We start from the raw sequence: 288358 nt of genomic DNA on the forward strand, positions 1-288358 counted from the left end.
TGGATTCTGCCATAAGAGGGAGAGAAGGGGGAGAACAAAGGGGCTTTATGGCCCTCACTTCCTTCTTTACACTTCAAAGAGTGGAATGCTGAATGTGTGTTTATTGTAACCTCGAAGCGTTAGCATACCAAAGGAGGGTAGTTGCCCTTCATGTATTACTGAAGGTCCCCCCAGACTAAGAAAGAAGAACAGGTGGCCGGAATTGTGTACTTGAAACTATCAACTGAAGGGGGGTTGATTTGCTGGTTGGGACTACTGGGGGGGAACCCCTTAAACCATTGAATTGAAGGCTTGAACCCCGAATGCCTGTCTAACACTGCCTGCAACCATTTTTCTCTTAATAGAAGGATTCCTGTTGGAGAATTATTCCAAGAGTTTCTGTCTTCTTAAGATCAAAGTGGGTGGTGGGTCCCGTACATTGACAGTACTTTCAAAATTATCCACCTGGAAGGGAACCCTTGCCGGGATTTGCAAAAAAATTATTTACCATTCAGAACAATGGAGAAAGAGAGGGGGAAAACTCCTGGAAAGAGAGGCCGCTGACCCATTGGAACCTTTGCCAGTTTTATGTTTGGGATCTGAGAGGTCAGTTCCTCAGGAGAAGAAGTGGTGGAGACACAGGACCACAAGCCTCGCTGGTCGATGGGCGTTGGAAAGAAAAGTGAGTGGGGAAAGGAATCAAGAAAGGTGACACTGAGACGGGGGACCAAGCAACCAGAATGGAAGCAGGAGATGGAGAAATCCCTGCACGCAAGTGAAGAGGGAGGAAGCTGGGCACCGTACTCAGACTGGATCCTAGAGAAAGCTATTGACTGATGAAGAGAACTCTCAGCTCCCTAGGAGAGGAGAATCCTGAGCCCTACGGCCGCCCCAGCTCCTGGAGCCGCAAAGGAAGAAACACCGAGGGGACTGGAACCTGCAATCCCCAGGGACATCTGCTGATCCAGTAGTCCCCACCCCCTACCGTACCACAGATGGCAATCTGAATGGAAGGCACTACCATCCACAACGGAGGCACCGATCCATTCCAAGACGTCCACCGTTGGAGGTGAAATTCAAAGGGGAGCCAACACGCTTGGGGTTTTTCCTAACCCAAGTCCTCAGCTACATGGAGGAATATGGGCAGGACATCCCCAGCGACAAAGCCCGCATCCGGATCGTGCCATCTGCCCTGGATGGACCAGCTGCGGATATGGGTAGGAACTTGCATGACTCCAATGCCCCCGACTCAGTAACTTCAAAAAACCGTTTCAATTTCCCTTATGCGAAGACGATTGAAGACCCCCTGGCTGATCTGCAAAGCCCGTGAAAGAATAACAAGATGAAGGCAGGCAAACGCCCTATGGCCGAGTTATAACACAGAGAATTCCGGTGGCCATTGCCAGCAAACTGAATTGGCCAAGAACACCTCCTTGGCCTTTCAAAAGACCGGACTAAAACTATGATCTATAATTCTGCTTGCCCTGCCCCGAGGGGACCCACAATCGACTTGATGAATTGTGCTTCTTGCAGAGGAAAGCAGGATTCGACATCTTGAAGAGTCAACCCCGAAGAACAACAATGGAGCCGCCCCCCGCCTGAGCTGACACACCAACCGGTGAAATCATCGGATACAGCCAAGAAGCAGATGGGGTGTTTCAAGTGCGGAAGATAAGGGCATCGAGCTGTAGAATGCCGCTCAAAGGCCCCCCAGCACAACCCAGACAGATCCCCAATCAACAAACCCAGAGGGTATTCAGCTAAGCCAAAAGAAACATCCATGAAAATGATGGAAATTGCAGAAACCCCCACCTCTGCTCACCAAGGGGAAAGAACTCCAGCCTACACCACAGGGACGGTGGATGCCTCAGATGACAGCTCGGAAGGCGAACCCCTGGTAAGTGGACGCATCACACCCATCTTCAAAACAGTGACTATATTAATCCCCCCCATGCCCGAAGCTGTGAAGGTGAAAGCCTTAATAGACTCTGGCTGAACCCGCTGCCTCATTAGCCCAACACTAGTGGGGAATCTGGGCATCCCATCCAGGAGACTGGAACAACCAATCTCATTTGGCCAGCTAGATGGATCCATAGCAGTGGGGGTGCCAGCTACCCTAGCCACTCTGCCAATACACCTCTCCCTGGGCAACCATGAAGAGGACTTAACGTTGGTGGTGACCCCAAGTATGGAATGCCCAATGATTCTAGGGATGGAATGGTTGAAAAAATGGAACCCCTGGGTAAATTGGAGGACGACAGAAATCAAATTCCCGAAGGGGGACCCTATGGACTTAAAACCCCAAGGGAGGCTACCACAATCAAGAATAGAAAAAAGCATCCATAGGAGAGGAAAAAAGATTAACAGAAATAGTAATATAGGGACCTTGCTGAAGTCTTCAGTGAGGAGAGGGCGAATGAGCTTCCCCCCCACCGACCCACAGACTGTACCATTGAATTCAAGCCTGGGGCAAAACTCCCGAAACCCAGATTATACTCCATGAGCCCAAAGGAGAAGGAGGAAATGGAAAGATTTATAAAAAAAAAACTGGAGAGAGGTTTCATTGAACCAGCTAAGCCTAAAGTGGCTGCCCCGGTCCTTTTTAGAGAGAAGAAGGATGGCTCTTTACGTTGATGCGTGGATTATAGGGCCCTGAACACAATCAGTGAAAGCAACCTATACCCGCTGCCCCTCATGAAAGACATGCTGTCACACCTATCGAAAGGGAAAATTTTTTCTAAACTAGACTTAAGGGAAGCTTACTCTCACGTGAGAATCAAGGAAGGGGACGAATGGAAGACTGCATTTAACTGCCCCATGGGGTGCTATCAATTCAAAGTCTTGCCATTTGGATTACAAGGGGGCCCTGCAGTCTTTATGCAATTAATCCATGACGTTCTAAGGGAGCACCTGTTTAAGGGGGTCCTTGTTTACTTTGACGACATTCTTATCTTTACCGAAACAAAAGAAGAACACGTCAAACTTGTCAGAGCGGTTTTAAAGAAGCTGCGAGCCGCTCACCTATATGCCAAACTCTCAAAATGCGAATTCCACCAGGAAAGGATAGACTACCTAGGCTATCGCATATCGCCACAGGGCATTGAAATGGACCCAGAGAAGGTCAGAGCAGTATTAGAATGGGCACCACCCCGCACAAGAAAGCAACTACAAAGTTTCCTGGGCTTTGCAAATTTTTACCGCCAATTCATACCCTCATTTGCACAGATAGCCTTGCCCCTCACCAACTTACTAAAAACGAAGGGAACATCCTCAGTAAAACCTAGCCAGCCACTAACATGGACAATGGAGTGCCAAGCAGCGTTTGAGAGACTAAAGAGACTTTTTTCTGCCGAACCAGTACTTTACTAAGGCAACTCCAAAGATTGGACAAGCCTTCATAATAGCAGGCAGATGCAAGTGATGTGGCATTGGGGGCTGTGCTATTAGAAGAAAATGATGATGCAGTATTGCAACCCTATGCATATACATCCAAGAAACTCACGGAAACAGAACAGCGCTGGCCCGTATGGGAGAAGGAGGCTTATGGGATAAGTTGGGCATTACTCACGTGGCGACAGTTCCTGGAAGGCAACAAAATCCCCTTCGAGGTGTGGACTGATCACAAAAATTTAGAAGCCCTGAAAACTTCCAGGAAACTCAATCCCAAACAAGCCCGCTGGTCCCAGCATTTTCACCAATTCCAATTTAAGCTCAAACATTTACCAGGAAGAAAGAACTTCCTGGCAGATATCACTATCCTCGCATGCCCCATATAACAAGCGCAACGAACCGACAGACGCACTAGAACCAATAATGGCTAGAATCACAACTGGCAAAAGCGCCATACCACAAGAACCCAAGCCAAAATAAAACCACAACTGGACGACCAAACTTGGATTGATTCAGAAAAAGTTTGGAAACAGATGATGGTTTTCCAGAAAAATAACATGGGGCACAATGAGAGAACGGATTGCTGGGTAGGGGAAAAAGTTATATATACCAACACCTCAAGACTAACTTTCATGTCAACTTTGCCTGACACACAATCCAGCAGGGCATTTTGGATTTGTAAAAACTTTACACTTAATTACACGGCAATTTTGGTGGCAATCAATAAAAAAGGACATAGAAAGTTATGTTGCCAGCTGCCCAACCTGTGCATCAGCAAAGAGGTTGCAAGGGAAATCGCCAGGACTATTACAACCAGTGGCAAGTCCCTCAGACCCCTGGAGGGAAATAGCCATGGATTTTATAGTGGAATTGCCAGAAAGCAATGGGAATACTGTGGTCTGGACGGTCACGGACTTGTTTTCCAAACAGGTGCACTTTATCCCGTGCCAAAAGATTCCCACTGCAAAAGCCTTAGCAAAACTTTTCATCCAGCACATTTACAGATTGCACGGGGCACCCAAACGCATCATCTCTGATAGGGGAGTGCACTTTACGTCTGCATTTGGAAGGAATTTTTCCCTCTTAGGGACCACTCAGGATTGACATCTAGCCACCACACTCAAGAGATGGACAAGCGGAACGGTGCCAGTCGTAATTGAGCAATATTTGATATGTTTTTTTAAATTTCCAACAGAGTGATTGGACGGACTTACTTCTTTTGCAGAAGTTGCCTACAATAAATGCAGTCCACTCCAGCACAGGCTACACTCTTTTCAAATAGACACGGCAAGTTTTCAACCCTATTGCCACCAGAGTTAACCCCAAAGAACCAAGCGTCCATTCACTGAAAGAATTGATGGAAAACCTACAAAACACCTGGCCAATAGTCAGAAAATCACTAGATGAAGCTAGGCGGGCATACAAAGCACAAGCCGATAAAAAAAGGGTTGAGCCTACACCATTCATTATAGGAGAAATGGTTACTTATCTACAAAATACCTAAAGTCCCTACAGCCCTGTAAAAAACTTGGACCAAAATATATAGGGCCTTTTCCAATTAAAAGAATCATAAACCCAGTTAACAGAGAAATTAGAATTGACCCAAAAACCGTCAGGCAAATACACCCTTTTTTCATTGCAGCTTGCTGAAAGAAATCTCAGTCCCTCCTACGCCAAAAATCCCCCCCCACACCACCTCCATCGATGGTGGAGGGGGAACAACACTTCGAAATAAAAAGAGATGCTTGATTCTATGTAGATATCATGGAACAACTCAGTACCAGTTGCCTGAAACACCTCCCTGCCTCACAAAATTAGTGGTTCCATAAACGTCACGTCAGAGCTCCGCAGCTATTGAAGAAGTTTTCCACCGAGTATGACGAACAAGCCTAACTAAAATTTTTACTTGTGTTTTCTTTCAGGTGGATCTCTCTTATTGTTAAGAGGGGCCGGATGTCAGAATCCAATTATATTTCATCTTTAATTATCAAACATAGAAACTCCCACTTCTGCCTTCTCTGGATTCTGCCATAAGAGGGAGAAAAGGGGGAGAGCAAAGGGGCTTTATGGCCCTCACTTCCTTCAGCACATTTCAAAGGACTGAATGTGTGTTTATTGTGGCCTCTAAGCGTTAACATATCAAAGAAGAGTAATTGCCTTTCATGTAGTTATCTGAAGTCTCCATCCAGACGGAAGAAGAAAGGGGATGGAATTGTGATACTTGAAACTATCACTGGAAGGGGGGTTGATTGGGTGGTACTACTGGGGAACCCCTTAAAACCTTGAATGGGAGAGCTTGAACCCCAAGTCCTGTCTAGCATGCCTGCAACCATTTTCTCTTAATAAAGGATTCCTGTTGGAAGAATTATTCCAAGAGTTCTGTCTTCTTAAGATGCAAATTGGGGTGGGTCCTTGCAAGAAGCCCTCAGTTTATCAACAGTGATATATAGGTCATCCTCGATTTATGATCCCAAACTGAGCCCAAACTTTCCGTCATTGTGTAAGATAGTTGTTAATTGGAGAATGTTGTCCTTTTTTTTTAACAACGTTTCTTGCCAAAGCTGTTAAGTGAATCAGTTGTTCAGTTAGTAACCTAGTTTGTAAGTGAATTGGCTTCCCCCATTGGCTTCGCTCGTCAGAAATTCTCAAAAGATGATCACATGACCCCAGGGACACTGCAACGGTCATAAACGTGAGCCATCTGTCAAGCATCTGGATCTTGATCACATGCTGCTGTAACGGTTGTAAGTGTGAAAAATGGTCACCAGTCCCTTCTTTCACCCCCGTCATAACTTCCCAACGGTCACTAAATGAACTGTTGTAAGTTGAGGACTACCTGTATTTGACAGACCTTGATGAAGGAGCTGGGCGTTACCGGCAACCCAGACTTGTGATGTTTTACTTTCCTCACATTTAGGTGGAAGGACATTGCGAAGACCAAGGTCTTTTTACAAGCTTCTCTCTTTTATGACCTTGATTTATGTGACAGTCTTATACCCCTCAACAGAAAAAGGACCATTTTCACTTCTGTCTCAAACCATAAATCAGGGACCCCGCAAGGCAAAAATAATCTTGATAAAGGGAGACTGACCCCAGACCGTCTTCCTTCTGTAAATTGCCCCTTGACAAACCCACAGAAATAACGGATTTCTTCCAGGCCCCCCCTCCCCCCTTATCTTTGTTTTACAGTACCCAGATTTGACAGACTCCAGCGATCTGCATTTTCCTAATGGTGCTGTGGAGGAAAATATCCATTTTTACCCCAAAATGCAAGTAGAGATAGTCCTCGACTTACAACAGTTCACTTAGTGGCCACTCAAAGTCACAACTAATGTGGAATAATGAACAATCACTAGAATAATGATGTGTCTGCATAATTACTGAAATAGTGCTGTGTTAGTAGTATGTGACTAACCTAATGCACATTACACTTGGATACAATGTATGTAGCAAACTCTCCATTGTATACCCGTGAGAAACGAACCTAGTGTATTACAATGTGTATTCCTTTGTTTCTGAGAAAAGGAAAGTATAAAACTGAAGTTTGAACACTTACGACCATTGCAGCATCACGTGATCCAAATTCCGATGATTGGCAACTGGCTCATATTTATGATGGTTGCCGTGTCCCGGGGGGGGGTCACGCGATCCCCTTTTGTGTGACCTTCTGACAAGCCAAGTCAATGGGGAAGCCAGATTCACTTAACAATTGTGTTGAGATAGTTGTAAAAAAGAATAAAGGAGGGAGAGAAATAAATATAAATAAATACATAAAATGAGGACGCTAATTGCAAAATACAATGGCAACTCTTCCTGGGGACTGGCATGGAACAGACAGTGCCACACAGACACACACGCGCGTGCGTGCGCGCGCGCACACACACACACACACACACACACGCACGCACCCTTTCTGCCTGTCCATGTCATGATTTGTTGGCTAAGGTGGAAAAACAGATAATTATCTCATGGTCCAGGGGAATATTGTAATTTGGGGTGGCTTTAAAGGAAGTTTTAAGGCCCAGCCTTTCAGAGGGTCCAGAAGCCTCTGTGAAGCTTCAAGGACCAATTGATAACACCCCCAAATGGGAATAAATCCACCACATTTGAGTGGAACATGAGGTTTTCTTTTTTTATTAAAAAGTTTTTTATTTATAATACAATTAAAAAAAAATGGACAAGCATGACATTCCAGAGTAAGTATTCCTAACAGTTTGTTTCTCGTGGTACAAAAACTTAATACATCATTCTTAACCTCTATATAAGCCTCATACTTCTATGTAATACAATTAAATATACAATTATATGTACAGTTATATATATATATTTCAATCCTATCATTAACTTGAGATCCGAGCAGTTCTCCTTAATTCATACCAACGGTAAAATTTGTCCCAGATTTCAAAGTATTCGAGTTCTGTCTTGTCCTTCATAATCATTATAAGCCTGTCCATCTCAGCACATGAAAGGATTTTATACAGGATCAACATGAGGTTTTCTTAAAGAGCTACAGCAACCTTAAGCAACTTAGCAGTCTTCCAGGGGTTGCCACAAAGAAGAGGGAGTCAAGCTATTCTCCAAAGTGGCTGAAGGCAGGACAAGAAGCAACAGATGGAAACTGACCAAGGAGAGAAGCAACCTAGCCATTTGTCTAAAATGGTGTAGGGTTTCCTGCCTGAGCAGAAGGTTGGACTAGATGACCTCCAAGATCTCTTCCAACTTTATTATTATTATTATTATTATTATTATTATTATTATTATTATTATTATTATTATTATTATTATTGATCATCGCACAGTCAGCCAGATGTTCAGACTGGATTTGGCATTTTGTCTACCTATCGAGTCCTTACCCAGGACCTGGGATAGGCAGATGTGGATGTTTGATGGTATTACAGATATCGTCGCAGATGGAAGCAGTTCCTAGTAAGGCCGCCTTTTGCAATTGACTAATAGTGAATTTGTCAATGCCAATGGTGTTCAAGTGGTGCTCCAGTTGTTTTGGGATTGCACCCAAGGAGCCTATTACTATTGGTACTACCCTTGCTTGCTTTTGCCACAGTCTTTCTATTTTTATTTGTAGGTCTTTGTATTTTGTTATCTTCTCCAGTTCTTTCTCGTCTATTCTGCTGTCTCCAGGCACTGCCACATCCACTATCCAGACTTTTTTGTCTTTCTTATCGACAATTGTTAAGTTGTTGTTGTTGTTGTTATTATTATTATTATTATTAGTAGTAGTAGTAGTAGTAGTATTATGCCTTTCAACCTCATCCAGCCCACTCAGCACAAAACACACGAAAACGGTCACTAAATGGACTGTTGTAAGTCGGAGAAAACCTGTACTGCCTGGGAAATTATGATAGCGTAGGGAAGGTTGATCCATATAAATATCTGGCAATTTTGGGCTGCTGAGGCAACTGTTCTCAGTCTTTGCGACTTTAAAATGTGTGGACTTCAACTCCCAGAATTCCCCAGTCCACACATTTTAAAGTTGATAAAGTTGAGAACTACTGAGCTGAAATCTCTTTTCCTGTTGGGGTTCATCCTTCCTTTGTTAACCTCCCTTCGCCTCTTCTCCAGCAGGTCGTCGGAGAAGGCGGAGATACCGGCCCGGCTTCCGAGCTATGCAGGAGATCAGAAAGTATCAAAAAAGTACTAATCTACTTATTCCCAAGCTACCCTTTTCTCGTGTGGTAAGTTGATTACGCACCCTGTTTTTTCCTTCCACGCGTGAGCTCCTTAGATCCCACTGTGTCCAAAATGAGACTGTTATTTATCTAAAATGTTTCATGCATTGGTGATGTTACCTGTTCTGTCCCAGCCGATGTGAGTCCTTGTTAAGCTCACAAGGGGAAACCCCTCTTTCAAACAAGCAAGCTGGAACTGCAGGAAAAAACCGATCCCCTTTGATTATTCACAGACCTGAGTCAATGTCCAAGGCAAACAAACGCAGTTCACAGAAACTCGATCCTCCACATCAGTGGTTCTTAACCTTTTTGAACGAATCGCTCCCTTGAGCCAAGGAGGAAGTTGTCATCGCCCTCCCTCCCCCAACATAACCCCTCAGTCACAACATAGGAAATAATTCTTCAATTTATGCAAACACTTTTTCTGTTTTCTTTAAAATTGTCATCTGGACATATCAATGCAAATGATTTATTTCCAGTCTTTTTCCCATATCTCAACTGTGTGAAAATTTTTAGTGCCACCCGTCACTTTATTCCCAAACTTCGTGATACACGTATTTCATTATTATCTTATTTATTCAAGACACTTAAATGTAATGACCATTGAAAACAAAGTTCAATTGCAAGAAAGTGAAATGCCCAAAAAGAAAAACAGTAACATTTAATGATCGAATTACAAGTGAAATTTAAGATCCAAAAAGAAATATAAAAAGGGCATAAGAACAAACCACAATGCAGGGACTAAGAATTTCAAGACGAAAACTCTGAAACTAAATTAAGATTCGAGGAAAGTATATATAATCACGCATACTGTAAAAAGGATTAAAAAGACACAAAGAAAATATAATATTGAACTGGAGCATATGCTAAAAAAGTACAATACAAAGAGACACTTCCTCTTCTCAGCCATGTTGAGAGGTCCTCAAAATGAAAGGCACTACCTGCAAATTAAATTTTTGATTGCACTGGAACACTAGAAAAACACACGTGGCTGTCAATAAACCTAATTTCAACAGTTACATTGACATTACAGCTGATGTCACAGGGGACAGCCACTCAGCATGCGATGTTTCGAAAGAAGCACTTCCCCCTCCATCATTGCCCATTCTGGCCAATGGCGCGCCATTGTATGGGTAGAGGCTGCTGTGCAACGCGCATGAAGATAAGCGATGCGTATTCACATATGTACAGCGTTCTGTACTGAAGCTAGCTGGAGGAACATTTGAAAACACAATTCAATCCACTAATAGCGAGTGATCTGATGTTTTTGTACGACAGATATACAGTGATTCACTGTACGAAAAAGTCTCAAAAGTGTCCCCAAAACTTCTCACTCCATCGCCCCCATATCGCCCCCTTTTCGTTCCGTCACCCCCCTGAAAAACAAAATTGCCCCCTGGGGGGCGATATCACCCAGGTTAAGAACCACTGCTCTACATGAATGGTTGCCTTCAGCAACCAGCACCTCCCACATCTTCCCTTTTATTATGTAGCCAAGGTGTGGCTTCCTAATGCCTTCTCCTTTGCCTTTGGAGCCGCCCCATTGCATTCCTCTGTCCTACTCTCTTTTCTTGTTGGCGTTTTCGTGCATCCTGGATATCTCCCAGCTGTGATTCATCACTGTCCGACTCAGGCTCCCAGTACAGCGGTGTCTCAGTCTGAGCGTGAGTAGAGGGGCCAGGCTCCTCGTCCGACTGTAAGTCTTGGAGCTCCTTAGAGCCTTCCTCTGACTCTGATCTCACTCCAGGCCCCTCCTCACCCTCCTCCTCTGATTCCTCTGACTCAGCTGCCGGGTCCACTGGATGGCGAGGAATCACAACAATTCCACAACCTTTTCCCCTCCCATCCTTGTCAATCGTCTCCTTCCTGCCGTTGTTGTCGTTAGTATGCCTTCTAGTCGCTCCCCCGTGCTCATTTTGGGCCGCACATCCAGATCCAGTGTCACAGATGCCCTTCCACTGCTGGTCTCCTCTTTTCTATCCCATTTGTCTATCTGTTGCTCTTGTCTGCCACTGTATGTCCTTATGAGTCCTGTTTCCTCCAATTTCCCATCACATTCAGGTGTGTGCGGGTGTGCGTGCACACAGCCCTGCCTTGTTCCTCCGTCCTGTCTGTCTACAATCAGCTGGGCTACCTGCCAGCTCGCTCCTGAATTCAGTTCCTGTCATCCTTGCCGACCCTATCCTTCCTAATGCTGTTGCCGTAGATGCATCTGCCGACTGTCTCCCCATGGTCATTCTGGGCTGGGCGCCCAGATCCGGCACTATCAGTGCCCCTACACTGCTGCCCCCCTTCTCTTTCTTACCCCGTTGATCCACCTACTGTTCTTGCCTTCCACTATCTGTCCCTCTGGGCCCTATTTCCTCTGGTTTTTCTTCGTGCCTGGATGTGAGCACGCACAGACGCATCCTGTCCCTCTGCCTCATCCGCCTGCGGTCAGCTAGGCTACCTGCCGACTCGCCCTCAGATTCACTCCCTCCCTTCTGTGTCTGTCTGTGTGTTCTGTATATATGTATATGTGTATATATGCGTGTATGTGCTTTGTATTTTAACTTGACTGGTCCTCGCCCTTACAACCATCATGGCATCTTCGCAGTCATGTGATCAAAATTCAGGGGCTTGGGAATTGGCACGTATTTACAACAGCTGCAATATCTCAGAATCTTGGGGATTGCCGTTTGCAACCTTCCCAGCTGGCATCATCATCATCACCATCATCATCATCATCATAAAGTTGGAAGGGACGTTGAGGTCATCTAGTCCAACCCCCTGCTCAGGCAGGAAACCCTATACCATTTCAGACAAATGGCTGTCCAGTCTCTTCTTAAAAACTTCCAATGTTGGAGCATTCACAGCTTTTGGAGGCAAGTTGTTCCACTGGTTAATTGTTCTAACTGTCAGGAAGCTTCTCCTTAGTTCTAGGTTGCTTTGACTAATTTCCACCCATTGCTTCTTGTCCTGCCTTCAGGCGCTTTGGAGAATAGCTTGACTCCCTCTTCTTTGTGGCAGCCCCTGAGATATTGGAACACTGCAATCATGTCCCCCCTCGTCCTTCTCTTCGTTAAACTAGACATACCCAATTCCAGCAACCGTTCCTCATATGTTTTAGCCTCCAGGCCTCTAATCATCTTTGTTGCTCTTCTCTACACTCTTTCTAAAGTCTCAACATCTTTTTTACATCATGGTAACCAAAACTGGATGCAGTATTCCAAGTGTGGCTTCTTCTCCTGCCTTCAGGTACTTTGGAGAATAGCTTGACTCCCTCTTCTTTGGGGCAGCCCCTGAGATACTGTAACAAGCAAATTCAATGGGGAAGCCAGATTCGTTGTTAAAACTGTTTTCAACAACCAGGTTGAAAATGTTCATAAAATAGGGCAGAACTCACTTAACAACCGCCTTTCTTAGCAATGGAAATTCTGGTCCCAATCGTGGGCATAAGTTGAGGACTACCTTTACATGTGTCTGTGTGTGTTTGTTTATGTGTGGAATAAATTCAGTAAATCTAAAATAGCATTTAACGTCCTTGAACTCTTCTATGGTTCCCAGTGGAAGATTTTATATACGCATACTCCTTGATTTACGGCCACAATTTGAGCCCAGAATTTTTGTTACTAAGTGAAACATTTGTTTGGTGAATTTTGCCCCATTTTATGACTTGTCTTTCCACAGTTAAGATAGTAACACAATTGTTAAGTGAATCTGTCTCTCTCTCTCTCTCCCCCCCTCCCCCCGCATTGACTTTGTTTGTCAGGTCACAAAAGGGGATCACATGGAAACACACACACACACAGAGAGAGAGAAAGAGAGAGAGAGAGAGACTGCAACCATCATAAATATGAGCCAGGTGCCAAACATCTGAATTTTGATTATGTGGCCCTGGGGATGCTGCAATGACCGTAAGTGTGAAAAACGGTCATATGTCGCTTTTTGCAGTTATCATTATAACATTAAATGGTCACCAAATGAACTGTGTAAGTCGAGGACTACCTGCATTTTGGTTTAAAACCCACACAAGTGCAAACACATCACAGCAGATGGCAGCACCTACCAACCTTGGCTGATCATATTATTTATATAAGAATTCTTAAACATGCAGACTAAGTGAGAAATTTAATACATATAAAATTTAATATCTATCTATCTATCTATCTATCTATCTATCTATCTATCTATCTATCTATCTATCTATCTATCTATCTATCTAGATATATATATATATAGATAGATAGATAGATAGATAGATAGATAGATAGATAGATATAGATAGAGAGAGAGATAGGATAGATATATAGATAGATAGATATATAGATAGATAGATAGATAGATAGATAGATAGATAGATTTATAGATATAGATAAGTATAGATAGAGATAGATAGATAGAGATAGAGATAGGTATAGATAAAGAGAGAGATACAGAGATATAAAGATATATATATAGATAGATTGATAGATATAGATAGAGAGATAGGTAGAGATAAAGAGAGAGATATAGAGATATATATAGAGATAGATTGATAGATAGAGAGAGGTAGAGAGAGATACAGAGATATAGAGATGTACGTAGAGATAGATAGAGATACAGAGATAGAGAAATAGATATAGATAGAGATACAGAGATATAGAGATAGCTAGATAAATAGATATAGGTGTGTATACAGTATATATATATATATATATATAGATAGATAGATAGATAGATAGATAGATAGATAGATAGATAGATAGATATAGATAGATAGATAGATAGATAGAGAGAGAGAGAGAGAGATATCTCAGAGGAAGGTAAACCTTTCCTTCTGCCAGGAACCAAGCTCAACACAGTCCCACATTGGCTGGGAATGATGGAATTGGCAGTTCACATTGAGAGATTAGCTGGCTGAAGAGAACTGCTACTCATACAGGTAATCCTTGACTTACAGCAGTTCACGTAGTGACTGTTTGACCTTACAATGGCACTGAAAAAGGCGACATGACCATTTTTCACACTCAGGACCGTTGCAGCACCCCCGTGGTCATGGTATCAAAATTTGGATGCTTGACCACGGACTCGCCTTTACGGCGGGAGTTGCAGTGTCACGAGATCACCTTTGGCAACCTTCTGACAAGCCAAGTTCATGGGGAAACCCAGATCCACCGAACGACTGTGTTGCTAATTTAACAACTGCAACCTGGAACAAAGGAAGCTCTTCTGAGGTTACCTAGTGATCTCTCCCCGTTTCCTTCCCACCCCTCCATAGGTGCGGGAGATCTGCCTGGAATATACCCGAGGGCTTGATATGATGTGGCAGGCCATGGCACTTCTTGCCTTGCAGGAGGTAAGTGCTCAGGCGGGGCTGAATGTTGAAGAGGTCTGCTCTCAGGAACAGCAATGGGTGACATCCCCCCCCCCATTCCCCGTTCTTATTCTTTTCCCTGTGAGCTTCTGTGAGAATGTCCTCGAGAGACAGAAGCAGACTAGACAAAGGTCTAGTCATACGTCTCAGAAGGGGACCCTCTCTAATTTCCTGGATTGTAAGGGTAAAAGGGGTGGGGGGAGAGATATGATTTTAGACATGCACGATTGATATCACCCCTTCGAGGTAGTCTAGACAAGAAGCAGCAACTGTGGGTATTAACACTGTCTTTATTATAAAGCTGCCTTCTATTCTATTCTATTCTATTCTATTCTATTCTATTCTATTCTATTCTATTCTATTCTATTCTATTCTATTCCATTCCATTCTATTCTATTCTATTCTATTCCATTCCATTCCATTCTATTTATTCCTTATTCTATTCTATTCTATTCCATTCCACTCCATTCTATTTATTCCTTATTCTATTCTATTCTATTCTATTCTATTCTATTCTATTCTATTCTATTCTATTCTATTCTATTCCATTCCATTCCATTCTATTTATTCCTTATTCTATTCTATTCCATTCCACTCCATTCTATTTATTCCTTATTCTATTCCATTCCATTCCATTCCATTCTATTTATTCCTTATTCTATTCCATTCCATTCTATTTATTCCTTATTCTATTCTATTCCATTCCATTCCATTCCATTTATTCCTTATTCTATTCCATTCCATTCCATTCCATTCTATTTATTCCTTATTCTATTCTATTCTATTCCATTCCATTCTATTTATTCCTTATTCTATTCTATTCTATTCTATTCTATTCTATTCTATTCTATTCTATTCTATTCTATTCTATTCTATTCCATTCCATTCCATTCTATTTATTCCTTATTCTATTCCATTCCACTCCATTCTTTATTTTATTCTATTCTATTCCATTCCATTCTATTTATTCCTTATTCTATTCTATTCTATTCTATTCTATTCTATTCTATTCTATTCTATTCTATTCCATTCCATTCCATTCCATTCCATTTATTCCTTATTCTATTCTATTCTATTCTATTCTATTCTATTCTATTCTATTCCATTCCATTCCATTCCATTTATTCCTTATTCTATTCTATTCTATTCTATTCTATTCTATTCTATTCTATTCCATTCCATTCCATTCCATTCCATTTATTCCTTATTCTATTCTATTCTATTCTATTCTATTCTATTCTATTCTATTCTATTCTATTCTATTCTATTCTATTCCATTCTATTCCATTCCATTCCATTTATTCCTTATTCTATTCTATTCTATTCTATTCTATTCTATTCCATTCCACTCCACTCCACTCCACTCCACTCCGCTCTATATTAGCTATCTAATATCTATATTAGATATTTATCTAATATAAATCCTCCTCATTCTATCCACCCATTTCCCCTCAGCAGCAACTCTTATCTCCCTGTCTCTCTTCCTGCCTCTCTCCCTTCTGCCCAAAACTCTTCCCTCTGAATCTATGTCATATTCTGTACCATTTGCGCACGAACCACTTCAAGCTGGCTGTTCTCTGCCCAGGACAATGTGGTGCCAAGTGCTTCGTACGTCCCTGCCTGTTACTTTGGAGGAACATCAGGGGGACCACAGGGGCGGAAGATGGATTTGGTCATGGAGGCAGCAAATGTAAAGCTAGGAGAGTTTTCCGCCTTGGGAGCTTGGGAGAGGGCACAAAGTACAACCTGTCAGGAGGGGTAAAAAAAAGGCTCCCAAATTAAACCTATAATTACCGTATTTCCTGGCGTATAGGACGACTTGGTGTATAAGACGACCCCCGACTTTGGCGCCGATTTCCATGCCTAGAAAGTCATCTTATACGACGGAAACTACCATAATTTTCGGCGTATAAGACGACTCGGCGTATAAGACGACCCCCGACTTCGGTGCCGATTTCCATGCTTTAGAAAGTCATCTTATACGCCGGAAAATACGGTATGTACTGTATGTCCTCTCTCTCTCTCTCTCTCTCTCTCTCTCTCTCTCTCTCCTTTCCTTTCTCTCTTTCTCGTGTCTCTTACATCTCTTTGTCTCTTGTGTTTCTCCCTCCCAAGGCAGCTGAAGCCTTTTTGGTGCATCTCATGGAAGATGCCTATCTGTGCACCATCCATGCCAAGCGGGTCACTCTCCATCCCAGGGACATCCAGTTAGCTCGACGGATCCGTGGCATCGATCAGGGCTTGGGATAAGCTCCGTTCCCCTGGCTGTCCTGGCTGAAGAGGTTACTTTCTGAGGCCCCAAAGCTGCAGGGGAAGCACCCCGCAACTGCTTTGGAGGAGGAGACGACGACCGAATTTACACCCCCACGCTCCCCTATTTCATGGATTGCGAATCTCAGCCTGGCCTCGTCCTCTTGCTGGAATTCCCAAAGAGGTTGAGCTCTTCTTCCCTCTTCCCACCCACCGGCCTGCTTGGAAGGTGACCAGAGATGGGGCTCTAAAAGACGAGAGAAGAAACGAACGGCCTAACTGCCAGGAAGGACGAGTGTCGTACAGTAACCCATGTTTCAAGTTCTTCCGCCGTCTCTGCTTCGAACGGAGCCACATGCTAACGATGGGGACTGAAAAATTGCTTGCTGTTTTAAAATTTGCCCTGTATTTTTGCACATCAGTGTTCAAAATAAAATCTTTTACGCTTCTTATTCTTCGGGATATTGCTCGCTGCTCGTCCCTTCCCCTTCCCTTCTTCTGTCCACTATTTGATTCCCATGATGCCCTGCTGGCTGGGAGTGATGGGCTTTACCCTATTGCAGTGATGGCGAACCTTTTAGAGACCGAGTGCCCAAACTGCAACCCCAAACCCACTTATTTATTGCCAGGTGCCAGGTGGGCGTGGCCCACTGGATGGGCATGGCTGTGGTGGTCATGGCAGACTGGGTGGGTGTGGCCAAGGTGGGTGTGATCACCTCAATGTTTCTTGTGGGGAGGGACGCCTGTGGGGGCTGGGCAGGGTTGGGGGAGATCCAGGGGGTCTCTGGCAGGTGGGGCGGTGGGCAGGAGGCTCATCCTGCGGGGTGAGGTGAGGCAAGGTGAGGCAGGGTGGGGCTGCCATTGTCACAGGGCAAGATGAGGCAGGGGCCGGGGCGGCTGTTGCCTGACACCATTGGCCCCCGCGCACAGAGGCCAGCAAGCGCATGGGGGCCGACAGTGTCCGTCAGCAGCCACAGTCTGCCGGCCCGTCGACCGACACACTCTGGGGCTCCGAAGCCTGCTGCTAGCAGTTCAGAGAAGCTGCCTCTGAGCTGGACGGCCAGCTGACAGCTGAGGAGCCGATGCAGAGGGTCGTGCCCGGGAAAAGGAGAGCATGGGAGGGGGGGAGGGAAACCAGCCATGCTGGGATGCATCCGGCCATGTGGGACTTGGCAAGTTAGCAGGCGGCTGGTTGAAGAGGGACAGTTACCATCTCCAGGGCATGGTGCGTGTGCCCACAGAGAGGGCTCTTTGTGCCACCTCTGGCACGCATGCCATAGGTTCGCCACCACTGCCCTATTGACTTTACTTACTCCTTCCACCTTTTTTAATTAAAGAATGCAATTCAATAATTTTCATCATATCCAAACCAGCAGCTGAACAGAAACACTTCCGAAGTAATTCCTATTTCTTATGATTCACACATAACTACTCTGTTTTGTTTCTGTTATTTTTCTACTACAACGCTGCCGTTAGCAAATGCATCTTTTTTTTTAAACAGAATGTTATTGAGTTTTATAGGGTTGGGAATAGAATAGGGATTAAGGTTTAGGGTGGGGTTGGAATCAGGATTGGTGTTGTGGGGGGCGGGTTGGAGTCGACATTGGGGTTATCCCCCAATAGCATTTTCAACCTTTAGCAAACAGACTATTGTCTGGGTACATATGTTAACAATAGTTGATATTGTAATAAGTAACTGTAATAAGTGTAATAAATGCTAATCATAAATAGTATCAATTAATTAATGTATATCATTCTTCTTCTAACATCACAGTGATGGCGAACCTTTTAGAGACCAAATGCCCAAACCTCAACCCCAAACCCATTTATTTATCGCAAAGTGCCAGGGCTGCATCAGCATTGTGGTGCCCTCAGGGGGGGGCATGGAGGCGCCTTTGAGTGCCGCCTCTGGTATGCAAAACTGGGTGGCGTGAAAATGGGCCACCATGCTGCAAGGTGCAAAAACGGCCACCGCCGCACTTAGGGGTGCAGATACAAGGTGCTGCATCAGGCAAGAACGGGGCAGGCCTAGTGAGTATCACGCAGGCACTAGCCCCACCCCATTTGCAGTGCAAAATGCTTCCCCTTCCCTTTTCTTCCAGTCCAAGAATGGTTGGTGAGCTCTGCTCTACCACCTCTACTCGAGCCTGCTTTGCCTCCTTTGTGTTGGGTGGGGCTCCTGGTCCGGGCAGCGGTGGCGTCCTGATGGATCTGCTGCTGGTGGTGGTGCACGCGCCAACAGAGAGGGCTCTGAGTGCCACTTCTGGCACGCGTGCCATAGGTTCGCCACCACTGACATCACATTCATTTCTCACTAGAAGACCTCAAAGGTCCTTTCCAAATTAGAATAGAATAGAATAGAATAGAATAGAATAGAATAGAATAGAATAGAATAGGAGCTGGAAGGGACTTGGAGGTCTTCTAGTCCAGCCCTCTGCTCGAGCAGGAGAACCTATACCATTTCAGATAAGTAACTGTCTAGTCTCTTCTTAAAAACCTCCAGTGATGGAGCGCCCTTGATTTCTGAAGGGAAGCTGTTCCACTAGTTAATTGTCCTCACTGTTAAGATCTTTCTCCTTAATTCCAGGTTATTTCTCTCTTTGATCAGTTCCCAACCATTGTTTCTTGTCCTGCCCTCTGGTGCTTTGGAGAATAATTTGACCCCCTCTTCTTTGTGACAGCCTCTCAAATACTGGAGTACTGCTTATCATGTCAGCCGTATTTCTTTTCTTTAGACTAGCCAAACCCACGTCCTGCAGTCGTTCTTCATATGTTTTAGTTTCCAGGCCTTTGGTCATTTTAGTTGCTCTTCTCTGAATTTTTTCCAAGGTCTCAACATCTTTTTTGTAGTACAGTGACCAAAATTGGTTGCAGAATTCCAGGTGTGGTCTAAAGCGGTACTAATACATCGCATTATCTTGATTCTGCGCCTCTGTTTATATAACCCAGGATTGTATTAACTTTTTTGGCTGCTGCTGCACACTGCTGGCTCATAGTCAAGTGATCGTCCAGTAGGACTCTAAGATCCCTCTCACAGTTGCTGTTTTTGAGCGAGGTCTTGCCTAATCTGTACTTAAACCTTTGATGTTTTCTGCCTAAATTTAAAACTTTGCTTTTCTCCACAGTAGAACTCATTTTGTTGGATAGAACCCATTGTTCGAGTTTGTCAAGATCTTTTTGGATCCTGAACTTGTCTTCTGGGGTTTTGACTATTCCTGCCAGTTTAGTTTGATGAGTTTCCTTTCAATTCTCTCATCTAAGTCATTGATGAAGATATTGAAGAGTACTGGGCCTAAGATGGAGCCTTGTGGTACCCCACTGCTTACTTCTCTCCATGTGGATGTAGTACCATTGAGGACTAATCGCTGAGTACGGTTTGTCAGCCAGCTACAGATCCATCTGATGGTGTTGTTGTCTATCCCACCTTTTTATAGCTTGTTAAGCAGCAGGTTGTGGTCTACTTTGTCAAATGCCTTACTGAAGTCTAAGTATACTATGTCCACAGCGTTTTGCTGGTCTACTAGTTTATTCACTTTATCGAAGAATGAAATAAGATTGGTTTGGCATGATCTGTTTTTGACAAACTCCTGCTGACTACCGGTTATAACTTTGTTAGCTTCTAGTTGTTCGCAGATCTGTTTTTTGATTATCTTTTCCAGGATCTTCCCAGGTATTGATGTTAAACTGATTGGTCTGTAGTTTCCTGGGTCTGTTTTTTCCCCCTTTCTTGAAGATGGGAACCACATCCGGCCCTTTTCCCATCCTCAGGTACTTCTCCCGTGCTCCAGGATTTTTTAAAGATGTGGTGCAATGGTTCTGAGATAACATCTGCCAGCTTCTTCAGAACTCTGGGATGTAATCTGTTGGGTCCCGGTGATTTATATTCGTCAAGGTCGGATAGGTGTTCTCTTGCCATTTTCTTGCTTATTTTAATTTTTGTTTCTAGTTTCTCTTCTTCAGTAGTAGTAGTAGTAGTTATTATTATTCACTCAGTTGATCAAGCCAGCCCTCTCTTTCCCAGTGAATTGTTTAGGGACCTGCCAAGAAAGGCTCAGAAACGACAGAGTTAAACAGAGAAGTCAAGAAGGACCTTGGCACCAACTCCTCCCCACCCCAGTGTGGAGAATTTCTGCAAAACAATAAATTACAGTGTGGAGATACTGTGTCACTTCTGATAAGCCACAAGGCCAAAATTCTAGAATTGCATCCAGCATCAAAAACCGCAAAGAAATAAAATAGTAAACCCAGCGGAAGGAAGGGCAAAAATCAACAATGCAGCTAAGCCTTAGCTGCTAAGGATTCCCATCACTCACCTGATGTGTCTTAGCTCTTCTACAGGTAGTCCTTGATTTACAGCAGTTTGTTAGTTACAGTGGCACTGTAAAAAATGACTTATGACCGTTTTTCACATTTATGACTATCGCAGCCTCCCAGGGGTCATGTGATCAAAGTTGAGAGACTTGGCCACTGGCTCATATTTATGACGGTTGCAGTTTCCGGGGTCACGTGATCAAATTCAATGGGGAAAGTCAATGGGGATGTCAAATTCACTTTACGGCTGTGTTATTAACTAAACAATTGCAGTGATTCGCTTAACAACTCTGCCAAGAAAGGTTGTAAAATGGGGCAAAACAACAAGTGTCTTGCTTAGCAACAGCTCCATTGTTATAAATTGAGGACTACCTATACTAGGGGTAGGCAACCTTGGCTCTTTTATGATGCATGGACTTCAACTCCCAGAATCCCTGAGCCAGCATGGCTCAGCTTGGAAACCTCTCCCTTTCTCCTCAGCGTAGCTGGCTCAGGAATTCTGGGAGTTGAAGTCCACGAGTCATAAAAGAGCCAAGGTTGCCTACCCCTGACCTATACTGTAAGTGTAATGGGTGCAAACACCTCTTTCTTTTCCAGATGGTTATGGAGATTCTCAGTCATTCAGGCCGTGGTTGTCCCAAAGGTGCTTTGGGGGAACCAAAAGGCAACTGGGCTTTGTTTTTCCTTGAAGACATTTTTTGGATGAGAAGCTAAATGTCTTAAAAAAAAACAGCCCCTAAGTCCAATTGCCTTTTGGGAAAAAAAAAAAAAAAAGCATCTTTGGGGACTTTTCCAGATGGGCAACATTACCATCTGCCACTGCCCAGCCAGTATGCCCAATGGAGAGGGATGTGTTAGTGCAGGGGTAGGCAACCTTGGTTCTTTTATGAGTCGTGGACTTCAACTCCCAGAGTTCCTGAGCCAGCCATGCTGAGGGGAAAGGGAGAAGTTTCCAAGCTGAGCCATGCTGGCTCAGGAATTCTGGGAGTTGAAGCCCACAAGTCATAAAAGAGCCAAGGTTGCCTACCCCGGTGTTAGTTGAATCTCAGTGATCCCTGATTTGCAATGGAGACTCATTCATTGCACAGTGCCCATGTTTATTTGGGGGGGGGGGGAAGAGAGCCTGAAAAAGAAGAAAAACAAAAAAGAACACCCAATCTGACATGGATCTCGTCCTTCGGGCAGCTACACAAAACATGTTCCCTTCGGTTCAATTAGAAGACCACTAAGGTCCCTTCCAACTCTTGTTATTCTTTCTTGCGGGCCAAGTCAAGGAGAAAAGGGACATTCTCAGACCATCAATCTGTCCCATTTCAAGGATAGGGGCCTGAGCTGGCCTCCATGTTGACAGTTGCACTGAGCTGGCCTCCATGTTGACAGTTGCACGAAGTCAGTGTGGGGGGGGGGAACATTTTTTTCTTATATAGATCTGGGTGGCGCCCTGCCCTGCAGCTCTGGAGAAGTGGAATAAGGGAGGCTGGTGGGTGGTTTTGATGTGGGGCAGTCTCCTCTCCTCCTCCCTACCCCACAATTGAATAGACTTGCCCTCAAATGCAAGGAGCTTCACCTGGCTGATTTAACAATGCTCTGGGCTGGATTCTTGGTCTTGATCTTCCTGGCTGTGGCCCTCCTGAGGTGGCTTCAGGGAGGGCTGAGCTGGAGGAAGCAACCGTGGGAGCTTCCAGGCCCCCCATCTTGGCCCTTAGTGGGCAATCTCCACCACCTGTTGCATGCTGACCTGCCAGTCCACTTCCTCCAGTTAGTCCAGCATTATGGACCCATCTACCGCCTCCAGTGTGGGAAGAAAGGTACTTCTTTAATTTTTTTGGGGGGGAGAACTGTGTTTGGGGGTGTTGGGGGTAAACAGGGAGCCATTGGGGGGAAATTCAGCTAAAGCCTACCTATTCGTGGAATTTTTAGTCTTCCAAAAAATAGTGGCATCACTTTCCTGAGGCTGTTTTGTTTTCTTTTGCTGCTGCTTGGGCTTCCATGCTTGTTTCCCAAACTTTCTTGCTTCTTTTCCCAGTTGGATTTTTAAAAATCTGTGCAGCATGTTATTTTAGAACGGGGCTTTAAATTGGAAAGCAAGATGATTTCCAGATTAATTTCCCTTGCTGATGGCTTTTAGGCATTTTATAAAAAAGAGTTTTCCAGATTGGTGGAACTTTTTTTATTTATATTTTTGTATTAAATTTGTCTCGCTCTCCAAAGTGACTCTGGATGGCTTACAGCGTAATACAAATAGAAATATAAAAAGAATTATAAACACTTTAGCTCTGGATGGAGAAGGATCTGGATGACTTTGAGCTGTCCCCTAAAATCAGCTTTAGAAGTTATTGTTAGAGCGTAGAAGATAGAAGTTAAAGATAAAAGTTATCTTTAGAAGAGAAGATAGGGAAAACACGCTGACAAATTTTTAGGGTGTATGAAAGCAAACTAGGGGGTGTAAGAAATAAAAATGTATTAGACATTGTTTAATGAAATATAATCTTAATAATCCTAGCTAAAATTTAAGGAGTGAGTTTAACAATGATAAAATGGAGTAACCTAAACTTTTAAAAATAGGAGCTTTGACACACGCAAGATAGTTGCTGTGATATTAGGCAGAAAAATAGATCATTGGAAACCAGACATAACTGCAAGCAGAGGAAACACAAAAATAAAGATAGAGCTTATGCCAGCTAAAGGTCATGGTTAACAGGTACAGCAAATGCAAAAGGGGAGGGGACGAACAAAAATTTATTCTGTTTAGGCGCCTAAAATTAGCTGATCGAGATTAGCAGTAAGGTGACCAACTTTTTTACAATGAAAAGGAGGACACAAATAAATTGAAGAAAAAAAATATCGTAAATAAAAGAAACATTTTATTCATTGCAACAATAATACAGACAACTTGCATGTGCAAAGTTTGCCAGCCTGAGTGTTTGGGCGCACTCAGCAGCAATTCCTATTGGCTTTCGAAAGCCAACAGGGGGAATAGCACAGCTCATGCAAAAGTTGAAAATAAAACCCATCAAAAAAAGGTGCCGGAACGCCGTTCTGAGCGTTCTATGAGGGGAAAAAAAAGCCCTGCAGATTAGTCTTCAAATATGGAAAAGGAGGACATGAAGGAAGACACTTTTTGAGGGAGGACAGAACTCACAAAAGGAGGACTGTCCTCCCTAAAGGAGGACAGTTGGTCACCTTAATTAGCAGGTGGGCTTGAGTGCGATAGTGGGGGTGAAAAGATATAAATATGTGCTTTTAAAACTTATAGAAGTGACTTGATCTCCTGCGAGAGCTTAAGACCACCAGCTTTTGCAAAAGTTATAATCTCAATAAAACTCTACTCCTGGAATCCCAAGTGAGTTTGTTTGTCTTTGGAAACCTGAGCCATGTTCCAAACAGGGGGAAAATTGTGGGAAAGCAGATTTCACCTAAACATGGAGAAGACACTTCCTAAAAATGTAAGAATGACTAACTAGTTCCTTTACTGGAGCTATTTAGAGCAGGGGTCCCCAACTTTCTGTCCATGGCATGCCGGAAACCGGGCTGCATAAAACCACTGAAGCCCCATCTGTGGGATGCAGGCAGCATGCGAAATTATGCACTCTCTGGTCAGCAGAAAAACCTCTGTCCATGGAACTGGACCCTGGTGCCCAAAAGGTTGGGGGCGGCTGGTTTAGAAACTGCAGAGTCCATGTCCTGAGCTGGCTTGTTTTATTGTGCAATAGCTCTTAACTCGATGGGAGCAGGAAGGCTTCTTTGATGCTGTGTTTTCAGCCAAAAGCAGTACTTTTGATTAAAGTTACTAGTTCTTTAAAGTAATGAAGCAAATTCTCCATGAGCAATGTGGATTCTGTACATAGAGTTGAATTTTAATAACTTGCAAATTCACTGTCCTTCCTTCCTTCCTTCCTTCCTTCCTTCCTTCCTTCCTTCCTTCCTTCCTTCCTTTCTTTCTTTCTTTCTTTCTTTCTTTCTTTCTTTTCTAATTGATGTTTGGGGGTTTTGAGGACTAGCTTTGAAAAGATACTGTTTTTTTAAACTGCTTTTTCTTCTTTTTCTGTCTTTCCCTTGCTGAGTTGTGGTTGTGCTGAACAGCTCTGAATTAATTCGGGAGGCTTTGATGCGAAAATGGTCTGACTTCGCTGGACGGCCTGAAAGTTTTCTGGGTAATGATTCCCCGGATTGTTTGTAATTCTGGTAATGAACTTAGATCAAATCATGGCTTGAGAGCCATTTTGTTAGCCAACTTCAGTGAGAGAAAGGACTACGCATTGCGCAGAAATAGGATTTGTTTGATTGTGGAAGAAACTTGCACTTTGCTGGGTTCATCTAAGCCAGTGGTTCTCAACCTTTTTAATGCCGTGACCCCCAACCGGTCGTAAGTTGAGGATTACCCAACTGGTCGTAAGTTGAGGACTTTCCCTGCCCTGGAGAGCCGCACATGCGTGGTGCCGCCCCCTGCGCCGGCCGAGGCATAGCTGGCAAGCGGCAGTGACAGAGCAGGCCGACCACCGGCAGGGCCACCAGCTGGCCCAGCCCAAGGGAGGTAAGGCACCCGCTGGGCCCCACGCGTGCCAGCAACCCTCCCTGCACCCGCCGGCCTCCCACCTCCCACCCCTGGCCCTCTTTTACTTACATTTTTAGTAGTTGCTCAGCAGGGAGAGGTGAAACTTCCAGACAGCTCGCCTTCGCTGCAGGCAACTTGCAGCACCGTTTGCAGAATGGGACTTTTGGCGGGCTCAGCAGGGCAGAGGCAGCCTGGACATTTCCTATTGGCTTTTGAAAGCCAATAGAATTAGACTCTATTCAAGAGAGTCTATTCTATTGTCTTTCAAAAGCCAATAGAATAAAAGGGAGTAGCACAGCTAAGGAAAAGGGGGAAAAAATGGCGGACTGCGTTGTTTGGCGACCCCCGTGAAATGATCATTCGACCCCAAATGGGGTCCCGACCCACAGGTTGAGAACCGGTGATCTAAGCCAGGGGTAGGCAACCTTGGTTCTTTGATGACTCGTGGACTTCAACTCCTAGAATTCCTGAGCCAGCATAGCAGAGCTTGGAAACCTCTCCCTTTCCCCTCAGCATGGCTGGCTCAGGAATTCTGGGAGTTGAAGTCCACAAGTCATAAAAGAGCCAAGGTTGCCTACCCCGATCTAAGCCATAAACTATGCTTACAAACCACCATGGATGGATTCCCACCACATAGGTTGTCCTCCACTTACAGCAGTAATTGAGGCCCGAATTATGGTCGCATGTCACGGCAGTCATTAAATGGCTCATCATGTGACCCTGTCCAATTTTACCACTTTGTTTTTAACAGTTGTTAAGTCAACCCTTTTTCTTCAATAGGTGTTTTTTTTTTTGCTGGAAACTGGAAGTAAATACCAGAAGCTGGCAAAAAATATAAATAAATCGTAGTCTTGTAACCATAGGATGCTATAAATAGCCATAAATGCCAGTTTGGTTTAGTGGTTAAGGTACCAAGCTAGAAAGCAGGGGATGGTGAGTTTGAGTCCTGCCTCAGCCATGAAAGCCAGCTGGGCAATGTGGGCCAGGCATGCTATTTCAACACAACCCACCTCACAGGGCTATTGTTGCAGAGAAAAAGGAGGAGGAAGGTGTATCGGATATGTTCGCTGCTTGAGTTATTTATGAAAAAATAAAATAAAAGTGAGATACAAATAAATAAGAGTCCTTCGGGAGTGGGGCGGCTTATAAATTTTAAAAATAAAATAAAAATAAAATAAAATAAATAATAATAAATAAATAAATGTAAGCCGGTTGTTGAAACTCCAGAACCAGGTTATAAATAGCTTTGGGGAGGTAACTGAACTAAGCAATCGGTTGTTAAGTGAGGACTACCTGTACAGGTCAGAAACACCCAGCTTCCCAGCTCCAACCGTGGGGGAAGTTTGAAAGTTTTCCAAAAGCCTGACAAAGGTTAACAAGATTGGAACATCCAATCTTGTAAGACTGAAACATCCAATCTGGTAGAAAGGAAAAGGTAAAGATTTCCCCTATCCAGTCATGTCCAACTTTACAGGGCACTGCTCTTCTCCATTTCTTAGCCAAGCACATTTTGGTGCTCATGTGACCAGCATGACTATATGCCAAGGCACACAGAATGCTGTTACCTTCCCACTAAAGTGGTACCTATTTATGTACTCGCATCTGCATGCTTTTGAACTGTTCACTTGATAAGAGCTGGGGCAAGTAACAGGAACTCACGCAGTCATATAATACTTGGTCTCGAACTGCCCGTGGTCATGGTTCCGATAGATGAGACCAGTAGAAATAAGAACTCTGAGGCAATTGCTTTCCTCAAAGAATAATTTTAATGGCTACATAATATCAGCACAAACAAGACTGGAAGTCCCCTCCCTCAAAAGGTTACAAAGTAAAAGTTAAACTTCCCACCCACTATATGTGTCATAAATCACAATCTCCAATTAACACCTTTGGTGGGCTCTCTAACGGTAGTTCTAGCCTGCCAAATTATCAAGCAATTTGACCTTGGTTCCCACAAGAAAGTTATTGTTATGACTGAACTAGAAGAATGCCCCTTCCCTTCCCTCCCTGTAGCTGTGGAAAGCTGAAAAACAAAGAAAAATGGCTGTAGCCAGAGTAGTTTTGTACGTTTGACACCAAACTTTGGCAAGCCCAGTGTCTTAACTACTAGGCCACCACACCTCCACCCCATCCAGTCTTGGGAAGAGCATGCTATTCTTACCCCGTCGCTTGAGTGTACCCAATCAATATCAGCAGAACAGGATTTTTCCAAGCTTTGGGCATGTTTCCTTCTGTAGGCAGAGGGTAGATTTTTGCCATTTCTCTACATCCTTTTCCTTGAGGGCTAGTTCTAACCTCTTCTTCCTACCTCTCTTCTCCAGCCCACTTGATTTTCAAGGGAGGCAAAGACCTCTCGCTGGGGAATTACACATCAACGTGGCGCTTACAACGCAAACTCGCCCACATGGCCTTCCAGCGCAGCCTGCGAGGAGACATGGAGAAGATTGTGCAGGACCAGGCTCGACACCTCTCCAAGGTGACCTTGAAAAGGAGGGGAAGTCCAGGCATCTGGACTGAAAGTTGCTGAAGCTGAAGATGCTGATGTAGAATCTACTTTTTAATTTTTTAAAAAATGGGGAAAGGGGGTAAAAAACCCCCAATCATTCTCATTTTTTGCATGTAATGTACATGTAGTGGCCATACATCCTTTATTATGCAGCTCCATTTGCATGAGCAGCGTGCATGCGTGCATGCTGCTCGCTTAAATGGAGCGCATGCACATGTGCTCACCCTCTGCTTCCACAAGTGAGGCTGTGTGTGTGTGTGTGCGTGCCGCTCGCCAGCCATATCCATAGCCCGGTTGCAAATCCCTAATGGCCCTTTAGTGGGCTGTGGCCCACAGGTTGGGGGACCACTGATCTAAGGCATATGTCATGGTTCCGACAGATAAAACTCTTCAAAGAACTTTGAGGCATTGTTTACCTTAAAGAATCTTTATTTGAGTAGCAACACATTGGAATGTACATAGTTGAAGCCAAAATCTGACTTCCCCTCCCCTAAACACATAATATCAAAGCACAATTCCCTCCTCTAACTAACAGTCATAAATCACATTCTCCAATTAGTTTGAAATGCTGGCTTTCCCTCCAGTTCTTCAACCCACCATTTCTTATCATCTCTTATTACAAACAGCCTTGGTTCTCACCATTATACAGTATTGTTTTGTCTAACTAATCTCCCATGCACATTCTTCCTCCCCCCCCCCAGTATCATCTAATTCTAACTCTAAGAGTAAAACATAAAGTAAAGGAAAATGGCTGCATCTCCATATGTTATCAAAGTGAAAACATCCGATGTTAGCAGCATTGACAGCATATTTTTCTCTTGTGACTTCTTAACAGGTTTTCCACAGTTACAGTGGACAACCTGTGGATGTGGCACATGACTTTTCTCTGCATACTGCTGCGGTCATCTTTACCCTGATATTTGGGGCAGTGGTGAGTCTTCCAACCTGCTATGTAATTGCTCTGCTTTCTAATTGTCTTCTCCAAGCTACCTCTTGTCTTTTTGTCTATTGTAGGACATTTCCACCATCGAAAGGATGCATAGCTGCATGATCGAACTGGTTAAAAATTGGAGCGCTGCTTCTGTCCAAATTCTTGATTTTCTTCCCATCTTCAGGGTGAGACCTGCTTAGAGGGCGGGTTTTTTTTTTTTTTTTTTGGTGCCTTCAGGTTAGTCTCGACTCCTGGCAATTGCTCTGGACCAGCCCAAGTAGTTTTCTTGGCAAGATACTTTGGGAAGTGGCATGCCATTGCCTTCTTCCTAGGGCTGAGAGAAAGGGACTGGCCCAAGGTCACCCAACTGTGCCTAAGGCAGGACTAGAACACAGGGTCTGCTAGTTTCTAGCCTAATGCCTTAACCTCTACACCTAACTGCTTCTTAGGCATTGCACTGTACACTACTTTGACCAGCTCTGCAACACAGGTCCAGGTTCTCACGCTTTAGGATAATCCAGTTTCATCTCAATGAAGGAGTTATCTTTTGAAAAACAAAAACAAAACAGATTACTTGGAAAAGGGGCTGCCAAACACCTACTGATTTTTTGCCTCCATAGGTGTTCTCAATCTATAATGTAGTATATACAAATAGTCCTTGACTTACAACCATTCTGTCATGGTTCTGACAGATGAAATTTTTCAAGGAACTTTGAGGCATTGTTTACCTTAAAGCAGTGGTGGCAAACCTATGGCACGGGTGCCACAGGCGGCACTCAGAGCCCTCTCTGTTGGCATGCGCGCCGCCACTCCCGCCAGCAACAAGTCCATCAGGCCACCACCGCCGCCCAGAGCAGGAGTCGTGCCCAGCACAAAGGAGGCGAAGCGGACAACTAGCAAGCTCGAATAGAGGTGGTAGAGCAGAGGTCACGGACCATTGTCGATTGGTGGACTGGAAGAAAAGGGAGGGGGAAGCATTTTACACGCGTGCATGCACGCACAGGGCCACGAGCATGCACACATTGCAAATGGGCTGGGGCTAGTGCCTGCACGATCCTCACTAGCCCTGCCCCGTTTTTGCATGGTGCAGCAGCAGCTGTTTTTGCGCCTTGCAGCATGGTGGCCCATTTTTGCGCCCCTGGTTTTTGCATGCCAGAGGTGGGACTCGGAGGCATCTCCCTGCCAGACAGATAGGAAGATCACAGTTTTTTTTTCATATTTGCAAGTAATAATCTTGGTCTAATCCTCTCCCTCTCCCCCCTTCACCTCTCCCCCTCCTCTCCCCTCTCCCCTCTCCTCTCTCCTCTCCTCCTTTCCTCTCTCTGCCCTCCCTCCCCTCTCCTCCCCTCTCTTCCTCTCCCTCCCCTTCTCTCTCCTCCTCCTCTCCTCCCTTCCTCTCCCTCCCCTTCCCTCTCCTCTCCTCTCCCTCCCATTCCCTCTCCTCTCTCCTCTCCTCTCCTCTCTTCCCTCTTTTACTTCTTTTGAGTGTCGAGGGAGATATAATATTCCCAAAATGTGAAAGGGTAATGGTCAATTTATCCAACACACCCAAAGAAGGGAAGGCAGGAAGAGGTATGAGAGTCCTGGATGTTTGTGCTGAAACCAACTTCATTCAGATTCCCTGCTGTGCCCTAGGTGTTCCCCAATCCTACTTTGCAGCATCTGCTTTCCTGTGTCAAAAACCGGGATGCCTTGATCCAGGACCAGATGAAGAAACACCAGGTGAGAATGTGGAGAATGGTTACGACATTTAGGCTCTACAGGTAACCCTCGACTTACGACCATTCATTTGGCAACTGTCCAAAGTAGCGATGGCATTTTAAAAAGTGACTTACAACCAGCCCTCATACTTATGACAGTTACAGGATTCCCACAGTCACACGACCGTGATTCAGGTGCTGTTGGCAACAGTCACACATTTACGGTGCTTGCAGCATCCGGCAGTCACGGGATTCCCCATTTGTGATCTTCCCAGATGGAAAGCAAAATCAATGGGGAAGCCAGCAGGAAGTCGCAAGTTGCAGTCACATAACATCTCACTTAACAACAGTTGTGATTCGTTTAATGAACGTGGCAGGAAAGGTTGCAAAATTGTGTGCGGTCACTTAACGACTGCCCTGGGTCATGACAAATCTTCTTGTCCGTTTTGCGATTGTAAGTTTAGGACTACCTGTATAAGGTTACTGGGGTTTTTTAATGGAGACTCACAGAAAAGAGGACGATACGAGAAGAAGGATTGACTAATTTAAGAGCAGGAACGAGGAGAGGATCTTCCAGCTCTACCACCATGCTCAAATGGGCCAGTGTTTATCACAGGGGTGGGAAGCCATATCTCGTCAAAAGCTATGGGAGAGGAATTCCTATCAACGGGGCCAACGACAAGGAATTATTGGGACTGGGCCCTGAGCAGTTGATTGTTTACTGATGGGATGAATAGATGGATGAAATCAGCTTGTCTTGCTGCACGCCCTCCTCTCTTTCTTAGGAGTCGAGTAGCCCTTCAGAAGTCCAGGATATGTTGGATGACATGTTGCACTTTCTACGTGACCACAGCCCTGAAAAATGGGGGGAGACCGGTCTCTTATTGGATCACGTCCACATGGCCATTGTTGACCTGCTTATTGGAGGCACGGAGACCACAGCAACCCTGCTCATCTGGGCTATTGCCTTCCTGGTACATCGTCCTGAGGTAGGACGAACGGTTTGCTGGTACGGGGAAGGCTGGTCCTCTAAATCAACCCAGGTTCCCTCTTTTGGGGCTACATTTTAGCTTTCAGTTGAAGATCTAAAAGCACAGTGGCACAGCGATTAGAATGCAGTATTGCAGGCTGTCTCTGCTCACTGTCAGGAGTTCGATCCTGACCGGCTCAAGGCGATTCAGCCTTCCATCCATCAGTAAAATGAGGACTTAGATTGCTGGGGGCAATAGGCTGACTCTGTAAACTACTTAGAGAGGGCTGTAAAAGTACTGTGAAGCAGTACATAAGTCTTATTGCTATTGTCAACGCTGCAAATATTGTATATTCTTGCTTTTGACAATATGCAGAATTGTCTGGTAAATATGGGGTTAATAAAGAGCAGAAGGGGTGTTGGGGGTAAAGCCCGGGAAAGAAAGAGGAAGGAAACATTTGACCTTCACACTAATTGGATAGTGTGAGATATGATGGCTAATTTAGGGAGGGAACATGCTGATAATTTAACTGCTCAGAGGAAGAGAACTTAGACCCTAGCATCCCTCCGTTGTGCCTGTGCCAACATTTTGTAACAATAAAAGACTTTTAGGAAAATCAATGCCTGGAAGTTCTTTGGAATGTTTCATTAGCCGGAACCACAACAGCTATCTCCTCCTGTTTCTAATCTCTCTTTCTTTCTCCATGCAAGACCAAAATCGTGTGCCTTGACTGGGGAAGCTGTGGCCTTCCAGTTGTTGGGCTACATATCTCATTATTCCTCATCACTTGCCCGATAGTGGGGTAATTGAAGTTGGAGTCCTAGAAAAACAAAAAAAAGGGCCACAGCTTGCCTGTACCTGAAAGGCAAACTTTGTTGAAGGTACAGGTAGTCCTCACTTAAAGATCAAAATTGGGATCAGCAGATCTGTCACTAAGCAATGAAATCATTAAGTGAGACATCATGTGACTGCCTCACTTAGCAATGGCAGTTCTGAAAGCCTTGGTTGTGGTCATTAATCAAATCTCACTTGATCATTAGGGGAGGACCCACCCAGATCTATGCCAGTCCTGGCTTGGTCCCTCCCAGCCCTGGCCTCACTTCTTCCAAGGCAAAGGACTGCCTTCCCTTCAACTTCCCCATCCACCTTTTCCCTCCCATCTCTGCTCTTTCGGCTGGCCTGCACAGTGATACTCCTTGGTGGTGGCAACGCTAGGTGTCAAGTCTTCCCAGATAGACTAGACAGGAAAAATGACCAGATGAGCTATTTCTACTTACTTTATTTTAACAGAATCTCGCAAGTTTGAAATACAAATCTCCCACTATTTCCTTTACACCCTGAGAAGTTAAGGATGAACCCTTCTGAGCCACTTTCGTACCCTTTATTGTGATGACCCAGGGCACAGCACAGAGGCAATGCAGTCAGCTGGCAATTCAAACCGCCCTTTAATTACTCCAAATTTTCCCAAATGCTACCACGTTTCTGACAAGCCTCCAAAAAAGGGAACACACACACACACCTCTGGCTGCAAGTAGTTTCACATGCAGTCTGATTAGGAGAGGCATTTACTCAAGGCCACGGAGATAAGAAAGAATGACACATACATCACAAACCTAACAAGTCTGTGTGAATACACACTTGCCTGAAGTTTCAAAAGGGAAGCCAAAATACAGTCTGAGATTTATAAACATCCAAGCAATGTGGTCAGCAGTCCAAGGGTCAGAGTTTCCGGTTTCCAAGCAGAAGTCACAGAACAAGAGATCAGCAACAACACACACAAAACTCCAAGGAATCAGCGTTTGTTCCCGACAAAAGCCTCTCCCCACAGCATCCCCTTAAATTTCATTCTCCAGGTGTGCCTTAAGGAGAGGGGCAGGACGCTTTCCTCCCGAGTAATTGAGCCTGCCTGCATTGTTCCCTCCTTCTCTCCACTCTCCGTGTTCTAGGATCAGGTGGGGTTGGCCCTTGTTCATCGCCTGAACTCTGTCTCTCCCTTTCATCCTGTCCCAGTGCTGAAGGGCCCTGGCCTGCCTCTGCCTGCTCTTCCTCACATTCCTCTGAAGCCACAGACACCTCTCCCTCGACCTCCATAGGGTCCCGTTCCAGCTCATTTTCCTCCACAGATTCAGGCTGCCACGGAGGCTTGACATTTTATGCAGACTATGCCCTCTTTTAGCTGACCATTCCCTAGGCAGTATTTCTTTGCCCTGGCTCTCAAGGTCTTCCTCAATCGTGGTCATAAGTCAAGGACTATCTCTCAGCAGCCCACTTCTATTTTGGCCTTGGTGCCACTTCCTACTAGGAGGGGGGGCACCATTTCAACTTCTGCTCCTCAAAGCCCCACCTGCCCTCAGTGGGCCTTTTCTGTCTTCTTCCCACTGCTGATAAGAAGTACCCAGATTGGCCTTTTTTTGTGACAGTTGCTGTTTTGGGAAGGCCTTTGGGAGTGTGTGTGTGTGCATGACCAACAATTATCTTGAGAAAGATCAGGTCAGATGTGCCTTGTCAGCAGTGGGAGGAAGAAGATAGCCATAGCTAAATCACTTAGAGTCACATACAGCCCCATAGTGTTTTACATCACTCTCTAGGACAGGGGTAGGCAACCTCGACTCTTTTATGACTTGTGGACTTCAACTCCCAGAATTCCTGAGCCAGCTATGCTGGGATTTGAAGTTTTGATTTGGATTTGAAGTCCACGAGTCATACAAGAGCCATGGTTGCCTATCCCTGCTAGGCGGTTTACAATGTCAGCATATTTGCCCCCAAACAGTCTGGATCCTCATTTTTACCAACCTCGGAAGGATGGAAGGCCGAGTCAACCTTGAACCCTGTCAAGATCGAACTCCAGGCTGAGGGCAGAGTTAGCCTGCAATGCTCAACGTTAACCACTCTACCACCAGATGGTGATGGTCCGATGGAGAGGCAGGGGTGGTGAGCACAAGGTGGCAAGGAGGTGGGTGATGGAGGGCAGGTGGCCAAAAGGGCATAATTGGATGATGAGATGAGCCAGTTGGAGGGAGGGGGCAGCTGAAGCACCCACTGCTCTTGTAAATGTGGATGAGCTGCCCAGCCCCTGAACTCTGATCCTGTGACCACGGGGGGGGGGGGCGTTGCAAAGGTTGTAACTTCAGCACTGTCATCGCTCTTCTTTCTTCCTCTCCTGTTCCTTCTTCTTTGTCTGCCACTCCAGATTCAGGAGCAGATCCACCAAGAGCTAACCACTGTCATTGGATCCCACCGTGATCCGACCTATAGCGATCAGGAGCAGCTGCCTTACCTCCAAGCCACCATCTGGGAGACCATGCGCCTGCGCCCATCAGCACCCCTGGCTCTGCCCCACATGACCATCCGTAACACCAGGTAGCAGGGTTCAAGAAGCCCCACCCCAAACTCTCTGCTTCAGAAAGGGGATCCCTGTTCCCCTCCCCCTGCCTTCTGGCCTCTCCATGACCCTGCTTGGCAACAAACAGTCAAAGGCAGGGATAGGCCACCTTGGCTCTTTTATGACTGGTGGACTTCAACTCCCAGAATTCCTGAGCCAGCCATGCTGAGCGGAAAGGGAGAGGTTTCCATGCTGAGCCATTGTGGCTCAGGAATTCTGGGAGTTGAAGTCCACAAGTTATAAAAGAGCCAAGGTTGCCTACCCCTGGTCAAAGGCATCAGACTTGTGGCATCAAGTTCTCTTTTGGCTTAAAAACCCTGAATGCCCTTAGCCGGAATGTGGAAAAAGACACAAAGTGTGGACGAAGCAGGTCTTAGCGCAGCTCAGAGACTTCCAAAAAACCATTGTTATCTAGTTACAGGTAGTTCTCGGTTTACAACCATTCTTTTAGGAACCATTTGAAGTTACAGCAGTACAGAAAAAAAACAGCGCTGAAAAAACAGGACTTATGATTGGTACTTGCAACTGTTGCTGAATTTGGATCCTGTGACCTGGGATGCTATAACGGTTGTAAGTGTGAGTACTGGTCATGATGATGATGATGGTGAGGGTGAGGGTGACGTGGTGATGCTGGTGATGGTGATGACATTTGTGGTGATGATGGTGGTGGCGATGATAATGATAGTGAGGGTAAGGGTGATGATGGTGATGATGATATATATTCAGTCAGGCCTGACTCTTGGCGATTCTATGGGCCAGGTTTCTCCACATCTTCCAATCTTGCACTACTTCTCTGAGTTTTTCTATGCTCTGGCTGGTGTCAGCTTTGATGGTGTCCAGCCACTGTGTTCTTTGAGTCTATGACAATTTGCCGCTGCCAACTCGCCGCAGCTAACATGCTGTGGCCAACTCGCTGTGGGACAAGAGTTACACTAGTACCAAAGAAATGTTGGAATAGAATCATTACAGAAGGGATGCAAAAGAGAATGAAATGTGAATGGCAAAAATTAAAGTAATTTTTTATTTATTAATAAATAGAATTGTTAAATTGTCCCACAGGAGTTGTCCCGTGGCAAGTTGGCCATGGTGAATTGTCCTGCGATGACAGTTGTGGTGAGTTATCCCATTCCCGTGTTCCTTGGTGGCCTTGTTTCCTTTTACCTCTTCCCAACATAATTGCTTTCTCTAATGAATTCCCCCATGTGACATAAGACAAGATAATCTTTATTGTCATTTCTTACTGTGGGCACACTGGCATACATTAAAAATGAAATTCTGTTGCTTGCTCTCACAAGTGTACACACACACAACACACATATAAACATGCTATATACAACATATGTATATACTACACCCTTACATGTAAATACCTATAAATATTAATCACTGTCCATCTTGAATCCATAGCAGAAGGTGGAAAGTAAGGAAGTGAGGAAAGTAAATGGGCAAAGTAACTTGAGACGCCATTTTGTGATTTGGTCTTCTAATGAAAAGTCTGGTGTTATGTGCTCCGGGACTTACTTGTTAGTCACCTTTTGTGATGACTCAGGGCCCCGAACGGAGGCAAAGAAATTAGCTGGTCAGAATAATTGTCTTTGTAAGCACTGCCAACGTTCACCCAACAGCCCCCACATATGCTGGCACAAGTTCAATAAAACAGTCAACGGAGTTAAACAGTTCTTTAAAGTAAAGCAGATAACAAACAAAGTATGATCTTTTCAACGCCCAGCTTGCCTGTAACCTGCAAACTGCAAAACTGAGGACAGCAAGGAGAACTCAGAAGGAAACAAACTTGATCCAAAATACAAAGAGTCCAGGTAAAAGAGCTCACATCACAAGAGTTCACGTTTGTTCCCGGCAAATGCCCCACCCCACAGCGTCTCCTTAAATACCTACTCCCTAGGTGTGCCTTGTGAAGTGGGGCGTGAAGCTCTCCTCCTGAGCAAGTGAGCCTGCCTCCGTTGTTCCCTCCTCCTCTCTGCTCTCCTTACTCTGGGATCAGGTGGGGAGGGGCCTTGCTCCTTGCCTGAGCTCTGCCTTCCCTGTTCCAAACTTGAAGGGCCCTGGCCTGTCTCAGACTGCTCCTCCCCACAGTCCTCCGAAGCCACAGACACCCCCTCTGGGCCTCAACAGGGAACTCCATGTCTTCCTCAGAGTCAGGCTCCAAGGGAGGCATGACACCTTTGTTATCTTTCAGTGCTGTTGTAACTTCAAATGGTTGCCAAATGAATGATCCATGGTTTTTTATTTTTTTTAGGGATTTTCCTCACCTGAGATCCTTTCACATGATGCGAGGAAAGGAGAGTCTTTAACAGTAGATTAGATAGAAATGAAGAGGGGAGATGGGGACACTTTCTTCTGATGTAGCTTGGGGAAGACGCTGGCGTTGGGAGGCAGGGAAGTTGCTCAGGACCATCTTGGAAAGCAGAACCACTTTAAGACTGACATGTCAGCAGCATTTGCACAAAGTAGTAAGGACAGACCTCTCCTTTAGAGGGCATGGAGATGATTAATAATTAGGTGACGAAATCGGCTAGGCCTCTCTGTGACACCCCATTGTTTGCCTTGTTTGTTTCCCGTGGTTTCTACTCAGGTGTGTGGTAACATTCTCAGTGAATTCATCTGCATCATGACTCCATCTGTGAGGTGTTATGAAACTGATAATTTTATTTTTTTTAAAAAAATAAGGTAGATTTTTTTTTAACCCACCTTTATTATTTTTAGAAATAACTCAAGGTGGTGAATGTATCTAATATTTTTTTCTCCTCCTACTTTCCCCACAGTGACAACCCTGTGGGCTGTGAGAGACTGATTGGCTCAAAATCACCCAGCCATCTTTCATGCCTCAGGCGGGGACTAGAACTCACCATCTCCTGGTGATTGGCCCAAAGTCATCCAGTCGACTTTCATGCATCAGGGAAGACTAGAACTCATAATCTACTGGTGACCGAGCTAGATTTGATACCTAAGGCGGGACTAGAACTCAACAGTCTTTCTAGCCTGGCGCCTTAACTGCTAGACCGGGGTAAGCAACCTTGGCTCTTTTATGACTCAAGGGCTACCTGTTCTGCATCAGTGTTTTGAAATTCATTTCAGAATCGATCCGTTACGATCTTATAGCAACCTAATTGCTAATCTCACTCCTGGGACTGATTAATCATTAAATAAATTACTAAAACGTTTTCCCCTAATTCAGGGGTAGGCAACCTTGGCTCTTTTATGACTCGTGGACTTCAACTCCCAGAATTCCTGAGCCAGCATGACTCAGGTTAGAAACCTCTCCCTTTCCCCTCAGCATGGCTGGCTCAGGAATTCTGGGAGTTGAAGTCCACGAGTCATAAAAGAGCCAAGGTTGCCTACCCCTGGCCTAGACCAAACAGGGTCTCTGATGATGTTGTTCTTGGATGCCCATAAGCCCCAGTCTCCAGGTAAGCAAGGAGATCAAACTGCATTGCTGAAGCCTTGTTGATATAATGTCTCCTTTTTTTTGTCTCCGTTTCCTGTCCTCTACCAAGTCTGTCTGGTTACTGCATCCCGAAGGGCACAACGGTCATTCCCAACCTCTATGGGGCCCATCATGATGAGACCAAGTGGCACCGTCCTCTGGAGTTTAGGCCAGGTACTCCTCTTTGCCATTGTTGAGAGAGAGAGAGAGAGAGAGCAACTGAGTTCCTACCTCACACTAAGTCACGATAAAGTTTGCTTAGTTTTGGCTTAGTGCAGTATTTCTCAACCTTTGCAATTTTAAGACGAGTGGACTTCAACTCCCAGAAGTCCACAGCCAGTATTATTGAAGACCACCTGTTTTAAAGTTGCTAAGGTTGAGAAACATGACTTAGGGGCTTTTTCACGACGCAACTGGACTTTCTTGTTTTTCTTTGAGGGCATTTCACTTGTCATCCAAGAAGCTTCTTCAGCTCTGACTTCCCCACCGTCCAGTCAGAGCTGAAGAAGCTTCTTGGATGAGAAGCGAAACGTCTTCAAAGAAAAACAAGAAAGTCCAGTTGCCTCGTGAAAAAGCACCTTTGGGATAACTGGCTGAGTGTGTTGCGTCAGCGCAGCTTATTGTGCACTAATCAATAAAGTATGCTTCAGAAAACCCTAGCTTAGCGCAACTATAAAGAAAGAGAGAATGCTTGGGGAAGAGATTTTGGATGTGCAAATGGTGAGAGACAGGTCAAAGAAAGAAAAGTTGGGTGTTACCCATCATACTAAGGATTTTATATTAATCTGTTGATTTCAGCTAAGCATTTTTGAATGGAATGTGTGGCTTATTTGTGCCATATTTATTTATTTATTTTGCCCCATCCAAGCCTCTAACCCAGTATTTTCCAGTTATAAAAACTTTTAAGATATGGGATTTCTTTCCTTCCTAGTTTTATTTAATTTTACATTATTTATTTGTTTATTCGTTCATTCATTCATTCATTTATTCATTTATTCTAGTTTAATAAAGAGAAGGACGAGGGGGGACATAATAGCAGTGTTCCTGTATCTCAGGGGCTGCCACAAAGAAGAGGGAGTCAAGCTATTTTCCAAAGTGCCTGAAGGCAGGACAAGAAGCAATGGGTGGAAACTAAGCAAGGAGAAAAAAAGCAACCTAGAACTAAGGAGAAACTTCCTGACAGTTAGAACAATTAACCAGTTGAACAACCTGCTTCCAGAAACAGTGAATGCTCCAACACTGGAAGTTTTCAAGAAGAGACTGGATAGCCATTTGTCTGAAATGCTATAGGGTTTCCTGCCTGAGCAGGGCGTTGGACTAGATGACCTCCAAGGTCCCTTCCAACTTTACTATTATTATTATTAATCCCTGCCTTATTATTTTTAGACATAACTAAAGGTAGCAAACACATTCACCATTCCTTCCTTCCTCCTCTAATTTTCCCCACCACAAGAACCCTGTAAAGTGGGGTTGGCCTTAGAGAGAAGGCTGAGCTTAAAGTTGGTTTTCATACCTAAAAGCTGGATTAGAACTTGCAATCTCCCTCTTTCCAGTCTGGTGCCCTCACAACGAGACCAAACTGGCTGTCCTTGTTAATCTGACTGGTCTCTTTTCTTCTATCCAGAGAGGTTCCTGGAGGGTGAAGCCTCTGTTGAGGCCCGACGGAATCTGGTGCCATTCAGCTGTGGGGCCCGGGTGTGCCTGGGGGAAGCCTTAGCCCGCATGGAGTTGTTCCTCTTCCTTGCTTACATCCTGCGAGATTTCCAACTCTCGCCCATGTCAGCCGGATGCCTTCCTGATCTCAAGGGATCTTTCCGATTTCTTATTCACTGCAAGCCCTTCCTGGTGCGGCTGGTGCCCCGGGTGAGGACCCCGAAGCCCGAAAAATGAGGCCTTTGCTGGGCAGGAAATAAAAACCATTCGCCTGCTTTTCTTAGTATGATCTTGCTAACACTCCCTGTCATGTTATGGAGCCCTGTTTCCCCCCACTGTGATGAGTTTGCAAATAACTAAAGTTCAAAAATCTGTGGGCATTCCTTTTTCCTTGGCAGGTTTGAACCGGTTCTTATCAGACATTACACAGTCCTCCTGGAGAACTCGCTTTGTTACTTCAAAGAACTACAAAGATTGATCAAAGAAATTCCTGGTTGCTGAAAACATTACTCAAAGAGCAGTGGTGGGATTCAAATATGTGAACAACCGGTTCTCTGTGTGGATGCCGCTTCTGGAAGTCCATTTTGGGCCTGGACAACAAAAAATTAGTTACCGGTTCTGCCGAAGTGGTACGAACTGGCTGAATCCCACCACTGCCAAAGAGTTACCCCTCGGCTACTGCCATCAAGATCCTTACTCCCCTTCCCTTAGTCCCCTTGGCAGCCCTCGACTTTCACTGATGTAACCAAGTTGTCAACACTGCTAACATCAGATGTTTTTGCTTTGACCACAGTTGGAGATGCAACCATTTTCTTTTTATGTTTTACTTTTAAAGTTAGAGTTAGAGTTAGATGATGCCGGGGAGAGGAATGCGCATGAGAGTTTAGCTAGACATAACAATACTGGACCTAGTGTGTGAACCAGGGTTATTGAAATAAGGGATGATAAGAATTAGCGGGCTGGAGAACTGGAGGGAAAGCCTGCATTTCAAACTAATTGGAGAATGTGATTTATGACTGTTAATTGGAGGAGGGAATTATGCTTTGATACTATGTGCTTAGGGGAGGGGAATCCAGTTTTTGGCTTCAACTGTGTTTAGTGCCAATGCTATGCTTCTCAAATAAAGATTCTTGCCTCGAAGTTCTTTGAAGAAGTTCATCTGTCGGAAGCATGACAAAAGTCATGCATGGATTTTAGGATAGGCTTAAATGATGGGAGGTCCTCATTTAGCAATGTCCTGATAGGAGCATGATGGGTCAAGTGGTTAGGATGCTAGGATGGAGGTTAGCAAGCCCACATTTGAGACCTGAGTGCTGCTGTATGGCAGGCTTGAGCTCCATCATTTGCTCCAGTTCCCCAGAGGTCACCAGCTATTCCTTTCAACCCGTAAGTGCCTCAGTGCTTCTGACACGAGTGCAAAAAAGAGAGAGAGAGAGAGAGAGAAAAATAATGTCCTGATAGTCTCCTTTAACAACCACTTGCAAGTACCATGGGAATGAAAAAAATGATCCATATGGCTACCACCCTGATGACATTCTGGAAGGTGTTAATGACCTGGCTATTGTTCCAAGCTTTGCAACAGTGTGACATTGAACCTCTAGTGCAGTGGTTCTCAACCTTTTTAATGCCGTGACCCCCAACCGGTTGTAAGTCAAGGACTACTCAACCGGTCGTAAGTCGAGGACTACTCAACTGGTGCAGCACCGTTTGCAGAATGGGACTTTTGGCGGGCTCAGCAGGGCAGAGACAGCCTGGACAATTCCTATTGGCTTTTGAAAGCCAATAGAATTAGACTCTATTCAAGAGAGTCTATTCTATTGGCTTTCAAAAGCCAATAAAATAAAAGGGAGTAGCACAGCTAAGGAAAAGGGGAAAAAATGGCGGACTGCGTTGTTTGGCGACCCCTGTGAAATGATCGTTCGACCCCAAATGGGGTCCCGACCCACAGGTTGAACAACCACTGCTCTAGTGGCTTATTGTTACTATTGCTTGATATGTTTGATTTTAGACAGCTCATATTTTTTAGGTCATCCAGAGTTGTTTGAAAATTAAGACGGTCCGTAAATAAAATAAACTGAAAACAAGCCCAAGAGGAGCAAGAGATGCTTCTGAACGCCCACTATACCTACTTGATCCTTTTTAAGGCTCACTGCTCAGTCTGGTACAAAGTCCTGGTGAACGGCCACGGAGTTGGAAGCACAGCGGAGGTCTTCGACTACTCCAACCCTCTGCTCAAGCAGGAGACCCTGTAGCAGACGTTCAGATCTCTGCATGTCCACCCGGCAGACCAATGGAGGTCTGCAGTTTTAAATTGCATGCTCTCTCAAAGTCAGATCCTGAATCAACTTCTGCTCCATTCCTGTTGCAATTGGAGGATGGTTTTCCATCGGCTAATGATGGTCAGGAAGGGAAGGGCAGCCAACTGATTTGCTTAATACAGTCTCTAGATCAGTGGTTCTCGACCTGTGGGTCGGGACCCCATTTGGGGTCGAATGACCATTTCACGGGGGTCACCAAACAACGCAGTCCGCCATTTTTTTCCCCTTTTCCTTAGCTGTACTACTCCCTTTTATTCTATTGGCTTTTGTAAGCCAATAGAATAGACTCTCTTGAATAGAGTCTAATTCTATTGGCTTTCAAAAGGCTGTCTCTGCCCTGCTGAGCCCGCCAAAAGTCCCATTCTGCAAACGGTGCTGCACCAGTTAAGTAGTCCTCGACTTACAACCGGTTGAGTAGTCCTCGACTTACGACCGGTTGGGGGTCACGGCATTAAAAAGGTTGAGAACCACTGCTCTAGATGTTATCTAGCCAGCCCCACCCAAACAGATACAATAAGCCAGAGAAAAGCGATCAGTAGTGGGGAAAAGTCTATTTTATACCAGGATAGTTTCTGCTGATTCAGGGAATGGGGTGGGTTGAAGAGAGCCCTTTTAACTCAGAAGTGGAGAAAGGCCAAAGGAAAGAGATCTTAGCCATGAGAACAATAGATTTGAGTCAGGACAAAGTTGGAATGGGCTGACAATAATACTGGGACCCCCCCGAGAATCTTAGCTACTTTGGACTCAGCCCCTGTTTGTTATTGATAATAATTAGACAGGGCTTCGAAGCAATCAATTCTAGGTTGTTTTGCTAGGTGACCTCACATCTACCCCCTTTCGCGGGGAGGTCCCCCAATTCCTATTTGGGTTAGGGACAATTCCACTTCGCCACCTTCGACGTGAATCAAAAGGATCAGTTGCAAAGCTACCACCAATTCTAAGTTGTTTCCCACCAGACTAAGTGGCCATTGAAAAAACAAACACACAAAAGGAGAAGAACATCACTGGTCCTCCGATTTTTTAATATTTGATTTTTATTTTAAACTTTAGGTTTTTTTCACCGCGATCTAAAAAATAACTCTTATAGAAGGGTTTTATTCTACCCCCTCATAAAGAAACAATACTTTACAGCTTGCCTTTCCCTCCCACCCAGTTTGTGCAAATATCCTGCCCTGCCTCAAGTTGTAAAGACCCTTTCTGAGTGCAACATTCCCTTGATAATCCTGGAAGAAGAAGAAGGAGGAGGAGGAGGAGGAGGAGGAGGAGGAGGAGGAGGAGGAGGAGGAGGAGGAGGAGGAGAAGAAGAAGAAGAAGAAGAAGAAGAAGAAGAAGAAGAAGAAGAAGGAGAAGGAGAAGGAGAAGGAGAAGGAGAAGGAGAAGGAGAAGGAGAAGGAGAAGGAGAAGGAGAAGAAGAAGAAGAAAGAACTTCTTGGGAACGCTTCCACTTGCTTCTACTATCAGGTGGCTTGACCCGATGGGTGTCAAAGTTCCCAAAGAAACACAACTTTGCTCCCACATTGTGTTGAGCCAAATTGACAAATCTGCTTGCCTCATCTTTAACCAGTTCAAACAAAAGCCTTTGCCCAAGTCATAAATGTTAGCCCAAAAAATTGCTGGATGAGCCATGTGAAGCTGGGCCTTGTGGAGAATGATGGACAGATTAAAGGTTGGATCACCGGTCAAACTCTCTCTCCCCCCTTCAGATCCTGGTTTCCTCTCCAACATTTCTATCCTGGAACCAGGCTTGCATTTTTGTCTTGGAAATTGTCACCTTAACACTCGTCTTCAATTGTGCTTCATGATCAGATCGCAGTGGAATTGCGGCTGGTTGCATCCTCAACCAGATGTTTAGACTTGATCTGGCATTTTTCATCCATCTATTGACGTCTTCCCAAGAACCTGAGATAGGACTTGATAGGTGGATAAGAATGCCATGTTCAGTTCAAACATTTGGTTCTTTGACCAACCGTTAACATTTCCACATTTCCAGTGAAGAAAAAGAACCGCTCTGTAATGTAATGACTAGTTGGGATGATTTGCAGGGAAGTCTAATTAGTTAAAGCTATTTGGAAAAAAGGAAAAAATCGGGAGATAGAATGTTAGGGTTTTATCAGCATTCCCATTTTCCAAGTTATAATCCTAGCATTGTCTGGTTACAATTAGGATTCTGTGGTTCTTGGTGCTTGTTGTTGTTTCTTGCAGATGTTTCCTTACCAAACTAGGTAATGACCCAGGTCACGGGTAGGCAACCTTGGCTCTTTTATGACTTGTGGACTTCAGCTCCAGAATTCCTGAGCCAGCATGGCTCAGCTTGGAAACCTCTCCCTTTCCCCTCATCATGGCTGGCTCAGGAATTCTGGGAGTTGAAGTCCATGAGTCATAAAAGAGCCAAGGTTGCCTACCCCTGACCTAGGTAATCTAAACTACTGTAGGTAATCAGTGCTAGTTGATGTTACCTCCTTTGGTCACGAAATGTCTGCAAGAAAACAAGCAAGCTCAGAGAGCACCAAGGAGCCCACAGCTCCATCCTGAGCTACACATATTCTCTTTCTATTGGTACAATCAGGACTGTTGGCATTTGGCGTTTAAACAAATCTGGGAATTCTGTCTTCGAAATCTGTTGATTGTATTAGCTTATTAGTAAATTAATCATTAAAAAGTATGCTCGTTTTGATCTCTTTTAATCTTTCAAAGGAAGCCTGTCTGGTCCACTAAAGGGATTCAAGAAATGGACCAAATATATTTGGTCCCCATTTGGCTTAGAAGACAGCTCAATTGGCGAGTCGTTCCCACAACTGGATTGCATTTGCCCCTCTTTGATTTTAGCCTGCATATTCTGGCTAATCCTAATACTCGCCCCAGATTTTCTCCAACTCCAGTTATATCAGCTATATTTCTCTTAATTCTGGATGGATTTAGTCCAATCCACAAAGGCACCCAGGTTAGGAAAGGAACAGTGGTTCTTAAAACTGTTTGGCCCAAATACTTTTCCTAATCTTGAATAATGTCATTATTCCTCCCCCCCAAAAACTGACTCTGTTGTTTTTGCACAAGTGTTTTAGCAGTAGCAATTCCAAACTGGATCCTCAACTTTCAAACAGTATTTACAAGTTGCTCCATTAACGCCAAGAATATGCCCAAATTATCAGCTTTGGAGTAACTATCCTCAGTTTAAGAATCACTGGGATAGCAAGCACCTTACAATTTTAAAGCTAGTAATACAATTATTCCCTATAAGGTGCCCCATCAAAAGGTTTTATGTACTGCTAAAAGGCAGGAAATTTCTCTTTTTTTTTTTTTCTGAAAGAGTCTACTTCGATTTGGACCGGACTTTTAAAACAAATCCTCTACCTTAGAGAAAGTTGAGAGCAAAGAAGAAAAGATTTGGCCTTGCCATCTTAAAATGCTAGACTTCTATGTGCCGGAATTTCTTGAAAACATTTATGTAAATAGAAGCTCAGTTTTTAAGTAAGAAGTCATCCTGATTTAAGAGCATTGGTGGCCCAGTTGTTAGAATGCAGTATTGCAGGCTAACTCACTGCTCACTGCCAGGAATTTGATTCTGACCAGCTCAAGGGGGACTCAGCCTTCCATCCTTCTGAGGTTAGTAAAACGAGGACCCAGAGTGTTGGGGAGAATATGCTGACTCTGTAAACCACTTAGAGAGGGCTTTAAAGCAGTATGAAGCGGAATATAAGTCTACGTGCTATTTGATCCCTGAAACCTAGTATAAGAAAAAGAGAGGAAGTGTACAAAATTAAGAAACGGGCCTATTGATTTTTCAGGGTATTATTATTGTGACAAGAATGAATCTGAGGACTTTTCAATTTCCTTCAGTTCTTTTCCCACTCTGCAATCTTTCTCAGTTTTGGTTCCTCTGCCTTTCAGTGATCCGTTGCCTTTAGATGGAAAAGCCTATGGAGCAAGAAGCAAAAAGCTTACAGGGGAAAGAACGAGCTATACCTTGACTTCCCAAGGCTTCCCCAAGGAATTAAAAACCAAACACACGTTAAAAGTGCTTTTATGTCAAGCTGCGCTCACCAACTACTTATGTTTAAGTAGCTTAACTCCATTTTGAATAACATTGGCAGGAGGAAGAAAATAGGGTCTGAACTGAGACTAAGTCCAGAGAGGGAAGGTCTAAAGTTTTTAGCTGGTGAGGAACAAAAGGAGTCAAGGAGGAGAGACTTTGGGTTAGAATCAAGCCTTGCCTGCTGCAAACTAATGGAGCCCCAGACCCAGGAACCAAGGGAAGGGAAGGACACCGGGTCTTGGTGGCCGAAATTTTGCTGGCCAACCTGATTTCTTTGCTCTCTTGAAAGCTCTCCTTAAAAAAAAAAGAAAAAGAAATCACAGGTGCTCCTCCAATTACAACCATTCATTTAATGACCATTCAAAAAGTTACGAGGGCCCCCCAAAAAGTGATTTACAACCAGTTCTCGTACCACAGTCATGGGATCGAAATTCAGGAGCTAGGCATGACCGGCATGTTATTTATGACGGTCGCAGCGGGCCAGGCTCCTATAATCACTGTTTGCGGCCTTCCCACAAGCGAAGCCAACAGGGCGAATCAGATTTGCTTAACGACTGCACGATTCGGCTTGTGGCTGCGTTCATTCACTTCACAAACATGGCCCAAAAAAAAGGTCGTAAAACTGGCTGCGACCCACTTAACAATCACCTTGCTTGGTAATAAAAAGATTTTGGTTCCAGCTGTGGTCCTAAGTGGGGGGAGGACTGCCTGTAGTCAGATTAATTGCTTTTTTCCTCTCAGACTCTGTTTCTGAACAATCTCTCTTCCTTTGGACTGAGGTGGGTCTTCTCAAGTCTCCAAAGGTCTTTTTTTCCCCCTTGGTTTCTATGCATTCCTTTTTTTTTCCCCTCAGGATGGGCCAGAGAAGCAGAACAGAGGCCGGATGTGAGGTATCCTGTTGCAAAGGGGTCATTGCTGGGATTTTCTGCTGTTGTCGCTGCTTTCCCTCCGCGGCTTTCTCCCTTAGTCTATCCTGCATCCCATTCACGACCGCTGCAGCGGGCGGAAGCTGCTAGGCCGCAGTTTCATCTCAGTGAAAGGAATGGAAAACTCGAATCCTTTCCAGTTAAACCAGTTGACACCCTGGAATTGGAGGAGAGAGAGAGAGAGAGAGAGAGAGAAAGGAGGGGGGGGATACGTGAGAAACACAAAGCCAAATCTGTAAAATCTAGATTTCCCCCTCCCCTCACGCAAAAAAGAAGATCAATGAACTTGGAGGAAGAGAAACTGAGATGGAAGTGTTATACAGGGAGTCCTCAACTTACGACTGCAATTGAGCCCCCTGTCTGTGGCTAAGGGAAACATTTGTTAACAGAATTTTGCCCCATTTTACAACTTTTCCTGGTGGCTCCTTTGGCTCAGTCTTCCAAGGTCTTTCCCACATACCGTTACATCATTTGCTCTCCCCCCCCCGCAAAAAGTACAGCGGTCTTTTGCTCCATCCCACCTGCCCACCAATTACCTGGTGATCACGGTTGTTAGCGTAGAGCCCATTGAGGTTGGTGTAGTGGCAGTTGCGATACCACCATGCCCCACGGTAAGAGATGGCACAGGGGATGATGACTCGATTTGGGTCCCGGTCCCGAGTGGAGAAAACGCTCCCTGAGTGGTAGCTCAAGGCATCACCTGGGCGGGAGGAAAATGGGAAAGTGAGAGTGAAAAACAGCCAGTCCTCCCTCCTGAATTTTTGGCTGCCCACAAATACGTCTCAAGACGAGGGGGCCAGGTTATTCTCCAAAGCACCAGAGGGCAGGACCAGAAACAGTGGTTGGAAACTTATTGTAGAGAGAAGCAACCTGGAATTAAGGAGAAACTTCCTAACACTGAGGACAGTTAACCAGTGGGACAGCTTGCCTTCAAAAATCGAGGGCGCTCCATCACTAGAGGTTTTTAAGAAGAGGCTAGACAGTCAGGCCACTTTAGCTGACTGTGTTCAGCAGGTCAGCGGTTCAAATCTCACCGGCTCAAGGTTGACTCAGCCTTCCATCCTTCCGGGGTAGGTAAAATGAGGACCCAGATTGTCGGGGGCAATGTAAATATATATATATACATTGCTTACTTGTGTATACCGCTTAGAGAGTGCTTGCACTTAAAGCGGTATATAAGTCTCATAAATAAATAAATAAATAGGTTCTCCTGCTTAAGCGGGGGCTGGACTAGAAGACCTCCAAGGTCCCTTCCAGCTCTGTTCTGTTCTGTTCTATTCTGTTCTTCTTCCCTGGGCATGTGAATCTCTTCTGCTCCAGGTAGTCCTTGATTTACGACTGATCAAAGTTACGATGGGCCTCTTCAGAGCTACTTACAATTCATTTTTGGAGTAACAATGACTGCAACTCCCTAAGTCACGTGATCATATCTTGGGTGATTGGCCAGTAGGGAAAAAAAGGTCAGGACTTATGTAGAACCCATCTCCAAACTCAAGCTTTGCTCTTCGTAGTGGTGGTAATTCAAATCAAGACATGGTGTTCCCATCATCCCCCACTCCTAAAACCCATGCCTGAGGATTCTAGTCCTTCCCATATTTCTAACACCACATATATGGTGTTAGAATAGAACACCTGGTCTGCCCAAATATTACTTTTGCCTTTCATCCTCAATCTAGGAGCGTTTACAGGCTAAAGTCGCTACTGCAATAAACTATTTCTGTGTTAAATTTAGATTTTGCCAACAAAGAGTTAAAGGGAGACTAGTATAGCTATTTCGAGCTATTTAGCTATTAAGTGTTTTCCGGGAAGTAATATTTGGGCAGACCAGGTGTTCTATTAGACCGGTTTCACCGGAAAACACTTAATATGTATCCTTTGTTGTACAGCTGACAGAAGTGAGGTAAACCTGTGGCCTGGAGGTTAATACAGCTGCCTAACGTGCAAGTGGCCCAGGTTCAAATCTCAGACCTAAATAGAGAGCTAAATCATCCAGGATGTCACCAAGGGTGGCCGGTTGCTGAAGGAGGCTTGGCTATCGGATGAGCACTCAATTAATCGCCACATAAGAGTTACTGCCTGCTTATCAGGCACTAAGGAAGTGGGAACAACAGCACAACAACTCAAAACGAGTGCAGTGGGTGCAGCCTACACAAGATCAGAACTGTGGGCTCATGCAACAGCAAAGAACTACGACCGGTGAAGGGGAGAAATCCCCAGCGTGATCCGCGCAGGAACCAATGATGGGAGGAGGGGTGCCATATACACAACCGGGGGGGGGGAAACAGCCATAGGACAGGAAACACTGGGGGACCAGCTTACAGCAACGTGTATCCAGTCACGCCCAAAGAGAGCAAAGAGAGCGACAACAGGAGAGGCGATGATCCCCGAACCGCCGAATATACAGACGGATGCGAAACAACTAGAAGCAACACGATTAGCTGGGGAGGGTAGATCGGTAACGCAGAACAGAATATAGAAAGCAATCTCTTAAGCTGCTTCATTTTCCTGCTGGTTTTAGCACAGGAGACGCTCCTTTTCAGACTGCCTTGCCCTACTCAATCACAGTCCCAGGGCTTTGCTCACCCGCTGTGCCACGGTAACTGCCCAGATGCAGGCGGTAATAGTCAGCGGGTGGGTCCACACGGAAGCTCTGATAGGTGGCGTAGACGGACTCATCCCTGGCACGGAGATCCACGCGTAGCTCGTAGTCCCCTGAAGATGTCAGCTGGTGCAGAGCGTCATTTCCTGGAATCCAAAAAAGAGGAAAGGGAGGATGAGTCTTCGGAAGGACAGACTCAGTTACAGTAGTGATAAAGGCCCCGTGGGAAGAGTCCCCAGGTTGGAGGACACATCGTCATGGAGAGAATCAATCCACGTGGTCACCAAGCAACAATCTGATGGCACATAATCGATCGTCTGAAGGAGGTTAAAGAAGGAGTCCTTCAAAAGAGATGAAACTTACAAGTGGAATCCTTATGACAGGGTTTTTCAACCTTTTCACCCATTATACCATTTTTAGGATATGGCAATATCTGAGTACCACCAGTCGCCTTGCAAGGTGTCAAAAACTTGATGACCAAAAAAAAAAGGAAAAAAGTGATAAAGTACAGGTAGTCCTCGACTTACAACAGTGACTGTTGCTTAGTGACTGTTTGAAGTTACAATGGCACTGAAAAAAGTGCCCCTCAAGCCACAGCCAAGCAAGACACCAGCCTGCCTGCCCGGCAGCGCTCTTCCTCCTGTCCGAGGTTTTCATTGTTGTGAGCATTTCTGTTGAGGATTGGCAGCGGGGGTGGAGTGGGGGGTGTTTGGTTTTTATTCCCCCCATCTGCTCGGTGGTTGCAGCAGGTTTTGGTCACTTCACATGACCCTGGGACACTGTGACCGTCATAAATATGAATCAGTTGCCAAGCATCTGAATGTAAATCACAAAACCCTGGAGATGCTGCAACATTCCAGCTGATTGGTGCTTCTTCAGGGCTCAGCAGAAGCACCAGGATCAGCGCCAAGCTCCAGCTGGAGCCTGGCGCTGATCCTGGCGCTTCCACTGAACCCTGACAGCCCCGAAGAAGCGCCGATCAGCTGGAAAGCGGCACTGATCCGGGCACTTCCACTGAGCCCTGACAGCCCTGCAGCTCCAGCCATCTCTCGCTCAGGCTTGTGCAATGCTGCCACCAGTTCAGCTCATTCCCCTCCCCTGCTCCCACTTTTATAGGATGGTCGCGTACCACCTGCCAGGTGCCAATGTACCACAGGTGGTACCCATACCACTGGTTGAAAAGCCCTGCCTTATGAAACCGGTGGAAAGGCAGTACAGCCTTATTATCATTTCTATTTTTAAAATAATATTAAAGATTATTACTGTATAAAATACAAATAGAAATGAAGATCACGAGAGAATGAGGAAAAGTAAAGAGGGAGAGAGGAGTGCCAGGTAAAAGAGAAAGATAAAAGCATTGACTTTCAACTTTTTTTGGTTCAGTAGAGTACAACATACAATTATTTTAGTGATGCTAGCCATTTCTGTAACAAGATTGTCAGAATCAAAGTTTCATTCTTTTCTTGTTTCAAGCATGAAGCCCAGAAATGGGTTCAGCTGAGACAAGCCATCTGTTGGCTCTCAACCTCGGTTTCCAGTTTGTAAAAAGACAGGAAGGATGACATTAAGCTGGAAGAAATAGCCAACGCCCCAGAAGACAAGCTCAGGATCCAAAAAGATCTTGATGGACTTGAACAATGGGCCCTCTCCAACAACATGAAATTTAATGTGGATATATAAATTTAATATACACTTAGGCAGGAAAAACCAAAGGTGCAAGTACAGAGTAGGCAAAACCTGACTCAGAAACAATAAGGATGAGAGGGACCTTGGGAGCCCTAGTGGACGATCATTTAAACATGCACCAGCAATGTGCGGCAGCAGCCAAAAATAGCTAATACAATCCTGGGTTGTATAAACAGAGGCATAGAATCAAAATAGAATAAGAGCCGAGGTGGCGCAGCAGTTAGAGTGCAGTACTGCAGGCCACTTTAGCTGACTGTGTTCAGCAGGTCAGCGGTTCAAATCTCACTGGCTCAAGGTTGACTCAGCCTTCCATCCTTCCGGGGTAGGTAAAATGAGGACCCAGATTGTTGGGGGCAATGTAAATATATATATATATATATATAACATATATATATAACATATATATGTTTTCTGAGGTTTTCGCGGGTATTTGTATATAGGTCTTTGGTTGTTCGGGTTTTCTCCCGCGTAAAATTGGAAGTGTCTTGGCAACGTTTGACTTCGTCGAAACGTTGCCAAGACACTTCCAATTTTACGCGGGAGAAAACCCGAACAACCAAAGACCTATATATATATATATATATATATATATATATATATATATATATATATACATTGCTTACTGGTGTACACCGCTTAGAGAGTGCTTGCACTTAAAGCGGTATATAAGTCTCAAATAAATAAATAAAATAAATAAATATTGCTTTATAAAGCTTTAGTAAGACCACAGTTGGAATACTGCATCAAGGTTTGATCAGCATATTACAAAAAAGTTGTTGAGGCTTGGGAAAAAGTGCAAAGAAGAAAAACTAAGGTGATTAAAGGCCTGGAGACAAAAACAAATGAAAAACAGTGGCAGGAATTGGGTTTGGCCAGTCTAGAGAAAAGAAGGGGGGATGTAATAGCAGTATTCCAGTATTTGAGAGGCTGCCACAAAGAAGAGGGAGTCAATTTATTTTCCAAAGCACCAAAAGGGAAGACAAGAAGTAATAGATGGAAACTAATTAAGGAGAGAAGCAATCTGGAATTAAGGAGAAACTTCCTGATAGTGAGGACAATTAACCAATGGAACAGCTTGCCTTCAGAAGTTGTGGGTGCTTCATCACTGGAAGTTTTTAAGAAAAGAGAGGACAGCCATCTATCTGAAATGGTATAGGACAGTGGTTCTCAACCTGTGGGTCGGGACCCCATTTGGGGTCAAACGACCATTTCACGGGGGTCGCCAAACAACGCAGTCCGCCATTTTTCCCCCCCTTTCCTTAGCTGTGCTACTCCCTTTTATTCTATTGGCTTTTGAAAGCCAATAGAATAGACTCTCTTGAATAGAGTCTAATTCTATTGGCTTTCAAAAGCCAATAGGAATTGTCCAGGCTGTCTCTGCCCTGCTGAGCCCGCCAAAAGTCCCATTCTGCAAACGGTGCTGCACCAGTTGAGTAGTCCTCGACTTACGACCGGTTGAGTAGTCCTCAACTTACAACCAGTTGGGGGTTGCGGCATTAAAAAGGTTGAGAACCACTGGACTAGAAGATCTCCAAGACCCCTTCCAGTTCTATTCTGATTAATTGATTGAAATTGTGGTAATATCTGACTACACAGAGAGATGAGGAGAGGCAAAGTTACAGACTTACCTAGCCAAAATTCCCGGGTGAGGTTGCCAAAACCAAGAGCATAATTTTGCCAGTCTCGCCAGAAATCCGTCTCACCGTTCATCCGACGTTGAAAGACCTGGGGAGGAGGAAGAGGAGGAGGAGAAGAATGAGGATGCCATGACGCAGAAGGAAGGAAAGAAAATGGACAGTAATCAGATTACCAGAAAGCAATAAAACCCCAAGATATTCTTCCACGTGATTTTTGAGAGCAGGTTTTCTCAATATATGGAAACATCTACGTATGTCAGATTATGGAACATGCAGTCCTAACATCAGTATACATGCTTGACCTTTTCACATGTGAGTCACAACATTGCACCCAAATAAGTAAGAGGCAGAGTTTTTGCCATGTTTCCGGTGTGTTATTTGTGCTCTTTGTAGATGACTATCTTCTCACCGGTCCTGAATTTGATCAGTAGAAAGTTTGGTTCTATTGTGGTTCCGTGTCCCACAACTTCATAATGATTTCTCTAGGTCTAAAGACTAGAGCAGAGTTTAAGATTTAAGATTTGTGGACTTCAATTCCCAGAATTGGGCTAGCTGGGGAATTCCGAAAGTCGAAGTCAAGCACATCTTAAACTTGGAAAAATTCCGCACTAGAAAGTCCTTTTCTAATCTGGCACCTTCTACTGTATATCCATTGGCTCAAAATGACCATTCTCTAAGAATAGCATGTTGGCTATGGATGGTGGGATCTCCCGTCTGACATATTTGGAAAGTTGGAGAAGGATGCTGCTTTAAAGACTTCCATTTGTGGACTCAAGGTACCGAATCTGAAATTATACTATGATGCGGTGGTTTTAACATTAATCAGTGATTGGGTAAATTTAACAAATCTTGAGATACTCCATTTGGAGGGATGGGATTTACTTTTTGGTTGGCATGCCTATTTAATATTTAATAAAAAAGTGGATCGGGCTTTTAAATCTCATATTATAAGAATTTCTTTACTTAGGGTTTGGAGAAAATATTATAAAAGTGATTTCAAAGTACCATTATGGGCTATACCTTGGCATGCGATAGAAGGAATAAAAAGAGGTGTTAAAATGGACACGGTGTCTTACACACAATTACTTAGATGGGATGGACAAAATTGGCAGTTAAAATTACTGGAAGAGTTAGTACATGAAAATATTACTTATTCTTGGTTTCAATACAGGCAATTAGTAGACAGATGGAAGATGGATCGTAAGGTGGGTTTTCTCAGAGAAGATGAAAATTTTATTAAGCAAGTGAAGGATCAAAGACAAACTCATATTAAGAGAATTTATGGGGTTCTAGTGGAATTGGACTCAGAAACGGAATTAATTAAAGATTGTATGATTAGATGGGCGCAAAATTTTGGTGAACCAGTCCTATTGGATACCTGGGAAACCATTTGGGTGAGGAATGTTAAATTTACACAAGCACAGAATTTAAGGGAGAATTTCTACAAAATGTTTTATAGATGGCACCTTGATCCACAAAAAATGTCTTTTATGTACCCTGACCTACAGCCTAAATGTTGGAGATGTGGCTGTATGGATGCCACCTATTACCACATTTGGTGGTCGTGCAGAGATATAAAAGCCTTTTGGATTAAGATATGGTGGAATATTCAGAGAATTTTTAGAAGGAGGGTAAAATTTACTCCACAATTATTCTTGCTAGGTATAGTTACTGATTGTGATACAAAGGAGGTTATATTGATGTTAAATTTGATCACAGCCGCAAGGCTGTTAGTAGGACAATATTGGAAGAAGGAATCTTCGCCTACTTTGCAGGAATGGTTCCTTAAAGTGTCTTATTTGGCGGAAATGGCAAAGATTTCGGCTTTCTTAAAAGAACAATCGCAAGAGAAATTTCTTGCTGTTTGGGATAAATGGATAGTTTATACAATTTAAATTGGATATAAAAAAATATCACTTAGCTTTTTTATAACTTTTATTTTTATATATATACATATATCTTAGTGTTATATTCTCTTTTTTTATATAACTTTTTAAATTCTTTTTTAACTAAGCCTATATTCTGCTCTGGGAAGCTCCGGGGGGGGGGAGGGAGTGGATGTTTTGGGGGGGTTGGGGAAGGGTTGTTTTGTTTTGTTATGGTTAGTTTTTTGTTTATGTTGTTCTTGTATTGTTATTTTTTTTGTTTTTCTGTAAAAATTTATAAAAATTTTCAATAAAAAAAAAAGACTTCCATTTGTTTCCCTTCATTAACCCCACCATTTTAAATTCTTCAACTGCCAACATCTGTGGCTGAAAAAAACAGCATGCATGAAGAAGAGGGCTGCCACAAAGGAGAGGGAGTCAAGCTATTCTCCAAAGCGCCTGAAGGCAGGACAAGAAGCAACGGATGGAAACTAATCAAGGAGAGAAGCAACCTAGAACTAAGGAGAAACTTCCTGACAGTCAGAACAATTAACAACCTGCCTCCAGAAGTTGTGGATGCTCCAACACTGGAAGCTTTTAAGAAGAGACTGGACAACCATTTGTCTGAAATGGTATAGGGCAGTGATGGTGAACCTTTTAGAGACCGAGTGCCCAAACTGCAACCCAAAACCCACTTATTTATCGCCAGGTGCCAGGTGGGCATGGCTGTGGTGCTCATGGCAGACTGTTTGGGTGTGGCCAAGGTGGGCGTGATCACCTCGATGTTGCTCGTGGGGGCTGGGCAGGGTTGGGGGAAATCCAGGGGGTCTATGGCAGGTGGGGCAGTGGGCAGGAGGCTCGTCCTGCGGGGTGAGGCAAGGCAAGGCAGGGCGGGGGAGCCACTGTCACAGGGCAAGGCGAGGCAGGGGCTGGGACAGCTGCTGCCTGATACCATCGGCCCCTGCACACAGAGTCCAATGAGCGCATGGGTGTTGGGATGCATCCAGCCACATGGACCTCGGCTAGCTAGCGGGCAGCTGGTTGAAGAGGGACAATTGCCATCTCCGGGGCATGGCGTGCGTGCCCACAGAGAGGGCTCTGAGTGCCGCCTCTGGCACGCGTGCCATAGGTTCGCCACCACAGGTATAGGGTTTCCTGCCTGAGCAGGGGGTTGGACTAGATGACCTCCAAGCTCCCTTCCAACTTTTATTGTTAATGTTATTGTTATTGTTATTATTATTGTTATTATTAAATCATGGCTGGAGGAAACAAGGATTCCTTTTCAAGCAACTATAGAGTGGTTCTCAACCTGTGGGTCGGGACCCCATTTGGGGTCGAACGACCATTTCACGGGGGTTGCCAAACAACGCAGTCCACCATTTTTTTTCCCCTTTTCCTTAGCTGTGCTACTCCCTTTTATTCTATTGGCTTTTGAAAGCCAATAGAATAGACTCTCTTTAATAGAGTCTAATTCTATTGGCTTTCAAAAGCCGATAGGAATTGTCCAGGCTGTCTCTGCCCTGCTGAGCCCACCAAAAGTTCCAGTCTGCAAACGGTGCTGCACCAGTTGAGTAGTCCTCGACTTACGACCGGTTGAGTAGTCCTCGACTTACGACCAGTTGGGGGTCGCGGCATTAAAAAGGTCGAGAACCACTGAACTATAGGTTGACCATCACCATCACCGACCATACTGTTCATACTCACAATCCAGCCTCCCCCATCTGTCTCCATGTCACAGAACACCTTCAAGGGACGTTCCCGGTTGCCCCCTAGATAAATTGTTGTTACTCGTGAAGGTCCTGGCCCATTCTGGATTTCTTCCGAGCAATCCCGAGGGAAGGGGTACGTCAGGTGCCCTGTCCAAGAAAGAAAGGATGATCACTGGATCCATTCAATTTGGGTCTTTAGGAAATCTAAAAGGGTCATAGGTGGTCTGTCTCAAACATAGACACATCAGGGAGCCTATAATGTTATTACCAGTGGTGAAAGAAGTGGATATGGGAGCTGTTGGAGTGTCCCTCTTCATTGCCTGGACTTGGACCTGGTACCGGCTGGAAGGAATCAGATCCTGAAGTTCGTATGAGGTGACGGAAGCATCCAGAGGGATCTCCTGTGGAGAACAAAATAAAGGTGAGGAAATTTAGGCCGGCAATATATAAGCGCTCTGAGTTGCAGCTCTATGGAGAACAATATACCGTATTTTCCGGCATAAGATGCGCCAGAATATACGGGTAGCTATTCTTTGAATTTAAAACCAACCTGCCCCCTAGTGGCCAGCCCTATTTTTTTTCAGAAATAAGCACTATAGACACTATAGACCAGTGGTTCTCAACCTTTCTAATGCCGTGACCCCATAATACAGTTCCCCATGTTGTGGTGACCCCCAACCACTTATACATCACCGGGTGCCAGGGGCGTGGCCAAAGAAAAGGGGGGAAAAATGGAGGACAGCCTTGTTTGGCGACCCCCGTGAAATGGTCGTTCGACCCCAAATGGGTCCAGACCCACAGGTTGAGAACCACTGATATAGACAAAGCTTTCTAGCAGGAAAGGAATGGAGCTCCTATTGTGCTCATCTATAAACAGAAATTCAATATTGTACTGTATTTTCTGGTGTATAAGATGAAAATCTTCTCAAAAGTTGGGGGTCGTCTTATACGCCCAGTCACCTTATACGCCGGAATATACGGTATTAAATACTTCCCATAAAATTACAACGTGGAAAGTTGGGGTCTTTGGTGCTTTCTGAGCTTGGTGGTTTCCTTCCAGACGTTTTGTTTCCCAACTAGATAATGCCATCAGTACACTGATGATGTTATCTAGTTGGGGAATGAAACGTTAGCAAAAAAAAAAAAAAAAAAGCAACCAAGATTAGAGGGCATCAAAGAGGACACTACAGTTCAACCATGAGCCACAAATATTCTCCTCTATTAAAACATGGAAGGGACAGTAAGTATCATCTAATCCAGTGGTTCTCAACCTTTTTAATGCCGCGAGCCCCCAACCAGTCGTAAGTCGAGGACTACTCAACCGGTCGTAAGTCGAGGACTACTCAACTGGTGCAGCACCGTTTGCAGAATGGGACTTTTGGCGGGCTCAGCAGGGCAGAGACAGCCTGGACAATTCCTATTGGCTTTTGAAAGCCAATAGAATTAGACTCTATTCAAGAGAGTCTATTCTATTGGCTTTCAAAAGCCAATAGAATAAAAGGGAGTAGCACAGCTAAGGAAAAGGGAGAAAAAATGGCGGACTGCGTTGTTTGGCGACCCCCGTGAAATGGTCGTTCGACCCCAAATGGGGTCCTGTCCCAACCCACAGGTTGAAAACCACTGATCTAATCCAAGCCCTACTCAGTGCACGCGTCAGCTTTTCTATTTATCTTGAAAGACATGCTACTTAACTGCAACCCCCAGCAAAGGGGAGACCTTACTTTCCAAGTCGACCTGTTCCACCAATGAATAAGTAGAACATACAACATAAAAGAGACCCCAAACTCATTGGCAACCTCACACTGCAATGAGCAAGGACATGCATTGAATTTTGCAGTTACAACAATTGTTGGCTGAGCAGGGACAAAAATAGCCAGTTATATTATTGAAGCCTGGGAAGCGGGGGGCGGGGAGATGCTTATCAGTTAACAAGCGTGCTGATTTACCATCAGCTTATCAGGAGCTGAGAGTGCAGTGGCACAAGGAAACAGCGATCAATGACTTAATAGCCAACAATCAACACCCTAATTAACAACTAAAAGCAACACACAATCAGGCACCATATAAATACAACATGCAGAATATCCCAGTGCACATATTCTGGAGAGAGAGAAGTTCCCTGATGATGGGTTCCAGCCAGTGGTGGAATTCAAATACCTGAACAACTGGTTTTCTTATTCAATGCAGGCCTGGGCCTCTGAGGCCTAGAATGGACTTCCGGAAGTGACATCCATGCACTTCCAGTGGCCATTCTAGGCCTGGGAGGCCTCCTCCAGTCCTCCGAGGCCTATACTTGTGGACTTCAGTTCCCAGAATTCCCCACGTAGCATGGCTGGCTGAGGAATTCTGGATGTTTAAGTCCACCTATTTTAAAGTTACTAAGATTGAGAAACACTACTCTAGGCTAGGGCATCTTTCTCTCCCCCCCCTCTCTCTGTGTGTTTCTCTCTCTCTCTCTCTCTCTCTCTCTGTGTGTGTGTGTGTGTGTGTGTGTGTGTGTGTGTGTGTGTGGTGGCAGGTTAGAACCTGGGGCTCTCCACTCTTAATCCAGCACCTTCAGCACTTTACCACACAGCGTCCCCAAGACTGAAGCAGTGTATTTATTTATTTATTTTTAAAATTTATAAGCCGCCCCACTCCCGGAGGACTCTGAGCGGCTAACAATAAAAACACCATAAAACATAACAAAACAAACAGTACAAGAACAGTCATCCAGGGGTCAGTTTTTATAAACCTAATCAATCAATTGAACCTAATCAATCAAGGAAACAATAATATGCATATGGCTATTACAGTACTATACTAAATGTATATAGTATTTTATGTTCAGTAGGAATACAGGTAGTCCTCAACTTACAACAGTTTGTTTAGTGACCGTTCAAAGATACAACGGCAGTGAAAAAAGTGACGTATGTCTATTTTTCACACTTACAACCATTGTGGCATCCCCGTGGTCACATGATTAAAATTCATGATCAAAAGAACTTTTACTGAGAGAAAGTGGTTGCAGGATAGTCGGGCAGAGTCTGAAGATCCCGCACTAAGCACAAAGCTATTGTCATGGTTCCAACAAATGAAACTCTTCAAAGTACTTCAAGACATTGTTTACCTTAAAGAATCTTTATTCGAGTAGCATAGCTTCGGCACATACATGGTCGAAGCCGAAATCTGAATTCCCCTCCCCTGAGCGCATAGTATCAAAGCACAATTCACCCCCCCCCCCCCATTTTACAGTCATAAATCACATTCTCCAATTAGTTTGAATTGCAAGCTTTCCCTCCCGTTCTCCAACCCCGCCATTTCTTTATCATCTTTTATTTCAAAGCCCCCTGAATTGTTATGCCTAACTAACTCCCATCACAATCCTCCTTCTCCCCCGATATCATCTAATTCTAAGAGTAAAGCATAGGAAAGAAAAAGGCTGCATCTCCCTATGTCATCAAAGCAAGAACCTCCGATGTTAGCGGCATTGACAGCTATTCTTTCATTTCCCCCAAGTCCCAACCCTCAGACCAGTCCCTCTGACCAGGCGATAGGAAGATGTTTTGAGAATGCTGAGGTGCTAGACAGATAGCAAGTCACTCTCAGGGCATGACGGCCTTGGAACCAGGCTGGAACTGGCTGAGAGGAAGTCTGCTTCGTCTCCAAAAACAACTCCCCTTCCCTAAGCATCCAAACATGCAACTGTCCCCCCCCCCTCGCAACAGAATGGCAGGACATGAAAGTGGACCTGACACTCATATTGATGATAGTTGGAGTATCCTGGAGTCATGTGATCTCCTTTTGTGACCTTCTGACAAGCAAGGGAGCCAAATTCACTTACCAACCACGTTACCAAGTTAGCAACTGCAGTGATTCACTTAACAACTGTGGCAAGCAAGGTCCTAAAACGGGGCAAAACTCACTTAACAAATGTCTCAGCAATGGCTCAATTGTGACTGTTAAATCAAGGACTACCTGTATGTGACAGTAGCCATGTGGTTAGGTACCTTTGATTGTCCATCAGGGGTCTCATAACTCAACAGATACCCCTCAGGGGAAGCCCTGGGGGATGACCAGATGAGATGCGCACTGCGAGGTGAAATTTCGGTAGCATGCAGGTCCCGGGGCCCATCTGCTCCTGCAGGAGGAGGAAGATGAGGATTAACAAAAAAAAATTGAACTAAATTGCACAATGATGAATTTAACTCTACCTTGCGTTATAGAGGAGCAGAGAAAAATCTATGAGTTCTTTTGGGAAATGAAGCCCAAGGGATATTTTGCCTCATGTTTTAAAAAAAATAAAATTCTCCTGCGAAATTCTAAGACAGGGAATGACAAACAAGGCAATCTGGTTTAAGCAGCCCCGATTTACAGCATTGCGTGAACTCTGCTGCCTCGTTCGTCTTCAAGCACCTGGCATTTGTGTGGTATATATTTCCTTCCAAGATGGCTCAATTTTTAGCCAAAATGAAATTTGATGCCTGAAATTCACTCATGTTAAAATCAGGTTTGGAATGTAGAAAACTTCCTTGAGTGTTCAGTTTCGTTATACATCAGCTTGATGTGTTACAAAGATATGGCAAAGTCAATGAGGAAGCCAGCATGGAAGCTCACAAATTACAATCAATCTATCAGAATAGAGCTGGAAGGGACCTTGAAGGTCTTTTAGTCCAACCTCCTATACCATGGGTAGGTAACCTTGGCTCTTTTATGACTGGTGGACTTCAACTCCCAGAATTCCTGAGCCAGCATGGCTCAGCTTGGAAACCTCTCCCTTTCCCCTCAGCATGGCTGGCTCAGGAATTCTGGGAGTTGAAGTCCACCAGTCATAAAAGAGCCAAGGTTGCCTACCCCTGCCCTATACTATTTCAGACAAGTGGCTTGCCAGTCTCTTCTTAAAAATCTCCAGTGATGAAGCACCCACAACTTCTGAAGGCAAAGCTGTTCCACTGGTTGATTGTCCTCACTGTTAGAAAGTTTCTCCTTAATTCCAGGTTGCTTCTCTCCTTGATTAGTTTCCTATCCTTGTTTCTTGTCTTGCCTTCTGGTGCTTTGGAAAATAAATTGAACCTCTCCTCTTTGTGGCAGTCCCTCAAATACTGGAATATTGCTATCATGTCCCCCCTTCTTTTCTCTAGATTGGCTGTGCCCAATTCCTGCAATCATTCTTCATATCTTTTTGTTTCCAGGCCCTTAATAATATTAGTTCCTCTTCTTTGCCCTTTTTCCAAAGTCTCAGCCTCTTTTATGTAATGTGGTGACTAAAATTAGATGCAATTATTCCAGGTGTGGCCTTATTAAGGCTTTATAAAGCAGCACTAATACTTCACGTGATTTGGAATCTATGCCTCTTCTTATGCAACCAAGGATTGTATTAGCTGTTTTTGTGACATCACGTGACATCTCGTTTTAATAGTTGTGGCCAAAAGGTCATAGAATTGGTTGCGGTCACGTGATGCATCGCTTACTGACCATGCCACTTAACGATGGTATTTCTTGTCCCAGTTGTGATTGTAAGTCAAAGGCTACTTGTAGACATATCTTTTTTTTCTCTTCAGAAGTCATCCCTACTGACTCCATTCTCCACTCTGATTGATGGATTGACTGGTTAATTGAACACGCGCCATCAAGTGTTGAGGGATAGCAACCTCATAAATACATCTTTCCAGGAGGGGCTGTCCCCAACCTGGCCCTTCCGGTCTTCCAATGGTGCAGCCACTATTACCACTGCAATGGAGTTCATCCACTCACTGTCATGGTTCCGACAGATAAAACTCTTCAAAGAACTTCGAGGCATTGTTTACCTTAAAGAATCTTTATTTGAGAAGCATAGCATCGGCACTAACATAATCGAAGCCAAAAACTGAATTCCCCTCCCCTAAACAAATAGTACCAAAGCACAATTCCCTCCTCCAATTGACAGTCATAAATCACATTCTCCAATTAGTTTGAAATGAAGGCTTTCCCTCCAGTTCTTAAGCCCGCCAATGCTTATCATCTCTTATTTCAATAACCTTGGTTCACACACTAGGTCCAGTATTGTTATGTCTAGCTGAACTCTCATGTGCATCCCCCCCCCCCAGCATCATCTAACTCTAGCTCTAGCTCTAAAAGTAAAACATAAGAACAAAATGGTTGCCTCTCCAACTGTTGTCAAAGCAAAAACATCCGATGTTAGCAGCATTGACACTCACCAGTAGTGAAAGAAGCGCTGATGGGAGAACTTCGGTTTCCTTCCTTTTCTCCATAGACATTGGCCCAATATTCCATGTCCCTTTGCAGCTCTGACAGCTGAAGCTGGACACGATTTCCTGGTACTGATTCAGAGACCTGTGAGCCTGGGGGTGTGTGAGAAGGAATGCAGACTAGGTAAATACAGAGAAAAGATCCCCCCAGGCAGTTTTATGGCCAACCGATTGTCCCCATGCTTCACAAGCTTTTATTTCTTACCAGTGCTGGTGATAGGTCCATACGTGACAATGTAGTTGTTCATCTCAGCCACAGCAGGATGCCACGTCAGCACAGCCGAGGTATCGGTTACATTGACAGCCCGCAAATCGGAAGGACCATCTGGCACTGTGAGTTAAAGAAAGAGAGGATGGCCTGAATATTTCCACCCAAAGGAACTTCCACACTGTGAACAGGAAGACAGTGACTTCTGGAAAGGCACCATATGGCAAGGGTCCCCAACCTCTGGGCTGTGACCCACTACCGGTCCATGGTTATTCGCAACTGGGCCACGCGGGTAGGTGGTTGGTATGCACACAGCCCCACTCACACAAGCGTCTTGGGGGCTCATGGCCTCACTCGGCAAGCGTCACGTGGGTTCGCAGCCCCACTTATGTGAGTGTCATGGGTGCTCATGGCCCCATTCGCGTCAGCATTGTAGGTGCTCACAGCCACTTTCATGCAAACGTCGTGGGCACTCGCAGCTCCACTTGAGTGACCAATGGCTGCTCGTGCATGCACATACCTGTGCATGCTCTTGCCTGTTGTGATTCCGGCTAATGAAACATTCCAAAGAACTTCCAGGCATTGATTTTCCTAAAAGTCTTTTATTGTTACAAAATGTCGGCACAGGCACAACGGGGGGATGCTAGGATCTAAGTTCTCTTCCTCTGAGCAGTTAAATTATCAACATGTTCCCTCCCTAAATTAGCCGTCATATCTCACACTATCCAATGAGTGTGAAGGTCAAATGTTTCTTCCTCTTTTTTTCCCGAGCTTTACCCCCAACGCCTCTTCTGCTCTTTATTAACCCCATATTTACTAGACAATTCTGCATATTGTCAAAAGCAAGAATATACAATATTTGCAGCGTTGACATTGCCTCTCCCACAAAACCATGCCCTCTTTCCCCCCTCTTCTCCCTGCCCTGGGCCGCCAACCCAGAAAAGTTGGGGAAGTCTGCTGTATGGCAAAAGGGAGCTTCGAAGACGTAGATCCTAGTCAGGCAAGACTAGATCAGTATCCAATCTGGGTTGGTCACCGGGACCAGAGGTTTAGTCTTCCAAGCTTTCAGACTTGTGCTGGAGCCTTTGGCCCCAGTGACTGACCCAGACTGGATTCTGCAACATTATCCCGGAACATATATATTTGCCTTCATTGGTAAGACTAGATCAATGAAATAACAGCCTGATAGTTTGGGTAGTGTCTCTTTGTTGCCTTGGCTCAAAGACCTGGCACTAAATGAATCAATCAACCATAGTGTATCAATACGGGAATCAATCAACATGAATCAATCAATCAATAGGTAGTTCTGTTGCTGGATAACATTTAAGCATCTCGCCCTCATGAATTACCTGTGGTGACATAGCCCACCAGTGGCTCACTCTCTTCAAACCCACGTATAGACATTACAGCGACCTCATAGCTGGCCCCAGGAGTCAGACCCTCAATGAGGGCCCTGAGTTCAGATCCATCCACTGAAATGCTCTTGGGCTCCCCTAAAAACAGAAAAAAACAGAGCTGATATATCTCTGCAGCTGTTATGAGCTGTATTAAGAGCCGTGGTGGCGCAGTGGTTAGAATGCAGTATTGCGGGCTAACTCTGCCACCTGCCAGCAGTTCAATCCTGACTGGCTCAAACGTTGACAGCCTTCCATCCTTCCGAGGTCAGTAAAATGAGGAGCCAGATTGGTGTGTGTGTGTGTGTGTGTGTGTGTGTGTGTGTGTGTGTGTGAGAGAGAGAGAGAGAGAGAGAGAGATGTTGACTCTATAAACTGCTTAGAGCAGTGGTTCTCAACCTGTGGGTCGGGACCCCATTTGGGGTCGAACAACCATTTCACGGGGGTCGCCAAATAACGCAGTCCGCCATTTTTTTCTCCTTTTCCTTGGCTGTGCTACTCCCTTTTATTCTATTGGCTTTTGAAAGCCAATAGAATAGACTCTCTTGAATAGAGTCTAATTCTATTGGCTTTCAAAAGCCAATAGGAATTGTCCAGGCTGTCTCTGCCCTGCTGAGCCCGCCAAAAGTCCCATTTTGCAAACGGTGCTGCACCAGTTGAGTAGTCCTCGACTTACGACCGGTTGAGTAGTCCTTGACTTACTACCGGTTGGGGGTCGCGGCATTAAAAAGGTTGAGAACCACTGGCTTAGAGAGAGCTGTAAAACACCATGAAGCGATATATAAGTGTTACTGCTATTGCTATGAAGCACTGGACAGAGATTATGTGCTTTTTAATTTGGTGCCCTCCAATACGACAGACAGCTTGTCGAGCTAGCATGGGAAAGTCACACCTTGGCTGAGCACGATGGGATTTGTAGTCTGAATCATTTGGAGAGGACCAGACTAGAGAAGCCTGCACTGAATGACAGGCAGACTTAATCATAACATTTCTCCCACAAGATCGGCTCTGATTTGCTATCGCCACGTCCTTCTTACGGCTGAGAGAGAGGGGCCAACTCAAACTCAATTCCTGTGCCTAAGGCAAGATTACAACTCAGGTTTCCCCACTCTTAATCCAGCACTTTAATCACTAGACCAGTGATGGCGAACCTTTTAGAGACTGAGTGCCCAAACTGCAACCCCAAATCCACTTATGTATGGTCGGGTGCTGGGTGGGAGTGGCCCATTGGTTGGGTGTGGCCAACTGGCTGGGTGTGGCCCATTGGGTGGGCGTGACTGCCATGGTAATGGCAGACTGGATGGGACTAAACAGTTCAATCAATCAATTCCAACTTTGCGAGAAGTTGAAATTGATTGATTGATTGAACCTTTTTTTTTTTTTTTGCACACGGCAGTGGAGGCCTAAAGCGAAAAGATTTTATAAAACCCAACTGAAGGCCTAGGACTGGGGTAACTGCGCACATGCCCACAGAGAGGGCTCTGTGTGCCACCTGTGGCACGCGTGTCATAGGTTTGTCACCACGGCACAAGACCAAACTGGCTGTCAACATTACCACATGGAAACAATAAGAGTTAAGAGTTGACCCTTGGTTCACTGTTACAAAATTTTAAGACCATTGAGGAGGCACAACTAGATTAACACGATACAATAAATCTTAAATGCAGTTTCGTAAAACACAACTGCTGTGCTCAAACAAACTCTAACCCTAATTCTACTCATGACCCTGTGCCCAAATAAACTACGTTAAACTGGTTTGTAATAGTTGGCTTTTCCTCAAGATGCTAACCCTAACTCAGTAGTTCTCAACCTATGGGTCGGGACCCCATTTGGGGTCGAACGGCCATTTCACGGGGGTCACCAAACAACGCAGTCACCAAACAACGCATTTTCTTTCCCCTTTTCCTTAGCTGTGCTATTCCCTTTTATTCTATTGGCTTTTGAAAGCCAATAGAATAGACTCTCTTGAATAGAGTCTAATTCTATTGGCTTTCAAAAGCCAATAGGAATTGTCCAGGCTGTCTCTGCCCTGCTGAGCCCGCCAAAAGTTCCCATTCTGCAAACGGTGCTGCACCAGTTGAGAGTCGACTTATTTATTTATTTATTTATTTATTTATGAGACTTATATACCGCTTTAAGTGCAAGCACTCTCTAAGCGGTGTACACCAGTAAGCAATGTATATATATATTTACATTGCCCCCAACAATCTGGGTCCTCATTTTACCTACCCCGGAAGGATGGAAGGCTGAGTCAACCTTGAGCCGATGAGATTTGAACCGCTGACCCGCTGAACACAGTCAGCTAAAGTGGCCTGCAGTACTGCACTCTAACTGCTGCGCCACCTCGGCTCTTTATGACCAGTTGGGGGTCGCGGCATTAAAAAGGTTGAGAACCACTGCCCTAACTCCATTCCACCCTAACTCATTCTGGCACATGCTGCGAATTCAGCGAAGACATTCCGCGTGGTGTTAACACACACTCCTGAGGAACAAGTAGGTAAAGACACTCACCCCCATCTGAGGGCTGGAAAGAAACTTTGTAGCCGTCGATGCGAGAAGACGGAGGGCTCCAGTTGGTTACCACAGAGGTCTCGTGAATGTCACTGAACCGCAAGTCCTGGGGACCATCCAGCTCTGAAAGAAGAAAGAACAAGTGAGAGATGGATCTGTGTAGCTTTTCTAGAAAATAATCCAAGGAAGACATCCTTGTAGGAAGAGTCAATTTCTTAGTCAAAAGAGGAAACATCCATTGGTCTCCAATCCTCTAATACAGGGCTCCCCGAACCTGGCAACTATAAGACTAGTCTTAAAGTTGCCAACTTTGGAGAGCTCTGCTCTAATATAAAACAAAGAGAATCAAGATCACGTGAAGTGTTTAATACCACTTTACAATGCCCTGGTAAGGCCACACTTGGAATACTGCATCTAGTTTTGGTCACCACGATTTGAAAAAGATGTTGAGACTCTAGAAAGAGTGCAGAGAAGAGCAACAAAGATGATTAAGGGACTGGTTGGTAAAGCATATAAGGAACGGTTGCTGGAATTGGGTATGTCTAGATTAACAAAGAGAAGGACGAGGGGGGACAAGATAGCAGTGTTCCAATATCTCAGGGGCTGCCCCAGAGAAGAGGGAGTCAAGCTATTCTCCAAAGTGCCTGAAGGCAGGACAAGAAGCAACGGATGGAAACTAAGCAAGGAGAAAAAAAAGCAACCAAGAGCTAAGGAGAAACTTCCTGACAATGAGAACAAATAACCAGTGGAACAACCTGCCTCCAGAAGTTGTGAATGCTCCAACACTGAAAGTCTTTAAGAAGAGACTGTACAGCCATTTGTCTGAAATGGTATAGGGTTTCTTGCCTGAGCAGGGGGTTGGACCAGATGACCTCCAAGGTCCCTTCCAACTTTATTATTATTATTATAAAACAGAACCACCCAAAAATGAAGAGTAAATGTTATGATCGCCTTAAAATGCAGCAAGGGGTTATGTGGGGAAGCTGCCTCAGGTGGGGGGGGGCTATGGCCAACAAAACGCTAAACATGTAGATTTTAAACCTGAACTTTTTAAAAATTAGGTATAATGCCAGAAAAGACTAACAAACAAAGCTGATATTTGATTGTGCACGTCACAACAGCGGCAAGAATTATATTTGCGCCATGCTGGAAAAATGAAGGAATACCATCAGATGAAGAAATAATTTAAAAAAATAATACTAGAATGCACAGAGATGGACAGACTGACCATGAGACTGAAAGAAAAAGAAGAAACGGGATATTATCAAACTTGGGACTTATTTTATCGATGGCCAGAGGAAAGAAGAAAGGATTAGGAATTAAATATATATTAACGAATGTAAACTCAGACAGCAGGTTATAATATATAATATAATATAATATAATATAATATAATATAATATAATATAATATAATATAATATAATATAATAATAAAGTTGGAAGGGACCTTGGAGGTCATCGAGTCCAACCCCCCTGCTCAGGCAGGAAACTCTACACCATTTCGGAGAAATGGCTGTCCAGTCTCTTCTTAAAAACTTCCAGTGTTGGAGCATTCACCGCTTCTGGAGGCAGGTTGTTCCACTGGTTAATTGTTCTAACTGTCAGGAAGTTTCTCCTTAGTTCTAGGTTGCTTCTCTCTTTGGTTAGTTTCCATCCGTTGCTTCTTGTCCTGCCTTCAGGCGCTTTGGAGAACAGCTTGACTCCCTCTTCTTTGGGGCAGCCCCTGAGATATTGGAACACTGCTATCATGTCCCCCCTCGTCCTTTTCTTCGTGAAAATTATTACTGAATGTAGGAGGGGAAAAAAACTAATAAAAACTTTTACAATAAATAAATAAATAAACTCCCTTTCTCATTACCCCCAAGGTCTCAGTCCAAATTGGGGCTTTGCTCACCCCCCTTTTAGGAAGAAATGAAAAACGTCCTCGTGGATTTTAACCCAGATGGCACTGCAGCTGGGCCTTTCGAGAGAAGAGAGGAGCACGGAGGCCTGTGGTTTGGCACGGGCCTCTGACGAGCTCACCCCTTCCCCTTAAAGTTTTCCCTCCCTCCCTCCCTCTTGGGGCCCGCGGTGGACAATCTGGCCAACCACAAAGAAAACAGCAAAGTGCCAAAGACGAATCACTCAGGGCTTAGGAAAGAAACCACAGCTGGAAGCTGGCCCAGCCCAAGGTGAACCAAGCCAAGATTGCACAGCTGTTGAGATGCTTGTGGTCTCCCACAAGGCCAGCTCTTAAATATCGTGGCCTCCGCCTCGATAACCCAAAATGGCCTGCCTAGGGCAGATGAGCAGGTACGGTTCAAAACTAAACTCGACAGAGAGGGCAGGTTGTACTGGAGGTGAGAGTAGAAATTGGACTCTGGACATGGTTTCTTGGCAACTGTGAAAACAATTTCTTGACTTCCTCCAGAAGTAGGAAGAGGCCCCTATTGTAGTAGTTCCTAGCTTAATTCCCAGGGTGGAGGGAGGGAACCAGGAAGAGCATCATGCGCTACTACAGCTGTGGTTGATATGCCTCTCCGGTGAAATCTGTAAGGACGACGAAAACAGGCCAGAGACGCTTCTCTCTTCCTCCTCTGATTTCTAGCCAAAGATCCCTAGACTTTTCTGGCAAAGCCGAACTATTTTCCCACCAGTTCTATGAGTTCCAAGTTCTCCCAAAAACCTTCACTTCACATTTGTCAGGGACACCACAAGGCACCCTTCACCGTAATCTCATCTCCCAGGTCTTCTCTTTCTCTTCCAAGAATTGCCCAAGGGGTTACTTTACCTGCCTGAAAGGTCCTTATTCTAATCTTTCATGACATCACATAAGCCCAGCCAATAGACATGGGGCAAGGCTTTTAAGCAACAGGCATCTTTGCAGCTTTGTCAAGGAATGAATGAATGAATGAATGAATCTATATGCTCTTTGTCTGTCTATCTAGCTATGACATATCTATCTGTCTATCTGTCTAATCATCTGTCTCTCTACGTATTTCTATCTATCTATCTATCTATCTATCTATCTATCTATCTATCTATCTATCTATCTATCTATCTATCTAGCTATTATTTATGTATCTATCTGTCTGTCTGTCTATCTTTTATCTATATCTATCTATCTTTCTGTCTGTCTAGCTTAGCTATCTTTATGTATCTATCTGTGTCTATTATTTATCTATATCTATCTGTCTGTCTATCATTTATCTATATCTGTCTGTCTGTCTGTCTGTCTATCTATCTAATCTATCTAGCTATCATTTATGTATCTATTTCTCTGTCTAATATTTATCTATATTTGTCTGTCTGTCTATCTATCTAATTATCTAGCTATCTAGCTATCATCTATCTATCTGTCTGTATGTCTGTGTCTGTCTATCATTTATCTATATCTATCTGTCTGTCTATCATTTATCTATATCTCTCTGTCTGTCTGTCTATCTAGTTATATGGCTATCATCTATCTATCATCCATCTATCTGTATGTCTATCTATCTATCTAGTCAGCTAGCTAACTGTCTTCTTGTGACTGACACCCACTTACTATGTTAATGCTTTTATTGAGAAGTATTTGTTCTTTTGGTTTTTTAAAATTTTTTGTTTTAACCCACGCTGCCACTTTTTACCTAGCCCGCTTGTCTTTGCTCCAGTGTTGATATCAGCCACCTCTGACTCATCTTTGATGCCATAGACTGTCAGGCTGTATTCGGTACTGGGTGCGAGTCCTTGGAGAGTGACGGAGCGTTTGTCCCCAGGCACTTTAACTTCTTTGCCTGGGACAGGTGTTTGGCCGTTGCCCAAATTGTCCTTCCACCTCACGATGAAGAAGTCAAACTCCCCCTCTGGGACATCCCAGCTGAGCTGCAGAGTTGTAGAGGTCACTTCAGAGACCACAAGAGGACTGAGCCAGGGGGCTGGACTGCTGGCGCTTTCCGAAAAAGCTGCAGGAGAAAGAATAGCAACGGCACTTAGACTTATATACTGCTCCACAGCGTTTTATAGCTCTCTCTAAGCGTTTTACAGAATCAGCGTGTTGCCCCCAGTCTGGCTCCTCATTTTACCCACCTCGGAAGGACGGAAGGACAAGTCGACCTTGAGATGGCAAGACTCGAACTGCCGAACTGCTGGCAGCCGGCAGTTAGCAGAAGTGGCCGGCTGTGCTGCTTTCTAACCACTGCGCCACCAGGGCTCAGTGAGGGGCACAAAGGGGCGAGGGGGGCTGCAAACTGGGAATTAGTTCAAATGAAGGTAGATGACATTGTTTTGACCCCAGTGCGAGTCTTGATATTGGCCACTTCTGATGGGAGTGAGCCATACTGAATGCAAGATTCCAGATGTGGCCTCATTGATGTAGTACAAAGTAGTGACTTTCCTTGATCTTGATCTACTGGCTTGGTTTGTTAAAACAAAGTACTTTCTGCGTGTGAAAAGCACATTCCTTTTCCTTTGGCATGCGGTTGGCCAGATCACAAAGATGGCAGCTCATTAACAAAACAACAGTGAGCCAAATGCTTCAAACTCGCTCCCTTGCAGTGTGTCTGTAGCTTGTTCTTCTGACGTGTGTGTGTGTGTGTGTGTGTGTGTGTGTGTGTGTGTGTGTGTGTATGCTTCCTTTTCATTCTCTCCTGCACAGCTGGTCCTCGATGTAGGATTGCGAGCCAGCCCCAAATTTCTGCTGCTAAATGAGACGTACGCTAAGCGACCTTTGCCCGACGTTACGACCTTGCTTGCCCCAGTTGTTAAATGAACCAGGGTGGGGGGTTAAAATAGTAACACAGTTACGAAGGGCAACTTGTTGACTTCCCCATTGACTTTGCTTGTCAGGAGGTCGTGCTATGCAAGTTCTGAGATTTTGCTTGATAAAAAAATACAGGAAACCAGAAGTTACCTTCCAGCTTTACATTTTTATTCAGCTGAACAAAGACGGGCTTCTCTAAGATGCTGAGACTCTAGAAAGAGTACCGAGAAGAGCAACAAAGATGATTAGGGGACTGGAGGCTAAAACATATAAGGAACGGTTGCTAGAATTGGGTATATCTAGTTTAACGAAGAGAAGGACAAGGGGGGACATGATAGCAGTATTCCAATACCTCAGGGGCTGCCATAAAGAAGAGGGAATCAAGCTATTTTCCAAAGTACCTGAAGGCAGGATGAGAAGCAACGGATGGAAACTGATCAAGGAGAGAAGCAACCTAGAACTACGGAGAAACTTCCTGACAGTGAGAATAATTAATCAGTGGAACAACCTGCCTCCAGAAGCAGTAAATGCTCCAACACTGGAAGTTTTTAAGAAGAGACTGGACAGCCATTTGTCCAAAATGGTGTAGGGTTTCCTGCCTGAGCAGGGGGTTGGACTAGATGACCTCCAAGGTCCCTTCCAACTTTACTACTACTACTACTACTACTATTATTATTATTATTAAGAGAAAAAACCCCAAATATCAGAATCAAGATCACGTGAAGCATTAATACCACTCTTCAATGCCTTGGTAAGGCCACACTTGGAATACTGCATCCAGTTTTGGTCACCACGATGTAAAAAAGATGTTGAGACTCTAGAAAGAGTACAGAGAAGAGCAACAAAGATGATTAGAGGACTGGAGGCTAAAACATATAAGGAACGGTTGCTAGAATTGGGTATGTCTATTTTAACGAAGAGAAGGACAAGGGGGGACATGATAGCAGTATTCCAATACCTCAGGGGCTGCCATAAAGAAGAGGGAATTAAGCTATTTTCCAAAGCACCTGAAGGCAGGACAAGAAGCAATGGGTGAAAACTAATCAAGGAGAGAAGCAACCTAGAACTAAGGAGAAACTTCCTGACAGTGAGAACAATTAATCAGTGGACCAGCCTGCCTCCAGAAGCAGTAAATGCTCCAACACTGGAAGTTTTTAAGAAGAGACTGGACAGCCACTTGTCCGAAATGGTGTAGGGTTTCCTGCCCGAGCAGGGGGTTGGACTAGATGACCTCCAAGGTCCCTTCCAACTTTACTACTATTATTATTATTATTATTATTATTATTATTATTATTATTATTATTATTATTATTATTATTATTATTATTATTATTATGCTTTCTTTGATTACATAAGCAATTCACCCAGCAAAGCTGACACACATAAGATAAAGACTTCGCCTTTTAAGGCTGGCACATTGTAGATAAGAAGGGAGAAAGCAGAAGTAGCTAAAAATGTGCCCTTTTGGGTGTTTCCCCAAAACATCATATGTTCCCTTTTGGGTGGCTTAGGTATTTCCCTGAAGTTGAAACTCAAGTACTTTGGCCACTCACTGGAGAAGGGCCTAATGCTGGGAAAGATTGAGGGCAATAGGGGATGACAGAGAATGAGATGGCTGGATGGAGTCACTGAAGCAGTAGGCATGAGCTTAAATGCACTCCAGAAGATGGTAGAGGACAGGAAGGCCTGGAGGAACGTTGTCCATGGGGTCACAATGGGTCAGACACGACTTCGCAACTAACAACAAGATGCCACATGTTCTTGGGTAGGTTAGGATATTGGGTGTTTCCTTTGCTGTCCTTTTATGACCTTGCATTCACGGTTCTGCAAGTGGCCAGAGATAGCGGGACCATGTGCACGTCCTTTAAATCCGGGTCAACAGTCGCGGCAGGTGATCGTGTGACCCTGCGACACTGCAACCATCATAAATATGTATCAATCGCCAAGCATCTGAATTGACTCATTTCAAATCCAGGCCGATTGAAAATCCTCAGAAATGAAGAAACAAGAATGGATTTCTGAGGGACTGATGAAGGCAGACGCTGGAAATTGTGAAACAGGCAGGTGAGATATATATTTGAAAATGGAAAACAGATACTTGGGGAATAATGACTTGGCTCAGGCCCAACTTCTGGGATCAGGATGCTCTGGTTACAGACATACAGATAGTCCCCGACTTGCAACAGTTCATTTAGTGACCGTTTCAACGGCACTGGAAAAAAGCGACTTATGACTATTTTGTACACTTACGACTGTTGTAGCGTCCCAATGGTCACGTGACTAAAATTTGGGCACTTGGTAACTGGTTCATATTTATGACGGTTGCAGTGTCCCAGAGTCATGTGATCCCCTTTTGTGACCTTCTGACAAGCAAAGTCAACAAGGGAGCCAAGTTCACTTAATAACCATATTCTGATTTATTTGGTTCCATCTATTGCAGGGGTATCAAATTGCTGGCCTGCAGGCCGGATGCGTGATGCCAAAACCGCGCCAACCCCAGTTCCAGCAATAGGAAAAAAGTCAAGCTACGTTGCGACATGTCACGTGACATTGCGAGTTTGACACCCCTTGGAACCATGACATCACGTGAAGTGTTAATACCACTTTACAATGCCTTGGTAAGGCCACACTTGGAATACTGCATCTAGTTTTGGTCACTGTGATGCCGTGTTGAGACTCTAGAAAGAGTACAGAGAAGAGCAACAAAGATGATTAGGGGACTGGAGGCTAAAACATATAAGGAACGGTTGCTGGAATTGGGTATGTCTAGTTTAACAAAGAGAAGGACGAGGGGGGACAAGATAGCAGTGTTCTAATGTCTCAGGGGCTGCCCCAAAGAAGAGGGAGTCAAGCTATTCTCCAAAGCGCCTGAAGGCAGAACAAGAAGCAACGGATAGAAACTAACCAAAGAGAGAAGCAACCTAGAACTAAGGAGAAACTTCCTGACAGTTAGAACAATTAACCAGTGGAACAACTTGCCTCCAGAAGCGGTGAATGCTCCAACACTGGAAGTTTTTAAGAAGAGACTGGATAGCCATTTTTCCGAAATGATATAGTGTTTCCTGCCTGAGCAGGGGGTTGGACTAGATGACCTCCAAGGTCCCTTCCAACTTTATTATTATTATTATTATTATTTTTATTATTACAGCAACCTAATTTGGCCAAGGAACCGTCTGCAAGGAAACAATCACGCTCAGAGAGCACCAAGGATGCTCCAAGAGAGACTCACCTGCTGTGACAGCATCAATTGAAACAGGTCCAAACTGTTTCTTCCCAGAGATGCCGTAAAGGCTGAACTTGTATTTGTGAGACGGTATTAAGTTAGAGATGAAAACTGTCTGAGAGTCCACGCCAACAGGCACGTTTTGAGGTTTCCCTTGGGCGTCTTTGTATCGGATAAGAAAAGAGTCAAATCTCCCGGACGAGACGGTCCACGAAAGACGGACAGAATCATTGGTGACTCCGGAGATGGAGAGATCGCCCAGTTTGGGTTTTGCCTCCGAGTCCTTCACTTGAGCTGGAAGAAAAAAAAAACAACTATAAAATGTTACACAAAAGGTGCCGTGCTTTTTGCAAAACGCTGAGGGATCTAACATCGGGTATCTGAGCTGGGTTCTGTGGAAAGTCAGAGTTTGGCAAGGACTTCAATGAATTGTGTAAAATGCAGGGGGGAAACCTGGGGGGGGGGAAAGCAGGGTCCTTTGCAGAGCATCTGTCTATCTGTCTCCCTGTCTGTCTGTCTCCCTGTCTGTCTGTCTGTCTGTCTGTCTGTCTGTCTCTCTCTCTCTCTCTCTCTCTATCTATCTATCTATCTATCTCCCTATCTGTCTGTCTGTCTGTCTATCTATCTATCTTCCTATCTCTCTCTCTCTCTCTCTCTCTCTATCTATCTATCTATCTCCCTATCTGTCTGTCTGTCTGTCTCTCTCTCTCTCTCTCTATCATCTATCTATCTATCTATCTATCTATCTATCTATCTATCTATCTATCTATCTATCTATCTATCTATCTATCTATCTATCTATCTCCCTATCTCCCTATCTGTCTGTCTGTCTATCTATCTATCTTCCTATCTCTCTCTCTCTCTCTCTCTCTCTCTCTCTCTCTCTATCTATCTATCTCCCTATCTCCCTATCTGTCTGTCTGTCTATCTATCTATCTTCCTATCTCTCTATCTATCTATCTATCTATCTATCTATCTATCTATCTATCTATCTATCTATCTATCTATCTCCCTATCTCTCTCTCTCTGTCTGTCTGTCTGTCTATCTGTCTGTCTGTCTGTCTGTCTGTCTATCTTCCTATCTCTCTCTCTCTCTCTCTCTCTCTCCCTATCTCTGTCTGTCTGTCTGTCTGTCTCTCTCTCTATCATCTATCTATCTATCTATCTATCTATCTATCTATCTATCTATCTATCTATCTATCTATCTCCCTATCTCCCTATCTGTCTGTCTGTCTATCTATCTATCTTCCTCTCTCTCTCTCTCTCTCTCTCTCTCTCTCTCTCTCTCTCTCTCTCTCTCTCTCTCTCTCTCTCTATCTCTATCTATCTCCCTATCTCCCTATCTCCCTGTCTGTCTGTCTGTCTGTCTGTCTGTCTGTCTGTCTGTCTGTCTGTCTGTCTGTCTGTCTGTCTGTCTATCTATCTATCTATCTATCTATCTATCTATCTATCTATCTATCTATCTCCCTATCTCTCTGTCTATCTATCTATCTATCTATCTATCTATCTATCTATCTATCTATCTATCTATCTATCTATCTATCTATCTATCTGGGACTTGAATGGATTCTGCAAAAATCAGAGGAACCCCGACCTTTTTACCCCAAAAGAGGCATGCTCTGGTAAGGGATAGAAAAACATAAAATCAGAAACTGTTCAGTGAATACAGATGTCCTTCTTAGGTGAATGAGGTGAAAGCAAAAACTCATTTATCTTAAAGACTTATACGCAGCGGTAGCAAGACATTAGTAGTAGCTTGTGAAGAAATTTAATCCTAATAGCCTAGCTGAAACTTGAGCAGTGGGCTTAATAGTTGCAAAATGAGTTACTTGAGCTTCTAGAGCAGGGGTAGGCAACCTTGGCTCTTTGATGACTCGTGGACTTCAACTCCCAGAATTCCTGAACCGGCATGGCTCAGCTTGGAAACATCTCCCTTTCCTCTCAGCATGGCTGGCTCAGGAATTCTGAGAGTTGAAGTCCATGAGTCATAAAAGAGCCAAGGTTGCCTGTCCCTGTTCTAGAGGTAAAGATGTTGACATATGTAAGGTCCTTGCATTATGGCAGTGGTGGCGAACCTATGGCACGCATGCCAGAGGCAGCACTCAGAGCCCTCTCTGTGGGCACGCACGCCGTTACCCCAGCCCCGCCTCCCCTTGTGCCCCCTCCTCACCAGCAGCCACCCTGGAGGAGAGTTGCCCCCGGGCGCGGTCTGTGCGAATCAGTGCAGCCAAGACATGGCAGCCGGGCAGCGGGGACAAGACTCCACCCTCACACCCCGTCGCGCACAGTTGATGCTTCGGGGCATAGGTGGAGGGCATGGCTGCCATGGCACTGCTGGGCTTCCTGGGCAATCTGCAGTGGGCTGTGGAGGTGGTGAGTGGCCCTGCGGGCGGGCAGGGCATGGGGTGGGGGGGCAGAGCGGGAGGAGGGGCAGAGCAGGCGGGACGGGAGGGGCTGGTTTGGGGCATTTGATCTCTAAAAGGTTCACCATCACTGCATTATGGTCTCGGATTGGGGGGAAGCCCATCCCACTTATATAAAGTTCTACGTATAGCGCTTACATACAGGGCAGCCAGAAGCAGCCTGGGAAGGAAATAATCAGCTGGGGGGGGGGAGAGAACAACTTTTATTTTTCTTCATAAAGAAATTTGAGCCTCTGACCTGTGACCACTTCAGTAGAGACGGGACCGAACCGTTTCTGTTGAGAGATGCCGTAGAGGTTGAACTTATATCTGTGGGAGGGCACCAAGTTCGAAATGACCACATCCCGGGCGTTGGTGTCTACAGACGACACCTGGGTTTTGCCTTCTGCGTCTCTGTACTCAATGCTGAACGATTCAAATTTTCCAGTCAGGACCCGCCAGGTCAGACGGAGAGATGTGTCAGAGATGTTGGAAGCGAAGAGTTTCCCCAGCTTGGGTTGAGGAGCAACTTGCAGTCCTGAAGGTTTGGAGACTAAGGGTGGAAAAACAAAGCCAGAAAAGTCAAATTTAGTTGAGCTCTGGATCTGTTATAGATCGTGGAAAGCATTTGGATGATTGAGAAGAGGCAGCCCAGTCCAAGAGGTAAGGGCTCTGGGGAGGAAGGAGAGTTCATCTTAACTGACTTGTGAATTAAGTCTGCCAAGAAAGTGTTTGTGTATTTATTAACCAGAGCTTATATCAAAGTTCATCCGGCCCTCTCAGTTCCTGGCAAATAGATGGGGAAGAAATGGAGGTAGTGACAGATTTTATTTTTCTGGGCTCCAAGATCACCTCAGGTGGGGACTGCAGCCAAGAAATTAAAAGACGCTTGCTCCTGGGGAGGAAAGCTATGGCAAATCTAGACAGCATACTAAAAAGCAGAGACATCAACCTGCCAACAAAAGTGCGTATAGTCCAGGCCATGGTTTTCCCAGTTGCAATGTATGGCTGTGAAAGTTGGACCATAAGAAAGGCTGAACGCAAAAGAATTGAGGCCTTTGAACTATGGTGCTGGAGAAGACTCCTGCGAGTCCCTTGGACTGCAAGGCGTTCAAACTGGTCAGTCCTAGAAGAGATCAACCCTGACTGCTCTTTAGAAGGCCAGATCCTGAAGTTGAAGCTTAAGTACTTTGACCACCTAATGAGAAGGAAGGACTCACTGGAGAAGAGCCTAATGCTGGGAAAGATTGAGGGCAATAGAAGAAGGGGGCGACAGAGAATGAGATGGCTGGATGGAGTCACTGAAGCAGTAGGCGTGAACTTAAATGGACTCCAGAAGATGGTAGAGGACAGGAAGACCTGGAGGAACGTTGTCCATGGGGTCGCGATGGGTCGGACACGACTTCGCAATTAATAACAACAACAAATATCAAAGTTTCTGAACCGTGGCAACTTCAAGATGTGTAGACTTCAAGTCCCAGAATTTCCCAGCCAAAATAGTAACGAAAAGACATGGGTTTACATTTTTTTCCAAATATCTTCAATTTCTGGCAAACAATTTTTATTTCACAGAATGCTGAGAGTCCAGGAATGGCCCCTGAGACTGTCTGGATCTATTGGGAGAGAACTGGAATCTTATATCGTTCTTGTTTGTGGAGTCAAAAGCAGGAAGCAAAATTGCTAGAGTTAAAGATACAGGTAGTCCTCGACTTATTACCAGTTGTTTCAGCGACGAAGTTCTGATGGACCTGCTTGGGGGGTACTTACAACCCAGATTCAAAGTTCTGATGGTTGCCTTCCCTCTGCTGTTCAGGTACTCAGCAACCGGCCTGCGTTTATGGCCATGTGACCTGCTGTCATATGACCACGTTTTATGATGGTTTTGCCAAAAAAAACTGGCGTTTAATTCCAATTGCAGTTCCATCAACAGACACAGAGTCAAGCTGTTCTCCAAAGTGCCTGAAGGCAGGACAAAAAGCAACGGATGGAAACTGATCAAGGAGAGAAGCAACTTAGAACTAAGGAGAAATTTCCTGACCGTTAGAACAATTAACCAGTGGAACAACCTGCCTCCAGAAGTAGTGAATGCTCCAACATTGGAAGTTTTTAAGAAGAGACTGGACAGCCATTTGTCTGAAATGGTATATAGGGTTTCCTGCCTGAGCAGGGGGTTGGACTAGATGACCTCCAAGGTCCCTTTCAACTCTGTTATTCTGCCAATTTTGAAGAATGGTTGGTTTAATAGAGACAGCTCAGATGATGGGGGCCTGATTTCAAAAGTTTAGGAGAATGGATGAATTGGAGATAGGAGAAACACAACTTGCTATTTATTATTCGTCAAGAGAGCCACACCATTGATCAACAAAGGTTCTTATTTTTATACACAATTAGCTTAGTTTGGAAATAGGAAGAAACAGGCAGAACCTCTATCTTTGTGAGCTCTCTGATAGGAAGAGATAGTAAACTATGGAAAAAGAAATCCATTTTCATACCAGGACCCTCAGAGCAATACCCAAGGACTTCCATTATTTGGAAATTTTGAATTTATTAGACCCAAGCACCTAAATTGTACAAAAAAAAACATGCCACCTTGCTTGGAACTATGCCATTTGTCTGAAATGGTATAGGGTTTCCTGCCTGAGCAGGGAGTTGGACTAGATGACCTCCAAGGACCCTTCCAACATTATTATCATCATCATGATCATCATCATGATCATCAAGAAGCGTATTTCTAAAATAATCAAGAATGGCAGCAAGGACTGTGATATGGAGGCTATTGTACATCTTGGCACTAATGATCTGTCCCAAAAAGATGTACTCTCTGTGCAGAATGATTTCCAGAGCTTGGGGAAGGAACTTAGCAGAATAGGCTGTAGGCTTACTTTCTCAGAGGTTTTACCAGTGTATAAGGAGCAAAACGGAAAAGGCCAGCGCATAGCACAATTCAATATGTGGCTAAAGGAGTGGTGTAAAGGGGAAGGCTTTGGATATATTAGTCACGATGTCAGTAGCTGGTCCAATCAAAAGATGTACAAAAGAGATGGTTTGCATCCATCAAAAAAAGGGACTGAGTTACTCGGCTATAAATTCACAGATTTTCTGGAGGGAAATTTAAACTAAACAGCGGGGACAGGGAGTTAATTGATACGGAACAACCCTGTCCCCGGCAATTTAAAAACTATAGGGCTATCAGTGCATGTAGCATAGATGTGTGTGTGGACAAGAATACCAACCTTGCTACCAATCAAAATGAAGCCTCTAATAGCGAGTGCCACATAAAGTGCACTAACCAAATAGGTGGTAAGACAATAGGGGAACTCAGGCACCACACAGGTTATGTAGAAAGGAAACACAGGGCCACCCACAAAGGACTCAAATGTTTATACACCAATGCACAGAGTATGAACAGCAAACAGGGTGAACTAGAAATTCAGGTTAATGAGGGCAGATACGATATTGTTGCCATTACGGAAACATGGTGGGATGAAACCCACACATGGAACACACAGCTAGAGGGATTTAAATTATTTAAAAGAAACAGACCAAATAAAAGAGGAGGTGGAGTTGCTCTCTATATAAGAAATAACTACATCTCCACAGAAATAGAGTACAACAATGATAAAAACTGTCTTGAATGCATTTGGGTCAATATAAAAGGGGGGGGGGGAAATGACATTGCCATAGGTGTATACTACAGACCACCCAACCAAACAGAGGAAATAGATGAACTTTTTGCTAGTCAGCTAACTAAGGTATGTAGGAAGCACACCACAATAGTAATGGGGGACTTTAACTACCCTGACATCAACTGGGAGACAAACTCTGCACCAAGTGGAAGATCAAACAGGTTCCTGGCAAACCTAGCAGACAACTTTGTCTCCCAAAAAGTAGAGAAGGGAACTAGGGGATTAGCCATTTTGGATCTAATTCTCACTAACAGAGATGAAATGATAGACGGTGTTGAAGCCATAGGAACCCTGGGAGGAAGTGATCATGCAATATTAGAATTCAACATTATAGAAGCACAACCAATAGAACACAGTCAAACTAGAGTCTTGGACTTCAAGAGAGCTAATTTCAATAAACTTAGAGAGGGCTTGGGAAGGATTCCATGGATGAGAATCCTCAAGGGGAAAACAACTCAATAAGCTTGGGAAATTTTGAAAAATGAGATAATAAAAGCACAGTCTAGCACAATACCAACAAAGAGGAAAAATAACAGCTCTCAAAAGAAACCAGCATGGCTGCATAAAGAACTCTCTGAAAAATTGAAAGATAAAAAGGACAAGTACAGAAAGTGGAAAGAGGGGAACATAACTAAGTCAGAATATCAGCAAATAGCCCGAGCCTGCAAAGATGAAGTGAAGAAAGCCAAGGCTCAAAATGAACTAAGGCTTGCGACCAAAGTCAAAAATAACAAAAAAAGCTTCTTTCAACATGTAAAGAACAAGAAAAAAGTGAAGGAAATGATTGGTCCATTAGTGGGTGGAAGTGGCAAGAAGGTGACAAGCAACAGGGAGAAAGCAGAACTATTTAACTCATTTTTCGCATCTGTCTTTACACAAAGGGAAAAAACAGACCAACCTATCAAAAATAGTCCCATAAAAAACAAAACAGAAACACAAGTTAAGATAGGCAAGAAAATGGTTAGGGAGCACCTGTCCAGCCTAGATGAGTTCAAATCGCCAGGACCAGATGGATTACACCCCAGAGTTCTCAAGGAACTGGCAGATGTGATATCGGAGCCACTGAACTATATTTTTCAAAGATCCTGGAACACAGGGGAACTACCAGAGGACTGGAAAAGAGCTGATGTAGTTCCCATCCTCAAAAAAGGAAAAAAAATGGATCCAGGAAATTACAGACCTATCAGCCTGACCTCAATACCTGGGAAGATCCTGGAAAAGATAATCAAACAACGAATCAACGAACACCTAGAGGCAAACAAAGTCATTACTAAAAGCCAACATGGGTTTGTCAAAAATAGATCATGCCAGACAAATCTTATTGCATTCTTTGACCAAGTGACAAAATTAGTGGATCAGAGGAATGCTGTGGACATAATTTACTTGGACTTCAGTAAGGCATTTGATAAAGTAGATCACAACCTACTACTTGACAAGATAGAAAAATGTGGGGTAGACAGAACCACCACCAGATGGATCCGTAGCTGGCTGACCGGCCGTACTCAGCGAGTGGTCCTCAATGGAACTGCATCTATATGGAGGGAAGTGTGTAGTGGGGTGCCCCAGGGCTCTGTTCTGGGCCCAGTACTCTTCAACATCTTCATCAACGATTTGGATGAAGGGATAGATGGGGAACTCATCAAATTTGCAGATGACACCAAGCTGGCAGGAATAGCCAACACTCCAGAAGACAGGCTTCAGGTACAGAAGGATCTGGACAGACTTGAACACTGGGCACTAACTAACAAAATGAAATTCAATGGTGAAAAAAGCAAGGTTCTACATTTAGGCAAGAAAAACCAAATGCACAAGTACAGCATAGGTGGCACCATGCTCAATAGTAGTAACTGTGAGAGGGACCTCGGAGTCCTAGTAGACAATCAGTTAAATATGAGCCAGCAGTGTGCGGCAGCTGCCAAAAAGGCCAACACAGTACTAGGCTGCATTAACAGAGGGATAGAATCAAGATCACGTGAAGTATTAATACCACTCTTCAATGCCTTGGTAAGGCCACACTTGGAATACTGCATCCAGTTTTGGTCACCACGATGTAAAAAAGATGTTGAGACTCTAGAAAGAGTACAGAGAAGAGCAACAAAGATGATTAGGGGACTGGAGGCTAAAACATATAAGGAACGGTTGCTAGAATTGGGTATGTCTAGTTTAACGAAGAGAAGGACAAGGGGGGACATGATAGCAGTATTCCAATATCTCAGGGGCTGCCATAAAGAAGAGGGAATTAAGCTATTTTCCAAAGCACCTGAAGGCAGGACAAGAAGCAACGGGTGGAAACTAATCAAGGAGAGAAGCAACCTAGAACTAAGGAGAAACTTCCTGACAGTGAGAACAATTAATCAGTGGAACAGCCTTGCCTCCAGAAGCAGTAAATGCTCCAACACTGGAAGTTTTTAAGAAGAGACTGGACAGCCATTTGTCCGAAATGGTGTAGGGTTTCCTGCCCGAGCAGGGGGTTGGACTAGATGACCTCCAAGGTCCCTTCCAACTTTACTATTATTATTATTATTATTATCATGATCATCATCATGATCATCATCATGATCATCATCATCATCATCATCATCATTATTATTATTAGTAGTAGTAGTAGTAGTATGACATTTGACCTACAACCAGCCTAGGAACCCCTCAGAATCCAAATCAACCACACAGCCAATCAACAGACAGGACCGACTATCAACCAACCCACGCAAGCCCCCTCCCCCCCACCAGTTCACCTCCCAATGATCTTCACTTGATGTAACCTCCCCATCACAAGACCATCACCAGCCTCTCCCGGATGACTCACACCTGACCCATGACAAGACCCTCACTTGACGACCCACACCTGAAGCTCTTATAAACAGAAGTACACCCAACACTGACATTCCCCCTAAACTCCTCTGAAGATGTTACGTAGCCTGGTAACGAGACGTTCGGAAACCATCCCACCAGCTCGGAGAATGAACCTTCACCCCTTAATTCCAATTTTTGGCAAAAATGGCCCACGACAATCATGGCTTTGATTCATGAGCACCGTAAAAATAGCTGTAAAATCAAGTCAGGCACAACCATCTCATGTTCCAAACCAGATGGGCCGGCTTTATTATGAGCGTAACTCAAGGATTACCTATGTATGAAATTAATATTTAAGGCAACCCACGGAAAAGATGCGGCTGTGGCCTCATTTGCTGGCAGAAGAACACCCCAAATCGATGGCAGTGAAACTGCCAGTTTTCCATAACAGTTTTTGACACTAAACTCTTCAACATGGCTGATGCTTTGAAAACAGAGGGCATTGGCATTCCCCCTTCAAATCTCAACCCCTCCCAAAATCTCGTTTCCTCCCTCCCTGTTTTCCACACATTAGTAAAGGTAGTCCTCATTTATGCAGATGATACCACTCTAATGGCAGAAAGTGAAGAGGAACTAAAGAGCCTCTTGATGCGGGTGAAGAAGGAGAATGCAAAAGTTGGCTTGAAAATCAACATCAAGAAAACCAAAATCATGGCATCCGGCCCTCTCAATTCCTGACAAATAGATGGGAAGAAATGGAGGTAGTGACAGATTTTATCTTCCTGGACTTCAAGATCACCGCAGATGGGGACTGCAGCCAAGAAATGAAAAGACACTTGCTCCTGGGGAGGAAAGCTATGGCAAATCTAGACAGCATACTAAAAAGCAGAGACATCACCCTGCCAAGAAAAGTACGTATAGTCAAGGCCATGGTTTTCCCAGTTGCAACGTTTGGCTGTGAAAGTTGGATCATAAGAAAGGCTGAGTGCCAAAGAATTGAGGTCTTTGAACTATGGTGCTGGAGAAGACTCCTGCGAGTCCCCTGGACTGCAAGGCGATCAAGCCGGTCAGTCCTAAAGGAGATCAACCCCAACTGCTCTTTAGAAGGCCAGATCCTGAAGCTGAAACTCAAGTACTTTGGCCACCTAATGAGAAGGAAGGACTCACTGGAGAAGGGCCCTAATGCTGGGAAAGTAATAGTAATAGTAGTAAAGTTGGAAGGGACCTTGGAGGTCATCTAGTCCAACCCCCTGCTCGGGCAGGAAACCCTACACCATTTCGGACAAATGGCTGTCCAGTCTCTTCTTAAAAACTTCCAGTGTTGGAGCATTTACTGCTTCTGGAGGCAAGCTGTTCCACTGATTAATTGTTCTCACTGTCAGGAAGTTTCTCCTTAGTTCTAGGTTGCTTCTCTCCTTGATTAGTTTCCACCCGTTGCTTCTTGTCCTGCCTTCAGGTGCTTTGGAAAATAGCTTAATTCCCTCTTCTTTATGGCAGCCCCTGAGATATTGGAATACTGCTATCATGTCCCCCCTTGTCCTTCTCTTCGTTAAACTAGACATACCCAATTCTCGCAACCGTTCCTTATATGTTTTAGCCTCCAGTCCCCTAATCATCTTTGTTGCTCTTCTCTGTACTCTTTCTAGAGTCTCAACATCTTTTTTACATCGTGGTGACCAAAACTGGATGCAGTATTCCAAGTGTGGCCTTACCAAGGCATTGAAGAGTGGTATTAATACTTCACGTGATCTTGATTCTATCCCTCTGTTAATGCAGCCTAGCACTGTGTTGGCCTTTTTGGCAGCTGCAGCACACTGCTGGCTCATATTTAAGTGATTGTCTACTAGGACAATAGAAGAAGGGGACGACAGAGAATGAGGTGGCTGGATGGAGTCAGTGAAGCAGTAGGCGTGAGCTTAAATGGACTCCAGAAGATGGTAGAGGACAGGAAGGCCTGGAGGAACGTTGTCCATGGGGTTGTGATGGGTCGGACACGATTTCACAGCTAACAACAACAACAGTCCTCATTTAGTGAGGGATCAGCAACTTGGTCATTAAGCGAAATAATGGCTGAGTGAAATCACCACTGTGCTTATGATCTGACTTCAGCTTTCTTTTCCTTCACAGATCTGTGAAAGTCATACTGTACATGAGAGAACTGGTTATGACATTATGTTTTTCATTCCTCCTCATAATGACAAACGGTTGCCGCCAAAGGCAACCATATGCCCTGTGTCGCCAGACTCCACAAATACAGACAGTCCTTAAGTTGCAACCCTTCTTCGTTTAGTGACCGTTCAAAGTTACAACGGCACTGAAAAAAAAGGTGACTTGCGACTATTTTTCACACTTGCGCCTGTTGCAGCATCCCCGTGCTCACATGATCAAAATTTGGATGTTTTTAGCAATTGATTCATACTTAGGATGATTTGCAGAGTCCTGGGGTCTCGTGATCCCGTTTTGAGACCTTCTGACAAGCAAAGTAAATGGGGAAGGCAGTTTCCCTTAAAAAACTGTGCAACTAACTCAACAACTGCTGCGATTCATTTAACGACAGTGACAAGGAAGTTTGTAAAACGGGGCAAAACTCACTTAACAATTGTCTTGTTTAGCAACAGAGGTTTCGGGGGGGGTCAATTGTGGTCGTAAGTCAAGGACTATCAGTATATGCACAACATATGAAGCGTAGTACTCTCCATTATTACAGGCTGACCAAGCAGTCATTTTACTTTATCTTTGCAAATTTTAATAATAATAATAATAATAATAATAATAATAATAATAATAATAATAATAATAATAATAATGACAAATTCGCTATTAGTCAATTGCAAAAGGCGGCCTTATTAGGAACTGCTTCCATCCTGCGACGATATCTGTAATACAATCAAACATCCACATCTGCCTATCCCAGGTCCTGGGTAAGGACTCGATAGGTAGACAAAATGCCAAATCCAGTCTGAACATCTGGCTGACTGTGCGATGATCGATAATAATAATAATAATAATAATAATAATAATAATAATAAATCTGAAGCTGTATGGAAAAACATCATCTGAAATAGAATCGCTGCTCAACACTGTCCGTATATATAGCCAAGATATTGTATGGAGTTTGGCTTGGACAAATGTGCCACACTTACTATCAAACAAGGAAAAATAGTGAAAACTGAAGGAATCAAGATGCCCCACGAAAATAACATTAAGAGTCTGGATGAGGAAGAATACTACAAATACTTGGGTATCCTTCAAGCTGACAACATCAAGCACACTGAAGTCAAGAAAAAGATTAGAGTGAATACATCAAGAGAGTGAAGAAGATCTTAAAATCCAAACTCAATGGAGGAAATACCATAAAGGCAATCAACACCTGGGCAATCCCAGTCATTAGGTACACAGCTGGAATAGTGGACTGGACTCAAGCAGAACTAAAGCAATGGATAGGCAGACCAGAAAAATAATGACAATGAATCATGCCCTTCATCCACGCAGTGACATTGATAGACTTTATCTACCAAGGCAAATAGGTGGGCGTGGAATGCTACAAGTACATCAGATGGTTGAAGAAGAAAAAATGGCTTGGAAGAATATCTGAAGAACAATGATGAAGATGCACTGAAATTAGTATATCAGGAAGGCTTACTAACTACCGGAGAGACCAAACTGGCCTACAAGAAAGACCAAATGAAGAACAGAATAGAGGCACGGGAAGACAAAGCACTACATGGCCAATACGTGAAAAAAATAGCTGGGAAAGCAGATAATAATAAAACCTGGCAATGGCTAAGAGCAGGAAAATTGAAGAAAGAGACTGAGGGACTCATTCTGGCTGCACAAGACCAAACCTTAAGGACAAATGCATACAGAGTCAAAATTGAGAAGACAGCAACAGACAGTAAGTGCCGCCCATGCAAAGAAGCTGAAGAAACAGAGGACCACTTGGTAAGCTGTTGCAAGAAGATTGCACAGACTGACTACAAGCAGCGGCATGACAAAGTAGCAACAATGGTGCATTGGAAGATCTGCAAAAAATATCATTTGCCTATAAGCAAAAACTGGTGGGATCATAAAACAGAGAAAGTCATATAAAATGATAAAATTAAACTGCTCTGGGACTTCAGAATTCAAACAGACAAGCACCTGCAACATAACACCCCAGACTTAACAATTGTCGATAAGAAAGACAAAAAGTCTGGATAGTGGACGTGGCAGTGCCTGGAGACAGCAGAATAGAAGAGAAAGAACTGGAGAAGATAACAAAACACAAAGACCTACAAATAGAAATAGAAAGACTGTGGCAAAAGCAAACAAGGGTAGTACCAATAGTCATAGGCGCCTTGGGTGCAATCCCAAAACAACCGGAGCACCACTTGAACACCATTGGCATTGACAAATTCGCTATTAGTCAATTGCAAAAGGCGGCCTTACTAGGAACTGCTTCCATCCTGCGACGATATCTGTAATACCATCAAACAGCCACATCTGCCTATTCCAGGTCCTGGGTAAGGACTCGATAGGTAGACAAAATGCCAAATCCAGTCTGAACATCTGGCTGACTGTGCGATGATCTATAGTAATAATAATAAGTTGGAAGGGACCTTGGAGGTCATCTAGTCCAATCCCCTGCTCAGGCAGGAAATCCTATACCATTTCGGACAAATGGCTGCCCTGTCTCTTCTTAAAAACTTCCAGTGTTGGAGCATTCACTGCTTCCGGAGGCAGGTTGTTCCACTGATTAATTGTTCTAACTGTCAGGAAGTTTCTCCTTAGTTCTAGGTTGCTTCTCTCCTTAGTTAATTTCCATCCATTGTTTCTTATCCTGCCTTCAGGTGCTTTGGAGGATAGCTTGAGTCCTTCTTCTTTGTGGCAGCCCCTGAGATATTGGAATACTGCTATCATGTCCCCCCTCGTCCTTCTCTTTCCTAGTAGCAACGTGAAACTGAAACCCAGAAAATGAGACCTCTCGGGAAAGAAAAGCATTATAGAAAGATGAAAAACAGTTGCCAAGGGGGGGTGCTATTAGTGCTGCAACTGACCTGTAACAGCCTCCACAGGTATGGGGCCGAGACGCTTGCGACCGGAGACCCCGTAAAGGTTGAACTTGTATCGGTGCGAAGGGACCAAGTCATGGAACCGCAGCAGTCGCAATCCTCCGTCTACAGGCAATGCGTGGGATTTGCCTGCCGCATCCCGGTACTGGATGATAAAAGAGTCAAAATTCCCAGATTCCACAGTCCAAGACAGGAGGAGGGATTCCGATGTGATGTTGTGCGCGGACAACGTTCCCAGCTTAAGGGGTTGGGTGCCTTGGCCTGGAAGAGAGAAGGAAGACGATCTGGATTGAAAATAGGACGATGCCGGTTTTCTTGTGAAAGATTATACAAGGGGAATACCGCAGGACTCTTGTTTGGGATTTGGGTGGGTTGATTTTGTCACTTTTTAAAATATATATGGATAGATGGATGGATGGATGGATGGATAGATGATAGACAGATAGATAGATACGATTGACAGATCGATAGATAGATATGATAGATATATACAATAGATAGATACGATAGATGGATAGATAGATAGATTAGATAGATAGATACGATAGATACGAAAGATAGATACGATAGATACATATGATAGATAGATGATAGATACATATGATAGATAGATAAATAGATACAATAGATACATACGATAGATAGATAGATGATAGATAGATGATAGATAGATAGATGATAGATAGATAGATAGATAGATAGATAGATAGATAGATAGATAGATAGATAGATAGATGGTCATTATAGTAAGTGTGTGTGTGAGAGAGACAGAGAAAACAGCAAAATCAATACAATTGAAAAAAATGATAGATTAGATAGATACGATAGATACGATAGATACGAAAGATAGATACGATAGATACATATGATAGATGATAGATACATACGATAGATAGATAAATAGATACAATAGATACATACGATAGATAGATAGATAGATAGATAGATAGATAGACAGACAGACAGACAGACAGACAGACAGACAGACAGACAGACAGACAGATAGATAGATAGATAGATAGATAGATAGATAGATGGTCATTATAGTAAGTGTGTGTGTGAGAGAGACAGAGAGAGAAAACAGCAAAATCAATACAATTGAAAAAAATGACCAGATTCGTGCAGATTTTCTTCGAGAAACCAATAGCTGATGTTGCACTTTAAACTTCAATTTTTAAATCGTTAGGTTGGATCTTCATTGACCCGGGAAGTAAATGAACATTATTATGTTCTAAATTCATCCACTGAAGTTACTGTAATGGTGCCTCCTTCCAAGAAGAAGCTTCCAGTGCTATCAAGCTGAAGACATTACTTACATAGCCAATTTCTTTAATAAGATTCTCTTCTTCAAGTTGAGGTAATTCTATATCACAGTGATGGCGAACCTTTTAGAGACCGAGTGCCCAAACTGCAACCCAAAACCCACTTATGCATCGTCAGGTGCCGGGTGGGTGTGGCCCATTGGGTGGGTGTGGCCCATTGGGTGGGTGTGGCCCATTGGGTGGGTGTGGCTGCGATGGTAATGGAAGACTGGGTGGGACTAAAAAGTTCAATCAATCAATTCCAACTTTGCAAGATCTTTTTTTTTTCCTGCGAGAAGTTGAAATTGATTGCTTGAACCTCTTTTTTTTTTTTTTTGCACACGGGAGCGGAGGCCTAAAGCAAAAAGGTTTTATAAAACCCAGCTGAAGGCCTAGGACTGGGGCGACGGCGCGCGTGCCCACAGAGAGGGCTCTGAGTGCCGCCTCTGGCACCCGTGCCATAGGTTCGCCACCACTGCTATATCATCTATATCAGTAGCGTAGTTCTCAACCTTTTCTTCACCGTGGGCTCCCTTTAAATACCTTTTGTGGCCACTGACCGTGGCCACGAACCCACAAGACTTAACTCAAGATTTAAATCATAACATTTCTTCAAACCTTTGCGGACCCCCCCGTGATGACATCGTGGCCCCTCCAAGAGTTCACGGACCACAGGTTGAGAACCACTGATCTATATCAGCCTTTCTGTTTCTATATCATCTCTATCAATATCAGCCTTGTATTATCTTTCTCTCTCCCCCCCTCTTTCTCTCCCTCTCTCTCTTGGATACAGTGCTGACTCCTCATGAACGCCTTTCAGTTTTTAGGCAAGATTTTGGGAACTGATTTGCCCTGGCTTTTTTCTTCCTAGAGGTGAGAGGGAGGGATTGGCCCAAAGTCGCAGTCTTCCAGTTTCTGGAAGATCTTTCTGTAGCTTATAGTACAGTGGTGGCGAATTTATGGCACAGGTGCCAGAGGTGGCACTCGGAGCCCTCTCTGTGGGCACACGTGCCGTTGCCCCAGCCTTGCCTCCCCCCACGATCCCCTCCTCTCCGCAGCCTCCCTGAAGGAGAGTCGCCCTCGAGGGTGGCCCACACGGAGCAGTGCAGCCAAGGACATGGCAGCCGGGCAGCATAGACAAGACTCTGCCCTCACACCCCATCATGCAGTAGATGCTGCAGGGTGAGGGCAGAGGGTGTGGCCGCCATAGCACTGCTGGGCTGCCTGGGCGATCTGCAGCGGGCCCTGGAGGCAGTGAGTGGTCCTGTAGGCAGGCGGGGCGGGGATGGAGGAGCAGAGTGGGGGCGGGGCAGGGGGGTGGAGTGTGGGTGGGGCCAGTTTTTGGGCACTCGGTCTCTAAAAGGTTCGCCATCACTGTTATAGTATATTACTGTTGCACTGTGTAAGTCACAACTGTAACAGATTAGGGGAGCTGGCCTCTGTTTTCCATAAAATAAATAAACAAAAAACACAATCAATAAACACCATTGTGAGGTCCCCGAAGCCAGTTTTCCCTCTGACCTGTGACAACATTGGTAGAAACGGGGCCGAGGCGTTTGCGCCCGTTCAGGCCATACAGATTGAACTTGTATCTGTGAGAAGGAGTCAGGCTGGTGATGGCGATGCCCCGCGAAGTGCCATTTAGGGGCAGGACTTGGGGCTTGCCCTCAGAGTCCTTGTATTGGAGCAAGAAAGAATCAAAATTTCCAGCAGCCACTGTCCAGAACAAAGCCACCGAGTCATTCGTGACCCGAGAGACGGAGAGATCTCCTAGCTGGGGCTGAACGGTCCTTTCTCCTTCGGATATCTCTGTGGTAGAGAAGGACAAAGAAGAAAACAGATGCTTGTCAAAAAAAATTGTTTGTTTTTTAAAGAAAATGTTATTGATTTTCTAATTTTACATTTAAATATTTAAAAAGCCACACGGCGGCTGAGTTAATTGATAATTCAATTACATACAAGTATCTTTAGTACAGATCTCAAACTACTACATTAAATATTTCTTCTCTTTTCCCCTTCGTATTTACTGTCTCATATTCAAACTAATACAATTCTTATTATATCGATTAAATGAAAATACCTTTCTTATATTTATCAATAATTTTTAGTTTATACATATCCTAGTTATTTTAACATTCAGTCTTTATAGACAATCAATGTCCTAATTAGTTTTTCCCAATTTTTAGTTTCCCACTAATATTTAAATGTAACGTTGAATATTTATAATTTCCAAATTTTAAATAACCCCAATTCCTTTTATCACAATTCACTGTGAGATCTAATGTTCAGGATACACGTCTTATCTATTTGAATTCTCACCATCTTACATCAACTAATTAATAATACAATATAACATTCTTATTTTCTGTTAATTTCCAAGTAACCAAAATTTCTCTTATTTCAACATTTAATATTTCCTCTCTTTTTTAGCTTTATATATATGTTTTCTGAGGTTTTCGCGGGTGTTTGTATGTAAGGACGGGTTTCCAAATGGCTGGTAGGCGGGAGGTATCATCTCGTTTATTCATGCTGTGTGGGCGTTTTTCTATCTCGATGGCTTCTCTGATTATTCTGTTATTAAAATGTTCAGTTTTGGCGATAGTTCTGGTCTTTTTAAAGTCATTTTCATGTCCTGTGGCTTTGAGGTGTTGGACCAGGAAAGAAGTTGGTTCCTCTTTTTTGACTGAGTTCTTGTGTTCTTCAATGTGTGCACTTATTCTTCTGTTGGTTTGTCCGATGTATGTGGTGGGGCAAGCAGTGCATGGGATTTCATATACTCCTTGATTGTCTAACTCAATTTTGTCTTTGGGGTTTCTTAGGATGGTGGACATTTTTCTGTTTGTGCAGAATGCTGTCTTGATGTTGTGTTTGTGGAGGATCTTGCCGATTCTGTCTGTGGTGCCTTTTATGTATGGGAGGAGGGCTTTGCCATTTTCTTGTTCTCTGTCTTCGATTTTAGTGGGGGTTTCTTTTTGAATTAGGTTGGTAATCTTATTTCTTTGGAATCCATTGGATGTTAGTACATTAGTGAGAGTGTGTAGTTCAGTTTTTAGGTGTTGTTCATCAGCTAAGCGTTTTTGCCTCGTGAAAAAGCACCCTTGGGATAACTACAACCCAGATGACTGACAATCTCCATAGACCAGGAAAGCTATGCTGACTCAGGAATTCTGGGAGTTGAAGTCCATGAGTCATAAAAGAGCCAAGGTTGCCTACCCCTGCCATAGACATTTGGCTGTGACGGGTGGCCAAAATCACTTTTATTTGTGCACCTGTTAGAAATATGCAAGTTTGCCAGCTAAACCAATAAGACAATCCAACAGCCAATCACTGACCTGTCATGGTGTGAATGGAGAGAGGCCCAAGATGCTTGTAGCCAGAAACTCCAAATACGTCAAATTCATACGTCTGTGAAGGTGTGAGGTTGTAGAGATGGAGGGAGCGCATGGATCCATCAACAGGTACCGCCTGGGGCTTGCCTGCAGCATCCTTGTACTGGATGATGAAAGAGTCAAAATTTCCTTCCTGGACATTCCAGGAGAGCAGAAGGGAATCAGGAGTGACTTCAGAGACAGTGACATTTCCAAGGTTGGGCTGGGTGCTCTTGCCTGTACTTTCCTCCGGTTGTTTCTTTTCTTCAACCTGCCCAGATGTTTCTGCAGCTGCAAAAAATAAAAAGAGGAAGACGATGGAGGATCCTAAGGTATATAACTGCCAGGAAGGAATTTCACATTGGACTCTGAAGGCCGAGCGGTAATCATTTTTGCAGGATTTCAAAATTTGCCTTTTATTAACATGCACATACAGTTGGTCCTTGACTTACAACAGTTCGTTTCGTGACTGCTCTAAGTTGCAACAGGACTGAGAAAAGGGACTTATGACTGTTTTCACTCGTGTGACCCAGAGTCACGTGATCAAAATTCAGACCCTTGACAACTGACTCGTATTTATGACAGTTGCAATATCCCAGTATTATGCGATCGCCTTTCGCGAACTTCTGAGAAGGAAAGTCAGTGAGGAAACCAGATTCATTTAACAACCATGTTACTAACCTGTTCACGGTCACAACTCACTTTTTTCAGTGGTTTGTACCTTTAGAAAGGTCACTACATGAACTGTCGTAGGTCGAGGACTCTCTGTCACCAAATTTCAGCTCATAGGGATGAGAAAATTGCGTTTCTTTTCAAGTGAATGTCAGTAATTTGATATTAATTTGTCTCACTGATGCATTCTGCACCTATAAGCATGCTCTCCCTTATTTCTATAACTCCGTGTTGCTTACTAAACTCTGCTTTTAAAATAAATGGACAAGGAGGAAAGAAGAGAACATGAGACAGATGACAATAATGGGACACACTGGTCTTTTCAGAATGTTTCAGAGGTAAGGACCTAAAAAGCATTGAAGGAAAGCTGGAATCTGAGTGTTGCCAAGGTAACTGTCAACGCTGCTAACATTGGATGTTTTTGATTTGACAACAGTTGGAGAAGCAACCATTTTCTTCTTAAGTTTTATTCTTAGAGTTAGAGCTAGAGTTAGATGATGCCAGGGGGAAGAATGTGCATGAGAGTTTAGCTAGACATAACAATACTGGACCTAGTGTGTGAACCAAGGTTATTGAAATAAGGGATGATAAGAATTGGCAGGTTGGAGAACTGGAGGGAAAGCCTGCATTTCAAACTAACTGGAGAATGTGATTTATGACTGTTAGTTGGAGGAGGGAATTGTGCTTTGATTTGTGCTCAGGGGAGGGGAATTCAGTTTTTGGCTTTGATTATGTTAGTGCCGACGCTATGCTTCTCTAATAAAGATTCTTTAAGGTAAACAATGCCTCGAAGTTCTTTGAAAAGTTCCATCTGTTGAAATCATGACAGTAACACTGATTGTATCCAATAAGGGAGAACATTTATAGCTCTGGGTTGAAAATGAAGGGTCCTTGGTGTTCTCTGAGTTTGGTTGTTTTCTTGAAGACGTTTCTTCGCCCAAACTAGGTAACATCATCAGTGTACTGACGATATTACTTAGTTTGGGTAATGAAACGTCTACAAAAAAACAAGCAAACTCAGAGAGCACCAAGGATCTTTCACTGATTACAACCCCCCCCCACACACACTTTTTTCCCAGCAGTTGTTGCTAACCTGTTGTGACCGCTTGGGCAGAGATTGGTCCGAGACGCTGTTTTCCAAAGATACCATAAAGATTGAATTTGTACTTGTGAGAAGGTGATAGATTTGAAACAATGACTTCACGGGAGTCTTCTCTTAAAGGGAGCGCTTGGGGTCTTCCTTCAGCATCTTTGTACTGGACTGAGAAAGCATCAAAGCTTCCCTCTGGGACGGTCCAGGATAGCCGGGCCGAATGACTGGTGACCTCTGAGACGGAAAGTCCGCCCAAGCGAGGGCTTATTCCACCAGAGACCTCCTGGTCCCCATCTCCATTGTCCCCTGGTACTAGAGAGGAAAGAAACATGGTTGAGTGGGTGAGACAGGGAAAGGCCGATGCTGAGATAGAATAAAACACAGGTCGGCAACCCGCAGCTCTGGAGCCGCATGTGGCTCTTTGAGCCTTCTCCTTCGGCTCCCAGCCTCCTCTGCCATTTGCAGAGAAAGAGAGAGACAGAGACAAAGAGAGACACTTGCGCTTCCCTCCCCCCCGGTGTGTGTGTGTGTGTGTGTGTGTGTGTGTGTGTGTGTGTGTGTGTGTGAAAAAGAGAGTGGCCTCACACTGTTCTTGGACAAGCTCCTGCCTTTGCTACGTCTCAGCAGGAAGCAGAAAGCAGCAGCTCTCTCTCTCTCTCTCTCTCTCTTTCACACACACACACACACACACTGAGTGGGGGAAGAGGACTGGCAGACCAAGGGCAGGAGACAGCCAGCCCAATAAGAATGTGTGTCAGCTTGTCGGAGAACAGCGTGAAGCCAGCTTGCCAGGTGAGCAGATCGGAGAGAGGGGGGAAGAGAGAGAGGGGGACAAAGAGAGGGAGAGAGAGATGGAGGGAGGGAGGGAGGGAGGGAGGGAGAGAGAGAGAACTCATGTACAGCAGCCTCTATTTCTTTTTAATTAAACTCTTCAATCAAGCTCCCCCCCCTCTCGCGCGCGCTGTTTTCTTTTCTCTGGGAAACGGGTCCAAATGGCTCTTTGAGTGTTTAAGGTTGCCGACCCCTGGTATAAACCCTCATCTTTCTTTTCAGAGACAAAGTTCACATCAGGAGTTTGTCAAATCTGGTGCCTTCTAAACAAGCCTCCGCACTATAAAAAAGATTTTGAGATTCTAGAAAAAGGGTAGAGAAAAGCTACAAAGATGATTAGGCTGAAACATGAAGAACGGTTAGAGGAATTGGGCACAGTTAGTCTACTGAAGGACTAGGGGAGACATGATAGCCGACTTCCAATATTTGAGGGGCTGTCACAGAGAGGAGGGTGTCAACCTATTTTCCAAAGCATCTGAAGGCCAAACAAGGAATAACAGATGGAAACTGATCAAGGGAGAATTAAGGAGAAACAATCAACCGATGGAACAGCTCATCTTCAGATGTTGTGGGAGCTACATCACTGGAAGCTTTCAAGAAAAGGCTAGACTACCATCTGTGAGAAATGGTGTAAGGTCTCCTGCTTGAGTGGAGGGTTGGACTAGATGACCTACAAGGTCCCTCCAACTCTATTATTTTAATCTATTCTAATCTAATCTAAGTTTGACTAAAACAGCCAGAATTCTCAACCAACACAATGTTGGAAAAGAGTATATAACAATAACAATAATAGAGTGGGAGGGGACTTTTGAGGTCTTCTAGTCAGGAAATCTTATACCATTTCAGATCAGTCTCTTCTTAAAAACTTCCAGTGTTGGAGCATTCACAACTTCTGGAGGCAAGTTGTTCCACTGATTAATTGTTCTAACTGTCAGAAAATTTCTCCTTAGTTCTAGGTTGTAGAATAGAATAGAATAGAGTAGAGTAGAGTAGAGTAGAGTAGAGTAAAATATAGAATAGAATAGAATAGAAAATAGAATAGAATAGAATAGAATAGAATAGAGTAGAGTAGAGTAAAATATAGAATAGAATAGAATAGAATAGAAAATAGAATAGAATAGAAAATAGACTAGACTAGACTAAACTAGACTAGACTATAGACTAGACTAGAATAGGATAGAATAGAATAGAATAGCTCAGATAGTATTAATGGGCATTTGATTCATAAATCTGCTCTGTTCTATAACTGTATATTCCTGTAACTTTGGGAAAAAAATCCAAGCATTTGTGTATTTTCTAACTGTATGTTCTTCCAAAATAGAAGAAGGGAGAGAGAGAGTATGAGAGAGAGAAGGCATGTATTCTGACTTTATTGTTTAATTGAATCAAGAATGACATCGCAATAGGTAAGATGGTTGGCAGACAATTCTGATAAACAAACAAACAAACAAACAAACAAATACAAAGCAAGCTCTCAAATCAATGATCTAAGGAAAGCTATTTGGAAGAGAAATATATGACACGGAGAGGAAAAGGAAAGAAAAATGGCAAAGATTTGTTTAAAACTTGTTTAAACCAGGGGTAGGGAACGATTGGCCCTTTTATGACGTGTGGACTTCAACTCCCAGAATTCCAGAGTCATCCTGGTTCAGGAATTCTGGGAGTTGAAGTCCACAAGTTCTCAAGGTGCCCTCATTCCCCATCCCTGGTTTAAACCTTTTACTCACTCGTGATGGCGCTGACGGTGATTGGTCCAAAACGCCTACGTCCAGAGATGCCGTACAGATGGAACTTGTACCTATGGGAAGGTACCAGGTAATAGATCACAATGGTGTTGGTTTCCTTGTCCACAGGGATCATTTGTGGTTTGTTTTCAGCATCTTTGTATTGGATCTGGAAGGAGTCAAAAGTCTCAGCTGGGACGTTCCAAGAGAGGCGGACTGAGTTGCTGGTAACATCAGACACAGAGAGATCCCCAAAACTGGGATTTGGAGATGGCCCTGGAGATCCGCTCTCCTCTCTGTCCTGACTTGGAGAGGGTGGAGCTGTAAAAAAAAAAAAAAAAGAGGAAGAGGAAGAGTGAAAAAAATGAGGGCTGGGGAAAAGATGATCATTGGCATCCTTCAGTCTCGAGAGACTATGGCAGGGGTGTCAAATTCAATTTCATTGAGGGCTGCATCAGCATTGCGGCTGCCCTCAGGGGGCCGGGTGGGTATGGCCAGGGTGGGTGCGGCCTACTGGGTGGGTGTGGATGAAGTGGGTATAGTCTACTGGGTGGGTGTGGCCAGCTCTACATTGTTCGCGTCAAGGGTGCCTGTGGGGGCCTGGGCAGGAGTGGGACAGATCTGAGGGTCTTCTCTGGCAGAAGGGGGTGGGATTGGGACAAGTGCCAAGGCATGGTCCATTTCTTCATTCCTCATAAAGGGTGACACCTCCCCAGCATGCACCCAGGGGGCGGGGTCGACACGGCAGGGACTGGTTCCTCGCTGTTTCCAGACGGCCTTGTGGAGCTAAGACTGAATGCGTTTCAGCATAGATGGCCACCACAAAATTGTACATTGGCTCCCGGCAGCGGGGGCTGTTCCCTCACTGTTTCCAGGATGGCTTTGCGGGCCACATGAAACCACTTCACGGGCCGCATCCGGCCCCCGGGCCTTGTGTTTGACATGTCTGGATTATGGTATCGTGCTATGGAAAGAGGTCCTAAGGCAGCATCTGGTGTGGCTAAAAAGGCCAATTTGAGAATGGCAGTCCCTTCCACACTGAGGGCAGATACAATCTGTCCCCTGTCCAGCCCCCAGATTTCGCTGGTTCTGGGACTGCCTCTTTGCCTCAGCCTGCCGTACAAGTATCTCTTCGTATTGGAGAAGGCCATGCTGCGTCTTTAGCCTCCAGGCTGAGCGATCAGAGCTCAAGGATTCCCAGCTGTTAATGTCCATTCCCAAGGCCTTTAGGTCCCTCTTGCAGATATCCTTACATCGCAGCTCAGGTCTCCCTCTGGGGCGCTTTCCCTGCACTAGTTCTCCATACAGGAGATCTTTCGGAATCCGACCGTCAGCCATTCTCACGACACGCCCAAGCCAGCGTAAATGTCGCTGTTTCAATAGTGTATACATGCTAGAGATTCCAGCACATTCCAGGACTGCACTATTTGAGACTTTGTCATGTCAGGTGATGCCGAAAATACATTGGAAACAGCGCATATGAAAAGTGTTCAGCTTTCTCTCCTGCCGTATGTGAAGAGTCCAAGACTCACTGCAGTACAAGAGTGTGCTCAAGACGCAGGCTCTATAGACCTGGATCTTTGTATGTTCCGTCAGGGGAAAGATGATTGCAGAGCAAAATCCATGCTGTGGACCTTCTAGAATTTCTCCACCTTGGTAACTTTAAAATATGTGGACTTCAACTCCCAGAATTCCCCAGCTAGCATAGCTGGCTGGGGAATTCTGGGAGTCGAAGTCCAATCACATCTTAAAGTTGCCAAGGTTGAAAAAATACTTGTCCAGCCAACACCTTTATTCGCCCTGATTGAAAATAATGTACACAAATCATCTACCATATGGGTTGCATCTGGCTTGATTTTGGCTTCACTTAAGGTAACCTTATGGATAGAAAAGAAGAGGAATGAACCATCAACAGATAGGGAGAGAGAAAGGGAAGTTTCAAACTGACAAGGATTCTTTCCCCAGACAAGGGACTGCTCAGTCTCTTCTTAAAACAGTGGTTCTCAACCTGTGGGTCGGGACCCCATTTGGGGTCGAATGACCATTTCACGGGGGTTGCCAAACAACGCAGTCCGCCATTTTTTCCCTCTTTTCCTTAGCTGTGCTACTCCCTTTTATTCTATTGCAGTGGTTCTCAACCTGTGGGTCGGGACCCCATTTCACGGGGGTTGCCAAACAAGGCTGTCCACCATTTTTTTCCCCTTTTCTTTGGCCACGCCCCTGGCACCCAGTGATGTATAAGTGGTTGGGGGTCACCACAACATGGGGAACTGTATTATGGGGTCGCGGCATTAGAAAGGTTGAGAACCACTGTTCTATTGGCTTTTGAAAGCCAATAGAATAGACTCTCTTGAATAGAGTCTAATTCTATTGTCTTTCAAAAGCCAATAGGAATTGTCCAGGCTGTCTCTGCCCTGCTGAGCCCACCAAAAGTCCCAGTCTGCAAACGGTGCTGCACCAGTTGAGTAGTCCTCGACTTACGACCAGTTGAGTAGTCCTCGACTTACGACTGGTTGGGGGTCGCGGCATTAAAAAGGTTGAGAACCACTGTCTTAAAACCTTCCAATGATGAAGCACCCACAATAGCAACATCATTTAAGGCCCTTTTATGATTTGTGGACTTCAACTCCCAGATTTCCAGACACACTGGCTGAGGAATTCTGGGAGTCAAAGTCCACAAGTCATAAAAGGGCCAAGTTTGAAGACCCCCCTGATTTAAGGGCATTGTCCCATCTACTGCACGGGTGATGCCCCGCCCGCATTTCCCAACCTCGGTAGCTTTATGATGGCGTGAAATTCAACTCCCAGAATTCCTCAGCCAATTAAAATCCTCACATAGCCAAGGTTAGGAAACCTAGCTGCTCGACGGAAAGACCCACGCTTTCCCATAGCCTAGGGAGGACGGTCAGGAGTGAGTGGATTGTGCTGACCTGTTAAGGCCTCAGCGGAGATTGGGCCCAGGCGTTTGCCACCAGAGATGCCGTAGAGGTCAAACTGGTAATTGTGAGATGGAGTCAGGTTGGAGACCAGTGTTTCACGGGAAGCCCCATCCACAGGCAAGCTCTGCAGAGCTCCGTCTTCATACTGAATCAGGAAGGAGTCAAAGCTCCCCGTTGGGACACTCCAGGAAAGGCGAAGAGAATTGCTGGTGGTTTCAAAGATGGAGAGTTTCCCCAAGCTAGGCTGATTCTCCCCATCTTTGTCTTCTTCCTTCTTCTCCTCTGGTTCAGCTAAAAAAAAAAAAAATGGGGGAGGAAGAGAAGAGATATGATCCCTGTTAAAAATGTCCTCTCAGATTTTTCTACAAAGAGCTAATGGAAAGAAGGTATAGAAAGGGCTCCCCCCAATGAATGAGTGAGAGGTGTCCAAAAGGATGAAATGTTCACAGTGGCATCTCCTGTCTGACCGAGATAATATATTTTTAAATGGAAGAGTAGTTAGGGAATGAAGGACTGTCTCAACGCTGCTAACATCGGATGTTTTTGCATTGGCAACAGATGGAAATGTAGCCATCTTTTTCCTTTTCGCTTTTAGAGTTAGATCAGTGGTTCTCAACCTTTTTAATGCCGTGACCCCCAACCGGTCGTAAGTCGAGGACTACTCAACCAGTCATAAGTCGAGGACCACTCAACTGGTGCAGCACCGTTTGCAGAATGGGACTTTTTGCGGGCTCAGCAGGGCAGAGACAGCCTGGACAATTCCTATTGGCTTTTGAAAGCCAATAGAATTAGACTCTATTCAAGAGAGTCTATTCTATTGGCTTTCAAAAGCCAATAGAATAAAAGGGAGTAGCACAGCTAAGGAAAAGGGAAAAAAAATGGCGGACTGCGTTGTTGGCGACCCCCGTGAAATGGTTATCCGACCCCAAATGGGGTCCCGACCCAAAGGTTGAGAACCACTGAGTTAGATGATGCTGGGAGGAGGGGGGATGTGCATGAGAAGCTAGCTAGACATAACAACACTAAACTTAGTGTGAGAATCAAGATTATTGAGCGCAGAGCTGATAAAGAATTGGCGGGCTGGAGAAGTGGAGAGGAAGCCCATGCTTCAAGCTAATTGGGGAATGTGATTTATGACTGTTAATTGGAGGAGGGAATTGTGCTTTGATACTATGTGGCCAGGGGAGGGGAATTCAGTTTTTGGCTTTGATTAGGCAGTGCCGATGTTACGCTACTCAAAATAAAGATTCTTTAAGGTAAACAATGCCTCGAAATTCTTTTGAAGAGTTTCATCTGTCAGAACCATGACAGACTGCTGTAAGAATCAGGAAATTGGAAAGGGCTTCAAGTAAAGCAGAGATCTGGGGAAGGAGACATTAATCTCCACCTAGAAAATTTCCAGTGAAGGAGAGGCCACCAAATCTGAGTTAACTTGCTGAATAGATTATTCCCCTTCGTAGGTACCTCCCCCCCCCCACAAAAAACCCTATTGTTGTTTGGGATTTGCAGGACTCCACAACATCTGGAAATCCACAGAATCCCAAATCCTGTCTCAGAAGGATTTAAGTGTTTGTTTCAATTGATTGATTATGTGCCATCAAATTGATATCGACTGTTATTGACCACATAAAGGGAGTCCTCAACTTACAACGTTTGCTTAGTGACCATTCAAAGTTACGATGACATTGAAAAAAATGACCTATGACTGTTTTTCACACTTACGACCACTGCAGCATCCCCGTGGTCACGTGATCAACATTGGGACACTTGGCAACTGACTCATGTTTATGACGGTTGCAGTGTCCCAGGATTATGTGATCCGTTTTTGTGACCTTCTGATAAGCAAAGTCAATGGGGGAAGCCAGATTCACTTCACAACTCTGTTACTAGCTTAACAACTGCAGTGATTAACTTAACAACTGTGACAAGGAAGGTCATAAAATGGGGCAAAATTCACTTAACAAATGTTTCACTTAGCAAGATAAATTTTTGGCTCAGCTGTGGTCATAAGTTGAAGACTACCTGTAGACAGATGCTTTTTCAGGTCAATAAAAAAAGTATGGAAATTCACCGTGATGGTCAAACAAGATGTTGCAAAGAAGGAGGAGGAGGAGGAGGAGGAGGAGGAGAAAGAGGTGGTGGTGGTGGTGGTGGAGGAGGAGGAGGAGAAAGAGAAGCAGGAGGAGGAGGTGGAGGAGGAGGAGAAGGAGAAGCAGGAGAAGCAGGAGGAGGAGGAGGAGGAAGAAGAAGAAGAGGAGGAGGAAGAAGAAGAGGAGGAGAAGGAGGAAGAAGAGGAGAAGGAGGAGAACTAACCTGTAGTGGCTTCAGAAGAAATAGGACCAATACGTTTTTGACCAGAAATTCCATAAAGGTTGAACTTGTACTTGTGGGATGGAGTCAGGTTCAAAACGGTGACTTCATGCGAATCTCCCCCCACGGGTAGGGTTTGGATTCTGCCCTCCTCATCTTTATATTGGAGCAGGAAGGAGTCAAAGCTCCCCACAGAGACAGTCCAAGAGAGAAGAACAGAGTTGCGGCTGACCTCAGAGATGGAGAGTTCTCCTAAAGAGGGCTTTGGTGTTACTTCCTTCTTTGTGGTGGATGCTGGGATCAGAAAGGGAAAACAGGAATGAAAATAGTGTCTAACGAGTAATATGAATCAAAGCCAGCTGGGCGACCTTGGACCAGTCCCTCTCTCACAGCCCTGGGAAGAAGGACCAAATGCTTCTGAAATCTTGCCAAGAAGACTTCAGAGATTTACAGTGCAGCCACCAGAGGCCAATGCTGACTCGAAGGCACAAATTACAGTATATATCAGTGGTGGCGAACCTATGGCACGCGTGCCAGAGGCGACACTCAGAGCCCTCTCTGTTGGCACCCACGCCACCACCGCCAGTAGCAGGTCTATCAGGCCACCACCGCCGCCCGGAGCAGGAGCCCCGCCCAGCACAAAGGAGGCGAAGCGGCCACTAGCAAGCTAAAGTAGAAGTGGTACAGCAGAGGTCACCAACCATTGTCGATTGGTGGACTGGAAGAAAAGGGAGGAGGAAGCATTTTACATGCGTGCATGCGCGCATGGGGCCGCGAGCACGCACGCGCTGCAAATGGGGCAGGGCTAGAGCCTGCGTGATACTCATTAGCCCTGCCCTGTTCTTGCGTGGTGCAGCGCCTTGTATCTGCATCCCGTGGTGTGGTGGCGGCCGTTTTTGCGCCTTACAGCGCGGTGGCCCATTTTTGCGCCACCAGTTTTTGCGTGTCAGAGGCGGCACTCAGAGGCGCCTCCCTGCCCCTCCCCTCGAGGGCACCACAATGCTGATGCAGTCCTGGCACTTTGCAGTATATAAGTGGGTTTTGGGTTGTGGTTTGGGCACTCGGTCTCTAAAATGTTTGCCATCACTGGTATATATATATTCATTGTATATGTACAATTATCCCTTCTGTTGTCTCTCCTTCCCCTTCTCCTTCTTCTCCTCTTCCCTTTCCCCTTCTCCTTCTCTTTTTCCTTCCCCTTTCCCTTTCCCCTTCTCTTTCCTTCCATACCCTTCCGTTCCGTTCCCATTATAGGCTGCCCCAATCTGAACAACTTTGGCCGACATACACGAGTGATACAAAGGATGAATATCTTCCTATGTTAAAACAAAGCACGCTCACTATAGTTCTAAGAGAAAGCAATTACTTACAGTAAAAAGCAGACATGCTTTGGAAACATTCTGGAGTCCAAAGGCTCATTGAAAGAAAATAACAATAACAACAACAATAATAATAAAGTTGGAAGGGACCTTGGAGGTCATCTAGTCCAACCCCCTGCTCAGGCAGGAAACCCTATAGCATTTCAGACAAATGGCTGTCCAGTCTCTTCTTAAAAACTTCCAGTGTTGGAGCATTCACTGCTTCTGGAGGCAGGTTGTTCCACTGGTTAATTGTTCTAACTGTCAGGAAGTTTCTCCTTAGTTCTAGGTTGCTTCTCTCCCTGATCAGTTTCCATCCGTTGCTTCTTGTCCTGCCTTCAGGCGCTCTGGAGAATAGCTTGACTCCCTCTTCTTTGTGGCAGCCCCTGAGATACTGGAACACTGCCATCATGTCCCCCCTCATCTTTCTCTTCATTAGACTAGACATACCCAATTCCAGCAACCGTTCTTCTTATGTTTCAGCCTCCAGTCCCCAAATCATCTTTGTTGCTTTTCTCTGCACTCTTTCTAGAGTCTCTACATTTTTTTTACATCGCGGTGACCAAAACCGGATGCAGTATTCCAGGTGTGGCCTTACCAAGGCATTGTAAAGTAGTATTCACGTGATCTTGATTCTATCCCTCTGTTAATGCAGCCCAGCACTGTGTTGGCCTTTTTGGCAGCTGCAGCACACGGCCGGCTCATATTTAAGTGACTGTCCACTAGGACTTCGAGGTCCCTCTCACAGTTACTGCTATTGAGCAAGGCACCCCCTATACTATACCTGTGCATTTGGTTTTTCTTGCCTAAATGTAGAACCTTGCTTTTTTTACCCCAGCCCCGAAAACAGCAACCCGAAAAAGGCACCCAGCTCTGACCTGTGATGGCGTCAACAGAAACGGGGCCCATGCGCTTGCGACCAGAAAGTCCATAAAGGTTGAACTTGTATTTGCGGGAGGGAGCGAGGTTGGGGATGGTCATCTCACGCAGGTCTCCTTCCACCGGAACTGCTTGGGGCTGGCCCTCGGCACCCTTATATTGAATGGCAAAAGAGTCAAAGCGCCCCTGGAGGACAGTCCAGGAGAGACGGACAGAACTGCTGGTGATCTCTGAAGCGGAGACCTCTCCTAGGCTGGGAGGAATCACGGGGTCCTGTCGATCTGGAGCTAAGGAGAGCAAGGAAGAAGGGCCGATCAATTTTTGGATGAGTTCAAGTTGCCAAGTTTGAAAAAAAACAAACCGTAGTACAGGTAGTCCTCCTCTTACGACCGTAACTGAGCCCCAAATTTCTGTTGCTAAGGGAGACGGTTGTTAAATGAGCTTTGCCCCATTTTATGAGTTTCCTTGCCTCACCACAATATAAAAAAGATGTTGAGACTCTAGAAAGAGTACAGAGAAGAGCAACAAAGATGATTAGGGGACTGGAGGCTAAAACATATAAGGAACGGTTGCTGGAATTGGGTATGTCTAGTTTAACGAAGGGAAGGACAAGGGGGGACACGATAGCAGCATTCCAATATCTCAGGGGCTGCCATAAAGAAGAGGGAATCAAGCTATTTTCCAAAGCACCTGAAGGCAGGACAAGAAGCAACGGATAGAAACTAATCAAGGAGAGAAGCAACCTAGAACTAAGGAAAAACTTCCTGACAGTTAGAACAATTAACCAGTGGAACAATCTGCCTCCAGAAACAGTAAATGCTCCAACACTGGAAGTTTTTAAGAAGAGACTGGACAGCCATTTGTCCAAAATGGTGTAGGGTTTCCTGCCTGAGCAGGGGGTTGGACTAGATGACCTCCAAGGTCCCTTCCAACTTTACTACTATTACTATTTTTTAAGCGAATTCCTGCAGCTGTTGTGTTTATTTATTTATTTATGAGACTTATATACCGCTTTAAGTGGAAGCACTCTCTAAGCGGTGTACACCAGTAAGCAATGTATATATATATTTACATTGCCCCCAACAATCTGGGTCCTCATTTTACCTACCCCGGAAGGATGGAAGGCTGAGTCAACCTTGAGCCGGTGAGATTTGAACCTCTGACCTGCTGAACACAGTCAGCTAAAGTGGCCTGCAGTACTGCACTCTAACTGCTGCGCCACCTCGGCTAGTAACACGTTCGTAAAACGAATCCGACTTCCCCCTTTGACTTATTGTCAGGAGGTCGCAAAAGGGGATCACGCGACTCTGGGACACTGCAGCTGTCACAAATACGAGTCAATTGCCAAGCGCCTGGATTTTAACCACGTGATCCTAGGGTTTGCCAGAAGAGTCGTAAGTGTGAAAAGCGGTCATAAGTCACTTGTAAATTTGACCAGTCACTGCTTTCTGGGACAGCCAGAAAGGAATCACAGTACAATATGGGTAGTCCTCAACTTACAGCCACAACTGAGTCAAACATTTCTGTTGCTAGGCGAGTCAGTTCTTGAGTCAATTTTGCCCTGTGTTATGAGCTTTCTTCCACAGTTGTTAAATTAGCAACACAGTTGTCGCCTAAGTGAATCTGGCTTCCCCATTGACTTTAATAATAATAATAATAATAATAATAAAGTTGGAAGGGACCTTGGAGGTCATCTAGTCCAACCCCCTGCTGAGGCAGGAAACCCTATACCATTTCGCACAAATGGCTGTCCAGTTTTTTCTTAAAAACTTCCAGTGTTGGAGCATTCACCGCTTCTGGAGGCAGGTTGTTCCACTGGTTAATTGTTCTAACTGTCAGGAAGTTTCTCCTTAGTTCTACGTTGCTTCTCTCCTTGATCAGTTTCAATTCGTTGCTTCTTGTCCTGCCTTCAGGCACCTTGGAGAATAGCTTGACTCCCTCTTCTTTGTGGCAGCCCCTGAGATACTGGAACACTGCTATCATGCTCCCCCCTCATCCTTCTCTTCGTTAAACTACACATACCCAATTCTAGCAACTGTTCCTTATATGTTTTAGCCTCCAGTCCCCTGTTCATCTTTGTTGCTCTTCTCTGCACTCTTTCAACATCTTTTTTACATCGTGGTGACCAAAATTGGATGCAGTATTCCAAGTGTGGCCTTACCAAGGCATTGTAAGGTGGTATTAACACTTCATGTGATCTTGATTCTGTTAATGCAGCCTAGCACTGTGTTGGCCTTTTTGGCAGCTGCACCACACTGCTGGCTCATATTTAAGTGATTGTCCACTAGGACACCAAGATCCCTCTCACAGTTACTACTATTGAGCAAGGTACCCCCTATACTATACCTATGCATTTGGTTTCTCTTGCCTAAATGGAGAATCTTACTTTTTTCACCACTGAATTTCATTTTGTTGGATAGCGCCCAGTGTTCAGACTTCGCTTGTCAGAAGGTCACAAAAGCGGATCACACAACCCCTGGACACTGCAACTGTCATAAATACAGGCCAGTTGCCAAGTGAGTGAATTGTGATCACGTGACCAGGGGGACGCTGCAATGGTTGTCTGAAAAACAATCCACTTTTTTCAGTGCCGTTGTAACTTTAAATCATCATTAAATGAATTGGCTGTATGTTGAGGACTACCTGTATATTAGAAGCAGGAACAGTGATGGCTGCAGTGACCACCTGATCATATCTACACTTGGTATCCCCAGCTTTCTGGGCCAGCCATGATTTACACCTTTATAAAGGAATCGTGATACAGTCTCACACTAAACCTAACCCCCCCCCCGTTTCCCGCCTCCCAAAAGTGGATGATGTTTTCAGAAAGCGCCTTCAAAGTTATGAAAAGAGCCTCCTCTTGCCGACCTGTGATGGCATCAACTGAAACGGGGCCCAAACGCTTGCGACCGGAGACTCCGTAGAGATTAAACTTATATCTTCGGCCAGGAACCAGCTTGGGGATGAGGACTTCGTAAGAGTTCCCTTCCACGGGGATGGCTTGGAGCTTGCCATCCACGTCCTTGTACTGGATCATAAAAGAATCAAAATTCCCAGCGTGGACAGTCCAGGAGAGAAGCGCAGAATTGTGGGTAAGGTTGGAAACAGAAAGCTCTCCCAAGCTGGGCTGAACTGGTGGTGTCATGGCTAACGGGGCTGAAAAAGAGAGAAGAAATAAAGGAATGAGGACAATCAACCAGGCTGCAGGGGTAGACAACTTTGGCTCTCTTATGACTCGTGGACTTCAACTCCCAGAATTCCTGAGCCAGCCATGCTGAGGGGAAAGGGAGAGGTTTCCAAGCTGAGCCATGCTGGCTCAGGAATTCTGGGAGCTGAAATCCACGAAGCTGAGCCATGCTGGCTCAGGAATTCTGGGAGTTGAAGTCCACGAATTCTGGGAGTTGAAGTCCACGAAGCTGAGCCATGCTGGTTCAGGAATTCTGGGAGTTGAAGTCCACGAATTCTGGGAGCTGAAATCCACGAACCAGGGGAACGGCTTTGCCTTCAGAAGCTGTGGGTGCTCCATCACTGGAGGTTTTTAAGAAGAGACTGGACAGCCACTTGTCTGAAATAGTATGCTGTCTCCTGTTTGAGCAAGGGGGGGGGTTGAGTATAGAAGACCTCCAAGATCCCTTCCAGCTCTATTTTGAATCTGAGGGTAAAAATACAACTGAGTGGAAGAATTCAGGGAAACAAAGATTTCCACGGTTGTTACTAAATAAAATAGTTAAAGGTACTCCTCGTCGTACGGCCACAACTGAGCTGGAAGGAAGGATTATTCTTCTACCTGGAGTCCACACTGTGGAAAGGAAAACTATTGTCCTACTTAGAGTAAATTGGGCTCACGTTATTTAGGAGACACTGGGACCGTGATGATGGGGCTTGTCACAGGTTGAGTTTCTAAAGCCTTAGATCAGGGGTAGGCAACCTTGGCTCTTTTATGACTCGTGGATTTCAACTCCCAGAATTCCTGAGCCAGCCAGCATGTTTTAGATGAAGGGGGGGGGGAAGGTGTAGTTTCTCAGTTAGCCAAAACAATTCAGCTGTGTGAGAACCAAGGTCACTGCTGATAAGGGTTTTGGCTGGCTGGAGAGCTGGGAGGAGAGCCCGTGTTTTGTAACAGTTGGTGAATGCGATTTATGTCATCATAATGGGGTGGGAAATGCAATTGTAACTTTGTAGCCAGAGGGAGGGGATTTTTAGTCTTGGGTTCACCTTAGTATGCGCCAATATCTTGTTTCCTAAATAAAGTGTTCTTTAAGGAAGAAATTCTGGCCTTGAAGTTCTTTTAAATGGTTTCATCTATCGCAGTGGTTCTCAACCTGTGGGTCGGGACCCCATTTGGGGTCGAACGACCATTTCACGGGGGGCGCCAAACCATGCTGTCCGCCATTTTTTTCCCTTTTCCCCAGCTGTCCTACTCCCTCTTATTGGTGGCCACACCCACTTGGGGGTCACCACAAATGGGGAACTGTATTATGGGGTCACGGCATTAGAAAGGTTGAGAACCACTGATCTATCGGAACCGTGACACCAGCAGTTTGAACGTTCAGCAAATATGCTATTTGCTAAGAAAATCTGGAAGGCTAATATAATGTTACAATATCTTAAAAACTCCCAGGCAGAATGTCTTCTGAAACTGACCTGTGGTGGCATCGGTGGAGAGGGGGCTGGAGCGTTTGCGCCCAGAGATTCCATAAAGATTGAACTTGTATCTGCGAGAAGGAGCCAGGTTGGTCACTGTGACTTCATGGGACCCTCCCTCCACAGGCAATGCTTGGGGTTGGCCATCTGCATCCTTGTACTGGATCAGGAAGGAGTCAAAACTCCCAGAGGGGACAGTCCAATAGAGATGGACAGAATCGCTTGTGATGTCAAGGACTGAGAACTCGCCCAGGCTGGGTTGGGCAGGATTGGTCTCCTCCGAATCTGTAAGGTGTGCTAAAAAAGGAAAATGAATGAAGAGGCTTAGTTGGAATTTCCCTGATCTTGGGGATGCCACCTAAAAGCTGGAACAATAAAAAAATATTTGTTAAGGAAATCAAGAACATGAATATGGAGGAAGAATATCTGAAGGGCCTCCAGCCATACTAAATCTTGAAGCTGACCTGTGGTGGTGGCATCAGTGGAGAGGGGCCCGGAGCGTTTGCGCCCGGACACCCCATAGAGGTTGAACTTGTATCTGCGTGAAGGAACCAGCTCGGTCACTGTGACTTCACGGGAGTTTCCCTCCACAGGTAATGCTTGAGGTTGGCCATCTGCATCCTTGTACTGGACCAGGAAGGAATCAAAGGTCCCAGTGGGGACGGTCCAATGGAGACGGACAGAATCACTCGTGACATCAAGAACCGTGAAATCTCCTAGGCTGGGTTGGACAGGAATTGGGTCCTCTGACTCTGTAAGGCGAGCTAAAATAAGGAAATAAACGTAAAAAATTAACTTATAATGTCGCTGGTCTTTGAGATAACACCCAAGCACTGGAACCATCAGCAAAAAGGTTGCTGGTTAAAAAAATCAAGAATGATAATATATAAGAATCCCCAGCCATGCCATATCCTGAAACTGACCTGTGGTGGCATCAGTAGAGAGGGGGCTGGAGCGTTTGCGCCCAGAGACCCCATAGAGGTTGAACTTGTATCTGCGTGAAGGAACCAGGTTGGTCACTGTGACTTCATGGGAGTTTCCCTCCACAGGCAACATTTGGGCTTGGCCTTCTGCATCCTTGTACTGGATCAGGAAGGAGTCAAAGCTCCCAGTGGGGACGGTCCAATGGAGTCGGACAGAGTTGCTTGTGACATCCACAACTGAGAACTGTCCCAGGCTGGGTTGGACAGGAATTGGCTGCTCTGAATCTGGAAGGTGCGCTAAAAACAGGAAAATGAAAGAAAAGAAATATGTATATTAGCCTTGATGTTCAATGTGCTGTCCAGCAGTTGAAACATTCAGCTATTGTGCTATTGGTTAACAAAAGCAATACAGCTAATATGATATTACAATGTCATAAAATCCCCAGGCAGAATGTCTCCTGAAGCTCACCTGTGGTGGCCTCAATGGAGAGAGGGCTGGAGCGTTTGTGCCCAGAGACTCCATAGAGATTGAACTTGTATGTGCGTGAAGGAACCAATTCGGTCACTGTGACTTCACGGGAGTCTCCCTCCACAGGTAACGCTTGAGGTTTGTCATCTGCATCCTTGTATTGGATCAGGAAGGAGTCAAAGCTCCCGGTGGGGACAGTCCAATGGAGACGAACAGAATCGCTTGTGACGTCAAGGATGGAGAGCTCCCCAAGTCTAGGTTGGACATGAATTGCATCTTCTGCCTTTGAAGATGGGTCTAAATCAGATGAAGGGAGCAGCCATAAAAGATAAGTCTTTTAGTACAACTCTTCTACAGTGCTAAGAAAAATTAAGTAAGGCAGCAATGTGTGTCATGGTTCCGAAAAATGAAACTTTTCAAAGAACTTTGAGGCATTTTTGTATCTTAAAAAATCTTTAATTGAGCAGCATAGCTTTGGCACATACATAATTGAAGCCAGAATCTGACTTCCCCTCCCTTCAGCACATAGATCAAAGCGCAATTCCCTCCCACAATTAACAGTCATTAAATCACATTCTCCAATTGGTTTGAAGTGCTGGCTTTCTGCCCAAATCTTTCTCCCGCCATCCCTTATCAGTTCTTATTACAATATTGTATGTTTAACTAACTCCCATCACATTCCTCCCCCTCCCCCATCTAATTCGAAGAGTAAAGTATAAGAAAGAAAAAGGCTGCATCTCCATGTGTTGTCAAAGCAAGAACATCCAATGTTAGCAGCGTTGACAATGTGTTTAAAAAAACAGGAGGCTTCATGCAAAGGGCTGCAAGAAGATGCTTCTACATTTATAGGGAGAAATGAAGGATCCTTACGAAATGATATCAGATGGATAATTTGTAAGGAAAAAAAATCCTCATCTGTGTGTCAGTAGAGGAGATAAAAAACCCACAAAGAGAGAAGTTAAAAACCTTATGCTTCGTCAAAAGCTGGAAAAACAGTGAATGTGGATGATGTGACTACTTCAGCAGCAGGAGTAGAAGAAAGAACTCAAGAAAAATTAAAATGGAGTACATTTTTTAAAAAATTAAAAATGGTAGTACAGAATCGGAAAGCTTCCAATGGACTTCTTACTGTCTCTGACCTGTAAAGGCATCAGCAGAGAGGACGCTGGTCTTTTTGCGTCCAGAGACCCCGTAGAGGAGGAACTTATATCGGTGGGAAGGAGCCAGATTGGACACGGTGACCTCACGGGAACCTCCCTCCACAGGCAACACTTGGGGTTGACCATCTGCATCCTTGTACTGGACCAGGAAGGAGTCAAAGGTCCCAGCGGGGACGGTCCAATGGAGACGGACAGAATTGCTAGTGATGTCCAGAACGGATAACTCTCCCAAGGTTGGTTGGACGGGAATTGCCTCTTCTGAATCTGTGATTTGAGCTAAAAGAGAAATATGGAAATAAAGGTTTGGTTAGAACTGCTTGTTGGAAATGCAATCCAGCAACAGGAACATTCAGCAACAAGGCTGCGTATAAAAGGAACCAAGAATGTTTACATCACCTGCCGCCAGCAAGATTAGCAAAAATGTTTAAAAATATGTCAGATAGATGTTGGAAATGTAAACATAACATAGGCACGTACTATCACATTTGGTGGACTACTGGAGAAAGCTACATATGTAGTTAAAAAAAAAATTGGGTGAACAAGTGGATTTTAAACCTGAACTTTTTTAACTAGGTATTATGCCTGAAAAGACTAATAAGCAGAAATTATATTTAATCTTACACATCACCACAGCAGCGAGAATAATTTTTGCACAATACTGGAAGAATGAAGGATTGCCATCAGAAGAAGAAATAATCAGGAAAATATTGGAATGTGCAGAGATGGACAGATTAACTATGAGGTTGAAAGATAAAGAAGATACAGACTATTATCAAATTTGGGACCTATTTTATTGTTGGCTAGAGCAGTGGTTCTCAACCTGTGGGTCGGGACCCCATTTGGGGTCGAACGGCCATTTCACAGGGGTGGCCAAACAACACAGTCTGCCATTTTTTCCCCTTTTCCTTAGCTGTGCTACTCCCTTTTATTCTATTGGCTTTTGAAAGCCAATAGAATAGACTCTCTTGAATAGAGTCTAATTCTATTGCCTTTCAAAAGCCAATAGAAAATGTCCAGGCTGTCTCTGCCCTGCTGAGCCCGCCAAAAGTCCCATTCTGCAAACGGCTGCATCAGTTGAGTAGTCCTCGACTTACGACCGGTTGAGTAGTCCTCGACTTACGACCGGTTGAGGGTCGCGGCATTAAAAAGGTTGAGAACCACTGGGCTAGAGGAAAGAATGAAGGATTAGGAATTGAACATGTATTAGCATAGCAAACTCCAGACAACTCGTTGATTGGAAAAATTAACATAAGTTTATGAAAAAAAAATCTTTATAAAAAAAAAGATCTTAAAAAAAGAATGTTTACATGATGACACAAGAGTTGAACAGCAACAGTCAAGATGACTTGTGAAGCTGACCTGTGGTGGCATCGGTGGACAGGGGGCCGGAGCGCTTGCGTCCAGAGACTCCATAGAGGTTGAACTTGTATCTACGTAAAGGAGCCAGGTTGGTCACTGTGGCTTCATTGAGGTTTCCTTCCACAGGCAACGCTTGGGGTTGACCATCTGCATCCTTGTACTGGATCAGGAAGGAGTCAAAGCTCCCGGTGGGGACGGTCCAATGGAGTCGGACAGAATCACTCGTCACCTCAAGGACTGAGAAGTCTCCTAGGCTGGGTTGGACAGGAATTGGCTCCCCTGTGTCTCTAATGTGGGCTAAAGCAGAGAAATTTTTTTTAAAAAAAAGGCTTAGTTATAAGAGCTTTGATGTTGGCTATGCAATCCAGAAGCTGCAACATTCAGTAAAAATTGCTGCTTGTTAAGGAAACCAAGAAAGTTAATATGACGTTACAGTATTTGAAACATTCCAACTGCATTAAATCCTTGAAGCTGACCTGTGGTGGCATCAATGGAAAGTGGGGTGGAACGTTTGCGCCCCAAAACTCCATAGAGGTTGAACTTGTATCTGCGAGAAGGAGCCAGCTTGGTCACGGTGACTTCACGGGAACCTCCCTCCACAGGCAACATTTGGGGTTGACCATCTGCATCCTTGTACTGGATCAAGAAGGAGTCAAATCTCCCGGTGGAAACGGTCCAATAGAGACGGACAGAATCACTTGTGACATCAAACACGGAGAATTCCCCCAGGCTGGGTTGAACAGGAACTGCTGTCTCACCATCTGGAATAGGAGCTAGAATATAGAAACAAATGGGAAACTGTTACCATAATCCAGTGATGGTGAACCTTTTAGAGACCGAGTGCCCAAACTGCAACCCAAAACCCACTTATGCATCGTCAAGTGCTGGGTGGGTGTGGCCCATTGGGTGGATGTGGCTACGGTGGTAACGGCAGACTGGGTGGGACTAAAAAGTTCAGTCAATCAATTTCAACTTTTCAAGATCTTTTTTTTCCCCACGAGAAGTTGAAATTGATGGATTGATTGAACCTTTTTTTTTTTCTTGCACACGGCGGTGGAGGCCTAAAACGAAAAGATTTTAGAAAACTCAGCTGAAGGCCTAGGACTGGGGCAACGGCGTGTGTACCCACAGAGAGGGCTCTGCGTGCCACCTCTGGCACCCGTGCCATAGGTTCGCCACCACTGCCATAACCTTTCTCCTGTCTACACAACTGATGTGTTTAGTGCAGTGTTTCTCAACCTTGACAATTTTAAGGCATGTGGCTGTGGAATTCTGGGAGTTGAAGTCCACATGCCTTAAAATTGTCAAGGTTGAGAAACACTGGTTTAGTGTTTATAATTTTAATATGGCTTTTACGCTGTTTTAAGTTTTGACTGGGGGCCACTGAAGATTGCTTATAAGATTGGTGGCTATATAAATTATTGAATGAATAAATAAATTCAGGTGCTGGTACTTTGCTTGATAATGTTTTCTTTCTTTCTTTCTTTCTTTCTTTCTTTCTTTCTTTCTTTCTTTTTTTCTTTCTTTCTTGTCATATTTAGAGACGATATGGAGATGGTGAAATTTCAGTCCCTTACATTAAAAATACGTTTATTGTTCTTGGCTCTGTTGCCATTTCTGCAATCAACTCATTAACAAATGTGGGTTATTTATGCCTATGAGCTGGCTATAGCCCTAAGAGATGAAATCTACATAAAATCCCCAGCAATAAATTTCTGCAATCAAGGAGCTACCAGCCCAACTTTTGAAAATGAATAACTAACTTAGGTAGTGTTTCTGTTAATGGAGTTGGGGAAATCCTGACGACCAGCAAGGTGCACTGGAACTGAGAAATGGATTAAAAGGACAACTGTATTTAAACTTGGATTCAACATAGGGCAGTTGAAGTAGGGAGAATCCATGCTTGAACAGAATATAACCAGCCATCTCTGGGTAATGTCAGCATCTGTAAACTCTTTGATCACAAGAGGTAAAGGTCTCAAGAGAAGACAAAAGAGGTTTTCTACATCTCCCTGTCTTTCTACAAGACTCTGAAGCAATCATTCAAGGTCCAGATTAGCCACTACACTGTGGAATCCATTTTCCCATTAAAAAAAAGTAAGGGAAATCTCAGTTTGAGGGAAACCTCAGTTTGAGGGGCCTCAACAAGTTGAGATGGAGGAGCAGAGGATAACCTGTGCAACATATAACTGTAAAGAAAAGGAGCAACAGAAGAAGGTTAAGGAAGCCTCACAACTATTGGTTTCTGAATCTGCGGGAGAAGTAGGATTTATAAATTTTTTGGAGCAACCTTTAAGGGTAGAATTGCAGTCTGAAGAGCCTATATTAATGAAAAATGGGAAATCTCAGTTTGAGGGGCCTCAACAAGTCGAGATGAAGGAGCAGAGGACAACTCGTGCAACATATAATCGTAAAGAAAAAGAGCAACAGAAGAAGGAGTTTAAGGAAGCCTCACAAGTATTGGCTCCTGAGTCTGTGGGAGAAGCAGGATTTATAAACTTTTTGGAGCTACCTTTAAGGGCAGATTTCAAAGCACTTCTTTCGAGATTTATGGATAAGAGAGACTGACAAGGATGGAGATCGAATGAAAATTCTAGATAAGAAGTTTAAGTTTAAGTACTTAGTTTAAGTATTCAAAAGAGTACTGAGTCTGTGGGAGAAGCAAGATTTACAAACTTTTTGGAGTTAGCTTTAAGGGCAGTTTTCAAAGCACTTCTTTTGAGGTTTATGGACAAGAGAGACTGATAAGGAATGTGTTTATTGTGGATGGAATTTGTTATTGGTAAAGATTTAAATGTGTATAAGGGAATTTTAATGGTTTATGGACAAGAGAGACTGATAAGGAATGTGTTTATTGTGGATGGAATTTGTTATTGGTAAAGATTTAAATGTGTATAAGGGAATTCTAATGTTTTAAGTAATGTTCAAATTTGTGTTTTGGAGGGAGTTTATAAAGAATGATGGAAAATAATATAAGTATGATATGAAAATGTTCAGAGTATATTATGTGTTTAATGATTGGGTTTTTTTTATTTTTTTATTATCATTATTATTATTTTTAAGAGAAGATAACTTGTTTAATTAAATGTACCTAGATTTGTTTAGGATTTATATGTCTTTTAAGTTTTTTTTTTTTTTATAGGAGAGAAGATTATGGAGATTGAATGAAAATCTTAGATAAGAAGTTTAAGTTTAAGTATTTAGTTTAAGTATTCAAAGAGTATTTAGTTTTAATGGTATAATGAAGGTTTATATGTTTATTTTGTGTTCTAGGATAAAGAAAGAGGGAGAGATTAGATTTTATATTGTAGGTATAGATATTCAAAGAAAGTAATGTTTAAATTTGTGTTTTGGAGGGAGTTTATACAGAATGATGGATAATAATATAAGTATGATACTAGAAAATGTTTAGAGTATATTATAATGTGTTTAATGATTGCAATTATTATTTTTTAGAGAAGATAACCTATTTAATTTAATGTATTTAGATTTGTTTAGGATTTATATGTGTTTTAAGTTTTTCTTTTCTTTTTCTGAAAAATTTTAATTAAGCCTGTACTCAGCTCTGGGAAGGTTGGGGGAGGGTTTGGGAGGGTGGGGGGGGTTGGGGAGGGGATTTGTTTTGTAAAATTTAAAAAACTTTCAATAAAAAAAAATTAAGGGAATTTACCCCTTAATATACCTATAATGACGGCTCAATTGAACAAAAGATTGTCCAGGGAGCCAGTGGCACCAGACCTACACCTTTGGGGCAGGAAGAAAACGTATGTTCAATGAGCAGATGAATGGGTTACTACTTGAGGAACATGGAGAGGGAAGGAAGGAAGGAGAAAAAGAAAAAAAGAGACAGGCAAAAAAACACCCCCAGAACTCAACAGAATATGAATGAATGAATGAATGAATGAATGAATGAATGAACTTTTATTATCAAAGTATAACATGTATACAGTGAAATTGGCTGAGCCTCCCTCCGTGCCCCCCCCCCACAACTCACAGTGACTACAAACCCCCAATTTATTACACCCTGTGAGCTAACTGCACAGCATGCTGGCCTCACGAGTCTGTCATGCATAAAATTATGTCCCATTCAAAATGCTGACAGCCCATGGATAAAAGCTGGTCTTCAGCCTATTGGTACGGCTGGCTATTTGTAATATCTGTAAAATATTAGTAAAAGATCCAATTAGCAGGGGCTACTGAAAAGCAACTTATTCATGTTGCGCAGACACTTAGATGAGAGCAATGCTTAAAGAAACCAAGAAGGTTAATAGGAAGGTACACATGCTAAAAAGCCCATAACCACTCTGCTTGCTGCAGCTGACCTGTGGTGGCATCTGTGGAAAGGGGCCTGGAGCGTTTGCGCCCGGAAACACCATAGAGGTTGAACTTGTATCTGCGGGATGGAGCCAGGTCAGTCAATGTGACCTCAGTGGAGTCTCCCTCCACAGGTAACGCTTGAGGTTGGCCATCTGCATCCTTGTACTGGACCAGGAAGGAGTCAAACCTCCCAGTGGAGACAGTCCAATGGAGTCGGACAGAATCACTCGTGATATCAAGGATGGAAAACTCTCCTAGGCTGGGTTGGGCAGGAATCGGCTCCTCTATGTCTGTAAGGCGAGCTAAAACAAGGAAATAAAAGAAAAGGCCAACTTATAATTTCCTTGGTCTTTGAGATAACACCCAAGCGTTGGAACCATCAGTAAAAAGGTTACTGGTTAAGAAAATCAAGATATGGAATAATAATAATAATATTAACAACAACAACAGTAATAGTAATAATAACAACAAATCAACAACAACAACAACAACAACAATAGTAATAATAAAGTTGGAAGGGACTTTGGAGGTCATCTGGTCCAACCCCCCCTCAGGCAGGACACCCTATACCATTTCAGACAAATGGCTGTCCAGTTTCTTCTTAAAAACTTCCAGTGTTTTCCAGTGGAAGAATATTATTAGAAAACGCCCCCAGCCATGCTGTACCCTGAAGCTGACCTGTGGTGGCATCGGTAGAGAGGGGCTTGGAGCGTTTACGTCCTGAGACTCCATAGAGGTTGAACTTGTATTTGCGGGAAGGTGCCAGGTCGGTCACTGTGGCTTCACGGGAGTCTCCCTCCACAGGTAATGCTTGAGGTTGGCCATCTGCATCTTTGTACTGGACTAGGAAGGAGTCAAATCTCCCAGTGGGGACGGTCCAATGGAGATGGACAGAATCGCTTCTGACATCAAGGACGGAGAACTCCCCTAGACTGGGCTGAACAGGAATTGGCTCCTCTATGTCTGTAGTATGGGCTAAAATAGAGAAAGAATAACAGAAAAGTAGAGTTGGAAGGGACCTTGGAGATCTTCTAGTCCAAACACCTGCAGAGATAGAAAACCCTTCAGACAAATAGTTATCCAGTCTCTTCTTTAAAACTTCCAGTGTTGGAACATTCACAGTTTCTGGAGGCAGGTTGTTCCACTGGTTAATTGTTCTAACTGTCAGGAAATTTCTCCTTAATTCCAGGTTGCTTCTCTCCTTGATTAGTTTCTATCCGTTGCTTCTTGTCCTGCCTTCAGGCGCTTTGGAGAATAGCTTGACTCCCTCTTCTTTATGGCAACCCCTGAGATATTGGAACACTGCTATCATGTCCCCCCTCGTCCTTCTCTTCATTAAACTAGATATACCCAATTCCAGCAACCTTTCTTTATCTGTTTTAGCCTCCTAATCATCTTTGTTGCTCTTCTCTACACTCTTTCTAAAGTGTCAGTATCTTTTTTACATTGTGCTGACCAAAAGTGGATGCAGTATTCCAAGTGTGGCCTCATTAAGGCATGGTTAAGTGGCATTAACACTTTACGTGATCTTGATTCTAGCCCTCTGTTCATGCAGTCTTAGAACTGTGCCAGCATTTTTGACAGCTGCAGCACACTGCTGGATCATTGTCCACTAGGACTCCGAAATCCTTCACCAAAAGACAAAGAAAAGGCTCAGTTACAGTTGCATTGATGTTGGAGATTACAACTAGGTCAGGGGTAGGCAACCTTGGCTCTTTTATGACTCGATGACTTCAACTCCCAGAATTCCTGAGCCAGCCATGCTGAAGGAAAAGGGAGAGGTTTACAAGCTGAGCCATGCTGGCTCAGGAATTCTGGGAGTTGAAGTCCATGAGTCATAAAAGAGGCCAAGGTTGCCTACCCCTGATCTAGGTGATGGAACATTTAGCAAATATGCTTCTTGTATCCTTTGGGCCGGAAGGAAATTAGAAATGTTAATACATAAATAAAAGAGATGGAAAGCTCACAGACATGCTAAATCCTGAAGCTGACCTGTGGTGGCATCGGTGGAGAGGGGGCTGGAGCGTTTGTGCCCAGAGATTCCATAAAGATTGAACTTGTATCTGTGAGAAGGAGCCAGGTTGGTCACTGTGACTTCACTGAAGCTTCCCTCCACAGGCAATGCTTGGGATTGGCCATCTGCATCCTTGTACTGGATCAGGAAGGAGTCAAAGCTCCCAGTGGGGACGGTCCAATGGAGACGGACAGAATCGCTTGTGACCTCAAGGACTGAGAACTCGCCCAGGCTGGTTTGGACAGGATTTGTCTCCTCCGAATCTGGAAGGTGGGCTAAAACAGGAAAATTAATGAAAAGGCTTAGTTGGAATTTCCCTGATCTTTCAGATGTCACCTAAAAGCTGGAACAATAATAAAAAAAACTGTTAAGGAAATCAAGAACATGAATATGGAGGAAGAATATCCGAAGGGCCTCCAGCCATACTAAATCCTAAAGCTGACCTGTGGTGGCGTCAGTGGAGAGGGGCCTGGAGCGTTTGCGCCCGGAGACCCCATAGAGGTTGAACTTGTATCTGCGAGAAGGAGCCAGGTTGGGCACTGTGACCTCAGTGGAGCCTCCCTCCACAGGTAACGCTTGAGGTTGGCCATCTGCATCCTTGTACTGGACCAGGAAGGAATCAAAGCTCCCAGTGGGGATGGTCCAATGGAGTCGAACAGAATCACTTGTCACCTCAAGGACAGAGAACTCCCCTAGGCTGGGTTGGATGGGAATTGCCTCCTCTGTGATTTGAGCTAAAACAAATATATGGAAAAGAAAAATGCTTGGTTCAAATGTCTGGCTGTTGGAGATGCAACCTGGGAGCCGAAAGATTCAATAAGATGTTCCTTGCAAAAGAATGTTAATGTTAAGGTAGAGAACATTAATATGAAGATAGAAGAGATGATTCACACTCCGGAAACTGACCTGTGGAGGCATCTGTGGAGAGGGGGCTGGACCGCTTGTGCCCAGAGACTCCGTAGAGGTTGAACTTGTATCTATGAGAAGGAGCCAGGTTGGTCACAGTGACTTCATTGGCGCCTCCCTCCACAGGCAACATTTGGGGTTGACCATCTTCATCCTTGTACTGGATCAGGAAGGAGTCAAAGCTCCCAGTGGGGATGGTCCAATGGAGTCGGACAGAGTCGCTTGTGACATCCACAACTGAGAACTGCCCCAGGCTGGGTTGGACAGGAATTGGCTGCTCTGAATCTGGAAGGTGCACTAAAAACAGGAAAATGAAAGAAAAGAAATATGTATATTAGCCTTGATGTTCAATGTGCTGTCCAGCAGTTGAAACATTCAGCTAATGTGCTATTGGTTAACGAAAGCAATACAGTTAATATGATGTTACAATGTCATAAAATCCCCAGGCAGAATGTCTCCTGAAGCTCACCTGTGGTGGCATCAGTGGAAAGAGGGCTGGAGCGTTTGTGCCCAGAGACTCCATAGAGATTGAACTTGTATGTGCGTGAAGGAACCAGCTCGGTCACTGTGACTTCACGGGAGTCTCCCTCCACAGGTAATGCTTTAGCTTGGCCATCTGCATCCTTGTAATTGATCAGGAAAGAGTCAAAACTCCCAGTGGAGACGGTCCAATGGAGTCGGACAGAATCACTCGTGACATCAAGGATGGAGAAATCTCCTAGGCTGGGTTGAACAGGAATTGGTTCCCCTGTGTCTCTAATGTGGGCTAAAGCAGAGAAATTTTAAAAAGGCTTAGTTATAAGAGCTTTGATGTTGGCTATGCGATCCAGAAGGTGCAACATTTAGTAAAAATTGCTGCTTGTTAAGGAAACCAAGAAAGTTAATATGAAGTTAAAGTATTTGAAAAGTTCCAACTGCACTAAATGCTGAAGCTGACCTGTGGTGGCATCAGTGGAAAGCGGGGTGGAACGTTTGCGCCCAAAAACTCCGTAGAGGTTGAACTTGTATCTGTGTGAAGGAACCAGGTTGATCACAGTGACTTCACGGGAGTCTCCCTCTACAGGCAACGATTGGGGTTGACCATCTGCATCCTTGTACTGGATTAAGAAGGAATCAAAGCTCCCGGTGGGGACGGTCCAATGGAGTCGGACGGAATCACTTGTGACGTCAAGGACTGACAACTCCCCAAGACTAGATTGAAGAGGACTTGTGTCCTCTGGACCTGTAAGATGGGCTAAAACAGGAAGAAATGTGGCAAATTGTGGAAACAGCAGTGATGGTTCATTTTTGTCGTTCTGTATTTTCTAAATACTTCAAACCACAAAGTAAAATAAAATTTAGGGAAGGAGAACCCTTTAAAAATAAAGGACTTTAAAATTTTCCTGGGTAGGGTTTTATAGGGGAATAAATTCTGTCCTTCTCCTGAGCTTTCTTGGATAAAAAGTAATACAGGTGATCCTCACTTACTGACCACAGATATCCATGGATATACAGGATACATGGGTACTTTAAAAAATGTATTAATGTATATTCTCATGGATAAAGTCATTCACGGATAAGCCGGACCCAATTTGGGGGGCAAGTTTTGGCAACTGTAATTCTCGGCTTAACCATGAGTATATACAGCATGTGAGAAAGTATTTTGGGCTTTTTATCAATAATATAGCAATTACAAATGAAGGCAAATATGTGTGTTCTGGGATAATGTTGCAGGATCCAATCTGGGTCATTTATCAGCACCAGAGTTTTTCTCTTCCAGGCTTTCTGATTCATGCTGGAGCCCATATCCTCAAGGTGCTTCTCTCACCAGAATGTGAGAGAGAGACACACACTCTGCAAGAGAAAAGTTCCCTGAGAATGGGCTCCAGCATGAGTCCAAAAGATTGGTCCCGATGACCGATCCAGATTGGATCCTGCAATATAGCAATTGATGTAATTGATTGTCAAGGTAATGGTTTAAAAGCTAACCAGCTGATATAAGATATATGATGTAATGATGGGAATGACTCAGCAGGGTCTATGTCCCTTTAAGAGCCAGCTGGGTCTGTGCCCCTTAAAGAGCTTTGTATAAAAGGGAAGACTCTGCAGATGTGTGTTCTCGCTTCTGTTTCCTGCTGTAACTGCTGTGGGATGGAGACTGCTGTATTAACATGTGTATGTATATTGTTCCTGGTGTATGGTATTGTAGATATTGTAAGATAAACCACCATTTTATATAGACAACTGTTTACCGTGTTTACCCCTGGGTTATCTCAGTGCAATAAGAGTGGGCATGCTCTGACATTGATTACTAAAATGCCTAAAAAATTGAGAGGGTGCAAAAGTTTTGGCAGCCATGTGCCTGTTTTGGAAGAGATCCCTATGATAATTTGAAGAGGACCATTTTAGGAAGCTTAGCATTACCTTCTTGGTAATCCTGTTCTTGTTTGTAATGTGAAGTCTGGTTGTGAAAGTTTCAAACAACAACAAAAATTAGAATTCCAGATATGCCTATCTATAAGTGACAAAACCTAACCTCCCCTCCTCCATAACCAGTAAACTCCTCTCCAGGTAAAATATTTAGACAGTGAGACTTGGAAAGGAGAAGAAGGCAAATAAGTTGCCATTTTTAAAGTATTTTTTTGGCTGTCGTGTTTTGGGCTGTCAATTTTTAAGTTAAAAAAAAAACCAGGAAATGCATTTTTAAGTATTTATCAATAAAATAGATTGGGAAGCTATTTCTCATTAAGTAATCTGAAGTGTTTTCAAGGCTTTTTGCTCATAACACTCATCAAAAGCAACACGTAAAGAATTAATTAAGTGATAGTTGCAATTAAGATTGCTGGGAGAAATATCAACAACCTAAGATATGCAGATGATACTACTCTAATGGCAGAAAGTGAAGAGGAACTAAATAGCCTCTTGATGTGGGTGAAGAAGGAGAGTGCAAAAGTTGGCTTGAAACTCAACATTAAGAAAACCAAAATCATGGCATCCGGCCCTCTCAATTCCTGGCAAATAGATGGGGAAGAAATGGAGGTAGTGACAGATTTTATTTTTCTGGGCTCCAAGATCACCTCAGATGGGGACTGCAGCCAAGAAATTAAAAGACGCTTGCTCCTGGGGAGGAAAGCTATGGCAAATCTAGACAGCATTCTAAAAAGCAGAGACATCACCCTGCCAACAAAAGTACGCATAGTCAAGGCCATGGTTTTCCCAGTTGCAATGTATGGCTATGAAAGTTGAATCATAAGAAAGGCTGAGCACCAAAGAATTGAGGCCTTTGAACTATGGTGCTGGAGAAGACTCCTGCGAGTCCCCTGGACTGCAAGGTGATCAAACCGGTCAGTCCTAGAGGAGATCAACCCCGACTGCTCTTTAGAAGGCCAGATCCTGAAGCTGAAACTCAAATACTTTGGCCACATAATGAGAAGGAAGGACTTTCCGGAGAAGAGCCTAATGCTGGGAAAGATTGAGGGGAATAGAAGAAGGGGACAACAGAGAGTGAGGTGGCTGGATGGAGTCACTGAAGCAGTAGGTGTGAGCTTAAATGGACTCCAGAAGATGGTAGAGGACAGGAAGGCCTGGAGGAACGTTGTCCATGGGGTCACAATGGGTCAGACACGACTTCGCAACTTACAACAACAGTTAGCTTGCTCCTATGTGTTCTTTCTTTATTCACCCTTTATGCTATGCATTCTACTTCTACAAAGCCCTAATTAATGGAAAGTCCCATTACAAGTTCCAAAGTTGAAAGACTAACAACACGAAAATCTAATTCTGCTAGTCTGGAATTTAGCAAAATGAATTTTTCTACATGGCCATCTAATTTTGTCAAAGATAACACGCAAAACTTTGAAAAAGAACTAAAAAGCAGAACTTTAGTTCTAATACAAAACAAAGTGACTAGCATTCTGTCCCTCAGTTTCCCTTCTCTGTGAGTAAATGTGCAAGGGACTCCAAATTTTATAATTGAAGCGGGAACTACACTCTCACACAGATTAAGTAAAAGCCATTTTATTCCCACACTAGCAGAAAATAAACTCATTGTTTCCAGATTAATAAACTCAAAGTTGAAAACTGTTACCCAACTAAACTAGACTGCAATTTGAGCAATGCGCAGTAAGATAGGTAGACGGGTAGACAGACAGTTATGGAGGAGGGAGAGAGGCCAACAAAAAGACATGAAAGAAACAGATTCATGGATAAAGACTTTTGGACCTGTAAATCTAATGAACACCAACTATGCACCTAGAACTTTATAATTTGATTGGAGAAGAAAACTCATTGCTCATAGGATGGAAATCTGGAGCACCATAAGAAAAAACTGAATCATTCATTCACAAGCCGATTATGTAACTTCTCAAACTCATGGCTGTAGAATCAGGCATAAATCAATGAAGAAGATAACAGCAAAAGTGAAACAGGAAAGAAAAATCACCAAATATTTGAAAAAAGTCCAAGATTAGGAATATGAAACGAGGAATTGCAAAACAGGGGAACCATCTCACACATCAAAGCTGCTAATTGAGGGGAAGAATGTTAAAATGAGTCTGCAATTTCTGAATGGCTTCAACCTAAATTGACTCCTGAAGCTGACCTGTGGTAGCATCGGTAGAGAGGGGCCGGGAGCGTTTACGCCCCGAGATTCCATAGAGGTTGAACTTGTATCTGCGTGAAGGAACCAGGTTGGTCACGGTGACTTCTCGAGAATTTCCTTCTACAGGTAACGCTTGAGGTTGGCCATCTGCATCCTTGTACTGGACCAGGAAGGAGTCAAAGTTCCCAGTGGGGACGGTCCAATGGAGATGGACAGAATCGCTTGTGACGTCCAGGACGGAGAACTCCGCCAGGCTGGGTTGGATAGAAATTTCCTCCTTTGAATGGGTAAGGTGAGCTAAAACGGGGCAGACAAATGTTTAGTTAAAATTTCTCTGCTCTTGAAGATGTCACTCAAGAACTGGAACAATCAGTAAAAAAATTTCTTGTTAAGGAAGTTAAGACTGTTAATATGGAAGAATAAAATCTGAAGAACCCCCAGTCACACCGTATCCTGAAGCTGACCTGTGGTGGCATCAGTGGAGAGGGGCCTGGAACGTTTGCGCCCAGAGACTCCATAGAGGTTGAACTTGTATCTGCGTGAAGGAACCAAGTCAGTCACTGTGACTTCATTGAAGACTCCCTCCACAGGCAATGCTTGGGATTGGCCATCTGCATCCTTGTACTGGACCAGGAAGGAATCAAAGTTCCCAGTGGGGACGGTCCAATGGAGACGGACAGAATCGCTTGTGACGTCAAGGACGGAGAATTCTCCTAGGCTGGGTTGGACAGTGGTAGCCTCCTTTGAAACTGTAATATAGAGGGGGGGGGAGGGAAGAAAGACTTAGTTAAAATTGTACTGACGTTGTAGATAAAATCCAGCAGTTCTAATATTCAGCAACTAAGCTATTTCTTAAGGAAATCAGAGATGTTAATATGATGTTAGAATATCTTAAAAGCTCCCAGGTAACATGTCATTTGAAGCTGACCTGTGGTGGCATCAGTAGAGAGAGGGCTGGAGCGTTTACGCCCAGAGACTCCGTAGAGATTGAATTTGTATCTGTGTGAAGGAACCAGCTCAGTCACTGTGACTTCACGGGAGTCTCCCTCCACAGGTAACGCTTGAGGTTGGCCATCTGCATCCTTGTACTGGACCAGGAAGGAATCAAAGGTCCCAGTGGGGACGGTCCAATGGAGACGGACAGAATCACTCGTGACATCAAGGACGGAAAACTCGCCTAGGCTGGGATGGGCAGGAATTGGCTTCTCTGAGTCTGTAAGACGGGCTAAAATAAGGAAATAAAAGAAAAAACTAACTTATAATTTCCCTGGTCTTTGAGATAATACCCAAGTGCTGGAACCATCAGCAAAAAGGTTGCTGGTTAAAAAAATCAAGAATGAGAATACATAAGAACCCTCAGCCATGCCATATCCTGAAACTGACCTGTGGTGACATCAGTAGAGAGGGGGCTGGAGCGTTTGCGCCCAGAGACCCCATAGAGGTTGAACTTGTATCTGCGTGAAGGAACCAAGTTGGTCACTGTGACTTCATGGGAGTTTCCCTCCACAGGCAACACTTGCGGTTGGCCATCTGCATCCTTATATTGGATGAGGAAGGAGTCAAAGGTCCCAGTGGGGACGGTCCAATGGAGACGGACAGAATCACTTGTGACATCAATAACTGTGAAATCTCCTAGGCTAGGTAGGACAGGAATTGCCTCCTTTGAATCTATGATGAGAAAAAAAAAAGAAAGGAAGGAAGGAAGGAAGGAAGGGAGGAAGGAAGGGAGGAAAGGAGGAAGGGAGGAATAGTTAGAAATCCACTGATGCTGCAGATGCAATCCCGCAGTTTGAACGTTCAGCAAATATGCTATTTGTTAAAAAAATCTGGAAGGCTAATATGATGTTACAATATCTTAAAATCTCCCAGGCAGAATGTCTTCTGAAACTGACCTGTGGTAGCATCAGTGGAGAGGGGGCTGGAGCGTTTGCGTCCAGAGATTCCATAAAGATTGAACTTGTATCTGCGAGAAGGAGCCAGGTTGGTCACTGTGACTTCACGGGAGTCTCCCTCTATAGGCAACACTTGGGGTTGGCCATCTGCATCCTTGTACTGGATCAGGAAGGAGTCAAAACTCCCAGTGGGGACGGTCCAATAGAGACGAACAGAATCGCTTGTGACCTCAAGGACTGAGAACTCGCCCAGGCTGGTTGGGACAGGATTTGTCTCCTCTGAATCTGGAAGGTGGGCTAAAACAGGAAAATGAATGAAAAGGCTTAGTTGGGATTTCCCTGATCTTTCAGATGTCACCTAAAAGCTGGAACAATAATAAAAAAAACTGTTAAGAAAATTAAGAACATGAATATGGAGGAAGAATATCTGAAGCGCCTCCAGCCTTACTACATCCTAAAGCTGACCTGTGGTGGCGTGAGTGGAGAGGGGCCCGGAGCGTTTGCGCCCGGAGACCCCATAGAGGTTGAACTTGTATCTGTGAGAAGGAGCCAGGTTGGGCACCGTGACTTCACGGGAGCCTCCCTCCACAGGTAACGCTTGAGGTTGGCCATCTGCATCTTTGTACTGGACTAAGAAGGAGTCAAATCTCCCAGTGGGGACGGTCCACTGGAGACGGACAGAATCACTCGTGACATCAAGGACGGAAAACTCTCCTAGGCTGGATTGGACAGGAATTGGCTCCTCTATGTCTATAAGGCGGGCTAAAACAGAGGAGAAAAAAAGAAAAAAAACTTAGTTACATTTTCCTGGTCTTGGAGAGCCGTCTAGGAGGTGGAGTAATCAATATTTTTTTTGCTTATTAAGGAGATCAAGACAATGAATACAAAATAATATCTGAACTGCCCTGTGGAAGAACTTCCTGAGCAGTTTAAAAGTGCCTGTATTCCCTGCTTGCATTCCCCTCTCAGCCTTCCCCATTGTCATAGCAACTGAGCTGCCAATCAAAGAACAGTTCTCAATGAAGCAGCAGTTTAGGGCAGGAGGGGAGAGGGAAGGAAGGCAAGATGGCTGCCAGGGAGCATTGCTTCCTCAGTCCTCATGAAGAAGAGGCTGAACAAGCGAAGCCAAAGCCCTGGAGAAATAACAAGGCAATTACTAAAAGATAGACTGCCCTGATGAGGAGAGGCAAATGAAAGAAGAAGGCAACTGAGAAAACTGGGGAGAGAGGCATTTATTTCCTTCCCTCAGAGCTGGAGGGAGGGAAAAATTCTTCAAGCCATTTCCCTCAGATGCAGTAAAGTTTCAAAAGAGGAAGAGTCAACAAGCCTTGCCAGGAACCGACCAACAGAAAAGACAAAGAAAAAGCCAAGTTTTGGACTGAATAACAATAGAAAATAAAATAAAAGAAGATAAAAAGACAAATCAAACTCTGCAAAAAAGAGGATAGCTCCATTGTGAGTGCCAATATAGTGCCATACAAGCTGTCCTCCCTTAACGACCACTCGTTCAGTGACCTTTTGAAGTTAAAGTGCTGAATGAGGGGACTCACGATGGGTCCTCATAGCTGCCCTGTCACACTGTCCCCATGTTATATGATCATGATTTGAGTACACAGCATGCTAGCTTATGAAGCTGACCTGTGGAGGCATCTGTGGAGAGGGGGCTGGAGCGTTGGTGCCCAGAGATTCCATAGAGGTTGAACTTGTATATGTGGGAAGGAGCCAAGTTGGTCACTGTGACTTGATTGGAGTCTCCTTCTAGGGGCAACTCTTGAGGTTGTCCATCTGCATCCTTGTACTGGATCAAGAAGGAATCAAAAGTCCCTCTGGGGACAGTCCAATGGAGTCGGACAGAATTACTTGTGACATCAACAACTGAAAACTTCCCCAGGCTAAGTTGGGTAGGAACTGGTTCCTCAGAGTCTGCCAAGTGAACTAAAACAAGGAAAAGAAAGAAAAGCCTCAGTTATAATGTCTCTGGTCTTGGAGACGCAACCCAAGCGGTGGAACAACCAATAAAAAGGTAACTTGTTAAGGAAATCTTAATCTTCCAAATTAACCTTCCAAAGGTTGACGTGGAAGAATAATATCTGAAAAGTGCTCAACCATGCTAAATACTGAAGCTGACCTGTAGTGGCATCAGTGGAGAGGGGGCTGGAGCGCTTGTGCCCAGAGACTCCGTAGAGGTTGAACTTGTATCTGTGAGAAGGAGCCAGGCCGGTCACAGTAACTTCATGAGATCCTCCCTCAACTGGCAAAGCTTGAGGTTGGCCATCTGCATCCTTGTATTGGATCAAGAAGGAGTCAAAACTCCCAGTGGGGACTGTCCAATAAAGATGGACAGAATTGCTTGTGGCATTAAGGATGGAAAACTCCCCTAGGCTGGGTGGAACAGGAACTGGCTTCTCTGAGTCTGCAAAGCGGACTAAAACAGGGGGGGAAAAAAAGAAAAGGCTTAGTTCTAATTTCACTGGTGTTGGAGATGCAATCCAAAAGTTGGAACGGTCAAAAAGGGTAGTTGTTAAGAAAATCAAGAACGTTACTATGAAAGAATATTATCTGAAGAGTGCCAAGCCATGCTAAATCTAAAGCTGACCTGTGGTGGCCTCGGTGGTGAGCGGCCTGGAACGTTTTTTCCCAGAGACCCCGTAGAGGTTGAACTTGTATCTGCGGGAAGGAGCCAGATCGGTCACCGTGACCTCAGTGGAGCCTCCCTCCACAGGCAGAGCTTGGGGCTGGCCATCTGCATCCTTGTATTGGATCAGGAAGGAGTCAAAGCTCCCGGTGGGGACGGTCCAATGGAGACGGACAGAATCACTTGTGACATCAAGGACTGACAACTCCCCCAGGCTGGGCTGAACAGGAATTTGCTCTTCTGAATCTGTAAGGCGAGTTGAACCGGAAAACGAAAGAAAAGGGATGGTTAGAATTCCATTGAGGTCGCAAATGTAATCCAAATGTAGACGGAAAAATCAACGAATATGCTATACATTAAGGAAATCAATAATACTAACGTGGTTTTAAAATCTGCCGGGCAGAGAAGTGCCTGAAACTGACCTGTCGTGGCAAAAGTAGAGATAGGGTTGGAGCGTTTGCGCCCTGAGACTCCATAGAGATTGAACTTGTATCTGCGCGAAGGAACCAGGTTGGTCACAGTGATTTCACGGGAGTCTCCCTCTACAGGCAACGCTTGGGGTTGACCATCTGCATCCTTGTACTGGATCAGGAAGGAGTCAAAACTCCCGGTGGGGACAGTCCAATGGAGTCGGACAGAATCACTTGTGACATCAAGCGCTGACAGTTCTCCCAGGCTGGATTGGAAAGAAGCTGGCTTCTCGGGCTCTGTGGTTTGAGCTTAGAGAGGAATATGGAAGAAAAGCTTGATTAGAATGTCTGACTGTTGGAGATGCAACCCAGGAGTGGAAACATTCAATAACCAATCTGCTTATTAAAGAAACTAAGAATATTAATATGAAGTTATACAGTAGTGGCCAAAATTGTGGAAACCTTTTGGGAAAAGTGTATTTTTGAGGTTTGATGGCTAAGAACACCATTTTCTTTGGAGTAGTACCATAAAATTATATATCAATGGAAAGATAATTTAATCAAGAATGTGATGCAACAAAGATTGTTCAATTATCTGTATTCTATGAAAAGTTATAGCCATGTAACCAGAAAATGGAAACACAACTTGCTTAGGTTGATATCAGGTAGCTTTCCTTTATCTGATTGTAGCCAATGAGCATGAGTGTTTAGAGAGCCAATCAAGTGTCATCTTGTTTCGGCAATGAGCCAATCAGATCACAGTAGGATTCAGTTATTGATGTCATGTATTGAAGCTGAGAGGAGGACATTTGTCAGTGTGTTATGTGATCGCTGTCAAGTTGGTTGAGGTTTTTTTGTGTGTTCTTTCATTTAGTGAGCATATAAAACGAAATAAAATTAAAGTAATGGTGCAAAGAGTTGACTGGTTGCCCAGAAAGTGATGTAAAATAGTATCATTAAGTGAACAAGGCTACAGTTATAAAGAAATTAGAAGAAAAATTGGTAGAACTGAACCAAAGGTGGCATTTGTACTGTACACTTTTCCCAAAAGGTTTCCACAATTTTGGCCACTAATGTAAGAAATAAAAAATCTCAGCACACTGACTCCTGAAGCTGACTTGTGGTGGCATAAGTAGAGGGGGGGAGGCATAGTGTTTTTGTACAGAGACTCCATAGAGGTTGAATTTGTATCTGTGGAAGGAGCCAGGTTGGTTACAATGACTTCATTGGAGCCTCCCTCAACAGGCAGGGCTTGGGGTTGGCCATCTGCATCTTTGTATTGTACCACAAAGATGTCAAAGCTCCCAGTAGGGATGGTGCAATAGAAATGGACTGAATCACTTGTGCCATCAAGGACCGAGAAGTCCCACAGGCTGGATTGGACAGGAACTGCATTCTCAATACTTGGAATTGGGGCTAAAAGAGAGAAATAGAAGGAAAAGGTTACAATAATCTTTGTGGTAGTAAAACTTAAATCAGTATTGTGTTTAGAAAATATTTCTGAATAGTTTGATGTTTTTCTAGTATTGCTAATTTTGAGATTATATTAAGAGGTTGATAATATGACACTAGTTTCTTTATGTTCAGAATGTCCCTATTGTACTTGGTTTCATTCCCAATCTTGGATTTTATCAAGACTTTTAAAAATGAGAATTATTTAGACCTATAAAGGCTGAGTGCCAAAGAATTGAGGCCTTTGAACTATGGTGCTGGAGAAGACTCCTGCGAGTCCCCTGGACTGCAAGGCGATCAAACCAGTCAGTCCTAGAGGAAATCAACCCTGACTGCTCTTTAGAAGGCCAGATCCTGAAGTTGAAACTCAAATACTTTGGCCACCTAATGAGAAGGAAGGACTCACTGGAGAAGAGCCTAAGGCTGGGAAAGATTGAGGGCAATAGGAGAAGGGGACGACAGAGAATGAGGTGGCTGGATGGAGGCACTGAAGCAGTAGGCGTGAGCTTAAATGGACCAGAAGATGGTAGAGGACAGGAAGGCCTGGAGGAACGTTGTCCATGGGGTTGTGATGGGTCAGACATTACTTCACAACTAACAACAATAAACTGGCTACAACCCTGTCAGGAGAATCTTCTGTTGAAATATTCCAAAGGGGCCAGGCAAAACAACAAAAATCCAGCACAATATCACCAAAAGATCCAACTTGCAGGACCTAGTATGAAACAAGATATTGAAGTGTTAGGCGACTATTGCAGCAATAACACTGCTTATTAAGGAAACCAATCATGCTAATATCAAGGTACAATATCTGAAAATCTCACAATCCTTGAAGCTGACCTGTAGTGGCATCAGTGGAAAGTGGGGTGGAACGTTTGCGCCCTGAGACTCCATAAAGATTGAACTTGTATCTGCGAGAAGGAGCCAGGTTGGTCACAGTGACTGTGTTGAAGCTTCCCTTCACAGGCAACATTTGGGGTTGCCCATCTGCATCCTTGTATTGGATCAGAAAGGAGTCAAAACTCCCAGTGGAGACGGTCCAATGGAGTCGGACAGAATCATTCGTGACATCAAGGATGGAGAAATCTCCTAGGCTGGGTTGAACAGGAATTGGTTCCCCTGAACCTCTTATGTGGGCTAAAGCAGAGGGAAAAAATAGGCTTAGTTATAAGAGCCTTGGCGTTGGATATGTAATCCAGAAGCTGCAGCATTCAATAAAAATTACTTGTTAAGGAAACCAAGAAAGTTAATATAAAGTTACAGGATTTGAACAGTTCCAACTGCACTAAATACTGAAGCTGACCTGTGGTGGCATCAGTGGAAAGCGGGGTGGAATGCTTGCGTCCAGAGATTCCATAGAGGTTGAACTTGTATCTGCGAGAAGGAGCCAGGTTGGTCACAGTGACTTCATTGAAGCTTCCCTCCACAGGCAGTGCTTGGGGTTGGCCATCTGCATCCTTGTACTGGATCAGGAAGGAGTCAAAGCTCCCAGTGGGGACGGTCCAATAAAGACGGACAGAATTGCTCGTGACGTCAAGGACTGAGAACTCGCCCAGGCTGGGCTTAATCGCTATCGTCTCATCTGGTTTCTCCTTTTTGGGTTCCTGAACTGCAGCTATAAGGGACAGGGAATAAAAAGAATTGCTGTCAGCACCATTCATCCCTAGAACTGCTTTCCCTTGCAATTTGCAATGAATCTTTCAGAAAAAAAATATTAGAAATAAATCTGTATGCTTTCTACGCACGTTCTTTGCATGTTCATAATAATTCATGGTATCCGTAACAGAACATCCAGATTCAGCCATAGTTTCATTCCATACAGCATTAACCTTGTGAACTCTCAAGTTTGCTCCTTCCATTATATATTCAAGATGGACAGTATTTAATATTTATTTGTTATGTATATGTAGGGGTGTGGTCTACACATATGTTGTATATAGTATGTTTAGGTGTGTGTCATGTACGTGTCTCACTTTGAGAGCGGACAACTAAATTTCATTTTTGATGTGTGCCGTTGTACCCACGGTAAAAAAAATGACAATAAAGGTAATCTTATCTTATCTTCAATTAATAATTAACTTTCACTGATTTATCTTTGGTGCAAAGTAAATATTTGCTGGAAGGTGACAAGAAAACATTAGGAAATACTTTCCTATTTTGTACGTATTAAAAGGGAAGGAAGAGGAGCTTTCTTTGATTGAAGAAAAGATGTCAAAGCTGGTTGGCTAACCTGTCACAGCGTCTGCAAAGATAGGTCCAAAGCGCTGTGTCCCCAAGATGCCGTAGAGGTTGAATCTGTATCTTTGGGAGTGAACCAAATTGGGAATGATGGCTTCACGGGAATCTCCGTCCATAGGCAGGGCTTGATCACTGCCTTCCGAGTCTTGATACTGGAGTAAAAAGGAATCAAATCTGCCGGTTGGCACTCTCCATGTAAGATGGACAGAGTTGCTGGTCACCTCTGAGACAGCCAGATCACTGAGGATGGTTTTGTGGACGGTCACGTCTTCCTGTGAACCTGTGGAAATAAAAGATAGCCACCCTCTTTGAGATCACTAGCTCTTGTGCATCTTTTAAGATTTTAAGAAATCAGTTGTGCTTTTAAGTCTGCTGTCCTAGGTTTAGCTGTGTGTGTGGATCTGTATAAATTCCATCCCTTTTATTATTTACAATAATAAAGCAATATATTGGCGAGCTGTTTCTTTAATGGATTATATTTGGCTAGCTGTATTCCCAAGCCTAGGGATTTAAATGTATTATGGACCATTTCACGGGGGTCGCCAAACAACGCAGTCCGCCATTTTTTCCCCCTTTTCCTTAGCTGTGCTACTCTCTTTTATTCTATTGGCTTTTGAAAGCCAATAGAATAGACTCTCTTGAATAGAGTCTAATTCTATTGGCTTTCAAAAGCCAATAGGAATTGTCCAGGCTGTCTCTGCCCTGCTGAGCCCGCCAAAAGTCCCATTCTGCAAACGGTGCTGCACCAGTTGAGTAGTCCTCGACTTACGACCGGTTGAGTAGTCCTCGACTTACGACCGGTTGGGAGTCGCGGCATTAAAAAGGTTGAGAACCACTGAACTAACCTGTGATGAAAGTGATAGAGGCAGGACCTAGACGTCTCTGGTTGGAGATGCCATAGAGATCTATTGTGTATCTGTGGGAAGGAGCCAGGTCAGGGATGGTGATTTCATGAGAATCCCCCTCGGTGGACAGCTCTCGGAGTCTGCCTTCAGCATCTTTATATTGAATCAAAAAGGAATCAAAGGTCCCAGAGAAGACTGTCCAGGACAAGTGGGCAGAATTGCTAGTGACAGTGGCAGAAACGTCTTTAAAAGTGCTACTGGAGCCTATGACAAAAAAAAAAAAAAAACCCAAAAGAAAGGAAAACAAGGAATGTCATTTTAATAGAATACGCTGCTTTAATAACAACAACAGTCACAATTTATTAAACGTGCGCCGCCCGACTCCCATAATAATAATAGATGCAAACTCCCCAGAATGCTTGGATAGGGAAAAGGTATAACAAACAAACACATAAATAAATAAAGACAGTGCTGCAAGGTCAGAACAGGGCTTAGAACAGTGATGGTGAACCTTTTAGAGACCGAGTGCCCAAAAGCTGGCCCCGCCCCTGCTCCACCCCCTGCTCCGCCCCTGCTCCACCTTCCCATCCCCCATCCCGCCTGCCCGCAAGGCCACTCATCGCCTCCAGGGCCCGCCGCAGATCACCCAGGCAGCCCAGCAGCGCTATGGCGGTCACGCCCTCTCCCCACGCCCTGCAGCATCAACTGTGCACGATGGGTGTGAGGGCAGAGTCTTGTCTACGCTGCCTGGCTGCCATGTCCTTGCATGCGGTGCTCCGCGTGAGCCACACTCAGGGGCGACTCTCCTTCAGGGGGGCTGCTGGAGAGGAGGGGGATCACAGGGGGAGGCAAGGCTGGGGCAACGGCACGTGTGCCCACAGAGAGGGCTCCGAGTGCCACCTCTGGCACCTGTGCCATAGGTTCGCCACCACTGGCTTAGAAAGTCCTTGGGAAACTCACACAAAAATGGAGAATTGCAAGTAGCTTGGCTGTGGAGATTCTTGGGCAGGAAGAGATCATCATACACTTGAAATACAGTTTGCAAATGTACAGAATCATGAAATATGATGCACATTGTGTAAGGGAAGAATGTCAGTGTAATAATCTATAGTGTAATTGCGATAGTGACGAAAATAATTTTATAAGCCATAATTGTAGCAGTAGCAGTAGTAAATCTACTTCATTGAACCTGGTCAAACATTGCATTGCTTCAGTTTATTATAAAAAAAAGAGGGTTTTTTTAGATGAACAAATATACTGCCTTAATTAGGTTTTGAAGCACGATGACTATCTACCTTGTGTGACCGTGTTTTGTTTGGGCTATTTCAGCAATGTTATCCACAGTCCGAATCCTGCAAATAGAGCAGCTGATAAATTTTCTTTGGAAGCCCATTTCTGTTACAACACTTCAGTGTTTCTCAATCTTGGCGACTTTAAGATAAGTGAACCTCAACTCCCAAAATTGGTTGCAAAGCTATGTTTAAAAAAAAAATACTATCATTAGGTAAGTGAGGACTACCCATATCTGAACTTTGGGAATTGAAATCCACACATCTTAAAGTTGCTAAGGTTGAGAGAGACATGATAGCAGTGTTCCAATATCTCAGGGGCTGCCCCAAAGAAGAGGGAGTCAAGCTATTCTCCAAAGCGCCTAAAGGCAGGACAAGGAGCAACAGGTGGAAACTAACCAAAGAGAGAAGCAACCTAGAACAGTGACGCCAAACCTTTTAGAGACCGAGTGCCCAAACTGCAACCCAAAACCCACTTATGCATCATCGGGTGCCAGGTGGGTGTGGCCCATTGGCTGGGTGTGGCCCATTGGCTGGGTGTGGCCCATTGGCTGGGCATGGCTGCGGTGATAACGGCAGACTGGGTGGGAGTAAAAAGTTCAATCAATCAATTCCAACTTTGCAAGATCTTTTTTTTCCCCGCGAGAAGTTGAAATTGACTGATTGATTGAACCTTTTTTTTTTTCACATGGCGGCGGAGGCCTAAAGCAAAAAGGTTTTATAAAACCCAGCTGAAGGCCTAGGACTGGGGTGACGGCGTGTGTGCCCACAGAGAGGGCTCTGAGTGCCATCTCTGGCACCCGTGCCATAGGTTCGCCACCATTGACCTAGAACTAAAGAGAAACTTCCTGAGAGTTAGAACAATTAACCAGTGGAACAACCTGCCTCCAGAAGCGGTGAATGCTCCAACACTGGAGGTTTTTAAGAAGAGACTGGGCAGCCATCTGTCTGAAATGGTGTAGGGTTTCCTGCCTAAGCAGGGGGTTGGACTAGATGACCTCCAAGGTCCCTTCCAACATCATCATCATCATCATTATTATTATTATTATTACTGCACTAGTTGATTTTGGCTTTGTGTAACATCTCATCTCCAATTTCTGACAGTGCTCAGAACCCCTCACTTACCTGGGACTACCTCCAAGGACACGGGGCCAAAGGGCTTACGGCCTAGGAGAACGTAAAAGTTGAATCGGTATTTTCGGGAGGGCACCAAGTTAGAAATCGTGGCTTCTCGGGTGTTCTTGTCCATTCGGAGCACCTTGGGCTTGCCCTCGGCATCCTTATATTGGATCACAAAGGAGTCAAAAGGCCCAGTGGGGGCATCCCAGGAAAGGTGAACTGAAGTGTCTGTGACATCTAAAAGAGAGAAATCTCCCAGCCTGGGCTCTTCCGGTTCTACTGCTGACAAGAAAAAGGAAAGAGAAAATGACGGCTAGGAATTGCTTGGAAAAAGAGGAAAGACAGAGGATGGGAGAAAATAGGGCTGTACGTATGAGTCTTGCAGGCCTCACCTATGGGTGACTAAGTAACATATACCGTGTTACGCTGCATTTGCATCGGCATGGAAGAATGGTTGGCTTAGAACAGCAGTTCTCAACCTGTGGGTTGCGACCCCATCTGGGGTCGAACGACCATTTCACGGGGGTCGCCAAACAACGCAGTCAGCCATTTTTTTCCCCTTTTCCTTAGCTGTGCTACTCTCTTTTATTCTATTGGCTTTTGAAAGCCAATAGAATAGACTCTCTTGAATAGAGTCTAATTCTATTGGCTTTCAAAAGCCAATAGGAATTGTCCAGGCTGTCTCTGCCCTGCTGAGCCCATCAAAAGTCCCATTCTGCAAACGGTGCTGCAAGTTGTCTGCAGTGAAGGCGAGCTGTCTGGAAGTTTCCACCCCTCCCTGCTGAGCAACTACTAAAAATGTACCGTAAATGCCGGCGTATAAGACGACTTCCGCGAGCGCTGAAATCGGCACCAAAGACGGGGGTCGTCTTATACGCCGAGTCGTCTTATACGCCGGAAATACTGGTAGTTTCCGGCGTATAAGACGACGTTCTAGAAATGCGGCCCGGCTATAAAGACGGGGGTCGTCTTATACGCCAGGTCGCCTTGTACGCCGGCATTTAAGGTAAGTAAAAGAGGGCCAGGGGTAGGAGGTGGGAGGCCGGAGGGCGCAGGGAGGGTTGCTGGCGCACGTGGGGCCTGGCGGGAGCCTTACCTCCCTTGGGCTAGGCCAGCTGGTGGTCCAGCCGGTGGTCGCCCTGCGCCGTCGCTGCCCCTTGCCAGCTACACCTCAGCCGGCGCAGGGGGTGGCACCATGCATACGCGGCGCTCCCGGGCAGGGAAAGTCCTTGACTTACAACCAGTTGGGTAGTCCTCGACTTACGACCAGTTGGGGGGGGGTCGCGGCATTAAAAAGGTTGAGAACCACTGGCTTAGAAAAATTAGTTTTAGCCTGTTCAAAAGCTAGTGGCTTGGGAAAAATTCAGAGTAAGGATTGCAGAGGTGAGTAGTGTGTGAAAAAGGTGCTGATGGACAGAGAAGGCTATTTTAGCCCCATTGCTTCTAGACCAGGGCTTTTCAACCTTTTCACTGACTGTACCACTTTTAGGATATGGCAATATCCTAGCAAGGTGTCAAAAACTTGACGACCAAAAAAGCCAAAAAACCTGTTCAAAGTTGCAATTGCACTGAAATGACTTATGACCATTTTTCACACTTATGACCATTTCAGCATCCCCAGGGTCATGTGATTTATATTTGGCTGCTTGGCAACTGATTCATATTTATGATGGTCACAGTGTCCCAGGATCACGTGATCCTCTTTTGCAATCTTTTGACAAGCAGAGTCAATGGCAGAGATGCTGGTGGCCAAGTACTAAGGTGGGACTTCCCTCCCTCCCTCCTTCCCTGCCTCCCTCTTTCTCATGCCCACCTCCTTATGAAGGAAGAATTTGACACCCCCCCCCATATTTTCTCTCTTCCATATATTCATCAAACAAGGAAAAGCCTCCAGAGACAGAAAAGACAAGCTGCTGAGTGAACTAGCTTAAAATGGCACATTCCCCTTTAAGAATTAGCTACTGGCTAGAAAGGAAAGCTAAGGAGCGCAGCCGGCACTTAAGGATGGGAAAAAAATGTAGTAAGTACTGCTGCCGGCTAAGGCAGCCTCCCCAAATGGCTCCATTCATAAGTAAAGGAATGCTATAGGCAAAATCCATTCAGGAGAAAAATACTTCAAAATCCCTTGCAGCAAAACTTACAGCTAACAATAGCAGAGCAGTAGAAGCTAAAATGAGCCATCAGCCAAATAGAAATTGCCAAACAACCCTTAAGAACACAAAGCCTTCATTGCACAAATCCCAGAGCTTCAAAGTCACAAAGTACATAAGAATCCTTCCACTCTGCATCTCCCTCCCTCTCTCCTTGTCTCACCTCCAGCTGATGCTACCTTTCTTCATTCCTCATGGAGGGCAACCCCTCCCCTGCTGCATTTCTTGCCTGTTTGTTGCTGCCAGCACAGGTGGCTGCCACAGAAATTGTAGATCGGCTCATGGCCAGTCTGCTTGATCTCCTCTCCTCTTCCCCTATCCTCCTCCTTCCATGCAGCTAGAGCTGACTCCACCTCCTCCCAAGGGTGCTTCTTTTCTCTCTCTCTCCCTCTCCTGCCCAATCTGCCTCCTTTTATAGCCTCTCCTGTCTTCACCCCCTCCTCCTCCTTTCTCATGGGGGATGGTGAGCTAGAAGTGAGCCTGGGGCCTTTGCCTCACTCTAGCCACTTTACAGCTCCAGAGGACTCTCTCACAGTAAGTCCTTGCCTGTGCTGGCTCTTTCCCTCTCCCACTACACTTGGCTAGGCAGGGCTGTGTACCACCTGCCACTTGTTAATGTACCACAAGTGGTATGCATACCACGGGTTGAAAAGCCCTGTTCTAGGCCACCAAAAGGTTACTTTGAAGCTGAATCAAAGCAGACCTAGCCCTTCCAATCCAGCAAGCGAATCCTCCATTACTGGAGCTTTTCAAGAAGAGCCTGGACAGCCATTTGTCCAGAATGGGCAGGAAGTTGTACTAGAAGACCTCCCAGGTCCCTTCCAACTCTTTTACTCTATATTCTAAGTGGGAGTCAGAATCCTGAGCAATGACACAGACTGCATCGGGACACAGATAAAACACAATGGACAGTGGGTCAGAAAATGTCCTTCATCATGTCGGAAATATACATCCTATCATCTCCTTTGCCAGAAAAAAGAAAATCTGAAGCAGAACAAAATCAAGATGCCAGTCAGAACCTGACGAATTTAGGAATATAGCAAGAGTACCTGTAATCATTTTTGTGGAGAAGGGGGCGCTGTAGCTTCCACCAGCTCTCTCTCCATGTAACTCTATTTCATACTCTGTCCCAGGGTGCAAATCCATTAGGTCGACACTTCTCTCTGTTCCTGGAATGCTGATTTTTTCTGGAGGTGCCCCAGATTTGGGGTCCCTATAGTAGAGGGAAAAATTGTGGAAGAAGTTGGGCGGGGCTGACCAGGTTACACGGAGCTGGTTCGGAGAGATTTCGGTCACTTGTAGGTTCTTCAGTGGAGTTAAGATGGGTGGGGTGTTGGTTCGGATCTTGTCATTCGTTGGTGAACTTGGAGCTGAAGGAAAAGAGATTTGAGGTGAGGGAACCAGAAACTGTTTTTTCTAAAAAAAACAAAAAAGTTTCAGAAACTTCCTCCTTTGGTTAGTCTGGCCAGCATTTTTCTCTATTTCTCGGATTTTACAGAAGGCACCTTAGTCAGTGTGTGTGTGTGTGTGTGTGTGTGTGTGTGTGTGTACAGGTAGTCCTCGACTTATGATCGCAACTGAGTCCAAAATTTCCATTGCTAAGCAAGATAGTTAGGTGAGTTTTGCCCCATTTTACGACCTTTCTCGCCACCGTTGTTAAGTGAATCACTACAGTTGTTAAGTTAGCAACACGGTTGTTAAGTGAATCTGGCTTCCCCATTGACTTTGCTTGTCAGAAGGTCGCAAAAGGGGATCACATGACCCCAGGACACGGCAACCATCGTAAATACATGCCAGTTGCCAAGGCCCTGAATTTTGATCACGTGACCCTGGGGGTGCTGCAACAATGGTCATTAAGTGTGAAAAATGGTCCCTTTTTTTAGGACTGTGGTAACTTTGAATCATCACTAAACGAATGGTTGTCATTCGAGGCCTACCTGTATCTATGTGTATGTGTGTCTTTTGATTGCGGTTTGAATCTCTGAGCCTTTGAAATGTGACAGATTGTTACCTGAGAATCAGTGACAGGAAATCTCTATAATTCAAAACCAGAGTCGCTCTGTGAGTGAGATGGTCGGTCTCCCTAAATCTGATAAATAAATAACATTCCTGATCCTATACTACAGACATGTCAAACTCGTGATGTCACGTGACGTCGCATGACGTATTGGAGCTTTTTCCCCATTGCCGGCAATGGGGTGGGCGCGATTTTGGCGTCACGCATCCGGCCCGCGGGCTGGCAGTTTGCCCTGCTTGCTATACTAGATGAGAGAAAAATTCACAAAAAAATGTGATTTCTGGATTTCCAAAGGTCAGTTGTTAATTACTGAAAAGCTTCAAAGGTTCTGTCTCAATTAAAATGAACTTAATTTTATAATAAAGGGTTTTCTGCAGTTAATATTGCGGAAGTACCACAAACGTTCATTCGTTGGTGAACTTGGAGCTGAAGGAAAATAGATTTGATTTATAATACATTTTATAAATGTATTATTTTAAGCAGAGAGTAGTTCTGTTTCAAGTAGTCTATACAAATAGTCATGCTAAGGAACTAAGCTCTATAAAACATCTTATGCCAAAATAATGAATCATTATGGCAATAAATAAGATGCCAAATTCAATAATTATGCATTTTTTTTAAATACCTCAACTTAACAGAACCAACCAAGATAAGGAATATGAGGACAGGGAAATTAATTTAAAAAAAAAATAAACAGAACGGGTGGTGTTATTCCAGGAATTATTTTGAAGGTAAGAATTGAATTTTGCTATTTAGCTTTCAAGATTTTGTCCTGCCTTTCCTGCTTCTCTTAAGGAGCATTGGTTTTGGTGCCAATTTCTTTTTTTCTGAACTGGAAACTTTATCTAAAGATAAAGAACTTCAATTCAGAGCAAGGGCAGTGCTTCCTGAATCACATAGCACCCGATTCCAAAAATGCAAACTTTTTGAAATCTAGACAAGCCCGTTTCCTCCATTACAGTAACTAGCTATTTTCCACGGGTGGACGTCTCTGCATAGATCACCCAATTCTCCCATTTTTATCCACCTTTTATATAAGTATATTTTGTTTACCTTAAATTTAAACAAGGGAAATTTGTTCAAGAATCCCTTTCCATATTATTACGATTTTAAGTGTTTGGAATTGATGCAAATATCATCTAGACAACGTGCTTAACCTGGCTTGAAAAACCACAATTTTTGCATTCGCATAACAGGCTATGTCCAAGCAAATACTAGTAGTCCTTGACTTACAACCATTCATTTAGTGACCGTTCGAAGTTACAACAGCACTGAAAAGTGTGACTTGTGACCATTTTTCACGCAACCGGTGCAGCATCCCCAAGATCAAAATTCAAATGGTTGGAAGTGGCATGTATTTATGACGGTTGCCGTGTCCCGGGGACAATGTGATCCCTTTTGCAACCTTCTGACAAGCAATGTCAATGGGGAAGCTAGATTCACTTAACAACCAGGTCTCTAACTTAACAACTGCAGTGATTCACTTAACAACTGTGGCTAGAAAAGTCGTAAAATGGGGCAAAATTCACTTAACAGCTGTCTTGCCTGGCAACAGAAATTTTGAGCTCAGTTGTGGCCGTAAATCAAGGACTACCTGCAGAGTTAGTGCTCAACTTATGAACAGTTATTAAGTGGCCATTTGAAATTCCAATGGCCCTATCTTGGGGGTACTTAAAACCTAGATTCAACGTTCTGACGATCACCCCCCTCAGTCACATAACAGAACTTTGGTTGCTTGGCAACCAGATCTCATTTACGGCTGTTTGCAGCATCCCACTATCATATTATCGTATTTGATGTCAGTTTTAGCCAAAACCTGGCATTTACTTCACAATTTTGGCAAAACTGCTCCCAATGTTCACCCAACGATCACTGCACAAATGGTAGTAAAACTGTGTTTGTCACACGACCGTCCCACTTTATAACCCTTGCGAGTTTTGATCGACGGGCTCCATTGTGATAGAAACTCAGGAACCATCTGCAATCCGTTTTATGGCTGAGTGTGACGGTTGCTCAACCTGGTAAGTCAAGGGCTGGTTTTCAGAGTGGGAGGTGCGTAGAAACTCCCCAACACTATCGTGGGAACCAGCCCTAAGGTTCAATTCAACTGAGAGGTATGCTAGCCAGACATATATCGGAGCTGATCTTCCCGCTACTGCGAGAAGAACAAGTAAAGACTTTAGAATAGGTTCCCTTCCTTTCGGAAAATAAAACCTAGACATCCCAGCTAAACAGCAAGACAGACACTTGGAGGTTGTGGTTTGGATGTGTGAAAGTGGTGGCAACAGCAGCAGCAGCAGCAGGAGCAACAGAGCAATGGCATAAGCTGGCTTGACACTGAAAACCAACATTGTTGGAACAAAGCTGAAAAGAAAGTTTTCAGCCACATAAATGCAACATCAAGGCAAGAACCAGAAGCCTGCAAGATTGAAGTGATTAAACACAAAAAGACTTCACTTGAGCAACATCAGCAACCGACTGTGGCTGAAAAAAGAAAAAGAAAGCGAGTGGTGTATTAAAAATTAAAATAACACATAAGACAGGAGAACATCAAGACCGGGACATTGCTCTACACAAAGGCAATTTTCAGTGTGATTTCAATGTCCACATGTGAATGTTTTGATGATCTGATTTTGATTTCTTCAGTTTTGACAAACCTTGGCTGTCACTTGTATATATTTGAGCCAACATATTGAGAAATGTTTTACTAAATTGTGTAAAACCTTTCAATAAATAAGTAGAAAATTGGGCATAACATTTATATATATATATATATATATATATATATATATATATATATATATATATATAGTTTTCTGAGGTTTTCGCGGGTATTTGTATGTAGGTCTTTGGTTGTTCGGGTTTTCTCCCGCGTAAAATTGGAATTTTACGCGGGAGAAAACCCGAACAACCAAAGACCTACATATATATATATATATATATATATATATATATATATATATATATATTATATATATATTTTTCTGAGGTTTTCGCGGGTATTTGTATATAGGTCTTTGGTTGTTCGGGTTTTCTCCCGCGTAAAATTGGAAGTGTCTTGGCAACGTTTCGACGAAGTCACATTCGTCATCTTCAGGCTGGTGTTTTTAGCTTCTTGCTTTGAGCAGCAATTGCTGCTCAAAGCAAGAAGCTAAAAACACCAGCCTGAAGATGACGAATGTGACTTCGTCGAAACGTTGCCAAGACACTTCCAATTTTACGCGGGAGAAAACCCGAACAACCAAAGACCTATATATATATATATATATACACACACACACACACACACACACACACACATACACACACACACATATTCATATATAGGCTATTTTTATGGAGAGACAGGGCTGTTGTGGGGTGATATTCAGCAAATTATTCTTTCTCAGGACTGCTGCAAGGATAAAAATGGAAACTTCTTCAGAAGAAAGTCAGGCTTTCAATTATTAAGAAATAATTCAGTATATTTCAGTCACTTCTCTGCATTCTCTAAGCTCTTTGCATATAATATCATCCACAACTGTAATAAAATTCTTCCTTGCATGGTTAAATTTAGTGGAAAAACATCCCATCGTTTAACTCTTTTCAAGTAGATGTCAGAGGAACTCAGGACAACATAGAAAAGATGGACGGGAAGCACTCTGGCTATAAGAACCGGCGTGTAGCAAAAACAAAACAGACCAAACAAACTTTGAATTAGCAGGTAAGGCCGCATTTTGGCTTGAAGAAGAAATTAGCTGGTGGAGATTGTGACGTTTGCGTGAAAGGCTTTCTCTTAAGGGAGGGACATAACTAGCAGCCTACTGTCCAAGCAACTTGGGGGAGAACGTGAAAGCAACGTGTGATTAAATATTTGGCCATGTGTGGGTGCCGCAGAAGCTCGACTTTGCAACAACACAAACAAGGCATGTGAGGCAACTATCGCAGGCAAAAGGAGAGAGAAAACTGCCGGGGTGGACAACTGCCCTACCAACCCTGATACCTGTGGCAGTTATAAAGGAATATGACTTAGAGGAATGTCCTTTCATGACCCCATGGATTTCTATCAGGTAGGTTGTTCCGGGTGACAATCTGGTGATGATGGCTGTAGACGCATCTCCAGGCACCACTAACTCCTTTATTTCTCCAGTCACCATGTTTCGGTAGCGGATGACCACGTGGTCAGAAACCCCCCTCACGCTGTCCAAAGACACCTCAATGTGATCGGGGGAGCTGTCCACCACGGTTGGCTTGGCGTGGTCTGGACGGAGGTATCCCTCTGAGTAGACGCTCTCTGTTTCGGTTACTGGGAATTCCCTTTTCACCGGCAAGTTGCTGGTTTCTTGGACAAGACGTTCTTCAACCCTCTCTTGAAACTCAATTGGCTTTGCACGCTTGAGGTAGAGGTAGATGTCCCTGGCCACGCTCTGGATTGTCTGGTTGCCTCGGAGAGGGAATCTGATGGCCCGGAGATAGCTCTCGAGCCGCTCAAGGAGAGTCCCGTTGTAGGGGGACAGTTTGGATGAGATATTCTGGGTCATTCTCTTCAGGAAGTGCTCCTTAGTCAGCAAGGTGGTGTTCGTTGGGCGGCGACCCGGATGTGGTTTAGTGCCAGGTTTCTTCTCTTCAGGCTCAGAAGAGAAAGTGTCTGGCTTTTTATGGGAAGAGGGGGTTGGTGTCAAGTGGTGGCGACTTGGCTGAATTGGAGCTGGTGCTGGTGGGATCAAAAACGCAGGAGGTTATGGCAAAGTACTCAGGGGGAATAAGTCACGGAGATGAGATGTGTGGCTAGCAGCTAGAAATACAGGTATAGTCCCCGACTTACAACAGTTCATTTAGTGACCGTTTGAAGTTTACAATGGCATTGAAAAAAGGACCTAGGACCATTTTTCACACGTCTGACTGTTGCAGTCACCTGACCAAACTTCAGGCACTTGGCAACTGACTCATATTTCTGACGGTTGCAGAAGTCCTGGGGTCACATGATCCTTTTTCGTGACGTTCTGACGAGCAAGATCAATGGGGAAGCCAGATTCACTTAACAACTGGGTTACTAACTTAAACAACCGCCACGATTCATTTAACAATTCCTTTTACAAGAAAGGCTTATTGTTAATGGGGGTTTGTCAGAGGTTTTTACAATAGAAAAAGGTACAAGACAGGGATGTCCATTATCTCCGTTACTGTTTGTTTTAACATTGGAAATTTTGCTGATTAAAATTCGGGAGTCGCAAGAAATAAAAGGAATAGAAGTTAACAAAAAAGAATATAAGTTAAAAGCTTTTGCAGATGATTTGGTGGTTACTCTGTCTCAACCTACTTACTCTGTAGTAAAGTTATTACAGTTGATTCATCAATATGGTTGTGTCTCGGGTTTTAAAATTAATAATAATAAGACTAAAATATTACCTAAAAATATGATTAGTCGTGATAAACAGATTTTGGTTAATTTAACAGATTTTGAAGATAAGGTAAAATATCTGGGGGTTACATTATCTGTTTCTAATGCAAAACTGTATAAGAATAATTATGAAAAGTTGTGGATCAGGGTACAGAAGGACTTGAAGAATTGGGATAAGTTACAGTTATCTCTTATGGGTAGAATTGCAGTTATTAAAATGAATGTCCTACCAAAATTTCTTTTTTTGTTTCAAATGTTACCTATTTTAAAGAATGAGCTTAATTTAAATGAATGGCAGAAAGGCATTAATAAATTTATCTGGGCAGGGAAAAAACCAAGGGTAAAGCTTAAAATTATGCAAGATTTTCGTGAGAGAGGTGGACTCAAGGTACTGAATTTGAAATTATATTATGATGCTGTGGCTTTAACATTGATTAGTGACTGGGTAAATTTAACAAATGTAGAAATACTCCATCTGGAGGGTTGGGATTTACTTTTTGGATGGCATGCCTACTTAATTTTTAATAAAAAAGTGGATCGAGTTTTTAAATCACATATTATAAGGATTTCTTTACTTCGGGTTTGGAGGAAGTATTATAAGAGTGATTTTAAAATACCTTTATGGGCCATACCTTGGCATGCGATAGAGGGGATAAGGAGAGGAGTTAAAATGGATAGGGTTTCTTATACACAACTACTTAGATGGGATGGCCAAAACTGGCAGTTAAAATCTTTGGAAGATTTAGTACATGAAAATATTACCTATTCATGGTTTCAATATAGACAAATAGTGGACAGGTGGAAGGATTGTAATATGGGCTGGCTTAGAGAAGATGAAAATCTTTTTAAACAAGTAAAGGATCAAAGACAAACTCACATTAAGAGGGTTTACGGGGTTTTAGTGGAATTGGATTCAGAATCTGAATTAATCAAAGATTGTATGATTAAATGGGCACAAAATTTTGGTGAACCAATCCCACTGGATATCTGGGAAACTATTTGGGTGAGGAATGTTAAATTTACACAAGCCCAGAACTTAAGGGAGAATTTTTATAAAATGTTTTATAGATGGCATCTTGATCCACAAAAAATGTCTATTATGTACCCTGATCTACAGCCTAAATGTTGGAGATGTGGTTGTTTGGACGCCACCTATTATCATATTTGGTGGTCGTGTAAAAATATAAAAGCTTTTTGGATTAAGATATGGTGGAATATTCAAAGAATTTTTAGAAGGAGGGTAAAATTTACCCCGCAATTATTTTTGTTAGGTATTGTTACTGATTGCGATGCTAAGGAGGTTATATTGATGTTAAATTTGATTACAGCCGCAAGGCTGTTAGTAGGGCAATATTGGAAGAAGGAATCTTTGCCTACTTTGCAAGAGTGGTTTTTTAAAGTTTCTTATTTGGCGGAAATGGCAAAGATTTCGGCTTTTTTAAAGGAGCAATCGCAAGAGAAATTTTATGTTGTATGGGAAAAATGGATAAATTTCATACAATATAAATTAGATATAAAAAAATATCATTTAGCCTTTTTGTAACTTGTATAAAATTTTTTTTGATATTTTATAGATTGTTTTCCCTTTTTTTTCTTTTTCTTCTTTCCTTTTTTTCTTTCTTTTTTTTCTTCTTTCTTTCTTCCTTTTTTTTCTTTCTTTTTAAGTACTTTTTCTTTTTAAAGTTTATGTTATATATATTTTATTATTAATTATTTTATAAGTTGTTAAAATTTGTTTAGGTTTTTTAAAATTTTAAATAAGCCTATATTCGGTTCTGGGAAGTTCGGGGGGGGAGGGAGGGGATGGTTTGGGAGGGATTATTATAATAATAATAATAATAATAATAATAGTAAAGTTGGAAGGGACCTTGGAGGTCATCTAGTCCAACCCCCTGCTCGGGCAGGAAACCCTACACCATTTCGGACAAATGGCTGTCCAGTCTCTTCTTAAAAACTTCCAGTGTTGGAGCATTTACTGCTTCTGGAGGCAAGCTGTTCCACTGATTAATTGTTCTCACTGTCAGGAAGTTTCTCCTTAGTTCTAGGTTGCTTCTCTCCTTGATTAGTTTCCACCCGTTGCTTCTTGTCCTGCCTTCAGGTGCTTTGGAAAATAGCTTAATTCCCTCTTCTTTATGGCAGCCCCTGAGATATTGGAATACTGCTATCATGTCCCCCCTTGTCCTTCTCTTCGTTAAACTAGACATACCCAATTCTAGCAACCGTTCCTTATATGTTTTAGCCTCCAGTCCCCTAATCATCTTTGTTGCTCTTCTCTGTACTCTTTCTAGAGTCTCAACATCTTTTTTACATCGTGGTGACCAAAACTGGATGCAGTATTCCAAGTGTGGCCTTACCAAGGCATTGAAGAGTGGTATTAATACTTCAGGTGATCTTGATTCTATCCCTCTGTTAATGCAGCCTAGTACTGTGAGGGTGAGGGTTGTTTTGTTTTTTTTTTGTTGTTATTTGTAAAACTTTTAAAAAAATTTCAATAAAAAATATTAATAAAAAAAAAAAGAAAGGCTGTAAAATGAGGCAAAATTCACTTAACACTTGTCTCGTTTAGCCACAGAAACTTTGGATTCAATTGTGGTTGTAAATCGAGGACTAGCTGTATGGAGCCCTAGTTAATCTAGCTTTTTTAATTTTCCCACCACTGTAAATTGGTTTAGACTGGAGTTGGCACATCTCACTACAAAGTTAGACTTGGTGACTTATCCCAGACTGCCGATCTTGAATTTCCCCAAAGCTGCAATAAAACAGATGGAATTAGCGTCAGTCTTTTTTTTATACATTGCTTCCAGGAAACTCCGGTGGTCTGATTTTTCAGAGATCTGTGGATTACATAGAGGAAGTTCAAACAAAAAAGGAATTGCAATCATAACTGCTGAAGGAAAGGAAGAAAAAAGACTTGAGATGTCCTTGGTAGAAAAAAGACAGTATAATTGTGGGGAAAGACGCTTCCATAATGAAAGAACGCAGAAACCGCCTTTCAGCAATTCTTTCAGACTTATTTCTGGTCATTTCATCACACGGTGCAAAAAAAAGCTTAAATAAGCCATTATTGACAAAACACTAGAAGAATGCTTTCTGAGGATACTGAATAATCAAGGCTGCTAATTTGTTCACAGAATTATAAAACCTATCTTTACCGGAAGCTATGAAAGGGAAGGCCAAAGGTTCTAGGTTAGCCCGGAGGATCAAGGACGCTGCCACAGAAAAAATTGGGACAGAAAGATTTTACCAGGAGAATAAACAAAAATTCTTAAAATTCTCTCCCAAATCAATATTGCTTAAAGCAGTGTTTTTTTCAACCTTGGCAACTTTTAAGATGTTTGGACTTCAACTCCCAGAATTCTCTCGCCAGAATGGCTGAGTGTGGAGTTTGAGGAGTTGAAATGCACAGATTTTAAAGTTTCCCAGGTCAAGAAACACTAATTTAAAGTTTGCAGCAACTTATGCTTTGTAATTCTTGGTATTGGTAATCAGATTTAAAAAAATATATAAACTCTCCTGCAAGTGTCTAGGCCAGGTGTAGGTAACCTTGGCTCTTTTATGACTCGTGGACTTCAACTCCCAGAATTCCTGAGCCAGCCATGCTGAGGAGAAATGGAGAGGTTTCCAAGCTGAGCCACGCTGGCTCAGGAATTCTGGGAGTTGAAGTCCACGAGTCATAAAAGAGCCAAGGTTGCCTACCTCTGGTCTAGAGTAAATACATGATTTAAACAAATCAAATCTGACATCATTGCTCTGCCCATTAAAATACCTTTTTTAACGGGAATATATATATATATTCAATATTCTCTGCTCTCGGAAGCAGCCCAGCTCATTTTCCTTTTTCTTTTGATGCTTTCCATACAAAAGTGCATTTCCTGAAACACTGAATCGTTATTCCACACACTGCAGGAATATATCAGAAACAATCAACCCTCAGAGCGCAGAGGACTGCAAAGAATATAAATCCTTCCCTTCCCCACCAGCCAGTTAGAACTGAAGAAGCTTCTTGGATGAAAAGTGAAATGTTTTCAAAAGGAAAAAAAAAAACTCCAAGAAAGTCCAGTTTCCTTTTGGAAAAACCACCTTTGGGACAACAGTGACCTGGATGATTGAGAATCTCCATAGACATTCTTGCAGAGACCAGGGGTGTGGAACGATGGCCCTTTTACGACTAATGGACTGGCTCATGGATTCTGGGAATTGAAGTCCACAAGTCATAAAAGGGCCACAGTTCCTCATCTCCAAGGCAGACAAGACTCTAGTGACCTACCTGAGGTGCTGACCACAATGCTGGTGGCTCGGCTGTTCTCGCCACTCTGGCGGGCAACCAAGGTGATGCGGTATCGCGTTCTGCTCTCCAGGTCTTCCAAGGTAACACGCTCAGGGACTGCTGGAAGCTCTACACGTTTCATGGCTTGGATGGGTCGAGTGGGAGCCAGAGGGACATAGCTGAGGACGTAGCCATCAGGGCGAGAGGTAGGTGGTTCCCATTGCAAGGTCAGGGAGTTTTCAGACACTTGTGATGAGTGCAGGCCACTGGGAGGGGCTACTCCTGGAGAAAAGGAAGACACACATGAAACACAAAACATTGCAAAAGGCGGGGAACAATTGGAGTTGGAAAGAGGCGGGCTTGGGCTTAGTGAAAGGAGTAAAGAAGAGCAGGGGTACCATATCTGGCCTGTAAAATCCAGATCAGGGGTCCCCAACCCCAGGTTCGTGGACCAATACTGGGCTGCGGCATGCCGATAACCGGGCCGCACAAACAAGAAAAGCCCCAGGCAGCACACAAAACCACGCACCCTCTGGTCCGTGGAAAAACCTCTCTCCACGGAACTGGTCCCTGGTGCCCAAAAGGTTGGGGATCTCTGAGCCCGATGACATCAAAATAGCAGCAGAGAGCTAGAAAAATAATAATAATATAACTCTTTGCTGCCATCTAGTGGTCATTAAGACCCTTGTCCCCAAAGTGCTTTTTTTCAAAAAGCAACTGGACTTTTTTTTGTTTGGTTTTTTCCTTGAAGGCATTTCGCTTCTCATCCAAGAAGCTTCTGGTGCAGACTGGAAGGATTTATATTTCTTTCAGTCTTCTGGTCATTAGCACTCTCTGAGAGTCTTTTAAGACCACTTGGACGTTTATCTGTGCCCTCAGGTTCACCTGAATAGTGCAAATATGTGTGGAACTGCTGAAAGGCCTGTGTGGTAAATCCTTCCATTCTCCACCATTCAGTCAGAACTGAAGAAGCTTCTTGGATAAGAAGTGAAATGTCTCCAAGGAAAAACAAAGAAAGTCCAGTTGCCTCTTGAAAAAACAACAACACACCTTTGGAACAACCATGAGCTGGATGACTGAGAATCTCCATAGACATTCTTGCATCCCAGACCAATTATTCCTAAACAGAAGATAACAGCAGCTGCAGCTATTTAATGCAGGTAAGTATCAAATGCAGAGAAAGTAGTATAACAAACTGGAAGATATAAGCCATTATTCAATAATGGCCTGATCTATCTCCTAGTAAACTAGCCTAATTAAATCCATTTTAATGCATTTTCCTCCTCTTACTAATTTCCTAGATCAGGGGTCTTCAAACTTGGCCCTTTTATGACTTGTGGACTTCAATTCCCAGAATTCTTCAGGCAGCATACCTGGCTGAGGAATTCTGGGAGTTGAAGTCCACAAGTCATAAAAGGGCCAAGTTTAAAATCCTTGTCCTAGACCAGTGGTTCTCAACCTGTGGGTCGGGACCCCATTTGGGGTCGAACGACCATTTCACGGGGGTCGCCAAACAAGGCTGTCCGCCATTTTTTCCCCCTTTTCTTTGGCCACGCCCCTGGCACCCGGTGATGTATAAGTGGTTGGGGGTCACCACAACAAGGGGAACTGTATTATGGGGTCGCGGCATTAGAAAAATTGAGAACCACTGTCCTAGACGATTAGAGCAGGTCCAGGCAGGATCTTAATGAGGATGTTCATTCTTTGTTTTTATTTATTTATCATGAGAATAAAAACAGAAAAAAAGAAATAGAAAGAAAGAGAACACATTAAGGTCTAGCAAACTATAACAATTGCAGGACTGCCTGTAATTCATAAATAAAATGGGCTGCTTAAGCATAAAGAGGCTGTGTTGTGGAATAAACAAGGTGCCTGAATTTTCAACACTCATCGAGGTAAGGACATGTGGAGGGAAAAAAGGGAATGTTGTTCAGAATTATGGTGAACAATAATCTTATATTGAGATGACTGAATTAAAAAGAATAAATGAGTTGTAATAATATGTAACTGTTCATAGCTCAGGAGAAACATGAAAGGAAACCACAAATAGGGGTGATTGAATCTGCTAAATATTTTTCTTTCTAAATATACTTCTGAAATGTACTGGGCAAGCAACGATATTGTAGCAACTTCTGCTTTTTATCTAGTTCAGGGGTAGGCAGCCTGGGCTCTTTTGTGACTGGTGGACTTCAACTCCCAGAATTCCTGAGCCAGCATGGCTCAGCTTGGAAACCTCTCCCTTTCCCCTCAGCGTGGCTGGCTCAGGAATTCTGGGAGTTGAAGTCCACGAGTCATAAAAGAGCCGAGGTTGCCTACCCCTGATCTAGTTTCATACAAACGGCTGTTTTCCCGCTTGTATCACCACATAAAGTATAAAAGCAGGCCGAATAAATCATTTGGGATTCTTCCAGCTTTCTGGGAGGACCCATCTTTGACCAGATCTGAATAAACGTGTGACTCAGAGAGAATTGAATTCTGCCTCTTCGCTCATGATGGGCCAGACCTAGATTTCCTGCCCAGCAAGGAGGAGGGAATTTTCACGCACAAGGAACAGGCCGAAGAGAAAGAAAAATGGGGCACGAGGTAGAGAGGCAGACAGAAATGGAGTCATGGCTCCAGACTACATACGCGTACGCACGGTCTGGGTGACAGGGGGTCCGTAGTGTTGCCCTTTTTCTACCCGAACGGTGACTGTGTATTCCTCCCCCGGTTTCAATCCTTTGTATTCAAAGATCCTTTCGGTGCCAGACAGGTGTGTGGATTCACCTGCCCGAGGATTCTTCTGCAGGTTGGAAAGGAAAAAAGAGACAGAGTGACACCACAAAACATACAGATGCTCACAAGGGCTTGATTAAATCATTTTGTTTGAAATGAGATTGGGAAGTGGAGGGAAAGTGAGGTTAGTCTGAAAAATCTTTCAAGAAACCCAGTCTCCTGTAATTGTAAAAAAAAGGTTCCTCCCCCCATGCGTTGGGGGAAAAAACCCCGACTTCTATTCGTATTTCTTTCTGGAAGTGGAATGAATGAATGAATTTATCTGGGACTGAGCTAAATTTCCCTCCTCCTGTGTTTCAATGGTGCATTGATGAATTTAAAATATTGCACTGGAAAAGTAGGTACCGTATTTTCCGGCGTATAAGACGACTGGGTGTATAAGGCGACCCCCGACTTTTGAGAAGATTTTCATGGTTTAGAAAGTCGTCTTATACGCCGGAAAATACGGTAGCTATTTTTTAGTGTACATTACTTGGGTGGTACACATAGAAAAGGGTAGAGCTTTGATCCTCCCTCTCTCTCTCTCTCTCTCTCTCCCCTTTTCTCCCTCCCTCCCTTCTTCTTCTTCTTCTTCTTCTTCTTCTTCTTCTTCTTCTTCTTCTTCTTCTTCTTCTTCTTCTTTTCTCTCTCTCTCTCTCTCTCTCTCTCTCTCTCTCTCCACACACACACACACACACACTGGATGCTCCTACCAATACAAAGTTAAATACCACAAGCAATTTGAGCTGACTCAACCTGGAAAATATTATTTTCATATGGATTAGGAAAACACAGCCAGAAAATGTTTTTGAGGTGGGCTGTGCCCTCCAAAAACAGACAACCAGGCCAGGTGGACTGGCCTTTAGTAGCCTAAAATATTTCCCATAATTTCCTTATAGTAGGAGCTAAGATGAATACAAATGAGTTCTGGTTGAACCCAGATATTGAAGAACTACAGCTACCAGCATTCTCCCTGGCCACATCGCCTGGGACTGCTGGGAGTTATAGGTCAGCAATATTTGGATGGCAGCACAAGTTGGATTCTCCACTTCTGCTGAACAAACACATTGTCCCGAGGTATATCTTTTTACCGTGGGTGCCACGTGGATCTCATATCCGTCCACAGAAATCTCGGGGTAGTTCCACTCCAGGCGGAAAGAGGTTTCATCTCGATTTGAGACACGGACACCAATGGATGGAATCTCTGTTTAGGCCAAGAAAAAAGATGGTTTGTGTGTATGTGTATATATAAGAGCACGAACCAATATTGCTTGCTTTCTTACTTTATGATCATCTCTTCAGAACTTTGCTAAGACAATATTGCCTTGAAGAGACATTTTGTTGCCTGAGGGGAGATTGTCAGTGACCCTCACTTTTAATCAAGATGCATACCTCAATATTCCATATTAGTTCAACACCAGACAATCTGTGCCCTATTGGGTCATTGTTTCAGAAATATAAATTATCTAAACAGAAATAGAATGACCATGGGTGGGCAAAAAAAAAAAACAATGGGTGTGGGAGCAGATTTTGATTTCCTGCCAGCTTCCCCATTGAGTTTCCTTGTAGGAAGTTAGCAGAGAGCATTAGAAATTTTCCTTCCTGCCTTCCCTACCTCCCTAGTTCTCTCTCCCTTCCTACTTTCTTTCCCGTTCAAGCAGGCTAGTAAGTAGTTGCTGCTGGGTGGGGGAAGGAAGTGAGGGATTGTGAGAGTGGCTGGGAAACTGTCATAGAATGTTCAAAATGAGCATCACACGATTGCAGCAGCAGCCCAGCAGCACTGAAGCTCATCAGAGGGAGACTTAACCTGGAAATAAGGAGGAATTTCCTGACAGTGAGAACGATTAATCCATGGAACAGCTTGCCTCCTGGAGTTGTTGAGGTTCCATTGCTGGACATTTTCAGGACAAAAATGGACAACCATTAGTCAAGAATGGTATAAGGCAGGGGTAGGCAACCTTGGCTCTTTTATGACTCGTGCAACTCCCAGAATTCCTGAGCCAGCACAGCACAGCTGGCTTAGGAGTTCTGGAAATTGAAGTCCATGAGTCATAAAAGAGCCAAGGTTGCCTACCCCTGGTATAAGATGTCCTGTCTTAGCCTGGGGTTTGGACTAAAAGACTTCCAAGGTCTCTTCCAGCCTTATGATTCCATGACAACCTTTCCAAATTTCATTTCTTTGGGAGTTATGGGTCTCAGATTTTGGATGTATTCTTTAAATTAGCCCACTTGGGGTATCTTGGTTGAAAAACTGTTTCCCTATGATGTACTGTTTTGCCAGTAAAAGGTTACAGGAAGGAGAGTTTTTCAGTAACATGTAGATTTGTGCAAAAAAAAGAAAATCTACAGCTCCTTTTCCCTCTCTCTGTTATGAAAAATGATGTTTATTCATTCAGGAGATCAGCACTTCTCAGCCTTGGCAATTTTTAAGATGTGTGGACTTCAACTCCCAGAATTCTCCAGCAGCATATGTGAGCCAATTAGAAACACATATTAAAGGGATTTAACAGCTAAAACAAGCTGGAATAAATCAGTGTTGTTTTCACAGATGCTTAAACCCCAAGGATATGGAGAAAGAGTGATGTTTTTAATGCTCTTTTAAAGGCTGGTAAAATAAGGTTTAGCCCAGTTTGCTGCAAATGTGCTTTGCTGTACAGGCAGTCCTTGTCGTACGGCCACAGTTGGGACTGCAATTAAGCAATGTGGTCGTTGTGACTCCTGACATGACTGTGCCTGATTTTACAATCTTTTTTGCCACGGCGTTAAGCAAATCACACAATTATTAAGCAAATCTGGCTTCCCCTATTGTCTTTGCTAGTTGGAAATCACCTGGGTGGGTCACAAATAGTGATCACACGAATGTGGGATGTCGCAACCATCCTAAATACGTGACAGTTGCCAGCTGGAGTGTTCTGGCTGGCTGGCTAGGGAACAAAGTTAAATTATTAAAATTGCCAAAGTTGAGAAGCACTGGGTTAGGCCCTAAAGCTGTGAGTGGCAAACTTATGGCACACGTGCCAGAGGCGGCACTCAGAGCCCTCTCTGTGGGCACGCGTGCCATCACCCCAGCCCTGCCTCCCCTTGTGAGCCCCTCCTCACCAGAAGCCCCCCTGGAGAGAGTCACCCCCCAGGCACAGCTCGCGTGGAGCAATGCAGCCAAGGACATGGCAGCTGGGCAGCAGGGACAAGACTCCACCCTCGTGCCCATCACACGCAGTTGATGCTGTGGGGTGCGGGTGGAGGGCATAGCCGCCATGGCGCTGCTGGGCCGCTTGGGCGATCTGCAGTGGGCCGTAGAGGCGGTGAGTGGCCCTGTGGGTGGGCGGGGCAAGGGGTGGTGGGTGGAGCAGGGCTGGGAGGAGTGGGGAGGGGTGGAGCAGGCGGGATGGTGAGGGGCTGTTTTGGGGGCACTCGGTCTCTAAAAGGTTTGCCATCACTGCCCTAAAGGATTCAGGAGATGTCCCCTCCCAACCCATTTTCCAAATGGATCACCTTTAATTTCCAAAGCACCAGAAGGCTAGAGAAGAAACAACAGATGGAAACCAATCAAGGACAGAAGCAACCCAGGATTAAGGAGACACTTCCTAACGGTGAGGACAATTAACCAGTGGAACAGCTTTGCCTTCAGAAGTCGTGGGTGCTTCATCACGGGAGGTTTTTTAAAGAAGAGACTGGACAGCTATTTGTCTGAAATGGTACTATAGACTCTCCTGCTCCTCCTCCAAGGTCCCTTCAAGCTCTATTCTGATTGATTGATTAAACCTTTGTGCCTACCTACTGAACAGTCCTCGCCCGAATAGCCACTGTTGCACACGCATGTTCCATTCTGACATTCTCCGTGACCACTGCAGTGCCCCAGACATGCCAGCTGACCGCAGTCGGGGCCGGTGTAATCTGGGTGGCAGGAACACACCCCTCCTTGCAGACAGTGGCCTCTGTGGTTACAATCGTTGGGGCAAGCCTTGGTGCCGCAGGCTGGCCCAGTGAAGCCTGGCTCGCACATACAGCGTCCATTGCGGCATTCTCCACGCCTGTTGCAGTTGCTAGGGCAAGCTCGGGTTGCACAATCAGTACCAGTGTAACCCGGGTTGCACACGCATCCTCCTGAGATGCACTGGCCATGTCCGTGGCAGTTCTGGGGGCAAACTGGGTCAGAGCAGGAGGGCCCCACATATCCTGGGAAGCAGGTGCAGTGGCCCTCCACACAGCGCCCTTGGTCATTGCAGTCATCGGGGCAAGAGGGTGGCTCTTCGCAGCTGACCCCTGAGTAGCCAGGCTGGCATTGGCAGTGCCCGTTCACACAACTGCCCCGTTCTGCGCCCCCGCAGCCTCCGGAGCAGACCGGCTCGGCGCAGGTGGGACCGCCCCAACCTGACTCGCATTCACACAGGCAGCGAGAGAGGTCAAAGGATCCATGGTGCGAACATAATGTGCGGATGTCTGTTTGGCCTAGGAGAGAGGAAGAGCGAGAGAGAGTAGTAAGGAGGCTGAGGGAGGGATAGTTTAAGAGGGCACCTGTAAATTGCTTAATTGCTGTATTCACAACCCAAGGGAGGAAACTGGTGACGTCAGCTGCTTGTTTTACCCTCAGAAGTGGGACTGAATAAGAATAAAACTCTGATCTTCCAAATGTTGGTTTTCACAAAGTTATTGGGAGGGAGGGAGGGAGGTAAGAAAGAAAGAGGGAAGAAAGGAAAGAGGGAGGAAGGCAGGGAGCAAGAAAGGGAGAAGGAAGGAAGGAAGGAAGGAAGGAAGGAAGGAAGGAAGGAAGGAAGGAAGGAAGGAAGGAAGGAAGGACAGAGGGATGGAAGGAGGAGGGAGGGAAGGAAGGAAGGAGGGAGAAGAAAGGAGGGAGGGATGGAAGGAGGAAAGGAAGGAAGGAAGGAAGGAAGGAAGGAAGGGAGAAACAAAGGAGGGAAGAAAGGAACAAAGAAGGAGGGAAGAAAAGACAGAGGGATGGAAGGAGGAGGGAGGGATGGAAGGAGGAAAGAAGGAAGGAAGGAAGGAACAAAGAAGGAGGGAAGGAAGGAAGAAATAAAAGAGGGAAGAAAAGACGGGTGGAAGGAGGAGGGAGGGATGGAAGGAGGAAAGAAGGAAGGAAGGAAAAAATAAAGGAGGGAAGAAAAGACAGAGGGATGGAAGGAGGAGGGAGGGATGGAAGGAGGAAAGAAGGATGGAAGGAAGGAACAAAGAAGGAGGGAAGGAAGGAAGAAATAAAGGAGGGAAGAAAAGATAGAGGGGTGGAAGGAAGAGGGAGGGATGGAAGGAGGAAAGAAGGAAGGAAGGAAAAAATAAAGAAGGAGGGAAGAAAAGACAGAGGGATGGAAGGAGGAGGGAGGGATGGAAGGAGGAAAGAAGGAAGGAAGGAAGAAATAAAGAAGGAGGGAAGAAAAGACAGGGATAGTAGAAGAGGGAGGGAGGGAGAGAAGGAAGCAAGGAAGAGGAAGGAAGAAAAGGAGCGAGGAGGGAAGAAAGGAGGGTGGAAGGAAGGAATTTAAGGAAGGAATTTAAATGGAATGATGTATGGAGGGAAATAAGTGACTAGATAAGGGGTATATATTCTATAGGAAGAGCCGATTGTAATGTATCTAAACTATCCTGGATGGAGGGGGGGGTCTCTGTGGCCACCCACTAAGAGCTTGCTGCCATCACTCTTAGGTGAAGAACAAAGGACTCAATTCACACAATTGCCTGTTTCCTTGATCCCAGCTCAGAAACAAATTTGGCAAGGAATGAAATATTCCAACCAGGGCCAGGTAGAATTCAACCCTGCCCTCCTCCCCCTCCTCCCTTACCTTCGCTGGCTTGACTACTGGTGGACGCAGCAGCAGGGCAACAGCCTCCCCCAGCTTGGCAGGTTTCCTGTAGGACCCGCACTTCACTCTCAAGGGCCTGCAGCCTTCTCCAGAGCTCCCGGGTATCTTCGGTGCCAGGTGGACACCCACAAGACTGCGGTGGGAGGTTGATGCGATGGGTGAACACCACGTGCTCCTGATCAGATCCTTCCAGGGTGTGCTCATACTGGCCCCCTCCACGAGAAGACCCAGGAGGGCCTAAGGCCTCTTGGGGAGGCGGGGAGGTGTCTTCGTCTGGCGGGTCTTCTCCTGCCACCTTAATTGTGTAGACGTGGGAGAAGATGGTCGCATTGGAAGAGGTGAGAGGGCGGGGAAGACGGGCCTCCCAGGAAACCCTCAGCCAACAGAGGAGCAGAAGGAAAGACACTCCCTTTGAGGGCCTCTCCATGATCAAGATCTGTTAAGGAAGGGGACAATAAGGAAGAGAAATAAATCGGGGCTGAATTTGGGAATCCAAGAGAACAGAATTAGAACGACTAAAGACAACAATCAGCGAGGTAAAGGAGCCAAGCATTTTCCTTAGCATGGACACCAGCAGCTTTAAGATGTGTGGACTTCAACTCCCAGAATTCCCCAGCCAACACCCAATTCTGGGAATTGAAGTCCACACATCTTAGGGGGGACATGATAGCAGTGTTCCAATATCTCAGGGGCTGCCACAAAGAAGAGGGAGTCAAGCTATTCTCCAAAGCGCCTGAAGGCAGGACAAGAAGCAACGGATGGAAACTGACCAAGGAGAGAAGCAACCTAGAACTAAGGAGAAACTTCCTGACAGTTAGAACAATTAACCAGTGGAACAACCTGCCTCCAGAAGCGGTGAATGCTCCAACACTGCAAGTTTTTAAGAAGAGACTGGACAGCCATTTGTCTGAAATGGTATATAGCAGCGGTTCTCAACCTATGGGTCGCGACCCCATTTGGGGTCGATCGACCATTTTTCAGGGGTCGCCAAAGAAGGCGATCCGCCATTTTCTCCCCTCAGGGGGTGGCGCGCACATGCGCGCCGCGCACAGGGGGCGCCGCCACGCATGCGTGCCGCGCATGGGGCGGGGCAGTGCCGCGCATGCGCACCACGCATGCGCAGCAGCACCCCCATGCGCGCGGCGCCGCACATGCGCAGAACGTTTGTGTGACGGGGGTCGCCGTCACACAAACGTTGAGAACCACTGGTATATAGGGTTTCCTGCCTGAGCAGGGGGTTGGACTAGACCTCCAAGGTTCCTTTCAACTCTGTTATTCTTCCAATTTTGAAGAATGGTTGGTTTAATAGAGACAACTCAGATGATGGGGCCTGATTTCAAAAGTTTAGGAGAATGGATGAATTGGAGATAGGAGAAACACAACTTGCTATTTATTATTCGTCAAGAGAGCCACACCATTGATCAACAAATGTTCTTATTTTTATACACAATTAGCTTAGTTTGGAAATAGGAAGAAACAGGCAGAACCTCTATCTTTGTGAGCTCTCTGATAGGAAGAGAAAGTAAACTATGGAAAAAGAAATCCATTTTTATACCAGGACCCCTAAGAGCAATACCCAAGGACTTCCATTACTTGGAAATTTTGAATTTATCAGACCCAAGCACCTAAATTCTACAAACCCCCCCCCCCTTGCTTGGAAATGTGCATGTCTTAGATATTACCTTTATAATTCTTACACCCTTGGTTAGGACTTGAATTAAGTTTTCACCAGTCTTAGATTATGAATCTAAGTGCGGTTTACTCATAATAATAAGGAAATCAATTTACTGAGGACAAATATCAGAAGAGGCTGTCTGATACTCTGAATAGAGATAACTAAAAAGCATGTAGTTTAGGCACAAATAATATCAGGAACGGTTGCTGGAATTGGGTATGTCTAGATTAACGAAGAGAAGGACGAGGGGGGACATGATAGCAGTGTTCCAATATCTCAGGGGCTGCCACAAAGAAGAGGGAGTCAAGCTATTTTCCATGGCACCTGAAGGCAGGACAAGAAGCAACGGGTGGAAACTAATCAAGGAGAGAAGCAACCTAGAACTAAGGAGAAACTTCCTGACAGTTAGAACAATTAACCAGTGGAACAACCTGCCTCCAGAAGCGGTGAATTTTCCAACACTGGAAGTTTTTAAGAAGAGACTGGAAAGAGATTAGAAAGTATTATTTAGCTTTTGAATAACTTACAGCATAAAGTTGTTATGGTCAGATTTGTTGATTTTAATGTAATGGAGTTAAAGGGGTTCTTAAATTTTTTTAGGATTTATGTATAATTGATTGATGCTTATTTAATTTTTATGTTTTTTCTTTTGCTGTTTTTAGCTCTGTATTCAGCTCTGGGAAGGGGGGGAGGGTTAATGGGGGGGAGGGAGAGGGGTGGGGAGGGATTTTATTGTAAAAAGTTTATAAAAATTTTAATTAAAAAAAAAGAGACTGGACAGCCATTTGTTCGAAATGTATAGAGTTTCCTGCCTGAGCAGGGGGTTGGACTAGATGACCTCCAAGGTCCCTTCCAACATCATCATTATTATTATTATTATTATTATTATTATTATTATTATTATTATTATTTCTGGCACTAAGTGTTAAAATGTGTCCTGTACATTTACCCTCACCCTTTGACACATTGATAGAGGTTGATGAAACTCAATAAATTAAGGAGAATATTTGTATCTCAAGGTTGAAATGAAGGGTCTGAGCTTGGTTCAGAGCCAAAAAAAAGAACAAAAAGAGCCAAACACCTCCCCACCAGCAATCAACACCCAGATGAGCATAAATTAACACCAAGATTAACATCAAACCAACAGTCAAGAGGTAAACAATGTCCCAATCAAGGAACTGCCAATCAAGCTAACAGTAAACGGCCCAACCAAAGAATCACCATGACTAACCCCCACCAACACTGGAAGGGCAAGCCACTACTAGATTATAAACTGGGAGCAAACCCCATTCCTTGCTAGCACTGATGATGTTACCTAGTTTGGGAATGAAACTTCTGCAAGAAAACCACCAAGCTCAGAGGACCCCTCAAACTCAATAAAAGAGGCTGGTGATGATCTAGTTTTCAAGCCTGCCTTTGCAAGGTCTCACTACCAGCTACCAAGGAAATTAGGAAGTATGATATGACTATCTCCTAGTGGTGGGATTCAGCCGGTTCGCACCAGTTTGGCAGAATCGGTAGCTATGTTTTTGTTGCCCAGGCCCCGAACGGACTTCCAGAAGCGGCATCCACACAGACAACCGGTTGTTCACCTATTTGAATCCCACCACGGCTATCACCCGTGGCATTGATGTGGACAGCAGAAATGCACGCAGAGGCTTGACGCAGATCCCACAAATGGGGAAGGTCAGGAAAGCGTAACAACAACGCAAATACACCCAGCAGGATGTTCTGAAGTGCAGCTGTAGACCAGCCCTGAAAAAATCCAGATATGAAGCAAGAAGCTGGCAGCAGAGGAGAGGAAATGGTACGTAGGATTAGACAGGGTAGAAAAAGAGTACCAACATCTTTCTGAAACGTCCTGATGACAGAGGCTGTAAGCAATGGATTAAATTGTCTCCTCAAGTGGGAAGGATTTAGTTCCTCAAAGCCACCTTTTCTAGGAGTAAAATCCTTCACGGCAGCAGTTTACAAGAAGGCTTCCACGTACAATGGTAATTAAACCCGGAATTATGGTCATAAGACATAGTGGTTGTAAATCGAGGCATTACAAGTGATCCTCAACTTGTGACTGTAATTCTCCCAAGTATATGGCTTTTAAGATGATCAAAGGCTTGGAGACCAAAACATATGAGGAACAGCTGTGGAACTTGGGTTTGGCTAGTCTAAAGAAAAGAAGAAATAGAGGAGACATGATAGCAGTATTCTGGTATCTGAGGGGCTGCCACAAGGCCAGAGGAGGTCAGGTTATTCACCAAAGCACCAGAGGGCAGGATGAGAAACAATGATTGGAAACTGATCAAAGAGAGAAGCAACCTGGAATTAAGGAGAAACTTTCTGACAGGACAATCAACCAGTGAAACAGCTGACCCCAGAAATCATGGGTGCTCCGTCACTGGAAATTTTAAAGAAGAAACTGGATAATCACCTGTCTGAGATGGTATAGGTCAGTGGTGGCGAACCTATGGCACGAGTGCCAGAGGCGGCACTCGGAGCCCTCTCTGTGGGCACACATGCCGTCACCCCAGCCCTGCCTCCCCCCACAGCCCCCTCCTCATCAGCAGCCCCCCCCAGAGGAGAGTCACCCCCAGGTGCTGCACGGGCACAACAGTGCAGCCAAACACATGGCAGCTGGGTAGCAGATGATGCTGTGGGGTGCGGGCGGAAGGCGTGGCCACCATGACGCTACAGGGCCGCCTGGGTAATCTGTGGCAGGCCATGGATGGCCCTGAGAGCGAGCAGGGTGAGGGTGGAGCAGGGCGGGGGGTGGTCAGACAGAGCGGGGGCAGGTTGGGGTGGGGTGGTTTTTGGGCACTCTCTAAAAGGTTCGCCATCACTGGTATAGGTTCTCCTGCTTGAGCAGGGGGCTGGACTAGAAGACCTCCAAGGTCCCTTCCAGTTCTATTCTATTCAATCTATATATAAAATACAAAGAGAAATAGAAATGGGAAATTAGGGGAAGGAAAAAGAAAGGGGGAAAGAAAATGTAAAGTACAAGGGGAAAAAAAGAAAAGAAAGGCATTGACCTCTGACTCTTTTTAGCACAGTACAAGGTAAAAACACTCCAGCCTCAACTTTTTGTTTTACACATTATATATAACTGACCATTTCCATCACAACAAGTCCATCAACAGCCAAAGTCAAAGCTTCAATTTTTTGTTATCACAAGCACAAAATCCAGAAGTGATATCCAAATGAAAATTGCAGTGAAATATATTCTCCTCTTTGAATCAAATGATCAATTTAACCATTTCTGCTTTATCTTCCTTGGTGTGGTAATAATATGTGTTTCTATTTGCACCTAATAATCTTTATAATACCATTTTGTACTAACAAGATTCACTATATTCTTTCAGATCCTTTGACCTTACAGGGAAAAATACTCCTTTTTTTTTACATCCTTTTTTAAAAATGCTAAACTTTTCTTTAGTCACATTTCTGGAATCAAAACTTTCTAATATATCGTTTTCTTTTAACTTCTTAACATACATACTTTGTATGTTAACTTGTGACTGGAATTGAGCTTGGAATTACGGTCCTAAGTCATTGCGATCATAAATTGAGGTATCACATACCCATATCCAACTTTTGGGGCATTTTTGTGATAGTCAAGCGAACACCAAGGTCATACATGAGTCCATTTTACCCAAAGGGTAATTTTTTCTAGCAACCAGCAGGGGGAAAAACCCATCAGAAACCTTTACAGCAGTGGTTCTCAACCTTTCTAATACTGCGACCCCATAATACAGTTCCCCATGTTGTGGCGACCCCCAACCACTTATACATCACTGGGTGCCAGGGGCGTGGTCAAAGAAAAGGGGGGGAAAATGGCGGACAGCCTTGTTTGGCGACCCCTGTGAAATGGTCGTTCGACCCCAAATGGGGTCCCGACCCACAGGTTGAGAACCACTGCTTTACAAAATGTCAAAAATCATGGTCCCATAACCATGGGACACTGCAGATGGCTGTTTAAGACGAGCTGGTTGCCAAATTCCCCAAAATGTGAATCATGTGACCATAAGAAGCCACCATTTTTGTAAGTTAGAAATTGGGTCAAAGTAGCTTTTGGAAAGGGGGGGGGTCTGTCATAACTTTGAAGGCTGCTAAGTGACTGGTTGTTGAAGACTGCCTGTGTAAGCCTGTATTTACATGACTTCCATTTGTCCATTTGACGGTTGTAAGTGTGAGGACTGGTTGTAAATCACTTTTTAAAGAGCCATTGTAACTTCAGTCACTAAATGACTGAATCACTACTAAGATGGTCAAAGGCCTGGAGACCAAAACATACGAAGAACGGCTGCGGGACTTGGGTTTGGCTAGTCTAAAGAAAAGAAGAAATAGAGAAAACATGATAGAAGTATTCCAGTATCAAGGAAGAGGAGGTCATGTTGTTCACCAAAGCACCAGAGGGAAGGATGAGAAACTAAGGTTGAAATTGATCAAAGAGAGAAGCAACCTGGAATTAAGGAGAAACTTCCTGACAGTGAGGACAATCAACTAGAAAGAGTACAGAGAAGAGCAACAAAGATGATCAGGGGACTGGAGGCTAAAACATATAAGGAACGGTTGCTGGAATTGGACCTGTCTAGTTTAATGAAGAGAAGGACGAGGGGGGACATGATAGCAATATTCCAATATCTTAGGGGCTGCCATAAAGAAGAGGGAATCAAGCTATTTTCCAAGGTGCCTGAAGGCAGGACAAGAAGCAATGGATGAAAACTAATCAAGGAGAGAAGCAACCTAGAACTAAGGAGAAACTTCCTGACAGTTAGAACAATTAACCAGTGGAACAACCTGCCTCCAGAAGCGGTGAATGCTCCAACACTGGAAGTTTTTAAGAAGAGACTGGACAGCCATTTGTCTGAAATGGTATAGGGTTTATTATTATTATTATTTGTCTGAAATGGTAGATTCTCCTGCTTGAGCAGGGGGCTGGACTAGAAGACCTCCAAGGTCCCTTCCAGCTCTGTTCTGGTCTGTTCTGTTCTGTTTTGAATGAGTGGTTGTAAGTCAAGATCTACCTTCCTTTGAATCATGGGCTACGTTTTCTTTTCCAGACCCAGCTCTATGATAGTAAGACCTTAAAGGGGCTGAAGAGAAATTTAATTACAGGTAGTCCTGGCTTATGAACACAAATGGAGCCCAAAATTTCTGTTGCTAAGCAAGACAGTTGTTGAGTGAGTTTTGCCCCTTTTTACGACCTTTCTTGCCACAGTGGTTAAGTGAATCACTACGGTTGTTAAGTTAGCAACACGGTTTGTTAAGTGAATCTGGCGTCTCCATTGATTTGGCTTGGCAGAAGATGGCAAAAAGGGAATTGCGTGACCTCAGGACACTGCAACCGTCATAGGTACATGTCAGTTGCCAAGCATTTGAATTTTGATCACGTGATTGCGGGGACACTGCAACGGTCGTAAGCGTGAAAAACGGTCACGTCACATCTTTCAGTGCCCTTGTAACTTCGAGCCGTCTCAAAATGAACGTTGTAAAGCGAGGATTACCTGTCCTGCAATTATTCAAAGAACTGGAGCCTTCCAAAAAGTCTGTGGCGGCAGCTGTAGCCTGAATTAACTCTGTCATATAGACATTTCCCTCCCTGCTCCCCACTGGTATGCATACAATTCAGATTAATGCTCTGCTGGAATCTATGAAAGCAACATCTGAGCTCTGGAGGGAAGCCTGAATTATATCACTGTGTCTTTGTTCCAGCTGCTGGCTTGAAGCTCTGCAATTGTCTAATCCACTTTTCTGGCCTTCCCTTCATTCCTTTCAGGGCAACTCTATTACTTATTGGAAGTAATAAAATGCTTATTATCCTTATGTTTTCCTTATGTTCAGGGAATCGTTTCTCACAGAAAGATCAAACTAGGCATTGGGCTTTTCAAATTCTTCCTGGCCAAGGTTTGTCCTTCTTTCCTTCCTTCCTTTCTTTCTTCCTTCCTTCCTTCCCTCCCTCCCTCCTTCCTTCCCTCTCCTTCCTTCCTTCTCTCTCTCCCTCCTCTCTCCTCCCTCCTCCCCTCCCTCTCTTCCTTCTCTCCCTTCCTCTCCTCTCCTCCCTCCCTTCCTTCCTTCTCTCCCTCCCTCTCCTTCCTTCCTTCCTTCCTTCTCTCCCTCCCTCTCCTTCCTTCCTTCCTTCTCTCCCTCTCTCCCTCCCTCCTCTCCTCCCCTCCCCCTCCCCTTCCTTCCTTCCTTCCTTCCTTCCTCCTTCCTTCCCTCCCTCCCTCCCTCCTTCCTTCCCTCTCCTTCCTTCTCTCCCTCTCTCCCTGTCCTTCCTTCCTTCTCTCTCTCCCTCCTCTCTCCTCCCTCCTCCCCTCCCTCTCTTCCTTCTCTCCCTTCCTCTCCTCTCCTCCCTCCCTTCCTTCCTTCCCTCCCTCCCTCCTTCCTTCCCTCTCCTTCCTTCCTTCTCTCCCTCTCTCCCTGTCCTTCCTTCCTTCTCTCTCTCCCTCCTCTCTCCTCCCTCCTCCCCTCCCTCTCTTCCTTCTCTCCCTTCCTCTCCTCTCCTCCCTCCCTTCCTTCCCTCCCTCCCTCCCTCCTTCCTTCCCTCTCCTTCCTTCCTTCTCTCCCTCTCTCCCTGTCCTTCCTTCCTTCTCTCCCTCTCCCTCCCTCCTCTCCTCCCCTCCCCCTCCCCTTTCTTCCTTCCTTCCTTCCTCCTTCCTTCCCTCTCCTTCCTTCCTTCTCTCTCTCCCTCCTCTCTCCTCCCTCCTCCCCTCCCTCTCTTCCTTCTCTCCCTTCCTCTCCTCTCCTCCCTCCCCCTTCCTTCTCTCCCTCCCTCTCCTTCCTTCCTTCCTTCCTTCCTTCCTTCTCTCCCTCTCTCCCTTCCTCCTCTCCTTCCCTCCCCCTCCTCTCCCCCTCCCCTTCCTTCCTTCCTTCCTTCCTTCCTCCTTCCTTCCCTCCCTCCTTCCTTCCTCTCCTTCCTTCCCTCTCCCTCCCTCTCCTTCCTTCCTTCCTCTCTCCCTCCCTCCTCTCCTTCCCTCCCCCTCCCCTCCTCCTTCCCTTCCCTTCCTTCCTTCCTATTGCTTTTAAAATACCGTAATAAGAGAAAAAGAAGAAAAGGAACAAAGTGCAAAGATAATCATGATATAAATATATACGTTTTCAAAGAAAAAAAGGATATAATAAACGTTTCTTAAAAGGCAAGCAAAATACAACAGACAAGGGGAAACAAAGTATGTAATAATATTGTTATAATACTAAACAATTTCAATGCCTATATTTATCTAATATGTATATATTATATTATGCAATTATGTATATATTTATTTCTAATATATAGCTGTCATGCATTTTTGACCTACACTGTTTTTTTTATAAATGAGTCCCATATTTCATTATGTTTGTCTACACAAAGTCTATTTCTATAAGCAATTCACTAACATGTGGCAAATATAATCAGGTCTTCCCTGGAGCAAGTTTCTTAGCTCCTCATTAGAAATTAATTCTTTTTCAGATGATTCTGTAGCTCAGCTGGCTGTGCTTGTTGCGTGAAATTAACAGGCATCTTTTTAAAACAAGATTTGAAGTTACAATGGACCGGGAAAAGGGGGCCTATATGACCCGGATTCTAAGTTTTGATCAGATCAGATTCTCTCTGCAGTCAGATGACCAAATTTGGGGCCTTGGGCTACATTTACAGCTGTTGCAGTGTCCTGCAATCACACGGCCACATTTTATGACCAAAATTGGCACTTCTGGGTTTGGGCAAAACCGTGCCCATAGCAAGCCACTGGTTCACTTAACAGCCTCTGATTCATTGAACAACCACCACGTTTGCTTCATGATTGTTGCAAAAAAAAAAGTCATAAAATCAAGTCAGTCACCAGACCCACTTGTTTTACGACCATCAAGATATATGACCGAAAGGGACAAGTTCCATTATGGCTGTATGTTGAGGGTTTCCTGCCTGAGCAGGGGGTTGGACTAGATGACCTCCAAGGTCCCTTCCAACTTTACTACTACTACTACTACTACTACTACTACTACTACTACTACTACTACTACTACTATATTATTGATCATCGCACAGTCAGCCAGATGTTCAGACTGGATTTGGCATTTTGTCTACCTATCGAGTCCTTACCCAGGACCTGGGATAGGCAGATGTGGATGTTGATGGTATTACAGATATCGTCGCAGGATGGAAGCAGTTCCTAATAAGGCCGCCTTTTGCAATTGACTAATAGCGAATTTGTCAATGCCAATGGTGTTCAAGTGGTGCTCCAGTTGTTTTGGGATTGCACCCAAGGAGCCTATGACTATTGGTACTACCCTTGCTTGCTTTTGCCACAGTCTTTCTATTTCTATTTGTAGGTCTTTGTATTTTGTTATCTTCTCCAGTTCTTTCTCTTCTATTCTGCTATCTCCAGGCACTGCCACGTCCACTATCCAGACTTTTTTGTCTTTCTTATCGACAATGGTTAAGTCTGGGGTGTTATGTTGCAGGTGCTTGTCTGTTTGAATTCTGAAGTCCCAGAACGGTTTAATTTTATCATTTTCTAGGACTTTCTCTATTTTATGATCCCACCAGTTTTTGCTTACAGGCAAATGATATTTTTTGCAGATCTTCCAATGCACCATTGTTGCTACTTTGTCATGCCGCTGCTTGTAATCAGTTTGTGCAATCTTCTTGCAAAAGCTTACCAAGTGGTCCACTGTTTCTTCAGCTTCTTTGCATAGGCGGCACTTACTGTCTGTTGCTGTCTTCTCAATTTTGACTTTGTATGCATTTGTCCTTAAGGCTTGGTCTTGTGCAGCCAGAATTAGTCCCTCGGTCTCTTTCTTCAATTTTCCTGCTCTTAACCATTGCCAGGTTTTTATTATTATTATTATTATTATTATTATTATTATTATTATTATTATTATTATTATTATTATTATTACTATTATTAAACAAATCTCCAAACTGGAATAAAACAGTCCGGACAAAGCCTGGGTCCCCAGCTATCTGATATGCAAGAAAAAAAACCCATTTCTCTCTAATTTTCTGTCTCATTTTTCTTCTTGGAGATGCTGTTTCCTTTTTTAACCGCATGCTGCAGGGAAACCACCAGCTTTAAATCTATTTTATTGGTCTTGTTCATGTGGCTTTCTCAGCAATCACTCGTGCAGATATTTACGTGGTGAAGCTTGAGCAGCAGGGGAAAATATTTCTGGTTAACCACACAGCTAGGACTCCTTTGTTAAATAGCTCTCCTGTTTCCAGACACCCGATGCAGTGGTGATTAAATTATCAGCAGGGAAAACATATGTCACACTTTAAAAGTGCTGGGAAAGTGATTGAGTGTCCCCTGAGGCTTTGCAATTGGTGTGAATCTATGGTTTTAATCCACACTGACCTCACTTAAATGCATTAGATTTGTCTTTACCCTAAGGAATAGAAGTTACGATTAAAGCCAGAGGCCTACAAAGTATACATTCTAAGCCTCTGGTTTTAATCTTAACTTCTATTCCTTAGGGCAAAGACAAACCTAAACCTAAGATTAAAACCAGAGGCTTAGAATATATACTTTGTAGGCCTCTGGCTTTAATTTTATCTTTTAAGCAAAGGATGCACTACAAGGGGGTAAGAACGACAGAACTTGGTATGTTTTAGTTTATATTTTATTTAAGTTCCCTAAAATTGTGAGGCCTTTCCTCCATGGGGGATGCCTTCCAATTCTTTGATCCACGAATTGCTGCTCTGTTGCCCACATATCTCAAATTGTGCCCATCAGTTTGTAGACAAAAGTGTTGACCAAAAAAAAAAAAAACCCACTGGCCATTGGGTTGTGATGGGAGGCACATCTGGCATTCATGTGGTAAGGAATTAAAAATGCTCTGGAAGAGACCACCAACTGTGGAGGCCGGCCTGAGCTGGCTTATGCCTGTGGTAAATTTCTAACATCTTCCTCATAAAAATAAACAGAACAAATCAACAGAGGTGGACAGGACGTTAAGGTTCTGCATCAGCGCAGAATGTGCTGTTGGGGCTCAGGCGTGCCTTCCAGATCCTTGGTTTCATGGTGAAACTTTCCATTCACATCTTCCCTTGAGCACCAGCTTCTCTGGCAGCAGCTGGATCTTGGAAGCTTATATGCCAGTGGTGGCGAACCTATGGCATGCATGCCAGAGGCGGCACTCAGAGCCCTCTCTGTGGGCATGTGTACTATTGTCCTAGCTCCGCCTCCCCCATGGCCCCCTCCTCACCAGCAGCCCCCCCGGATGAGAGTCGCCCCCGAGCATGGCCCGCACAGAGCAGTGCAGTCAAGGATATGGCAGCTGGGCAGCAGGGATATGACTCCGCCCTCACGACCTGTCACCCACAGTTGATGCTGTGGGGCGCAGGTGGAAGGTGTGGCTGTCATAGTGCTGAGCCACCTGGGTGATCTGCGGCAGGCTGTAGAGGTGGTGGGTGGCCCTGGGGGTGGGGGTGGAGTGGGCAGGGGTGGGGGGCAGAGTGTGGGTGGGTGGGAGTGGTGGAGAAAGGCCGGTTTTGGGGCACTTGGTCTCTAAAAGGTTCGCCATCACTGCTATATGCCATTTTCAATTTCCCAGAATGCATCAGAGAGACTCACATTGTAAGAGGCAAAGCAACACGGGAAAATACAAGGGCTAAGCTGTTTCAAGAAGCCTAAATTCTGCTTTAATATTATAGTCTGTGTGCATTCTGTAAAAATCAGACTTAAGAACTATTTTGGCCTTCCTTGGCATGGGAAGTTTTCTATTGTCTTGTGGTCCCCAAATATGTAACAAAATTCCCTTTTAATGCTATCTAATCCTGCTTGACATGGGCATGCCAGTCCACCTCACTGGATATTAGGATAAATAATATTCAACCGCCATTCCTTCTTCGCCTCCAAGTCACTCTAATCCAGTGTTTCTCAACCTTAGTAACTGTAAGATGTGTGGATTTCAGCTCCCAGAATTTCCTAGCCAGCATGCTATTGATAAGAATTCTGGAAGGTTATTTATTTCTTAGGTCTTTATATATTACTAAATAACTCAAGGCATCAAACATGTATGGTGCTCTTTCTTCTTCCTACTTCCAACAACGCTGTGGGGTGAATTAGGCTGAGAGAGACTGACTGGCCCAAGATCATCCAGCTGGCTTTCGTGCCTAAGGTAGTATTAGAACTCACAATTTCCTCGTTTGTATGTCAGCACCTTAACCACTACACCAAAGTGGGTCTTTGGGCAACTTGGAGATGTATGGTAACCATACATCTCCAAGTTGCCCAAACTGGGAAATGCAGCAGTAGCAATCTGGACTCGATGGCCTATGAAGAGACTTGCCACTTTGCAGTTCTATGACAATGTTAAATGAGATTCACAGTCTCTGAAGTTGTAACTGTCCATCCTTCTGTGAGTCTGTACTGGGACTGGTGGACCTGTTTCATCATGGACCCCACCTCCCATCATCCAATCTACTCTAAGGCATGTTTCAATTTCTCTCCCCAAACTTCCTGCCCAAAGTTAATATTTCCATTTGGTATAGACCAAATTTTAGTTTTAGGAAACACCTATAGCAGTGGTGGTGAACCTATGGCATGCGTGCCAGAGGCGGCACCCAGAGCCCTCTCTCTGGGCACGTGTGCCATCGTCCCAGCCCTGCCTCCCCTGGTGGCCTCTTCCTCACCAGCAGCCCCCCTGCAGGAGAATCGCCTCCGGGTATGGCCCACGCGGAACAGTGCAGCCAAGGACATGGCAGCCAGGCAGTAGGTACAAGACTCCGCCCTCATGCCCCATCATGTGCAGATGATGCTGTGGGGCGTGGCCACCATGGTGCTGCTGGGCCACCTGGGTGATCTGCGGCAGGCCATGGAGGCGGTGGGTGGCTGTGGGGCAGGGATGGTGTGGGGGAGCAGGGGGGGATTGGGCACTCACTCTCAATCAGTCTTCGCCATCACTGGTATAGACCTTTCATTCTGTGGTTAGTAGCTCTAGAAAAGCCATGATAACTTTTCAAGGTACATACAGGAAGACCTCAACTTATGACAACAATTGAGCCCAAAATTTCTGTTACTAAGCGAGACAGTTGTTCAGTCAGCTTTGCCCCATTTTACAACCATTCTTGCCACAGTAATTAAGTGAATTATTGCAGCTGTTAAGTTAGTAACATGGTTGTTAAGTGAATCTGGCTTCCCCATTGACTTTGCTTGTCAGAAGGTCGCAAAAGGGGATCACATGAACCTGGGATTCTGCAACTGTCATAAATAAGAGTCAGTTGCCAAGTATCTGAGTTGTGATCACATCACCATGGGCATGCTGCAATAATTGTGTGAAAAATTATTATTATTATTAACAACAATAATAATAATAATAATTCATCCACGCAGTGACATTGACAGACTCTATTTACCAAGGCAAATAGGCGGGCGTGGAATGCTGCAAGTACATCAGATGGTTGAAGAAGAAAAAAATGGCTTTGGAAGAATATCTAAAGGACAATGATGAAGATGCACTGAAATTAATATATCAGGAAGGCTTACTGACTACTGGAGAGACCAAATTGGCCTACAAGAAAGACCAAATGAAGAACAGAATAGAGCAGAGGTATCAAACTGCTGGCCTGCGGGCCGGACACATCACGTGGAAGCCACGCCCACCCCATTGCCAACAATGGCAAAATCGGCCCAATACGTTGCGTGACGTCACGTGATGTCATGAGTTTGACATGCCTGGAATACAGGCATTGGAAGACAAAGCACTACATGGCCAGTACATTAAAAAAAATAGCTGGGAAAGAAGATAATAACAAGATCTGGCAATGGCTAAGAACAGGAAAATTGAAGAAAGAGACCAAGGGACTAATTCTGGCTGCACAAGACCAAGTCTTAAGGACAAACGGATACAAAGTCAAAATTGAGAAGACAGCAACAGACAGTAAGTGCCGCCTATGCAAACACACTGAAGAAACAGTGGACCACCTGGTAAGCTTCTGCAAGAAAATCACACAGACTGACTACAAGCAGCGGCATGACAAAGTAGCAACAATGGTGCATTGGAAGATCTGCAAGAAATATCATTTGCCTGTAAGCAAGAACTGGTGGGATCATAAAATAGAGAAAGTCATAGAAAATGATAAAATTAAACTGCTCTGGGACTTCAGAATTCAAACAGACAAGCATCTGCAGCATAAAACCCCGGACTGAACAATTGTTGATAAGAAAGACAAAAAAGTCTGGATAGTGGACATGGCAGAACAGACGAGAAGGAACTGGAGAAGATAACAAATTACAAAGACCTGCAAATAGAAATAGAAAGACTGTGGCTAAGGCAAGCAAGGGTAGCACCAATAGTAATTGGCGCCTTGGGTGCAATCCCAAAACAACTGGAGCACCACTTGAACACCATTGGCATTGACAAATTCGCCATTAGTCAATTGCAAAAGGCGGCCTTACTAGGAACTGCTTCCATCCTGCGATGATATCTGTAATACCATCAAACATCCACATCTGCCTATCCCAGATCTTGGTACATATTTGGAATGTAACTTGAAGAACACACAATAAAAAAACCCAAACCAAAGCAAGTCCCAATTCTTTGATCGGGACTGTTTACAAAATATGGTCAAAAAAGTCAAGATGATGTCCAGAATGTTGTGATTAAAGCTGCCTCAATATTTATGCACATCAGTGCACATCAGCAGTAGCTGGCCTGCATCTTGCAATCTTTCAGTAACAGCTGTCAGTACCCCATTTTTTTGCTTTGGGCTTCCTGCCCTACCACACCCCACTTGGAATCAAAGCAAAATCTTGTGTTTATCCAAGCAAATGCGCAAAAGCAAGAGCCCAGATCCAAATTAAACAGCTATCCATCTTAATTTAGCTGTAAGCAGTTCTTTGACTCAGGAAACAGCTCTCTTGATTAAGAGCTTATAAACAGTCAATGCTAAAGCTGACCTTCAGATCAAAGCAAACCCAGCTTCAATTCGGATTTCACCCAGATGTCTGCCTGTCTGTCTGTCTTTGTCTCTCTCTCTCAATTTCATACTGAATTTAGGACATTTTTCACCCTCCTCTCAAAAGGAAGAGGAAAAAGATTCAGCTTTACAGCTTTTTCTCTAAGTACCTTAGCTGTCCTTAGCAAAGCCCAGCGTGCTTTCACACATTTATAAATGGGCTCAATCTCATAAACCAGGGGTTCTCAACCTTGGCAACTTTAAGACTTGTGGACTTCAACTCCCAGAATTCCTCAGCCAGCAAAGCTGGCTGAGGAATTCTGGAAGTCCACAAGTCTTAAGGTTGCCAAAGTTGAGAACCCCTGTAAAACTATGGCAGTGATGGCGAACCTATGGCACGTGTGCCAGAGGCGGCACTCAGAGCCCTCTCTGTGGGCACACAGGCCATGCCCTGGAAATGGCAACCATCCTTCTTCAACCAGCCGCCTGCTAACTCGCCAAGGTCCCAAAGGAATAATGAAGAAGATCTAAAAAGGCAGAACTCCCCTCCCCCAGTCTCTCTGCACCAGCCAGAAACCAAGCAGAAGCCAGGTCTGTAGAAATGCAGATTTGATAATCCTTTCAGAAAGACTGGAGCCAGGAAGCTTGGAGCTGATGGGATTAGAAAGACAAAGATCCCTAGAACCAACAACCTCTCACTAAAAAATCCAACATAGGACATAGCCATCAGCCCCAGCCCCAGGGAAGCAGAACATGACCTTTAAGACATAATAGGATTAACCTATCACCATCAGAATACCAAAAGGACATACTCAAAAGCTCAGGTCAAAGTTCATGCCACAGGAACAACTCCAAACACAAAAACCCAAGAAGGTATAAAAACCCACCACTCCCAGCACCATGTGGTCAGCCAACCCAAAAACATGCTGCTATCACTGACGTTTGTGGCAACCTTCTTTCCTAAAGCAGCCTCCATTTTGTTTATTCCTAGCTTGGACTGGACCCTGATGAAGGTTTTTCTTTCAACACAGGAATTTTCAAAAAAATTTAGATTTGTTTTACCCCCACCTTTGTTACTTTATAAGTACCTCAAGGCAGCAAAAATAGTTATTTATTTATTTTAATGTAAATAGTTTTTTCATATATTTTAAATAAGAGAGCCAATTTAGTCTAAAAGTTAAGGTGTTGCCCTAGAAACCAGGAATCTGTGAATTCTAGTCCTGCTTTAGACATGAAAGCTGGCTGGGTGACCTTGGGACACTCAGTTTCCCTCAGCCCAACCTCACAGGGTTGTTGATGTGGGGAAAATTGGAGGAAAAGGTTATGTATAAAGACAGGATAAAAAATCTAGTAAAGAAATAAATAAATATTTAAATAAATAAATATTGATTTATCAGGAACTCAAGGCAGCTAACATACATAAATTTTATGTAACAACATTTGGAATATCAGCCAAACATTTGCCTAATAATTTTTACAAATAAGTAAATAAAAATAAATTTGCATAAAACTTTTTATGAGATCTGCTTTAGTCCTGCCTCAGAGGCTATTTTCACATATTTTCCCGGTGGTTGTGACTTTTACTACAAATGTGTGTGTTCATGTTAACAGTTTATGTGTGATCACTGGACTGGGGGTGGGTGGGAGAGTTGAGGCCCATGAAATTACATATTTGGGGAAAATTCCTCCACTTTGGTTAATATTTTCAAGAACCACATCTTAAACGGATTAGTGTGATTGCACAAATCATCTGGGTGGATACCTATTTTTTTTTTTTTCTCTCTTTCTCTTCTCCTAACATTAGGAATACCCTAGTGAAATTATCCAGGACTGGATTGAGTTGAGAAAAAGTAAATATTTCACAGCTCACATAACCATCTTATCAAAATCACCCAAAAAAATTTGATGGCTCATAAAATAGCTTTCTCATCACACAAGCTGTAATTATGTAACAACTTTCATTCTAATGATGAAATATATGCATTCCGTTCTTTGTAAAGATTGTTGCCGTTTTTCAGAATCAAGCATTACCACAGGATGATGCGAGCTGGGCTTTTGTGGAGTTACGGAGAGCGTGCAAGAAACGGAAAATCTATCTTTTCTCATGCATAACATTAAAACTTGGCACATTATCCATAACTGATGGGGATGATACTCTGCGCAAACAAAAAGCAAAGCAATTACTGACCCAATGTCAAATTAATGTATGGAATTTGCTCTAAACAATATACAATAGCCATGGCCACAGATGGCTTTTAAAAATGTTTTAGAGGAGGAAAAAATCTGTGAATGTGGAAAAATTACGCTGGGAGAGATAAATAGCATTGGGGGGGAGGTCCATTCTGGCCAACTTTAAGGTTTTATAGCAGGAATAGGCAACATGGTCCCCTCTGAATAGCAATAGCAATAGACCAGGGGTAGGCAACCTTGGCTCTTTTATGACTCATGGACTTCAACTCCCAGAATTCCTGAGCCAGCCGTGCTGAGGGGAAAGGGAGAGGTTTCCAAGCTGAGCCATGCTGGCTCAAGAATTCTGGGAGTTGAAGTCCACGAGTCATAAAAGAGCCAAGGTTGCCTACCCCTGCAATAGACCTTAGTAGTTCTCGACGTACAACAGTTCATTTAGTAACTGTTCAAAGTTACAACGGCACTGAATAAAGTGACATGACCATTTTTCACACTTACGACTATTGCAGCATCCCCATGGTCACGTGACCAAAATTCAGACACTTTGGCAACTGACTCATATTTATGATGACTACAGTGTCCTGGGATTATATGATCCCCTTTTGTAACCTTTTGACAAGCAAAGTCAGATCCACTTAATAACCATGTTATTAACTTAACAACTGCAGTGATTCACTTAACAACTAGGGCAAGAAAGGTCATAAAATAGGGCAAAATTTACTTAACAACTGTCTCACTTAACAACAGAAAATTGTTGTTAAGGATTGACTGTGGTTGTAAATCAAGGACTACCTTGTAATATCTGTGTACTTGTTGTCCTATCCAGCTTCCACTTAACCGGCTTACAAATCAGGGTTTTATTATAGTTTCTAAATCAGAGGGCGTGGCGCTACTGTAGATATTTCACTGAAAGAACTGCTTCTTGTCCCAGTGTTATCCACAAGGATAAGGAAGTCTGCTCCATATAAGAAGAAGTTACTATTTGCTATTACACTTGAATCTGTCTATAATAGACAGATAAAATGTGGCTTTGGGGGAAAAACCCATGCCGTGTTTGTTTGCTTATTAGATCTTTATCCAGCCTTTATTAGTTTATAAGGAACTCAAGACAGTGAAAATAATAATAATAATAATAATAATAATAAAGTTGGAAGGAACCTTGGAGGTCATCTAGTCCAACCCCCTACTCAGGTAGGAAACCCTATACCATTTCAGACAAATGGCCGTCCAGTCTCTTCTTAAAAACTTCCAGTGTTGGAGCATTCACAGCTTCTGGAGGCAGGTTGTTCCACTGGTTAATTGTTCTAACTGTCAGGAATTCTCCTTAGTTCTAGGTTGCTTCTCTCCTTAATTAGTTTCCATCCATTGCTTCTTGTCCTGCCTTCAGGTGCTTTGGAAAATAGCTTGATTCCTTCTTCTTTGTGGCAGCCCCTGAGATACTGGAACACTGCTATCATATCCCCCCTCGTCCTTCTCTTCGTTAAACTAGACATACCCAATTCCAGCAGCCATTCCTTATATGTTTTAGCCTCCAGTCCCCTGATCATTTTTGTTGCTCTTCTCTGCACTCTTTCTAGAGTCTCAACATCTTTTTTACATCGTGGTGTCCAAAACTGGATGCAGTATGTGGCCTTACCAAGGCATTGTAAAGTGGTATACATAGTACTCCCTCCTCCTATGGTCCCTACAACGATCACACAGTGAAGTGTGTTGGACTGAAAGAAAGCAATTGGCCCAAAGTCACAGAGGCAGTTTTCATGCCTAAGGTGGTGCTACAACTCACAGGGGCCTGGTTTCTAGCCTGGTGCCTTAACCACCAGCCACAAGTTCTTATTCAAAAGAAGCTGTTAATATTGAGAAGAAAGCACCTTCTCTCCAATCCTTGCCTGCTGAGCAAGTTCCAAGCACAGCAAGTCATATAGAGAACGTCTCTTTCAGTGCCATTTCCACAGAAAGCTGAGAGGCCTGGTTGAAGGCCCCGCACCTACACATACATACAAAAAAGGTTTCTGTCTCGCCACTTTCTCCTCCAACACACTCCCCCCCCCCCTTCCCTGTCTTTCTGGCTCACCTTCAAAAGGCCAGGCCTGAGACAGACTCGCTCCAGCAGAGTCGTCTAGAGAAGGCGTCTGTATCCAATCAAATAAGTTAAATTCAATCAAACTAAAGTAGTCATCCAGCATTGGTTAGATCTGGAACTCCTGGACTGCTTGTCCAGCTATCCCCAAATGGCTCTGTTCCTTAGGAATAAAATACACACAGCAACGGTCATCAGCTGACTGCTCTTTCCTGCCCTTCTAAACCAGCATATTTAGGGAATCATCTCGACCGGTTTAACTGTTGCTAGAAAAACTGCACAACAATCTTCTGGGGACCTCAAAAGTACCAAAGCCTCTGAATGCACAGCTTGTCTCACATCATACTCTCCCAAATTGCTGGCTAGTTTAGTGTTTGATGAAAGAATAGATCTTCTATTGCTAACAGCCTGCTGTCTCAAACAGTGGAGTAATACAATACAGCAGTGGTTCTTAACCTTTTTAATGCCGCGACCCCCAACCGGCTTTAAGTCGAGGACTACTGCACCGTTTGCAGAATGGGACTTTTGGCGGGCTCAGCAGGGCAGAGACAGCCTGGGCAATTCCTATTGGCTTTTGAAAGCCAATAGAATTAGACTCTATTCAAGAGAGTCTATTCTATTGGCTTTCAAAAGCCAATAGAATAAAAGGGAGTAGCACAGCTAAGGAAAAGGGGAAAAAGATGGCGGACTGCGTTGTTTGGTGACCCCCGTGAAATGGTCGTTCGACCCCAAATGGGGTCCCAAGCCACAGGTTGAGAACCACTGCAATACAGAAAGAAAGATAACAACAGTTGCCCCATCTGCTAATTTCCCCCTTCTTCCAATTTCACATCTCCCTTTGTCTCATGAAACATGTCTCTGGAGAGTCTCAGTCATCCAGGTCATGGCTATCAGGAGGCAACTGGACTTTCTTGTTTTCCTTTGAAGATGTTTCGCTTCTCATCCAAGAAGCTTCTTCAGCTCTGACTGGATGGTGGGGAATGGAAGGATTTTTATTCCTTGCAGACAATGTGCAAATGCAAATGACCAGCAGTCTGCAAGGAGTATAAATCCTTCCATTTCCCCCACCATCCAATCGGAACCGAAGAAGCTTCTTGGATGAGAAGTGAAACGTCTGCAAAAAAAAAACCAAGAAAGTCCAGTTGCCACCTGAAAAAAAGCATCTTTGGACCAATACTGCAAATATCTTCACCGACCAGGTGGCGATTAGGCAATGACACAAGAATAATATTTAAAGCTGACAGAGAACACCATTCAAGTTATTTCCTCTCCTCAAAGGCAGAACCACTAAAAATGCTGGTCTATATTTTTTTTTTTCTCTTAATGACTCTGTAATCCCTTACATTAGGGCAGTGGTGGCGAACCTATGGCATGCGTGCCAGAGGCGGCACTCAGAGCCCTCTCTGTGGCCACGCACGCCATGTCCCGGAGATGGCAACCGTCCCTCTTCAACCAGCTGCCCGCTAACTTGCCGAGCTCCCATGTGGCTGGATGCATCCCAGCACGGCTGGTTTTCCTCCCCCCCCCCGTCCTGTCCCTCCTGGCTCGCATGCTCTCCTTTTCCAGGGCACAACCCACTGCCGGCCGGCCATCCAGCTCAGAGGCTGCTTCTCTGAACTGTTGGCAGTGGGCTGTGGAGCCACAGAGTGAGCTGGTCGAGGGGCCGGCAGGCTGTGGCTGCGGATGGACACTGTCGGCCCCCATGTGCTCACTGGTCTCTGTGTGTGGGGGCTGATGGTATCAGGCAGCAGCCGCCCTGGCCCCTGTCTCACCTTGCCCTGTGACAATGGCACTTCCACCCTGCCTCGCCTTGCCTCCCCTCACCCCACAGGAAGAGCCTCCTGCCCACCGCCCACCGCCCCACCTGCCAGAGACCCCCTGGATTTCCCCCTGCCCATCTCCCACAGGCATCCCTCCCCACGAGCAACATCGAGGTGACTACACCCACCCTGGCCACACCCACCCAGTCTGCCATGACCACCATGGCCACGCCCACCTGGCACCCAGCAATAAATAAGTGGGTTTTGGGTTGCAGTTTGGGCACTCGGTCTCTAAAAGGTTCGCCATCACTGCATTAGGGTAAAGTCAAGGCAACTGAATGGAGAAGAGCATTTACTGACCAGATGCCCTTCCTGACACCTATGCGGAGTTTGCAGCAATTACTCATTGTGCCCGAAGAAAGAAATATCTGCTGCTAAGATTAAATTCACAGCTTCCTGATTGTGAGGCGAGAGCTCCACATCTAGGCCATCACGCTGCTCTGATCTATGACTATAATAAAAAAAATGATTTATTTGTCTGTTAATATTCCACCTTTATTAATCTTATAAATAACTCAAGGCGGTGAACATATCTAGAGCTAGAACTTGCAGTCTCCTGCTTTCTAGCCTGATGCTTTAAATACCAGAACCAACTGGCTCTTAAGTTGATCTGATGTGATTTGATTTACTAGCTTACTAACCTCTCTGTGTAGGGATGGGAAGAGGAATGTTCACACAGCGAGAGGTGTGGTTACAAAGGAGGTATCAGCCAGGAAACTCTTGATATTTCAATTGGGAAATGTCAGTGATTTGTGCCAAGTAACCTGAAGGCGGATCCCCTTGAAACCATGCAGATCCACCCAGCACGTTTTCCTCTTTATCAGAAACCTAGCTGGCTAAACTTCACTTCCGAGTTCAAATTCTTCCATTGTGCCTCATTTTGTTAAAAAAAAAAAAGGGAGGAAGGGGGGTGACAAAAATTGAATAAGACTGTAGTTGTAGGCCTGCTCATAACTTGGCCAAATCAATTATGGCAGAATTGCTTTCAAGCAGTTTGAAACCCCTGATCTGTCTGTCTGTCTGTCTGTCTGTCTGTCTGTCTGTCTGTCTGTCTGTCTATCTATCTATCTATCTATCTATCTATCTATCTATCTATCTATCTATCTATTAGAAGGGACAGACCAGTTGAAAACAAGGCTAGGAGAAACATTCAATTAATCAGTGGTTCTCAACCTTTTTAATGCCACGACCCCCAACCGGACGTAAGTCAAGGACTACTCAACTGATCGTAAGTCGAGGACTACTCAACTGGTGCAGCACTGTTTTCAGAATGGGACTTTTGGCGGGCTCAGCAGGGCAGAGACAGCCTGGACAATTCCTATTGGCTTTCGAAAGCCAATAGAATAAAAGGGAGTAGCACAGCTAAGGAAAAGGGGGAAAAAATGGCGGACTGCATTGTTTGGCGACCCCCATGAAATGGTTGTTCGACCCCCAATGGGGTCCCGACCCACAGGTTGAGAACCACTGAATTAATCAAATGTAATTCATATCATCATTTCTGAGCAGCGGGTTTCTTTATAGCCAGTAATTACTAAGTCTGATCCCAAATTGTGTAACTGTTTTTAAAATATTTATTTATAAATCAAATTTTAAAAACTGCCCCTCTCCCTCACAGTGGGAGTAGATGGAACACAGAGTCTGGCAGGTGATAAGGGGAAAGAATTTATATAATCATTTTGGAGATTCAGGCCCAGACCAAGATAACTCATATTTCCACAGATTATAAATCTTGCTGAAGAACACTTGGTTCCAACAGAATAAGAATAACAGAGTTGGAGGGGACCTTGGAGATCTTCTAGTCCATCTGCACATTGTGAATCCAGCCATTGTGGTTTGTGAGCCATCACCCACCCCACCCCCGCTGCCAATCCTCAACAGAAATGCTCACAACAATGAAAACCTCGGACAGGAGGAAGAGCATCGCTGGGTGGGCAGGCAGGTGTCTTGCTCGGTTGTGGCTTGGGGGGCACTTTTTTCAGTGCCATTGTAACTTTGAACAGTCACTAAGCAAACTGTTGTAAGTCGAGGACTACCTATACTTTATCACTTTTTTCCTTTTTTCCTTTTTTTTGTCATCAAGTTTTTGACACCTTGCTAGGTGACTGGTAGTACTCGGATATTGCCATATCCTAAAAGTGGTACAATGGGTGAAAAGGTTGAAAAGCCCTGGCTTAATATACTGGGTCAACCCAGAAAACAATTTCCATTTAAAGGTAACATGAGCAGTGTAGACCAGTGTTTCTCAATCTTGACAACTTGAAGAGCTATAGACTTCAACTCCCAGAATTCCTTAGCCAGCATGGCTGGCTGAGGAATTCTGGGAGCTGAAGACCACACTTCTTCAAATTGCCAAGGTTGAAAAATACTGGTGAAGACCATTTTTTTTCCAGTCAGTTAACAACCCTATTGATTGATTAAAGAAATTTGCATGGCCTCCCAACTCATATACAATGACTCCAGTGGTATATATAGCATTAAAAATCCACAGCATAAAACCTATACAACCTCACTACCCACCACCATCTTGTGGCAATAGATACAGTCACACTAACCACTTGATTAGTACTGTATCATCTGTAGTCCCCAGGCCAGTTGACAACGCCATACCATCAGGGTCTTCCAGAAAAGGAACAAGATGGAGGCCAATTTTGTCTCTAGAGTAGGAGTGTCAAACTGCCGGCCCACGGGTTGGATGCGCCATGTGGAAGCTGCACCCACCCCAGCTCCGGCAAGGGGAAAAAAGTCATGATACGTTGTAACACATCACATGACGCGACGAGTTTGACACCCCTGTTCTAGAGGAATGATATTGCACAGGGCAGGAGCCACCACCCAGAAGGCCCTTTTTCTTGGTTCCAGCAGGTGTTCTTCCCTAATGGATAGGACCTGCAACATGCCCTTTTCACCCTGGTGGGCTAGGTCAGGGGTTGGCAACCTTGGCTCTTTTAGGACTTGTGGACTTCAACTCCCAGAATTCCTGAGCCAGCCATGCTGAGGGGAAAGGGAGAGGTTTCCAAGCTGAGACATGCTGGCTCAGGAATTCTGGGAGTTGAAGTCCACGAGTCATAAAAGAGCCAAGGTTGCCTACCCCTGGGCTAGGTAGATGTTAATGGGGAGAGGCAGTCTTTCAAAATAACCAGGCCAACTGGTCAGCTCAAAAAACCCTGACAGTTTTATGTCATCTATCATTGTGTTACCATAACTGGGCTGTAAAACTCCAGAAGACCACTAGGTGGTAGCAGAGAAATAGGAAGCCGTCTCTTTGCGGCACTGACTTGCCCTTCCAGCTCAATACTGGCTTAGTGTCTCGCTCTCAGTGTTGTTGACCTGTAGAGGACTATGGAATATCTATGTAGAAAGGGGAAAAGATAATGTAGATTCCCCTGAGATGTCTGTGGAGATTCTCTGTCATCCAATCACTTGTCTGAGATGGTATAGGTCAGTGGTGGTGAACCTATGGCACGCATGCCAGAGGTGGCACTCGGAGCCCTCTCTGTGGGCACACATGCCATTGCCCCAGCCTCGCCTCCCCCCACAACCCCCTCCTCACCAGCAGCCCCCCCGAGGAGAGTCGCCCCCGAGCGTGGCCTACACGGAGCAGTGTAGCCAAGAAATGGCAGCTGGGCAGCATAGACAAGACTCTGCCCATCCCGCAGAGTTGATGCTGCGGGGCGCGGGCAGAGGGCGTGGCCGCCATGGTGCTGCTGGGCTGCCTGGGCAATTTGCAGCAAGCCCCGGAGGCGGTGAGTGGCCCTGCGGGCAGGCGGGGTGGGGGATGGGATGGGGCGGGACGGGGTGGAGGAGGGGTGGGGCCAGTTTTTGGTCTCTAAAAGGTTCGCCATCACTGGTATAGGTTCTCCTGCTTGAGCAGGGGGCTGGACTAGAAGACCTCCAAAATTCCTTCCAGCTCTATTCTATTCTATTCTATTCTATTCTATTCTATTCCAAATGAGTGGTTGTAAGTCAAGATCTACCTTCATTTGAATCATGTGCTGCGTTTTTTTTTCCAGACCCAGCTCTATGATAGTAAGACCTTAAAGGGGCTGAAGAGAAATTTAATTACAGGTAGTCCTGGTTTATGAACACAAACGGAGCCCAAAATGTCTGTTGCTAAGCAAGACAGTTGTTGAGTGAATTTTGCCCCATTTTACGACCTTTCTTGCCACAGTGGCTAAGTGAATCACTGCGGTCGTTAACTTAACAACCTGGTTGTTAAGTGAATCTGGCTTCTCCATTGATTTGGCTTGGCAGAAGGTTGCAAAAAGGGGATCACGTGACCTCAGGATACTGCAACGGTCATAGGTACATGTCAGTTGCCAAGCATTTGAATTTTGATCACGTGATGGTGCTCTCTGAGTTTAGTTGTGTTCATGCAGATGTTTCATTACCCAGCTCAGTGACATCTTCAGTGCTTCAGAGCAAACCTCACCCTCTTTTGCACTGAAGATATTACCTAGAGAGGTAATGAAACGTCTGCACAAAAACAACCAAGCTCAGAGAGCACCAAGGACTCCATAGTTCAATCCTGAGCCTCAGAGACTCTCTTCTCTTGGTATCCTGTTGACCTGCCCACCTGCCCTACCCTCAGATTACACGAGGACCCTCTCCAGTCTGGACTCAAGGTTTTATACAGTGTTTGCAAAGTATGTTTACTGCCTTTGAACATAGAGGCACTGCATGGGGCCATCTGGAATGGGGCAACTGTAACAAATCATCATCATGATGGTCAACCAATAGGCATTGCTTCATTTATTTATTTCATGGATTTGAAAATAAGTCATGGTAACTTTGCAACACCTTTGCCAGACAGTTAAGCTGAACCACTTGCTCCCAGATGTCCAGCAAGTATTACACAGAGGAGTCCCTATTGTCCTACCCCACCTTTTTGCAAATACTCCTAACCGCTGAGACTAAATTGCTTTGCTGGATCGGAAGAAGTCTCACATACATGTGGAACAGCGTTTCTGAAGCTCAGCAAGTTTAAGATGTATGGACCTCAGCTCCCAGAGTTCTCCAGCCAGCTTAGCTCTGAGTTGATGTCCACACATCTTACCGTTAAACTTAAAATATCTCCTCATCATGAAGGAAGGACAGCTGCCAGCTAAAGTCCAGCCTTTAAGTCCAGAAGAATTACTAGCAAAACTGTTGTGTAGTGGGCTTCAGTAGGCAAGGAGCAGACCAGCATTTTAGCTTCACAAGCAGTTGGAGTTAAGTTAGTTTCACTTTAGCAGGGATTAACACAACTTTATATATATTCAATACATAATACAAACCCTAGAAGAGTTTAAGCCTAGAAGAGTGTCAAAAATGCTTTTGAGCTCACCGGGGTTGACAGAGGAAGCCCCATGCCCTTCACACCATCTCTTTGCTCTCTTATGCAAAGAACACTTCCCATAGTTCATGTTGATTGAATGATGGGAGATCCAGCCAGGTGGGCTGATTTTGAAAAACTCAGGAGAGTCAGACCTGTTTTAATACCCGGATGAGGGGCCACCAGGAAAGCCACAGACTACTAAGGCAAAGAAGTATTCCGGTATAAGTCGTGGTAAACTATTAAATGTCATTGCTATGGAAAGTTTGCAGTCAGCAGGAGATGAGCTCAAAAATGGAGAGTTGGGGACTATTACTACTAGATCTAGTACTGTTACTAAGAGGATGTTTACTCACCTGTGTGAGACCCAGTCAAGTCTTATTGCAAACCACACTTAATACAGTTATTAATTCCTTCTCCGTTTTCCACACATGTCATTCTATCTACTGGATTTTGATAGCCTCAGGCAGAACCTCTCACTTATTCTGCTTCAATTTATAATTCATTTTGCAATCTTCCTCCCCGCTGCTTTGTTCTGCCTCTAAAAGATCATATCTATAAAGGAGAATATTTGCAGCTCGAGGTTGAAATGAGGGATCCTTGGTGCTCTAGCGAGTAGCATGGATGATATTACCTAGTTTGGGTAATGAAATGGCTGCCAGAAAACAACTAAGCTCAGATAACACCTAGGATCCCTTCCTGTTCTATCTCAGTGGTTCTCAACCTTTTTAATGCCACGAACCCCAACCGGTCGCAAGTCGAGGACTACTCAACCAGTCGTAAGTCGAGGACTACTCAACTGGTGCAGCACCATTTGCAGAATGGGACTTTTGGCGGGCTCAGCAGGGCAGAGACAGCCTGGACAATTCCTATTGGCTTTTGAAAGCCAATAGAATTAGACTCTATTCAAGAGAGTCTATTCTATTGGCTTTCAAAAGCCAATAAAATAAAAGGAAGTAGCACAGCTAAGGAAAAGGGGGAAAAAATGGCAGACTGCGTTGTTTGGTGACCCCCGTGAAATGGTCGTTCGACCCCAAATAGGGTCCCGACCAACAGGTTGAGAACCACTGATCTATTACATGCTGGTCCATCTAACTTGATGTTTCTCAAACTTGGCAACTTTAAGATATGTGGACTTCTATTCTCCCAGAATTCCCCAACCAGCCAGCATGTGTGGACCGGCTGGAGAATTCTGGGAGTTGAAGTCCACATATCTTAAAGTTGCCAAGTTTAAGAAACACTGACTCACTTATCCATCTTCATCTGTTTTCCCTCTTCTCTCTTTCCAACATCTAGTATTCTTTTATCGATATTTTTAAAGCTCATTGGCACATAGGAAAGTGCCACTGGGGTAGACTCTATTTATTACAGTATATTCACATGGATTTTCCTTCTATTCTACTTTCTTCCCTCTCTTTTCTTTTTATAACTCTGCTCCCTTCATCCAGGAAAATTAACTGTTTTAGTTATGTTTGTAGGAGAGCCAGGCTGGCCCTAACACAGAGGGAGTTTGATAGCATTTTTCAGACCTATAATATTAATACATTTTATTCGAAGACAAAAGCTTTCATCAGCTACCTCACATTTCCTTACTGAAGTAAGCTGCAGTCATGAAATCTTACGCCTTTGAATTAAATCTGAAAAGATGCTACCATACTCCTGATTTTGAGCTACTTTTGTAACTCGTAACTGCTCATGTTTATATAGTACAATTACCATATAAACAAGTATAGTTAATTACTACAAAATATCCTACACTTTATGTCTGCTCTTTTTTTTTCTGTCTGTCTGGCCCCACAAAGTAGATTATTTTACTTAATCTGAATCAAAAGAAAATTGAAAAGACGTCTTTGAGATTAGATCTGCCTTTTTACTAAAAGCCAGATGCTCCTGGATGCTTCTAACATCAGGAAAACGCCTGGAGAGGATAACAGAATAACAGAATTTGAAGGGACCTTGGAGGTCTTCTAGTCCAACCCCCTGTTCAAGCAAGAGATCCTTCTACACAAATGGCTGTCCAGTCTCTTCTTAAAAACCTCCAGGGATGGAGCATCCACAACTTCTGAAGGCAAAGCTATTCCACTGGTTAATTGTTCTCACTGTCAGGAAATTTCTCCTTAGTTCTAGGCTGGATCTCTCCATAATTAGTTTCCACCCTGCCTTGGGGTGCTTTGTAGAATAGGTTGACCCCTTCTTCTTTGTGACAGCTCTTCAAACTGCTATCATGTCACCCATTTCCCAAACTGGACCACTTCATTTCCACTTAGCTAGGACTGCATACATCTTCAGAACTTCAAATGTTCTCCGTCCACATGTCTAACTAATTTTGAAAAAAAACAACAACATCTACACTAGATTAACATATCTTGTAACTGCCAGTTCCTTAGGCTATCTTTGTGCTCAGTCAGGTACCCCAGGCTAAATTCTTTTTCAGTGAGCCTTAAAATTTTCTCTCCCTGTGCTCATATTCCCTGTCTCTCTTCACCTCCTCTAATTCAAACATTTTCTCTATCCATCCTAATATTTCTCTCTCTCTCTCTCTCTCTCTCTCTCTCTCTCTCTCTCTCTCTCTCTCTCTCTCTCTCTCTCTCTCAGCAAATGTCACTTTGATTAAACAAAAGAAAGGAAGATTGCAAACATCTGTGCCTCAAGCCTTCTGGATCTCCCTCTCTGGGTCTTGCTCTTATCCTCCAGCACTTTATTAGTATATTTTCAGTTTGGGGCATGTCCCGTTGTGCAGAAGAAGTCATCACTTTACAAAAACAAAAAATCTCCATAATGACCCTTTGCAAGTCCCCTCCTTTACGGTGAAATGGGTTTTCCTTGTCACCCGCCCTGTGCTCCATGTAGTATCCGCTCCTTGGAGGTTTCCCATCTTACTTGCAAAAAGTTGGATGCTCAGGCTGGAACAGAAGACAGCCGCGTTCATTCACCCGCTGCTGCCTCTCGGACCGCTTCACTCCTTCCTTCTCTCTCTCGTCGGCGTGTCTGCCCTGGAAAGAGGTGGAGACAACCTTCTGGCCATCGGATTTCCTGGCTCAGAACAGCCCTGGCGTGAGAGCGAGCATATGTGCCTCACAAATGTGTGTGTATGTGTGTGTGTGTGTGTGTGCAACACACACATACAAACACACACACACAGAACTCATTCACTCCCTCCTTGGTCTGGAATCAGCGAGTGTCTGACACAATTGCCATGAGATCATAAATGGGAATGGCTGATAACCATCTTGGCATTCAAGGAAAAAGGATGCTTGGGAAGGCCTGCTCTCCCAACAGTCTCTGGCTTTTTTTTTATTCTTCTCCTCTGCCCCCCCCCCTTCTCCCTTGTATGGTGGCCTATATCTACCAAAACTTTGGGTCAGAATAATAGAGTTGGAAGGGACCTTGGAGGTCTTCTAGTCCAACCCCCCTGCTCCACTAGGAGACCTTATAGTACCATTTCAGACAAGGGGGTGTCCAGTCCTCCAGTGATGGAGCAACCACAACTTCTGGAGGCAGGTTGTTCCACTGGTTAATTGTTCTCACTGTCAGGAAGTTTCTCCTTAGTTCTAGGCTGCTTCTCTCCTTGATTAGTTTACATCCATTGCTTCTTGTCCTGCCTTCAGGCGCTTTGGAGAATAGCTTGACTCCCTCTTCTTTGTGGCAGGCCCTGAGATATTGGAACACTGTTATCATGTCCCCCCTTGTCCTTCTCTTCGTTAAACTAGACATACTCAATTCCAGCAGCCTTTCCTTATATGTTTTAGCCTCCAGTCCCCTGATCATCTTTGTTGCTCTTCTCTGTACTCTTTCCAGTTGATTGCTCTCACTGTCATGAAGTTTCTCCTTAATTCTAGGCTGCTTCTCTCCTTGATTAGTTTCCATCCCTTGCTTCTTGTCCTGCCTTCAGGCGCTTTGGAGAATAGCTTGACCCTTTTTTCTATGTGGTAGCCCCTTTGATATGGGAACACTGCTACCTTGCCACCTTTAGTCCTTCTTTTCACTAGACTGAACGTATCGAATTCCTAAATAATAATAAAGTTGGAAGGGACCTTGGAGGTCATCTAGTCCAACTCCCTGCTCAGGCAGGAAACCCTATATCATTTCAGACAGATGGCCGTCCAGTCTCCTCTTAAAAACTTCCAGTGTTGGAGCATTCACCACTTTTGGAGGCAGGTTGTTCCACTGGTTAAGTGTTCTCACTGTCAGGAAGTTTCTCCTTAGTTCTAGGCTGCTTCTCTCCTTGATTAGTTTCCATCCGTTGCTTCTTGTCCTGCTTCAGGCGCTTTGGAGAATAGCTTGACTGCAACGGTTCTTCATATGTTTTAGCCTCCAGCCCTCTAGTCATCTTTGTTGCTCTTCAACATCTCGACATGACACATCGGCACCTCCTTCCTCTCTGCTGTGCCCTGACTCCCTCCGGGTGGGGTCTAACAGCTACATCTAAGAGTTCTTCTCTGTTGTGAACACAGGTAGTATTCTTACAACTTATAACAGTTCATTTAGTGACCATTCAGAGTTACAACGGCTCTCAAAAATGTGACATATGACCATTTTTTCCATACGCATCATCCCCATGATCACGTGATCAAAGTTCAGATGCTTGGCAGCTGGTTCACATTTATGACCAGTTGCCGTGTCCCAAGGTCACGGGATCCCCTTTTGCGACCTCCTGACAAGCAAAATCAATGGGGAAAGCCAGATTTACTTCAAAACCGGGTTACTAACTTATCAGCTGCAGTGGTTCACTTAATAACTGTGGCAAGGAAAGTCATAAAATGGGGCAAAATTCACTTAACAAACATTTCCCTTAACAACAGAAATTTTGGGCTCATGTTATCATCTAGAGAAGAATACTGTGTCTCCCCCTTTGCGGGACACGAGTGGGATAGCCTCCACACAGTGTACCCCATTCGTCTCTTCCATGCATTGGCAGAAAAACCTGCAGTACTCAGGGCTAGTTATAGGTAGTCCTTGACTGCATCTATATGGAGGGAAGTGTTTAGTGGGGTGCCCCAGGGCTCTGTTCTGGGCCCAGTGCTCTTCAACATCTTCATCAACGAATTGGATGAAGGGATAGATGGGGAACTCATCAAATTTGCAGATGACACCAAGCTGGCAGGAATAGCCAACACTCCAGAAGACAGGCTTAAGATACAGAAGGATCTTGGCAGACTTGAACATTGGGCACTATCTAACAAAATGAAATTCAATGGTGAAAAAAGCAAGGTTCTACATTTAGGCAAGAAAAACCAAATGCACAAGTACAGCATAGGTGGCACCATGCTCAATAGTAGTAACTGTGAGAGGGACCTCGGAGTCCTAGTAGACAATCACCTAAATATGAGCCAGCAGTGTGCTGCAGCTGCCAAAAAGGCCAACACAGTGCTAGGTTGCATTAACAGAGGGATAGAATCAAGATCACGTGAAGTATTAATACCACTCTTCAAAGCCTTGGTAAGGCCACACTTGGAATACTGCATCCAGTTTTGGTCACCACGATGTAAAAAAGATGTTGAGACTCTAGAAAGAGTACAGAGAAGAGCAACAAAGATGATTAGGGGACTGGAGGCTAAAACATATAAGGAACGGTTGCTAGAATTGGGTATGTCTAGTTTAACGAAGAGAAGGACAAGGGGGGACATGATAGCAGTATTCCAATATCTCAGGGGCTGCCATAAAGAAGAGGGAATTAAGCTATTTTCCAAAGCACCTGAAGGCAGGACAAGAAGCAACGGGTGGAAACTAATCAAGGAGAGAAGCAACCTAGAACTAAGGAGAAACTTCCTGACAGTGAGAACAATTAATCAGTGGAACAGCTTGCCTCCAGAAGCAGTAAATGCTCCAACACTGGAAGTTTTTAAGAAGAGACTGGACAGCCATTTGTCCGAAATGGTGTAGGGTTTCCTGCCCGAGCAGGGGGTTGGACTAGATGACCTCCAAGGTCCCTTCCAACTTTACTACTATTACTATTACTTATGAAAGGTCACTGAGTGATCGTCGGAAGTTACGAAGGACCCCAAAAGGAGACTTATCACCCAGATCTGAAGCTCCGACAGTCAAACATGCCTCCCATGGTTATGTGACTACCCTTTGAGCACACAACCATGCCTATCGCCCTTTCTAGCATCCTGTGGTCACATGACTGAATTTTACCTGAGTTTTGTTGAAAAACTGGCACGCTTCTTGTTTAAGTAAACGCACGATGAGTTTACTTAATCAGCGTGGCATTCGCTTCATGACCACTGAAAAAAGGTCATAAAATTGAGTCGAGTCCCATGACCAACCTGTTTTATGACCAATACGACTTTTGACTGACTTAATGTATGACTGTAATGGGCAGGCTTCATTATCTGTCGTAAATCGAGATCAACCTGCGTTCAGTAGATTTACTTACGTTAAATGTACAGAGACTATACGTCCTTTATTATAAAAAACAGTCCTTTGTTTCACAACACTGTCCTTTAGATAGATGTGATTTAATTATTTATTATCTTGATTTTGCTCTTGAACTTTCCTATGTATTAACCTAAGCAATTAAAAAAAAGTGCTCATGAACTTCTTTCAGATTTGCCCCTTTTTCAGGTTTCTTTAATTTTCCAAGGAAATTGTTGCATTTACACTTCAAGAAGAGAAAAATATTTAGCGCCCCTTTTACCCCATTGGTTCTTTCAACCTCAAGGATCAGGGTTTCCAACCATTTTAGGGCCAGAAGTGTGAAAACTATAGTACCAATAAAGGAGAATATTTGTAGCTCAGAGTTGACGTGAGGGGTCCTTGGTGCTCTCTGGGCTGGATTGTTTTCTTGCAGATGTTTCATTATCCCAAACTAGGTAACATCATCAGTGCTAGCATGTCACTAGCACTGATAATGTTACCTAGTTTGGGTAAAGTTTATTATTATTATTATTATTAATAATAATAATAATAATAATAATAATAAAACGTCTGCAAGAAAACAACCAGTTCAGAGTGCTAGCATATCACTAGCACTGATAATGTTAGCTAGTTTGGGTAAAGTTTATTATTATTATTATTATTATTAATAATAATAATAATAAATAATAATAAAATAATAATAATAAAACATCTGCAAGAAAACAACCAGTTCAGGGTGCTAGCATGTCACTAGCACTGATAATGTTAGCTAGTTTGGGTAAAGTTTATTATTATTATTAATAATAATAAATAATAATAAAATAATAATAATAATAATAATAAACATCTGCAAGAAAACAACCAGTTCAGGGTGCTAGCATGTCACTAGCACTGATAATGTTAGCTAGTTTGGGTAAAGTTTATTATTATTAATGAAACGTCTGCAAGAAAACAACCAGTTCAGAGTGCTAGCATGTCACTAGCACTGATAATGTTAGCTAGTTTGGGAAAAGTTTATTATTATTATTATTATTATTATTATTATTATTATTATTATTATTATTATTAATGAAACATCTGCAAGAAAACAACCAGTTCAGAGAGCACCAAGGACTCCTCATGAAAACTATAACGTAATTCTTCAACAACAGCAACAAAAAAAGCTTAACTGAGTTAAGGAAAGCAAAGGAAAGGCCCCCTGAGAAAAAAACAAAAATGCTAATTGGACTGAATTTGCATTGCTCAACGGCTTGAAGGGGTCCTTCCACTCCATAGGTTGCCCACCCTCAAACTGCAGAGGTAAGTTGTCTTTGACTCCACTCAGGAGGGCTGGAGCGAACTTGATTAGAACAAAGGATTGTCTTCCCGCAACAAAGAACTTGGTTAATGGGATTTGCTGCCACAGAATGTGATGACAGCCCTTGTGTCTGATAAGGTTTTAAAAAGGGATTAGACGGTTCAGTCCCCATTCAAATCGACGGGAGGAGATCATGAAGTGAGTTCTCTAAAAAGAACAGGTGGCTTGGGAGTCTAAGTGAGAAGAAGATGTATTGAAAAGAGGAACACACACGTAGTTCTGGCATTCAGCTCACCGCTGTGAGATAATTTCTGGGCTTGCACTAAAAAAATAAAACAAATCCCAACTCAGTTCTAAAGCCCCTAAGAAGGAAGTTAAAAAAAGAAAAGAAAATCTTCTTCATTGGAGAAGAAAATCTGCAGGTAGCTGAACACCTTTCAGCATTGCACAAACATGCTATCTTGTCCTTCAAAATCTCCTGAGCCATTACTGCCAAAAAAAAGCCAACACAAGCCTAGGCTGCATTAACAGAGGGATAGAATCAAGATGACGTGAAGAGTTATACCACTTTACACTGCCTTGGTTAGGTCACACTTGGAATACTGTATCCAGTTTTGGTCGCCATGATGTAAAAAAAGATGTTGAGACTCTAGAACAGTGATGGCGAACCTTTTAGAGACCGAGTGCCCAAAAACTGGCCCCGCCCCCACTCCACCCCCTGCCCCGCCCCTCTCTGCCCCCCATCCCCTGCCCCATCTACCCACAGGACTATTTACTGCCTCCAGGGCCCGCCGCAGATCGCCCAGGCAGCCCAGCAGTGCTATGGCAGCCACACCCTCTGCCTGCGCCCTGTAGTATCAATTGCATGATGGGGTGTGAAGGCAGAGTCTTGTCTACGCTGCCTGGCTGCCATGTCCTTGGCTGCGCTGCTTCATGTGAGCCATCCTTGAGGGCGACTCTCCTTCAGGGGGGCAGCTGGAGAGGAGGGGGTCGCCGGGGGAGGCAAGGCTGGGCAACAGCACGTGTGCCCACAGAGAGGGCTCCAAGTGCCACCTCTGGCACCCGTGCCACAGGTTCGCCACCACTGCTCTAGAAAGTGGACAGTGAAGAGCAACAAAGATGATCAGGGCACTGGAGGCTAAAACATATAAAGAAGGTTTGCGGGAATTGGGTATGTCAAATCTAGTGCAGGGGTCCCCAAACCCCAGACCACGGCCCACTTACAGGCCTTGAGCTGCTTGGAACCTGGCCGTGAAAGTAGTGGGTGAGTGCATGGATGCACGTGCATCCTCACTTGCATAAATAGCAGGTGCACATGTGCACTGGCAAAAATGGAGCTGCATGGGAGCACTTGTCCACCTCTCATGCAGAAACCTTCCCTACCCCTGTCATAACTCAACCTGTTGTAAGTGGTGAGCTATCTGTAACCCACTTTTAGACTGATAGTGCTACAATCTGTAGACTTCCTTTTCCAGGGACGTTTTGATGAACAATATTTTAATTTTCTCGAGGGTTGTAATCCGAAGCATTGCTGCGATTTAGCTCTAGGAAACGAGAATGCTGTGTTGAAATCGAGTGATTCATTTGACTCTGAGTGGATTAAGTTTCTGAAGCTCTTAAGTTTCAGAAAATGTTCTTTTTTTATTGTGGTTTTAATTGTGCCTCTCCTGTCATTTTAATTATGTAATTGTGCTTTGTTGTAAGCTATATATTATTTGTGGGATACAAATACCGCAAATTAAGTGAGCTCATTGATTTGATCCTTTTTTTTTTTTTTTTGGCTGCTTTGGCTAATTCAAATGACCAGTCCTCGCTCTGTCTCATTCTCTCGCTTACTCACAACTACACACGCCCATGCTAACACACACAAACATACCCAGATATTACATTATTTGAAATGGAGGGTAACATGTCTTCTCCAGCATCTAAAGCAGTGGTTCTCAATGTTTGTGTGACGGTGACCCCGTCACACAAACGTGCCGTGCATGCGTGGCGCAGCACGCATGTGCGGCACCACCCCATGCGCGGCACCGCCCCCATGCGTGGCGCGATGCACATGCGTGGCACCGCCCCATGCGTGGCACCGCCCCCCATGCGTGGCACCGCCCCATGCGCAATGCGCATGCGTGGCACCGCCCCCATGCGTGGCATGCATGCGCGGCACCGCCCCCATGCGTGGCGCGCATGAGCGGCACTGCCCCCATGCGTGGCGCGCATGCGCGGCACCGCCCCCTGAGGGGGGGAAATGGCGGATCGCCTTCTTTGGCAACCCCTGTAAAATGGTCGATTGACCCCAAATGGGGTCGCGACCCATAGGTTGAGAACCGCTGATCTAAAGGCTTTTGGATCCAAACATAACCAAAGAACTTCCAATAAGTCCAAGCATTTTCTCTTTTTAAAGATAATATCTTGGCTACTACTTCTTTTTTTAAAAAAAAAATATGAGGGAAATGAAAATTGCACAGGCAAGTTTGGCACTAATTCAGCAAACCTCATATTAAGTCAACCCTAGATTAAAACAACAGATTAAGTAAAAGAGGCAGTATGCAGCTATTGCATCATTGGCTCTTTAATAGATTTGCTTGGTCAAAATTAAAAAATAAAAAGGAAGGAAATACCAGAGCTTACAAATCATCTAACTAAGCTTATTTTCATCCAACTAAGCCTAGTCCAACATAGCTTTTAAGTCCAGCCTGGCTCAGCTCCCACAGAGATTATAATTTACAGCAATTTAAAAACACTACTCAACGAATAAGAAAAATTAATAACAGAATTACAAGGAAAAGGAACAGCAGTGCCATTGGAAATCACGAAAGTGAGAAATAATGCTAGCTCTCAGATGACCACATCCATTGACCTGTCTTTCAGAAAAAAGATGCTTTGGGAGAGACCCGATAAAGGTTATCAATGTATGATTGTACATAGATGAGATGATGTAATCCAATCAATGACTGGATATTCCAGAATTTAACAGAGTAAGAGTTGGAAGAGACCTTGGAGGTCTTCTACTCCAACTGTCTTTGAGCATGGGACCCTATACCAGGAGTCTTCAAACTTGGCCCTTTTATGACTTGTGGACTTCAACTCCCAGAATTCCTCAGCCAGCGTGCCTAGGATTCTGGGGGTTCAAGTCCACACGTCATAAAAGGGCCAGGTTTGAAGACCCCTGCCCTATACCATTCCAGACAAAGTTCTTTTTAAAAACCTCCAGTGTTGATGCTCCCTCCAAATGCTAAGTTTCTGAAGCCTTATATTCTTTTCTGTTGCTAGCATTCTTTCATCAAGCTATTGTGGTGGAAGGGGCCTTGGATGTCCTCTAGTCCAACCCCCTGCTCAGGCAGGAAATTCTATACCATTTCAGACAAATGGTTGTCCAATCTCTTCTAAAAAAAACTTCCAGTGTTGGAGCATTCACAGCTTCTGGAGGCAGGTCGTTCCACTGATTAATTGTTTAATGGGAATGGCTGATAACCATCTTGGCACTCAAGGAAAAAGGATGCTTGGGAAGGCCTCCTCTCCCAATAGTCTCCGACTTTTTTTATTCTCCTCTGCCCCCCCCCCTTCCCACCTGTCTGGTGGCCTATATCTACCAAAACTTTGGATCAGAATAACAGAGTTGGAAAGGACTTTGGATGTCTTCTAGTCCAACCCCCTGCTCGACTAGGCAACCTTATACCATTCCAGACAAGTGGATCTCCAATCCTCCATTGATGGAGCACCCACAGCTTCTGGAGTCAGGTTGTTCCACTGGTTAATTGTTCTCACTGTCAGGAAGTTTCTCCTTAGTTCTAGGCAGCTTCTCTCCTTGATTAGTTTCCATCCATTGCTTCTTGCCTTGCCGAGACAAGAGGGCTGATCTCTTCCCTGTGACCACCCCTCAATATTGGAACCCTGCTATCATGTCACCCTAGACATACCCAATTCCAGCAGCCGTTCCTTATATGTTTTAGCCTCCAGTCCCCTGATCTTCTTTGTTGCTCTTCTCTGTACTCTTTCTAGAGTCTCAGCATCTTTTTTACATCGTGGTGACCAAAACTGGATGCAGTATTCCAAGTGTGGCCTTACCAAGGCATCGTAGAGTGGTATTAACACTTCACGTGATCTTGATTCTATCCCTCTGTTAATTTGCTGCTTCCAACTGGGGTGAGGCTCATGATCTTATTTAACAGATGGAAGATTTATCTGCAGCCAGAATCTTTCAATGCAGCCTCAGTGAATTGAGACATTGCTTATCTCCAAAAGGATCGTGGACTTGATGTAGCCTTGGTCTGAGTCAGCAGCCATTCTGGCCAGCGTTCAACCTTGCAGCAATTAATTTCCAAAGGCGGTTCTACCATTAGAGCAGAGTTTCTCAAGCTTGGCCCCTTGAAGATGGGCAGACTTCAACTCCCAGAATCCCCCAGGCAGCCATGCCGGCTGGGGAATTCTGGGAGTTGAAGTCTGCCCATTTCTATTTGTCATGATTGAAAAAAACTGCAGGGAGCAAAGTTTGAGCCTGATTAAATGCTACTTGCAAATTATTTTATTCATCACTAGCTGTACCCAGCCACGCGTTGCTGTGGCTCAGTCTGGTTAAATGGAAAAGAAAGAAAAGAGAAAGCGCACGTTTGTAATAGGTTTAATTTCACAGTGCTTGTGGGTATACAATATTTTTTTGTTGTTCCGTTGTCTGTGCAGATATAGAGATTGTCTGAAATCGTAGCACGTGTTGCTTTTGCGTCTAACAGATGGCGCTGTTTTTCACAAAAAGCATGTTTTTACCTGTCACAGGTGTGACATCTACATAATAGTAGGTATATAAAAACATAAAAACATGCATGTATTCGAATGCAACGTTGTGTCAAAATTTCAAAGCAATCGGTGAAGAACCTTTGGAGATTTAAGATTTTGAACAAATGAACATTTACATTTTTATTTATATAAATAATATATAATATAGATATAGATAGATACAGATTAGTTGAATGCCTGAGGAAGGGTTGATGTGTCATTTTTTAGCCTGAGGTATCAAAACAATTTGAGCAGTCTTGGATGCCATTTGAGCTAGTATTTGCCTCGGTCCTAGCTCAGGGGAGTCCTTAAGAGTATTTAACTGAAGCATTTTCAAAGAAAAAAAAACAAGAAAGTCCAGTTGCCTTTAAGAAAAAAGACCTTTGGGACAACCATAACCTGAATGATTGAGAATCTTCATAGACATTTAGTATTTAAAAGGTACATTCTTATGATTCCTTCTCAACATTTGCATCCTTTAATTCTACTTCTGGCCTCATCTTACCTGTGAAAAGTAGCTGGTGATCAGTCATCACCAAGTTGGGGATGCTACCAATCTAGGAAAAGGTCCTAAAATGCTATTTTTATCATCCCCAAGAACCACATAAGGACTTAAATGCTTTACCAGTCATGAGATGAAAGGAATCCATAGGGAGAAAGGTCAAAAAAAAAAAAAAGTCAAGATAGTGGTGTCGAAAGAAAAATCGGGTCCACTTCAAGCTGGGAGTAAACAAAATGGAGGCTAAGATGCTGAAAGTAAAAAATGGAGGCTGTTTGGAAAGAAGGTTTGTTTATTGAAGAGCAGAACAGCAACAGCATGCAGTTCTGGGACAGCTGACAAAATGGAGTTGGGAGTGGGTGGGTTTTTTATATGTTCTTTGGGCTTGGTATTTGAGGTTGTTCCTGTTCCTGTGCAATAAACATTGACCTGAGCTTGAGTGTGCCCTTGTGGTATTCTAATGGTGGTGGGTTAATCCTATTATGTTCTAAAGATCATATTCCTGTCCTTGGAGTCTTTGTTTTTCTAATCCACTCAGCTCCAGCCTTTCTGCCCCAGTTTCCCTGAATGAATGACAAAATCTACATTTCTAAAAGCTAGTTTCTGCTTGGGGCAGGGAGACTGGGGGCTGGTTTCTGCCTTTTTAATATTCCGCAAAATATTTCCTTTTCCAGGAGGGTGGGCGGGTGCTGACTTCCACCAGTGGCCTCCACTGTAAGATTGAAATCCTGCCCGGTTTTGCATGTTTGGCACACACCGTGAGTATAAAAATAGGGTTAGGGCTTTGAACGCGTGGTTGGGTCCAGCCTCTTGCCTTTTTTGACCTCCATCCGATGGGAGGTTCTCCTTGAGATGGCAGGTGAGCTATTCAGGGATAATTTCTGCAATCTGCTATGTTATGCCAGGATTGGATCTGGAGCTGATAAGTATTAAGAGGGGCTAAGAGGATTTCTGCTGTTGCTATCCCATCGCACTACTTTTGAACTGTGGTGTTGGAGAAGACTCTTGAGAGTCCTTGGATGCAAGGAGATCAAATCGGTCAGGAAATCAACCCTGACTGTTCTTTGGAAGGACAGATAAGGAAACTGAAGCACAAATATTTTGGCCACCTGATGAGGAGAGAAGTTCTCACTGGAATGTTAGGAAAGACTGTAGGCAAAATGAGAAGGGGAAAGGGGAGGATGAGATGGTTAGATAGTGTCATTAATGCAATGAACATGAATTTGGCAAACTCCGGGAGATAGGAGAGGACAGGCGGATCAGGTGTGCTATAGTCCAGTGGTGGCGAACCTATGGCATGCGTGTCAGAGGTGGCACTCAGAGCCCTCTCTGTAGGCACATGCACTGTCGCCACAGCTCCGCCTGCCTCGTGGCCTCCTCCTCACCAGCAGCCCCCCCCCCCCCAGAGGAGAGTCACCCCCAGGTGTGGCCCGTGTGGAGCAGCGCAGCCAAGGACATAGCAGCTGGGCAGCAGGGATAAGACTCCACCTTTGCACCCCGTCGCGTGCAGATGATGCTGCAGGGCACGCGTGGAGAGCATGACCATCATGGTGCTGCTGGGCTGCCTGGGCAATCTGTGGCAAGCTGTGGAGGCAGTGGGTAGCCTTGCAGGTGGGTGGGTGGGGAAGGGGGGACAGGGGGCAGAGCGGGGGCAGAGATGGTGGCGGGAGGGGGGCGGGGAGGTTTTTGGTCACTCGGTCTCTAAAAGGTTCGCCATCAATGCTATAGTCCATGAGGTCACAAAGAATTGGACATGATTTAGCAACTGAACAACAACAAATCCCTCCCACACATATGTATACACATAGCACATTGAGGAGATCCACAGCCAGGCTCATTCGGAAAACCCATTAAGAAATCATCCGATAAGTCTACATGAATTCCATGCTCAGGTGAAGCCAAGGTGTTTAACAAAATAATAAGAGATTTAAAAGGGACATTGGAGGTCTTGTAGTCCAACCCCCTGCTCAAACAAGAGACCCTATACCCTTTCAGACAAACAGTTGTTCAATCTCTTCTTAAAAACTTTCAGTGTTGGAGCATTCACAGCTTCTGGAGGCCAGTTGTTCCACTGATTAATTGTTCTAGCAGTCAGGAAGTTTCTTCTTAGTTCTGCAATAGATTGGTTTTCTCCTTGATCAGTTTCCATCCATTGCTTCTTGTCCTGCCTTCAGATGTTTGTGTGCTTACACACAAACACATAGACAGAAATAGGGCATGGATTTGTTCATCAAAACATATGAGTTCTGAAATTTGGAAGAGGACAGAGGATCACAAGGATCTAAATCTGCCAGATTTTATGAAAATACGTCTTCCTGCAGCAGGGTTTCTCAATCTTGGCAGTCTGAAAATCTGATGGACTTCCAACTCCCAGAATTCCCCAGCCAGCAAGTAGAAGTCCAAACATCTTAAAGTTGTCAGGGTTCAGAAACAGTGGAGTAAGGGAAAGTCTCTCATGCTGGTGGGGAATTCTGGGAGTTGAAATTCGCACAACATCAAGTTGCCAAACACTGAGGCAGACCTAGCTAGCTTTTTTCTTGAGTCTCTAAAGATAGATCCCATGACTTCCCTTCCTAAAGCATGACTTGAACCCCCCACCTAACCTCTTTATGGCTTGTCCCAGACATTGTTAACCCTCCTCTTTACCCCTTGCTGGCCTCTGTTCTACAGACTCTTTCACCCCCCAACAGCGTTGGCCTTGATGTCACCCCCCCAAAAGATTACATCACCGACTGGAAAGAGGGAGAGAATGTGGGGTGGCGGTGAAGGGGGAGAGAGAGAGAAGTTTTGGGCAGAGAGAGAAAAGGACGATGAGCAGAAGGATGGAGGAGAGCCAGTCTCTTCTATCACTTCATCTCCTCCCAGATCATTCTGTTGCTTAAAACAACAAGACAGACTGCATTCTTTATAAGACTAGAACATATGTTCATAGCCGGACAGCCATTGGAACCAATGACGAAGAGGAAAGATGAGGAATATGTTTCCTAGATACTGTTCTGAACTGGTCAGCTCCATAATTCATCTTCAAATCTAGCCATAATTCAGCTTAAGATCAAACCAGCAGCAGCAGCATCTGATGACCATGGAACGTTCACCCACATTCCCTCAAGAAATTCCCTAGCAGAATAAATGAGGATCTGCTCACTTCCTGTGGGCATTTGGGGCTTAGGGCAGAGGTCGCCAACCTTTCTTGGTTGACAGACCAGAGAGAAAGGAAGGGGGAAGCATTTAAAACATGCGCATGCATGCAAACAGGACCACGAGCACACATAACGCAAACGGGGCGATGCTAGCACCCACGTGACACTCGATAGCACTGCCCCGTTTTCACCATGTGGTGCCCCATTTGTGTAATGGCAGTGATGTTAGCTCGAGTGGGAGTGAGCATGTGCACATACATGTGTGCACTGGCCAACCTGTTCCGCGGCCTGCTGGTGAGCAGGCCACAACCCAGTAGTGGACTGTGGCCCACAGATTGGGGACCCCTGGCTTAGGGGATGTGGGGAAGAGTCGCAGACAAAGCTTGTAAAAAGGAAGGCCTGTTTAGCAATGGGAGGGGAAGAGAGGATGATTTTTTAAATATCTTTTTAAAATCAAATCAGATTTGGATTGGCTTGAACAACTATCTAAAGCAGTATTTCTCAGCCTCAGCTGCTTTAAGATGTATGGACTTCAACTCCCAGAAATCCCCAGCCAGCCACGCTGGCTGGGGAATTTTGGGAGTTGAAGTCCACACATCTTAAAGTAGCCAAGGTTGAGAAACGCTAATCTAAAACCAAATGAAATAACCTGTCCTTTATATATCTGACCTCTGGGCCATCTCTTTATATGATGTGAGTGATCTTCACCAAGTTCTGCCTTTGCATCGGCTCCAGTTGTGTTCCAACTCCTTTGAGAGCCATAGGACATGCTCTGAAGCTTCCCAGGGAAAGTTCATCAGGATTCCCCATTTAGAAGTGTGGGAAGTCATGCCACAGGAAGCAACTCCAAACAAAAGGCTCCAGAGGGTATAAAAACCCACTCCCCACATGTGCTCAGCCCCTTTTTTCTCTCTTTGCTGCCATCTTTCTGTCTGGCTCTTCTTTTCAATAAACTGCAACCTTCTTTCTAAAGCAGTTGCCATGTTGTTTATCCCCGGCTTGGTCTGAACCACGATGAAGACTTTTCTTCCAATAGAAGCAAAGATGAATATTGCTGTACTCAAACATTTCCAAGGGTTTAAAACTTGAAGAGGGAAACATAATTCAGAGAGGGAAACAGCAGACATTAAAAATCATGCCATTTTTAAAGGCAGCCTAGTTATATAAGAGAGGCTAAATGAAAAACTCTTCTGACAGAATTTAGCTGAGTGATCAAAGCCAACCAATGTTCTCACACTGAAATTTGCGCTTTTTGACTATTCACCCATTCACTGGCATCCACGCTGCAGTTGGATTTTAATAACCGCTTGTCTATTAATATATACCGGACACAGATTGCAAACATCTGAATTATACCTGGTGACTGAGGCTCTGTAGACTGTTTGACGGAAGGAGCCAGGGAGGTGTAGAAGCTGACCATTAACGGTTCTGGTGAGGTTTTTGTTGCAAAATTATGTGCCCTCCCAATCTTTATGTACCGCTGAAGAATCATTTTTGAAAGATAGGCTTTTTGAAACAAAATTCTTACCTTCCCAGTAAGCAAATACTAGCATTTGGGAAATGATATATTTTCCTTCTTTAAAAAAATAGACAACGAATATTTGAAAAAAGGGAGTGTTTTTTCCAGAACTTTCCAAATTCTCTTGCAATACAAGTAACCCTCGACTTACAACCATTCATTTACTGGCCATTCAAAATTGCACTAAGAGAAAGGAACTTACAACCAGTCCTTATATTTATGACAATGGCAGCATGCATTCATAATAGTTGCAGCATCCTGGGAGGGGGGGTCATGTGATCCCTATTGGTGTCCTTCAGCAGCCATCTTCTGACAGGTAAAGTCAACGGGGGAAGCCAGTTTTGCTTAACCACAATGTGATTCACACAACCATTGCTGTGATACACTTAACATCCATGACAAAAAAGTTGTAAAACTGGAAATTCTGGTCCCAATTGGGATCATAACTCAAGGACTACCTGTGCTGCATCAGTGTTTTGAAATTCACTTCAGAATCGATCAGTTATGATCTTATGGCAACCTAATTGCTAATCTCACTCCTGGGATTAAGACTGATTAATCATTAAATAAATTATTAAAATGTTTTCCCCTAGTTCAGCGGTAGGCAACCTTGGCTCTTTTATGACTCATGGACTTCAACTCCCAGAATTCCTAAGCCAGCATGGCTGGCTCAGGAATTCTGGGAGTTGAAGTCCACGAGTGATAAAAAAAGCCAAGGTTGCCTACCCCTGCCCTAGTTCATCTGCTTATCCACTTCTATGAATAGCAAGGGCAATCTTTTTCTGGGGAGAAGCATATATTCTAAATATATTTTGGTCTCTTAAGAGTTAGATACAGGGGTAAGCAATCTTGGCTCTTTTATGACTCGTGGACTTCAACTCCCAGAATTCCTAAGCCAGTATGACTCAGCTTGGAAACCTCTCCCTTTCCCCTCAGCATGGCTGGCTCAGGAATTCTGGGAGTTGAAGTCCACGAGTCATAAAAGAGCCAAGGTTGCCTACCGCTGAGCTAGAAGGTCAGATGCAAGGTGCTGATGTCAGTGGAGGATTTGGGGTCCAAATTTAAGCCCCATTTTTTAAATTATTTTTTAAAAAGCACAATCTCAAGGACTGGTTCAATGTGCCAATGTTCAATATGTATCATTTTTAAAAAGATCAACAATCCCTTATATTCAGTGGTGGGATTCAGCTGGTTCACACCAGTTTGGTAGAACCAGTAGCTAATTTTTTTTTGACTTTTGCAAACTGGTTGATGCCCTAGCCCTTTTTCGCAAGGCGCAGAATGGATCACTGGAAGTGCATGGATGCCACTTCTGGTGGGCTGTTCTGGGCCTGGGAGGCCTCCCTGGCTCAGAACGGACTTCCGGAAATGGCACCCACTCAAAGAACCGGTTGTTTGGGTATTTGAATCCCACCACTGCTTATATTAAATATTAAAACTCAATATTGAATTCCAGCAGGACACTCTGAACAGTCCCTACAGCCAGATGACTTACATCCTAGGGTACTAAAGAAACTAGTGCTGTGCTTGCAGAACCATTGATAGTAATTGTTGAGAATTCCTGGTGATGCTTGTAAGCAGCTGGAGAGGAATGCAGCAATGAACAGAACCAGCCTGGAACTATCACAAAGTTGTCAGCCAAACTCACCTTCTCTTTTTCTTGACAGTCATTAGTTTAATAGACTGGGGGAATGTCATGGACACAATATATCTTGATCCCAGTAAAGCACTCAACAATGTTAACCTTTCAATAATGACAATAAAATGGAAACATGTAGGCTGGATTATACTATTGTTAGATGCTTTCATAATGGTTAAGGGATACCCCCTGAGAATACTCATAAATGGCTCCATATCTGCAGGCACAATGCTTAAGATAGAGAAATGTGAAATCTTGAATTTGCAGCATTTATTACTGTTGAACAATAGCCCCTCTGATTATAAAAACTACCTTAGCTTGTGGCAAGCATGCAACCTGAATATCACTAATGAAATATAAGAGTATGGAGACAGCCTTGGAAAAAATATGAGGCAGTTCTTAAGAAAACTTGAACTACGGAAAAGAGACAGAAAAGAGTGAGAAAGAAACTCAAGATTACCAAACCTTGATTCTCTTTGGTATTAAGAGGCAGGGAGAGAGACTCTGTCAGGTTGTGTTTTTACAGGGCACAATAATCGAATTTGTTTCCTGATGTAGTCCATCTTGAAGGGTTGTTATGCATCAGAGTAATCCTATGCCTACTTGCCTGTGAATTTGTGCAACCACTCACTTACAGGATTGCAGTGTGAATGCAAGCGCTCACCATTTTTCAGACAATGGTATTAAAAGTGAGTGAATGTTAGGGCATGTGAGAAAATCTTGGGAGACATGGCAAAGAGATGCAGCCAAGGGAACAGTCAGATAAAAGGCAACTTAGCCCACAGCAGGAATGTGAGTGGCTCATAAGAGACCATCCCTAGCTTCCTGGCCTATAAAGGGGATGGAGGAAGAGGTATACTTTAAAGACTTGCAAGATTCTGTTAAGGTAGCTTTACAATAAAGTAGAATTACATACTTTATCTAGTCCAACCCCCCCCCCGCCCCGCCCATGCAGGAGACCCTACACCATTTCTGGTAGATGGCAGTCCAGTCTCTTCTTCAAAGCTTCCAGTGATGAAGCTCCCACAACTTCTGAAGGGAAGCTGTTCCATTGGTTGATTGTTCTCACTGTCACAAAATTTCTCCTTATTTCTAGGTTGACTCTCTCATTGATCAGTTTCCATCCATTATTCCTTGTCTGGCTTTCAGGTGCTTTGGAAATTAGGTTGACCCCCTCCTCTCTGTGACAGCCCCTCAAATATTGGAAGACTGCTATCCTGTCACCCCTGGTCCTTCCTTTCACTAGACTAGCCATGCCCAGTTCCTCTAACCATTCTTCATATGTTTTAGCCTCCAGTCCCCTTATCTTTGTTGCTTTTCTCTGCACTCTTTCTATAGTCTCAACATCTTTTTTATAGTATGGAGACCAAAACTGGATGCAGTATTCTAGGTGTGGTCCTACTAAGGTTTTATAGAGTTGTTGAAGGAAAAGTCTTCATCAGGGTTCAGTCCAAGCCGGGAATAAACAACGTGGTGACTGCTTTAGAAATAAGGTTGCAGTTTATTGAAAAGGAGAGCCAGAAAGAAAGATGGCTCTGGAAGAAAAGAGAGAGAGCACATGTAGGAGTGCGTTTTTATACCCTCTGGGGCTCTTGAGGTTGTTTCCTGCTCCTGTTTGAGGCTTTGTATTTCCTGTGTCATGTACTTTGACCTGAGTCTGAGTGTGCCCCTTTGGCATCTGTAGGTTAATCCTATTATGTCCTGTCTTAGAGTTTGAGTGGGGTATGTAGATTTTAGGTGTCTTTGTCTTCCTAAGCTTCTAGCTGGAGGGCTTCAACCTTCCTGAATGGATTATTACATCTGCATTTCTAAAGAGCTGGTTTCTGCTTGGGAGAGGGAGACTTGGGGCTATTAAGAAAAACTGGGCATGCTTTTCTGCCTCTTTAAGATCCTTTGAGGAAATATAATATTCTGCCCTTTTAATATTTCCTTCTCGAGGGGGGCTGACTTCACGTGATCTTGAAATTAGATTGTCTGGTCATATTTCCTGTCTGATCTACCTCACAAGATTGAGAAGGTAGCAGCATTTCACTTTCCACTTTTAAAACACGAGAGAGGGAGAGAGAGGGAGAGAGAGAGAGAGAGAGAGAGAGAGAGAGAGAGAGAGAGAGAGAGAGAGAGAGAGAGAGAGAGAGAGAGAGAGAGAGAGAGAGAGAGAGAATTCCTGCCAATCACACCTTTTTAAGGGTGATCCTTCCTACAAGGAAAGCATTGAATCTTCCCTTCTGTACCACAATCCTCTAAATCAGTGTTTCCCAAACTTGACAATTTTAAGGCATGAGGACTTCAACTCCCAGAATTCCACAGCCAGCAACGCTGGCTGTGGAATTCTGGGAGTTGAAGTCCACATGCCTTAAAATTGTCAAGTTTGGAAAACACTGCTCTAAATAACCTTTCTTTTTCATTGCAAAGCTTAGCCTGGTGTTTCAAGCCCAAGTGACTGCCCTCTATATAAATTGAATTGTGACCAGTACCAATGGGATACAATTCCCATGGTCGTGGAGGTCGAGGCTGATGTGAGTTGGAGTCCAACACATTCAAAGGCACCAGATTGGGGAAGGCTGCTCGTGATTTTAATTGCTTTTCCCTGCAGAAGTCTCTGCTTCTGCAGATGTATACATGGTGGGGATTTAAAAACAAGACTCAGAAAAAATTAACTTTGGCTATATTTCAAATTAAACCGCAGAGGGGGAAAAAACGGTGTTATTTTAGGAATATTTGTTGTGGTTACTTTTTAGACATCAGAATAACTATAGCAATGTAAACAATATGAGCCAAACAGTCAGTTCCTCCCCACCCAGCCCAACGGGAGCCTCAGCAGGCTTTAAAAATGCCCATTTAATTTATGTATAATGTTGTCTATTCAGATCAAGATTAGATGGGACAGAAGCATTACTTTTTCAATTCATGGCTTGGCATCCAACGTGTGTCAAACAAGAGGTAGAAGTCTATTTTCTTTGTAGCAGATGCTAAATTCCATCTCTGCATGTCAGATCTCTGCAGGTGTTTCTTATCCAACCTGAGTCGGGGGGGGGGGGAGGATTTGGGGGCAACCTGGCAAGATGCAGCTTTGGTATCTCCCCTTGGGGCCTTCAGCAGCTGGTGGGATTGACATGCCCTGGCAGGCACGTTGGCCAAAGGGATTCCTGCCTTCTTCTCAAAATTCCTTGTTGGTAATAACCCCCTTAGTGCTGGAAATTGCATTGCAATTTGGTTGGTTTTCCACTACAGCAATAGACCAGATTAAGAAACCAACCTCATGTAATTCAGGACTGCTGTTATTGTTACAGCTACAATAGAACAAAACATCATTGAGAATAGAATAGAATAGAATAGAATAGAATAGAATAGAATAAGGAATAAATAGAATGGAATAGAATAGAATGGAATGGAATGGAACGGAACGGAACGGAACAGAACAGAACAGAACAGAATAGAATAGAATAGAACAGTGGTTCTCAATGTTTGTGTGACGGCGACCCCCGTCACACAAACGTTCTGCGCATGCGCAGTGCGCATGCGCAGCGGCACCCCCATGCGCGGCGCGCATGCACGGCGGCGCCCCCTGAGGGGAGAAAATGGCGGATCGCCTTCTTTGGCCACCCCCGAAAAATGGTCGATCGACCCCAACTGGGGTCACGACCCATAGGTTGAGAACTGCTGGAATAGAATAAGGAATAAATAGAATAGAATAGAATAGAATAGAATAGAATAGAATAGAATAGAACAACAGAGTTGGAAGGGACATTGCAGGTCTTCTAGTCCAGAGGTCCCCAACCTTTTGAGCACCAGAGACCGGTTATGTGGAGATCAGAGGGGGCATGGTTTTGTGTGCTGCCTGCATCCCGCAGATGGGATTTTGCATGTTTGTGTGGACCAGTTGCTGGCATGCCATGGACCAGTACCAGTCCACGGAGTGGGGTTTGGGGAACCCTGTTCCAGTCCAACATCCTGCTCAGGCGGAAACCCTATACATTTCAGACAAGTGGCTGTCCAGTCTCTTCTTAAAGACATCCTGTGTTGGAGCATTCACAACTTCTGGAGGCAAGTTGTTCCACTGATCAACTGTCAGGAAATTTCTCCTTAGTTCTAGGTTGCTTCTCTCCTTGATTAGTTTCCATCCTTTGTTTCTTGTCCTGCCTTGAGGTGCTTTGGAGAATAGATTGACTCCCTCTTCTTTGTGGCAACCTCTAAGATATTGGAACACTGCTATCATGTCACCTATAGTCCTTATTTTCATTAAACTAGAGAGATAGAGAGACAGAGAGAGACAAAGAGGGAGGGAGAGACAGAGAGGGAGAGGGAGAGGGAGAGAAACAGAGAGGGAGAGAGAGAGAAGGAAAGAAACAGAGAGGGAGAGAGAGAGGAGAGAGGGAGAGAGAGAGGGGGGGGGAGAGAGAGAGAGAGAGGGGGAGAGACACAGAGAAAGAAACAGAGAGGGAGAGAGAGAGGAGAGAGAGAGGGAGATGGGGGAGAGAGAGAAAGGGAGAGAGACAGAGAGCGAGAGGGAGAGGGATACAGAGAGAGAGAGAGGAGAGACAAAGAGGGAGGGAGAGAGACAGAGACAGAAAGAGAGACAGAGAGGGAGAGGGAGAGAAACAGAATGGGAGAGAGAGAGGAGAGAGAGACAGAGAGAGGGGGAGAGAGATAGGGGGAAAGAGACAGAGAGAAGGAAAGAAACAGGAAGAGAGAGGAGAGGGGGGGAGAGAGAAAGGGAGAGAGACAGAGAGGGAGAGGGACACACACACACACACACACAGAGAGAGAGAGAGAGAGAGAGAGAGAAGGAGAGACAAAGAGGGAGGGAGAGAGACAGAGACAGAAAGAGAGACAGAGAGGGAGAGGGAGAGAAACAGAATGGGAGAGAGAGAGGAGAGAGAGACAGAGAGAGGGGGAGAGAGATAGGGGGAAAGAGACAGAGAGAAGGAAAGAAACAGGAAGAGAGAGGAGAGGGGGGGAGAGAGAAAGGGAGAGAGACAGAGAGGGAGAGGGACACACACACACACACAGAGAGAGAGAGAGAGAGAGAGAGAAGGAGAGACAAAGAGGGAGGGAGAGAGACAGAGACAGAAAGAGAGACAGAGAGGGAGAGGGAGAGAAACAGAATGGGAGAGAGAGAGGAGAGAGAGACAGAGAGAGGGGGAGAGAGATAGGGGGAAAGAGACAGAGAGAAGGAAAGAAACAGGAAGAGAGAGGAGAGGGGGGGAGAGAGAAAGGGAGAGAGACAGAGAGGGAGAGGGACACACACACACACACACAGAGAGAGAGAGAGAGAGAGAGAGAAGGAGAGACAAAGAGGGAGGGAGAGAGACAGAGACAGAAAGAGAGACAGAGAGGGAGAGGGAGAGAAACAGAATGGGAGAGAGAGAGGAGAGAGGGAGAAGGAGAGGGACACAGAGAGAGAGAGAGAGCGCGCGCAATAGAGAGAGACACAAAGAGAGGGGGCAGAAACTCAGAGAAATAGGGGGAGGAGGAGGCTGGGTACATACTGTGGGAAACAGTGGGTAGAAAGCAAAGTGGTTTGCCTACTGGTAACTCACTGCTTTTTAACCGGCCATGTCTCTTTTGGCTAATATCTTTTGAAGGGTAGACCCAGAGCAGTCATCTTTTGTAAATATAGATAGTCTCCGACTTACGCCCACAAATGAGCCCCAAATTTCCGTTGCTGAGTGAGGCAATTGTTCAGTGAGTTTTGCCCCATTTTACGACCTTTCTTGCCACAGTTGTTAAGCGAATCGCTGCAGTGGTTAGTAACATGGTTGTTAAGTAGGAATCTGGCTTCCCCATTGACTTTGTCAGAAGGTTGCTTAGCAGATGCTTAGCAATATATATGATGGTTACAATGATCCGGGGTCACGTGATCACTTTTTGTGAGCTTCTGACAAGCAAAGTCCAAGGGGAAGCCAGATTCACTTAACAACTGTGTTGCTAACGACTGCAGTGATCCAACTTAACAACTGTGACAAGAAAGGTCGTAAAATGGGACAAGACTCAAATGTCTCAGTAGCAGAAATTTTGGGCTCACTTGTGGTTGTAAGTTGAGGACTACCTGTACTGGCAAAATAATAATATTTTTTTTTAACTTAAAGTTATTTTCCTAAAGGCAGCTCCCTCAGTGCACGAGCAACTTCCCTGTTCTTCTCACCTAGACCAGGGGTAGGCAACCTTGGCTCTTTTACGACTCGTGGACTTCAACTCCCAGAATTCCTGAGCCAGCCATGCTGGCTGAGGAATTCTGGGAGTTGAAGTCCACAAGTCATGAAGGGGCCCAAGTTTCCCTCATGCTGGCTGAGGAATTCTGGGAGTTGAAGTCCACAAGTCATGAAGGGGCCATAGTTTCTCCATGCTGGCTCAGGAATTCTGGGAGTTGAAGTCCACGAGTCGTAAAAGAGCCAAGGTTGCTTACCCCTGACCTAGACAGAATACTTTGCAAGATCCTGGCACTGGGCCATTTGGAAAATAAATCAGACACTTTGCGTTCTTTAGAAGCCAGGTTTTGCATTTTCCTTTTTATATATATATATATAAGATTTATTAATTTTTTCCATACATACAATAATAATTTTTCAACCAACGTGCTGTCTGAATTTAAATACGCTAATACATATTTAATTCCTAATCCTTTATTCTTTCCTCTAACCATCGGTAAAATAAATCCCAAGTTTGATAATATTCCGTTTCTTCGTTTTTTTTTCAGTCTCATAGTCAGTCTGTCCATCTCTGCGCATTCTAGTATTTTTTTAAAATTATTTCTTCATCTGGTGGTATTCCTTCATTTTTCCAATATTGCTATACCATTTGTCCGAAATGGTATAGGGTTACCTGCCTGAGCAGGGGGTTGGACTTGATGACCTCCAAGGTCCCTTCCAACTTTTTTTATTATTATTATTATTATGGATCATCGCACAGTCAGCCAGATGTTCAGACTGGATTTGGCATTTTGTCTACCTATCAAGTCCTTACCCAGGACCGGAGATAGGCAGATGTGGATGTTTGATGGTATTACAGGTATCGTCGCAGGATGGAAGCAGTTCCTAGTAAGGCCGCCTTTTGCAATTGACTAATAGCGAATTTGTCAATGCCAATGGTGTTCAAGTGGTGCTCCAGTTGTTTTGGGATTGCACCCAAGGAGCCTATTACTATTGGTACTACCCTTGCTTGCTTTTGCCACAGTCTTTCTATTTCTATTTGTAGGTCTTTGTATTTTGTTATCTTCTCCAGTTCTTTCTCTTCTATTCTGCTGTCTCCAGGCACTGCCACGTCCACTATCCAGACTTTTTTGTCTTTCTTATCGACAATTGTTAAGTCTGGGGTGTTATGTTGCAGGTGCTTGTCTGTTTGAATTCTGAAGTCCCAGAGCAGTTTAATTTTATCATTTTCTATGACTTTCTCTATTTTATGATCCCACCAGTTTTTGCTTACAGGCAAATGATATTTTTTGCAGATCTTCTAAAGTATTATTATTATTATTATTAAATATTATTCTTGCCGCTGTTGTGACATGTAAAATCAAATATAGGCTTTGTTTGTCAGTCTCTTCTGGAAGTATGCCTAATAAAAAAAAAAGTTCAGGTTTAAAATCTACAGTACATATTCTTCCAATGTCTTTCCTAACCGAATATGTATCTTTTCCCAATAGTTCTTTACTTTATCACACGTCCACCAAACATGAGAATACGTGCCTGACTTATGTTTACATTTCCAACGTCCGATCTGACAGGTTTGCATTTTCCTATGGGCCCATTCTGGCCAGCAGTTTGGCTCTCTGTAGGGTGAGGAGAAGAAAGGCCCAAGTGAGGATGGAGAAAGGGTTCCTCTGTCCCCTGTGGCAGCCTTTCCCAAAAATTGCCCTTGAAAGAACATGGCGTTTGCTTTGGCCAGGAAAAAGGGGTCAGCATAGACATTTAGGGGCCTGTGAACCAGCAGTTTCCTGACTCGGTCCTCTTATAAACCAGGGTAAGGGAAGGTGCTATTAGTGGGCCAATGATAATTATTAGCCGGGAGGGGGTGCAAAGTCCAAGGAAGCAAATTTGAACAAGCAACCTCTGAAAAACTCTTGAATAATGACCTCCTTTCATTCTGCATTTCTCTCCCTCCTGAATGGTCTTAATTCTTCATGATCAACTTCAAGGGAATTCCAAGTGTCCACTTTCCAATTTCTCCCCTCCAAACCCTGAGGTGGTGTTTCCAAAGATATCATATGGAGCCTCCAACCCTAGACTAATCTAATTTTGGGTATGTTCTCCAGACTTCTCATGTTCTGTCGATTCGCTGACGTTCCCTCCCTTTCATCAGGGATGCGGATCCAACTGGAATCCTGACAGTTGGACCCGGAGCGCTTTCTCCTGCTCCAGATCCCAGGAATATACAACAGGAGCTGAGGTCATGGATAAAAATACGTCTGTGGGCCTTCAGGGAAAAGGCAAGCGAGAAAACAAGAGTGTGAGAAAGGGAAAGTCCACTTGCAGGCTGGAAAGGGAAGGGAAGGGAGGCGCAAGAATTGGGGAGGGGAGCAGTGGGGGATCTTGACAAGGCAGCATGGAGCCTGAAGTTTAAGAAGGCGCCAACACTTTAAGAATATGATGGGCTGTTCCTGTTGTTTTTGAACACTCTCTCCATAAACCTCACATTTGCCTTAATTATTCTTTGCAATAGGAAAAGTACTTTAGACATGCCCAGAGGCCCCTATTGTCAGCATCCTTACCAGTCCTTAGCCTCCTCAGACACAACAGAGGAAGGACAGGGTGACTGACACACAGGAACGCCTCAACAATTTGCAAAACAAAGTCAAGACTGGGAGTGCTTTGCTCCCAGCGGGTAAAATACCTTCCCTCCCTGCAGCGCCACCCCCCCTACCCAGCAGGCCAGCATCCGGTGTGTATCCTTAAAGGCAGCCGGTTCCCCCTGGCCTGCCGTCCTGTCTCTGCCAGTTGGCATTACACAGCGGAGTGTCGGAGCCATTCTCTGTCCCGGTAACCCTCCGCTTCACCCTTGGGCACACCAATGGTCCTTGCCAGCATTGTTGCCGCTGCCTCGCCACTCCCAGCCAATTGGAGGCCTCCCAGCTCTCCGGCGGTGCTGCAGTCATGCTGCGGATGGTTGTCGGCGGCGCGGAGGGTATGGGACCGCCAGCTGATTGGCGGCAGCAGAATCGGGCCGACAGGCCTCCCGGCTGTTCAGCAGTGCTGCATTCACCGGTGGTGCTGCTTTCAGCAGTGTTCCGTGCGTTGCTGCTTTCCCCCCCTCCCTTGAATGTCGAGCCCATGGGGCTTGACACCTATTTTTTGTTCTTGATTCATACCTTATATTTTTAATGGAAAGAATCATATGGTCAAAGGGTATAGAAGGGAGAGGGAACTGCCTTGAAGGTCAGGAAGAAGATCTACTACCAAGTCAGTGGTCAGATAAGAGGGACTTGAACCCCGGCCAGGAAAGTACTTTGAAAAAGACCATCTTAGACAAGTCTCTCCTTAGTTCACACAAAATAAAGGGAGAGAGGGGAGAAGCACATTCAGCCTTGTAAGACTCTGTTATTACATGTAATTTTACAATAAAAATATAGGTAGTCCTCGAATTACAACGGTTCACTTCGTGACTGTTAAAACGGCACTGAAAAATGTGACTGATGGCCATTTTTCACACTTATGACTGCTGCAGCTTATCCATCATCACATGATCAAAATTCAGATGCTCGGCAATGGGCATGTATTTATGACGGTTGCCGTGTCCTGGGGTCTCGTGGTCACATTTTGTGACCTTCTGATAAGCAAAGTCCATGGGGAAGCCAGATTCACTTAACAACCGCGTTACCAACTGAACAAGTGCAGTGATTCCCTTAACAACGGTAGAAAGAAAGGTTGTCAAGTGGGGCAAAACTCACTTAACAACCGTCTCACTTAGCAACAGAAATTTTGGGCGCAATTGTGGTCGTAAATTGAGAACTACCGGTGGTACCGATCTGCAGGATGTTGGTTTCCTAAGCTGAAGGGCGGATACTGGGGAGCAGTCGGGATGCTTCTACTGTAATCTCATCTTATTTTCTGCCCAGCAAGGAACAACTTAGCAAATGTGAGGCGAGTGTTGGACAGGAAGCAGTGCCGGCCCTACCGGTAGGCAAGCTGAAGTAGCTGTTAGTCTCAAGTAGATGGGTCTCAGTGTCACTGAAGTATGGAACGTGGAAAGTGAAATTTAATACCAGGAAAGGTGACTGGTATTTGGGTGCTGAGATATCTTGGCTGATTGTGGCTGATTGATGGGAAAGGTGCAGTAATTTACCTGTATCATCTCAGGCAGCAAGTGGTTGGATGCCAAACACAGCCAGAACTGAAGTTCTTGCTTTCTTTGAGTCATTCAAATTCTGTGGTGACCTTGGGCTGGTCCTTGTTTCTCTCCCAGCCTACAGTACAGGATTGTTGTGAAAAGACCATCGTGCCCTTGGAGGGTCCTTGAAGGAAGGTTAGTAATAGTAATAGTAGTAAAGTTGGAAGGGATCTTGGAGGTCATCTAGTCCAACCCCCTGCTCAGGCAGGAAACCCTACACCATTTCAGACAAATGGCTGTCCAGTCTCTTCTTAAAAACTTCCAGTGTTGGAGCATTTACTGCTCTGGAGGCAGGTTGTTCCACTGATTAATTGTTCTCACTCTCAGGAAGTTTCTCCTTAGTTCTAGGTTGCTTCTCTCCTTGATTAGTTTCCACCCGTTGCTTCTTGTCCTGCCTTCAGGTGCTTTGGAAAATAGCTTAATTCCCTCTTCTTTATGGCAGCCCCTGAGATATTGGAATACTGCTATCATGTCCCCCCTTGTCCTTCTCTTCGTTAAACTAGACATACCCAATTCTAGCAACCGTTTCTTATATGTTTTAGCCTCCAGTCCCCTAATCATCTTTGTTGCTCTTCTCTGTACTCTTTCTAGAGTCTCAACATCTTTTTTACATCGTGGTGACCAAAACTGGATGCAGTATTCCAAGTGTGGCCTTACCAAGGCATTGAAGAGTGGTATTAATACTTCACGTGATCTTGATTCTATCCCTCTGTTAATGCAGCCTACCACTGTGTTGGCCTTTTTGGCAGCTGCAGCATACTGCTGGCTCATATTTAGGTGATTGTCTACTAGGACTCCGAGGTCCCTCTCACAGTTACTACTATTGAGCATGGTGCCACCTATGCTGTACTTGTGCATTTGGTTTTTCTTGCCTAAATGTAGAACCTTGCTTTTTTCACCATTGAATTTCATTTTGTTAGTTAGTGCCCATGTTCAAGTCTGTCCAGATCCTTCTGTATCTTAAGCCTGTCTTCTGGAGTGTTGGCTATTCCTGCCAGCTTGGTGTCATCTGCAAATTTGATGAGTTCCCCATCTATCCCTTCATCCAAATCGTTGATGAAGATGAAGAGGAATACCTCACAATGAAAATTGGATGGGGAGGTTCTCTTGAGGGGTCTCTCATATGCTAAGCAGGGGTAGGCAACCTTGGCTCTTTTATGACTCGTGGACTTCAACTCCCAGAATTCCTGAGCCAGCCATGCTGAGGTGAAAGGGAGAGGTTTCCAAGCTGAGTCATACTGGCTTAGGAATTCTGGGAGTTGAAGTCCACGAGTCATAAAAGAGCCAAGATTGCTTACCCCTGTATCTAACTCTTAAGAGACCAAAATATATTTAGAATATATGCTTCTCCCCAGAAAAAGATTGCCCTTGCTATTCATAGAAGTGGATAAGCAGATGAACTAGGGCAGGGGTAGGCAACCTTGGCTTTTTTATCACTCGTGGACTTCAACTCCCAGAATTCCTAAGCCAGCATGGCTGGCTCAGGAATTCTGGGAGTTGAAGTCCATGAGTCATAAAAGAGCCAAGGTTGCCTACCGCTGAACTAGGGGAAAACATTTTAATAATTTATTTAATGATTAATCAGTCTTAATCCCAGGAGTGAGATTAGCAATTAGGTTGCCATAAAATCATAACTGATTGATTCTGAAGTGAATTTCAAAACACTGATGCAGCACAGGTAGTCCTTGAGTTATGATCCCAATTGGGACCAGAATTTCCAGTTTTACAACTTTTTTGACATGGATGTTAAGTGTATCACAGCAATGGTTGTGCGAATCACATTGTGGTTAAGCAAAACTGGCTTCCCCCGTTGACTTTACCTGTCAGAAGATGGCTGCTGAAGGACATCAATAGGGATCACATGACCCCCCCTCCCAGGATGCTGCAACTATTATGAATGCATGCTGCCATTGTCATAAATATAAGGACTGGTTGTAAGTTCCTTTCTCTTAGTGCAATTTTGAATGGCCAGTAAATGAATGGTTGTAAGTCGAGGGTTACTTGTATTGCAAGAGAATTTGGAAAGTTCTGGAAAAAACACTCCCTTTTTTCAAATATTCGTTGTCTATTTTTTTAAAGAAGGAAAATATATCATTTCCCAAATGCTAGTATTTGCTTACTGGGAAGGTAAGAATTTTGTTTCAGAAAGCCTATCTTTCAAAAATGATTCTTCAGCGGTACATAAAGATTGGGAGGGCAGAAGTCCATGAGTCATAAAAGAGCCAAGGTTGCCTACCCCTATGCTAAGGGGTTTCAAGCTGTCCCTCCAATTCCATTGTTGAATCACTGCAGTTGTTAAGCTAATAACATGGTTGTAAGTGAACCTGAATTCCCCATTGATTTTGTTTGTCAGAAGGTTGCACAATGGGATCCCGTGACCCTGGGACACGGCAACTGCCGTCAATATGAGTCAGTTGCCAAGCATCTGAGTTTTCTTTATAATATTTTATTAATTTTCCAATTTTACATTTGAATATTTAAAAAGCAACGTGGTGACTGGGTTACAATAGTTCAATAACCAAATCTTAGTGCCAATTTCAGGTTACAACATCAAATATTTCTTCTCTTGTTCCCTTAACAATTACTGTCTGATATTCAAGTTAATACATTTCTAATTATATCAACTCAGTAAGAACATCATTATTACATTTATCGATATTTTTTTAGTTTATACATATCTTAATTACATTCAATCTTCATAAACAATCCGTATCCTGTTATTGATTTTTAGTCAATTTTTAATGTCTTATCAATATTCCAACTTAACCTTTGATATTTATAATTTTCAGACTTTGGGTAACCAAAATTTCCCTTACCTCGCTTCATAGCAAACTATAATATCCAAAATACATATTTTGTCTATTTGAATATAATCTTGTTCTATTTCCTAAGAGTTATCTATTTCCCATCATATTAAATCATCTACTTAATAATACAATATCCCCTTTAATAAATCAAATCCATTATATATATTGCCTGGGTTAATCAATAAATCAAAACTCAAGCATCTGAGTTTTGACCACGTGTGCGGAATGCGGCAATGGCCATAAGTGTGAAAAATGGTCATCCTGTAAGTCATTTTTTTCGGTGCCGTTGTAACTTCGAGCGACGCCTACCCGAACTGTTATAAGTCGAGGACTGCGTGTAGGTGTGATTAAATATATTTCATCCAGAAGAAAGCAAGGATGCAAGAGGACCCTCAACAAAGACAGCTTTGGGTCGAGGGGACCCCCACAGTTGAAATGTCAGCAGCCAAAGCCCACCGGTTTCCAAGTCTGTTTCCATGGCAATGGCAAGGCCACCCGGTGACATGGAAGCAGGCTGTTTTCTGTTTGTCCAGAGATGGTTGTTGCCGAGTGACCTTTCCCTTATTCATCGTCAGCTTCTTGGAAGGCCAGCCGTGTCCCTCAGAGAGCCTCATCTTGGGAAAACACAGAGAAGACTCATCTTTTATTGGTCTCGACTAGCTGTCTGATACTATCTGAGGCTGCTGCATTCTCCTTTTGGGGGATATCCCCACCGTGGGGGGAACGGACTTTTAAGCCAACATTCCTGGCTTGGACCTCTGGGACCGGTCATAGCCTGAGTCCGTCCAAGAGTCAGGAATTGGAGCCAGACTGATGTTGACTGATACTCAACCCAGGAGGCTGCACAGTTACCATCATGGCTGGTGGAGACCCAAGGAAGGGAGACAGGAAGCGTAGATGAAGCACACGAAGCAGGAGAAACTTCCAAGGTGGGAGAGGCTCCCATTGTGGGTCACACTCACAACTGGGCCAGCAAAGCTGCATTTTAAGCTGCGAGGCAGCTGTTGCCCAATTATTATTATTATTATTATTATTATTATTATTATTATTATTATTATTTTACGTTCAGGGAATTTTGTGGGGGTTTGCTTTTCTCTGAAGGAGCCGTGGGCAACTTCCTCATGTGAGATAGGAGAGCATCTCCAGGGAACGTCTTCAGAGTTACTCAAGGCTGCCACAATTGGAGAGTTTGTGCAAGATGTTTAACTTGGTTACTGCATGAACCCATTTTCTGGGTGCACCCAAAACAATTAGTCCTCGACTTTACAACAGTTCATTTAGTTAGTGAGTGTTCAAAGTTACAACAGCATTGGAAAAAGTGACTTTTTCACAAACATGACCATTGCAGAGTCCCTTCGGAAGTTTGGCAACTGGCATTTATTTATTTATTTAGTGTCCCAGGGTTGTGTGATCACGTTTTGTGACCAACGTCAATGGGGGAGATAGATTCACTTAACAACCGTGCTACTAGTTTAACTGCAGAGGTTCACTTAACGACTGTGGCTGGAATGGTCATAAAATGGGACAAAACTCATTTAACAAATGCCTCGCTTAGCAGCTGAAATTTGGGGCTAGCTGTTCCACTGGTTAATTGTTCTCACTGTTAGGAAGTGTGGGAAGTCAGCCCCCCAGAGAAGGAAATAGTAAAAGGGCAGAAAAATATATTTCCTCCAAGGATCTTAAAGAGGCAGGAAAGCATGCCCAGTTTTCTTAATAGCCCCAGGTCTCCCCTCCCCAAGCAGAAGTCATCTCTGTACAAATGCAGATGTAAACCATCAGGAAGGTTGAAGCTAGTAGATTAAGAAGACAAAGACACCTAAAATCTACATACCTCACCCAAACTCTAGGAGTCATTAGCCCCAGCACCAGGAAAGCAGGATATGGCCTTTGGGACATAATAAAATTAACCCATCACCATCAGAATACCAGAAAGGCACACGCAGACTCAGGTCAAAGTTCATGCCATAGAAACAGGAAGCAACTCCAAACAAAAGGCTCCAGAGGGTATAAAAACCCACTCCCCACATGTACTCAGCCCTTTTTTCTCTCCTCTTTCCTGCCAGAACCATCTTTCTGTCTGGCTTTTCAATAAACTGCAACCTTCTTTCTAAAGCAGTCACCATGTTGTTTATCCCCGGCTTGGACTGGACCACGATGAAGACTTTTCTTCCAACAGAAGTTTCTCCTTAATTCCAGGTTGCTTCTCTCCTTGATTAGTTTCCATCCATTGTTTCTTATCTTGCCTTCTGGTGCTTTGGAAAATAAGTTGAACCCCCTCTTTTTTGTGGCAGCCCCTCAAATATCAGAATACTGCTATCATGTCGCCTCCAGTCCTTCTTTTCTCTAGACTAGCCAAACCCAAATCCTGCAACCCTTCTTCACATGTTTTAGTCTCCAGGCCTTTTAATCATCTTAGCTGCTCCTCTTCACACTTTTTCCAAAGCCTCAACCTCTTTTTTGTAATGTGGTGACCAAAACTGGATGAGATATTCCAGGTGTGGCCTTACTAAATCTTTATAAAGCAATGTTAATACTTCACGTGATTTTGATTCTATGTCTCTGTTTTTACAACCAAGCATTCTATTAGCTGTTTCGGCTGCTGCCACACACGGCTGGCTCATGTTTAAGTGATTGTCCACTAGGACTCCAAGGTCCCTCTCACAGTTTCTGTTTTTGAGCCAGGTTTCACCTAATCCATTGATGGTGAACCTTTTAGAGACCGAGTGCCCAAACTGCAAGCCAAAACCCACTTATTTATCGCAAAGTGCCAGGGCTGCATCAGCATTGTGGTGCCCTCGGGGGATGTGGCCCACTGGGTGGGTGTGGCTGCAGTGGTCACAGCAGACTGGGTGAGTGTGGCCAAGGCCAGTCCCTCACCATCTCTGGGGCATCCCTGGAGGGCCAATGCCGCTTGCTTGCTCACTTCCTGGCCTGTCACTTCCAAACGCCACGTGCTCGCTACTCTGGCGAACTTCTTCCATTCCCCACCATCCAGTCAGAGCTGAAGAAGCTTCCTGGATGAGAAGTGAAACTTGAGTAGGGGGCTGGACTAGAAGACCTCCAAGGTCCCTTCCCGCTCTATTCTATTCTATGGTAGGAATGGAATATAGGATAAGTGGAAAACAAGAAAGTCCAGTTGCCTCCTGAAAAAGTACCTTAAAAAAAAGCATTCCCCATTTGAAAAACTGCCCAATCTGAGTTTTTCTTTTTCTTTTTTTTTTTAATCTCCACATTTTTCCTTGGCTGGCTGGTGTTGAAGGTGAACAAGCAACTTCTTGATTGAGGATGAAGGTTCCTTTAAGGCTAACAGCTGAATGAAATTTTCTGGACATTTTCACAGGCATCTGAAGGATCAACAGTTCTGTATCTCCGCTTGCCTCTCTAGAATGCCAAGGTGCTGCCTGAGTTTGAAAGGAACACAAAACAGGCTCCTTTTATCTAAATCTGCCTGCTTTTTTAAATCACTTTTCAGCGTGGTGGAGAAATCCACAGCTTTTCTGATAAATGAGGTGGAAGAGGCCAACTGGCAGAGGCCGGGATGTCAAACAACTCTTTGCCGAGGAATTCGGAAAGGTCACAGAGAGACGTATGAATGTGAGAAGAGGAATGGCTTGCAAGTTGGTTGATCAGGAAAAGGGACTGAGAAAAATAAACACTTGCAAATTGTTGGCCTCAACAAGGATTGCAGAGAAGTCTCTTTTGTCAAAGCTGTTTCAGCAGCACTAAGCCCTGCCTTCTCATCTGAACATCAGGAAATGAGTAAAAGGATGTTTGACCCAACTTTCTTCTATTAATTTGTTTTTTTAAAAAAAAAATTCTAGCATTTCCCTGCAAGTGCAGGATCCAATTTTTTTTTTTTTTTTGCATCAACCAAGTGATGAGCTATTGGTTGTGACAGCAATTGACTGACCAGTTTGTTACCCTATCCTGTCGTTGTGCGGTGAGAGAGAGGGACTGGCTTAACACTACCCAGCTGGCTTTCAGGCCTAAGGTGGGACTAGAACTTGGAGTCTCCAGATTTTTAGCCTGGTGTCTTAATCGCTAAGCCAAACTAGCTCTCATCTTCTATTAATTTAGCTAATCCTGTAAATCCTCCATTAGGGGTAATCCTCAACTTACAACTGGTCACTTAGTGACCATTCAAAGTTATGACAGACAGCCCCAAAGGTACTTACAACGTGGTTCTGAGGTTCAATTGAATTTGATTCAGAATAGAGCTGGAAGGGACCTTGGAGGTCTTCTAGTGCAGGGGTCACCAACCTGCGGGCTGCAGCCCATAATGAGCCTTGAGGGATTTGCAATCAGGCCATGGAAATGGCTGGCAAGTGCATGCACGTGCACACCCTCACTTGCGCTAGCACTTGTGCATGCGTTCCATTTAAGTGAGCAGCAGGCACGAATGCAGGCTGCTCATGTAAATGGAGCTGCTCAAGCCCTCTCTGGGCATGCGCGCCATCGCACCAGCCCCTCCTCCCCTGTGCCCCCCCGTCTCACTAGCAGACCCTGGAGAAGAGTCGCCCCCAGGCCTGGCCCACGTGAAGCAGCGCAGCCAAGGACATGGCAGCTGGGCAGCAGGGACAAGACTCTGCACGGGCAGAGGGTGTGGCCACCATGGTGCTCCTGGGCCACCTGGGTGATCTGCTGTGGTAGGCTGTGGGTGGCCCTGAGGATGGGCAGAGTGGGCGGGGGCAGGGGTGTTTTTTGGGCATGGTCTCTAAAAGGTTCGCCATCACTGCCCTATACTATTTCAGACAAGTGGCCGTCCATTCTCTCCAGTGATGGAGCACCCACAATTTCTGAAGGCAAAGCTGTTCCACTGGTAAATTGTCCTCACTGTTAGGAAGTTTCTCCTTAGTTCCAGGTTGCTTCTCTCCTTGGCTTGTTCCAGCGGTTGGTTTCCCCTACAGTTATGTAACTGCAAGTCAGGTGCTCGGCAACTGACTTTGCAGAATTCTGTGGTTACATGACTATGCTTTTCAATATTTTTGTTTTTAAAAATCAGCATTTACTTCTGATAATGACAATAGTGACAATGGGATTGCTTTATAACTATCGTGGTCACTTTCTGACAGCAGCGGCCACTTACCGACTGTCGCAGAAAAGGTGGTAAAATCAGGTCGGTCACAGGGGTGACCCCTCTTTACAACCATCCTGACTGACTGTAATGGGCAAGTTCCATTATGGTCGTAAGTTGAAGACTACCTGAAATTTATTTAATGCTTTAAAAAAATCCAGGTGGAATCACAGTGGCTTTACAGCATACTTTTCCATGCTATACAATACAGTTTTATTTCTGAGTAATTCCAGACTTTTCTGGAGTAATTGTTCTGTCGTACAGTTTATCCTGTAAGATACAGAGACCATGGATTAAAGTACCCCAAGAGTTGGACTTTATCACAAAAAAATCAAGATTAACATGAAATTAAAGCAAAAATCTTTACTTGTATAATTTGTTCTGAAAACATTTGGCTTCTTGCAACTTCAGAAGAATCCGGGTAGGTCCCAAAATGCTGTCAGCCATCAATTACGCAAGGAACAACATCATCCTCCCCAGTTGGCTGTAGATGGCTGTGGAATATGTTGCCAAAAGTAGAAAGGGCAACAAGAAAAAAATAATTGATGTGGAAAAAGGAGAAGCTAAAAAGGTCGTGAAGCAAAGATTTCAAAGACAAAACGGAGCTGCCATTCTAGAGCAGAAGCCTTTATAGCTGCTCTCCCCTGGAAGTTCTTCTCTAAAGAAGCTGCACTGAGTTTCTGATTTTATTTTCTAGATATTTCCAAGTATTGCTCCTCAAACAAGTGATAGAAATGCATAAATTGTCTGAAACTTTGCTTGGAATGCACATATCTGTCTGTCTGTCTATATCATCTCTCTGTCTCTGTCTCTCTGTCTCTGTCTCTCTCTCTCTCTCTCTCTAGTTCTAGCTCTAGCACTCATCTATCTATCTATATATCTCTCTCTCTCTCTCTCTCTATATCTCTATCTATCTATCTATCTCCATCTATCTATCTATCTATCTGTGTCTCTCTCCTTATCTCTCTCTCTCTCTCTCTCTCTATCTATCTCTCTCTATCTCCCTATCTATCTATCTATCTATCTATCTATCTATCTATCTATCTATCTATCTATCTATCTATCTATCTATCTATCATCTTTCTCTGTGTATCTATCTATCTATCTATCTATCTATCTATCTATCTATCTATCTATCTATCTATCTATCTATCTCTATCCGCAGGTAGTCCTTGACAATTCATTTAGTGACCATTCAAAGTTACAATGGCACTAAAACAATATTTCTGTTTTACCAGTAATAGTCTCTTACTTCCATTTGTGCCAGAAATTGGTGCTTCTTTTGTTTTTCCTGATTTTTCAACATTGCCCTCCCTGGGTGCTTTTTTGTCATAATTTCTTTTAGTTCATCAAAATACAAAATATAGATAGTCCTTGACTTACAACCACAATGGGAGCCCAAAATTTCTGTTGTTAGGTGAGACATTTGTTAAGTGAGTTTTGTCCCATTTTTATGACTTTTCTTACCTCAGTTGTTAAGTTAATCACTGCAGTTGATAAATTAGTAACTCAGTTGTTAAGTGAATCTGGCTTCCCCATTGACTTTGCTGGTCAGGAGGTTGCAAAAAGTGATCACATGACCCTGGGACACTGCAGCGGTTATAAATATGAACCAGTTGCTAAGCATCTGAATATTGATCACATGCTGCAAAGGTCATAACTGTGAAAAACAGTCGTAAGTCACATTTTTCAGTGCTGTTGTAACTTTGAACCATCACTAAACTAACTGTTGTAAGTCGAGGACTGCCTGTACAGAAGTACAAAAAAAAATTGAAAATGATGGGAAAACAAGGGAGGAGAAGGGGAAGATGAAAAAATGTAAAGGTGAAAAGAAGAAGAAAGGCATTGACTTCCAACTCTTCTTAGTGCAGAAGAATAAGATAATAATACCAGAAAGGCACATCCAGACTCAGGTCAAAGTTCATGCCATAGGAACAATTCCAAACAAAAGGCTCCAGAGGGTATAAAAACCCACTCCCTACATGTGCTCAGTCCCTTTTCTCTCTTTTCTGCCAGACTCATCTTTCGGTCTGGCTCTCCTCTTCAATAAACTGCAACCTTCTTTCTAAAGCAGTTGCCAACTTGTTTATCCACGGCTTGGACTGAACCACAATGAAGATTTTTCTTCCAACACTTCTTTACATTTATATTTCCAACATTCACTGGAAGAACCTTTATACATGCTTGACAATTTATCTAGTGTTAGAAACGTTACCCTCTCTGGATGTGTGATGGACCATCACCATGTAGTGTTCTTCAGAAGGATCCTTGCTTCTTTGTCCCTGACTTGGAATCTGGATTTAAACCTCCAATTTATTTGCAGTAGTTGTGAATTTGATGACAGCAGCAGTTCCCATCTTCTGCAATTTGGATTTTGTGGGATCCGGCCTTGAAATCTATCACCATCAACCATTTTCTTGACAGTTTTCCCATTGCTAGATTTTGGAGGGCAAACAGCCTATTTCAGCTTTCTGCTTTTGTCACTGTTGACCGAACTTTTATCCTGGTGAGATGCATTATTTGAGCAAGCCTTAATTCTACCCCCTGATCTAATCTGTCTGTTTTTATTTTAGACAGCCACCACCAAAAGCCTAATAGAGGATGATTGAGGGAGCCCCAAACTTACATAGGGTACCCTGAAGTGAGGCAAAAATATAGACCTGCCAGAAAGATAGACCTCTGCATAGATTTGTAATCCATCTTTAGGAATTCATCAGAAGTTCTACCATAATACAATCTGCAGAGAAGGAGAGGCTCCCTCAACCTTGAGGTTCCCCAGAAATGTGGGTTTCAGCAGACAGAATACATAGCAATAACAATGAGCACACTGGAGAAGAGATTTGGGAAGGGGGTGGACATCTTTACATTAAAGACAGATATGTCTTCTGTCTTCTGTCACCATTGAGACATGGTGGTGCAGTGGTTAGAATGCCCTATTGCAGGCTAATTCTGCCCACTGCCAGGAGTTCGATTGTCACTGGCTCAGAGTTGACTCAACCTTCCATCCTTCCGGGTTTGGTAACACGAGGACCCAGATTGTTGGGGGAAATATGCTGACTCTGTAAATTGCTTAGAGAGGGCTGTAAAGCACTGTGAAGCAGTATGTAAGTCTAAGTCAAGAGCCTTCTAACTTAGCCCTTTTATGACTTGTGGACTTCAACTCCTAGAATTCCTCAGCCAGGCACACTGGCGGAGGAATTCTGGGAGTTGAAGTCCACTAGTCATAAAAGGGCCAAGTTTGAAGACCCCTGATCTAAGTGCTATTGCTGTTCAAGAGGGGTTTTAAAAAAAACCAGCTGCATGATCAAGGCCCAGCCCCTCTCATAGGTACATCAACATTACATTTATATAAGAAGAGAAAGGGTTGGATTGCTGTTGTGACCATCATTTTGATATTCTTGGCCATCATGGATACTGTATGTTGTCTGAAAAATACCATGTTTGGGGAAAATTGAAGTAGAAAAGAAGAAAAAGAAGCAATGGTTGGAAGCTCACCAAAGGAAGCTTAAATCTGGAAATAAGGAGATATTTCCTGACAGTAATAACAGTTAATCAGTGGAACAGCTTGCCTCCTGGAGTTGTGGGTGCTCCATTGCTGGAGGTCTTCAAGAAAAGATTGGAGAACCATTTTTCCAGAATGGTATAAGATCTCCTGTGTTGGGCAGGGGGTTGGACTAGAAGACCTCCAAAGTACCTTCTAGCTTTAGGATTCTATGATTCTATGAAATCCCTGATAGACAACTATTGCCTTCCCTCCTGCAAAACACAGCTAGTCAGATGAGAACCCCTGGACCAAACTAACAAAATTCGCCTTTTCCTTGGAAATCCCACCAATGGTTCTAAGTGTCAGATCTTCAAAATTTTAAACAGTGTGCTGTGAGCTGGGCATCAGCCTCACTAACTGAATGTAAATTCCTGGAAATGGGAGGGAAACACACACCCTTGAATGGTGTGCCTCAGCTCTTTTATGAGATAAAGGTGATGAAATGGTTTGGGATGTAACAGAAGGGAAGAAATGTTAGAAGGAGTGTTTAAAGGTTTGCACCAGAATAACAGAAATATGTTAAAGGCTGGAATGTTGGCAGGGAAAATAGTGGTGAAGAATGCAAAACACACACAGAGAGAGAGAGAGAGAGACAGACACTAGGGCAACCAGATGCATTTGTGTATCTTGGCAGAATGTTTACTAAATATGAGGAAATGGAGGGAGAATTTTAAGACATGTAAATGCTTGTAAAAAACTATGCAGTCACATAATCTTAGATGCTGCACATCCTCTCCATGACCTGTTTTCCTTGTTACCTTTTGGGAGGAAGCTTCGTGGTATCTGAAGCAGAACATCCAAATTCAGCCACAGTTTTGTTCCAGCTTCGTAAACTCTCAAATTTCTTCTTCCGGTTATGTATTCAAAATGGACAGTGATTAATATTTATATTTTTGTATATGTATGGGCATATATAGAATGCACGGAACAGCGTTCCGGCACCTTTTTTCAATGGAATTTGTGGAACTAAAAAAAGTTCAATCAGACTTCCAACTTCTTGCAAAAAAAAAAAAAAAAGATCTCACAAGGAGTTGGAAGGTCTGACTGAACTTTTTTTAGTCCCACAAACTCCATTTCCCTGCAGCAGAAGAGAAACACGCCAGAGCTGGAAAGCAGGTTAGCAAATAAATGCTTTTGGGAAGAAGGAGGAGCTGCGCTGGGAGGGAAAGTGGCAGGAAATGGGGCTGCCATTTCCAGAAGGGAGAAGGAAGATGTGGGGCAATGCAGGGCAGCAAGCAAGTGCTGTTCTCTGCTCTGCATCCCTGCGCAGAGCTGCTGTGTTCTCCATTCTCCATGAGACAGGTGACAAAGGACTGGCAGAGGGAGGCAGTAGGGGAGGCTTGTGCCGCCTGGTCACAGCGCAAGCAACAGGAGAGTTGGCGCAGGACTCAGGTCAAAGTTCATGCCACAAGAACAAATCCAAACAAAAGGCTCCAGAGGGTATAAAAAACCATTCCCTACATGTGCTCACTCTTTTCTTCCAGAGTCATCTTCCTGTCTGCCTCTCCTCTTCAATAAACTGCAACCTTCTTTCTAAAGCAGTCATCATGTTGTTTATTCCCGGCTTGGACTGAACCATGATGAAGACTTTTCCTTCAACAGACCAATCTCCCATTTTCTCCCAGGTCAAAATATGTCCAGCTCTCTCTCTTTTCCCATGTAGAAGTAGTATATGTCATGCACACAGAGAAAATATGGGACTTTTCGAACAATATGTCCATTGGGCAGATAAAACAGTCCTAAGATCTAAACCTCCTTCTGGTAGAAAATAGGGCCCAGGAATTGACATATTCAAGAGTCCTTGCAGGCATTCCAGTTCTTGTGCACATACCAGATGTGAAACTTGTACATCAACAAATACAAAACAAAGGCTCCATTCAAGAATTATTGCCTAATTTTAAATTGTCCTTCTGGGTATACATTATAGGAAGAGAACTGTTTTAGTCTGTAGTAGCCAAAAATCAGAAGGCATCTGGTAACCCTTTCTCAGATTAATGCATTTTTGAGGGTGAAGGTTCATTCCCTGAGCTTGTGGTTTGGTTTCCAAAGTTTCATTACCAGGCTAGGTAATATCCTCGGCAGAGATGTTACCTAGCCTGGTAATGAAAAGTTCAGAGCAAAGATATTCACCACTAATACATTTTTATCAAAAGATCTGTTTTCTTAAACTACAGCTCCCTTCATCAGATACATCTATATCAGACATGTCAAACTCGCGACATCATATGACATTGTGCGACATGTTAGTACTATTTTACCATTGCCAGCAATGGGGTGGGCGCAGCTTCCATGTGATGCATCCGGCCTGCAAACTGGCAGTTTGACACCCCTGATCTATATAATACTGAAACTCTTCTGTCTGTTTGTAACCTTTAACTGGGTAAAACCGTCAATCATAAAGCAACATTTTTTGAATCAAGTTACCTCAAATGGGGCTAACTTAAAGAATACGTCCAAAATGCAGGATCCATTACATTGCTGAGAACAAAAAGATTAAGATAAGATAAAAGCAAAATGCAGTTGTATAATAAAACCTCTCTACATTTCTACACCAATAAAAATGGTAATGTCACGATGATCGAAATCGTGGCAATTCAGTTTTGAAGCCACAGAGTTAAAGCTGGTTTCATCGGATCTGATCCTCTGTGGAAAAAGAACCAATTCAAAGGCTAAGGGTTGACAGATAATAGGATTTAAGCCTAGCAATCTTCTAGCTGCAGGGAGAACAGGAAACAGTAAATTATAGGAACGAGAATCCATACGCTCTGAATAATAATATTTATTCCAAGAGTTAAGCAGCTTCTTTTGGGAAAGTAGAGCGTTTTATGTATTATGACAACTAATTTCAGAGAAGCCTGGGCTGGCTCCCTGAACAGTAATTTAATAATAGGGATGACAAGTTAGTTAACTTTTGTACAAATATGGGTCCTTTCTTGTCCTGAACTTGGCCAAATAAGGGCAGATACGTGGGGATGAATTATGCGTAGCAACATATCTTCTTCAGACTTTGGGGAGATTTTAGTCTTTGGACAACCAGAACGATAGAAACATTTTAGCCAATGACAAAGAGTTCCCACCATTTCCCGGGCAGAGAAAGACAACAAGACATCATGGAAGAACAAGGTTTTTGCCACCTGTGTCCCAAGTAATTCTGATGAAAATAAAACAGAATTAGATCACAACTAAAGTATCTCCAGCTGGTCCACAGTGAAGTCTGCAACCTGGCAGGCATGACTTGATGACAAGGTAGACCTGCATGGAAAAAACATATATTTTGTTCTTCAATGTCCAGCTCGCCTGACTTTGCAAGCCATCAAACTATTGGCCCGCCTAGCCAGGACTGAGTTATCTCCCAGGAGAAGTTGGCTGGCTCTTTGTTGCAAAGTTCAAGCAGTAAATAAAGTTCAGTCTGTTTATGTGAGTGGTTGTGGAATAATACTTCTGCGGGAACAAAAAAAATGGCTGCCTGTTGTGAATGCAATTATATATGCAAGAGCATCTATTTCAAGTGGTTTTTTTAATAGTTAAGTAACGATAGTTTGATTTGGTGGTTTTGTGCACCACTCTGGACTCTTTAAATAGAAAAGATGGGCTTTAGAATGGAGGAGAAGGAGGAGGAGGAGGAGGAGGAGGAGGAGGAGGAGGAGGAGGAGGAGGAGGAGGAGGAGGAGGAGGAGGAGGAGGAGAAGTTGTTGTTACCAGGACAAGTCCCTGCAGTTTTCATGGCAACATTTTCAGAAGCAATTTATCCTTTCCTCCTTCCCTAAGGCTGAGAGAGAGTGACTGACCCAAGGTCACCCAACTGGTTTGTCCCTAAGTCTGTACTAGAACTCACATCCCTCATTTTCTAGCCTGCTTCTTAACTATTACACCTGTTGGAAGAAAAGTCTTCATCATGGTTCAGTCCAAGCCAGGGATAAACAACATGGCAACTGCTTTAGAAAGAAGGTTGCAGTTTATTAAAGAGGAGAGCCAGACAGAAAGATGGGTCTGGCAGAAAAGAGAGAAAAAAAGGGCTGAGCACATGTAGGGAGTTGGTTTTTATACCCTCTGGAGCTTTTTGTTTGGAGTTGCTTCCTGTTTCTCTTTTGAGGCTTTGTATTTCCTGTGTCATGTGTTTTGACCTGTGTCTGGGTGTGCCCTTTGGCATCTGTGGGTTAATCCTATTATGTCCTGTCTTAGAGTTTGGGTGGGGTATATAGATTTTAGGTGTCTTTGTCTTCTTAATCTTCTAGCTTCAGCCTTCCTGAATGGTCCGCATCTGCATTTCTATAGAGCTGTTTTCTGCTTGGGGGAGGCAGACTTGGGGCTATTAAGAAAAACTGGGCATGCTTTTCTGCTTCTTTAAGATCCTTTGAGGAAATATATTTTTCTGCCCTTTTAATATTTCCTTCTCTGAGGGGCTGACTTCCCACACACCAAACTGCCTCTCTCCCTCCTCCATATATTTCCTTAAATAAACTTAAGAAAGAAGAAAAGGGCACAAATGGCTTCTGCTGAAGGTCTTTCAAGAAGAATAAAGTCACATATGGAAAGAGGAATGCCAAATGAATAGGATAGTTTCAAAAAACAAAAAAGGAAAGCAATAAAAAATAACCAACCTAAGAGGGAGAAAAGAGAATAAAAGAAGAGAAAGGCTTACTTTTGTCATTGAGTCTTGCAAAACCTTTGTGTCGATTGCCTCAGAATGTGGAACATATTAAGGCTGGTGGGTGGCCAAAACACCTAACTATTCTTCTGAGAAACTTAGCCAATGAATCAGAAATTATTACTGTAAGAGCTGAGTTTGAAAAACCAGAGAGAGTCAGAATGAAGAAGGGAGTGATAGAAGAATCCATACGATCCCCAGGTAGCTTTAATTTTTATAACAAATATTTAATAGGAATGGCAGAGGAAACGACAGCTGGAGTCAAGATGGGAACTAAAAGTAAGGTGACCAACTTTTTTACAACGAAAAGGAGGATACAAATAAATTGAAGAAAAAATATCGTAAATAAAAGAAACATTTTATTCATTGCAACAATAATAAAGACAACTTGCATGTGCAAAGTTTGCCAGCCGGGTGTTTTGGCACGCTCAGCAGCAATTCCTATTGGCTTTCGAAAGCCAATAGTGGGAGTAGCACAGCTCATGCAAAAGTTGAAAACAAAACCCATCAAAAAAAGGTGCCTGAATGCCTTCTGAATGTTCTATGAGGGGAAAAAAAGCCCTGCAGATTAGTCTTCAAATATCAAAAAGGAGGACATGAAGGAGGACACTTTTTGAGGGAGGACAGAACTTACAAAAGGAGGACTGTCCTCCCTAAAGGACGGTTGGTCACCTTACTAAAAGCCATAATAATTTGAGATACACAGTAAAGACCACTTTGTTAGCCAACAATAAAGACTTAGGAGAGCTTAGCAGGGGAAACTGAAAGTGAAAGTGATTACTTTAGCACGGTTATATGTCAAGACAACAAGAATGACCTCAACCAGCAGACTCACAACTGGCAGAGAAGAAATGAGGACAGTACTTGGTTTTATTAAGCCTATAAGAGTAGATAAAAAGGGGTAATAGGCTTTAGAATAAAGGGGGAAATTAATCCTAGCCTCCAGAAGTGGTGAATGATTTCAATGCTGGAAGTTTTTAAAAAGAGATTGGACAGCCATTTATCTGAAATGGTATAGGGCAGGGGTAGGCAACCTTGGCCCTTTTAAGCCTCGTGGACTTCAACTCCCAGAATTCCTGAGCCAGCCATGCTGAGGGGAAAGGGAGAGGTTTCCATGCTGAGCCATGCTGGCTCAGGAATTCTGGGAGTTGAAGTCCATGAGTGATAAAAGAGCCAAGGTTGCCTACCCCTGGCCTAGGCAAAAGGAGCTTAAAGCTCTTTTTTAAAACCGGAGCAACAGTTACATTTGGAAGTAGCTCAGGTAGACTCTTCCCTCATTCACTCGACTATAAGAACAGCAGGGGGGGAAGAGATAGAACGCAATTACAGGTAGTCCTCAACTTACGACAATTCAGCCCCAAAGTTTTGTTGCTAAGTGAGACAATTTTTGAAAATGAGTGAATTCTGCTCCATTTTGTGACCTTTTTTGTTGAGTGAATCACTGCAGTTGTTATGTTAGTAACACAGTCGTTAACTGAATCTGGTTTTTCCCATTGACTTTGCTTGTCAGAAGGTCGCAAATGGTGACCACGTGACCCCGGGACACGGCAATGGTCATAAATATGAGTCAGTTCCCAAAGAGTCTGAATTTCGATCACATGACCACGGGCAACGGTCGGAAGTGTGAAAAACAGTCAAAAGACACTGTTTTCAGTGCTGTCGTAACTTTGCACCGTCACTAAATGAACAGTTGTAAGTTGAGGACGACCTGTGCTGCCCTTTCAACAGAATATCTCGACTGCTTTACAGTCAAGAGCCTTGCTGGGAAACAAATCAAAGGTTGTTTTGCTTCAAAAGGACGGAAAAATGGTTAGGAAGGAAGGAAGGAAAAGTTTTCCCTGGCTGTATTTATCCATGAGCAAGCTGGTTGCCAGGGCAACCAAACATATGCATTAGGCCTCCAGATGTTGCAACATCCAGACCCCATTCCTATGGGATGAGGCAACGCCTAGCAGAGTCCCTAGGCCGTTGTCCTTTAAAAAGCAGCACATGAAAAGGATGGGACAGGCAAGGGGATAAAAGATAAAGTAAGGAAATTGAATGACCCCCCCCCCAAAAAAAAAAAAACATGCCTCAATCATCCTTCTTTGTACCAGCATCAGATTTTCCACCAGCTTCCACCATGTGGGTTATTTTTGAAGTCTCCTCCATGAGATTTCTCTAGGATCAGGGCACATTCCTCAATAAAGTTAACCAAATATTGTATAAACAATGCAAAGCATTTTTTTTGCAGAGAAGAGCAGAGGAACGCCTATTCTAATTTTTTTTAAAAAAATGCTAGTGAACATATTAGTCCATCAAAGGAAATATGTCCAAAAGAAACAATGAGCTACTTCAAATTAGTAAGGTCACCTTAATTAACCTTATTAATAACTTGGGGGCTGGTGGAGGATGGAACAAAGAGCTGCGGTTTCATGCAGAGTATAAAAGAATTGGCTTAGCTTTTAGTGTTATGGTGGACAAAGAGGGTTTCCATTCTCTGTCACCATTTTTCTCCCTGACTACAGGGAATTCAGAATAACAGAATAATAAAGTTGGAAGGGACCTTGGAGGTTTTCTAGTCCACCCCTGCTCAAGCAGGAGATCCTATACCATTGATGGCGAACCTTTTAGAGACTGAGTGCCCAAAAACTGGCCCCGCCCCCGCTCTGCCCCCATCCCCCGCTCCGCCTGCCTGCACAACCACCTCACCACCTCCAAGGCCCGCCGCAGATCGCCCAGGCAGCCCAGCAGCGCTATGATGATCACTCCCTCTGCCCGTGCTCTGCAGCATCAACTGTGCATGATGGGGTGTGAGGGCAGAGTCTTCTCTACGCTGCCTGGCTGCCATGTCCTTGGCTGCGCTGCTCCGCATGGGCCATTCTCAGGGGCGACTCTCCTTCAGGGGGGCTGCTAGAGAGGAGGGGGTCGTGGGGGGAGGCGAGGCTGGGGCAATGGCACATGTGCCCACAGAGAGGGCTCCGAGTGCCGCCTCTGGCACCCGTGCCATAGGTTCCCCATCACTGCCCTATACCATGGCTGACTCAGGAATTCTGGGAGTTGAAGTCCACAAGTCATAAAAGAGCCAAGGTTGCCTACCTCTACCGTATACCATTTCAGATAGGTGGCTGTCCTATCTTTTCTTAAAAACCTCCAGCGATGAAGCATCTACAACTTCTGGAGGCAAAGGCGTTCTACTGGTTAATTATCCTCACTGTTAGGAAGTTTCTCCTTAATTTCAGGTTGCTTCTCTCCTTAATTAATTTCCATCCATTGTTTCTTGTCTTGCCTTCTGGTGCTTTGGAAAATAGGTTGACACTGTCCTCTTTGTGGAAGCTCCTCAATATATTGGAACCCTGCCATTCCCCTGCAGGCAGTCTCTAGTCCTCTATCTACATACTGATATAACTCTCCTGTCTGTTTATCTGTTTGTAACCCTTAAATAATAAAAATGGTGTGTCCTAAGGCAACAGTTTTTGAATCAAAATACTTCATATGTGCTAACCTAGAAAATGCATACAAAATTCCGGACCCATTACTCCCATGGAATTGAAATATCCAGGATGTTCAGACAGTTTTATTTGCAAAGTTGTATCCGTTGCAGCATCCTTATGGACACATGGTTGTGATTTCCAATGTTCTCTGCTATCTTCCCATAAGCCAAGTCAATTGACAAGCTGGCAGGAAGTCCAAAATCACTCCTGCTTCCACTGTTTTTTTCCTGCCAGTGATCATTCTGTCATCCCTTTAGGAAAATAAATATTGATCAAAGATGACCCAATAGGTCGTAGGCTGTCTAGTGACTACTAAAGGCTCTTGACAATTTTTTCTGTGCATTGGAATAAAAGGGTATTGTGGAAGAATTTAAGCAATTTGAATATTAATAAATGTTTTTGCATGGAACTCCTGACCATATAAGACTTCAGACCGTAGCAGTAAATATTTAGCAATCATTAGAAGTGAGTAGATACATAATGTTGAAAGAAAAATCAGGTCCAGTTCCAAGCCAGGATTAAGATGGTAGAAATAAAATGGAGGCTAAAATGCTGGAAATAAAATGGAGGCTGCTTAGGAAAAAAGGTTCCTGTTTATTGATGAGCAGAACCAACAATGGCATGTAGTTCTGGGACCACTGACAAAATGGAGTTGAGGGTTTTTAAGCCTTCTTTGGGGCTTTGTGTTTGAAATGCCTGTTCTGAAATGCACTTTGACCTATACTTAAGTGTGTCCTTTTGGTATTCTAATTATTGTTGCCTGCCTCCCATTGTAGCTGACAAATCATGTCCTGTCCTTGGAGCTAGTTGGAGGAATGTAAATTCTTAATCCCTGTTGGGGCTGAAGGCACTTTGCTTATGAATAGTGTGCCCCAGTCTTTCTGAATGGATTACCAAATCTCCATTTCTAAAGATTGGCCTCCTCAGATTTCTGGCTAAGGCAGTGGTTCCCAACCTGTGGGTCGGGACCCCATTTGGGGTCGAACGACCATTTCACGGGGGTCGCCAAACAATGCAGTCCGCCATTTTTTCCCCTTTTCCTTAGCTGTGCTACTCCCTTTTATTCTATTGGCTTTTGAAAGCCAATAGAATAGACTCTCTTGAATAGAGTCTAATTCTATTGGCTTTCAAAAGCCAATAGGAATTGTCCAGGCTGTCTCTGCCCTGCTGAGCCCGCCAAAAGTCCCATTCTGCAAACGGTGCTGCAAGTTGTCTGCAGCGAAGGCGAGCTGTCTGGAAGTTTCCACCCCTCCCTGCTGAGCAATTACTAAAAATGTAAGTAAAAGAGGGCCAGGGGTGGGAGGTGGGAGGCCGGCGGGCGCAGGGAGGGTTGCTGGCGCACGTGGGGCCCGGCGGGTGCCTTACCTCCCTTGGGCTGGACCAGCTGGTGGCCCAGCCGGTGGTCGGCCTGCACCGTCTCTGCCGGTTGCCAGCTACGCCTCGGCCGGCGCAGGGGGCGGCACCATGCATGCGTGGAGCTCCCGGACAGGGAAAGTCCTCAACTTACGACCAGTTGGGTAGTCCTCGACTTACGATCGGTTGGGGGTCGCGGCATTAAAAAGGTTGAGAACCACTGGGCTAAGGAGAAGGAGACTGGGACTGTTTCTGCCTAAGATTTTTTTCTCCATTTCTTCTTCAGGGGAAATATTTTATCCTGCCTCTTTTAATATTCCCCAAAATATTTCATTCTCGGTGGTGGGGTGCTGACTTCCTACAAAAAGCATAGTTTGTATATTGGATCTGTGGCTAGGCTTCATAACAATGCTTTTCAACTTTGGCCACTTTAAGAGGGATGGACTTCAACTCCCAGAATTCCCCAGGCAACCAACGCTGCTTCAAGAGAAAATTGGTCAGGTCAGCTGGACCAGCCAAAGCTGTGGTCTAACATTTAACAAACACGTTTGGTGGTTAAAGGATAGCAATTGCAGTCTATTTTAAAATGCTGTCTTTTTACAATTAACTTGTGACTAATCATGTTTATAATCTTGTATTTCTTTGATGCCTGATTGGAAATACACCTTGGGCCTCAAAGTACTGTTGGAAGAAAAGTCTTCATGATGATTCAGTCCAAGCCGGGGATAAACAACATGGCGACTGCTTTAGAAAGAAGGTTGCAGTTTATTGAAGAGGAGAGCCAGACAGAAAGATGGCTCTGGAAGAAAAGAGAGGAAAAAGGGCTGAGCACATGTAGGGAGTGGGTTTTTATATCCTCTGGAGCTTTTTGTTTGGAGTTGTTTCCTGTTCCTCTTTTGAAGCTTTGTATTTCCTGTGTCATGTGTTTTGACCTGTGTCTGGGTGTGCCCTTTGGCATCTGTGGGTTAATCCTATTATGTCCTGTCTTAGAGTTTGGATGGGGCATGTAGATTTTAGGTGTCTTTGTCTTCTTAATCTTCTAGCTCCAACCTTCCTGGATTTACATCTGCATTTCTATAGAGCTGGTTTCTACTTGGGGGAGGGAGACAGAAAAACTGAGCATGCTTTTCTGCCTCTCTAAGGTCCTTTGAGGAAATATATTTTCCTGCTCTTTTAATATTTCCTTCTAAAGGGGGGCTTACTTCCCACAGTACAAAGACCCACAACTCAGGCCTGTAGTACTAACATCTCATCAAAGGTATTTTTGCAAAAAGAATTTTTTGGATTTTGCACAGTCTGGTTCCCTGGAAGTATTGTGGAGAATATTTCTACTTGGCTGTGTAGCTGATTTCCCCCCTCCCCACTTTTCATTATGTCGTTATAAATGTTAGAACATTGTTTTATACATTGATAATATTTACATTCTGTTTAAATACCTTAGAATATTGAAAAGAGAAAAGAGAAAGAAGAAAAACAATTCTAACGATGTTAATTGCAATTCAGGATCACAATATTATAAGCCTGACACTCTTTGGCTTTTTCATCCAGAGTTGAATGTAGCATTGAAAACACTCCAATTCACATCAAAATAATTGTTATATGCTAGAGGCTTTGATCTTAAAACCTCTGGTAACTTATTAAATTCTCTCTTGTATTATTTTTATTTTTATTTTATTATTTTAGATAATTTGTGTAGCCATCTACTTGCTCACAGCGACTCTAGGTGACTTACAGATAATCAAAACACAAAATAGTAAAAATAAAAATAATAAAAAGTAAAAAAAAAGTAACAAAATAATAATAAAACAAACCCCGATCCCCCCTTGTATTGCTACTTGGTGTGTGTACTCATGAATACCTATTCATAAAAGGAAAACATAAACAGAGCACACTGAACAAGAATCAATTCCTGAGGAAACCTCCCCCCCCACATAAAGTAAAAAAAAGAATATATAATTAAAAAAATAACTATTGGGTTTCTGACTCCCCCCCCCCTTTGTATACAGCTGCTGTTTTGCAATATTTATAGATATTTGGGCCCCGTTATAAAGCTGATTTGTAGGTTTGTTTTTAGTTTTGTGGGATGAACAAGTCTGGTGCTGCATAACTGCACAGGCTTATGCAGTTAGTCCTCAACTTGCAACAGTTTGTTTAGTGACCATTTGAAGTTAACAATGGCACTGAAAAAAATGACTTATGACCGTTTTTCACACTTATGACCGTTGCAGCATCCCCAGGGTCATGTGATTTACATTCGGATGCTTGACAACTGATTCATATTTATGATGGTCACATTGTCCCAGGGTCATGGGATCTGCATTTGCAACCTTCTGACAAGCAAAGTCAGTGTGGAAACCAGATTCACTTAACAACCATGTTACTAATTTAACAACTGCAGCGATTCACTTAACAACTGTGGCAAGAATAGTCATAAAATGGGGCAAAACTCATTTAACAAATTTCTCTCCACCCTTTTATATCCTCTCTTCTCTCCATCCTTTTATATCCTTTCTTCTCTCCGTTCAGCGTCCCCATGATCACGTGAGCAAAATTCAGATGTTTGCCAATGGGTTCATACTTATGACGGTTGCAGCGTCCCGAGGTCATGTGATCTCCTTTTGACAAGCAAAGTCAATGAGAAAAACAGATTCACTTAACAACCCGGTTACTAATTTAACAACTGCAGTAATTCTCTCAACAGCTGTGGCAAGAAAGGTCATAAAGGTTGTAAAATGGGGCAAAACTCACTTAACAACTCTCTTGATTAGCCACAGAAATTTGGGCTCAGTTGTCACCGGGAGTTGTGACCCGTGGCAAGTTGTGCTAGACCCCCTTGAGATGACATGTTTATGTGGTTAAAAAAAACTGGGAAAGCATTAAAACGGCTTAAGCAAGAAACAAGCTCAGCCATTCCTGAAGACTCTGTTGTTGCCTTGCAATGGTGGAATATTAGATCAGCTACAAACATTAGCCTGTTTCTCAATTTTAATCTCTAGAGTTTAATCACATACCAAAAGAATCTGGGTTTGATAGCAGAGGTTAATCCTGAAATGTTTGTATTAAGAAAAGGCTTAGTCTGCATTGCTAAGAACCACTGCAGAGAATTACTACATGTGCAACTTTTTCACACCGCAGTTATAAGCATAAGCCAGCTGGATGAAGCAGCTTCAGAAATATATTTTTCTAGATTTTGGCTCTTTATTGCATTGTGGACACAGTGATAGCCTGCTGGCCTTTTGGGGACCCCATTTATCATACCTAGTGGATTCCTTGAAGGTTGACAATTCTCCTGCTCCTTTTACCCACTGGATGGGAAGGGAGGAAGGGGAGAGGGAGGGGAAAGGGAAAGGGAAGAGGAAGATTACAGGTTGAGTCTAACACAGTGGTGGCAAACCTATGGCACGCATGCCGGAGGCGGCACTCGCACCAGCAGCCCCCCTGGAGGAGAGTCGCCCCCAAGCTCAGCCTACGCGGAGTAGCAGAGCCAAGAACAGGCAGCAAGAATAAGACTCCACCCTCATGCCCTTCACGTGCAGTTGCTGCTGCAGGGCACAGGCGGAGGGCGTGGCCACCATGGTGCTGCAGGGCCGCCTGAGCGATCTGTGGCAGGCAGTGGAGGCAGTGGGTAGCCCTGCGGGCAGGCGGGGCGTGAGCGGAGCGGGGGGCGGCAGGGGGCGGGGCAGTTTTGGGGCACTCGGCCTCTAAAAGGTTCGCCATCACTGGTCTAACACCTTGCCCAAGGCTGGAGTCATTATACCCTTCCAGACAAACGGTTGTCCAGTCTTGTCCCTCAGATAGCTCATTTTTCACGTGCAGCAGGAAAAAAAAAAAACATTCAGAAGCTGATTTCCGGGTGAACTGGCGACCGAAAATTATGTTGTGTGTTCCTACTTTCCAAAATGGTTGGTGTAAAAATGAAGCAAAGATAATAAAACAAGAGTCCTATAAAGAGCCAACAAAAGCGTACGTGTGTATTTTGGAAAAAATCTTCCATACATCAACTAGCTGGAAGTAGATTTTTATAGTGTTCCTGAATGCATGAGAGAAAAAAAGCAAGCCTCTGGGGTTTTACAAATTATAATAACAGATTGTAATAATTATCTGACCGTAATATATTCTGTTAGGTCACTTTCTAGAACAGGCAGAAGTTCAAATCAGGAAGAGATTTGGTGGTGGCCACACCAAGAGATCATTTAATGACCCCAAAATAGGACATTTCCCATTACTAAGGAACACCAAACAAGCTACTGAAATCCCACCAGGGGAGATTTTGCTGCTGCTCCTGCTGCCAGAATAATAGTTCTTAAGAGCATTTCTGAATATTCAAAATATTTCATTAGGCACTGTTTTCCTGCAACTCTTGTAGCACTCCAGAAAGTAGTCAACGTCCTTCTATTCTGAATTAGAACTGACTTGGCTAAGGCCACTTAGGAAGTACATAGAGAGAACTAAACTTCTAGGGCAGGATTGATGAATGATAACAGCCTTTCCTAGAAGTTCATAAAAGTTCATAGAACTACAGGGCTGAAAAAGACCTCAGAGATCTTCTAGTCCAGGGGTGTCAAACTGCCGGCCCGCAGGCCAGATACATCGCGTGGAAGCCGTGCCCACCCCAGCTCAGGCAAAGGGGGAAAAGTCACAATACATCGCGACACGTCACATGACACAGCAAGTTTGGCACCCCGGTTGTAGTCCAACCCCCCACCTAAGGTAGGAGACCTTATTCCATCCCAGACAGATCGTTGTCCAATCTTTCCTTGAAGATCTCCAGACTTGAACACTGGGCGCTCTCTAACAAAATGAAATTCAATGGTGAAAAAAGTAAGGTTCTACATTTAGGCAAGAAAAACCAAATGCACAGGAGGATCTTGCTCAATGGTAGTAACGGTGAGAGGGATCTCAGAGTCCTCGTGGACAATCACTTAAATATGAGCCAGCAGTGTGCTGCAGTGCTAGGCTGCATTAACAGAGGGATAGAATCAAGATCACGTGAAGTCCTCTAATCATCTTTGAGAAGAGCAACAAAGATGATTAGGGGACTGGAGGCTAAAACATATAAGGAACGGTTGCTGGAATTGGGTATGTCTAGCTTAATGAAGAGAAGGACGAGGAGGGACATGATAGCAGTGTTCCAATATCTCAGGGGCTGCAACAAAGAAGAGGGAGTCAAGCTATTCTCCAAAGCACCGGAAGGCAGGACAAGAAGCAACTAATCAAGGAGAGAAGCAACCTAGAACTAAGGAGAAACTTCCTGACAGTTAGAACAATTAACCAGTGGAACAACCTGCCTCCAGAAGCGGTGAATGCTCCAACACTGGAAGTTTCTAAGAAGAGACTGGACAGCTATTTGTCTGAAATGGTATAGGGTTTCCTGCCTGAGCAGGTGTATGGACTAGATGACCTCCAAGATCCCTTCCAACTTTATTATTACTATTATTATCATCATCATCATCATCATCACCATCAGTCTAGAGTTGCTACATTCCCACAGTCTTAAGTCGAACCCCTCTTGAATTCTGTTGCCAATTTACTATTGAATGTTGGTTGACTACAGTCTTGTATACAGACTTGAGCAATCAATCTTAACTGCAGCTTAATGTACAGTCCTGATTCTTCACACCCGACAGGGTGACTTAGTGCCCAAACTCTAGTTTGATTAGCTTCAAAGAGGAAAGAGCTGGAGAATCACATTGAAAGGCAAGAATTGAACAGCTATCCTTAGTCTGAAGCTCAGTTCTCAGATCTTTCTTCAAAAGGCGATCTCACCCTTATGTCATTAATTAATGACACATTGAAAATTGTATTTTTATCACCATTTAAACCCCATGTTTACTTATTCACACATTCTGCTATTTCTTATTTTTCTATTTTAATTCCTTTTATATGAGTTATTTCTTCTCTCCTGTTTTATATACTTTTCCCTAAGATGTTTGTGTTTTTAAGAAAGGGGGGGGGTATATATCCACTGGAAGTTAGGAAAGCAACAGGGATAACTTAAACACTCAAGTGATCTGTTCATGTAGATCAAGCCCAGCCATACCCTGGTTCAGGGGTAGGCAGCCTTGGCTCTTTTATGACTCGTGGACTTCAACTCCCAGAATTCCTGAGCCAGCATGGCACAGCTTGGAAACCTCTCCCTTTCCCCTCAGCATGGCTGGCTCAGGAATTCTGGGAGTTGAAGTCCACAAGTCATAAAAAAGCCAAGGTTGCCTACCGTTGGTAAGGCCACACTTGGAATACTGCATCCAGTTTTGGTCACCACGATGTAAAAAAGATGCTGAGACTCTAGAAAGAGTACAGAGAAGAGCAGCAAAGATGATTAGGGGACTGGAGGCTAAAGCATATAAAGAACGGTTGCTGGAATTGGATATGTCTAGTTTAATGAAGAGAAGGATGAGGGGGGACATGATAGCAGTGTTCCAATATCTCAGGGGCTGCCACAAAGAAGAGGGAGTCAAGCTATTCTCCAAAGCGCCTGAAGGCAGGATGAGAAGCAATGGATGGAAACTAATCAAGGTGAGAAGCACCTTGCTAGAACTAAAGAGAAACTTCCTGACAGTTAGAACAATTAACCAGTGGAACAACCTGCCTCCAGAAGCGGTGAATGCTCCAACACTGGAAGTTGTTAAGAAGAGACTGGACAGCCATTTGTCTGAAATGGTGTAGGGTTCCTGCCTGAGCAGGGGGTTGGACTCGATGACCTCCAAAGTCCCTTCCAACTTTATTATTATTATTATTATTATTATTATTATTATTATTATTATTATTATTATTATTATTATTACCCCTGCCCTGGACCATCTTTCTATTGCTTGACACTAAATTTTCCCTGTTTCAAATGTCAGTTGGGACTTCAAAACGAGACACTAAATTTTCCCTGTTTCAAATGTCAGTTTGGACTTCATTGGTGCGGAGAGATTAAGCAAGGGTTGGGAAAGAAAAAATAAAAAATATATATTCTGGACAACCTTAGCTCCAGGAAACAGAAGATAATTTAGGAAGATAGGTTCCAATGTTTTTCCAAACCTGGCTAAGAATTGTAGAAGTTGTGATCCAAACTAATTTAGAACATGCCTTGGAGAAGGCTGAAGCATTTGTTGGAGATAGGATTGAAAATCCTCTCAAGACTGGTTGATGTGTTCTCTTATTCCCAATCATCTGTCAAGAAGAACAGAAAAATCATGGAGGAGAATGTTTCAAATCAGATGTGCTTATCTCTCAGAGGCAGAGAAGGAATGGTCTTTCTCTGGACTTTGAAAAAAATAAACAGACCTGATATTCTTCATGAAAGGCTTTGTGTTATATTACTTGATTATCCGTCTGCTCAGTTTCTAAGCCAGCTCAATTGTCCAAGCGACTCCAGACAATCTGCAACACATTAAAATAAAGAAGCAAGTAGACACTGGTCATCATCATTGTCAACAACAACAAAATTGAAGATTAGTCCGTCAGGGAAGAAAACATCAAATGCCAAGGAATAAAATCCAAATTTTATTGGATCACAAGTCAACAGCTTCAGGGCCTGTTTAAAAGAGAGTTGTTTTAAGGGATTTCTTAAATGATGACAGAGTTTATATCTTACGGACTTTGAGAAGGATTGAGCTCACAGGGCAGAGGTGGCTACCAAAAAAGTACATTTCTGAGATCCAACTAGACACCTTGTTGGATATAACTAAAGAGAAGCAGTCAGTAGAAGAAGGAGGAGGAGGAGGAGGAAGAGGAGGAGGAAGATAATGACAACAATCTCGCAGTCCTAGTGGATAATCACTTAAATATGAGCTAGCCATGTGCTGCAGCTGCCAAAAAAAGCCAACACACTGCTAGGCTGCATTAACAGAGCGATAGAATCAAGATCACATGAAGTGTTAATGCCACTTTACAAGGCCTTGGTAAGGCCACACTTCGAATACTGCATCCAGTTTTGGTCACCTCAATGTAAAAAAGATATTGAGACTCTAGAAAGAGTACAGAGAAGAGCAACAAAGATGATTAGGAGACTGGAGGCTAAAACATATAAGATTGATGGAATTGGGTATGTCCAGTTTAATGAAGAGAAGGATGAGGGGGGACATGATAGCAGTGTTCCAACATCTCAGGGGCTACCACAAAGAAGAGGTAGTCAGGCTATTCTCCAAAATGCCTGAAGGCAGACAAGAAGCAACAGATGGAAACTAATCAAGGAGAGAAGCAACCTAAAAATGAGGAGAAACATCCTGATAGTTAGAACAATTAACCAGTGGAACAACCTGCCTCCAGAAGATGTGAATGCCAGATGTTCAGACTGGATTTGGCATTTTGTCTACCTATTGAGTCCTTACCCGGGACCTGGGATAGGCAGATGTGGATGTTTGATGGTATTACAGATATCGTCGCAGGATGGAAGCAGTTCCTAGTAAGGCCGCCTTTTGCAATTGACTAATAGCGAATTTGTCAATGCCAATGGTGTTCAAGTGGTGCTCCAGTTGTTTTGGGATTGCACCCAAGGAGCCTATTACTATTGGTACTACCCTTGCTTGCTTTTGCCACAGTCCTTCTATTTCTATTTGTACTATTATTATTATTATTATTATTATTATTATTATTATTATTTGTTTCAAGTCGAACAACAGACAGATATGTAACAATTCCTCAATCTCTGTATTATGGCAGTTGTCTACAAGACTCTTCTTTTTCCACTTTCAACTTCATTCCACTTAGGTTCAATGATGCTCCTTCAACTTCTCTTCTCTTCTCTTCTCTTCTCTTCTCATGACATATCCTCTGACTTGGCACCTTAACCTTATTTTTCTTCATTTTCTTTGAAAAGGTGTTGCCTTCCACCTGCAAGATTTTTATCAGAGATTCGTACTTCCCATCCAGATATCCGCAGGGCTCTTCAAACAGTGCCAGGATCTACTTTCTTTCTTCAGGACATGCAACTCCATATGGGAACATGTGGACTTCTGTCAGCGATGGGCAGGTGCCCAATTCCATTCTTCAGGTAAAAGAAAAATGCTGCCCATCCCTGCAGCCTCTTTGGCTCTGATACAGCTCATTCAGTTCCTGCCTTCTCTCTTTGAGGAAGAATTTTCTCAGTGTATGAATTTGTTAAGATATTTAAATTTAGTGGCGGGAGCACTGAGGTTGTACAGTGAACCAGAACACACTGTTGTGGTTCATTGATTGGAGAGTGCTGGCTCCTGTATGAGGCAATCTGTGCTGTGATTGGTTGCTGTGGGTATGGAGGAGGCGTTTCCTTTTTTTCCCGCCTTTTTCTTCTGTGTGTTTTCTATGCTCTGTGATTTACCTCATGACGTTCCTATTTATCTGACTATCTTGTCTGCTGTAAATAGAGATGTAAAATATATTTATTTATATAAAACTACAAGTTTGGATCAGCATCTGTGACCCGGCTGCGCAATTCCCTGACAGAATTGTCATCCAGCAGAATAGACTGTCACCTGAATTGTTGAGTTTGCTCACTAGAGATTTTCCAAACAAATGAATGGCCATCCATCACAGATCTAGAGCCACAGATTTTGAGGAAAGCTTTGAGTCTGTGAAGTACAGTCAATACAGATAGTCCTCGACATGCGACCACAACTGAACCAAATTTCTCACTTAGCAACATAAATTTTGGGCTCAATTGTGGTCATAAGTTGAGAACTACCTGTACATTAAAACATAAATAAATTAAAATCAAGCATTCAAATGGGGACCAGAATTTCTGTTGCTAAGCAAGGTAATTGTTAAGTGAGTCATGCCCAATTTTACAACCTTTTTTTCCAGGGTTGTTAAATGAATCACTGCAATTAAGTGAATCACACGGTTATTACATGAATCCAGCTTCCCTCACTGACTTTGCTTGTTGGAAGCCAGCTGGTAAAGACACAATCATGTGATCATGTGACCCCGGGGCATTGCAACTCTCAATATATTGCCAAGCACCCCAATTTGATCACATGACCCTGGCGATGCTGAGACAGTCATAAGTGCAAGTTTTCCACCTCTATAAAATCTGGTGTTCTCTCATCATCTTTCTCACTGAGAAAACACAGGAAGATTGATGGTGACTGTTGTGTCCTGATCCTGCAAATGCAGGCTCGGGACATTGCAAGGTTCCCGGGCAATTGCAAAAGCTGCCCGGGACCAGACTGAGTGGCGCCAGCCCAGCGCGCATGCGCAAGGAGCAAAAAGTGCCTAGAGATGTTGCCATCTTGTCCGGGGAATTGGGACGTATAAAAGGAGGCCTGCATGCCCTTGCTGGTTGTTGTTGGAGTTTGAAATAAGCACAATAAAGAGCTGTTCCAGAGACATGTGTATTCTTCATTTGCCACCGCTCCCAGGACTTAACAGTGACCTTTGACCTTATAGGGGCAGAACAGAAGTGACAGAGCAGCCAAAGTTTTTCAATCTCTAAATAATTTTTTTATTATTATTATTATTATTATTATTTGCTATTTAGGGGCCTCAGGCCAAACCAAAGGAGACTTTTATATAGCTATGTTCTGATTCTGGAGTCTGATTATTTTCAACAATTTTGTGCAGTTCTAAATTTTAAACATCTGACTGTTCCAGCGTTGTATCTCAGCTGAATATTTTATCTCAGTTGTGTTCCAGTGTTGGTCTATCATTACTACCACATTTTGAAGTTTCCACAAAAGGCTCTCCTCTCTATTTCTTGGATTGCCAATTTAGTTCTCTCTCTCCTTGTGGTTGATTTAGAACAACTGAAGCTTATTTTAGAGATATCAACATTAAATCCGTTCTGGAACTGCTTAGAAGAAGCCAGAGACTTGCTCAATTCTCTTCCCCTTCTCAACATCAGATAGAAATAGAAATAAAAATAGAATCATAAGGCTGGAAGGGAATGGGAAGTCTTGTAATCCAACCCCCTCCCAAAGCAGGAGTTTTTATACCACCCCGGACAAATGGTTGTCCAATCTTTTCTTGAAAACCTCCAAAAATAGAGCACCTACAACTCTAGAAAGCAAGCAGTTCCATTGCTTAATAGTCTCACCGTCAATCATTGCTCACTTTTGCCTAAGAGATACCTCCCCTTCTGATTTTGCAAATAATATTCTTAAATGGAAAGTATTTATCTGTGTTGTTTTCAACAATGTACATATTCCCTTTATTTATGCATCTTGGTATGTGAGTCTCAATGATGGAGAAGAACAGTATTGCAGTAATCACAGAAATATGCAAAAACCAAAAGTTCCCTGCATTTCAGTTTTAGATTAAATTATTGATTAATTTCTTCCACCTTTGAATATTGATTTTTGCTCCTGGAGGCTATTCTTGTCATCCTTTTCCTCTTGATCCTAGAAACACTCACGGCAGCTCAGGTTTGTCCTTTGATTTGTGACAAGTTCATTTGTTATGTTCATCCTGGTACTATGAGTATCAAGTGAGCTATTGATAAACCTAAGGTCATCCTTTTGGATTTTTATGTACACATTATAGGAGAAATGCTGTGGTCTCTGGTGCAAAACAGCCAATCAGGTAACATTTTCATTGACTTGCAACTTATATTAAAAAACAGAAATCTTGGTGAATTGTAGCTCACTTTATTAGATGCCCCGATCGTGAGGAATGCTGGGAGTTGAAGTCCATATATCTGAAAGTTGCAAGTTTGAAAAAACACTGGGATAGAGTGAGGATTTAAATTGGAAGGAATGGGAGGAGGGAGGGAAGGGAAAATAGATTGGTAATTCAGATGTAGATTGATGAGCAGCACTTTGTCAATTAATAATTATAAATATTAAATTACATCACTTTACAACTGTTAATTTTAAACAAAGCCTTCTCTGTTTGTTGAGATCTTTCATGATGACCTGAAATAATAATAATAGAACAGAATAGAATAAAATAGAATATTCTTTATTGGTCAAGTGTGATTAGACACCTCACATGTCCAATCACATGTTAGATGTTAGATCTAACATGTTAGATACATGTTACAAATCTTTGATTTCTAATATTTGATTTTGAAAACTGACATTCATCCAATTTTGCCCAGTGGAATCAACACTGACTTGAAAGCACACATGGTCAAGACTAGGGGTCTCCAAAGTTGGCAACTTTAAGACTTGTGGACTTCAACATGGCTGGCTGAGAAATTCTGGGAGTTGAAGTCCACAGGTTGGAGACCCCTGGTCAAGACCAAAACTGAGAGTGGCACGTGGCAAGTCTTTCAAGTTGACTTCTTTATTGTTTCACGCCTACAGATAGAATCTTGCCAGACAGAGATCTCTGCTCTCTGCATCTATAATATACTCTTGGAACTATTAAGGAGGAGCAATCTTCGCCCTCTTTCTCCCACACATAATATCTGGGCTGAGTTGCCTCTTATTTCTCTGGAATGCAATTCCTTCTTCCTGAAATTCACCTCCTCACTACATTATTCCATCACATACATACACACACAAACAAACAAACACACACACACATTACTTCTCAGGTCACAAGTGAGTCCTGCTTAGTTTAGCCCAGGGGTAGGCAACCTTGGCTCTTTTATGACTCGTGGACTTCAACTCCCAGAATTCCTGAGCCAGCCATGCTGAGGGGAAAGGGAGAGGTTTCCATGCTGAGCCATGCTGGCTCAGGAATTCTGGGAGTTGAAGTCTACGAGTCATAAAAGAGCCAAGGTTGCCTACCCCTAGTGCTTGAGCAGGGGGTTGGACTAGAACAGGGGTGGGCAACCTTGGCTCTTTTATGACTTGTGGACTTCAACTCCCAGAATTCCTGAGCCAGCCATGCTGAGGGGAAAGGGAGAGGTTTCCATGCTGAGCCATGCTGCCTCAGGAATTCTGGGAGTTGAAGTCCACAAGTCATAAAAGAGCCCAGGTTGCTTACCCCTGGTCTAGAAGCATGACTGCCTTGTGACAAAGGATAAGCCAGCCTCCTAATAACCCCGATTCTACACAATAAAGAGACACTGGCTGGTTGTCTAAGATTACTCCTTCAGTTTCTGTTTGCACCCAGCCCTTCCAAAACGGGTGCTAATGTTGCCGTCAAAAGAAGAAAAACGGGAGAACAGCTTCTACCATCCGCTATTTCTTCAGTGATCGTGGTGAAGCCATAAGAAAGAGGAGTGGAGGGACTTTGACCCATGAGTCAGTTCTTGGCTTGCTTGTTTGTTTTTTTCTCCAGAAACCTAGACAAATTCCACAGGCCTTGAAACTCTGCTGCTGCTGCTGCTGCTATTGCGACTATACCAAAAAAAAAAAAAAAAAGGCCGAATTCAAAAGAGGATTCCTAAGTCCTTCGCTAATGAGAGAATCAAGAAGATGAGGCCAAGGCTGAGGAATGAAGGATGGCTGTGAAGAGAATCAAATCTCAACATGTGAGAGCTGTTGCAACAAGTCTGCCTGCCAAGGCTCCTAGGCCAGTTCCAGAGGCATGCCAGGCCAACCTCTAACACAGGGGTAGTCAACCTTGGCTCTTTTATGACTCGTGGACTTCAACTCCCAGAATTCCTGAGCCAGCATGGCTCAGCTTGGAAACCTCTCCCTTTCCCCTCAGCATGGCTGGCTCAGGAATTCTGGGAGTTGAAGTCCACGAGTCATAAAAGAGCCAAGGTTGACTACCCCTGCTCTAACAGGTACAGCCTTGCACAAAAAATGCCTTTGCCCTTTATTTATTTGTTTGTTTGTTTGTTTACATTATTATTTTTTAACTGCCCCTCTCCTTTAAAGAGGAGTTTCCCCCACCCTTTTACACAATGACCTGCTTTTTATTTTTATTTTATTTTTACTGCTTGGATTTTATCTTAGCAGCTGTTGTTTTGAATGTAATATCTTTGGTAAATGTCAAAAACAAACATTGAAACACATACTAGCATAAAAGGGAAAAGGGGAAGGGAATAACAGGACAAGTTAAAAAGTGACAAAAACATACATCAAACAAATATATAAACAAATATATTGTATAATAATACAATACAACTTCAGAGACAGGTTGCTGTATTGCATTATCATCTTTGTACAGGTTTTTCAAAGTTTAAATGAATATCAATATTTAAAATAACTTCAATATTAATAAATATTCTATTCATAATATATTTTTCCCTTATTTTAATTTAACACATAATAAATGGTCAAAAGTGAATAAGCACAACATTTGAAAAACCACAATATTTTCATAGTTGAATCATTAATAATAATAATAATAATAATGCACCTTGGGTGCAATCCCAAAACAACTGGAGCACCACTTGAACACCATTGGCATTGACAAATTCTCCATTAGTCAATTGCAAAAGGCGGCCTTACTAGGAACTGCTTCCATCCTGCAACAATACCTGTAATATCATCAAACATCCACATCTGCCTATCCCAGGTCCTGGGTAAGGACTCGATAGGTAGACAAAAATGCCATCTGAACATCTGGCTGACTGTGCGATGATCCATAATAATAATGTTGGAAGATACCTTGGAGGTCATCTAGTCCAACCCACTGCTCAGGCAGGAAACATACACCATTTCAAACAAATGGTTATCCAATCTCTTCTTTAAAATGTTCAGTTTTGGAGCATTCACAACCTCTAGAGGCAAGTTGTTCCATTGATTAATTGTTCTAACTGTCAGGAAGTTTCTCCTTAGTTCTAGGTTGGTTAGTTTCCACCTGTTGCTTCTTGTCCTGCTTTCAGGTGCTTTGGAGAATAGATTGACTCCCTCTTCTTTGTGGCAGCCCCTGAGATATTGGAACACTGCTATTATGTCATCCCTACTCCTTCTCTTCATTCATTAAATTTTCTTTTAATGAGTGAGAGCATCTCAAGCCAGCAAAGATTAGCTATCTATGTCAGTGCCGGTTCAGAACAGGGAAGTTGAAGGCTATTTATTTGTCTGATTAACCTTAAGTTATCTCCAGCTCTAAAACACTCCCCTACTGTCAGCATTATTTTCTGCCGGGCCCTTCAAAATGGTATTTAATATGATGGCATACAATCAATGAATGCTCTTATCAAGCTCTATGCTCTCAAAATATTTCATCAATAAAACATTTGGGTCAATGTAACATCTAAATCAGGAGATAAGGAGAACCCTAAAAGACCCAACAGTTTAAACATTTATTTTATAAAAGGATTCACAACACTAAGGCCATCTTCCAGTTTCTCTTGCTGGCTAAGGACATCAATTTGCATACTGCTGCTAATGTATTAGAATCTTACAAGAAAATATCTATTCCTCAACTCCCCAAGTCAGACATTTTTCAACACTGAATTTCTGCCTGCAGAAGGCACATCCCTTCCCACACCTCAGGTTTTGAAGGGAAATGCTTCTGTTGAGAAAAACGGAGTAACATGCTGAGCGGAAAGAGGATTGCTGGTTGCGAGACCACTTTAAAAATCCAAACGGACGTGAGCTGCCAATTAATAAATTTAGTTTACAGATTGGACAATGTCCTGCCGTCATCGGAGGAATTACCATTTGGCAGAATGGAGCTCCAACACAGCTGCTCTGCAACAGATCTAATTATTTTACTATACTGAAGTTAATTGCTCACATTCCCATCCCACGCTGTCCACATTTTGTCACATTTTTGTCTAACTAACCTATAAGTAAAATGTAAAATGGTGCCTGTTCAGACCTTGAGGACTATTCACAGAATAACAAGAAAAGAACCAATTACTCTATTGATATATTAACGCAACATCCTATTATTTCACTGGGCAACTGACTCATATCTATGACAGTTGCAAATGTCCCTGGAATCATGTGATCGCCTTTTGTGACCTTCTGACAAGCAAAGTCAATGGGGAAACCAGATTCACTTAATAACTGGGTTGGTGATTTAGCGACTGCAGTGATTCACTTAACAAAAAGTTGTAAAATGGGGCAAAACTCACTTAATAAATTTCTCACTTAACAACATAAATTTTGGGCTAGGTTGTGGCCATAAGTTGAGGACTATCTGTATCATATTAGTAGGAGTTTCATTCATTCCTTTGATTGTGTTATTCCAAATAAATGTGTCTGCAGTACACCTTGGGGTAAAGGCATGAGATGGAATTTAAAGTGTCCACCACTGCCAGGGCCACCATTTTGAATCCAAAGGGGCTTCATGGCTTCATTTGCCATGTGGAGAAGAGAGAAACTGCGTATCCACTTCTGGATATTACACCGCCATGTCTATTTTGATCCTTGAGTACTCAAAAATGTGATGGAATGTTGGGAGATGGGATGGAATGTTGTGCTATGGGATGGGATGTTGGGAAACAGGATGGAATGTTGAGAGATGATATATAGAAGGTTGGGTTATGGGACAGAATGTTGGGAAATGGGACGGAATTGTTAGCAATTGGCCATTAATATTCTGGGAGTTAATGAGGTCCATGGCTCTCTGCTATCCTAAAGCAAAATTATACCAAATTTTGTTTCTTGAAGAAAATCATGCAATCCGAAAAATAAACACATTAACTGGCAGCCCACACCCATTTATCCTCTTGGCAGTGTGTTTGTTCTACTAATTGCAGGGCTGAGTTCATACGATGGGTAAGTATTTCATTATGACAACCAGAAAAACAACCCACATCTGTCTAAAACAAAAACAACAGATCAAAGGTGCTGTGGATTTGAACGATGTTCTTGTGTCCCCCTAATCTGCCTGACAGCCAGTGGTGGGATTCAAATAGGTGAACCACCGGTTCTCTGTGTGGATGCCGCTTCCGGAAGTCCATTCTGGGCCTGGGCAACAAAAAAATACAACCGGTTCTGCCAAACTGGTGAGAACCTGCTGAATCCCACCACTGCTGAGAGCCATCACAAACAACTGATGTGCAATGGGCAGGGGCATGTTGAAGCAAGAGAGATCCTGCTTTACCCCATTGACCCACCCCAGCATCTGTCAGCTGCTTATCCGACTATTTTGAAGCAAGGGTTTAGCCCTTGTTCAGAAGAGCACTAAATCCACACTTTTAAAATAGTTGAAAAGATAAGTGACAGCTGGAAGTAGCTTTCCCTTTCCATCAAGCAACTACCCCTGTCAATTGTCAGGCTGTTTTGAAACATAGCTTCAGGAAAGTATACACATTTTAAAAAGCTTTTACCACTCTACTAATAGAACAACAATAGAATAACAGAGTTGGAAGAGACCTTGGAGGTCTTCTAGTACAGGAGTAGGCAGCCTTGGCTCTTTTATGACTCGTGGACTTCAACTCCCAGAATTCCTGAGCCAGCATGGCTCAGCTTGGAAACCTCTCCTTTTCCCCTCAGCATGGCTGGCTCAGGAATTTTGGGAGTTGAAGTCCATGAGTCATAAAAGAGCTGAGGTTGCCTACCCCTGCTCTAAAACAAGAGGAACAGATTAAACGCTCAGAGAAACACCAAAGACCCTTCATTTGTATCTCTGTTGCTAATGATTTTATATACTGGTAATAAAGACATTATTCTATTTACAAACTTTTGAGTTACAAACTTCCACTGTTACAAAGAAACCTTTCCACAGTTCCAATCTAGAAGGTCCTGCAAATCAGAGGCACACCGTAAACTAACCCCCTGGCTTTCCCCCGACTTCTGCTCACGTGCTATTCACTGATCCACATGCCTACCCTTTGCTGTTTAGTTGTGTAGCGACTGTGTCAGTGGTGGGATTCAGCCAGCTCGCACCAGTTTGGCAGAACCGGTAGCTAATTGTTTGTTGCCCAGGCCCAGAATGGACTTCCGGAAGCGGCATCTGCACAGAGAACCGGTTGTTCACCTATCTGAATCCCACCACTGGACTGTGTGTAGTATGTATGGTAACAGCTGTTAATGTCTGGAATTAAGTCCAAGTGTGATTTTTATGCTTGTTTGGATTTATGAACAAAATGAACATCCAAACAAACTCTTGGAACGTAACCTGTTCATAGATAGGAGACTGTTTGCATCTTGAATTGGGTTCGGTAGCTAACAGACAGGAAAGCTTTAAAAATTCCAGTGAGTTGCTTGGTTAACGTTCAGGAACCTACATGGTTTTACACCAGCTGCAACTTCTAAACTGTTTGCATGCTTTCTGAAGTTTCCACTTATCCAAAGTGGAACAGTTTTATTCTAAACCAGTGGTTCTCAACCTTTTTAATGCCGCGACCCCCCCAACCGGTCGTAAGTCGAGGACTATTCAACTGGTGCAGCACCGTTTACAGAATGGGACTTTTGGCGGGCTCAGCAAGGCAGAGACAGCCTGGACAATTCCTATTGGCTTTTCAAAGCCAATAGACTCTATTCAAGAGAGTCTATTCTATTGGCTTTCAAAAGCCAATAGAATAAAAGGGAGTAGCACAGCTAAGGAAAAGGGGAAAAAAATGGCGGACTGCGTTGTTTGGCGACCCCCGTGAAATGGTTGTTCAACCCCAAATAGGGTCCCGACCCACAGGTTGAGAACCACTGTTCTAAACTGTCTTCAGGATATGCATATAGGACTTCACTGATTCCTTCCTTCATTCATTTGTATCCTGTCTTTATTATTTTTACAAATAATTTGTGAATAGGTTCACTTTGTGGTGAGATGGGTGGCAAATAAATTTAATAAAATAAAATAAAAACATGTCCAGCATACCTTCTGCCTCCTATTTTCCCAACAATAACCCCGTAAACTGGGTTGAGCTGAGAGTGATTGGCCCCAAATCACCCAGGCTGGCTTTCATGCCTAAAATGGGAATTGAACTCACAATCTCCTGCTTTGTAATCCAGTGCCTTAAGCACTAGACCAGGGGTCTTCAAACATGGCCTTTTTATGACTTGTGGACTTCAATTCCCAGAATTCCTCAGCCAGGCACAGTGGCTGAGAAATTCTGGGAGTTGAAGTCCACAAGTCATAAAAGGGCCAAGTTTCAAGACCCCTGCACTAGACCAAACTGGTAGTACAGGTGCGACATAATCAGACTATAGATAACAGAAGCCAAGTTATTCTAAGTCCAGAAAAGGTCATAGCTGCAGAACTCACTAAAGTTAGGCATAAGTTATACTGGCTTCTAGTGATGGTTTTAAAAGAAGGAAAATACTCAGACTATGTTTAGGGGATGATCAAGCTGAGCCTGAGGGAGATGACAGATGCATCATAAATCACGAGTCCCTGCGTGCCCAGAAGAGATCTAAGTTCAGCCCACCTTGAATGCCTTCTTAATTCCTGCTCCTTTCCCTTGATCATTAGTAGCTCAGATTTTTGTAGAGAGCTTAAGCTTGCAATAAATCTTTATACTCATTTGAACTGCCTGAATCTCCTGATTTCCCCAGCGCTTGACCCTATTTCTTCATAGTGTTCTGCAACTTCAACTCAAATAACCATTTATTTAATTTCCAGTTATTTCTTTATTTATTATATTTTCAAGCTATCTACATTTCACAATTAAAGGCATGTACACCTATCAAGATATTCCATCAGATTATCTTGATAATATACATCCATATCCCAAATGGCTTTCTCTAAGGTTGTAAGCCAATTAAAACAATTACATCATTAACCCTACAAGTTTCAGTTTAGCGGTTAATTCATCTATGGTATAAATTTGCTTGTGAAGAATGTTTCTGAAAGAAGGGACATACTTTCCTTGCTTTTCAAAATACTTAACAACTGTGCTACTAACTTAATAACATCAATAATAATAATAATAAGGTTGGAAGGGACCTTGGAGGTCTTCTAGTCCAACCCCCTGCTCAAGCAGGAAAACCTGTACCAGGGTTTGGAAACCTTAAACACTCAAAGAGCCACTTGGACCCGTTTCCCAGAGAAAAGGAAACACTGGGAGCCGCGTGAGGGGGGGGAGCTTGATTGAAGAGTTTAATTAAAAAGAAATAGAGGCTGCTATGTATAAGTTCTCTCTCTCTCTCTCTCTCTCTCTCTCTCTCTCTCTCTCTCCCTCCCTCCCTCCCTCCCTCCCTCCCTCTCTCTCTCTCTCTCTCTCTTTCTCTCTCCCCAATCTTCTGCTCACCTGGCAAGCTGGCTTCACGCTGTTCTCCGACAAGCTGACATACATTCTTATTGGGCTGGCTCTCTCCTGCCCTTCCACTGATTAATTGTTCTGTCAGAAATTTCTCCTTAGTTCTAGGTTGCTTCTCTCTGTGTTAGTTTCCATCCATTGTTTCTTGTCCTGCTGTCAGGTGCTTTGTAGAATAGCTTGATTCCCTCTTCTTTGTGGCAGTCCCTGAGATATTGGAACATTGCTATCATGTCCCCCCTCATCCTTCTCTTCATTAAACTAGACATACCCAATTCCAGCAAACGTTCCTTATATGTTTTAGCCTCCAGTCCCCTAATCATCTTTATTGTTCTTCTCTGTACTCTTTCTAGAGTCTCAGCATCTTTTTTATGTTGTGGTGACCAAAACTGGATGCAGTACTCCAAGTGTGGCCTTACCAAGGCATTGTAAAGTGGTATTAATACTTCATGTGATCTTGATTCTATCCCTCTGTTAATGCAGTCCAGCACTGCGTTGGCTTTTTTGGCAATTGCAGTGATTCACTTACAACTGCAGCAAGAAAAGTTGTAAAATGGGGCAAAAGTCATTTAACAAAGGTCTCATTTAGCAACAGAAATGTTGGGCTCAATTGTGGTTTTAAGTAGAGGACTACCTGTAGTTTCAACGTCAGCTGCTTAATTGCCACTGGTTACCCTATAATAACGCCAGCCTTTTATCCATGTTTTAAGGCTGTATTTTTAACCTGTATAATAGTTTATATCTGGACTTTAAAAACAAGGTTGATGGAAGCCATAAATGGGCAAAACAACTCCCAGCTAATCAGCAATGAGGAAAAGACAAGCCCTCCTCCCTTTTGATTAGATTAGCTGATAACTTGGAAAGCTTTTCTGCCTTTTTTTTTTTAACCAACATGTCTCATGGTTCATTGGCCTTAAAAGCATCTGGATCAGATTTTAAGGAAGAATTGCTGCATTCTTAGGAGCCATATGGTTCATCTCTAGGTCAAGAATGGAACTTCCAGTTTTCTCTCCTGGCAGTTGAGCTGTTAAGGCAAGATTGAAAAGTGTCTGTCTGGGATGTAGAAGTATAAATCTTGTTAGCTGTCCATTCTTCATACCTCATGCCAATTCACAGGATCCTTAACTGGAAGGACCTTCTGGCTCATTGCAGGAAACTGGTAGCTGGAAGATCTCCCAGAAAAGGGTCTTCCATCTGTGCCTGAATGACCACCCCTCTGAGTAATTGGTTCTGCTATGAAACTGTTGGAAAAAAGTCTTCATCAGGGTTCAGTCCAAGCCTGGGATAAACAACATGGCGACTGCTTTAGAAAGAAGGTTGCAGTTTATTGAAGAGGAGAGCCAGACAGAAAGATGGCTCTGGCAGAAAAGAGAGCGAACACATGTAGGGAGTGGGTTATTATACCCTCTGGAGCCTTTTGCTTGTGGAGTTGTTCCTGTGGCATGAACTTTGACCAGAGTCTGAGTGTGCCCTTTGGTATCTCTGTGTTAATCCTATTAGAGTTTGGGTGGGGTATATAGATTTTAGGTGTCTTTGTCTTCTTGCTCTTCTAGCTGGGGCCTCCATCTGCAATTCTACAGAGCTGATTTCTGCTTGAGGAGAGAGACTTGGGGCTATTAAGAAAAACTGGGCATGCTTTTCTGCCTCTTAAAGATCCTTTGAGGAAATATATTTTCCTGCACTTTTAATATTTCCTTCTCTGGGGGGCTGACTTCCCACAAAACTGTTGTCAACATCAAGATATTTTTCTTAAAACTAAAATGGCCCCTCTTATGATCGAAGTCTATGGTGCATACTTATCTCTTGCCTGGCAGCAGGAACCCAGTTGGTTTCTGTATAATAACCATGACTGAGTTATTGGACTGGCAGCAGAGAAACCCAGGTTGAAGTCCATTCACCGCCTCCTTTGGTGGCTTTGAGTCAGATGTTCTCTCTCTCTCTCTCTCTCTCTCTCTCTCTCTCCCCAACCTACTTCACGGTCTTCATAACACTCTAGCACTTAGACTTATATACCGCTTCAACAGTGCTTTTACAGCCCTCTCTAAGCAGTTTACAGAGTCAACCTATTGCCCCCAACAATCTGGGGTCCTCATTTTACCAACCTTGGAAGGATGGAAGGCTGAGTGAACCCTGAGCCGGTGAGAATCGAACTGCCGGTAGCCGGCAATCAGCAGAAGTCGCATGCAGTACTACATTCTAACCGCTGCGCCACCAGGGCTCTTGATGGGAGCACTGTGGACATTGCCTTGAACTGCTGAGGGAAAAATAGGTTGCAATAAATAGATAGAAATAAATAGATATGAAGAAGGCAATAGAAGCACAGTTTTCAAATTATAAGAAGGAATAAGAGCCAGTTTGGTCTAATAATGGTTAAGGCAGAAGGATAGAAACTTGGGGATTGTGAATTCTAGTTCTGCTTTTAGGCATGAAAGCTGGCTGGGTGACTTTGGGCCACTCAATCTCTCGGCCCAACTCACCTCACAGGGTAAAAATAGGAGGAGGAAGGCATATTAGGCATGCTATCTTGAGTTGTTTATAAAAATGATAAAGGCAGGATATAAAGAAAATAAAATAAACATTCTCCTTCTTCTATACCAGTGTTTCCCAAACTTGACAATTTTAAGGCATGAGGACTTCAACTCCCAGAATTCCACAGCCAGCAACACTGGCTGTGGAATTCTGGGAGTTGAAGTCCACATGCCTTAAAATTGTCAAGTTTGGGAAACACTGTTCTATACTAGTCCAGGGCTCTCCAAACTTGGCAACTTTAAGACTTGTGGACTTCTACTTCCAGAATTCCTCAGCAAACATGGCTGGCTGAGGAATTCTGGGAGTTGAAGTCCACAAGTCTTAAAATCGCCAAGTTTAGAGAGCCCTGCGTTACAGACAGCAGCCTGAGTATTGTGCTCCCTTCAAGACACCATGTCTTAAGTAGGATTCAGACAAGCTGGAATGGGTTCAGGAAAAGGCATTAAAGATTGTTGGAGACTGGAGATGAACTCCAGGGAGGAATGGTATAGGGAACTGGATACTGTGAACCATAACAAAAGTAAGGATCTATGACAATATCCTTCAAATTTCAGAAGGAGTATCACAGAGAAGAAAGCCATGCCTTTCTCTCCATTGTCTCAGAGGGCAAAACCCAGAACCATTATCCAAATTACAGGAAGGCAGATTCCAAGCGAATGCTAGGAAACTTTAACCATACAGCCAATTTTCCAGAGAGATGGCAGGTCTCTTCCATGGAGGCATTCAAGTCATGGCTGGACTTGATCTGTCTGGGATGATTTCATTCAGATTTCTGCAATGAACATTGGGTTGGACTTGATTGCCTCAATTGCCTTTTCAACTCTCTGATACTTGGATCATCTCTCATGTCAATTTTTCCTCTGTTGAACTTAATGATTTGTTCTACCACCCCTTTTCTTTCTTTCTTTCTTTCTTTTTTGAACAAAACTGTTTTTCCGTTTTCATGGCTCTTCCTCTGAATCCTTTCCAACTTGTCTATCATTCAGGAGGTAGACTGAGTCTTGTACACAGTACTCTCTGTCCTCTGTTGGTTTCCATAACAATCAAATAAAATTGACCCCCGCCCAAAAGAACAGCTCAGTTGTTTTTGTTACATTTCTTTCAGGGAGGTGGGGTTGGCAAAAGCCTTTGCTGGAAAAGGACTGTCGATTCAGTTTGTTGCAGCAAGCATGAGCTGGAGGTGTTTTCTTCCAAGATGGGGAGAACTTCAAAATGGCTGCCAACATAAATGGCTACTTCCTTGGCCAGACTCTTGTTTACCACTATGGAGAAGCTTAATGTTTCGCACTGTCAGCATCTGGTTCTTTCCAGGAGATTCTTTTATTCAAGAGGGGAAGTTCAATATATCCCTGTCAATCATTCTCCTGTTGTGAGTGTCCCTGTTTCCAGTCACTTGTCTTCCCATCATGGCAAAGGGAATCAAAATGGTGGGTGCAGCCATCCAACAAAGCTTCATTCTCTTCTATGTGTTTGAGCTGCGGTGGCGCAGTGGATAGAAGTCAACACTGCAGGCTAACTCACTACTCACTCCAGGAGTTTGATTCTCAACGGCGCAAGGTTGACTCAGCCCTCCATCCTTCCGAGGTCGGTAAAATGAGGACCCAGATTGTTGGGGGGGGGGAAATATGCTGACTCTCTAAACCACTTAGAGAGGGCTGTAAAGCCCTGTGAAGCAGTATATAAGTCTAAGTGCTATTGCTATTGCTATTGAATGTGTGTACAAAGAGACAAGGCTTCAATCTATGCCTGGGATTTACAATTTGCCCCTCCCCCTGAGTGAATTGTTGACAAAATCTAAAAAGTTCTGCACACTTGGAGATGCCTTTTTTAATATTTTTTTTTATTTTTCCAAACTCTCCCCCATACATATACCGTGATATTTATCAGATGTTAACATACATTATTTTTACATTCATATATAAGATACTTTTAATAAAATGAAATAAATACATACACATGACTTTTGGTGTTGCTCGCCCATTTCCCCTTTCACTGCATCCACACTCCTTCTCTACCTTCTTTCTCCCTTTTTTCTCTGCCCTACTTCCCTCTTCTTCCTCTCCTCTTTCCTTCACCACTCTCCTCCCCTTTCTCCCCACTTCTCCTCTTCTCCTCCAACCTTCCTACTTCCTTCTCCCCTCCTTTACTCTTTTCTCTCTCCTCTCCTTTCTTCCCTCTCATCTCTCTTCAGATACAATTCAGGGGTAATGTCCGAGCAACTCCTCTCTAAAATCCCTATCTGTATTATATACAATAACATTAATTTTCTCTTACATTAATACTTCTATTTATCTAACCTTCTCGGTATATACTTCTATAAATATTTATACAACCACTTGGAGATGCCGTAATGCTAAGTTAGAAGAAAGAGGAACCATTATTTGATCTAGGACAGCTAAGGAGAACTTAAGTTGCTTCCCTTGCAGGCTGAGAAAATCAGATGAAGGCAATGTTATAGAAATAGGATCGGGGAATTGCACATACAACGGGGCAGAGCTTTGATTCCCTGGTGGTGGTCTTCATCTTAACTTTTGATGTGCACACTTGTACAGCTGCTCCTGAGAAGAAGGCAAACTGCATCAGAGCTATGACCCGGAGAAGGATTTTGAGACTCCTCAGGTTATAGAGGAATACTGGTAGTATTTGAGTTATGATTGGTTGCTTAGTAACCAGTTGAAGGTACAACAGACCTCCTGGGAGGTACTTAGTACTGAAGTTCTGACAACACCAACCCATGGTCCCATGACCCGATTTTGTGCACTTAGCAACCAGCTTGCATTTACAGTCATTTGCAACATCCTGCAGTCACATGACCACATTTTACAATGGTATTGCTGAAAGCCAGTACTTACTTCCTGGTTTTGGCCAAACTAGACCGTGGTGAACTGTTGGCTTGCTTAACAACTATGGCATTTGCTTAACGATCACAGGGTTCCCTTTTTGACCACTGCAAACAAGGTTATAAAATTGGGTTGGTCGTGAGGGTGACCCATTTTACAACAAGACTTACAACCATGATGGGCCAGCTCCATTATGGTCCTAAGTCAAGGACTACCTGTATAAGTTGTGCAGTCGCTTAGCAGGAAAAAAACATACATTGGGTCAAATGAATTCTCTTAACAACTTCAGTGTTCATTTAGGAAACGTTGCAAAAAAAATGCTGAAACATCGGGTCAGGTGACAGGACGCCTCGACTTACAACAGCAACAAATTACAACTGTAATTTCGACATGCTTTAAAGCTAAAAGATTTTGGTTAAGAACACATACAAGGTTAGAGAAAATGATGAAAAAAACATATAGAGTTTAAGCCAGAATTATTTTTGTTAGGTATAATTGTAGGGGATTATGAGAAAGAGTGTATTTACTTAATTTTACATATATTAACTGCAGCAAGAATTGTATTTGCTCAATATTGGAAAAATGAAGAATTACCAGTGGAGGAAGTGTTAATTAAAAAAAATTCTTAAGAAATGGGTAGATTGACATTGATAATGAAAGAGAAAGAAGATTCAGTTTATTTTAGAACATGGAACACTTTTTTATAATTGCCTAGGCCAGGGGTAGGCAACCTTGGTTCTTTTATGACTCGTGGACTTCAACTCCCAGAATTCCTGAGCCAGCCATGCTGAAGGGAAGGGAAAGGTTTCCAAGCTGAGCCATACTGGCTCAGGAATTCTGGGAGCTGAAGTCCACGAGTCATAAAAGAGCCAAGGTTGCCTATTCTTGGGCTAGATAAATGAGGTAGAAAGGAACTTAATATGTATTAGTAAATTAGACATTGAAACCCAAACAATATGTTGCTGATAAATATTTTAAGCACTGTGATTATAAAAAAAACTAATAAAAATGTAAGTAAAAAAATTGCAACTGTAATTCCAACAACTATAACTGTACTCATATACCCACTATAGTACCGTAAGAAGGAACCTGTTTCAATTCCACATAAGTCTTTCTGCATCTGTATTAAAATAAAGTCCAACATCTTGGGAGAATGTTCCACAGCATCATGTCTAAATTAACCTTAGAACTTGTGGTCAACCGCTGACGGCCAGACAAGTTGCTACCGTGAAGAATTATTTTCACTTTTAAGATGAAAAGCCTTCCGAAATAACGCCCTTCCCATCTTGAAGTATCATATTTTTCTCATTTGTTTGCTGCTTTGATATCATATCTGGCCTGTTTCCTTTCTTTTCTTCTCTACCACCCAAGAACCCAAACTGGTGACGGACAAGCGAAATGGAAACATCTCACGGTTTAAAAGCCACGGCCCAACACGTGATTTTTATTTGTTTTTTTAAAAAATAATGTAATTCCAACACGCCTCTCAAAATTGGCTTTGAAATGTGGCTTTGACAGATCATCATAAAATGCTACTGTTAACGAATTTTTAATCCTGCCTACTTGAAATGCATTGTGTAAACGTAACGGGACAGTAATACCCAGGATCCAATATAAGAGAATAGCTCAGGGTTGAAGTGTAGACTCCCTGATGCTCTCTGGGCTTGGTTGTTTGCTTGCAGATGTTTCATTATCCACACCAGTGGTTCTCAACCTGTGGGTCAGGAGCCCATTTGGGGTCGAACGACCATTTCATGGGGGTCGTCAAACAATGCAGTCCGCCATTTTTTTCCCCTTTTCCTTAGCTGTGCTACTCCCTTTTATTCTATTGGCTTTTGAAAGCCAATAGAATAGACTCTCTTGAATAGAGTCTAATTCTATTGGCCTTCAAAAGCCCAATAGGAAATGTCCAGGCTGTCTCTGCCCTGCTGAGCCCGCCAAAAGTCCCATTCTGCAAACGGTGCTGCAAGTTGTCTGCAGCGAAGGTGAGCTGTCTGAAAGCTTCCACCCCTCCCTGCTGAGCAACTACTAAAAATGTAAGTAAAAGAGGGCCAGAGGTGGGAGGTGGGAGGCCGGCAGGCGCAGGGAGGGTTGCTGGCCCGCGTGGGGCCCGGCGGGTGCCTTACCTCCCTTGGGCTGGGCCAGCTGGTGGCCCAGTCAGTGGTCGGCCTGCGCCGTCTCTGCCACTTGCCAGCTACGCCTCGGCCGGCACAGGGGGTGGCACCACGCATGTGCGGCGCTCCTGGGCAGGGAAAGTCCTCAACTTACGACCGGTTGGGGGTCGCGGCATTAAAAAGGTTGAGAACCACTAATCCACACAGACCTCCATTTCCATCTGTCCTGTTTGCCATTGTTTGCTCCATAGAGACTAAAATGGACATTTTGAAATTTGAGCTGGCCACGAACAAGGAGTGTATATCGGAGGTGATGGCCCTTTGAGAGCTGTATGCAACGAAATTTCATTTTGATGTATGCTGATTGGTATACATTCAAAGTGACAATAAAGCTATTATCATCATCATCACCACCATTATTATTATCATTATCATCATCATCCAACTAGGTAACATCTTCAGTGAATGTCTCTGTTTATATACATTAGATTGCCTTGCCGGTATTAGCAGGAATGAGGTTTTCTCCTTGGTGGTTCCTTAATTAGGCTATTGTTTTCTGCTTAATTATTTTGCTGGCGTTAATCCCTGCTTATCTGGGTGTAAGCTGCCGGAGACAGTGTGTTCCAGCCTTTTTGTTTCCTTCTTAGCTTTTTTATTATCTCTTTTGAATAATGTGTAAATGTGACTTATCTCTATGTGTCTATTGATGACTGATTTCTCTGAATGCTAAACTTCAAGGAATATGTTGTTGTTTCTGGCCACTCTTACTGGATTTCTGTTGATCAAGTCTGAATGACAAGAATAAATAATTACTGCATTGAAAAGAAAGAAAAGGAATATAAAGTTGGTTTACTTGATTATGTTTAAAATACATGTGTTTTTATTTCTGGTAACTCCAGATGGACTTTTGCTAATTAGGACTGAAAATTTGTTTATAAATAAGATATAAGATATGGAAAGAAGAGATCTTTTGCTATAGTGCCAGAAAAAGTGATAAGTTACTGAAATTGTTTGTACTTATCTTAAAGAAGAAGGAAGTCATTTCTTTACATATCACTTTCCTTTTTTCTTTAGTATATTTTTTCTCTCTTTTCTCTGCACTTTTTCTTTTTTTCTTTTTTATATTTTTCTTAATGGATGTTAGGTTTTCAGCTCTGTTCCTATAAAGTTTAATAAAAATAATCATTAAAAATCTAAGTTTTAATGTTGTTATCTTTATATGATTTAATCTTTATATGATTTAATATTCTACAAATGCATCCTTTTTTATTGTCAGTATGGTAAATATCAATAAATATAACTCCCATACAAATAAAAACTCTTTTGGGGTCCTCCATATTTTATAAAAATGAAAGGCAGTCCAAAAAGTTTAAGAAACACTAATTTAGAGGAACCATGCTTTGCCCTGCGATCTGAGACTGGAAATGCATCATTCTCTATATCAGCGGTTCTCAACCTATGGGTCACGACCCCATTTGGGGTCGATTGACCATTTTACGGGGGTCGCCAAACAAGGTGATCCGCCATTTTCCCCCCTCAGGGGGCGGCGCCACGCATACGCGGCACTCATGGGGCGGCGCCGCGCATGCGCGGCACGTTTGTGTGACGGGGGTCGCCATCACACAAACGTTGAGAACCACTGCTCTATATCAGTGTTTCTCAACCTTGGTGTAGGACAGTGGTGGCGAACCTATGGCACGTGTGCCATAGGCGGTACTCAAAGCCCTCTCTGTGGGCACACGCACCATGCCCCAGAGATGGCAACCGTCCCTTTTCAACCAGCCACCCGCTAACTCGCCAAGGTCCCATGTGGTCAGATGCATCCCAGCACCCATGCGCTCGCTGGCCTGTGTGTGCGGGGGCCGATGGTGTCAGGCAGCAGCCACCCCAGCCTCTGGCTCTCCTTGCCCTGCGACAATGGCACCACCACCCTGCCTCGCCTTGCCTCACCCTGCAGGACGAGCCTCCTTCCCACCACCCCACCTGCCAGAGACCCCCTGGATCTCACCCAACCCTGCCCCCACATGCATCCCTCCCCACGAGCAACACTGAGGTCATCACACCCACCTTGGCCACACCCACCCAGTCTGCCATGACCACCACAATCACGCCCACCAAGTGGCCACACCCACTTGGCACCCCGTGACAAATAAGTGGGTTTTGGGTTGCAGTTTGGGCACTCGGTCTCTAAAAGGTTCACCATCACTGGTGTAGGAGATGACCAGGCTGAGCCTGAGGGAGGAGTGGTCAAACACGTCATCAGTCAGCATTCCCCGCGCGCCCGCAACAGATCTAAGTCCAGCCCTCTCTGAATGCCTGTCTTATCCCCTGCTCATTTCCCTTGACTGCTAGTGGGCCAGATTCTTATAGAAAGCCTATGCTTGCAATAAATCTTTATACTCACTTCAATTGCCTGAATCTTCTGATTTCCCTGGGCTTGACCCTTGATGGCTTTAATACAGGTGGACTTCAATTCTCAGAATTCTGGGAGTTGAAGTCCACCTGTCTTAAAAGATGCCAAGGTGGAAAAAGATTCCTCTGCAGAGTGAAATCTTCTTTGGGGTTTTTTACATTTTTTTTATTCCAGGTCTCAGAGGTTCAAATGAGTATAAAGATTTGTTGCAAGCTTAAGCTCTCTACAAAAATCTGAGCAAGTAACTGTCAAGGGAAATGAGTGGGGGATAAGAGAGCTGTTCAAGGTGGGCTGAACTTAGATCTCTTCTGGGCATGCAGGGACTCATGATTTATGATGCATTTGTCACCTCCCTCAGGCTCAGCCTGCTCATCCCCTACACATAGTCTGAGTATTTTCCTTCATTTAAAACCGTCACTAGAAGCCAGTATAACTTATGCCTGGCTTTAGTGAGCTCTGCAGCTATGACCTTTTCTGGACTTAGAATAACTTGGCTTCTGTTTTCCACAGTCTGATTATGTCACACCTGTACTATCAGTTTGGTCTAGTGCAGCGGTTCTCAACCTGTGGGTCGCGACCCCATTTGGGGTCAAATGACCATTTCACGGGGGTCGCCAAACAACGCAGTCCGCCATTTTTTCCCCTTTTCCTTAGCTGTGCTACTCCCTTTTATTCTATTGGCTTTTGAAAGCCAATAGAATAGACTCTCTTGAATATTCTATTTCAATAGCCAATAGGAATTGTCCAGGCTGTCTCTGCCCTGCTGAGCCCGCCAAAAGTCCCATTCTGCAAACGGTGCTGCAAGTTGTCTGCAGTGAAGGCGACCTGTCTGGAAGTTTCCACCCCTCCCTGCTGAGCAACTACTAAAAATGTAAGTAAAAGAGGGCCAGGGGTGTGAGGTGGGAGGCCAGCGGGCACAGGGAGGGTTGCTGGCATGCGTGGGTCCCGGCGGGTGCCTTACCTCCCTTGGGCTGGGCCAGCTGGCGGCCCAGCCAGTGGTCGGCCTGCGCCATCTCTGCCACTTGCCAGCTACACCTCAGCCGGTGCAGGGGGCGGCACCACGCATGCGTGGCGCTCCAGGGCAGGGAAAGTCCTCGACTTATGACCAGTTGGGTAGTCCTCGAGTTACGACCGGTTGGGGGTCGTGGCATTAAAAAGGTTGAGAACCACTGGTCTAGTGCAGGGGTCTTGAAACCTGGCCGTTTTATGACTTGTGGACCAGCTCCCAGAATTCCTCAGCCAGGCACAAGTGGGAGTTCTGGGAGTTGAAGTTGAATTCTGGGAGTTGAAGTCCACAAGTCATAAAAGGGCCAAGTTTCAAGACCCCTGGTCTAGCCAGATTGTTATGAACAGAGTTAACTCATCTCTTCTGTCAAGGTCTCCCAATAAATGAACAGTCCAGGGAGATTCACCCAGACTTTGGGAGGGTCAAGTACCTGGCAATTTTCTGATTGTGATCCCCTAAGCTGGGTGCTCTCCAGATCTGATTCCCACTCCAGGCTTCTTCAGTTCATTTTTTCTATGGTGATGGGATCTCGTTTTTCCTTTTTTCAAATTAAAGGATAAACAGGCAGTCCTCAACTTAGGACCACAATTGGAACCAGCCTTTCTGTTGTTAAGCAAGGTGGTCGCTCAGTGAATCACTCCCAATTTTACAACCTGTATGGCTATGGTTGTTAAGCGAATCACTGCAGTTGTTAAGTGAATCAGATAGTTATTAAATGACTCTGGCTTCCCCCAGGGACCTCATAAATATATGCCCGTTAAGTGCCTGAAACTTGATTGTGGGGATGCTCCAACAATCCAAAGTGTAAGGACCGGTGTGCATCTTTTTTTTTCCAGCACCGCTTCAACTTCAAATGGTCACTAAACGAATGGCTGTAAGTTGAGACTACCTGTATGTAAAAAATTATTTTGAAAAAAAAAAAGTACCGTAATTTCCGGCGTATAAGATGACTCGGCGTATAAGACGACCCCCGACTTCTGAGCCGATTTGCATGCTTAGAAAGTCGTCTTATACGCCAAAAACTACCATAATTTCCAGCATATAAGACGACTCGGTATAAAGATGAACCCCGACTTCAGAGCCAATTTGCATGCTTAGAAAGTCGTCTTATACACCAGAAACTACTGTAATTTCTGGCGTATAAGATGACTCGGCGTATAAGATGACCCCCGACTTCAGAGCCGATTTGCATGCTTAAAAAGTCTTATATGCTGGAAACTACCGTAATTTCTGGCGTATAAGATGACTCAGCGTATAAGACGACCCCCGACTTCAAAGCCAATTTGCATGCTTTAGAAAGTCATCTTATACACCGGAAAATACGGTAGCAGCTTTGGGGGTACGAGTAGTGGAGCAAAGTAACGCAGGAGGGAAAGAGTTAATTTCTCTTTCACACCCTTGTCTCCTCCACTTGTGTGAGCATACACACCAATACACAGTACACACACACACACACACACAAACACACTGCAGTTCCAGTCCACTGCAGCTCTCTCTTTTAATGGCTGCAATTCACATATTTCAAATGTTTATTTTCTGCCTCATTCCTGCTTGGTCCACAGAGGCCCAATGCCCTTTAGGATGTGGTTGATCAAAGCAGTCAGTCATCCTAAATGAGGTTGACTCATGCGTTCTTTTAAGAAATCAGCTCGGCTCATAGTCATAGCCAGTCACTCCTGCAGTAATTACTTCCATCAGTTAATTGTGCCTCCCACAACCGAGTATTTCCTTCATCCCCCCCCCCCCCCCGCCTTCTCTTTTTGCTAGGGTCCTTCATCTTGGCTGGTGACACCCAGTTCCAGGACTATTGGAGAAGGAGAAAAACAACTTTCCTCCTTGTTCTTGATTTAGGAAACATCTGTCATGTGCCTTACTCCATTGGCTGTCTTTATTTACTTATAAAAAAAGCCACCCCGAGCTACAAAAAGCTACAACTCCTTGACTCATCAAGAAGCTCTCCCATTTCGGCGATGGCCCCACTCCTGCTCTTCCTTGACCTCTCTTGGGTTTATGAAGTCATTCTGGAGATGGAGAAACTGCACAAGCTGTTCTAAAAGCGGCCACATGACAGCTTTATGTAATGTTACGATCCACCTGTTCTCCAGATGTGTTGGGATTCACCTCCCTGATTTCCGAGCTGGGAGCACAATGCCGTGGCCTCCTCTACCATCGCATTGTATTGTGACACTCTCAGAGCTGAGAAGGACACACAAACACACACACACACACACACACACACAATCTGCCCATTTCAGTCCAATTTTTCTACCCCTCTTTCCAATCTTTTTGGGAAGGAGTACAAAGACAGTCTTGAAGAAGACACTCAACAACTTTTAGATAAACCCCAGCTTAGCTCTGGAAGGAAGAACCAAGGAGACCCCCCCCCCCCAAGGCTGCCCCACTTTGATGCTGGTGGTGCAGGATCCAATCTGGGTCGGTCACCGGGACCAGAGGTCAAGTCTTCCAAGCTTTTGGATTCATGCTGGAGCCCATTCTCAAGGAACTTCTCTGTACCAGAATGTGGATGAGTCCAAAAGCTCAGAAGACTAAACCTCTAGTCCCAGTGAACAACCCAGAATAGATCACGCAACATTACCCTGGGACATGTATATTTACTTTCATTTGTGATGCTCTTGGGTGTAAGAATGAGATAGGCAATCTGTGAGGCTTCCCAGATTAAAACACTCTATAACAATTAAGTAGATTTCCAGAGTGGTTCCTTCACAGTGGTGGTTGAACATCTGCTTCAAGGTCACCACCATACTGCTCCTCCACAACATCTCATCCAATTCAGAGACCTCAACTCAGGAGGACAGAAGAAATTATTAGGAAATAATTTGTGCATTATTTGAGAAGAGTATTATTTTATTTTGTCCAACGGTGAGGGGAAGTTGGCTGTGAAATTAGAAGTGGTACCAACAGATGAGAATATCAGAAGCTCGGGGTCTGTGTGTGGTCTTCTCCTTGGTTGTTCCTGGATTAGGGCATTACTTTTTGCTTGATTGTTTGTCTGGAATTAATCCCTGCTTAACACCACACAAACAACCAGGCAGAAAACTATAACCTAATCGAGGAACAACCAAAGAGAAAACCACACCCCCCACCACCACTGGGCAAGCAGGGCAAGCTACCATATAGAAACAGGGAGCAAACCCCTCACTCACTCACACTGATGAAGTTACTTAGTCAGGTAATGAAAGGCCCACAAGCAAACAACGAAGCTCTGAGAGCACCAAAGATTCATAACTTGAAGCGAACCAACCCAGGGGATCTACTGTACTTCAAAGCAGCATAGGGCAGAGTTCTAAGTGGGATGCCCTAGGGTAGGGGTAGGCAACCTTGGTTCTTTTATGACTCGTGGACTTCAACTCCCAGAATTTCTGAGCCTGCATGACTCAGCTTGGAAACCTCTCCCTTTCCCCTCAGTATGGCTGGCTGAGGAATTCTGGGAGTTGAAGTCCACGAGTCATAAAACAGCCAAGGTTGCCTACCCCTGCCCTAGGAGGTCTGTGTGTGGAAAAAAATCAAGATGGAGGCCCTTGGCTGCCATCTTGACCTTTCTTTTACCTTCTCACTCCCGTGGATGACCTTGGTACTAGGGAAGGAGAAGGGACAATTTTTCAGTCTCCACCTACATTGTTTCATTAAAGCCAGCTGGATACAATGGTTAAGGCGCCAGGCTAGAAAGCAGGAGACTGTGAGTTCAAGTCCTGCCTTAACCATGAAAGACAGCTGGGTGACTTTGGACCCGTCATTCTCTCTTGGCCCAACCCACCTCACAGGGTTCTTGTTGCGAGGGAAAACGGGAGGGAACTTTGTTGGATGTGTTCACAGTCTTGAGTTATTTGTAAAAATAATAAAGACAGAATACAAATAATAAACAAACAAACAAACAAATAAATATAAATATAAATGAAGAAGTGAACACCTTAGGGCCCAACTTTAAAAAGGACGTTCAGGTGATCTCCACTTACAGTAGTTTGGTTTTTAGAGTCACAAGACTTTGATTTTATCTTTTCCCAGTGGGATCCTTGTCTCCTTTTTCTAAATATTAAGCAACTGGGATTTTAGCTTGCTTTTCAGCACCACAAAGGGAATTACAGGTAGTCCTCAACTTATGACCAAAATTGAGCCCAAAATTTATGTTGCTAAGCAAGACAGTTATTAAGTGAAGTTTGCCCCATTTTACGACCTTTCTTGTCCACAGTCATTAAGTGAATTGCTGCAGTTAAGCCAGTGACATCGTTGTTAAGTGAATCTGATTTCCCCATTGACTTTACTTGTCAAAAGGTGACCACGTGACCCCAGGACACTGCAACCGTCATAAATATGAGTCAGTTGCCAAGCGTCCGAATTTTGATCAGCTGACCACGGGGATGCTACAACAGTCGTTAAGTGTGAAAAATGGTCATAAGTCACTTTTTTTCAGTGCCGTTGTAACTTTGAACAGTCGCTAAATGAACTATTGTAAGCTGAGGACTATTTGTACCAGTTTACCAATTAGCAGAATTACCAGCCTCAGAGGACAACATTTGGTGAGGGAAAATCTTTTTTGTGTGTGAAAATAATGCAAAGGAAGAGGAACAGGTGGCTATCAATCATCCCTATTTGATCAAGACCAGATGAGTGACTGTAAATGTATCTCCCCCCCCCCATTTAAATCCTGGGAGTTTTATCTATTACACTTATTCATCCTTATTCCGTAAGAGAACTCTTTGTATTTATTAAAAATCCATAAATCTAAGAGCTTTCTGGCCCTCTTGGCATGGGGAGATAATTGAGGACCAGCATAAACAAGAATAAACAAGTCAGACACACACATATGCTCTCCTTTTACAATGTGCCCATACATCTTATTAATCAATTCACTCAACATTTCTTCATAGACACCAGCTGCATTTTGTAATCATCTGTGCTGGACAAGAACTGAACATACGAGTTTGGAAAATGAGACAACTGTCTTCTCCGGCATTCAAAATTCTGATTTCTCTGTCTCAGCAGGATTGGGGTGACCTGACTCAACCCCCAAGACCCAGGCAGTTCCCTATTAATGAAAATCAGCAGTTTTTTTCCCCACCTATGTGGAACTGAGAACTGCACAAATCTGTGTAGCAAAAGGCCTTTAATGCGTTCAAAAAGAGACTCTTCAAAAGTCCTTCCCCATACTGGTCCAGTTGATTGGGAGTGGCAGGCAGCCTCACAGTCTTCAGGCAGAGTAATCTGGAGCTGCGTGAGGCCTTTCCTGGGCCCTGCTGAGGGGAAGAGAGGATATAAAGGGGGGAAGAGAAAAGAGGAGATAAAAGGGGGAAGAGAAGAGAAGAGATAAAGGGGGAGAGAAGAGATAAAAGGGGGAGAGGAAATAAAAGGGGAGAGAAAAGAGAGGTTATAAAAGGGAGAGAAGAGAGGATATAAAAGGGGGAGAGAGAAGAGAGGATATAAAGGGGGAAAGAAAAGAGGAGGTAAAAAGGGGGAGAGAAGAGATAAAAGGGGGAGAGAAGAGGAGATAAATGGGGGAGAAAAGGAGATAAAAGGGGGAGAAAAGAGAGGAGATAAAAGGGGGGAGAGAAGAGGTTATAAAAGGGGGAGAGAAGAGAGGATATAAAAGGGGAAAAGAGAGGATATAAAGGGGAAGAGAAGAGGATATAAAGGGGGAGAGAGAAGAGAGGATATAAAGGGGGAGAGAAGAGGATATAAAAGGGGGAGAGAGAAGAGAGGATATAAAGGGGGAGAGAAGAGGATATAAAAGGGGGGAGAGAAATTTGTTAAATGAGTTTTGCCCCATTTTATGACTATTCTTGCCACAGTTGTTAAGTGAATCACTGCAGTTGTTAAATTAATAATGTGGTTGTTAAGTGAATCTGGTTTCCCCACTGACTTTGCTTGTCAGAAGGTTGCAAAAGGGGTCCCATGACCCTGGGACAATGTGACCATCATAAATATGAATCGGTTGCCAAGCATCCGAATGTAAATCACATGACCCTGGGGATGCTGCAATGGTCATAAGTGTGAAAAATGGTCATGTCCCTTTTTTCAGTGCCGTTGTAACTTTTAACAGTCACTAAGCAAACTGTAATAAGTCAAGGACTACCTGTACTTTATCACTTTTTTTTCCGGGTTTTTTTGGTCATCAAGTTTTTGACATCTTGCTAGGCGACTGGTGGTACTTGACTCTTGCCATATTCTAAAAGTGGTACAATCAGTGAAAAGGTTGAAAAGCCCTGCTCTAGAGTAAACCTCACTCCCTTCTACTAATAGTCATTCAGGCCTTCCAGCAGTGCCCCTATTGTCAACATAATTGAGTCCATTCACTTTGCTGCTGACTGTCCGTTTTTTTGCTTTCTTTCCTTTCCTTTCCCAGCATATGAGCCGAGGTGGCGCAGCAGTTAGAGTGCAGTACTGCAGGCCACTTTAGCTGACTGTGTTCAGCAGGTCAACGGTTCAAATCTCACTGGCTCAAGGTTGACTCAGCCTTCCATCCTTCCGAGGTAGGTAAAATGAGGACTCAGATTGTTGGGGGCAATGTAAATATATATATACATTGGTTACTGGTGTACACCGCTTAGAGAGTGCTTGCACTTAAAAGCGGTATATAAGTCTCATAAATAAATAAATAAATAAATAAATATGAAACCTCTCCAGAGAGCTGGGTCTTCTTATCATGTGTCTGAGATAGGATAATTTGAGCCCAATCCTTTGTGCCTCACGTAATGCCTTAGTAAGGCCACACTTGGAATACTGCATCCAGTTTTGGTCGCCACGATGTAAAAAAGATGTTGAGACTCTAGAAAGAGTACAGAGAAGAACAATAAAGATGATTAGGGGACTGGAGGCTAAAACATACAAGGAACGTTTGCTGGAATTGGGTATGTCTAGTTTAATGAAGAGAAGGACGAGGGGGAACACTGATAGCAGTGTTCCAATATCTCACAGGCTGCCACAAAGAAGAGGGAGTCAAGCTATTCTCTAAAGCGCCTGAACAAGAAGCAACAGATGGAAACTAATCAAGGAGAGAAGCAACCTAGAACTAAGGAGAAACTTCCTGACAGTTAGAACAATTAACCAGTGGAAAACCTGCCTCCAGAAGTGGTGAATGCTCCAACACTGGAAGTTTTTAAGAAGAGATTGGACAGCCATTTGTCTGAAATGGTATAGGGTTTCCTGCCTGAGCAGGGGGTTGGACTAGATGACCTCCAAAGTCCCTTCCAACTTTATTATTATTTTTATTATTATTATTATTATTTAAGAAGCCTGGGCTGATTTGCTAGATGATCCACCAATATGTTTTCTTGCCTGTCCATGGTATTTGCAGGGGTCTTCTACAACACCAAAGTTCAAAACGCTTGCAGGAATTGGGTATGTCTAGTTCAGTGGTTCTCAACCTTTTTAATGCCATGACCCCCAACCTTTCGTAAGTCGAGGACTACTCAACCGGTCGTAAGTCGAGGACTACTCAACTGGTGCAGCACCATTTGCAGAATGGGACTTTTGGCGGGCTCAGTGGGGCAGAGACAGCCTGGACAATTCCCATTGGCTTTTGAAAGCCAATAGAATTAGACTGTATTCAAGAGAGTCTATTCTATTGGCTTTCAAAAGCCAATAGAAGAAAAGGGAGTAGCACAGCTAAGGAAAAGGGGGAAAAAATGGCGGACTGCGTTGTTTGGCGACCCCCGTGAAATGGTCGTTCGACCCCAAATGTGGTCCCGACCCACAGGTTGAGAACCACTGGTCTAGTTTAATGAAAAGAAGGACTAGGGGTGACATGATAGCAGGGTTCCAGTATCTCAGGGGTTGCCACAAAAAGGAGGGGGTCGATTTATTTTCCAAAGCAACAGAAGACAAGGCAAGAAACAATGGATGGAAACTATTCAAGGAGAGAACTAAGAGAGAAACTTCCTGACAGTTAGAACAATTAACCAGTGGAACAACCTGCCTCCAGAAGCTGTGAATGCTCCAACACTGGAAGTTTTTAAGAAGAGACTGGACAGCCATTTGTCTGAAATGGTATAGGGCACAGGTCGGCAACTTGCGGCTCCGGAGCCGCATGCGGCTCTTTGAGTCTTCCCTTGTGGCTCCCAGCCTCCTCTGCCTCTGCAGAGAGAGACAGAGACAGAGACAGAGAGAGGCAATTGCGCTTCCCTGCCCCCCCCCTCTCTCTCTCTCTCTCTCTCTGTGTTTGTGTTTTTGTGTGTGTGTATGTGTAAAAGAGAGTGCACTCACAGTGTTCTCTGAGTAGTTGAAAAGCTTACTGGGTGGAGCTCCTCCCTTTGCTGCGTCTCTGCAGGAAGCAGGAAGCAGGAAAGAGCTAGCTAGCCCAGCTAGGCTGACTCAGGAATTCTGGGAGTTGAAGTCCACGAGTCATAAAAGAGACGAGGTTGCTTACCCGTGAGCTTGTGGACAACAGCTTGAAGCTTGCCAGGTGAGCAGCAGATAGGAGAGGGGGGGAGAGAAAGAGAGAGAAAGAAAGAGAGAGAGAGGGAGGGGGAGAGAGAGAGAGAGAGGAAAGAGAGAGTGGGGGAAGAGGAGTGGGAGACCAAGGGCAGACAGAGAGGGAGGGAGAGAGAGAGACAGAGAGAGAGAGAGAGACCCTTTTGACATCTAAAATGAAGATAACACTGCATATATCCTTTTTTTACCTGTGTGTGTGTGTGTGTGTGTGTGTATGTATGTGTATACACACACACACACACACACACATATATATACACACACACACATACATACACACACACACAAACACACACACACCTATAATAGAGGTAAAAAAGGATATATGCAGTGTTATCTTCATTTTAGATATCAAAAGGATTTTGCGGCTCCCGGTGTTTTGTTTTTGGTGGGAAACGGGTCCAAGTGGCTCTTTGAGTGTTTTGGGTTGCATACCCCTGGTATAGGGTCTCCTGCTTGAGCAGGGGGTTGGACTAGAAGACTTTGAAGGTCCCTTCCAGCTCTATTATTCTGGTAAGGCTCATGCAATCCTGCTTCTTCCCGGCTGGTATTACATCAGTAATAATCTCTCAACCTGATCTACCTTCCAAGGTTGTTGTTTAAAAGGTGAAATATTAAGATACCCACATCCATTGCCCAAAGGAAAGCTGGGGCATACAATGGAATTGACAGCAAATAACAGTGCATAATTCATAAGATCAGTAAGATTGCAGTCTTTCTCTTTAATATAGCCTCCAGGACGAGAGAGTGCAAGAGGATGGATGAACAGTACCAAAACTAGTATTTGAGACTAAGGAAAGAGCAAGGAAATAGCATTGGAGAAAGTTAAAAATGGAAAAAGAATTTGTCTGTAGTTCTTTTAATTTACTCTGTTTACGTTTCATGCTGAATCTCAGCCCTTACTTGGGGGCATACAATTTTTGTCAGGCTGGGTGCCATAAGTGGCCTTGAGTGATGCGCACCCCCAGTGCAGGAAGCATGCTTGTATATCATTGCCCAAAAGTGCCAGAATCAACTTGACAACTGGAACAACGCTAGTGCCTTGTAAGTAACGTCGCATTTAAACTGGAAAAGGAGGGAAAAAAAGGACAGAGCAGAAATGGAAGAAATTCAATATTTATTTTTGCTTAATACTTTTATCCCTTTTTATAGATTAGTTAAAGGGATAAAAGTATTAAGTCAATACAAATATTGAATTCCTTCCATTTCTGCTTGATGTATTTCAGCTTTAAAATTCTTTTTAACTTCATGTATTTTATTTTATTAATTTTTTTCTTAGCTTTTAAAATTAATCCTTGGATTCCATCCACCTTATGCTGGCCTATGTCCGTAATAAAGATTTGATTGAGTGTGGTTCATATTATGCCTCTTCATGTAATGACAGGCTTAGTGGTCTTTGGCCCCAATAAACATCCCTATCTGGAGCCAGCCTTAGCACTGTCTCCAGAAAGCAGCAAAGGCTGAAGAATCTCGGCCTATGTGCCCTTCTCGTTGGGGATCCTTTTATCCACACCGGCTCTTGACTGCTTCTCCTGTAACCACTAGACTCTTCTCCCTATGCCAGGGGTCTTCAAACTTGGCCCTTTGATGACTTGTGGACTTCAACTCCCAGAATTCCTCAGCCAGCGTGCCTGAATGAGGAATTCTGGGAGTTGAAGTCCACAAGTCATCAAAGGGCCAAGTTTGAAGACCCCCTGCCCTATGCAATCAAAGAATCAAGGCTCCCAAACATTGTCCTGTGTTTGACCTAGCAATAGAGGAGGAAGGGAAGAAGGCCTGTGTCTGTCTGTCTGTCTGTCTGTCAGATTAGTTTGGCTGTAGGCCTTTCTCTTGGAGTGAAGGGGCAAAAAGGAGAGATCATATTTCCCGCCTCCGTCCCTCGAGGTCTCGGCCTCCTCCATCCATCTCCATCCCCAGTCCATTCCAGGCACCACATCTGGTTTGCATCGTGGGCTGCACAGCTGCAGAAATTCACCACTCACATCTGCTTCCAATCCTGACACAACATGACTTCACTCCATCTGAAGCCCGAAGTCTTCTTGATGGTGCTGAGTCATCACCAATGGCCGTCCCACCTGAATCCCTGCTGCTTTGAGGACATATGAGTCGGGACATGGGGAAGGGCCCGAGGCCTTCATTACTGTTGGCAGCTCTGCCAACATCTGCCTTTCTGACTTGTATCTTGTGAAGGACAACATATCATGGAAGGACACGCTTGGCTGGCCGGTGTGACTCTCCCATGTTGCTTATATTTTTGAGGAGGCATTTGCTGACCTAACACATTGAAAGGGAACCCTGCTGAGTTTCTAACCAAAAAAGCGAATTAAACCCCCATCGCCCACACCAAGACCCTGATCTGTATGAGATTGAACTCCTGCCTTTCTGCTGACCAAATAAACAAGGCTATGATGCTGCACATACAATGCAATTAAACCATAACAGAGCAGTGTTATTCGACCATGGCAGCTTTACAATGTATGGACTTCAACTCTCAGAATCCCCCAGCCGGCAATGATGGCTGAGGAATTCTGGGTGTTGAAGTCCACACATCTTAAAGTTGCCAAGTTTGAGCCACACTGCCTCAGAGGAACAGAAAGCAAAAAATAGCAGAACGTTTTGATTGCCAACTCAAAAATTACAAGAACAGGAACATGCACAGGGTAGGAGCAAACAAGTCAAGACGGTAATCCCATTGTGGCCACCATCTTGATTTTTTTTTAACCTTACTGTGGAAACACCCCTGTACACAAAACTGAATTAGATCAGAATTGAAATGTGGGATCCTTAGTGGTCTTTGGGCTTGCTTTCTTGCAGATGTTTCATTAGCCAAATAAGCACAATATCTTCAGCACTTCGGAGCAAACCCCACCTTCCTTCACACTTCAAGATGTTACTTAGCTGGGTAATAAAATGTCTGCAAGAAAACAACCAAGCTCAGAGAGCACCAAGGACCCCATAATTAACACTCATCTTTTCGTGCAAAGCATCCCAATACAAGTTTTATTTAAATTATTATTGATATTCCCCTGCTACTTGTTTCAAACTTCTGCCAATTTAGAATTGTTTCTCAAGCTTTCTCCCCCCTTAATTTCATTTGCTTTCCTTCAGAATGGAAACAAATTTGAATTAAAAACCATTAAATCTAAACAGCACCAGGGGGTGATCAGGTATCTTTTTTGAGATCCAGACATAGCAATTTTGGCCTGGCTGAAAGGAAAATAGAAGCTTCTGGCCAATTTTGAGCATTTAGTATTATATCTGGATCTCTTTGTGGATCAGTAACGGATGTGTTATTCTCAGTTGTTGAACACTTGTAACTTCCCATTAGAAAGGAAGAAAGGGAATAATAATAATAATAATAAAAAGATTTTGCTCCAACATTTAACTAAGACTGCTGAAAATCAGCCAATGCTGGGATGGGAAGTGGAAAAACTAGGAATGGAATTTTATGAGTAATGGATTCTGAGAGATATTTCATTTCTGTTCTGAAAGTGAATCCCATGGCTCTTAATGAGGTCCAAGACAACTTATTTGCTAATTCTGAGGAGGACATCTTTGAGGAAAGGACTCAGGGCCGAGGTCTTTATTTCTTTTTCAGAAGATGTGGCAAGTCTGAAACAGCTTACAGATTACCACAAGGCTCCATCTTAGGCCCAGTACTCTTCAATATCTTCATAAATGACTTAGGTGAGGGAATTGAAGGGGAACTCATCAAATTTGCAAATGACACTAAATTGGCAGGAATAGCCAACACACCAGGATTCAAAAAGATCTTGACAAGCTCGAACAATGGGCCCTATCCAACAAAATGAATTTTAATGTGGATAAAAGCAAATTTTTACCTTTAGGCAGGAAAAATCAAGGGTACAAGTACAGATTAGGCGAGACCCGGCTCAAAAACAGCAACTGTGAAATGGACCTTGGACTCCTAGTGGACAATCACTTGACTATGATCCAGCAGTGTGCAGCAGCAGCCAAAAAAGCTAATACAATACAATGGCTGTGGCCATTTTCCCTATTCATTTTTGGTTGACACATTGAAGGGGAGGGAGAGGGGATTGCCAGGTGCTTCGCTAATCGAAATAATCTTTTGTCCTATGGGAACCAAGGTCATTAGCAAACCCCAGAAAACTTTGAAGCTGCTTGCGGGTGCGTGGGGATTGCCATTCCAATACTGCTTTAACTTTGGCAGGGTCCATCTCTACCCCCTCATTCGAAATCCGATACCCTAGATCAGAGGTCCCCAATCTTTTAGGCAACAGGGACCGCTTCTATGGAGAGAGATTTTTCCACGGACCAAAGGGTGCGTGGTTTTGTGTGTTGCTTGCATCTCGCAGATGGGGCTTTGCTTGTTTGTGCAGCCCAGTTGCTGGCATGCCGCAGTGCGGTACTGGTCCATGGACTGGGGGTTGGGGACCCCTGCCCTAGATAATCTAAGCAGGTCTGGTGAAACTCACACTGTGTTTCGTTGCAGTGTGTCGGAATCCTGTTTGAGACCTGTCCCAAAAAAGCCACCAGATCCAATGGAGGTGGAGGGGGAGACACATTATGAAATAAAACGTATTCTTGATTCTAGGTTGTACAAAGGAAAGTTACAATACCTTGTCCAGTGGAAAGGTTACCCCCTTTCGGAAGCTACGTGGGTGAAATGTACAAATGTGAAAGCGGATAGATTGATAAAGAGGTTTTACGACAAATACCCTCACAAGCCTCAGAGGGAATGCTTCACATGATCACGTGAAGTATTAATGCCACTCTATAATGCCTTGGTAAAGCCACACTTGGAATACTGCATCCAGTTTTGGTCACCACGATGTAAAAAAGATGTTGAGACTCTAGAACAGTGGTTCTCAACCTTTGTAATGCCGCGACCCCATAATACAGTTCCCCATGTTGTGGTGACCCCCAACCACTTATACATCACCGGATGCCAGGGGTGTGGCCAAAGAAAAGGGGAAAAAATGGCGGACAGCCTTGTTTGGCGACCCCCGTGAAATGGTCGTTTGACTCCAAATGGGGTCCCGACGCACAGGTTGAGAACCACTGCTCTAGAAAGAGTACAGAGAAGAGCAACAAAGATGATTAGGGGACTGGAGGCTAAAACATATAAGGAACGGTTGCTGGAATTGGGTATGTCTAGTTTAACGAAGAGAAGGACGAGGGGGAACATGATAGCAGTGTTCCAATATCTCAGGGGCTGCCACAAAGAAGAGGGAATCAAGCTATTCTCCAAAGCACCTGAAGGCAGGACAAGAAGCAACGGATGGAAACTAATCAAGGAGAGAAGCAACCTAGAACTAAGGAGAAACTTCCTGACAGTGAGAACAATTAATCAGTGGAACAGCCTGCCTCCAGAAGCAGTAAATGCTCCAACACTGGAATTTTTTAAGAAGAGACTGGACAGCCATTTGTCCGAAATGGTGTAGGGTTTCCTGCCTGAGCAGGGGGTTAGACTAGATGACCTCCAAGGTCCCTTCCAACTTTACTACTACTACTACTACTACTATTATTATTATTATTATTATTATTATTATTATTATTATTACTTGTTTTTTCTTTTCGCTGTAGGAGACTCTTTCCTTCTGATGGGAAGCTGTCAACTTTGAAAATGAGCATGGCTCATTTTCAAAGTTGACACCTGAGTTGTATAAGCAGAGGCATAGAATCAAGATCACACGAAGTATTAGTATCACTTCATAAAACCCCAGTGAGACCACTCCTGGAATACTGCAACCAATTTTGGTCACCATATCACAAAAAAGATGTTGAGATTTTGAAAAAAGTTCCGAGAAGAGCAACTAACATGATCAAAGGCCTGGAGATTAAAATATACAAAGAACGGCTGCAGGACTTGGGCTTGGCTAGTCTAAAGAAAAGAAGAAATAGGGGAGACCTGATAGCAGTATTCCAGTATTTGAGGGGCTGCCACAAAGATGAGGGGGTTATGTTATTCACCAAAGCACCAGAGGGCAGGACAAGAAACAATGGTTGGAAACTGATCAAACAGAGAAACAACCTGGAATTAAGGAGAAACTTCCTAACACTGAGGACAATCAACAGTGGAACAGCTTGCCTCCAGAAATCGTGGGCGCTCCATCACTGGAGATTTTTAAGAGGAGACTAGACACTCACCTGTCTGATGGTATAGGTTCTCCTGCTTGAGCAGGGGGCTGGACTAGAAGACCTCCAAGGTCTCTTCCAACTTCTATTCTATTCTATTCTATTCTATTCTATTCTATTCTATTCTATTCTATTATTCTTCTCTATACAGAGAAGAGCTACAAAGATGATTAGGGGACTGGAGGCTAAAACATATAAGGAACGGTTGCTGGAATTGGGTATGTCTAGTTTAACGAAGAGAAGGACAAGGGGGGACATGATAGCAGTGTTTCAATATCTCAGGGGCTGCCACAAAGAAGAGGGAGTCAAGCTATTCTCCAAAGTGCCTGAAGGCAGGACGAGAAGCAACGGATGGAAACTGATCAAGGAGAGAAGCAACTTAGAACTAAGGAGAAACCTCCTGATAGTTAGAACAATTAACTAATAGAACACCCTGCCTCCAGAAGCGGTGAATGCGCCAACACTGGAAGTTTTTAAGAAGAGACTGGACAGCCATTTGTCTGAAATGGTGTAGTGTTCCTGCCTGAGCAGGGGGTTGGACTCCAAGGTCCCTTCCAACTTTATTATTATTATTATATTATTATTATTCTATTCTATTCTATTCTAATTCTATGCCTCTCCTGACCCAGCAGGAAATGCACGGAAAACAATCCATGTAACATATCTACGATTTTGCTAATACAGCCTTGACTTATGACCACAACTGAGCCCACAATTTCGGTTGCTAAGTGAGACACTCGTCAAGTGAATTTTGCTCCACTTTGTGACCTTTCTGGCCACAGCTGTTAAGTGAATCACTGCAGTTGTTAATAACACAATTCTTAAGGGAATCTAGCTTCCCCATTGACTTTGCTTGTCAGAAGGTCGCAAAAAGTGATCACATGACCCTGGGACACTGCAACCGTCATAAATACGAGTCAGTCGTCGAGCATCTGAATTTTGATCACGTGACCATGGGGATACTGCAATGGTCATGTGAAAAATACTCATAAGTTGTAAGGCCCGGAGAAAAAACAAATAAAGAATATTTATAAATACCTGTTGGAACGTAAGCTATATGAGGAGCAGGTTAAAGAAACAATGATGACGTTGGCAATAGATCTAGGATATAATATAAATACGGATCAATGGCAGCAAGTATGGGAGCGAAATAACAAAATCACATTGGCGACATCATATAAAGAAAACCTGTATAAGATGGTTTACAGATGGCATCTCCCTCCGGCCAGATTAGCCAAAATGTATAATGGATATTCATCTATGTGTTGGAAATGTAAAAAAGAAAAGGGCACCTTTTTCATGTATGGTGGACATGTAGAGAAGCATAGGTGTACTGGCGTATGGACTGGGAATGGGCAATAGAAATGACTAGGCAAAATATTCTATACAAACCTGAGGCATTACTATTAGGAATACTAGAGAAAAATGTAAATAAAGAGGACACATATTTAATTATTCACGTGGTTACGGCGGCAAGGATACTATTTGCTCAAAAGTGGAAAGCAATGGAAGTACCGAGTGAGGAAGTACTAATAAAGAAAATTATGTATTGCGCAGAACTAGACAAAATAACTAAAAGATTAAAAAATCAGAAAGAAACAGAATTTTATCGAATATGGAATAAATTTTATAGATGGAGGGAAAAAAATGGAGGTCACAAATAAAGAGATAAGTTAAGATAGAGACCAGAGATATATAGTTTGTATATAGATATATTATATGTAATTAATGTACAATACGGACTGAGATGTCAGTCAAAAACGATTTACCATGTTCAATGTTTTTAATCCTTTTTCTTCTTTGTACTCAATAAAAACTTATTTAAAAAAATACTCATGTCACTTTTTTCCAGTGACGTAACTTCAGACGGTTACTAAATGACCTGCTGTAAATTGAGGGCTACCCGTGTAGGTTATTTAAATAAATCAGCTTCCCTTAGCACAGGAAAGAGACAGGCTTAGTGTGTCAGTAGCTGCTTCCTCTCTTATTTTGGCACTGTCCCACGGCAGTGTATAAAATCTGTAATTTTCCATTATTTTGGAGGGAAGTTAGGTGGCTGCGCGGTTGGAAAGAGGTAGAAAAGAGGGATATAATGAATTTCTTGCCTGTATACCAGAATGACTGATTCAAAATTAATATAATATAATAGTAGTAAAGTTGGAAGGGACCTTGGAGGTCATCTAGTCCCACCCCCTGCTCAGACAGGAAACCCTGCACCATTTCGGAAAAATGGCTGTCCAGTCTCTTCTTAAAAACTTCCAGTGTTGGAGCATTTACTGCTTCTGGAGGCAGGTTGGTCCACTGATTAATTGTTCTCACTGTCAGGAAGTTTCTCCTTAGTTCTAGGTTGCTTCTCTGCTTGATTAGTTTCCACCCGTTGCTTCTTGTCCTGCCTTCAGGCACTTTGGAGAATAGCTTGATTCCCTCTTCTTTGTGGCAGCCCCTGAGATATTGGAACACTGCTATCATGTCCCCCCTTGTCCTTCTCTTCGTTAAACTAGACATACCCAATTCTAGCAACCATTCCTTATTAAGTAGAGGACTCTTCAAGGGAAAAGGGGACTTCCTTTTTCCTTTCTTTTTTTTTAGCCTGAGGTTTGACCACAATTTACTCATCAAATTATGGGTTGCATCCAGTGGTGTTTTTGTGGCTCTGGGCTACCCCATATCCTCTGGTGGTTGAACCTAATACTACAAAACTCTTCCAATTTCAGAAGCAAAAATATTGTTACTCTACTCTGCCGTACAACAGATGGGTAGACTTCAACTCCCAGAATTCTCAGACCTCAATTCCCAGCATTCCCCCAATCAGCAAGACATGATGGAATTCCATGTACAGTACATGAACCATGGATGGTGCTCCACCACTGGAGGTTTTTAAGAAGCAGCTGGACAGCCATTTGTCTGAAATGGCATAAGGTCTCCTGCCTGAGCAGGGGGTTGGACTAGATGACTTCCAAGGTCCCTTCCAGCTCTATTGTTCTGTAATTCCGAACCAGATTAAAATCTGTTTCCCACCTGAGTTTTTCCAACTATGGGAGTCGCTTGCTGCCATCTAGTGGCCATAATCCATATTGCATCCAACTTGGTTTCAAAATACTTTCCATCAAAGGCTCTTGAGGCAACTAATCATCTCGCAAAGGAGTATAAAATAGGAGTATAAAAATAGCTTCCTCAAAATCTATATCGGGAACTATGCTGTTTAATTTATTTTTCCCATAAAGTGCCCTGACAGACTATAAATTTAATAAATCACCATCATCACATGTATTTCTATATGTTTTCCAAGTCTTAGTATTTCTCTACTTTCAAAGGCCATGGGTATGTATTGGATAATGGTAATACACCTTAAGATACTTTTGAAAGTCAACTGCTTTTTGTTTGTAGAATCCTTCTAGGGCAAACTGCCGGCTCATGGGCCGGATGCGTCATGCCGAAATTGCACCCACCCCAGCTCCTGCAAGGGAGGGGAAGTCGCAATACGTCGCGACATGTCACGTCACGTGGCGAGTTTGACACCCCTGTTCTTGGGGTCTCAGAGCCCATGCGCTGATTCAGCTAGTTTATGCTGTGGTTTCTATATTTTTCATATGTGTGTTGGTGGTAGTGTTCTTTTGTACGTTTATGGGTTTGGGTCATTATTATTAGCCGGCCAGTGTCATGAATTTGAGGACATCCATATAAATCAGGTAGGTAGGTAAGTACGTAGGGGGCATATGGGGGGGAGGGGCAAGGGGGCACACAGAGAGAGGTCTGAAATTCACACATCTGGAGCATTTCCATGTTGGAGAAGAACTCTGAGTAAAGACAGACAGCTGGAAAGAATGGGAAGGTTTGACCCAAGAGCAAAACTTCCTAAAGTCTTGCACACTGAACTCAACAAGTTTCTAGGTCAGTGGTGGCGAACGTATGGCCCACATGCCAGAGACGGCACTCAGAGCCCTCTCAGTGGGCATAGGTGGCATCGCCCCAACTCTGTCTCCCCCCACGGCCCCCTCCTCACCAGCAGACCCCCCCCTACAGAGGAGAATTGCCCCCGGCACGGCCTGCACAGAGCAACGCATCCACATGGCATCTGGGCAGCAGGGACAAGACTCCGCCCTCACAGGGACAAGACTCCGCCCTCACGCCCATTGTGCGCAGATGATGCTACAGGGCGTGGGTGGAGGGCATGGCCACCACGGCGCTGCAGGGCCGCCTGGGCGATCTGCTGCGGCAGGCCGTGGAGGCAGTAGGTGGCCCTGCGGGTGGGTGGGGGGCAGAGTGGGAGCGGAGCAGGGGGCAGGGCAGTTTTGGGGCACTCGGTGTCTAAAAGGTTCGCCATCACTGTTCTAGGTGCACACACGCAGCTAAAAGTCTGGTCCTTGAGCCAGATGGAGTCCTCCATACTAAAGGCTTCACAAACAATCCCAGAAACTAGAAAGGGAAACAGAGCAGCATAGGAAAAGTAAGAGTAACTATTTCCCCTCTCCAATCATGGCCGGTTCTAGGAGACAGCGCCCATCTCCGTTTCTGAGGGAGCAAGCATTGTCCAGAACTTCCGTGGTCATGTAGCCAGCATGACTGTATATCAAGATGCACAGAATGTTGTTACCTTCCCACCAAAGTGGTACCTACTTATCTACTCGCATTTGCATACTTTCGAATTGCTAGATGGGCAGGAGGTGGGGCAAGTACCAGGAGCTCACCCTGACATGTGGCGTTTGGGTCTCAAACCTCTGCTGCCTGCTTTCCAGCTAACCAGCTCAGCATCTTTAACCTCTGAGCCATCACACAGATGCTTAAAACTCCAGCACCCTGGACAGCTCTTTGTTACCTATGGAATTAGTTATACGAACAAGGAAACAAACACAAGCTTGTTTTTTTCATTGGAAAAGTTGATATGTGCAGTAGTGCGATTCCAGCTTGCTAATGCTGGGTTTACTGTTTGTTTGTTTTTTAAAGTAACTTGAAGGAAAGCATAATCTTAGTCTCCATCCAGAACAGAAGCTACCGTCAACGGAATAAAGTTGCTCACCTGTACTTTGCAGATGTGTGTGCGAAGTCACCTGGGACTTTAGGGTTTAACCTGCATCCAAAATACCATAAAAATGTGGGTAGGCCTACCTGTAAGCAGCACATTGTTTATTGTGTTTTGATGAAAAAATTGAGGGTCAGTGTATTCACACATGGGCTTACACAGTGTATATATATTGTACTTCTACATTCTGAAAACTCTAGTAAGCTTAGCAACTTTTAAGATGTGTGGGCTTCAACTTCCAGCTGGGGGGCGGGGGAAGGCTCAGTTGCCAATTCTTTAAAACAGTGGTTCTCAACCTTTTTAATGCCATGACCCCCAACCGGTCATAAGTCGACGACTACTCAACTGGTGCAGCACCGTTTGCAGAATGGGACTTTTGGCGGGCTC

At 43.9% G+C, this 288358-nt stretch overlaps 3 protein-coding genes across 14 annotated transcripts; 2 read left to right on the forward strand and 1 right to left on the reverse strand.

The window, feature by feature from the left end:
- Positions 1-8933: 8933 nt before the first annotated feature.
- Positions 8934-17093, forward strand: LOC120305028 (histone H3-like centromeric protein A; the record flags this gene model as incomplete). Its single annotated transcript, XM_039336337.1, has 3 exons — positions 8934-9062; positions 14296-14373; positions 16507-17093. Coding segments are annotated over 3 exons (342 nt in total), but the record flags the coding sequence as incomplete, so codon positions are not given.
- Positions 17094-22392: 5299 nt separating this feature from the next.
- LOC120305101 (steroid 21-hydroxylase) lies at positions 22393-40467 on the forward strand. 2 transcript variants are annotated; one of them, XR_005555923.1, is made up of 10 exons: positions 22393-22760; positions 25017-25106; positions 27829-27983; positions 28849-28944; positions 29028-29129; positions 30580-30666; positions 31430-31633; positions 34806-34975; positions 37781-38022; positions 38513-38616. XR_005555923.1 is itself a non-coding variant. In XM_039336500.1 (10 exons), the coding sequence occupies exons 1-10, from the start codon at positions 22535-22537 to the stop codon at positions 40330-40332; spliced, it is 1500 nt and encodes a 499-aa protein (XP_039192434.1). In that variant the 5' UTR covers positions 22393-22534; the 3' UTR covers positions 40333-40467. The 2 variants fall into 2 exon arrangements, 1 of the variants encoding a protein (XP_039192434.1); XM_039336500.1 differs by lacking the exon at positions 37781-38022 and adding an exon at positions 40067-40467.
- Positions 40468-43424: 2957 nt separating this feature from the next.
- Positions 43425-190299, reverse strand: LOC120305102 (tenascin-X-like). 11 transcript variants are annotated; one of them, XM_039336502.1, is made up of 60 exons: positions 190022-190299; positions 160175-160631; positions 158154-158828; positions 155471-155583; positions 154254-154407; positions 151626-151907; positions 145961-146671; positions 141011-141331; positions 137818-138090; positions 135404-135667; positions 134551-134838; positions 133624-133935; positions 133161-133457; positions 130881-131177; positions 130420-130704; positions 129952-130248; positions 129462-129758; positions 128289-128585; positions 127824-128120; positions 127315-127599; positions 126860-127156; positions 126396-126680; positions 125932-126228; positions 122290-122586; positions 121822-122118; positions 121353-121649; positions 120890-121180; positions 120425-120721; positions 119111-119407; positions 118438-118734; positions 114592-114888; positions 114116-114412; positions 112736-113032; positions 111597-111893; positions 111128-111424; positions 110669-110968; positions 110205-110501; positions 108429-108716; positions 105560-105847; positions 103327-103617; positions 101005-101304; positions 98078-98395; positions 95520-95831; positions 93719-94045; positions 91908-92195; positions 89071-89346; positions 77815-78108; positions 75160-75447; positions 70819-71133; positions 67209-67331; positions 64653-64796; positions 63301-63426; positions 63045-63188; positions 60858-60988; positions 57137-57269; positions 56864-57015; positions 53286-53382; positions 49956-50117; positions 47909-48072; positions 43425-47529 (listed from the first exon to the last, which is right to left on the reverse strand). In XM_039336502.1, exons 2-60 carry the CDS (start codon positions 160620-160622, stop codon positions 47431-47433), a joined length of 16287 nt encoding a protein of 5428 aa, XP_039192436.1. In that variant the 5' UTR covers positions 160623-160631; positions 190022-190299; the 3' UTR covers positions 43425-47430. The 11 variants fall into 11 exon arrangements, with proteins under 11 accessions (XP_039192436.1, XP_039192438.1, XP_039192435.1 ...); XM_039336504.1 differs by having other exon boundaries at positions 122290-122574; positions 137818-138093; XM_039336501.1 differs by having other exon boundaries at positions 137818-138093.
- Between the last annotated feature and the right edge of the window lie 98059 nt (positions 190300-288358).

Source organism: Crotalus tigris, unplaced genomic scaffold (assembly GCF_016545835.1).
Source record: "Crotalus tigris isolate CLP2741 ecotype Arizona unplaced genomic scaffold, ASM1654583v1 scf7180000017666.379230911805:20528666, whole genome shotgun sequence".
Classification (NCBI taxonomy): domain Eukaryota; kingdom Metazoa; phylum Chordata; class Lepidosauria; order Squamata; family Viperidae; genus Crotalus; species Crotalus tigris.

Coding starts and splice junctions, on each gene's coding strand:
- LOC120305101 (XM_039336500.1), top strand. CDS start 22,535: ATGCTCTGGGCTGGATTCTTGGTCTTGATCTTCCTGGCTGTGGCCCTC. Junction 28,945..29,027: donor CCCTGATATTTGGGGCAGTG/GTGAGTCTTCCA, acceptor TGTCTATTGTAG/GACATTTCCACCATCGAAAG. Junction 29,130..30,579: donor ATTTTCTTCCCATCTTCAGG/GTGAGACCTGCT, acceptor GCTGTGCCCTAG/GTGTTCCCCAATCCTACTTT.
- LOC120305102 (XM_039336501.1), bottom strand. CDS start 160,622: ATGGAGAGGCCCTCAAAGGGAGTGTCTTTCCTTCTGCTCCTCTGTTGG. Junction 95,832..98,077: donor CACCGTCAGCGCCATCACGA/GTGAGTAAAAGG, acceptor TTTCCTCTCTAG/TACCAGGGGACAATGGAGAT. Junction 50,118..53,285: donor CACCCGGGAATTTTGGCTAG/GTAAGTCTGTAA, acceptor TTTGGATTCCAG/GAAATGACGCTCTGCACCAG.